Source organism: Cydia pomonella, chromosome 13 (assembly GCF_033807575.1).
Source record: "Cydia pomonella isolate Wapato2018A chromosome 13, ilCydPomo1, whole genome shotgun sequence".
NCBI lineage: Eukaryota > Metazoa > Arthropoda > Insecta > Lepidoptera > Tortricidae > Cydia > Cydia pomonella.
The window spans coordinates 12431496-12680122 of record NC_084715.1 but is presented as its reverse complement, the minus strand read 5'-3'; the positions used below and the strand labels follow the sequence as shown (position 1 = coordinate 12680122).

The following is a 248627-nucleotide window of genomic DNA, read 5'->3' as shown; positions in this document are numbered from 1 at the left end:
GTGTAACACGGGCATTTACATTTAATTCAGCCAAACAATGGAAAACTATGACATATCAATGTCATTTCGGACATCAATGGTCCGAGATAGTATTTACGTTTAGTAGCAAATGTATATACTCGTACTAAACACTAATCAATATGTAAACAGGCCCTAAGGCAAGTGTTTACGCTCGTGAGGGCCTTATAAGATAAAAATAAATTATTGATTATCTCCGAAATGGACGTAATTAGAATACCGGTGTCTTTGAGAAAGTTACTAATTTAAGCTCAAAAATGCACCCTTGAAATTAACGGAAATCAAAATAAACATGGTGTACATAAATTCAATCAATTTTTTTTATTTTTTTTTAACTATTATGGCCTGGATCAAAGAAATAATTTTGAAGATCGGTTCAGAAATGACCGAGTTAAACAGTAACAAACATAAAAAAAAACATACAATCGATTTGAGAACCTCCTTTTGAAATCTTCAAGTCGGTTAAAAACGGTCGAAATGATAACCTCTTCCTTTTTTTGAAGTGAAGAAAGTGAAGTGAAAAAAGGCCACAAGTTCAGCAATGATACTCCCTATTGCTTGTTACGTTCATTCCATAGTATGACTAGTATAAAAGCCCCTTTCAGATCCATCTAATGTGACGGACGGGCAACGACGGAATTCTACACTGAGCATGGCTCATGATATGACTCCATCTATGGAGATGGTGTGACGTCTATGGAGACGTAAGTAAATGTCAAAAATTTTTTTCAATTAAAATTCGATTCGATTAGATCTTTGATTACAAAATAAGTGCCTTTGAATATAATTGCTTCATAAGTTTGGAATAATGTGTTCCCTCACCTCTCACTTTTCAACGGGGGGTACAAAAAATCTGAAACATTGAGAAAATAAAGCTTAATAAATATCTGTTTCCCACGAAAAATATTTTCATAAAAGAACAATTTTTGAAATCGGTTCAGATGATAAAGAATTATCCTCGAAAAACCAACATACGTGCATTGCATAGCGCACATTAGTTAGACAATTTGCCGATAGATGGCGCTGTACACTGTGTTAGTATAGGTGCTTCTGATAAAAAGTCTTTCGCCTTTGCAGGTACACAAGATAATTCAAAGTTTGTACGGAACCCTCTGTGCGCGAGTAAATTGAACTCCCACTTGATCGGTTTTTTAGTATGTTATTGATACAATGAAAAACTAGATTTATAGGTTTTACTTTTTTCAAAATTTGCAATACAATTTTTTATATAAGTATATATTATGCTGAAGCGATCGACATCAAAATCAAAGTGATTTGTTAAGATTTAGTTAGCGTAAAACGTTTTCTCCCGAAATGAAATTTTATAGTAAAAGTACCTACCGTTATTTTGCTAGGATTGCGAAGCAATTTTCCCTCTTTTCTATAGGAATGAATTTTCAAAAGCGCTGTAATCCCTGTTCTTGTTTTCCAATATTATGATTTTTAAGAAGTTTCATGTCTCGCACAAAAAAAAAGAGTTCGTGTCCGATACAAACCAACCCCGTTTTTAGTTCCTTGGGGAATAAATTATCATAAACGCTTGATTATTGTGTTTATTTAAGAAGTTACAAATTTAACACTTCAAAAAATTGACATTCTTGATAAAAACTTTCAACCTCTTTTTCACTTTCTTAGGGGATGAATTCTCAAAAAGGCTAAAATTACTATAAAAAAACTCTAAAATGCTCTGGCAGACAATAAAAAGGATAACTCATTACAAATCTGATAAAACAAAAAATACTGATCTACTAAACACTAAATTATCTCCAACATCCTCTGTTAACTATGTAAATAATTATTTTGCTGGGATTGGCAAAACACTGGCCGAAGAAATCCTAAGTACTTCAAATAATCGGGGGGGACACACATTTTTAAGTTACCTTCTAAAATAACAGAATGAAAAATCTAAAAAAAATATATGATATACATTACCATGCAAACTTCCACAGAAAATTGGTTTGAACGAGATCTAGTAAGTAGTTTTTTTTAATACGTCATAATCATAAATGGTACGGAACCCTTCATGGGCGAGTCCAACTCGCACTTGGCCGCTTTTTTTTAACATTAATTATGCCATTAAATTTTCTTAAATGTAGTTAGCCATACCCCGAAGTTAACGGAGTTAAAAAAGAAAACACCGTGTATGTATATATATCACAAGTAATAATTCTTTGTTTTACAAGAGGGCAAAGTTGTTGTTTAACCCCTCGTGCTAATATTGATACCCGAGCAAGCGAAATAATTGGCTCAGGACCGCTTCGTCCGCCATCCTATTTCGTCATCTTTTTAAATCGTCCACAATGCTATGTCGTCAGCATACAAGTCCTAAATCGTCACCTTCCTAACTCGTCCATATTACTTTTTTGACTACAGTCCAATCGTCTACCTACTCTACCTCGTCAACATTATTGTACCATTCATTATTCTGACTGCCTTCTATAAATAAGACAACATCGGCACTTTTCATTTACTTTTGCATTGCTTTTTTCCAAGTGAAAAGCGTTGTTGGCCTGTCATTTTGACCTCCACCAATGCCAGCACTGTGGACCGCATAGGAATGTGGACGAGTTAGCACTGTAGACCATATAAGAATGTGGACAAGACAGGAAAGTGACGATATAGGAATATTGACGAATTAGAACACTGGGCCATATGACAATAATGACAAGTTAAGAAGGTGACGAAATAGGATTGTAGACGAAGCTGTCCTGAGCCACTTAATTTAAAATTGAATCACGTGTGTAGCGTGTAGCGAGTAGCCTTTTAAGGCACGAGGGTTAAACAAACTTTGCCACCGAGAGTGAAACACAAAATTTTTCATCACAGCAACACGAGGAAATTAATAACTGTAAAACATTACACATCAAATCGAACGAGCGCTATTAAATATTTATCAATCAATCGTTTCATTACTTACCCGTTTTTTCACGCTACATTTGATCTGCTACTCTGTGCTCTGAGCTCCCACCAATGAACAGGTGTCAAATGCCCGGTTCATATAATAAACATAGCTATAGCAAACTAACAATTTATGCGTTATTTCTGTGGTGACTACTTAGGTAGGCAAGCGATAACTTTTGACAATCCGGTAAGGTTTTTCAAAACGTATGAAGTTGTACAGCGCCATCTGCGTAAGCTGTCAATTATCCGAACACAATTATTGCACTACTTTGCTGGTTTTGGTAAATCCATTTGTCTACATTTGGTGTAGGTGCATTAACCCTTTCAGCGTTAATCACGCCACGTTGTCGTTTTGCCTCTACGAAGGATTTCCGCTACATACCGGGAAACGCATGTTATCGGCTACGACGTAGCTCTACGACCGTAGCTCAGCGGTGAATGTGTTAACACTAAACTGTTCCCGTCATTCGGCCCGATTCGAAGAATGAGATATGATAACGATAAGTTCTGGTTTAGATAAGTTCTCATTTAGATATTGTTTGTATGTCGTATGATTGACAGAAGCAGCTCGATTCGGGCAACTAATGTCACTTTGACGTTAGAATATTGGGATCACAGCGGAATCGAAATAAACGTCAATTTTGACTGTCGTTTAGTTATCGTTTTTTATAGATCTTTCCAAGATCTTAAACGTAAATTCTTCGAATTGGGCCGTGTGTTAACACTAAACTGTTCCCTTCATTATGTTGTGAAAACCTCCTGTGTTTGTGAAACGTTGTGGTTCAGCACTGTCTTTGCCTCTTTTTATAATATTTAATAGGTCACTTTCTGACGGATGTTTTCCTCTTGTATGGAAGGAGGCTCGAATAGTGCCAATTTTTAAGAAAGGAGATGAAACCGCGGTACAGAACTATCGCCCAATTTCAATTTTATCGTGTTTTTCAAAGCTATTCGAGTCTCTTATACAACCAATACTTTCAGGGCTTGTGGACAATTTTATCTCAGACCATCAACACGGCTTCAGGCCTGGTCGCTCAGTAGTGTCAAATCTGGTGCCATTTGTTTCTGACTTGTGCCAGCAAGTTGACAAAGGCCTGCAAGTGGATACTGTTTACACTGACTTTAGCAATGCCTTTGATAAAGTCGATCATGCAATTCTCTTACAAAAACTGCACAGTTTCGGGGTAGGTGGCAAGTGGCTAAAATGGTTCAAGTCTTATCTCACTAATAGGCCTCAAAATGTGGTTGTACATGGCTATAAATCGATAACCTATAACGCCGGTTCAGAAGTACCACAGGGCTCTCACCTGGGCCCAGTTCTCTTTCTGATATTTATAAATGATATTACTGACCATATCAAACACTCCAATTATTCTTTGTACGCAGATGATCTCAAGCTATACAGATCGGTGGTATGTGAATCAGATGCAAAAAAGCTACAGAGTGACCTTAACAATATAATGTCTTGGTGCAATACAAATCGTATGACTCTCAACGCAAAAAAGTGTTTTTTTATTAAATATTGCAGGAAAAAAAAACCACTTGAATACATGTACGAGATAGGCGGTGTTAATTTAATGGAAGCTACTGAAGTTCGAGATCTTGGCGTAATAATTGATAATGAACTTAAATTTAATGCCCATATCGACTTTGTAGTAAAAAAAGCCGCACAGATGCTAGGATTTATTAAAAGAAATTCCACTGGTTTTAAGGATCAGAAAACTAAAATAATACTTTACAACACGCTAGCACGCAGCCATCTCGAATCTGCCTCAATTGTGTGGAGTCCTTTTTATCACGTACACTCACAACGCGTTGAGAGCATACAGAGGGCTTTCACAAGATATCTTGCTTTTAGTACTCCAGGTTTTTCGCACAGAAACACCTACGACTGTCGCCTCGCCAAATATAATATGAATAGCCTGCGCGATCGGCGACGAATGTTGGACCTGTGTTTTATGCACAAAGTCGTAAATGGACAAATAAAATGCAGCAACTTGCTTGAGAAAATCTATATAACCACACCTCATAATTATCCTCGGCGTCCTATAACGAAAACTTTCTCGGTGCCAGTAACTAGGACCAACCTCGGACTGCAGTCTCCCATGGTACGAGTTTGCGCTGCCTACAATGCCTTTATAAAGGACGGGGATTACATCGACATTTTTCATGATCGGTTACCTGCTTTCAAAAATAAAATATTGGGCAGAAAATAAAATAAGGGAAATAATTTATTAAATTAAATTAAATTATATTTTGTGTCTTTTATAAATTTCAATAACAGAAATTATAGTATTGTAGTTAGAATAAAATTAGTATAATTTTAGATTAGTATAAGATTAGTTTTAGGCTAAGTTTAGGTAATCTCACTGTTATGTATAATATAAGTAGTCAATGTTATGTACTCCATAATTGTTGTATACACCGTGTTTTTATTGAATTGCGTTAACTCCGGGGTTTCGGTAAGTATGTTTAAGGAAACTAAATGGCATAGTTAATTTTCAAAAAAAAATATTTTTTTTGTTTTTTTTTAACTATTTTTATTTTTATAAAAAGTAACTAAATGTTGCATATAGCGTTGTTGTAACACGGGCATTACATTTAACTCAACCAAACAATTGAAAACTGTGACATATCAATGTCATTTCTAACATCGATCGTCCGAGATAGTACGTACGTTTAGTAGCAAATGTATGAACTCGCACTAAACACTAACTAATAAGTAAACAGGTCCTAAAGCAAGTGTACACGCTCGTAAGGGCCTTATAATATAAAAATGTATGATTGATTATCTCCGAAATGGAGTTAGTTAGAATATCGGTATCTTTGAGAAAGTTACTTAATTTAAGCTCAGGAATGCACACTCGAAATTAACGCAAATCAAAAAAAACACGGTGTATATCAGTATTTATTACCTTTTAAAATGTGTTTAGTGTAAGTTATAATATGTATGATGTGGATGTACTTTAATAATAAAAAAAAAAAAAAAAAAAAAAAAACAGGTTTGCTGGGAACGAAAATGTAATCCAGTGGATGTTAGCGTAGCGCGTAGCATTCGTAGCTTGAGTCGTAGCTCGCAATAACCAGTGACGGACTAAGGGTCCGTTAGAAACAGAAGGGCCTCCGTGAATACCGAAGTTCGCGAATTGCGGGGACTTTTCTCTGTCACTCTAATTACGCCTTAATTGGATTAAAAGAGAAAAATACCTGCAGTTTACGAACTTCGGTGTTCGCGGTAGGCCTTCTTCAGAGGACTTGAGTATCGTGAGTTATGGAGACCACACAGAGAACTTACATTCTGATATCAAAGTGATTTAATTTTGTCTCATGCGCGTGCAATTAGCTCGAACTTTTTTACGTGCATTGGCACTAGCGAGACGTACGGGCAAATGACATTAGTTTGATATCGAAATGTAAGTGCGAATTGGCGTCTAGGTTACTTACAGGCTACTTGTACAAGCAGTGTGCGCAAGTTACTATCCCGCTTTGCTTTGCTCCAGTAAGGTACTTCTGCGCGGGTAGCTCGCGCTGGCTCATGATCAAGCCCGCAAGCTTCTTTGTACCGTTGCTTGCATGACCCACATAACCTGCACAAGTACCCTAATATGTGCATGTTACTTGCATCATGTGCAAGCGACCTCAGTAGAGCACTATAAAAATATAATTTAAATCATTTTGCCGCGAATAAATCCATTATGTGTAACGATAGTTTTCAGCGGTTATTTACAGAGGAAAACAACATCTTTTATACAGGGTTTTGCCAAAGGAAAGTATGCAGACATTAAAAAATACATATATTACATTCCTCCACATCGTTAGTCGGATAGAAAACACTTTGGCCAAGTGCGAGGCGTTCCGTATCATCGCATAATATTTTACAGTACAATGCTCCTATTTAACTGCACTAGTGCGGTAATTAGCACTTTACGTGACTATGTCGAAAATTTAAAGGGCCATATGTACTGTAAACCGCACGATACACGCAGGTAATTTGCAACTCCTGTCGATTTAAATCGACATATATTCGTTGGAAATTATCCAGTCGATTGAATTAATCGTCACTCGTATCGTAATATACTATTACAGTACATATGGTGCTACTTTTCCGCACTAGTGCGAAAATTAGCATATTACGTTACTATGTCGAACATTTAAAGGGCCATATATACTGTAAAACGTAGTACGATACATGTGCGAATAGGTAATTCGCAACTCGTGTCGATTTTTTTCGCACTTGTATCGTAATGTACTATTACATTGCGATTTTTGTTGAGTAGGTACGAAACGAATTCGTAGTGCAGTAATATTTTGTTCACCAAGTTTTATGTGTACAGGAAGATTTTATCATAAGTAGGTACCTAAGTAAAAACAAGAAATTAAAAAAAAAGTCGCCAGGTTGGATATATTGAGGACCTTCTGTAATACTTATTTACATATATATGTTAACTTCAATTATAGTAGTTATATGCATGCATATCTATTTTCTACAGTTCTTACAGTGTCGGATGCACGGACAGACAGACGATTTAGGCTTTGTATGAATGTACCGTTGGCTTTCTTATAGTACGGAACCCTAAAAAGTGACAATAAACAAACGCACGCAAAAAAAATATATATGGTGGGAAATTTTCAAATACGAGTATTTAATCGTACTTTTAAAGCGTCTGTATTAGTTGATTTAAAAGCTGTTGATTATTTTATTATTTTCTAGGAATCCGGTCTCTCACTGGAATATTAGAGCACAATTATTCTGTCATCACTAGCTATAACTTTTACAAGTGATACGTTGTTGCGAATTTTTATGGGCCATTTTTAGAGTTCCGTACTTAAAAAAGAATCCTTATTTTGTACTAAGTCCATCTGTTTGAATGTCTGTATGTCTGTTTGTTCGTCTTTGTCAGTAATGTAATAATAAAAAATGTTTGATTTTTGCAAGCAAAATAGGGCAGGATATTTTTCGCTTTAAACCAGTAATGTGGGTCGCGATTTTTTTTAATTGATATATACATAGTTATTTAGATAAATATTTGATCGATATATCGTTATAGTCTACTCGACAAACTGAAAACGGTGAAAAATAGAGACACTACACCTAAAAATACATGTGATACCTCATTAGATTCGTAATGATGTCTAGAAAATTGTGTTCGAAGCGTTTATTAGCATACAAAAAACATCAAATGTTATAAACAAATAAAGGTGAAGAAATTAGATACTTCTTATTTCCCCAATATCTCAAAAGTATTAATGTTTAAGAAATCAAAATTAATATTATAAAACAGGTGGATATTTCTAACGGAAAAGACTATACTTGCAGAACTGGATCTCTATTATTTGTACTTTTTATTCGACGCTGAAAATAGCTATAGTAAACACCCCTATAATGGAACAGGCACCAGTAATGGAATGGTATAGATAAATCCTGTAAAACAAGTATTTACCATCGGTTTTTAATCGCTGGTAACATTTTACCATAAACAAGAGCCAAAGAGCTGCTTAAGTTTAGTTTTTCATAGATATTTGTTATTTTGGAAATGAATGGCGCCATGCATTCCATGACAGGAGCACAAACCAGTTTTAATTGGTTAATAATATTGAAACCAATTGCAGTTTAGCTTTCATGAAATACATAGAAAACATAAAGGACGAATTGGACATTCAACTTTTTAAGCATAAAGCGGTAGAAATTTTACAGGTGTCGGTGAAATATCAAAAACACTCCAAATTTTCTCTTAAATGTTCCATGATTGGTGCCGTTAACATATCAGCGCATGATTTTGGGTATGGGCGCGCGGCTTCAAAAGCAAGTACGGAACGATTAATTTTTTTTAAAGGTATTAATTGCCTGTGTAAAATTTTGAATAAATTATGGCGTATTTTGAATACTTTAGAGAATTTATTTCTGTTAGAAAAATACCCAATAATTATTTTTCAACAAGTTAGGAAATTGTTTATTAAACAAATTTTCTCGAACTTCCTTCTTCATTGTAAACAAACAAAACAAAAATGTATAAATAATTATCTTAATTTTTTTTGCTTTCTGGAGCCTTTCTTATATACATGCTAAACAAGATAACGATATAAAAGTTTTGAAATAATTAATAGTTTATTTATAATATAGTTTTATATTTTACATTTATACCTTGTTTTTTTTTGTTAGTTTTCACCATTATTCTAAAATTTATTTTAAAAAAAGTATTTATTTGTTTAAAACTTTTATGACGCGATCTTGTTAAGTATGTATATGTATATAGAAGGGCTCGACCAAGCGAAATATTTGTACACCAAATATTTTAACATTGTTTTAAGTTTTACAATAAAGACACATTTCGGCGCTAGCGGCGCGGCGGAGCGCTGGTGGCCTAGCGGTAAGAGCGTGCGACTTGCAATCCGGAGGTCGCGGGTTCAAACCCCGGCTCGTACCAATGAGTTTTTCGGAACTTATGTACGAAATATCATTTGATATTTACCAGCCGCTTTTCGGTGAAGGAAACATCGTGAGGAAACCGGACTAATCCCAACAAGGCCTAGTTTACCCTCTGGGTTGGAAGGGCAGATGGCAGTCGCTTTCGTAAAAATTAGTGCCTACGCCAAATCTTGGGATTAGTTGTCAAGCGGACCCCAGGCTCCCATGAGCCGTGGCAAAATGCCGGGACAACGCGAGGAAGAAGAAGAAGAAGGAGAATAAAGACACATTTCGAGAAAAATGTGTTACTTCATAATTAACTACTAACTTATTGAAAAAATAACTTTAAGATAAATTTCTAACAGTACTATATTCTTTAACATGTTTAAAATGCACCATTATTTTAAAAAAATATGTGTATTTAATACCTTTAAAATAATATTTAATATTACGTACTCACTTTTTCACGCCGCACACGTATCCCGAAAGTGAGATGCAGAGGGCTATGTTCAGCGTTGAATAAAATGTATAAATAATGAAGATACAGTTCTGCAAGTGAAGACTTTTTGATTAATCAGTTCCTCCTTTTTACTAATATTTTATTCAGATTTCTAAGATATTGGCGAAAAAGGAAATAGGGTAAAGGCACCAGTAGTCACTCTTTTTACGAAATTTCTGTGTCCAAGATCGTTTAATATGCCCACTAATTAAAAATAATCATTAATGTTTTTACTGTTCAAAAATTGAATGAAGTTTATTTTTTATGTAGAATAAAACGTAATTGAATTTTGCTTTTCGAAATATTCCATTATATAATGAAAGGGCATTTTTGCCAGTAATCAGCCCCCTGTGTACCATCCCATTTTAACGGCTGACTAGTGGGTTCTGAGTCCCGTGATCTCAGTGTCTAGTGGCCAGCTGCAGGTTGACTACTGGGTATTTGATGTATTTCAATCAAATAAAGTCCTAATCATTTAAAGGTGCTGGATTTTACGACTCTGACTTCTGGGTTTACGACCTTTTTAAAATTACTGCCTCAAACCCAGTAGTCAGCCAGGGGATGCTGACTTTTTAATATTCACTTCTTTCAGATGTATGAGGTATTAATTATGTGAAGTAGTCCCCATTCTTTTAATAAAACATCACAATTCGGGTGCTAACGTCTTATCAAAATACCATGTGACACTCCAAAAAAAAAATTACGGATATCATTTAACTCTTCATGTCAGAATACAGCACTTTGAAGTACTATTGTGGTTCATGCTAGACGATTCCTTCATAAATTAAGCTATTATTCAATTAATAGATCTATAATATCACCACCCTCTTTTGGCTTGAAAATTAGAAAAACTTTGGTAATTACAACCAAAAATAAGCAAGAAAGGCTGACCACTGGTGCATGGCTGAGCACTGGTGCCTTTACCTTATCTTTTTTTCCGCCTTTTTTGTGTACAAGTTTTGAAATTTTTTGTGTGCTCATAAACGCTCCGAATACATTTTTTTTGTACATAATTCTAAATCCAATGAGGTATCACTCGTATTTTTAGGAGTAGTATTTTTCACCATTTTGAACCTGTCGAGTACACTAGAGAATAGTCCATAAACCGTGTATCCTGCCTCTCTAACTATAGAACCTAGAGTCAAAAAATAAAAATATTAAAGGCTTAACATAACAAAAAACATAAATCAAAAATTATTTTCGTGCTCGGTCAGTCGTCTTGGATTTTTGCCCAAAACAAAGTCCAGACACGATCTGATTCTGAGGGCCTATTTGCAGGCATCTTTCTCTGTCACTCTAATAATGCCCTAATTCGCGGTAGGCCCTTCTTATTCTCACAGAGAAATATGTAAACAAAGGTTTGCCGCTAAAGAAAATCTTTAGCAGTAAAATTTGAGATGCAGAATTTTTAAGTTTCTACATTTACAAACAATATCTGGGGGCACGGCAGTGCCCCCGCCAAGCAAGCAAAGCGAAGCGCAAGGCCATTTACTACCTTTTCTCGAAGCGTTTCGTCTTTTTTTAAAGCCTCATAAGTCTCATAACGGTCAAGTCACATGTTTTAACTAAGGTGTAGAGTTTGTGAAGTTAGAACTTTAGAGTTAGAAGGTTTGCTCTAAAAGAGATCTTATAACTTTTTGACAGTCCAATAATGTGACAGTGACAGTCAAGTAATGGTATTCTATTTCACATTTTCCATCATAATACTTTTTATTTTCACTAAGAAAAGAAAATAAAAAAAGTTTAGGAATGCTTTCAAATATTACTCTACTTGACCTAGTTACTAGACTTTTGAATGTTGCCGGATTAAATAATTTCAATACAAATGATCGTAAGTATAGTCTATCAAGCCAAAAATGTAGACGTGAAAGGTTATATTCTGATAAAGTTGTGTGACCTACTATACCTACTCCATTTTTCCACTTTGTTAGGGTTCCTAATCCATAGGGTAAAAACGGGACCCTATTACTAATTGTAAGACTCCACTGTCCATTTGTCTCTCACCAGGCTGTATCTCATGAATCGGGATAGCTAATAGACAGTTGAAATTTTGACAGATGATGTATTTCTGTTGCCGCTATAACAACAAATACTAAAAAGTATGGAACCCTCGGTGTGCGAGTCCGACTCGCACTTGTCCCGTTTAACATATATCGCGTGACGGTTATGATAATGTAACTGACGCATGGGTTTTACCGTTTAGAAATAGAAAATATTTATTTGGCGTATGTATACCGCCTATATCATTACATAATAACAACAGCAATAAAATTGCCACAGCATAAGTCGTGCCATAGGTAGGTATGCCACGATGCCGATTTACTATGTCATCTAGAAAAACCTGAAATAAACAGAAAAGTACTGCTTAAACCAAACATATCATAAATAAATAAATATTATAGGACATTATTACACAAATTGACTAAGTCCCACAGTAAGCTCAATAAAGCTTGTGTTGAGGGTACTTAGACAACGATATATATAATATATAAATATTTATAAATACTTAAATACATAGAAAACACCCATGACTCAGGAACAAATATCCATGCTCATCACACGAATAAATGCCCTTACCAGGATTTGAACCCGGGACCATCGGCTTCGTAGGCAGGGTCACTACCCATTAGGCCAAACTGGTCGTCAAAAATAAGGCGTAAGTATGTAAATATAAGGCGTTGGTAAATTCTCACACTACACTTTCTTCAGTTTTTTTCCTACTCCTCTATTGTTATCTGTCATTTATGCATTCATTAACACGAATATAAGAACATACATAAAAGATTTCAAGAAAAGTCTATATTGTCTATTCCTCATAAAAGCTCTTGTGCTTTTATAAGCTATAATGTTACTGCGATTAATGGCTACCAACCTAACAAAACCAAAACGAATACAGTTTTAAACTAAGTGCATTGCTGCCAACGTACAAAACATTCATTTGGTTGCATAGTAAAAATAATTACTTCATAAGTCAGAAACACGCATGTGACACCCGTAATATAGCAACACCCATAGACTACGAAGACCGCTTAGCGTTGCTTGTTAGTCTCCGTAGGCTACGGTGGCCAAAATTGAGAAAAAACTGTCCAAAAAATTAATTTAGCAAGTAGCAAGTACCAGGGCCTCATGAGTTACGAGGAGGTGTCGCCGACCGGCCGGCCGCGGCCCGGGGCGGGCCGGGCGCGTAACAAGGTATGCTCGCGCGTCTTGGCTATATACGTTTGCTGTAATTTGTTTACCTAAATTAAGATTTATTTTTGTTGACTCGTAGGAAAAATATTGTATGCAACGTTGTATAAGTAGGTCAAAAAATTCTCGTGGCGTATTCCTTTACAATGTTCGCCTACGCCTTCGGCTCCGGCTCACATTGTAACTCACGCCACTCGCCTTTTTTGACCCTTCTTATACAACTGTTGCATAAAATACTATTATAGTATATTTAGGGAACTTTTTTTATATTATTTCTTTAAAAAATTGTCGAACATGTGCATATTTTTAAATAATTCGCTGTCACTCAATTCGTGTTGTGTGACATTTTTAAACCACGAAAATAAATAAATGTTTGGGAATATAGATTGACCTAATTTCAAATTAAGAAAAGCGTGTACTTGCTGAGGTACCAACACTACCAACTACTACCAGGATAGGATAGGGTATTATTAGAAGATATTTGTAATCTTATAATCTATTCATACATTTTTAATAGTGTAGCTCAAAATATTTACTTTAAGGGATTGCATTCTCAAAAGTCTGGATCACGTGTGGCTGGCTGTTAATCAGCGTGTAAGTTACAACCGTTCAATTTCAAAATCTTTGCTATCTTCGTAATTAGCATTCCCCACCAGGCCATAGTTCACGTCGGCTACGTTATATTTTAATTTTGATCCCATTTTTGTAATAAGCGTCTCAAAATACTATGAAAACGATACCCATATTGATATTTTGAGATATCAACCCTATTGGGGACTTTTCCCCCCTCTTAGGGGTTGAATTTTCAAAAAATCTGAACCACCTGTTTACTTATTTATCTTTAGGAATACTCCAGTGAAAATTGGAATAAAATAGTCTAACTAATCTTGTTTCCCCATACAAACTTTGGACCCCATTTCACCACTTTAGGGGATGAATTTTGAAAAATCCTTTCTTAGTGGACCCCTGGACCTTAGAAAGAACCTACTTACCAAATTTAGACTTTCTAGTCCCAGCGGCTTGGGCTGTGCGTTGATTTAAGTCAGTCAGTCAGGTCTTTCACGTTTATAATTATATATAGATTACTTATGAAAGCAAAATAATGTGATCATATATGTGATTTATAACTGTTACATATTTGCCGTGACTTATTTTTCAAAAGTGTTTTTCAAGAAGAAGACACGTCAAGATCGCTTACCTTCATTACAATGCTAAAAATAACGAATTATAGGGCCATGTAATAGCAAATGTTACAAAACTAAATTACTACGAGTATTAATAAATCAAATCATCCTGATATACATATACCTACTAGCAAAATAGCACAATTTCGGCAGCTTCATTGTTACATAGAGTAAGTATTAATATTACGTAGTAAAACTTCTGTAAGCTTGTCACATCGAGATGACATGAGTTGTAATATTGTTGCCAAAATATCAAATATCAAACATTTATTCAGCAAATAGGCCACGGAGGCACTTTTACATGTCAATTTATACAAACAATAAAAATTACAAAATACAATTACAAATATGGAATCGATGAAATAATGTAATATAAATGAACTCATAGTGTTGTGTTCAACCTTATTCTGGTAAACACTATCTGTCTCTATCGCACTAATCCGTAAGAGTGATAGAGATACAGAAAACCTTTCGTTGAGCTTGATTAAACTGCATTAAGATAGGGTTTATAATCGATTTCGTCTTTTCGATTGATTTTCATTGTTATTGTTAAATTTTAGGTATACGGCCCGATTCGAAGAATGAGATACGATAACGATAAGTTTTGGTTTAGATAAGTTCTCATTTAGATATCGTTTGTACGTCGTATAATTGACAGAAGCAGCTCGATTCAGGCAACCAATGTCACTTGGCGTTAAAAATATCGTAGATAGATCTTATTAGGATCACTGCGGGATCGAAATTAACTTAAATTTTGACATGTCTTTTAGTCATCGATCTTTTAAAGATCTTAAACGTGTCTTAATCATTCTTCGAATCGGGCTGATAGTCTGTGTTTTTAATTACATGGCAGTATGTATAAAGTACGTAGGTACTGCCCGTAAGAAATAGAATAGAACGCTCATTTGTTTGCTCAATGTATGGCGTAGTAGTTTATAGTTATTTAAAAAACGGATTATGTCTAAAGTTGAATGCTTGCATTATATTAAAATAAGATTGACTGATCTAAAACTGAAACTGAAAATATATGTACATGTATTATTCATATTTGGCTTTCTTTCATAGACAAAACATATGAACTTCAGTGTTCATCTGTATTTCATGTAAGTTTAATGATAACTCCGCATTCTTGTCTTGAATAGCTTATGCAGTTTTTTTCTGGGTACAGTCGTCATCGGATATATCGGAGCGACAAAGGTGCTCACAGATAACTGAACACGCCTCTATTGTTAAGGCGTTAGAGGACGTGGTCAGATATTGTGAACACCTTGACCGATCCGATATATCTGATGGCGATTGTACATACAATACGAGGTGTGGAAAACATGCAGACTGACGTGTCTGACGTACGCGTAATGAGATGAATGCGTATAATATAAAAACACTCATAATTAACAATCCGCAGTTTGAGTGTTAGCTAAACTTGCTAAAATTAATAAAGCGGTAAACAAGATTAATTTATGGGGCTATACAAGATTAGATACACCTACCGAGACAAAAATAACACGTAGACATAAGTTTACCTTATTTAAGTACCTACATCTTACAGGTTTAAGGATTTTCTTAAGCATTTTCTTTAAAATAAAATATACTTAAATATTGGACATTCTTACACACTAAGCCCCACAGTAAGCTCAAGCCTTCTTGTATTGTGGGCACTCAACGATAAATACAATATATAAACACTTAAATACATAGATACCACAATCGACTCAGGAACAAATATCTGTGCTCATGACACGAATAAATGCCCTTACCGGGATCCCAGGACCCAGGACCTTCAGCTACATAGGCAGGGTCACCCAGTAGGCCAGACCAGTCGTCAGATACCAAAAAAATTTACTAAAAATCCTATGATTCACGACGATTTACGAAGTAGTTAGATATGCTATTAAAATGTATGTTTAATAAGACGTGAATGAGTTAAGTGTTAATTGTAGAGGATAAGCGCGGTGCAGTAGCAGCGCAAACGCAGAATGCGGGAGTGGGCGCGGGCGGGGGGCGGATGGCGGTTGCATTTTCCCCGCCCGCCGCCCGGGCCGCGGTGGGCCGCGCGTTTTCCGCGACCACTGCCGCCTGCCGGCCCCCTCGCCGCGTCAGCCGGGAAATCGCGCGCTCGTCTCAGTCCCGCTCAGCCGTCGCGCCACGACGACGCCCGCTAGTCGCGAACCTCCGCTCGATCCGAACGCTCGCTGCACCGACTCCGCGCGCGGCGAAAATAGTGAGCTCGGTCGTTCGCCGGGAGCGAAGAGGCCGATACGAAATTCTAGTGCGAGCAGTGCAGCGTTATGCTGCCCGCCGTGCTGGTGCTGGCGCTGGCGGCGCTGGCTCCGCCGGCCGCCGCGCGCCGACACGCGCCCGACCTGCGCGAGGACGAGCCCGCCCGCCGCACCACGAGACCAGCCGGTGAGTTACTTCTAGCCCTAACCTCATGAAAACAAACAAACCTACCCATAATAAAACGTCAGATGTATCACTCTTTACATGTTAATCGTATCGCTGTGACCTGGTAAGTCGATTCATTAAAACGCAATGAAGCATTAAGCATTGGAGGACATGTATCGCAATAGGCTTAGCGATGTTCTTGCGCTGTAGAGCGTGGCTGCTGCCGACGATGGATACCTTAGCAAGTACAAGTCCTTATTTATCAATAATACACACGTATCTAACGTATCGTTATCAGTAGGTAAGCCGATACCGGTGGTTCGGAGGGATAATAAAAACAATACCACGTGAGAAGGTTTACGAAGCGCTATCGACGCCCGAGGAAGTTCAGATCTATTTTCAACAGTGATACAATAACTCAACTGTTATCGGCCAAAGACATCTGACGAACGTATTCGGGCAATCATCTCGCATCTCGTGGGGTGGATGCAAGACCGAATGGATACAGCATTATGGTGTCCAGGTATACCATTGGAAAACCTCCAATTGGCTTAACGCAGTGTAATACTTGCTCAATATATAAATGAAAATATTATATTAAATAACTCATTGTTAAAGTAAACTATAATGCAGGTGCGTTCAATATAATAATAGCAAACAGTATACCAAACATGGTTCTACAAAACATGTGACGTCCAATTGAGAAATTTCGTATTGGAATCCAGATAGAATCAACTTACCAACTTAGCAGTCTTAGCACCTCAAAAAATAATATATCTATATATATATATATATATACCTAAATACGAACATTACAATTATATGCTATGACGTGTACTTGCGATGATTTGCTTTTACTCTTTTACTTGTTCTCAGTTCATAACTTGCATAGTTTTCAATTTTCAATTTTTTTCTTCATTTGGTTGTTTTAGGTCTCGATGTAAGAGGTGAGTGCATATGTCGAAACTTTAAAGAGTCATATTTACTGTCTAACGTTGTACGATACACGTGCGAATAGGTAATTCGCAACTCAAGTCGATTTAAAACACTCCCTTCGGTCGTGTTTTAATTTATCACCACTCGTTGCGAATTTCCTGTTTTCTGCACTTGTATCGTAAATAGATATTATTTAACTTTTATAAATACCACTGTCCTGCAATTTTAAGTCGTAGTAAATAAAACCTTACAGTGTCATATTATATTCTGTTTAAATTAAACTAGGTACTTTTATTGTATTTTATTAAATAAAAACTTATGAATCTCAATATTTTACCAACGTGTGCGTCTGCAACTTACATCTTACGTTACAAAAATTTACATTTTTCGTTTATAGTTACAGCTAAATTCTGTTTATTTCAATACTTAATCTATTGTTAGGCTTTTAAAGAATGTGTGACTACGTTCTTTGAGAATAGTAGTCTTTTGTAACGTATTTAATTGTGACAATTGTACGTTTTTATTGCACGTTGTAACTTTTAATAGAGCCGGTATTTCATAACACTAGGTGACTATCAGTGTCGTACGATTTTGCAATCTTATCTATAGGTACCATACGTACAATTATGAATGATTGCTTTTAGTAGTAAACCAATTAGTGTGTCATGACAACTATTTATTTTGACTCGTACTTACACTACTTACTCCGTTACGTAGGAAGAGGTGTGTTTATGATACTGAGTAAGTCCAGAGCCAAAACTCCGAGTAGGCATTCGGTTGATGGATAGGACCTTTAATTCTCACAGACTAAGGAGGACCACATTCTTGTTTACCACTATCATAGTAATATATTTTTAAAAGTATCTTGCAAATGCTACTTAGATTGGGCAAACATTCATATATGACGGTACTGTTTAATACGAGTATCTAAGACCATGGGGCGTCGAATTTGACAGCGAATTTACCTAGTTATAATGTAACTTTCATCGTAGAAAGTTTACGATTAGCAATTCAGTGCTATAATACATATAGCGTATTATAGCGCGATCTATTTTGGCTGTTAAACACGGAGTCACATTTTTCTTACACTATTCATATATTCTATAATTAATATCTCTTTGGTCCGGCGAACCGAGTGTTAAATATGTCATTGCCACTCCAGCCGGTCGGCCGGCAGTGTACCGGCAGCGCTGCTGTATTGCACATTTACACTTAGGTTATTATTGGTTAACCCATTAAAAAAAAAGGAGGAGTTATCTATTTGACATTTTTTTTGTACCTATGTTTGTTACCTCAGAACTCCGTCATTTGTGAACTGATTTGGAAAATTATTCGTTTCAACAGTGTGTTGACGCTCTTAAAATTTGGGTTGACACCGACTTCAAACATATCGTATTTATGTATAAACGTTAATATTTACAGTCAAAGGTTGTGTATGAACGTAGGTCACATTCTCTAGACAATAATATTAGGCATTTAAACACTAGACGACTTGGCGTCGCTGACTAAAGTAAACTGAGGAGGCATGTAAAGTGAGCTAACTAACGTACAAGTAGGTTTGTACCTACCTACTCACATTATGATGTTGCGTAAAATCTGTTTAATTTTTTTAATTCAAACTAATAGCTTACATGTATGTGTAAATATGACAGGTATTATGGTAACATGTGGTATAATATACCTATTTTTGGAAGTGCGACCTATATTCTGTTACCTATGGGTATTTTAATTTTCCTATTTTATTAGAATGATCTGTAGCAAAACACTATAAACCTTAGGTGCGTTCGTTTTAAGATAAATATAAGCTATACTACTTTAAAGGGTGACATGAGAACCATCAGATATCACCTTTTCTATCTTTTTATTAACCCCAATTTATTTATTGAAACAAAACAATTTTAACTTAATATCATCATGGCAAGTACTGACGTGGATTTTTTAAACTTCACTTTAACGAATGAATAAACGTACCAGTACGAATACCGGACATTGCAATTAAATTCTAGAAATCGTTAGCGTAATATTATTCTAAACAGGCAAGTTATTCGAATTAATTATAAAGGTACTTGCTACCCGAAGACATCGTTTTTTACTTACAAACCCGTACTTCAGGTATCTCGATGTGTCAGATATGTACTCTGAATTGCCACGTTTTATATTCCAGCCAATGAACTAGAATAATTATTAAATATTAATAATAGAAGTCTGACTAGACCTTAAAACTGACCCCAAATGTACGGTGCGCATGTTGACAACGTCAAAATTTAGTAATGCCGCGCAAGAGGTTTGCCATAGAATTATAATTTAGCCAATCAAAACTTTTATAGACCCATGACAACTTTTTTTATAGTGGGAAATCGTGTATTGGTTATATTAAATGCGGGCGGAGTATATTAAGTGCTAACATATTACTTATAGTTACTGATATTTGAAAGGAGATGGTATTTTACATTAAAACAATTAACTTTAAAAAGAAACTAAGAAAACTTTTCATATACTTTTTTCATTTTCATTCACCGAACAAAAAAAAAATATTTGTATATATAATTATACAAAAAATTGTGGCTTTCCGATACTTTGGTTACGACTTCCTAGTTCCATTGAGTACTTCTACTTTTTTAATTTCCTTTACTTTTCTGATTCGAATTCATATTTATTTATATTATATATTGAATATTTATTTATTTTTATTTATATATATATGTATGCATTATTTTATGGTTATTTTTCTATCTATGTATATTTGTATCAATGTGTATTCAAAACGTGCATTTCATTAATTTCAGTGATTGTACACTTTTGTTTGTGTTTGTCATTCATTCACCATTACTTCTGTTTTACTCATTTCCTCAAAGGTTAACTGGAAGAGATCCCATACAGGGATAAGTTCGCCTTTGTTGTATTTAATTTACTCTGTAACTGTGTTTTTCGTGTTTTTATTTCTATGTACAATAAAGTATATACATACATACATAATTATGTGCATTTAACTGACAAGATGTTTAACACTTTCTGTCATGTCAACAATTGTTTGTTTTAAATGTCGTTATGGTTCGGCGGAACGTGAAGTGTCCAGTAAAGTGTTAGGCAAAAGAGGTTCTAGAATCTGTTTAATGAGGCCTTATTTAATTATTTCATTAACAGGTATGTAGGTAATTTGTTTTTTAAGTTTCTCGAAAAAAACATCATAAGCCTAGGTATAATGTTTCATACTTAAATATTCTCTAGGAGCCGAGAACTATCAGCTGTGAAAATAATGGTAGCAAATTTGTTAACACCTTATAGTCTTATAGTCATGGAGAAGGGTTAACTTTCAGTGATACGTATGTGTCAGATCATTGTCAGTCTTTATGGTCCATTTTTCGAAGTCAAAAATGTACTGGGAGCCTCATCCAACTCTAACTCTTGAGCTTTGGAATATATTAGTATTTGTACACATCGTAAATCCTACAAACTTTTATCAGAGATACATGTAGGCGAAAAAGGCTTAATTTATCTGATGTTATTTATTTCAAATCATCTTTAAGCTAATCTATTTAATTCAATCTTTTATCATATATCAGCACTCTGTATCAGCGGCGGTATCATAGTCGCAATTTTATCATTTGTCATGTCATGCGTCACTTTAGCACTTACATACTTGTTAGAACGTGACAGGCATGATGACAGATTATAAAAAAACTGACCATCTTAGCCCTGCAGATCTCAAATGTCAGTGAAAAAAAAGAAAAAAATAAACAACATTGAGCCTAAATATGATGATATTACTAAAACAACTTGTAGTAGCATCAGGAGCCCGTATTATCGAGTTTGACGGGGTATTGAAACGCATTTACTTACATACGAGTATACGTGTATATTTCTGAATATTAATTAATGACTTGAGAATTTTCTTTGGGTAGCCCTATGTCTTCTTAATTTTTCTAAGAACATCTACATGGTAATGCCGACGACAAAAGTAATCGTCTTCGGCAAGCCGGCAGTAAATTAAGTTAATTAAATAAATATGCCTAGATTAAGTCTAAAAGACAACGTTAATTGACAATAATCGTGGAAACTTGAGTCGTTTTGTTTACTTGTAATGATCGTATAATTAAACTCATCCTTTTACATTCTTCTCTTGCAATTCTACTTTGTATAGGTATTCAACGTGGGTTTTCCTAGTAAAAATGTACATAATTTTTATTAGAAAAACGGAATTACACTGCCACGCTACAGATATAGGAACTCTAGTTTGATATCCGTGTTGGAAACAAAACTAGTGAAAACTTATTTGTTTTCTTAGGACTTTCGTTATACTGTAAGTAACGGACAGAATCATTCCACTATTTTACACGTTGATCCAACCTATACTAAAACGACCAATATATTAAAACGAATGAAATATTTATTACAAATGTAAGAACATAAATAGAGGCTAGAAAAGGTAGCTTAAGCGGCAATGTCGGCGGTGTCGGGTGTCGTACCGGCCGGAGCTGTTGATCTCGCAGCCTTGGCAATAAGGAGGCCGCGTTGTGGTACGAAAATCGCACCTTCATACACTTCATGTTTTACACACCAAATTAAAGTGTTTATTGAATTATTATTACATAAAACTGTAGAATTATTCCTGTCAACGTGAAATATTATTTTACTAACATGACTAAAATGTAGTATTAAAAATAATAGTGTCTGCAAGTCTAAGATGCTATGCACTTGCGATTTCAGTTAGGTATATCCTGTTTTTTTTTTTAAATATTTTATTGGAATCAATGGATAAAATAACGATAAACTCATTAGTGTCAGGCCAAGTTAAGTCTGTATAGCATTTGCAAAGACAAAGCGTGGTAATATCATCATTAATGTCAAATTAATATGAAAATATAACGTCTAAAATGGCACTTCCTCCCTTTGTTATATTCAATTCGGCGCTAAATTAGCTTAGATGGACTATTTGAACAAGAATCATTTTAGGCATAATAATGACAGATGATTATCATTCTAATAAAAACAATTCGATCTTGAATGTCGTTTTGTCTATAAAAACAGTTATTCTCCCCATAGCCGCGAATCCCGCAGCAGCCGCTCTATTACTTTTTCCCTAAATACGTGTTGTAGACAATTCGATGGCTCGTGACTCACGCGCCCGTTAACTTTCATTCATTTTCCGCATCGGCTGAAACTCACTTAGGTTTGTTTGCCAAAATATTTTTACAAGTGTGCCAAAAATTGTATTACCTACGAGGAGATAAAGTCGTCTTCGTCGGGAAAGTCTAGACGGCCGAGACAGGACGTGACAAGGAAACTCACATAATAATTACCGTGTACGTTGCGATGTCAAAGCGAAGACGTAGTTTGACGAATGTCAGCACGAACCACGCATTAGTACTTTTTAACTACTATATAGCTTAAAGAAAAATCAACTAAATAAACATAATGAAATACTTAATGAATATTTATGCATAAAAAACACATGAAAAAATTACATCAGCATCGTGCGAGGTGTGTGAATGGTGGTTGTGCTGTAGCGTTCATGCATCTTATCTATTTACGTTTATTATTAGAGTGTACCTACGTGGTGAACGCGTGACGTGTGGTGAGGTGGGTGTCGGCTGAAAGGGCGCCAGCACGGGCCTGGGCTTGCGTAATGGTTATACGTGTCATGTACGAGTAGTACACACGGGAGCAACGCGGAACGCGCGGTGTCACGCGTTCAGAGGTTTACTGTCAAATTAACATTGCTCTTGACAGATCGATCGATTAGATCACACTTCACATGACTGATTACGATGATACGATATTCGATTGCCAATGCCATTTGTAAAAACCCGTAGGTGCGTAATCTACAACGTAAACTGCAGTACAGACAGACAACTCATTTGTTTTTATTATCATTGCTTACTCTTTATGATCGGATTTCTAAGATCGCAAACGCAAACCAGTGGAAGTTTAACATTGCTTTCGTTGGTATGCCAGCTTTAGCCAAATAGAGTACTTTAACATACAGCCATCTTAAATGTAGGATCTTCATTTCATCGAAACGAAGCGAAACATTATTAAAAAAAATACCATCAAAGGTACAAAGCTAGTTTTTCGTTTGGCTATCTAGGTAGCGCATCAATAACTACCCACAACTGATCCTATCTTTTAGATCTTTGTCGCTTATGGAAATGACAGGATCTCTTTAGATAAGTATCAGAAGAAAATGAAACAGTGGAATGCAAGACTATAAAAGTAGGTATGAAGTAGTCTTGTAATCCTGATTTCTGGAATGCCCGCGCGCATTAAACGCAGAATATAGTGCGCTGCAGTTTGTTTGTATTTACTCTTAGTGGTACGTATATCGCAGCGTGTTCGGAATCAGAATGAGCGTTGAGTATTACGCGACATTGTAAGGTCCCGCAATATCATTTACTTGCCACGCACCAACCATTACAAATCCACATTATTCAATGATCATTATTTAGTAGTTATACGAATGTGTGTTTGCAGTAGTGTTACCTACAGTTATTTCTGCTAAGTATTATCAAGTGCTCAAAAGATAAAAAGTAAATATTTGATTTATATTTTTAACATTGCATTTTTGATCCACTTTTTACGTGGACGTAAACAGTAATACTTGCTTATAGAAAAAGTATCAATAAGAAAGGTCGTTATCATTAGGAGACATTATTGAGTCAAACTGAGACTTGAATCTTAGTGTATTTTTCTAAGGATGCGATTCTAATAACTTATTATGAATGCTTTTTATCCCTCGTCCTTATCGCAGCCTCTGAATTATCTTCTCTAATTATATAACCTGGTTAGTTCTACAATCACTTTCCTATCAGTTTCAACTTTTGAATCCTCTTAACCGTTAAGTCTCTTATGATTTGATTTGCGCACACCACTATATGTTTATGTTCTTCTTCCAATTACCAACCTTTTAGACTATGTTCTGGCCGTGTAAGGATCATTAGGTACCTAATCACTGGTATTAAAAGTATGGATAAGTATATCAGTAGCACGCGGTAACGAAAGTAGAGTAGATATTTAGGTAACGGATGGACACCAATCACGAAAAATTTCGTACATTGACTAGCCTCTTTCTATATGTATCGCACGCGCGTTATGATATTGCTGTCCCGTCCAAGATGCCGGCGTCAATGACACTGTGCGAGTGGGACAGCAATATAATTATGCGTTTGCGATAGAGATAGGAACAGGCGGGTCAATATACGAAATTCTTTCGTAAGCAGCGTCCTTACTTTAGGATAATAGGTTTCTACTTTCCACAATTTTAACATACTAGTTAACATAACGGAGATTTAAAGAGGCATTAGTTAATTTATATTCAGTAGATAGTTCAAGTGTCGAACAAAGTGTAAGTTCGCGATCGCGTTGCTTTCTGTCGGTATTGCTCTCCATCGCAGGACACTTAAGTATGTCCAATTCAGTCCTCGGTTCATTGCCCCGAGTAACAAACGCCCAGTGACGTCACGCCATGTGCAATGCATTGCACTCAAATTGCATTACAGTACAGTCGCTGTGTCGAATTGTTTTTTTTTTGCCAGCAACAACATCTTAGATTTGTAGTGCGTTCACAGTAGGTACCTAGAATTCCAGCTAGTATTATGCAGGTTTATATTATCTATCCAATTGGAATCTGGTTACATAAAGTAAACCAAAAGTTATATTATTGTAAATACTCTCCTTATAAGTTCCGACTTGTACAGCGAATGATTCATTAATATAACTACGCATCTTTACCTTTGATACTTGCCTACTATATGTTTAATAAAGAGGACGGCTGCGCAATTCTATTAGTTTACACCGTATAAATTTAGGGTTGTTGTTTATTTTGGTGCAGCAGTAATTTTATTTAACGAATAAACTGCAATTACAACTAAAGTGCTTACGCGGGTTCGTGTTAGCAAATATTAGCACAGTTAATTAACTCCCAACGAACTCACTTCCACGAAATTAATTGGGGTCAAAGAATTTAAGTGCATACATCTCAATTAAAAGCGACGCTATCAGAGACCGACGCCGGCGAGTTATTTGAATGCGTGTTTGTGTGGATTTCGTCCGTACCTAATTCCTGCTCCTTGGCACGGCGGTGATGTCGTTCATAATCGGTTCATATCCCCCGTCGGTCCGCGCCATCGCGCCAGAGCGCATGCGCGGACAATAGACATTAATTTTGAAAGGCGCGGGATAGGAATGTCGTCGGCGCAACCTGGGGCAGGTAGAATTTTTGGCACCTTTATGATCATATCCTGACGTGTCATAAGCCACCCACGGTTCTCATTAAGCCGGTAGCCAACAAAGGCGCCGGGCCGGCCATAACGCTGTCGGATTAAATGACGCGGGGGACAGCGGGTCGTCGGCCCGAGGTGCCCTCGCGTGCTACAATTGCACACAATACGCCCCCGCGCGACCCGGCAGGCCAAAAAGTTAGAAAAGTATGGCGCGGTGCGACGGTTCACCCGTGATAGCATCTCGGCGCCCGCGCCGGCGCCGTCCGCACCTCGCCGCCGATCGATCGGCGTCCGCTGTCACTGGAGCCCGCCCGTATAATTAGAAGACCGGCTTAAAGGTGCCGTGAAATATTGCGCGCCTTACAGAATTTAAAACTGCGTAAATACCGAGAAGCAATAAATGCGCCTCCGAAACTTGAGCGATCCGATTTATTTTATGGACCTGTTCGCTGTCGCCGGATGAATCGTGAAAATGGGCCCTCGTTTATCTTTATCGACACTAAAAGTTAGTGATAATGGTTAAGTCGCGGGTGTGTCGTGTCGTGAGCCTCCCACGTGCGGTGGCTCGTTATGAACTTGAATTAAATGAATGACGCAGTTGTATGAATGGCGCGGGAATGAATGTGAGTCGGAAGTGCAAGTCGCGCTTCAGCACGCTAGTCCATCGGTGCACGAGCACGTGCATCCGCTGCGCCGCTGCGCGAGGGCGTGCGCCGAGCGCCACGCCGCCCGTCCCACACCCTAGTCAAATCATAATCTAGGTTAATCCATCATTTTTAGATATTATATTTTTTTCCTTTTTCAACGTATAAGTAGCTTTCGTGTAAATCAGGCTTAATTTTTAGGGCTGCATCAGCTTCAAACTTTGAGGAAAATTCAAGTTTTATGAAACTCCTAGACTCATTAGAGTTTTAGTTATTAAATCTCATTCCAATATGATACTGATATGATACTGATCTGATTATGATCTGTCAGTGTCAAAAAGTAACGTTTTTGTATTCGAGTTTTAGTTATCAGATCTTATTCCAATATGATACTGATTTGATACTGATCTATGTGTTAAAAGTGACGTTTTTGGTTGAAGGTTGATATAATGCGCAATTCAGCAGGTCCTCTAAAGGAGATTGGAACCATATCATATTGGAATGATGGCAGATCCATGTTAGATCAGTATCACATTATATTGTTGGAAATGGCCTGTCCGTCAAAAAAAAAAAAAATCCACCAATATCCGTTGAAGCCCGAATAGATCCTATACTATATGTAGAACTGTTGCTCAGGGTATTTAGTAACAAGGTTGAGTTATAAATAAACGATAAAGACTGAAGATTATTCTTACCTACATCCTTTAATGCGGTTTGTACAAGATAATTATTTACCCAAGTTGCACCAAATGATTCCTTGATTTAATATCGAACTAACTACGAGTAGCAGGTGTTAATACATTCAATATTATAAATCTGCCCATACCCATTCGAAACCGGTATATTTATTGCGATATTAATATCGATCAGTCTTTAAAAAATACATCGCAAAATTACTCATCAAATTAATTAATTGTCGATATTAAATGTCATGTGACGCAGTTTCATAGCGACCACAATAGTGACGCGCGTTTGTCTCATAGAGTCGACAATGCTAGAGGAGACATGTAGTCTGGTAGGTCCTCTCCAAACGAGGCTGTGGCATTCTTTGGAACCTAACCGACCCGTCCCGAGTAAGAGCAGTGATAAAAACCTTGCATAGCTTAACGCAGGTGTAACAAACCTAGTAATTGCTAGAGCAACCCCTAATAAAGGCATTCATTAGCAATTCTGTAAAGATAATCAGCTTTTATTTTTTCGATGTCGCTTATTGGAGACTTTGAGGCGTCTTCCATTTTAGTAGTTTTAAAAAAACTGGTTAAGGTTTAAACACAAGCACTTAATCGCTTGATCATCACTCGTAATCTGAGGAATCGTTAAGACTAGTTCGATTTTATGACTTAATTTAGTTATAGTGATTAAAAAAATTATAAATACCTACACTTAATCCTAAGGTCATATTAAAAATACATAATTGCGGCGGCTTCTTTAAGTATACTCTACCTGTATCATTATCATCATCCTCCTAGCGTTTGTCCCGTACATAACTACTCTACCTGTAAAAGTAAGTTTATTTTGTAACACTTTCGGCTATATGTATAAATTAAGCAGATACCTAACCTGATTTAATCTGCATTTGCTTATATAAATACTTGTGTAAATAAAATACAGTGATGCTAACTAAACACTAAACAACAACAAAAACAATGTGACAGCTAAAATAAACCTTTGTGAATTTGTGATTTTTACGTAGATTTAACTAGCGACCTGTCCCGGCTTCGCACGGATTACACAAAATCACTCTATTGATAGGTGAAAACACGGCGGGGATTTTGTTTTATTCAAAATTCAAAATTATTTATTTTTAACAAATGTTTTACAGTCATAGGTGCCGAATCCTCTTTTTAAGTTAAAAACTTGTGTTAGGAGGTATTCGCTCTTTCATACAAAGTTATAACTTCATCATATCAGCGCTAAAAATAAAAATAACCTATAATATAATGTTAGTATGCTATTCTTCTATTCTTAACTATATGTAAGCAACTAGCTAATTTACAATGTTAATTAGTTATTGAACTTTCTTATTTTTAAATATATATATTTTTTAGTTATTTTTACCCCTCCGGCCGTTTTGGCAACCAAGTTTCGTAACCAGTTGTCAAAAAAGAATATATCATCGTGTTAGGCCACTAGTTGCCCAAAAAGAATATCTATTCCTGTTTGATATCCAGTTACCAACGAAGAATAGAGCTCAGACAGTTAGAGAAAATGTGGCTAGTTTCCAAGGCTTCAAAAACAAACGTACATATAAAAGTACTTACATACAGTGTTGGGAATTCAAGAATAAAATCATTATTTGAATAAGAATTTGCAAAAATAAAATCATGGTGAAATAAAAAAATTGAGCTTGCACAAGAAATTTATCCTCAGTATGTTGGGTATCGGTCTGAAGTCTGTTCGGAAGCATTCAAGATTCTGAAGCATGGAAATATACACTCCCCTTCGATCTCTGGCGTCTGCAAGAGTTTCTTTGATGTTTCGAAGCTCGACATTTTGCTCTGTTTTGTTCAATTTCAATTACTGTTATACGAAGTGACAATGACAACTCACTTCTTAAAGCAATAAGTCAAACATGTTATTTTTTTATCAATAATATATATATATATATATATAGCTGTGAAATGAGAAAGTCTTATTTGGTGACCAGTTGTAAACAAAGACATTTAATTCCTTTTCGACAACTGGTTGCGAAACTCCACTGTCATCTACGGTAGTTGTGGTTCAGGAATAAATTTTCTTTTTGGGCAACTAGTTGCGTAACAAGATTATTTCTTATTTTTCAACAACTGGTTGCGAAACTTAGTTGCCAGAACGGCCGGAGGGATTTTTACTACATAAGTAATTATGGAAAGTTACTTATTTTACAAAAAGTGAATTTAAAAGTAACATAACAGTAAAGTAAAAATATGTCCATATAAATACACGCGCATACCCCATTCGAACTGGACATAAACGCATATTCATATATACATACACAAGTGATTGAGGTACATAAAGTTATCCTATCTATTCTATGAGTAACTCAGTTTCATCATAGGTTTTATTTTTTAACCAGATCGACAAAAGTGCTTTGCACTCTCCATAACTTTTGGTGTAAATGCTCGTTAGCCTATTTACCTTGTTGTATAGATTAATTGATAAAACATAAAATTGTCTTCGTGCTAAAGAAGTCTTAGCTGTATGAGGCTGTTTGACTACTGTGTTATAAGCTGATAGTGACAAATTAATTTCTAGGGCCAACGATGTGACAAATGTAGAGACGAGTATGGGACCAAGTCATTGATCCCTAATCAACGCGTACAAGGTGTATTACGGTCTGATTACTATAATTATTTCAAGCCGCAATATGCCTTATACACATTTCTAGCGTATTAAATGAGGCATTTGATATACATTTATCTTTAGCTCGTAAATATGGGCTCTAGGTACTTGTATTTACACTAATTGTTCAGTTATCTTGTCTTCCTTGTCGTAGCCTCATGGCTGAGGGACGTAACGACTGAGGGCAATCTTCACCAGTGCTTTCCAAGCCGCTCTATTTTGGGCCGCTGTAATGTGGTCTGTGTCTCTGACGTTATTCTGTCCGCCCAAAGCATGACCATACGTCCATCCCTACGCTACGTTTTTCTGCCATGCGGCCAGTGATTATGAGCTTTTCCAGACTATCTGGCCCTGTCCTGCTCAGATGGCCGAAGAAACACGTAAAAAAGTACGTGCAAACAGTGGAGATCTCGTTTTAATGTTAAGTTCGTCGAGAATAGATGTATTTGTGCGGCGTTCAGTCCACGGAATCATTCTCCGCCAGCACCACATTTCGAACGCAACTATAATCCTACCACGTCGGGTTTCGATTTTAATGGTCCAAGTTTCGGATGCATACAGAAAGATGGAGAAAACAAGGGACCGCATTAGTCTAATCTTTGTTTTGCGGTTTATGCTTCTGTTCTCCCATATTTTCATGTTCAGTTATAGATAATCGTAAGTATAAGAAATCCTCGTTAAGGTTAATGTATTTTTTTTGTTGGATGCCTATAGGTAATTGCTATTAATTAAGCTTTATAAGTCCATTAACTAGTACCGAATCCGAAAAACAATCAAGCCCTTAACAGTTTCGATAACATATGACAGTAATACCTATAAAATAGCTATATATATCCTTCTCTCCTGGACTATGGGGACCTTGCGACTCTGAACCTTAATGAGGAACTATTTTTAACAAGATAGAGCGTCTGCAAAATGTCTGCATAAGGTATATATTTGGCCTGCGGAAATGTAACCATGTTTCAGTATTCTATTCTCAGCTTGCCGCCGTAAGATTTGCACACCTTATTCCTTCTTTTTAAGGTGCTATTTTGCCCTTCTTACTTTTGAGAGCGGTTCAGATTTTTGGCGGATTGAACTGACCACCGGCTGCAATCCAGTGCGGGTCTTTCATTTGCTATTCCTCCCCATAAACACCGATCCTATGATAAATTCAAGGTACACTCTGTAAAGCTGTGGAACACGTTGTCTTCTCCGCTGGGTCAGTTTGAATCAGTACCGTCGCTGAAGGAAAAATGAATGAAGTTATGCCTATCAAACCAATGTCAATTGGAAGAAATATAGGTATTTATATGTATACGTATTTATAAGTATATATTATTATACTTATTCTATGCATTTGTAATTATATGTATATGTTTATATGCCTAATGCCTATGCACTTAATGCATCGTATTTAGTTGTGATTCTAAAGTTAGCTATTTATTTCATGTCTTGCCGTCATTTCCAAATCTTATAGTACGTTTTTTTAGCATTAGAAAAAGGTAAAAAATCTTGATGTGTCTTTTCATTGGAAATTATTGCAAAACCCTTTTTTTAAATTAGATTATATTACTTATGAAAGCAAATCGTACGTAATGTAAATAATCGTACATGGTTTATAGTTTTTACAAATTTGCCGTTACTTATTTTTCAAAAGAGTTTTTTAATAAAAATACACATCATGTTCGCTTAACGTCTTTCTAATTACGGAGAGTGGAATTAAAAGGAGTGAAATCTCTTATGGTAGAACCGTTGCAAAAGTGTCCTGCTGTCAGCTATAAATAATAGTTCCAAATCTGTCCAGAGTAGCGCTAGAGTAGCTAAGAACCTAGGCGTTATTGACGTAGTGAATTGCGCTGTCTATGATTTGATTTTTTCTCAAGTATTCTAGGTATTGTAGCGCCACCTATTTAAGGTTTTTTTATGACATTTTTTGGTACATGGAGATTTCATTCCTTACCTCCATCTTCCATATTTCTAATGCTAAAAACCAAAGAGTAAAGTAAGTAACCGAACTATAGTTAGACAGGTTTGACTACCATTATTTCTTATTCATTTATTGTAGTTGCTTAAAGCTTAGCTGGAAGAGATCCCTTAAAAAGGATAAGTCGGTAACTACGGCATTGTACAGAATTATTATATTCTGTCTTTGGTATGTACTAGTTTTGTACAATAAAGTGTTTTACTATGTAGTACTAGATCATGGTACCTAAGACCTCTATCTAGATGTTTTATCTAAATATGAAAATAACAAAACCAGACCTGTACAATGTAACGATAGAAACCTAAATGTGAACGGATGTCAAGTACGTAAAAGTCGCTAATAAAGTGATATCATAGGTAACTGGAAACCAAATTATTTCAAAGTGAGCAAACGAGCTGTGGGCTCGTGTCATACATAACATTCTTCAATTGCATAAAAATGAATAATTATTTGTTAAATAACATTAAAAATGAAGTTCATATGTCACATTATCATGTGAGCCATCTCTGACAATGGAAATACGTTACGGTAATTTAAACTAAATTAGAATACATAACACAAAATTCAATATGTCTCTTCTATATTAATTATAAACAGTAAGTAGGTTAGTACCTACCTGTAACTCTGCAGCCAGTAACATCGCTCCTCAGATATTATAACTTTAATGGCCTAATTAAAAGACAATAAAAATATGAAACCTAAAACCAATTAATTATATATGTAAAGGTTTACTGTTATGTTAAACTCATTTGTGATCGATTTGGTATTATGAAATAAAAAGACACCTACGGATGCGGTCGGACAAAACTTGCCTTTAATTTAATCAACAATTCCAACACCCTATTAATATCGTATTACATTAACTACAAAAATTGTGAACATAATTACAGAGATGCTATTGCAAAGACAAATCGCACTAGATGCAATGGAAAATAACACCCGTGCCGTATGAAATTATGTTTACACTACTTCGCAAAACAAACTGGCGATGCGTGTCGTCACTCGAGGCAAGCGAGTCACTTACTTACGAATTCAGCTCAATAAATATTTACACACTCCCAGATTGCGCCAAATGCTGCACTCCCAATAAGAGTACCTTTTGGCGCCAAATGTCAATTTTCTAGAGATTACCCATCGTCAGTGCCGGCTGGCCAGCCTCAACAAACACGCCCGTCAGACACTTCACGCACGATCTCATACTTAATTTTAATACAGCTAAAGACTCTAATGCCTTGACGGGAATTTGTTTGCTCATGCAACACGTAATGGATCCCAGCACTCTTCTCAATCGCTCGAGAAACGTGTTTGGATAAATGCTATGACTTTCATATCCAAGCGCCGGTTATGCGCCTATGTTATAGGTAAGTAAGTAGGCACCTCACCGTCTCTATTTATGTCCTGGCATAAATTACGTACACACGAGAATCAACCCTGTGGCGTTGCTTGGGAATTCTGCTTTACAGCTTTTTGCTTTACTTTTTATGCCGATATAATGATCGCACGTTATAGCTTCGATATATTTTTCTAATAATTTTAATCATCCTTTACTGCAATGAAAACTCTTATCAGAAGAAGAATCGGCCTTAACAATCCATTTAAGAACTTTAAAAACGGTTGTGTCAGTAGTTTTTACTACGGGACATAAGTAATTAAAACTTACCATCACTGAGTCTACCTGTGAAACAAACTTAAAAAATCATGAAAATTAGTTAATCGAAAATGGTAATGTTTTACTTAACCCGTATTAGGTATCTGGTCACTTCTCAGACCAAGTGAGTTTTAATAAGCACTCTGTATCTTTAGGTATTTAAATAAAAGTAAACAAATAATTTGTACATTTTCGGGTAGTTATAACATTTATTGGTTAACCAACCAAATACAAAACCGCCTGGATCTGTCACTGAACGACCTGACTTTAACGTAGGTACATTATTTGATCATGTAATGTTTTCATCTACCCTCAACTGGCTTAAGGAACCATTTGAGGGTAGATTTTGTTTACTTATTTAAATAGCTAAAGATACAGAGTATACGTACAAAAATCTCACGGCACAGAACGTTTAATAATGTGAGTACCCTACGATTATGGTTTGTTGGAGCGCCGAAGTATGCGCCCGGTCGGCAAGGGTGGTTGCGGGGTGTGCGCACTGCCGTCCCGCTGTCTGCGTATAAACTACTCGCGCAGGATTCTTGGGAACTCGGATCTTGCTCAGGGATAAAAATAAATACGCGTCCTAGCAACTCAGGATTGTAACGCGGGAAAAAACTTGTAGATCTGTAGGTCCAGTCCGTATCTAGACGATTGAGTTATAATGAGGGTACGACGACCGGAGAGCACGCAACTAGGATAGCTTTCTGCATTGACCGTCCCTTAAACACATTTAAAAAAGAATTCTCAAGAGAAATATCTTGTATAGGTACGTTACCTCTCGCAATTTCGAATTTATAGGATAATCTTGAGGAAATATAATTTCTGAGCACTGCGTTAATCGCACGCCCACGTAATTAAATAATTGTTTTTATAACTCACTGGGGATAAAAAACTTTAGTTGGGTGGGAAAGCATCCAGCAAATGAAGCAAAGAATGTATTCATGACTATGCTTTGGGACGTCCTTTATAAAGTTAGAACACCTTGTGAACTATCTAAACGTATAATTTTTCATCAAAAAAAGTCGAAGTCCACTAATAGATTAATTGACATGGCAATGAGTGGTTTTGTAATCCTTGATAGCAATAAAAAGCGATGAATATGTACCTAATAATATTTTTAATATGCGGCAAAATATACGAAAACAGATGAAGTATTCATTTACTACAAGTTCACAGTTAATCGTGGTTTTGTTATTACATAAGTAATAGATAGTAAACTTTTGGGAAGTCTTGTAAAATGATTTATTTTCGATCGCTAAGAACTAAGTAGTAATTTTGATATTTCATTGCTAAGGTATTTTAACTAAGTATCTAGACATCGGCGCGTGTGTAAAATGTTAAACATTATTTACTTATGATACTTATCTTATACTTTATCTAGACTTGCATTGATTGTTGATATGTCTCCTGGAGATTAGGATTCAGATTGTGGTTTTGATTTAGTGGATAAAGTTGACGGCGTGCCAATATATTAAGGAGTGACATAGCGCAGTGTCGGATAGCGAGGCGAATGTGGTCCGGTTGTACAGTTGCACTCCTTAGATGGCCACTGGCGCGCGGCGCCCGTTTCTCCCTCGCGTAGCGCTAGCGCTGCTGCGCTCTCGCCTGCTCCAAAGCATACCTACTGTGTTTTAACCACAAAGATGTGGCACTTCTTTTGCAATTTCTTGGATTACATTGAATAAACTAATCAAATAGAACTATTCTCAGTAGCGCAAAGTCATGCTTCGAGTTCTTGGTATTAAACAAACTGCAACTCTGGCATTCTTTCTAGCTCTTAATTTTCCCGTCTTTGGAGAAAACCTGTGAACCACTTAATGTTTTTTATCCGTTTTGTTCAGGTGGAAGACCGCTGCTACAGTGAGTGCTTTATGTAGACCAAGTTTAGCGTCCATTCGAGAAATAAATACGGTCGGCAGATTTCCAATCTCAAAAATAAACTAAAATGGAACGCTACGTTCATATAAATTTATCTTAATACCCCAATATCAAAATAGAACCTTTAGCAGCAGTCGATAAATATTAATGTTTACACGCACAAGAAAATAAAATGATAAAAATTCCAAGTGCGCGCCGCGGACGGATCTAAATCCCTCGGACCGCACACTGTCAAAATATTGTCAAAGTGAATTCCGCGCGTCCAGTATAAATAATATAATGATTTTCCACTTGGCAATAATCCTAGCGATTTATTTAGATCTCGGTAGATATTAAACGCATACCGCATATATCTAGACGAAGCGTCATTCCCGTTCTCTCGGTTGTTGAACCTAGTTTTATTAGGATGGGGTCGTATGACCGGGTAGGTACTACGGTTTCAGGGCGGGTACTCGTATTATGGTGTATACAGGGCATGACACGTCGGTGGAGGTCGGGGAGAGGCGACAGGCGGCGGAGTGTCTCACTGTCACGAGTATATTTAGTGGTGGCGGCGCGTCACGTGGCGGCTCAGGAAGTGTCTGTCGTCGCCGTCTGGTCCGCGCCGCCGCCACTGCTGCAGTAGGCGCGTTCGCAGTTTGCAGTACACATTTGGCAAGGTCTCCACATCCGGCGGTCCTCGTTTTCTATCTACAATAGATCTCTAGATAAAAAGTTGTGGAGTGATTATTACGTTAGACAAATGTTGGGTGGTTTTAAAAAAAAATTAACTACATAAGTAATTAGTCTCTTACTGTGCGCGAATGAAATATGTGCTACCTGTATATTGACTTAATATTTTTTGGGAAACTAGATTTTCTCAATTTAACACTTTATTTTACTATAAGAGACTTAATGGACTTTAATTTCAATTGTGACCCTTGAGACGTTGCTGAGTTCTCTTAGCGTAGCACGGCAGCAAATAATGTAGATATATAACGCCCACATACTCGATGCCCAATTATAAATATCAAGAAGTTTATGGCATCCTCGAAAATCATGGAATTTGCAAACATTTCAGTAATTGACCGGGATAGTGCCATAATTTTAAGCCGCTCCACCGGATGTCTTGTTCCAATTTCCAGTAATATCGCTTATCACAATTTCAGTGCAGTGAATAACATAACTCGATGTATACTATACAATAAACCACATTGTCGTCCACGACTAGAATCTGGGTTAAATCTGCTATAAAGTGTTATCGTTAATGTCGCTAGATCATAGTTATCGGCTGTTATTCATAAATGAATACCATTTTAATTGTAACAATTTATCTATGTCATCTGTATCGGTTTAGCGTAACTAACATAAATACTCGTACTTTAGAATTACCGAGTTACCGATTACCGACTTCTAAGTACATAATAATCGCCGATATATATACCTGAAGTTTTACATTGTACAATGTTGCACTGTACTTGTAATAATAGGTATGTATTTAACTGACGGGACTTAACCTAATGACAAAAAAAAAAACATCATTATGTCCTTTTCTGAACCCATTGATATATCAGATGATTAAAATAGTTAATTCCATCCAAAATCATACTGAAAAGTGTGAAACATACTTCCCTGCGTATATATATATATATATATATACAGGATGATTCAGGAGACGTGAGCAGGATCAAGCCTGCATATTCGGTAAATTATCAGCAACTGTTTGGTACCAGTATTTGTGAGATTAACGTTAATTTTATTTTTACTGTTCAAAAAAAAGAGTTTTATTTTATTTACGATATTTATGGTCACCCTCTTTGTTTTATCCATAATAAGTGACAAATTGAATGTCATCGGAGTCTGGTTACTTTTATAAAATCGTATCTCACTCAAGTGTGACATTTTATTTTCTTCATAATCAAAGTGCTGTCATAACGGTTAAAGAGGTTTTATCTTTGTTAATTAAGTGTTGTAGGGTGTCCATGATTGTAGATAATCAAATTTGTCCTTAAGAAAAAGTTAAATAACAGATAAAAAGCGTGATTGTTTTACTTAAATATGATGGTGAACGATTCATTAACATTTACTGATTGTGTAGGCTTAGTCCAGCTCACGTCTCATGAATCACCCTGTATATGACTCCATGGATTTAGATCCCGATGCTTAATAACCACAACATTTAGTTAAAGTATGGCCCCCGATCACACACAGTGATAATATGTTTCGAGGCCAAGTTATACTAAATGATATTACAGTCGAGACTAGATATTTTTTAATAGATGAGCTAGATAAACCCAGCCTCGCCTTACACGGCAGAACGGGAGTAAGTGAACGAGACTAAGTTGCGCTTATGATCGATGAAGAAACAACCCTGTTTAAGTGTTGGTCGATTGCTTATGACTTTTTTAGTACACATGCTTTAATTTAACAAATATTTTTTAACCAACAATAAACGTGCTAAATATGAAATCTCACAAAAATAATTTTCTAATTAGTGACATCTGATCAAGCTAATCATCGTTTTTAGGGTTACGTAGTTCACTAGGAACCCGTATAGTTTCGCCATCCGAGGCTTTGCTCCGATACATAAATCATGCATGGCGACAGAAACGGTAAAATGAAAACTACAAGTTTTTTTTTTTAGTTTTTCGCATTGACCCATTGGTGTGGGGTATCGTTGGATAAGTCTTTTAAAGCGAGTGACACAACAAAACAGCCATTTTTTGATAAAATTAATATTTTATGATCGCTCAGAAAGAAAAATATTATTTGTGTGTGTGGTCTCTAACTTTTGAACCATGGATCCAAAAAAAATGTAAAAAATCGTAAAACAAGAGCTTAAGAAGTACTTTCAATTAAAGCGAAAATGATTATTGAGTTATTGCATAAAGTCTTCTCTTCTTGGTAAAAAGACATAAAGCGCTGCGAAGGTACTCTCTTATGCTTGTAATGTATGTACATGATACTTACTAATAGCCCCCATTTAGCGTATTCTGACAGAATGGTAACTACGAAACCCTACACTGCGACATGCTCTTTGTCGATTTTTTTGTGACTATATAACGACACAATTTAATCGTCTAATTTTGTAAAACTTACTTTAAATAGTGCGGGGCTTCATATAAAATGTAACAATAACTTACTAATAAGCTAATAACTAGTCGAGTATAACGTGTGATGGAGCATTTTATTTTAATCACCGTGTTTTCTTATATCATCATCGTATTTGTCGAATATCGTCCACTATCGGATAAGACTTCACCTAAAAATCACATAACGTACTTATGGCGTTACTAATAAACACACTTCAAGCCTCATCTCGCTGTTAAAATATTTCATATTTAGGCTAGTTAGTAAGATTTGCATGCTGTGTATGGACGGCTAAGAGGATGGACTATCTTGAAAATATAATGTACCAACTATTGTAACTTCTTTTTTCGCAAATAAATTATTATGAATTATGAATTGAATTATGAATTAATCGTTTGTCCTAATCTGTCATTTTGACTTTTGTATTTGTAAGAAAGGGCACTATAATGTTCATCATATCGTCGGTCAGCCTTTGTGAAAGGTTGACGTGCCGCGTCGCATGGTTGCCGTAGCTTTTCTTTTATATTTAAACGAATCTATGTGCAACGTAACTTGGCGCTGTATGAAAAATACAATTCTAAGTGGTGTCAATTGTTTTTATTTTGTCGTATGTTGATAGATTTTCTGTTGAATGGCACTGTAACGTCCATAACGCCTGCGTACGATCTAGATGCGGCTGCCGCTCACGTGCAGCGTGTAGGAATCGAAGCGATGCGGGCGGTGACCGAATCCTATGCTACGTTAGGGTTCCTTCTTACGCAAACCGTAAAGTAATATGTAGCTTGTACTGTACCCAAACTAGAGCGCAAACTTTCATTGTGGAGATTTTGCGACTTGCCTGCCAGTTTGCTACCTATTTCGTTATTCGTTATTCGTATTCGCGGGCTGGGTTTCCGCAACTCGACGTCGCAATTCGCGCCTATTTTGCGTGATGGTGGGTTGACGGCACTACTCCTGCCAACCCAGCTCTACCAGGAAGCCTAGCAGACCCTTGATGTTGCCGACGCCTTCTGGGAGAGACCCCGGAGAACCGAGGTATTGTGCCCGGTATTCTGCCACCCCTGGGCATTCAAGAATGACGTGGGCGGCTGTTTCCTCCTCCTCCATGCACGCTCTGTAGAGGGGGCTATCTGTAACACGTAGGGTTAGTAGGTGTTTGTTTAGTGGGGCGTGGCCGGTTATGGCCCCAGTCAAAATCCGGAGCTGTGGCCTCTTCAGCTGTCTCAGCCTCCTCGACAAACCGGGGTCGATTGTCGGGAGGGCCTCCTTCGCCTGCCTGCACGTGCCTAGGTTAGACCAGTACTGTTGGTGTTTTACCTTGGTGTTGCATCTCAGCATGTTCCGGAGCCAGGCATAAGGCAGAGGTATGATTGGCTCCGGTCCTGCCACCCTCAGTTCCGAGCCACCTCTCGCCAATATGTCGGCTGCATCGTTCCCTCGCGAGTTGCTGTGTCCCTTAATCCACTGCAGAGTTACGCTGGTGGTGGTGCTTACCTCTGACAGAGCCTTGTGGCATTCGTAGACTAGCCCTGAGGTCAAAGTATAACCTTGCAGAGCTTGCAGTACTGACCGACTGTCAGAGAGTATGCGGATGGGGTAGTCCTCTACTTTCCTTGAGACGATTGCGTGTGCTGCCATTATGATGCCCATACATTCTGCCTGGAAGACTGTGTTGTGGGCGCCTAGTGGTGTTGAGATATGTATGTTTAGGTCCTCTGAGAATACTCCCGCGCCAGTGTTTGCTACCTATATCACTTAAAGATATCGCGGTAAGGTTTCGGTGATAATCGGTATGCTTATGTTTGTTCTTAAATATATTCTACACATTAATCTTAGAGAAAATGAAAGCGTTAAACACTTGTTATTATGAAGTTTGAATCCAATCGCGGTTTATTACCATAATAAATACCAATATTTGTTTTACCGTAACCTTTCATTTACAGTCTATTATGCTTACAAGGTACCTAAGTATGAATGCAGCAACACTATTTTAAATATATAAGTACATAACGCATTATTTTTCAATGCCAAACATTCAAATAATATATTTGGTATTACATTATTAAGACTAAATAATGCAAAATAGAGCATCTTAAGAGTTCGCAGCAAGCTCCAGGTTCTCCGTACAAACGTTCTAAAACGCTCTCATTTGATTGAACTACTAGCTAGATTGCTCTGAAACTTTGTAATTACAATAGGATAAGGTATATCTATGCCTGTAATTTGTTTAATTAGTTAGTATAAAATACAGTGAATTTAAGTTTTTCATACAAAACTTGTAAGTATGTATGTGTAACAACTATTTATTGTATAAAACACAAAACATAAATATGGAACAGGATGGGCAGTACAAAGGTGAACTTAGTTACAAGTTAACTTGTTTTTGCTTTATTTCGTTTGTGAAGCTATGTGAACTAATTACTGGCACAGATATACCTCATGTCATTGTATGTGCAAAGTACAATCCAACACGTAAGATTTAAAATAAGAGCGCAACTTCGTTTGTATGGGAAGGTGAAATTCGGCCAAGCTTGCTGCGGACTCTTAAGTTTCGGTGGAACCCTCAGGTCGTTGCTGTATTGAAAACACTTTTATTTCTCGATATCTGAGATCGGCGCCTACTCCATTAGTCATGTGACAGTATCGACATGAGATCGCCTCGGCCTCTTAAGAGTCCGTATGCGTAAAATGCAATCAGCGATTTAAGGTAATTTCAAGTGTTGTTATTGCGAATATTTTCTTCTGATACCACATAATAATTACACAGCTGCACACTCTGGGAATTGCTTGATTGATTTGTGTATGATTGTCACCTAAGATTTGGTTATTTTTTAAATTATGTTTTATATCGCGTACCTAATTAAAACTTCACTTTAAGTTATGTATCTTTAACTACTTCGTCTTTTCTTCTTCTTCTTCGCGTTGTCCCGGCATTTTGCCACGGCTCATGGGAGCCTGAGGTCCGCTTGATAACTAATCCCCAGAATTGGCGAGGGCACTAGTTTTTACGAAAGCGACTGCCATATGACCTTCCAACCCAGAGGGTATAAACTAGGCCTTATTGGGATTAGTCCGGTTTCCTCACGATGTTTTCTTTCACCGAAAAGCGACTGGTAAATATCAAATGTCATTTCGTACATAAGTTCCGAAAAACTCATTGGTACAAGCCGGGATTTGAACCCGCGACCTCCGGATTAAAAGTCGCACGCTCTTACCGCTAGGCCACCAGCGCTTCTTTAACTGCTTCGTATTTTTTTGAATCATGTCTTAATTTGAAATTAGTTATCCGTTACTCAAAACATTTATTAAATTAAAAATGCTCTTAATTACAATCGGTATTCTTAAGGAGCCTTAAATCCAGGCGACGCCTGCACGGATCGATGCAAATTTACTGCAACTGAATCATGTCCTGACTGTTGCTCCATCTAGCAATTAAGACTTGGTCAAGTGCGAGTTCGAATTTATGGCTGAACTTGACAAGGTAGCTTCTGTCATGATTGCATCGAACATGATTCTGTGGAAAGGAACACGGGGATGAGATTTGCGTACAAATAATTTACTCAAAACTTGTAAGCTTGTAGGGTCGGCAACGCCGCTAGTTTCAAGGTTTTGACAATAACGGGACAAATAAAATTAAGTAAAAATCATTTATGGCTTGGTTTTAAATAAAAGTACCTAGTGCATACCTATGACTTAGTGACTTATGTAATTAAACAATAAGTTCTCTCTAGGGATTTTCTGTTACTTTTTCCGCTAAAATTGAGTGAACTACCTTTTATTACCAAGTGTGATGACAAACGGCCTGATTCGAACTTTAAGATACGTCAAACATATGAAGATACGATATGAATTAGATATGTAAGTGGATATGTCAGTATCAAAAGTGACGTTTTTGTTTGAAGAAACGTCACTTTTGGCATTTAAATATGTTTAGGAATTTTTTGACATATTTTAAAGTTCGAATCAGGCCGAAAGTAGTTTCTTTGAGGTTTGTTTCTTGCGTATCAAAATGAAAGATTGATGACAATGTTGTGCGTGCAAATATGATTCGTTGATTTAGTGACCAGGTTTATTTTGGAACGAAGCAACTTAAAAAAGCGTTTAAGCATGTAATATTTATACGTTTTTAAATTTTGATACACAACACATCGTAGCCATTTATCAGAAAATTTGTGCAGGTGTTTATAAATTTATTCATTCCTTGGTATGGTTATTAAGGAATAAGGGGTCACAGCATCCGATTTTTTCCTAAATTATATGTACATTATTTAATGCTGTGATTTTTAAATTGTCACTTTTACGATGACATGAATGAAATTGTCTGATTTCAAAAAAGATCTCCTGTAAATATGCAAGTAAATACAAAGGTCAGGAAATCCATGAGGAGAAGTACCTCGATTACTTTGGGAAATACCTGATCCTGTGCGTTAACGTTACGCCTCTGCGCCTCATTGACTCTTTAGCGTAAAGCTGTCGATTATACATAATTATCGCATATAAAATACAGTTACTGCGTACATGCTGGAGAAATTGTGCCTTGTGCCTACCCCCCAGGAATAGTTGGCGACTGCGTCCGCGCTGGGTCAACGCCCCCTGACTCACCATACGCGACATGCGTAGACTCTATCACATTATTACTTTCTTAAAAGGTTGTCGCGCTTAAATAATGCATGTTATATAACTGGTTGCAGCCTGTGATCTCCTGGGCAACGGAAAGGGTCAGAAAACAGCTTTATATCGAGTACGAGCTCCACTCCTTTTTCGGAGTCTTTACCTCTAAAAGGCAATACGGAAACCTTTTTGGAGCAATGATGCGTCCATCGACATGTTGTCTGGCAGAATTAATATATTCTTTTCACGTGAAAGCTAAAGCAAGAGTATACACACGCTGGAATATTTGAAAATAATACATTACAGTTTTCAAATTGTGGGTTTCAATGCATTGATCTTCAACAGCTCCTAGCGCTGCAGTAGGTTGGCAGTAGCAGAATTAGTCCGTTGCTATTATTGTAGCGTCCTCTACACGTCAATTGATGGCGGGCCTATCATAGCAAGACGTTATTTTTGTTAAGCGTATGATGCATTATTATCTGATCTTTATGTTTCATAGCGAATACTTATACCTATGTTAGGTCATGCATGACTATATACTTAATTACAGCAGTAGTTAATCGTGATCCACGTTAAAAAAACATGTCTTTGCTTGCACCTTTGATACCTCATACAAGGTCAAATTACTAGTAACTGTCAAGTCTGAGGGTTTATTATATAAAATACTGGAAAGCGCTATGTACATTTGCCTGGTTAAAGTTCTTCTATTTCTAGCCAGCTTTCATCAAAAATGTTGTGCTGTTGTAAATTACAAATCTGTAATTGCATCCTTAAACTATTTACCTAGTATATTACTGGTAATTAAAAAAACTCTTAAAGTTGTTAAAGGTTTTCATAAAAGAAGCCATTATGCAAATGGAATTAAAGTTTCACACGGTTTAAAATTGTGATATATAGTAACACCATTTCGTTATCTCTTACACGTATAAAGTGCATGGTTGCCTTAAATTGAGGGTTAGCGTGGCACAAAAGGGCGTGCAAGCGCGGCATTTCGCTTGGCTCGTATCAACTCATTCATCTTAAACGGACGCCCCATTGCATACTAATTAGGGGGGGGTTCTTTGAATTAGTGCCTACCTTCATGCCAACGCATAAACTGAGCAATTATCGAAAAATTAATTGATTCATATTTTATTGCCATGATTTTTCACGGCACTTTGCGAGCATCTAACGGTAAATGTACCTATTTAGGTAAAGAAATATTTATTCGAACTTTCCAGGGGTCCGGGCATTATATTTTTTTATAAATATTATTACATTTGCTAGTACGAAAGTACCTACTTAATGTAAATAAAAATACAAGTAACAGGGTACATTATTTCTTTAATATATTAATTTCTTAAATTCAGCATGAAAAATGTGCATAGTTTCCACAAAGGGCCCGGATGGCAACGCGAAGACTAGGCAGTTTCGGAATTGTCAACACGAGTGCCACCTAGGTCGGTATGTTGACGGCCAGTGAGACAGACCGACGGCATTTGCCAAATAGCGGACATGCTTCGCTTGAGAACTGCCAAGACCGGAAGGCGGGACGAGGGAGGCACTTAGAACTGATGTCATTGTCATTATCAGTCCGTAACGATATAACTCTGTTACATATACTTATGTTATTATAGACATTTAGGTATAATGAGCGCTAATGTATCTCTCATGTGCTCTTAATTAAGTATTTACACCTTAATATTACTTTTATGAATGTAATTGCTATACAATCTATTTTTCAATAAAATGTAAGGAATCTAATGATACATACCATTTTATATTTCATTTTGGAAGTAAAATAAAAAATGGGAAGTCACGTCTTGTATTTTTATATCTTCCATATATTTTTTCAGTGTCTAATTCATTGTGATAAATTATTTTCTTACTATTTCACTAGATTTTGTTATAAAATACATCATTCTATTACAACTACATCAGCTTATTAGCTTCAAAAATTATAATTGGTATTTTATTTCTCTATGTTTTTCTTTATTGTCAGAATATGTTTAAAATTGTGATGATATTGAGATGAATGACCTGATGATGTGAGTATTCGATCTTCTAGTAATATCGTTTCTGCTTTGTGGACGACGAATATCGATCTTGTAGTCATATCGTTTTTGCTTTGTGGGGAAACAGTCCACACTTCTCTTCGCTTCCGAATTGGTGATAAACAATTTGTCGTATGATTCAAGAGTCAAAGGAAAGCGCATCGCGCGCGCAGCGCAGCGGCATTGAAGACATTATCGTGTTATCGATCAGCGTCCTCAAGCGGTTCGCAATTAGTGGTCACTGGTCAGTTGCGCGAGACCTCCCGCGCGCCCGGCGCCGCCCCTTGTCTTATGAAATCAGGGTTACCAAACGTCAGGATTTGTTTTCTTCCGGTCCGATCACCAAAATAGCATGGTTTGTTGTGACGTTTTTGTTCTAATCTGATCTACTTTTGTAAATCTAGATTTCAACCAGAACAATATTGTGTTAATTAGTTATTCCAAGTATTTGCCTAGAACTAAAAAAAAAATCAAATAAGATGAATGCTTTAATTAAGAGATCACATGTACAAGTTTTGACCAGATACATGATACTTTTCTAACGTGTATCTGAAGCCAGTATCGGTTTGCAAAGAAACACTTTAAATATACTTATTTATTCAGTGGATATACCCAAGTAGCACACGGGGTGGGAAATAGCTCGTATATCATATCTATTTAGATACTTAAGTGAAAAATATAGCCATGACTAAGTTCTATATAGGTGGAAAGAACCCATATAGACCCAATATAGACCAAAAAGGAGAAAAATTGCAGCCTATTTTTGGTTCTAAATTGAATCCATAAGAGATCTCTCGATTACCTTAAGTGGCAATTAGAACTATGGGTGACAGTTATGCGCAGTGAACGATTTATATTGAACGAATGAATGTATTACAATTTCAGTTCGGTCAAGGAGTGATAAATGAGACGCCCAATTTCCTTTGAGTGGCGTGGCAACAATTAAGACAATAAGTTATGTGTTTTTTAAAAGTGAATGTGATCTGCTATTTTAATTTTGGATGTTCATATCTGTTTGGTAAAGTGATGAAAACTTCACGTTATACAGGAATTGAAATAAGCACGAAATCCTTGCGAATTATTTTTTACTGTGAAACTATAGTATGGTTTCTTTGTAAATTTCGATGCGCCTTTGATTTGATCCGGGAATATTTAAAAGGAGAGTGCTAAATCAAATGAGGAATTGATACTGATAAGAAATAAAACTGTTAAAAACCTGACCTAATGATTGTAGGTTACGTACAATGTTAAAGTAACATCGTCACAACTATCAAAGGTCTGTGATTATGCGTCAGTGTGATAAAATTCTGTTTAAAATAATTCATTTTCAAGGACTCCATTTGTAAACATGGCGGAACAAAAAATATTTTACAGTGTTTATTTTCACTTATTTGTGCTCTATTTAGAACTATCAGGTCAGAAAATCACTTATTTGTATCTTGCAAGTGGCAAAGCAGTGAATGCTATTGACAGAGGAGGCGCCGCAATAGGAAAAATAAATCTGGGGGCAGGGTAGTGCTCCCGCCAAGAAGAGTAAAGCGAAGCGCATGGCCTTCCTTTTCTAAAAGCGCTTCGTCGTTTTTTTTAACCCTCATAACTTGGGTTTGGATTATAACAGATAAACAAAATTCTAGGAATATAATGTCGATAGTGGACTTATTAGGCACAAAAAAATTCAGATGCATAGCTCTCATACTTAAGATTTTGTTCGTATCGGAAAAACCCCGTTTTCGTCACTGACTCACTTCACTCACTCACTGATGATCATGCCCTTGGGGTACTTCCTGAAGTCCTAGGAAGCAAAAATTTGGTATGTAGCATAGTATTAGTATACAAACAACAAAAGAAATAAAAAAAAATGGAAATTTATAGCCCTTAAGGGGGTGAAAAGGGGGGTGGAATTTTGTATGGGGAATCAATAACCGCTGAACCGATTTAGATGAAATAAAGTGTGTAGATAGTTTTTCCTATGGGGAAGGATATAGAATAGTTATCAACCCCAAAATCACCCGTAAAGGTGAAAAGGGAAGGAAAACGGCATTAGGGGGAATAGAGGAAAGTTTGTAGGGGGGATCAGTAAAAAAAGAAGATTGTATAAAAGATGCCCCCAGCCAGATACGTATTTCGGGATTTTTAATAGTAAATTTCCCCCAACCATTATATATGTATCTGATAAATATTTAACTATTTGGTTGTATGTACCCATTGGTATGTATTTCATTGTAATGTGTAATTTTCTTATTCCTGTAATGTATTCTTGCACCTCTACCTGTCACTAAAGCTTTTTGTTCTTTATATCCTGCTACCCTAAGGTTGTCTGGAAGAGATCGCTCACAGCGATAAGAACGCCTGTTGCTACCTTTATTTACATTGTAAATCTGTTACTGAATTTTTCTTCTGTGGTCCAATAAAGTGTTTTTACTTTACTTACTTTACCATTTATATTAGGGGATGGAAGATTGTCATAAGCAACTTACAAAAAGAAGTGAAATCCTATCAAAAACATTTTCATGGAAAATGTTGCCTAGACGAAACCATAAGGCTCGCACTGTCAAAAAGTTATCAGATTTCTTGTAGAGCCACGCTTCTAACTCTACAAGTCCTTACTTCACAAACTCTACACCTTAGTCAAAATATGTGGCTTGGCCGTTTCGTTACTACAAGTATACTTAGTGAATAAATTTTGCACCTTACGCCCATGTGACAGTAGCGAAACGGCCATGCCACATATTTTGACTCTTGATATAGAGTTTCTGAAGTTAGGGCTTGTAGAGTTAGAAGCTTGTCTCTACGAGAAATCTGATAACATTTTGACAGTGCGAGCCTTATGGTTTCGTCTTGGCAACATTTTCATGAAAATATTTTTGATAGGATATTATGTATATGACCTAATTTTGGAACTGTTAGATCGTTAGTGGTTTGAAATAAGTGAAAATAACTGCTTTTGGTTTTCAAGAACCTCCTATTGAGACTTAATTATGCGTTGGAGTGGCAATAAGAGTATTTCTATCCCTTAAAGTTGCAATCACTTTAGGTTCCAAAAGGGCCGTAAAATTATCTCTTTAGCCACTATTGGTGATATACTACTCTATTATACTAGTCATTTGGAATTAAAAGTTCCAAATAAGGGTATGTTCCCACTTATATGTAGAAGTTGCTTATAAGTGACTTTAGGGCCTTATATAGCACTATTGCTTCTTATTCAGTGACAATTAAAACCTGCATGCAACTTAAAGTAGCAAAATCGACTTTACCCAACCATAAGCAATAAAGTAGAAACAATAAACGTTCCTAAGCAACTGCAAGTGACAGGATGAACTCATATACAATTTTGAGTTGTGTTTAAAGGTATAAGTTTTATTAAACACTGTTAAACCACTCATTTAGAACATAAAGCTATAAGATAAGCTGCAAAATTCACTAATGTGCTGCTTGGGATATTTTTGTTATCTGACTTATTGACTTGGTTATTGCGATTTTTTTATATTATTGAATTCTACCGCGATATTTAGCCCGCCTGAATTACCTAACTACCTATCACTATTGTTTTGCATCTAAAAATATAAAATAATGTCTGACATTTATACAAAAATAGGGTATTTGTCGGAACTTATGTAGCTACATTTATGGTAGCCCTATATGTATATGAAATTATCACTAAATTGAGAAGTAAAGTCTGCTTTCCGCGACGCGGTAATAGCACCCTCCAGCTCTCCTATTTATAATGTTTCGCTTCCAATTGAGGCCGATGTGTTCATTTATGTATTATTATGTCGTATTTTTTAAAGATAAAAGTATCTCGATCCGTAACGCTCTGTACGATAATTGTGTATGTGATCCATCATATAAATTGTTATTTTGCAATAGCGGTCACTAAAGTCTAATAAATTAATAATTATGATTCCTGTGAATTAAAAGAATAATTCATATCGAAAAACGTTGCATTATGTAAACCTAATCGGTTGTAAGTATTTAAGAAACGGATACACGTCAGGAAAAATATGCAGTATCTACCTAATAAATGAACTTAATCAAATAATTTATCTCAACTAACTGAAACATATAATCTTAAGATTTATCTCTTCTTGTAAACACAGAAAGTACTTGATTAGTAAGTAACTAGATATTGGCATCCCATCACTAAAAACGTTGCACTGACCTACACTTGCAGGCAACTGTACAATGTCGTGCAAAGTAAATGATGATCGCTTATCACCGGGAGTACTTGGCTACATCAAAGCTTTCGCGCAAGCGCCGGTTTCGGCGGCGGCAAAGGGCGTTCAGCTACCTTAAAAGGCTCTGTCACTTACCAGTGCTTTCATAACACTTAATAAGATGCAATGTGAGTAAAATATCGTGATGGATCCTCACGAGTCGAAGGGGGCCGTGGGACAGAGGACGGGGTTTGTTTCATTTTGTGTTGTGGCCTGCTAATTACACGGCGGGTTGCTTTTTAACGAGCACTCATTTTAACGGCACGCGCACGCGCACCGCACGCCCTGCGCTGGTTACGCGAGCAAGGGCGAGGCGAGTTCTTGGCGAACCAGTGTAACGTGAGCTCCGTAAATTCGTGAAACCCGTAACATCCATACGTTGTATGCCTCTTTGCAGAGGTGTTCGATCAAATAGATAGGTGATTGAAATAACACGGATACTGTATTAAGCATAATCCAACTCAAATACCTATTACAAAAAAACGTGCATAGTTATATTAAACCACACACATGACACACCTCACCTTTTACTCAGTACTATTGTTTGGTCTTTGGTGTTGTGTTGTGTGTTGTATACAAAGTTAGTATAGATTGAGCTTCACAAGCCTTCTCAAAGGAAGGTCCATAGCAGAAAAATTCGTGAAACGATTATAATCAGGAAGCATCGAAATATCAAGAAGCATGAAAAAATTAGCTTCAGCGTGAAAAGAAAAACCAGTCACACACTGTCGTGAGTTTTGTGTGAAGTCAAAGTGACAACCATAGAGTAAACGTAGCGTAGCGTAGTTAATAAATAACTAGGCGACCCCGCCAGCCAACGTGCCCTTTGATAACGATTCGCAGCGTAGCGGAGTCATCTCTCTGTATCATTCTTTCCTATTAGTGCGACAGTGACAGTTGCGTTTCGTTCGCTACGAATCGTAAACGAATGGCATGTTGGCTACGCGGGCAGATGTAGAGATGTTGATACAATTCCTGCCCCCAAACATATAATGTCACGTCCAAAACGTCAGCATCAGGATAAATAAAAAGGTCCCCGTTATATTTAAAAAAAAATGTTTAAGATCGTGTTAATTTAAATCAATATTATGGTTCAGAATATGTACTTAATAATAAATATTGTTTTCAAGCATATAGCTAGTTTAGTCTAGACAAATAAATGCTTTTTTCATTATGAAGGGCATTTTTTGTGTTTTAAAAATTGTAGTTCATTAACGAGGCAATATTACGTTGATCTATAAATTCAGCAGCAGATTTCATGCGAATGCTCTGACATTTTACGAGTTATTTAGTTTTAAAGGAATAGAAACGTGGAAAACTAGCGGAGCAAAATTTATAACACAACTAAATAATTCGTTGATGTGCTTCCATGCCAAGCGATTCGCGGTGCCAAGTGATGCCAAGTAGTGATCTTACACGCTGAGCTCCACGATAGATGGCTGGACTTTAAGAGGGGGTTAACGTAAAATTAAAGTTTAGATATTGTACTCGTATCGTTACACGTTTTTACAAAACAAATGCCATGAACAAAATCACACGGAAACTAGGTTATATTTGCTAGGGCAGATTTCAAGCAGAACCTTACTAGGTTAAAAGTCGAGAAAAAAAAGAAGTTCAGAGTTATTTAGGTACAGTCAGGTTAGCTAAAAAAACACTTCTGCAGTCTGTGCTATCAAAATCACTGCCGAGTTAGCTTGGTCTGACTCTAAAATATTAAAACCCGAAACACAAATCATCCGTTCCAAGGATCGCGTGGCGCGCTATATCTTTTGTTTCTTTCATTTTCCTGGCTTTACGGCTTAGGCTTTAATCGGGTGTTAGGGAAAATGTTTCAAAGAAGATGCAAACAGCAGCACAGTTTGTAGATTTTGTCAGAAATGATTGATTGCACATTATTGTTTACTAAATCGGGACTTAATCGCGTATAAATAAGTTTTAAAATTACCTCCGATGTTTCAAGGACGTCGTCGAATGAGCATACATTAGAGTCAGGACCGAACTACTGGATTGAGCTGCATACCCTTAAAATTCTCACTACGGGTTGTCGTTTCTGTAGTATAAAAGTTCGGAAAGCCATTGAAAAAAAAAAGCAATATATCTTATACCTATTCGGGGAGATGGTTTTAGGATATCATGCATATGGAATCCAGTCATTAGTAAGCGAAAACAAATATCGTCGGCTGAGAAACCAAACATCGTGAATGTTGTGTGTCCGAGTGACATCCTTTGTGTTCAAAACGTTCAAATTAGTTCTATATCCCATTATTTTTTTTTATTTTGGTATCGCTTGTAGAATTTTCTCTACCAAAATGCTCTTTCAACACCAAAATGCTTAGAAATAAAGGAAAAGTAGAAAACTTACTGTCTAGGGCGAGACACTAACTCGCGACTCCGGGATACCAGCTCACCGCTCTACTAAATGAGCGATCGAATCTCGCCCGAGACACTGAGTTTTTACACTTTTCCTTTATATCTGAACAAAACATTCAAGCTTCAAGACAAGACTAAATGCAACTCCCGCAGCTAGAAGATGTTGATGTTAACTTTAGCCAGTCTTTTTTCGAGACCATGTGGATAATGCCGTTCTCGAACTTTGATAGGTAATTTTAAAAGTTATTAGGCGCGATTAAGGGCTCATTTCTCGAACGGTATTAGACTAATATTATTAGTACACGAACTGACAAATCGTATAGGTTACATGGCAGCAAACTAATCATATTAGTCTAATACTATTCGAGAAATGGGCGCCAGGTACCCGTTTTAGTAAAAAAAGTGTGAAAATCGTAAAAGTTTAATTCATTTAAAATACGTAGGTACGAGTAGGTACCTAATTTCACACTAATACACATTTTCTAATTACGACTTAAATGTGTAGAGGGCTGTTTGCTATTCAACGTCATCGTAGTTCAAAAACATATTTGTACGTATGTAAAGTATGACAGTTCTCTACTGGATGATCGCTACCGTCGCCATATTTAAAGGAGACCAGTACCCCTAGTGTAAATTTAATCGACATCATAACGTGACGAACGCGTTTGCGTTAAGTCTCATTTTGTATAGGATTTTGAGTTTCCAAAACGTCCCGCTTGGCGCGCTCTTTCTAAATCCAATACAAAATTGAGACTAAACGTAAACGCGTACGTCACGTTTCGAAATCGAATTTATTTACACTAGGGGTACAGTTCATGCTTACTCGTAGTGCAACGCATTCTTAACTGGTAAGACATATAAATAATATGATTATGCCCACATGCATATTAAACTCCTACCACGCTAACTTTGTACTGATATGGCAGTAACAAATAACAATGAATACATAACCCATAGAAACTAACTTACTTAACGTACTTAGATGTCGGCAGAAAACTTAGCTCGGTCCGACTTAACAGCGACCAGCAACGTCATACGTATTTCAAGAAAACACATTTAATAACAACACATAAACTTATTGCCGACTTGATATATTGTATGTTTTTGCAGTAGGTACTGCTAAATATGTACATTTGTACCATAGACAGAGTGGCGATAGAATATTGTAAATATGCGACTCATCACAATACAGGTCGCGGTAGCAATACAAGATCGCTTGCTTACGTAACTGTAAAAAGTCCATTCTAAATTTAACTTCTTTAAACGAAGGAAGTAATTAAGGAGCAGGATGATCAAGATACGTGGCATGTATAAAATGTATAGTGTTAAATTGATCTGCCGTTGATGAACTATGAAAAAAGGCTGTCGGGAAGTGAATGACGGTGCGGCTGCGTGGACAGCGCCGCCGCCGCAGCGGCGCTCGCACCGATATCGATCGCGACTCGACCCGCAGCCTTCCAAATACGGCGCTTCATCCCAAATAGGCATCAGTCGACGAAGCTGCCGAGGACATCGCAGATCCATTCGCCTTTTTCCATTGTCCACACGTTTTTTGCCCCCCAATAATATTGTTCCCCCGCTGAGGACGACCAGCAGTCAATATGAAATACCATCGCCCTGTGATCTACGCGACAAGTACAATTCGAAGTCTTGATAATTTGCAATTTATGAGATGTGGCATATTGGTTTACAAGAATGTGGCAAAGTGGTATTTTTTGTATAGATAAATACTTGTCCTGGACAATTGTTGGGATAATTTATAGTATCAGTCGGCCAAGGCTCAAGGATGAAGATACAATATCCTGCCTGGGTAGGCAGAGCGTGGGCGGTGCAGTCTAGCGTCGCAAGCGAGGGCGTTGATTCATTTCAAATTATTCACAAGCAACTTTATCTTCTGCTAAATTATGGCTCCACCTCTTCTAGTTCATATTGCTATTAGTTAATACAGGTGGTTATTCTAACTGTGGTTCAAAGTAGGTACTATACCTATATTGTGCAGTGCCAAAAACCACCATGCTGGCCTTACCATTACGCCGATGCGTTCAATTTGAACGAATTATCGTTACATTTTAATTTAAGCAAATGTTAATTACATCGTGTCCCTATTAATAATCAATATATATAAATAAAACAGAAAACATTTTCCATGTTATCATCTATATTATTATTGTCCTCAATAATAATCTCGCAGAAAATTAACATACGTTTGCATCGGAATGTCGTTCATATGAATGGTATCAATTTTTAAAACAAAACCGCCGTAGAGCCATCAAGGGTTGTCACATTAATAGTATGCGTAGGCAGGACCTGTGTCTGTTTGATCGCGGAGCACACTGATCAGTCATACAGAGAATGTGCAGATTTGAAATGAACGCGAGGATTATGCATGCGTGCACACAGGCGGCCCTGGCTGCCACGCTAAGCGTATCCGCCGTATATAAATTCGAAATATTGTTCAATTTTATACCTTGCACTCATGCAATAAGTAACACAGTTGAACGAGTTTTCAAATGTTGTTACGGAGAATACACTTAGCATGACAGCTGAGCTATCGCGGCATTGTATTCAAATCCCGGAGCGTCACCGTACACCACTGCACCACTATTACTCAAAGTTGGGCGGCGCGGCTTACCTTAACACGTCTTCACCTCCTAATATTAATATGCGCGAGCATAGCTAGTACATTTTGAAAATGGCTAAAGTTATCGCGCCGAACCATAATGATACTCGTTCTTTTCTGTATACTGCTGTATTCAGCTATTACCTAGCTTCCAAAAACAAGTTTTTAATTTTTTTTATTTACGAATACTTGTACATTTGTTTTCAGTCACCTATTACCTACTATCTATCGGGATAATATAATTGGGGTTGTTTATTTCTTCTTTCGGTTTTATTATTGGATCAGCTCAACGACATTTTGTAAGAATGAGGAATTGGTATAATTTAACTTGTAAAATTTAATTACAGACTGACAAACACCGGGATTATTGAAACAGAATGAAAGCCTGTAACATTCATTTATGACGGAGCATCTATATATAAGCTGAATTTTTAAATGGGAAAGAGTAAGACAAGGTTAACTTCTCTATTTTTTTAATTCACGGCGAACGAAATTTACAGAACGAATTTAGAAAAATATTACACGCAGTCAGCGATAAAAGTCAATTTTGTATTTGTATCTTTTTGTAATTGTAATGGATTCCATTTTAATCCAGGATTAAAAGCTTCTTACAGCGGTTACAGCCCGATCCGAAGAATGAAATACGATAACGATAAGTTCTGGTTTAGATAAGTTCTCATTTAAATATCGTTCATATGTCATATAATTGACAGAAGCAGCTCGATTCGGGCAACCAATGTCACTTTGACGTTAGAAATATTGTAGATAGATCTTACTGGGATCACGGCGGAATCGAAATCAACGTCAATTTCGACATGTCGTTTAGTTATCGATCTTTTAAAGATCTTTCCAAGATCTTAAACGTGTCTTAATCATGCTTCGATTCGGGCCGTTAGAGACCAAACCAAACTTAGTTAGGCAATAAAAAGCTACTAGTGCTAAATATTGCTTTTTATAAGTTTTTTACTTTTGTCAAATTTGCGCAAAGTATTTTTATTTAAATATTCAATGATTATTCATTAAAAAGTTAAGAATTAAAAAAATATCTCTTAGCAGCATAGGTAGCTGTCTTTACTCTTTCAAATAATTAATCTTAAGTACAACACTAGACAGCTTAATTCAAGAGCAGGAGAAAATTAATGAAGCTTGTACTCAAAACATTGGTATCAACGAACAATCAAGGGAGTGGCTTGAACATAATACTTATTCCAGTACTATCTATCTTTGTTGCTGCTCAATCAGTTCACAATACTGATTGCCTCGAGCCTCGATGCACTGGGAGTAGGTATGCGTATTATGGGAGACAAATTAATGAACGGCTCTTCGTATGAAGGGGTTTATATATGAATGAATTCGAGCGTGTACAGGACAGAAATGTTATAGGTACTTACCTGTTTTAGTACTGGTATTTAAAACCGCTATTATTTTGGTTGAAAACCTAAAGTACCTACATGTATATTAAATACCTAAAATCATTTATCCAGGGCGATAGTAAATAAATAAATACTTGGGGACAATCTTTCAAATTTAACTTTAAATTTGAGAACGTATAGATTTTCTCATAATAAAAAAAAACGATGCAGTTATTAAATGTTGACCGAGCAAAAACGCTATCTTATGTCCGGATGTTCTCCTCTTATCCTCTGGAGGTCGCATTTCTAAAATCTGCCGTTTCGTTGGCAGAAATTGGCATTAAGGACTTAATCGCCTGTAGAAGTCTATGACAAGACTATTGGCACAATCGGATTAGGACCAACCTCGAAATCTCTGGAAAAGTCATGAAATTTGGTATGTATATAAATTAAAGGCTCCTTTTTCATACCCACACCATTTGACATTTGGGGATCTCGAATAATCGCAGCAATCTTGGAAAATGTGTACCATCCAGGAGAAATTTACGTTTTACTCAAAATCTACGTTCTTTATGAAAATATGGTGTAAGGGAACATTAAAGCTTATTAAATTCTACACTAAAAAGTCCTTGATATCTTTGCGGAAAAAATACATCTAGTTATAGAAAATACTTGCTAGTAATAAGTTAATAAAAAGTAAAAATATATATTTTTACCGAGTTTCATTTGAATAAAACTTTAGTAATACAACTTTTTAACTTCTGAGGCATATTTCTATGAGAGGGCGTCATTTTAGAGACATACTGTTAAACATTTATCGTGTGAAATTTAATAAGCTTTCACTTCTCCTTACACAATATTCATATTAAATCCATAGCTACAGAAAAAAAAACAAGAAACAAAATGTTGCATACTTTTTCCTATACCATCTGATCCCCGTGGTCCCCGAGGCTCAAATTTTAAGACACGTAAATAGGGATCCCAGAAATTGTAGGTGTCAAATTTGATTATCTCACTATTTTTTGAACCCCATTTAAGAACTAAAAATAGAACAAGTGAAAATAGGTTTTGAAGGGCAAGAAGAATCTACCGATATGTCATTTAAAAAAATTGATCCAGTATCCTAAGCTACAGGATGTACTGAATCATCAGTACTTAAACCCATAACCCTACTTTCGGACCCCGATACCCGAAACATATTTTTTACGGCGTACAAAAACATTTTTGTTCGAAATTCATCCTCTGTAACAGAGGTAAATATGGGGTCAAAAGTTTTGAACGGATAAAGCTAGTACTTAAGTAATATTAGTTTCTTTACTGTGACGTAACTGTATAATAATTTTCTCATTGTGCGACCTACGAACACACGTCACCGACACCATGTCGTCGGGTTTCTTTTACGTCTTGTTTACTGTTTTCATGTTGCAAAGTCAGCCTAGAGTTATTGCACCTATGTATAGGTACATGTTACTCGTACCTACCCTATTGAATCTGTTTGTTTGTATGGTAATAGGTAAGCTAAGGTCCTACTAAAGGTAATAGGTACTTAATGGTACATATTTATATATCGCTGTTAGGAAAATTGTAGAAATAAATGTAAAAACCGACATAATAAACATGTAATGTATACTTAATCTAATTTTATGATGATTTTTAACAGTCAGGAATGTACAAATTGTACAATACTTAGGTTTTGAATTTGTTGCCAAATGATTTCTCGAAGAGACGCACACAATATATCTGACTATGTTTCGTGGATAATCTACCTGAAGTCGAGTTCCAAATTTAAAATTTAATTAGGCCGTCCAGAGGCGAAGAGGAGTTCTGTCACCAACTAAACATGAATAAATAATGCTTTTAACATTTCGGTTGCGACTGCGCCGCTGCGTCTCGGACGACTTTGGAAAATTAATGCGACTATTTACGTAATAAATATTATAATTTTTTAATAAAGTATTCTTCAAAGGAAAATCTGAGACATGCAAAGACAGTATTTACAAAACAAAATAGAAGGGTTTAAGCATAAGCATAGCTTGCCTGGTTGTGGTGCCAGTTTTGGTAGAGTTTAATAAAATGTTTAAGGGTATTTTTTATCTTTACTAGTACTAGTACCTTTATTGTTTGTTCATATAAGCCTGACGAGATTGTTGCTACGAGTATTAACGATTTCGTAATACATTTGTGAATGGTTGATTAGATGTATTTGCAATCTTTATTATCGCTTATCCGTTACGCATCTACTCCGGAAAGTAATATATCGCTTCTTTAAGCACTTTGCTGAATATATTAATTGTCAATTAAGTAGATAATCTTTATTTACTCTGCACGAGGCACGCACCTAATCAAAATTTAAAATATGGCGTTCGCCGTATACCTATATACTTAAGTTTACTTCTTATTTACCATAAGAAAACATAAAAATTAGACACACATTGGCTTTTCTTACTGCATTTTGTCGGAATAGGTATTGCGAATAAGTTACTTTCGACGTGTCGATTATCTTCAAAACCACGCGTAATATAGAAAAATCAGTTATCAGTTTGTAGACCTGTAATTGCTGTAATAATTTTATATAATTTGATATAATTAAAAAAATACTTGAAGTTCATGCAGCGTACAAAATAATATGCGTTCAACAATATGCGTTATAGCGTAAAAGTATTTCTTAATATTTAATTCGATTCGGTTATACATTGATATATATATTTTTTTATGAATGCGGACCATTTTCGCGCTCTCTAAATGTATTATAGAGGATCTGGGTGATTGGGTCTGTCTGTTATTCTGCCATGCCAGAAATATAAATTAAGATTAAGCCTTAATCCAGAACGGATTATTGTATTGAGAGGTTTTTTATAGCCGTCTTAAATTTTTAAATAATAAATGAAGGCCATATATTTATGCAAAATTACCGTGAATTGCAATAGGAATTTTTCCTGTTTAAAAGTAACTAGTTCCATTAATTGATAGAATACATACTGCAATACTGACCAAATTATTTTCACAAAAATAAATAGATAATGTTAAGGTATTGTATTTATCGTTACCGATACCGTTATGTGAATAAGAAAACGTAATATAAAAATGAATGAATAATAATATGAATAAATTAATGAATATACTTATGGTTAGTTTCGTGGGTTTGTAAGAGCGTGGTCGCTAATAATAGTGAATGCGTAGGACAATATTTAGACTGTTGAGCAACCCCGTTTCCATAAACTGCATCTGCCTAGTAGACACATTAAGCTAAAAATATTATATATATAGATATAATTAATCGCTGCGCATCTGACTCATATATTAGTGTGAGAGGGACGCAAACAGATTAATGTAAATATGTACTTATTCTGAATGGCATCTACTAGTGTGGTGAAGTTTGCTTGAGGCGTACTTTTGGCGGGCCACACGCTAAGCTTTAAACGCCAAACTGACAACATAAACAATGAGCAACTATGTCTCGTCAGTTCCATAGTAAATGCTTTACGCCATATTGTACAGTTTATTAACGTGAAGTTGGCATCTCAGCTCGCCCATTAATCTCCACATAATTAAATGATCAAGTGAAATTATATTTAGCCCAGGAAACGGGGCCATACCCACGCTCGTCTCATCGCGCTCCGTCGCGTCCTATCAAACCACGCTGAAAAACCTCGTGAAAAGTCAACAGTCGCGACGGCGCGGTCGACACGGTTGTTATACATACCTATAGTTCTATACTTATGGTGTGATATATAGTCGTGTGCAGATAGCAGCGCCGAGACTCGTGCTCCCGATCTTCACACCCAAATATTGTTTTCGTTAGAGTTCATCGTCTTGTCTGGAAATTCAGGATTATCTAAATACGTTGTGTATACAACTTGTCACGATGCGGCATCGTTACGTACTCTATATTAAAATGTCACAAAGTAATTTTGGAATGGCAATAACGTAGTCTCGACAAAGTACCTAAACGTGATAAATCTTGAGTCGGAGTGTTTACTTTCGTTGGCATGTGACATCCCTTTAGAAAAATCTTACGTGACATTAACATAGAAGAAAAGCCAGTTAGTCATAATTGGCTAGCCAGCGTAATGCAATGCATGTAAGTGGCTAGACCGTCGTGTGTGCGAATATTATTGCCATCGACAATGTTGATCTGTGAGGGTTGTCGCAACATGCACGCGTCAATTTACAGTATCATAAACTTGTAATATTAGAGAACGCTGTACAAACGTTGTATGTAATAGGAATTGTAAATCATAAAATCATGTCCTGGTCGGCTACTTATAATATTACTCTGAGTAAGGTTTTAAATGCTCGGTGGCGTGCGGTAACCCTAAGGACAGCGACCCTGTCGCAATTAAATTTGCATTCTTGCCGTCTAATTGATAAGTTTGTTGGTAGATACAATTAAAATAGATTGGTGGGCGTTACTCTCGAGGTGTACATAGTAATCCCGTCGGCACATCGTCCCTTCTAGTCCAATCCTGAAGTTAGAGGTCTTAATTGGATTACTTGAAACGACATTATAAGACTTATATGGCTGGAAACCTAAGAGGATATATCAGCTTCACTTAATATCGCTTAGCGCAGTAGGTAGTTAGGTAGCGGGAGCGATGGTCTTACTGCTAGTTATGTTGTAAAGCGATTTTGTGTCGTAGGTCGTGGTCGGTGGCGAGCGTATTATGCCTAGCGAATTGTGTTCTCCGTTTTATCTGACTACTGTCATTATATCTCATTTAAATCTGTTCAATTTTAACAATACTATCATTGAAACGACCTTGTCTTTTCGTTATTCGCGATCTATTTTCATAAGAATGTTTCATCAGTGTTCAGACACAGCTATTCTAAAATGACAGATAGAATTATATTTTATCTGGACGTGGAAAGTATGCATAGAGGCTAAATCGGTGGCTGGGCGGCGTCGCGACGCGACATGCTCGCGAATATTTTTTAAGTATGTTTTTATGAGGTGCAACCGTACGATACGCTCACTACTGAGGCATTCGTAGAATAATAAATTATACGTGATATTTTTGTTAGGAAGTTGGCTCTCGTCCACGATTTTCTCCTGGACGCTTCCATGTCAATATCAAGGAAAATATTTTCATTACAAAACTTAATCCAAGTATTTTAAGTACCTACGATGTAAAGGAAACTTCAATTCAAATATTTCAAAGGTTCATTCAGGCGCTTGAGGCAGAGGCTTAAAAGCAGATATTTTGTACCACTTAAACTGTCTACACCTCGTAAAACTGTCTCAATATAAGTCATCCAAAAATTATAAGAGTATAAAGATCACGCCGGCGGTCAACAAAAACGCTCGATAAGGAAGGAGAATGATTTATGTGATTTTTATGGCTCCTACTAATTGGTTCGACAATGTATATGGCCTTTGCGTCGCCTTCTTGCATTTTAATCAAGAAACACTGGAAATAAACATATGTATATGTTGAATTATGGACATTTAGAACGAGAAGAACCAGTCACAATTGCGACAAGCAGGCGCCGGCCCGCTCAATGAAGTCTATAATAATAAACATGGGGCAAGTGCGCGCAGTTTTATAGCGATATGGTTTTGTATATGCAAGAAAAATAAAATATTTAGGTATTCGTTCAAAACCTATGTTGTACCCCCTTGACACTACTTAAGGATTGATTTATTTTTTAGATTTTCATTTTCGTCTAGTCGTTTTATGTGTAAATATGGACACATTTAATTATGTACCAATATCATGTCAAATATAATAAAGTAACAAGTTAGTAACCCCGCTTCTAAAATTATGTAGTAGTTTCCGAGTATAACTATCAAGAAATAATAGATAGACAGACTCTGCCGAGGACGTTACCTGTATGTGGTAATACATAACGATGAGTTTATAATTGCACGATTCTGACGTAATTTAAGAAGTAGGTACAAAACGGGATATTACGATCTGCCGATGAAATCAAACCTATTAAATAGCAGACAATAAATGAGTCATAAACTGTGCAGCGGTTATAAGATTTGCTGATAGGATAATACGATTGAAATACTAATCCCTAGTTTTGTTCAGGCTACGTCGATTTTAAAAAACTGTGTAGACGTATGTCATCATCAAAGAAGCCAATTCAAACTTACATTGTGAGATCAAAATGATATCTAAATGTCAGTCGCGTGTGCATTTCGCTCGTAGGTACTTCTCCGTGCGTAATTGGCGCGAGCGAGACGCACGGGCGACTGACATTTATATTTAGATATCATTTTGATGCAACAATGTAAATTTGAATTGGCCTCTAGGTTCCTTAAGAATGTAACAATGTAACAATATCAATATGAATGAAGTATCGGCCTCAACACCAGAACAGTTGCGTAACTTTCATAAGTTCCATGACTGTAGTTGTCCATCTGTAAAGAAACTCATAAAATAAATCTATTTAGGGACCTTCATTGGTAATTATATAAGTAGGTAGTCAGAAATATAATCGGTGTTATAATTTCCTTTACTACCGAGATGAACGAATCTCAAATGCGTCATTGACTATGGGGATCATTTTAGTAATACCTATAAATAATCCAATCAATATTGGGTATCGACATGTACATGAAAGGAGCAGGAAGGCGACTGCCGTCAGCCTTGCCAGCCAGCGCGTGTTGCGAGTGCGAGGCTACCTGCCATACACATACAGCGACCCTATCGGCCTATTTCGAACTTTAAGAGGAAAGAGGACGGCCGATTCTCCATACGAACGTAGTCCCCATTTTCCTCTCTGGATATTGGAAAATATTTTTAAATAATTTGATGTGTATTAACTATAGCTATGTCCCTACGTTTGACTTTTTTTGATTTTTGTATTATTATAAAAATTAGGAGCGAAAAATAGATTTCCTACAAAATTTTAAATGCGTGTAACTCCTATAATAATTACAAAAAAAAAAACACGAAAGCTATGGTTAATATACAACAAATTGTGTAAAAATATTTTTAGTAATGTTAATATTCAGAGAGGAAAATGAGAACTACGAATGAAAAGGTGCGCGGGTCCTCCACTTTCATCTAAAGATACGTTAAAAAAGTCGTAAAGATACGATATGGATTGGATATGTCAGTGTCCAAAGTGACGTTTTTGTTTGAAGAAACATCGCTTTTGACACTGCGATATCTAATTATATAAGAATTATTAATCATAAGAATTACATAAAAAAGTCATTCATGTTGAAGGCTTATTACAGAGTCGAGGACTAGGTATTTGCCAGGCAAACATGCATGGTCTAAACCAGAAATTGTAATAAAAACAAGTAGTAATTAAAATCATTGTATTACGTGTAGAGTTGTAGGTGACACAGCTCAGGTAAGAAAGCACATCAAATATTTTATGTAGGTATTTCATAGCAATCAGTCAGATTTAAATAATGCATATTCTTTATTAATTTTATTTTCTTTTCGTTTTGTAAGAATTCGCTATGTTTTCTGAAAGAGCTACGTATTACTACGTATTTGTATGATTTGATGTACACATATATTTTTTAATCAAATTTCTATAAAGTAATTGCATGATTTCTATAGTAATCTAAATTGTATTTTTTCTTATTTCATGCATGTTCATTATAAGATGTAATGTTTTGAAAGGATGTGTCCCGCCGAGTTTCTTGCAGGTCCATATTGGAATACCCTCCTCCAATTGAGGAGAAAGGAGAGAAGTAGGGTTACAGCCGGTGTAGCTTTATTTGACGTTCATAAGCGCATTGTAATATGCCTACTTGAATAATAAATTATCTTTATCTCTTTATCTTATCTTTAATCCATATCGTGCCCTTAGCAAATGTTTGACGTATCTTAAAGTTCGAATCAGGCCGTATGTGGCCGGTGGCAGACAGTTTTAGCTGATACTTCATAGGCGAGGAAGTCAGGTTTGGAGGTTAGTTCTCAATTGAAAATTTGAAGCACGAGGTATTCTTCGATTAGATATAAGTATATTTGGTTGTTTTTTTTATGTACGTTAATAGTATATAGATATATGTTAATACTCGTAGTAGTGGCTCAAACCATAGCTCATTGTATTAGTAACACATAATTTTTTTTAATAAATAGACATCACTATGCCAAAATCCATATAAAATTTAAATTGTAGGTCGGGCTGTTCCTATATATTTGAATTAGATTTTATCGACAAAATGTTCTAATTCTTTTCCCGAATCAGTTTGGAGCGTTGTCAATTAATTTACTTATATATACATATGTATGTTAGACAAATCTACGTCAAAAAAATTAAAAACTTGCTCGAGTAGGTGACTTTTTAAATAATCAATTAATCACTACCTGTCATAATATTTACCGTAGCAATTATATGCGTAGTATTTTCTTAATCATTTCTAGAAACTACGAAGAAATAACTGGATTATGACCTATCAACAAAATAAAACAAACAATCCAATATTCTTTTTAATAGTCTGGTTTGTAACAAATCTTGAGTTGTAGTTATTAATGGAATTGGCGATTAGACATAATGAGGACTTTATGTTTTGGCAACATTTTTAGTTCGGTAGACTAATAAAATAATATAAATTACTTGCGTACGTTGTGTTATTAGAATACTCAACCAATACTTGTACCTCTAACAACGCGAAACCAAAATATTTCATGACAGGTACTACGCTAATGTGATTTGTTTTACATACTATGTGTAATAGAAACAGTTTAAACAGGTGGTGTGTGTCTACTCTTTTACCATTTGTGTCGTAGTTGATAATAAAGTATAATTTTATTTATATGGTAGTTAATTATGTGTGTTTGAAACCGGAGAAGCGTCGTTATATCCAGGTGCGACTTGTCTTATGAAAATTAATGAAACACCACAGACCGCTTGTCGTCTCTCTTAAGTAGGTGGTGATTAGTCGAAATAATGCATTTAGTAATTAATACGAGCAATCCAACCATTATTCTGCGGCACTTATGTTCTGAATACACTGTATCTGCATTAAGCCAAGTATTTTCTTAAATAATCGATTTTTTCTATAGTTATGTATGTACACAGTTCACTCTTTATGTTAAGGATTTACGCTAGAACGGCCCGGGTTTGGGCCAAGGCGTCCGACACTTTGTTTTCTATAGAAAGCATCATGTGATTACCGATCACCTGTCATAGAGAATGTAGCATCGGAAGCCTCGGCCCGGACTAGGGTCGTTCTAGCGTGGGTCATCCTTTATGAGTGAATAAAATAAGAAAAATAAGTTAAAACAAGTGATTCACTCACTACGTTACTTACTCACCTATAGATTGCAAAACGACATCTACAAAAATGAAGCGAAAGAAACGATGTAGTTTATGAAAACGATGTATGGGGTTTTTTGCAGTAGGAGTTGTACTTATTTGTACCAACCTACATTTTAGGTTTATTTTTATCTTCTTTATTCTCTATCAGATCAGATGATTGAAAAAATAAATAGTTATGAAATAATTGGCGGCCGCATATCTAGAATCTTTACAGGTACTCACTGCGAGATCTGGCGCTTAACATGGGCACATTCCTTTGAATTCTATTATACTACAAAAAACTTCATTGTATTTCTGACATACTCGTAGCACCTATACTGCAGAAATTAAACAAAGAGTCTGTCTTCTGAATACTAATGGCTTAGAGCAACTGTACTTTATTTGTATCATTTGTGCCATCAATGTTATGTCGTTTATAGAAGAATTGTGCATAAATTATCATTGCTTGCGCATATGAAGCGAAGCTAAAAATAATTAATAACTCGTTTTTTATTCGGTCGATAATTTTAGTAAATATGATAAAGGAAATCGTTATATTAGCAAGACAACACTATATTCAACTTTTTTATCAGGTATTTAATATTTTATCTGGTTCGTAAAATATACGTTAATATTGGGTCGGGATTTTATATAAAAACGCGCTATGTTCAGAGGTTCAGACTTGAGACTAGATTCACTACATTGACATCGCAATAGTTAATGCTAAGGGCCGGTATAAACTGCACGCCAACTGCAACGTCCGCGTGCATTTCCGATACAAGTTGCAGTTGGCTTGCAGTCCGTCTGTACAGGCCCTTACATACGACCTTGCACCGTCTCACCTAGGTTTACTTATGAGTAAAAAAATCGGCCAAGTGCGAGTCGGACTCGCACAGGAAGGGTTCCGTGCCATTATCTATAAAAACGGTCACCCATCCAAGTACTGACCCCGCCCGACGTTGCTTAACTTCGGTGATTGGATGAGAACCTCGAGATTGGAAAGAAATATTTATTTTATTCTGTTTATAGTATTTGTTGTTATAGCGGCAACAGAAATCATAATCTGTAGAAATCTCAACTGGCTAATTATCACAGTTCATGAGATACAGCCTGGTGACAGACGGAAGGATGGACGGACGGACGGACGGACAGCAGTCTCAGTAATAGGGGGTCTCAGTATTTGACCCTTTGGGTACGGAACCCTATAAAGCGTAGGTATTCATATTAGATTGTGAATATCTTGATTATATTTTATACCCACTTATTTTTAAGTAAAGCGAAGAAAATACTGATTTATGCTGCTCTAATGTTTCCATAGTACCCACCAGTTTTAATTACTGAGATTAAATGGACCCTGTGTACGTTTGTCTATCTTTGACTAATTTAATACCTAAGTATTTAAATAGGTCATTATCAAATACACAGGTAATCTGCCACATGCTTCGTCAATAATAAGTAGCCGCGCGTTGGAAGGTCAGAGTTGCCGTGTCCAAGCGCTACACCTGCCGTGATACCCGATACTCTTAGCTGCACAATGTACCAACATAATCCTACGCTTGCATGACCTGATGGACCACAACCCTCAGCATTAGGGTAACGACAGGGAGGGCAAGATTTCTCTTAAGCTGTTAAAGATTATATAGTTTGGGACTAGGTTGATTCTGAACAATGATGATACCGATAATACTTACGAGGATACTTTAAAATGTTTTGTTTTTTATTTCCTAATACTCAACTAACGATTGTATAAATTCATTTAAATCGGCTTGGTAACTTATTAGCACTAGCTGCATCTGCCGTGACACCCAATACTCTTCGCTTTACATAATCCTTGGATCGCAGTATGACGTCTAATACCTGCCAGTGACAGACAAGGGTAGGAGAACTCATATTTATGGTTGATGAAATTAGTGAAAAACAAAGTAACTAATGTAGAGTCAGGGTAATGAAATATTACGCAATATTTTGTCGGGAAATTCTAAAAATCTTGGCCTGGTCACACTTTGTGTAGTGGAATTATAGTTTTGATACTAGAAAATAATTTTGATTTTCTGTGCACACGTAAGGTACCTAAGGAAATAAGTTAATACCTATACATTGACGTGAACGCAAAGTCAGATCACGTAATTTCTACCTCTATGTAAAGTACAAAGACATATATAGACATGTTTCGCCAAGATATTTTTATATATTTTATATTTTTATATCAATTTACTACTGACCAGTTATTCCACAGATTTCTTCTAAATATTAGTTTTCATTAACTCGTTACGTTCCAATGTTTTAATTATTGATATTTTCTAGAACTTCTAATTTATCAGTTTCTTTACACACTTGTCCTGGACGTTCATGAGATTCAGGTATTAATAAATTCACGTACTTAATCAAAGTTATAGGCAAATGTTAGAACTAGTACTTAAAGTATCAAAATATTAATAGAGCACCAACCTACTAAATTGTTAACGACGAATAGCAGTTTGTCGTCATACAACGCTTCACATCGACTTCGCACATTATCGTATTTCTTTATGAGCTTAAATAATAGTTTGCGGACCTCACTCGGTATAGTCATTATTAATATTATTTAAAAGAAACCCCTTATAAACCGCGAACATTTTGAATAAATGACATAAATTGACAACAGACTTTTAGCTTTGTTTTTAAATCATAGACAATTGGTGATACAACATGGAAATATTTGTCAACAATATTTGGCTAGCCAGACTCTACCTATATAGTACTCACTGCAATTTTAATATTAAATGGGTAATATAGTTATATAAAAAAAAAACACCTGGCAAAGCGGTCATGATTCATGATACACTCAAAATTTCGCACAACAGGTGAGTCGTATCGGCCCGTTACAGTCACCAGGATGGGGTTGGATTATATAACAATGTGTAATTTTTTTGAGTTTTCACATAACTGCTGACATACAACCGGAAAAGCCATCCAAATCTGCTATTTAACGGTATCAGGAGACACATGACAAGAAATAACTATGAAAATAAAGTACCTACCCTTATTTGCTTATCAGTGATAGAATCTGAGCGACAGACATCCGTCCCATTTGAATATTAGATTAAAAGACAAGCTGAGAAGTGCCCTTGCGCGGGTCTCGCCCACTCGTCCCGCGTGTAAACTAGTCAGCGCATCGAGCGACTGTCAAAATATCCTGCTTAAGGCTAATTCGAACGCGAACAATTTATGCGCATCCCACGCGCTGAAATACGGCGCACGCCTCTTTCTACCCTTTTACGAAGAATATTTATTGAAGCGACTCGCGAATGCTTCAGTAAGCCGACCATATGCTGTCTGTTTGACATGTAACTCATACTTATGGTGATCTATGACACAGTGTAGCCAAGCGGCCACGGCCGCAGACTCCACGCTTAGCAGGTTTTAAGTGCTAAGTCGCCGCTCGTAACTATGAATCCATTTAATATGCAGCTAGTCGTCATCAGATCGGCATCTGCGATACGGGCGGAAACTTCCCGATATTGAATTCAAAATAAACATCGCGTAACGTATTGAAGCCATTTTCCATAAGCAGAGACAACGCGCATACGGCGCGGCGCGCGTCGCCAATCCTTCATTTCCCCGGCGAAGTGCTTGAGACTGGCGCTGAGCCAGCGGTTCCGAGAACTCGGGAGAAGGTTACGCGACGTCTCGCCTCTCTTTATATGCCTAAATATTTCACATCGTATTTACATAGGACGGTTCTTTTAAGCCAATATTATTTCAAAGAGTTTCATTTGCTTACGTAATACATGAATAGAATCACTACGGGTCGGGTGCCAAGTCGTTAACTAATACTTAAACTGCATGAGGTCAGTCAGAGTGAAATTTATGAGTAGAATTTTATGGAAGTTTGTTGTGGTAGGACCTAGACCTTTAGTGGATAGATATTTGAACCGCGGCGCACGAGTTCGCGCGAATGCCAGCGTCGTCGCTTTGATTGGACGGGAGGAGCCGTACCGATTTCTTGGCACTACATCACCACTCGTAAATATTCGTTATTGAAAAATATTATTTATCATCTCCATTACAACCGCAAGTTATTTCTTTCGTCAATTACTTCAAGGAAATCGATTTAAAAATCAAAGAGAAGTTTACGATAGGTAATGTTTATGATTTCCGTAGTAATTACTGCCTACTTCCTATCGAATCGCTGCTATGTTCGATACAGAAGAACTCTACCGCAGTAAGATATAATCAAACTACCTACCAAAGTACATTGACTTGTCATAGTAGCTTTTATTTACACATACAAATTTACATACCTACTTAAGTAGGTTTCGCATTTATATGCAATACTTGTTAGGAATAAAGTTTGTATTGTACAGTGTACAACTCGTTTATTATTTGCTAAGTTGCATCGGCTTCATGCTCCTGGCAGGGGAGAGAAATAACAAGAATAAAATATGTAAATAAAGTGCAGCAGACAAGCGATTCACACATCGTGATTGTAGCATCCTGATCTGTATCGCGGCGCCGGCACCCTCCTTCCTTATTACGTGCGCCCGCGCCGATATCGAACAGGATCATTGTTCTCTTAATGACGACATGACAAACCAATTCGGCACTTATACAAATAGAGATAACTATCAGGTTAAAATTGTGCATTTTTAACAAAGAAAAATATAGACTTATTGTACTGAAAGATGGCTAGGTATTTGTATGTTTAAGATATAAAACCAATTTATAACTAAAATAAACCGGTCAAGAGCATGTCGGGCCATGCTCAGAGTAGGGTTCCGTAGTTACTCTTCCGTCGAAATAAGCTAAACTGGAGCTTAAAGTATGGTAGATTGTTAACCAAGGGATGAACTGTGGGTGTACGTCTTTTTACTATGAAGGGGAAACTTTTTGCGATAACTCAAAAACAGCTAAACTGATCATATCCGCTATAGTTTTCATTTAATATCTTTCTTAAGCTCTACTTCCAAGATTTTTTTCATATTTTTTGGAGCTATGGTTCAAAAGTTAGAGGGGGGGGGACACATTTTTTTTTCTTTCGGAGCAATTATCTCCGAATGTATTCACTTTATCAAGAAATGTTTGTTGAAGACCCCTATTAGTTTTGAAAGACCTTTCCAACGATATCCCACACTGTAGGGTTGAAGCAAAAAAAAAAAAAAAAATCACCCCCATTTTACGTGTAGGGGAGGTACCCTAAAAAAAAAATTTTTTAGATTTTATTATACAACTTTGTTGGCTTTTTTGATTTCTATATCCATGCTAAATTTCAGCTTTCTAGCACTAACAACCACGGAGCAAAGCCTCGGACAGACAGACAGAGAGACGGACATGGCGAAACTATAAGGGTTCCTAGTTGACTACGGAACCCTAAAAACAAATAGAGTTTAAATTGTTTTTGTGCGCACAAAAATATTTCTAATCACAACCCGAAATATGTAGCTTTCTATACTCTTTAGGCGTTTAATAAGTAGGTACTCGTACCTACTACTGTCGGGGATGTCTTATAGGGTCACAGTGTATAGAGAAATTAATGCATTAAGAACATAAAACACATTAAGATCAATAATGTTCTCACGCAACGTGGTTATCAGTGCACTCGTGGAGTGAGGTTAATTAAATAGTTACGAGAGAGATAACAGTGACGCCTATTTATAGAGGACGGGGCACCTTATCGACCTGAGCCATCTGATAGCGAACTATCTACGGTACCGAATCGCCTGTGCCGGCGCCTCTATTGACAACTCCATTCCAATTAAACTGGACGTCTATCGATTCATCTCTTAAGGTTCTGTGCAGCATATATTTATATACATAGGGAATATATTATGTACCTAATGAGTAAATCCACAAATTGAATATGTTATCGGAATCTGTACCTGCAAACCGAAACCTGTTGAAACAAATTTCAATTTAAATTGTCAAAAAAATGCATTATAGGCCTCAGGCGGCCAGAGGCTATAAGGTTACGCCTTTTGTTTCTAATAAGTATTAGAATTTTAACATCATTTTTCCTTTACCATGGTTAAGTATGCTACTAATCTACTAACCATTCACTGCTAGATTTATTTGGTAAATATTTTCATTAAATTGCAAATTAAAAATCAAGTAACATAAATCTCTTCATAAGTCTGTGGTAATAGCTAGTAGTAATATCGAACACAAAATGGGCTGTCTCTCCAGGAGAAGCTAATTACGACTATGAAAATTACGAAGCCATGTCGGTGATATTAAATAGGTGTTATTATTCTTAGTTACATAGGCCGCTCGAGCTAGTTTAGAAGCCGACTCCTTAACAGCTCAACGAGGCACGACCAAAACCCGATCTAAGATGCCCTTAAGCCGCAGTTGTCGCCCCTATTTTAGGCTACACGCCCGTAAAGGTTTGATTGTTTCTCGTGCTACAATAAATTGTGTTTGTTGCAGAATGCCAGTTCGGCAAGCAAGCCAAGGAGCTAGGCTCCAAATGGTTCGCAGACCTCGGCCCGCCTTTCGGAGTTATGTACTGCATCCAATGTGAGTGTGTTTCGGTACGTATTAACAACAGTTATTTTCATTGCAAACCAGGATTAGGCTAATCTGCGTTAACCGATATAATCTTTTATCTGTGACGAATTCTATCAAAGCCTTAATATCGTAAATTTCGCTTCACGTAACTGAGCCAGCCTTATGTTGTTATTTGATGATGTATGGACGTTTGCGGTAATGATGGCAAATATACTTTCACAGGTTCAAAAGAAACGTCGCGTAATGGCAAAAGTGCATTGTCGCAATATCAAGAACGAATGTCCGGAGCCGTCTTGTGACACCCCCGTGCTGCTGCCTGGCCGGTGCTGTAAAACTTGTCCAGGGGATGACAGTAAGTCTACTTTTCATTGTCTTTTCGTAAAGTGTATGCGTAGACCTTTAGGTGGAGAATAATATAATTTATGGATACACAATAACAAAAGAGCATCAAGATAGTAGTCGGCAAACCAATCTAGATGGTGAGTTGGAGAAAATTAATGATGCACAAGCGCCAGCCGGTCCGACGTTTAATTAGACGGAGACAGCAGCGCAGGAGTTCTGTTTGCTTACACTAGGCACTTGGCGATAATTTTATTGTAAACACGATAATGAAATTAGAGATAAGTGAGGTGATCGCTGCCGGCAGGTCGGCTCCTAAGGCGGCGCCGGCCGCGTGCTCGCTGCTGTGCGGCGTCCGGCGTTGCCGTCGACGACGTGCTACGCCTAAGTCGTTCTTAATTAAATGATGTCACGTTTGTTTTGAGCTAAATGCCTGACTGATGTCATGATTTTTTTCGGCTCGTCATTTGATACCGCAAGTGAAGCACGAGCGGCTCACTACCAACTAAAATAATAATACTTAACGAATGTTCGTTCAACTTCTGTGATGCTTGATTGGTTTATGATACCTTCTGGACTTTTATTAATATTAGCGTAATGTATTGCAGTATCGGTTACATTGGAAACGTATATCGCCGCCAACAGGTTTGCGAGTGACTCACGGCACATCTGTCGCGAAAACTATCCACACATGTGGAAATCGAGTGAACGACATAATATATTTACAAGTTTATAAACTTTTGTAGGTAGGTATAATGGCTTTGATGACCGTCATTTATTTACCATTTTCGGTTGATATTGTGTCTTGCGAAATTCGACACTTCGGCACATAAAAACTTTAAGTAAAAAAAATGATACTGAGAGAAGCGTAGGTACCTACATCATCTACAGTTGTAGGAAAAATGCTAAAATTGAGATGAAAGCGTCGTCCGAACTATTCACAAGAAATTACCCATTAGCATTATTCATCACTGTCGTTCATCATTCCATTAAGGAGGTATTTTTTGTAACATCGGCGAATTTACGAACTTTAAAGGGTAATTGCGGATCGTAAGAAAGTATGCGTATGTAGTTGACAGGGAGAAGTGATGACAAATGATGGCGATCGTGAGTTCCCACGAATGCCTCATCACTGAAGTATACATATTATGTACCTCTGCTATATAGCTATTTGATTCCAATTGGAATAGTTTTAAAAGAAAAAACCTCAACTTTAACTTTATGGAGGAGGAGTGGCATCTCTTATGGTAGAACTGTTGCAAAAGTGTCCAGCTGTCAGTTATAAATAATAGTTCCAAATCTCTCCAGAGTAGCGCTAGAGTAGCTAAGAACCTAGGCGTTATTGACGGAGTGAATTGCGCTGTCTAATTGTCTATGATTTGATTTTTTTGTTCAAGTACTGTAGGTATTGTAGCGCCACCTATTTAAAGTTTTTTGATGACAGTTTTTGGTACATGGAGATTTCGTTCCTTATCTCCACCTTCCGTATTTAAGTTCCTTAAATTTTGACATCTAATGTCAATATGTCAAAATTGTAAGGTAAGGCATGGCGGCCCAGTGACCGTCTTTGTCTAGCAAATGCTGTATTAAATGATAAACTTCATACATTTAGGTATCTTGCTGACTTTTCTGATTATTACCCAAAGTTTCTGTGACATATCACAAACAATCCTGGCGAATGTAACTTTTGTTGCAACTTTGTGCTTAGTGCTTATCTTATTAGATATCTATCGACTTTTGTGCATTTCACTTACGTAATTAACTGACTTTTATAGTTTTTGGGTGATTGTTCGGTTTCAGTTTTTGTGGCATCTTTTTATAAGGATTTGCACATTTATACCTTAGTGATTGAATAAAAAATAAAATTTACTCGTATTTTTCATCAATCAATACGGAAACAGAAACTGTTTGACCATGATGCCGGCGATGCTAAACGAGTAGTTACTCTAGCATCGTGAAGACCTATTGGAATGGAAAGATTAGATCACAGGAATAAAAAAGCGGCCAAGTGCGAGTCGGACTCGCCCACCGAGGGTTCCGTACTTTTTAGTATTTGTTGTATAGCGGCAACAGAAATACATCAACTCTGAAAATTTCAACTGTCTATCACTATCACGGTTCATGAGATACAGCCTGGTGACGGATGGACGGACGGACGGACGGACAGCGGAGTCTTAGTAATAGGGTCCCGTTTTACCCTTTGGGTACGGAACACTAAGAATATTAGAAACCTCAATATCATTTTTGAAGTCCTATCCATAGATACCCCGTATGGGTTTGATGAAAAAATAATTGAGTCTCAGTTCTAAGTATGGAGAACCCTCAAAATTTATTGTTTTTTTTTCTATTTTTGTATGAAAGTCTTAATGCGGTTCACAGAATACATCTACTTACGAAGTTTCAACAGTACCTATAGTTCTTATAGTTTCGGAAAAAAGTGGCTGTGACATACGGATGGACAGACAGACAGACAGACAGACATGACGAATCCGTTTTTTGCCATTTGGCTACGGAAGCCTAAAAAGGGGATATAAAGTTTTATTTTCCAGCGAGTAGGAAAGCGTCTACAGATTTTTTTAAATTTCGGCGGGTCGAGGGCCCGCAACAAAATTTTACAAAAACAGGATAAGTGACGAACTTATTTTACAATTTTTATCCAAAAATACTGGTCTTTGAAATGTGTAATCGTATATTTCTGAACTATTGGCCACTTATTAAAATCACCTATACAATATTTATCTATACTAACTAATATATAAGAAGACATTTAGTTTTTTTAGTTTCCTGTAAATTCATGTCTAGTGTAGTTATGTTGTTTTTGTAAACATGCCTTCAATTGAAAACTTACTCGTATTTTTCATCAATCAATACAGAAACAGAAACTGTTTGACTATTTCCAGTAGCTCGGGAGCCGGCGATGCTAAACGAGTAGTTACTCTAGCATCGTGAAGACCTATTGGAATGGAAAGATTATATCACAGGAATAAAAAAGGGGATATAAAGTTTTCTTTTCCAGCGAGTAGGAAAGCGTCTACAGATTTTTTTTAAATTTCGGGGGCTTGGTGAAAAGTTAAAAAAATCGTTAAGTAGATTAGGGATTTGGTCGTGTTGGTCCAAGATAATGCTATGTATAATTTTTCTATAACTTAATCTGGCAATTATTTGTACGGATTTCCTTAATCTGACGGTCACACGCTCGACGGCCGTCAGATTAAGAAAATGCTTACAAACAATTGTCAGGTTTAGTAATAGCTCACTTATAGCATTAATTTGGACTGAAGTGACCAAATCCACGATCTGCTTAACGATTTATTGAACCCCCCACTATCTCCCCAACAACAAACAACTCAACATAGATGGCTAAAAGTGGTTAAGGTAACCTCCACGGGGTAGATAATCAATCATATCTTAATTTGACGCGCTCGAGTTACTACAAATATCCTGTCTTGGGTTCCCGGACTACAAGCACTACCTATTTATTGAGAGTGCTTCCGATACTGGTGTTCTATACCAATAGAGTACCGGAACCGGGAATTCCCGGTTCTCGCTATACATTTTTTTTTCTAAATAAACTTCATTTTAACTGTATAAATTATAAACTAATTCAATTCAGACTAATCGGCTTTACTTATGACTTCTGAAAATAACTGACTTATTTTCGATACTCACAATACGAGTCGGCCTATGAATAGCGTAACTAACTGCACATCTGACTAATATGCAGTAAAGTGATAAAGTCCTCTATTTATATTTGTCCTAAAACCACAAATTCTGGCAGTGATATTTTAAAAGCTCTACTCATTTCCAATGAGAAAAGTGAAACTACAAAATTCCTCACTTCTAAAAGTTTTCATTCCGGTACTTATAACAGGAGGGTCAGAAGCGGCGTCCGCGATGGCGGCCACTGCTGCCGACACCGCGTCTGCCTTCGTCCAGCGATTATATAGAGAGCATTACAATGGCATTACTCAGATGCACCGGGCGGTTGCAGAAATGGCACGCGCTGCCCCCCGACCCCCTCCGTTGCAAATATAGCTGGTGCTGATGGTTATTCCGGGCGCGGACGTCGACCCGAACGCCGCGACGCCGTCTGCGCTCCTTTTTAGCGAACGATACTTCACAACTGACGCATTTTTGCAAATTAATATCGATAATGTCAACGAACGTGTGACATCACTACGTTACTTAAGTAACGATTTCGTCCGAGGATTTTATATTTAAGTAGGTACTTACCTAAATGCTACCATGTTATCGTAAAATTGTAGCAGATGGTTAATTCTTGCGCGACCGCCACCGCTAATACGCGTGTGAGCACCATGAAATTATCAATTTATCACATGAAACTGGAATCAGTTTTAAACAGGTGCCTACTTTTAAAGCTGCAATAGTATTTGTCCACAATAAATGCATGGTGGTCGTTGACAGGTCTCGACACTGTAAGGTGAAGGGGGCGAAATGCGCCTACCCCTATCTATATGTACGAGTATATATATTAAAGGTAGGCGCATTTACACTTCACATCGCACTTCGTGGGTGAGGGGGCCGAAGTGTAAGTAGGCCTACCTTTAATATATATAGATAACTATATAGGGGTAGGCACACTTCGCCCCCTTCACCTTAACTATCTATTCTATTGGCCCATTGCCTGTTACAGTCGGACCTAACTAACTCTGCACAGTCTCTGCAAAGTGTGAAACTGTCATTCTAACTGAATTGTAATTAGGACTATTTAAAAAAAAACTATGTTAACGGATTATGTGGCGTATGATGATTTTTTTTAAATACATCCTGAAGAAAGGCCAGGTCAAGAGCACCCTAAACCGACGAGCGTGTATGAGGAATGTCATGAAAGTGAAGGAAGCGAAAGAGGTATGTCAGGATCGTAGCAAGTGGAAATCCGTGGTCTCTGCCTACCCCTTCGGGAAATAGGCGTGATTATATGTATGAATGTATGTATGTAAGTACATCTCGACGTTTCAAATATTTTACAGCGTTTGTAGTCCACGGCGCATTGAGGAACAATGTTCACCTTCATCAAAATTGCAATGCGCAGAACTATCCACAATATGGATTCAACATACAAAAATAATGAATCAAAATGATAAATTTAAGGCTGGCTGCATATGCAAAATAGTCTCATATAGGTACTTATATATTATAACTTAGTTCAAAAGAGTAATTTGTGGCAAAGGGGAATATTTCTTCTCAGTATACCGACCGTTGACCACGAATGCTATAAAGGATTCGAAAGGGCGGGAAATACTTAAATTAAAACCATTGCTATACGATATAGGTATATCGTTAAAAAAGTTATAATGAAATAAAACTAACGAAAGTAGCTTCGACGGTAATCGAAGAAAATATTATGGTGAAAATGGTTATGAGGTGTCTTTTTTTAAGGTTCCTTACCAAAAAGGTACACAAGAAACCCTTATGGTGCGACTCTGTCCGTCCGTCTGTCTGTCACGACGCTAAATATCTCGAGAACCACTTAAGCTATCGATTTGAAATTTGGAATAGTTATGAAAAACGCTAACCGCAACGCAACGCTACACATTGAAAGTATTGTTTATTTATTTCTTTTATATTCACTATGGAAAATGCCCAATATGAAGAGGGGCCAAATTCCAGTCTATAGTGACTAGGTCAAGTGGCGTATCATTTGAAAGAGCTCAATATTTATTATTATTATTATGAGTCCATATTGTCCCACTGCTGGGCAAAGTCCTCCCTCTTATTCTTCCACGTGTCCCTGTCCTCGGAAGTCTCCCACCAGTCTCTGTCAAAGGCGTCCAGTTCGTCCCGCCATCTCCGACGAGGAAAGAGCTCAAACCTACATTAAATCATTTGTTTCTTTTTTTTTTCGTACATAATAGAATTATCCTCGAAAACCAAGATACGTGCATTACATCACGCAAATTAGTTAGACAATTAGCCGATAGATGGCGCTCTACACAATTATACTTAGTATAGGTACTTCTGATCAAAAGTCTTTAGCCTTTATAGTTATACGAGATAATTCGAAGTTTGTACGGAAGCCTCGGTGCGCGAGTAAAACGAACTCGCACTTGACCGGTTTTTATTTAAATTATGACATCTCATTACCATTACAACGATGTCATAATGTTTAATGAATCTGATATACTCACTATTTCGTGGTAGTTTAGTGGCTTACGGTGATCGCTTCCCAATCTTACCATCATCATAAAATTTTACTTACTAATCAATCAATTATACTCGATGGCAGTAAACAAATTTGGACATGCAATTGCCTAATCTACGATTACACTCCTGAAGAGAAAGAAATACTGTCACACGAAACTCCAAGTATAAATCTATACCATCTTCAGTTGATATCCATGGGATATGGTAGTTTTCGATTGTCGAATTGGCAGTTTTAAAAATGTAATTACTTACTTCAATATCATAGAAAAAAATCAAGTTTTGGTATTATAGTCATGACTATCTAAAAAAAGTATATTAAGCAGGTACATACCTGGAATTTCCTAATGAAGTGCACCCGTTTACTTTGCCCTTGGTAATTGATAATAGAAATCTCAGATTTGTATCGAATTGCAAATCTGCAAATTAACAATAAAATGCATCGTAACTATAAAATACATCAAATCTGAATCATCGGCTGCCTTTGTAAGCACAGTAGGCGTCTGCGGCCCGTTTGCTGTAATAACATGGTTTATTGGCTATTTAACACTGTAAAATTGATAATTTTTAATTGAATCCTGGCCAGGTGTTGTGGTTATAAAATCAATCGGATTTCTTGCTAGCAAATTGAATTATAAATATAGTACAATAAGGCCTTGAACTGTACCAGTAACTCGCTCACTACTTGAAAACAGACAACGAAAATAGTAATATTTTCACATAGTTGAGTTAGTATTAACATTTTTATATCAAGCTCGACGAGCTGGTGTTTAAGGCGGGTAGCACAAACAAAAGGCTCAGGAGTCAAGTCGGCGGGCGAGAGAGCGCCATTCACGGTTCATTGGGCATCGCATCGCCGACCAGTCGATCACGAGTGTATCTAATTCAGTGTACTGCAAGTGCCTCCGAGGAATTTGTTTTGTGCACGCCGATGCCGCGTACAATCGCCGTTTTATTTTCGTGAGATCAGTGTCTCTGCCGTTGCATCGCATTCCTCGCGGTATATTTTGTTTGCGCCTTTTTCAACTGTTTTGTGACTGTGAAAAGAATTGCTTTGATGTCGGCCTGCTTTTTTACTGTACAACTTTTTCACGTTGTTCGTCGAAAACGTCGGTCCCTCATGAGAACAATGTATCATCATTATACGGCGCTCCGGGTAGATTGAAGTGAGCGCGTCGAGGCCGAGTGGGAGTATGGAGGTGATGTTATCTTAAACGGTCTGAATGGGTGTATTTGTCGGCCGCAAGTGCGGTGATCGTTATTATTTTAATGTCGACTAATGAAGCAGCGCTAGGTGAATGCGGTTAGTGGGCAAGTTTATTGTGAGTAATAGCGGCGTGGTTTGTGGTGCGAACGGAGCGTGACCAGCCTGGCAGCTGGACGCGGGCGCAGCGGCAGTGGCGCCCGGCCCTTTCTGATTTACCTCAAACATTAATCTTTTCATTAAACCGGGTCGGTGCAACGTATTAAAGTGACAATCGAATATTGACTCATTATAAGCTTGGCATATTTATGAATACCGCTACTCCTAGGCTTGGATAACAACGCAAGGAAAGTGGGCTCGGGCGTCACTGAAGCTTATGATTTAGTATCAAGGGTTTTGTTGCGTACAAGAGAGTGTTTGCGAGTTTATTGACGTCGTAAGATTTGTGTATGTTAGTAAAACAATGGGAGAAGTATAATGTGTAAATACAGATCATACGTGATGTACAAACACGCGGCGTCGCGACGCCGGCGCCGGCGCCAGCGCGCCTCTTCGAGGACATGTTATGCGTACTTCTTTACTATTTAGGCACTTACGAGTGCTATACAAACGTACAAATTCCTTACTCTAGTCTAATTTGTAATGTTTATCATGTACCTACAGTTAGTAATGAATACCTAATTCTAAATATAGTTGTATAGATTTTTTTTTATACCACGTCGGTGGCAAACAAGCATACGGCCCGCCTGATGGTAAGTTGTATAGATTGTGCAAGTGAATTAGAAACATGTAATAAACTAATAACAACTACTATTTCTGTTACATTTTAATCAAGCATTATATTATGAGCAGTGATCGGAACTATGGGAGTAAAACTTTAACAAAACTTATCAAGCGGACGTAAAAAGAGTGCTTATAGCCTTAAGGCTCACATATTCGAATATCTATGAATGTAAATATTTTTATGGCTGTAAGTACTTTACTATTCCTATCCCTATGGACATGAATATTTTTAGGGCTGTATGCACTATTTTATGTCCGCTTAACAAGTTTTGTTAAAGTTTTACTCCCATCACTGATTATGAGAGCAATTCTATAATAAAATCAAGACATGTTTACTTAGATATTTATTTTATACAGTGCATTTCGGAACTGGATCATTGGATGATCGCATATATACCTATATACTGGATATTCAAGTAATCATCTGATCAAATACGATTAGTGGTAAAGGTTAGTGCCCACTATTAATTGTGTCATTTAAATGCAGACGAAGTCAAAGCGCTTGAATATTATTCGTACTCGTATTTAATCAGATGATTACTATAGAAACTCGATATTGAATTAAGCAGGATTTCAATAAATTGAGATCAGTTATTCAACTCGATTAATCAATTCTGTTTTCAAATCATATTGTCTATGGTAATAATATGGTATATATGCAAAATAAATACCTACAGTTGTCCATAATCCGTAACTGAACGTTGGATCGTGTTAAATAAATTATAAGTAAATAGGTAGTTAGTATGTTGTGTTGATTTGTTATATATAGATTCTACAATATGTGGAGAATTATCTATGCATGATGTAAAAAAAACCCAGTTGAGCCGTGCCACGTCTCTGTTTTTGAAGCATGTTTTTGCTTTTACATGTCACTGTCTTAGCAAGTATATTTATCAAAAATAGTAGTGAAAATTGATGTATGTAGGAAAATGTATACACATGGTAGTCGCGAGGATGATGAAACTTCTTGTGATATTAGCGTAAGAATTTCATATTAATTAGTGTAAAATTTCCTTTTCTACAAGATATTAAACTTCTCAACCTTATGATCCTTTTTAGCGTGTATAGTTCGGGTCATCCATGATGACACGCAGATCGCAGATTTGTCAAATCTAACCTTTAATACCTACCATGACATTACGAGACAAGGCACGCGTCTTCGGGAATGACAGACCTATAGGTACGTAAGACCTTATATTAATAATCTTAAGTCTAATGAGTAGGTAGGCATTACTACTGTAACGCATGTTTTCGCATTCTTTCTCTCCTGCATCTCATATGCAAATCTTACTATACGAGTGTATGTTGGACTTACGTCATTACATATAATCTAGTGGATGTTTTGTTGTCGTAAACACGCTTCTGCGCTGGCGCCACGAATATACGGGTTAATGTATACGGCCGTGTTTGCAAAAAAGGCGCATGTGCCATCGAATCTCCTAGAGATATACGCTTTTAAACATAAACGGCAGTACAAGCGGCACTGATTTTATTCTGTTATCACTGCATCTGAAATTACGCGCGCTTGCAGTTTCGTTTATCATTATGTTATATGAAACTGTTTCTCTTTTTATAACGTTTATTGAGAGTGCCAATAGATCACAATCAGCCCAGTTGAACATACTTTTATTATCATTACTACTAAAGGAAAAAAGGTAGGTAGACGTAGGTACATTTTTTTTTACCAAAGCGTCAATGATGAGTAGTATAAATCAAATCTAATATTATTTTTTAGGGTTCCGTAGTCAACTAGGAACCCTTCTAGTTTCGCCATGTCCGTCTGTCTGTCTGTCCGAGGCTTTGCTCCGTGGTCGTTAGTGCTAGAAAGCTGAAATTTGGCATGGATATATAAATCAATAAAGCCGAGAAAGTCGTACAATAAAATCTAAAATTTTTTTTTTTAGGGTACCTCCCCTACACGTAAAGTGGGGGTGAACATTTTTTTTTGCTTCAACCCTACTGTGTGGGATATCGTTGGAAAGGTCTTTCAAAACTAATACGGGTCTTCAACAATTTTTTTTGATAAAGTGAATATATTCGGAGATAAACGCTCCGAAAGAAAAAAAAATTGTCCCCCCCTCTAACTTTTGAACCATAGGTCCAAAAAATATGAAAAAAATCTTGGAAGTAGAGCTTAAAAAAGACATTAAACGAAAACTATAGCGGATATGATTAGGTTAGCTGTTTTTGAGTTATCGCAAAAAATTTCCCCTTCATAGTAAAAAGACGTACATCCACAGTTCATCCCTTGGTTGTTCAATCTACTATACTTTAAGCTCCAGTTTAGCTTATTATGACGGAGGAGTAACTACGGAACCCTACTCTGAGCATGGCCCGACATGCTCATGGCAGGTTTTTTATATTTAAGAAACACATAAACTACATAATAAATCTTAGAAAAGTCTAAAAATAAATTTATATGAATCATACAGGAATAGTTGCTAAAAGTGTAGCAGTTTTATTTTCCCAGTTCGATAACGTGAATTAAGGGTAACATGTTAAAAGTTTTTAATGGCTTTATATTTCTGCAAACGATTGTATAAAGTAGGTACGAGGCATAATGATGGGGGTAACCTATATTTTGATGCCAAAATTTTAAAAATCGACACAGTTATAGGTTGAATTAGACGCAAAACAAGAATAACCCGAGGTCAACGACATATTATTATATCTGTTCATTGATATCTACTCTTTGTTTTGATTACGATTAAATCTCTATTTTATAGGTAGATGCGAGCACTTACTGTGGTAGTGGGAGTGGGAATGGGAACTGTATGAGTGTAACAAGTATTTAGGTTAGTTTTAATTTTCAATATCCATACTTTGACCGAATTTCACATATTTACTTATTATTGCTAACCAGCAAGATGTTTAAAATCCGAATGTTAAAACAACAGTATATGCCTTATCATTTTTAGCTCAAGTATGTGTCTAGGCGTGAGCTGGTACGTATTACGTGCGTAAAAGGTCACAGGCGAGACGCAAAGGCTATTTGGAAAGTGGTCTGGCGCCAGCATTACGCACGTCGAGCATTTAAACTTGTAGCTAGTATTCTAGTATAAACTATAACTAACCTGTCGATTTTATAGCGGAAAACAATATTTTTAGTCTGACGAACTTTTACTATTACATTGCTAGTCTTAATTCATAATATTTCTACAACTCTTAAATATCTGTTATTTAGATACTGTGAGGCCGTCTGATATAACATAGCAAAACATTAGATGATATTCGCCTGGGGGTCACCCAAAAAATATTAAATTATTTGGTTCTGTCAATTAGGCCGTGAACTGGATGCACGCGACCAATCGGGCAACGAGCGGCAGATTAAGGCCATACTCTATACTATACATTGCGTTCAGCCCAACCAACAGTAGGAACAGCCTTGACTGCCCGTTCGTCGCTCCGCTAGTCGCGTGCGTCCAGTCCGCGGCATTATTGCTCTGGAGGCTTATGGTCCTCATGGATGCGCCTTACCTTCGTCGATGACGTCCCAATAAACGGAGGAGCCCGCCAAGCTCTTAATTTTCGGCTTTGCCCAACTAGGTATGTAGTATGAGAGTGTCGGAAGCAGTCCTTTATTAGAGTATGTAGATGTCTGGCTTTTTTTTTTATCTTTGTAAGTATCGTAAGTACTTTTAGGGCCTTGAAAGCAACCTACCTAAACCTTTAAAAGTGCGCCTTGACTTCGACCGATTATAGTATGAGAACGCCGAAAGCATCACTAATTCCGTATATGTATAGCAAAGCGATTTTGTTTTTATCGTTAACAAAAAGCGACTCGCTGAAATAGACTTTTTATGTTTTAGTACGGTCGCCAAATCTCAAAAGCCCTCTAGAAACACGATTTAATTGACTCGGCTCGGCCTTACCCACAACCGGTATCAATGTATTCGGACAGTTCTCCTGATCACCGTACATGCGGTAGTAAAGCGGAAAAATGGTGGAGGGGATAGTAATGACGTCACAAAGATGGCGGCCGGACCTATTCTTTTTGGCGGTGTATCTCGAAAACCACTTAACCGATTTTAATCATCGAGGTGTCAAATAATAGCTTATATTATGGAGATTATTTCCTTTTCTACAAACATTTACGTGAAACCTATAGGGAAAAAAATAATCACAAAAAACAGTTTTTTTATAAAATTATTATTTTTTATTTTGTAAAAATCTCCGTAAATATTAGCATTTCGCAAATTTTGTTTCATATAAAACATATTGCTTCATTATCAAGGAATATAATGAGCCTTAAAACATACAGATCGAGTAATAAACAATGAAGCTACACTCATTTATTTGCGCATGGGTAACGATAACTGGCTTTTACCGGTCGAAACTGTGGTGACTGTTACGATACGTATTGAATGGAATTTATAGAGTATCGGTTTTAATTACTGAAATTATAATGACAATTATAAAAACCAGACACAATAATGTTACCTTACTTCGACGTTTAGTCTCTTTTTTCGTCTTAATCATAGGTAGGTACATATTTCTTTTTACTTAAAATTTTTATACAGGGTGAACTTTTAACCACCAGTCATACTCTGCGCAGCGACTTTATAGGTCATACTGAACAACTTTTACTATTAGTAGTCCCCAAGCCGCTCCGAGGCCAGATTTAATTGACTCAGCTCGGCCTTACCCACAACCGGTATCAATGTGTTCGGGCGTTTCTCCTGATCACCGTACATGCGGTAGTAAAGCGGAAAAATGGTGGGAGGGGATAGTAATGACGTCACAAAGATGGCGTCCGGACCTATTCTTTTTGGCGGTGTATCTCGAAAACCACTTAACCGATTGTATTCATCGAGGTGTCAACTAATAGCTTATATTATGGAGATTATTTCCTTTTTACAAACATTTACGTGAAACCTATAGGAAAATAATAATCACAAAAAACATTTTTTTTTATACATTTGGTTGGTAGGTTTATCTTATGTTTTAAAGCAGTAAAATCTTTCAAGTCGAAACACAGTATAAATATACATTTTGTTGTCTAATCTAAAAGTATGATGTTCATTGTTTAAGACTGATTAGTGATTACTGAATTAAATAACATGCTATTTGTTATTTTTGTTTTATTTTTTAAATCAGGTATTAATTTATTCACTATGTATCACTATACAGGCAAAATGTGTATCATAGTTGGTCTGTAAGTACTTACTACTTGTGTCGAATATAGGTATAAGATGAAATTTTAACCACCAGCCATACTCTGCGCAGTGACTTTACAGGTCATACTGAACAACTTTTATTATGGGACCAATGCCGAATCACGCAAGAAAATTTGGATCTGGAATGACACCCACTGGCTGTGCCCTACCACACAAAGCGAGATGACATTCACAATGCCCATACCTCTCTTTTGGACGTAGTTTAAGGACGTACCCGGGTCCATGACGCATGCTCGCCACACCGCTGCTTAAAATAAGCTGACGCACCGTAAATTGAACTGCGTAAAAATCGCAAAAAATATTACACGGAGATCTTATGGCAGACACCGTACCGGTGACGTAAAAGACGCAACTGTTTTGCGAACAAAAAAGATTCGCGTGAAGCACGTCACTGCGATTCCGTACCGTCACCGTTTTTTAAACAGCGGTGTGGGGAGCATGCGTCAAAAACGGTACGCATACGACGCGTCACTGCGATTCCGTATCGTGACCGTTTTTTAAGCTGCGGTCTGGTCGCACCTTGTATTGTATTGTATTGTATTGTATTGTATTCGGGCGATTTTTCCGCAACTCGACGACTTGCGCCTATTTTGCGTGATATGTTGGGGGTGGGCTAGTCCTGCCAGCCCAGCTCCTCGAGGAATCCTATCAAACCTTTGATGTTGAGTAGGACCTCGGGGAGGTCTCTCGGAGGTCCGAGATGTTTAGCCCTGTATGGAGTCACTCCGCTGCATTCCAGCACCACGTGAGAGGCTGTTTCTTCTGTCTCCATGCAACCTCGGCACAGGGGACTGTCTGTGACACCTGTTGTGAAAAGATGTTTCTTAAATAGTCCATGACCTGTTATGACACTGGTTACCATACTCAGTCGGACCTTCCCTAGTTGCAGGAGCGCCCTTGTGAGTTTTCCGTTGATGCCAGGCATGGCTTCTTTTGCCTGTCTGCATCCAGTCTGGTTCAGCCAGTGTTCTGTGTGTAGTTTCCCTGTACGTGCCAGCAGCATTGAGCGTACCTTGCTAAATGGTATCGGAAGAATCGGTTCCAGACCAATCGCCCCCGCATTCGATCCTTGCCTGGCAAGCTCGTCCGCAGCATCGTTACCTCGGGATCCACTGTGTCCCTTGATCCATTGTAGGGTGATCTTGTTATTATGACATACCTCCATTAGTCGTTCGTGGCATTCGTGTATAAGTTTGGATGTAACTATATGGCTATTTAGAGCCATTAAAACTGCTCTACTGTCGGAGAGTATGCGGATGGAGGATCCTACTACCTTCCTTGCAGTGATGGCAGCCGCCGCGTTTATGATGCCCATGCACTCAGCTTGGAATACCGATTTATGGGCTCCTAGCGGAGTGGTGATCGACATGTTCAGGTCTTCTGAGAAGGTTCCAGAGCCCGATCCGCTGTCTGTTTTGGACCCATCAGTGAAGATTCTCAGCTCCCGGGGATTGAGTCCTTCATGATTGTCGTCCTCATATAACTGTATTTTGTACCTTTTATCGAAGATAGCTTGTTTGTGAATCCGGTCCGTGCCTGACCTAAGCACTGGAAATTCGTCATACACCTTTTCCAGGCATTTTGTGTGAAGAGCTCCTGTGATGTTAGACCATATCTTGAGGGTTCGCAACCTTACCGCTGAGAGACTGGCCTCTTGCTGTATGTGTAGGTGCAGCGGTGGAAGGTTTAGCATGACCTCCATGGCTGCAGTCGGGGTAGACCTCGTGCAGCCAGTGGTGGCCGCGCATGCGAGCCTTTGAAGTCCTTGTAGTTTGTCTCGTACGTTGCCTAGGTTTGTTCTTGGCCACCAAACCAGAGCACCGTAACAGAGTAAGGGGCGGATTATCGTCTTATAGAGCCAGAGGGTAATTTTCGGGTTGAGTCCCCACCTCTTACCAATCATCCTTCTGCACTGCCAGAAGACAACTCCCGCCTTGTCTATCCGTTTGTTGATGTGGTTGTTCCAATTGAGTTTATTGTCGAGAGTTAGTCCTAAGTACTTAACTTCATCGGACAGCTGTAGCTCAGTTTGGAAAAGTGTTGGTCTGGTAAAGTTGGTCGCACCTTTATATGGGACAGTCAAAATTTTTTTCGCGATTTCGGAATTGGTCCCATAGTAAAAGTTGTTAAGTATGACCTATAAAGTCGCTGCGCAGAGTATGACTGGTGGTTAAAAGTTCACCCTGTATAAAATTTTTAAGTAAAAAGAAATATGTACCTACCTATGATTAAGACGAAAAAAGAGACTAAACGTCGAAGTAAGGTAACATTATTGTGTCTGGTTTTTATAATTGTCATTATAATTTCAGTAATTAAAACCGATACTCTATAAATTCCATTCAATACGTATCGTAACAGTCACCACAGTTTCGACCGGTAAAAGCCAGTTATCGTTACCCATGCGCAAATAAATGAGTGTAGCTTCATTGTTTATTACTCGATCTGTATGTTTTAAGGCTCATTATATTCCTTGATAATGAATCAATATGTTTTATATGAAACAAAATTTGCGAAATGCTAATATTTACGGAGATTTTTACAAAATAAAAAATAATAATTTTATAAAAAAACCGTTTTTTGTGATTATTTTTTTTCCTATAGGTTTCACGTAAATGTTTGTAGAAAAGGAAATAATCTCCATAATATAAGCTATTATTTGACACCTCGATGATTAAAATCGGTTAAGTGGTTTTCGAGATACACCGCCAAAAAGAATAGGTCCGGCCGCCATCTTTGTGACGTCATTACTATCCCCTCCACCATTTTTCCGCTTTACTACCGCATGTACGGTGATCAGGAAAACTGTCCGAACACATTGATACCGGTTGTGGGTAAGGCCGAGCTGAGTCAATTAAATCTGGCCTCGGAGCGGCTTGGCGACCGTACTATTTAAAGTATCAGCTCTGTGCCTCCGACTTTACCCTACCTGATTTTCTGGTAATATAGATACAAACAGTAAAACATATAAGTAACTAAGTTTTACACCTTAAACTTAAAATGTGAATGTAAACTTGACTCTTTGTAAAACAGGTAACCAATAAAGCGGAGCAGTAACCTTCAATATTCTTCAACGAGCTAAGCCTTAACCACTTACCTTTATACAGGAACGTCAAGGCAATGAAAGCTGCATTGTGGTGAAAGAATAACGACTGTCGGCGACGCTCCTCATTACCCAAGGACGTGACAATACCGCGACGTCATAAACCGTAAATATGGCCGACGTGTGGCACAGATTACAACTACTAGATTAGGTGTTCTCAACTTTTGCATCAATTACTACGTCGCTGGTACGCCGCGCCGGTTCGTAAACCTGTACTGGATAAACCTTCTTAGAAAGATCGCTGTCGCCAAATTACTAGTACGCCGGTACCTATCTGGCAAACACGACCGCAATTGGTATGTGACCGCATGTGGCTCGACGTATGCATATTGTAAGATAGCGGTTTGTATGTAACCGATTAGTCTGGCTTGTCGTGGAATTTAGTGACATTTAGCGAATGAGACTTTGTAGTCGCTTCCTAAAGTGGAGTCTGGGGGAGGTAGTCTATGTCATTCGGTTACTGTTTGCGCGTGCACAGATTATGATCCAGCATTTGGCGCCATTTCCATGTTCATTGTTCATAGAAATGTGGCGCCGGCAACCCGTTCCTATGCAATTTTACGATCGATCGCTTGCAAACACAGATTACTTCTCATTAAACAGACTGAGTATGTCAATAATTTTGTAAGAGAACGCGACATTTTAGCTTAGATCGCTTATGATCCGTACACTCTTAAAAACTTACAAAAATAACTTTTGTAACATGAAATGGTGGGGGATGTAACTGATGTGGCTTGTGGTTCTTTACAAATTACATTACACTACGAAAAAAGAGCGCTTATGTATGGAGACTCGTAATCTTCATAAAACTTCACAGTGCGGAGTCTTGGTGTTTAAGCTTGCAAATGCTGTTTTCGCGTCCTCGTATCATATTAGCAGCACCATGAATAGCGTATGACGTTTACAAACATCTGTTCAGAATTTTAACATTTCACGACCGTTTACGCGCGCGAACTGAATAATTCCTATTGTGAAATTACGCGCGTTCTCTGCAAACGGAAACATCGACTCAATAAACATCAGTTGCTCAATCGAATGATTTTACGCTGTAAGTGCATCTTTGGCAGTTGAGTCATGTGCCATTTTTTTGAATTGGGTCATACTGAAATACACATGGACATCAACGTGGCTACTAAAGTCGGATATTATTGGCGGGAATACTTGTTAAGTTTTATCATTTTACATCTGATATTTGATGAGATCTAATTTTATGTTTAAATTCGTAATGTGGCATTTATAAAGTGAGGTATTTGAGAGTTGTTGGCATGTGTGTTTATTGAACTATGTTAGTGCGAAAGGCCGATGAGAGGAATGTAAACATAGTGCAGCAAATAATCTGCGCCTTGGAGTGGATTTTATGTTGCTTATCGAGTGTAGGATAATTGAAGGATAATTGACCAGCGTAACTGTGACTTAGATCCTTAAGTATGCGTTATCAGACAGATCACCTAAACTGGTTCGCCTGAAACTTTCAATAGCCTGTGCTCGGTTAACGGTTGGAATAACCCTGTGTTGTATAGCGGTGAGCCGTCGACAGATTTATCGCTAACACACGCTACGATATGGCGGTAACGATTGACTTGTAGTTCATATAGTCTTCTCAGTGTTTCTATTTATTTCCGAGAGCTAGAAATGGAAAATGTTTTATTATAAACTCTGAACAAATATAAATAAGTATCCGAGTACGTATAACGGTAATGATATACAAGATCTTGGCTCCGTTTCAGATTTATGCAACTAACGTGCATTGATATAACAAATAGAAGCAGAAATAAAATACGTAAATTATATCGCTATAAACATAACAAACCGATAAACATAAAATATTTGGCAAGGGTTGGATATTAAATTCGTTAGGTCAGATTGTATGCCTACATGTTTATGGGCCTTATACATATGATGATATGTATGCAATGTTAAGCCAAAGGTTAGATTTTATGCCTTCGGCAGATCGCAGAATGACACATTATAAAAATCAGTGGTACCTACTAAACAAACAAAGTTAATTTGCAGCTTTAGGGCTAGGCAAAAATTTATTTTCTATCAAACATATTTTAATCTTCAAGTTCCATTGCTTAGATTTATAATTAACGTGATAAATTTGAGCTAGGTATGCATAGGTACCTACTGTAAGCAGTAAAACTATGAAGCATAATTAATTTCCATACTAATCAAGTGATTCTTGATTCTTGTAGCTAGCAACAGTCTTGACCTATGCACCGAGGAATGAATACTGCAATCATTTTGTTTTATAGATTGCACGAGAGGACATTGAGGACAAGGACTCTTAAAATACTTAGGGAAGAGGTCTAGTGCAAAGTTTTGCTATCCTCTTTTTCTTATTTATAACAATTTAATGCAGGTATAAAACTTGTTCGATATACACACAGCTATTTAGGTACTTGAAAGGGGGCGTTACAGCGGCGTATGTCTCATACCATACATATTTGAAGTTAACATCCCGTACTAAAATAAGTAGCTCGAAGTTGACAAATCTTAATAAACAGTCACGTATACTTTTTCATTTCATTAAACAAAATACAAACAAGCGCTCTAAAACATCGGGTGTTAATCGAACATTCAAATTACATACAGTGTATATTTTTGATATATCCGCAAAAACTTAAACTAGACGTAGGTTTTAGTGCTATAAAACATTTCTGAAAGATTTTTTAAATTTAGTCTTAACCACCAAAGCATAATACATTTTTGAAAATATTTCGAGTGTCAATGTATTTTGTTCATCATGGTCACTTGTGACCAGTTTGTGACGTCGCGTCATTAAATGCGACGTTCTGAGTTAAAAAAAAAACAAAGTAGTGATACATTACTTGCTGAAATTTATTTACGGAAAAATAAAAGTCGTCCATTTTTTTAAAACCCTATGAAAGTGTGTTTATTAAAGCCTAAACTAACTACCCTTCGATTATGCGATCGTACAAAAAATACACGCTGTATATAAACGACATCAAACATGATTCTAAAGTCAGTGTGTCAATGACGCCGTGAATCTGTGAGTTCCTTAGATCAAATACCTGATTGAAATGGCTATTAATCAAGTATATCTAATTGCCGTTTAGAATAATAAAGTAACCATAAATATTTTGTCTATTAATCACCACTGTTTACATGAATGCATATAATTATGCCTTTAATAATGGAGGTTTACCGCTAGAACAACTAAATAGGTACGTTAGGCTGCATTAGGTTGTATTATATGTATATATGTAGATAGATGTAACTCTGTGAATTATAAAATCTACATAAACGGTGAACCCATACCAAAATTACGAATTTACGTGCAGTAATTGTAATGTGATGTCATTGTTATAGACAGCTGCAAAAATATCACGCGCACACACTTGGCTATCACTACCGAAGCGTTCTGTTTTGTATAGAGATAATTTAACTAAACCTCGTCGCATATCATAATCGGACTGATATCGTGAAACATAAGGTCGCCTAAGTTTTACATTAGACATTTTGCGAACCCATCTGATAAAGTGGCACTGATCGGCCCCGCCTTAGATTGATAAATTTGTTTTTCAATTTGCTCAATACGAGAAACATAATCTTATATTTGTAAAGCGCTTATTGTACCTATTTCATTTATTTACATGAGATAATGTTCGGTTTAAGACGGCGTTGATGCGAAATGGAACACCGGTGTCTTCTATTTCAGATACGTATCTGGATGTCCATAATATTATGGTCTAGTTTTTCGCAATGCAACATTTTAGGTCATATGACTACAATCGACCTACATTACATTCTCAGCAGATTTTTAAATGAATCACAAGTTGTCTTTATATACTCTTTAGGTACTCCTATATATTTTAAAAATTAATAGGTAGTCCTACCTGTCACTATATTAGCTATTAATGATTGCGTTATATATAAGTTCAGACAGCAGTATTTTGGGATTGGGGTTGGCGCCAGACATTAAAGGCTAACTTTGCTCTTAATCTATTCTAGACAGAGCAATAGTAAATCGCAACATGGGAACTAGATTGCTATGGAGGTCAGGCATCAAGAACTTTGACCCTTAGTCTCCCACGTTTCACGGCCGGAGCCGGCGCCGGCGCCGCTCGCCATGTGGCGCACAAAGCTGCCATTGATGCCTCACCGGGCCACCGGAACGTGTGCTATATCACTTTATGTCAAGATCATTGCTAATATAACATTACCCGCACTTTTTGATCTGAGGTAACATTTCCGCATGCAATTACCCAGGAAAGCTGCTCTTGGATTTGTTTATGGCAGTAGCGTTTCTTTCTTCAACTTTTCAATAGCAAATTTGCTAGTTTGATCTCAATAAATCAGAACGGACAGAAAGGTGGATAAGGTTTTTTTATACAGCCACTGATTGACTACGGAAACCTTAAAATAAATGATAAACTATAATTACAAACTAAACTAAAATTAAAATAAGATTAAATATATTTAAAATAAAACTATAATAAATCTACAAAAGCCCTCTGCGGCATAGTATCTTAAACGCTGGCAGCATTTCCTCGCTGGATTGTTAAACTAATACGCTGACCGAGGAAGCTGCCAGCTCTTCGGTCTCCTGTGGCGTCTCTGAGTCTCTTTGACTGGTCTTGGAAAAGACTCAGGGAGCCAGCTATGGTTGCAAAACTAAATACTTATCGTGTAGGTATTCCTTGTTTCTGTAAATGTTTTCAAAACTGAAATTAAGTTTAACATCTACTTCTTAAAATCTATTTGTTTGTTTTGTGTAGGTACAGTCAGTCTGATAGTAATGACTTATAAATTGATATGATTCCGGTATACCTGCCTAAATACAAGTCATAGTTCCTCTAAAAATTCCAGGTATAACCACTAAATATTATTAATAACATGATCCGAAATTCTGAATTAGCCAAAGGTATTATGTTTAATGACATACATGACACATCAAATATTTGCTTTTGTTATAAGCTTCCACAAACTTCCTGTCAGTTTATCTCAATCCTGACCTTTGTCTAGCTGGACCGATCGGAATATTTGCGAATGATTCACTGATTATTCTTTAAATACCGTCAAGTATCTCCGAGCAGTGAGTCACGTTTCTTGTATATTGTATATCATCAATTTGGATTAGGACTGTTTAGACTATACCCACCATCGCCGCTGATTGACTCGTCCGAATACCATTTAGGTCATCATCTTCATATTATTTATAATACTATGACTGCATTCGGCTACATAGTAACCTGCCTACTTGTAAATTAATTCATTGAAGCAACATTGTCGGGGTGAAAGATATATAGCTTTGTTACGGTTCTTACCACTTAAGATAAACTTAAGTTACAATTATTCATCAAGTTACTAGTCTTTCTTATTAATCCTAACAGTTAAATCTGTTGCTTTAACAAACAAATTTAGAATAGGGATGCGTGCAACAGTCGCTAATTAAGATTTACTGAGCACCAGCAGGACAGCGCACAGACAGATCGACACTGCATTGAACTATTCCAAGATGGCAACCCAATAAAAAGCGAGATTAATACCAATCCATGATACAAGCTGAAAACATACGGAAATAAACTTTCAGGAAGGCAGAACCTAATCGTATGATAAATAGCTTTTCAGTGCAGTGCAGTAATGTCGGACATAAACTGTGTTGCGTAAGCGCGTCACATAAAACTATCCTTTTAGATATGTGAAACTAGGTTTGCGACATTTCACATATCGTATGTAAATGTTAATGGAATAAGATATCACCAAATGAATTTCGCTATTAAATTCTAATTTCTAGGAGTAACTGTAATTTAACCTTTTGCATACAAACCAAGTGGTAATGCTCGGCACTACGTACAAAACGATAATAATCGGCATACAGTCGGCAGCAGAAGTACCTAGATAGCTAAGGGGGCAGAAAGTTTAAAAATGATCTCCACATGCTCTTATTATCTTAACAATAAAGTTGTGTTTAGGTCAACAAGGATTTGGGGTAAGTATTAGGTAGGTACCTAGCAGGCCAAGCAATAAGAAGAGTCGATATCGTGTATAATTTTTGTGATATCCGTTATTGAAACGTTATTTAGGGCTCTCAATTTTATCTTGATATCTACATCAAAGTGAGAAAATTATGACAAATTAAAACTTGTAACAAATTAAATCAATTTTAATTTTTTAAAAGTGGCCATGTCGCTAAGTCGCATAGTTTCCGAGATATAATCGAAAAACCTTCTAACCTCCCTTTCCCCCTAGCTCAAAAGTTATGGCCAGGGGATTTTGATATGTCCTCCTCCTAACTAATCCAAGCATTTCCCTCTATAAGTTTTTTTGAGCATTCGTTGCCTAGCCTATAGTTATTTTCATTTCATTTCATTATCAGTTATAATAACCGCTTGTAAATGAATGAGCTGAAACCTACAAAATAAAATGTACGAGAACTTTAAAATTAAACAACATTATCTTACTTTGTGGCCCAAGTTCCTGTTATAATATATTCAAAAAAGAGTTCACTGAGACTTAGCAGGATCTTTTACACTGTAGGATTTATAGATTCTTTGCATATAGATACATTATATCATAATCAGCTAAACAAAAAAATATTTCATCTAACCAAGGTGTCCAATTTAAATTTGCTTCGATTATTACACCAATAAAACCATAAATACAGGTACAGGGTACAGTCAGGTGCAGAAATACCTGTGGGGTCAGCTCTGGCTAGGTCTGCATAGAAAATAGTTTACAGGGGGACAGTTATCTCTGCAGCTGACTTACACATTTTTTTTAGTGATGATGTAGATGCTTAGTTACATTTCAAATCTTTTGCAACTCAGGTCACTTGTGTACCTCAGGAAAGTAATATATGTGTACACTCACATACTATCGAAAATTGTCCAGATACATAAAAATCCAACTCTATTCATTTGTACGACAGCCGAGTGGAAACAGTGATGAATTGCAATGCCTCTGCATCTTGATAACGAAGTTTATACCGGGTGTTTCCTGTAACACGAGCAAATAATTAAACAATATATTGTACTCCTAAAACGGCTAAAACGATATAACTTTTGATTAACAAATTTTAAAAATTATGAAATCTTTAGATTTTATCTTTCTCATACAAATTTACTATTATTTTTAATGTACGCTGACATCAGTGTGTTTAACGTTGCTTGTCACGCTTTAAACGTAACAATATTCGCAATACATTGCGTCTTAGAATTAACTTCAATGTGTAATAAAAATTAAAACAAGTTATTTTTAAAAGTTGCTGAACAAATGTTGGTGAGTTTGAGAAGTACAGCCTACAGTTTAATTTATTGCTCCTGTTACAGGAAACACCGGGTATAAGTAATTTTGACCTATTAAAAAAATGTACAGTTACACCTATAAATTCCTGAAAAGTGTATCATTTTCAGTAAAACATAACCTTTATTTTTTTTTGTGTAAACGCCTGTAAAAAGAATCAAATACAAATTTGCAAGTGTAGAGCGGAATGTAGCGTCACGTGCTGCCCTAGCAGTCTAGCACGCTAAGCTAAACAATCCAACTTATGTTACTGATTATAACCAATTCAAAGATGTCCTTTATTAAGCGAAAATATGGTATAGAATTGATTGTTTCCTAATGGAGATAGGGTTGTTATGCTTTGCGAGGTAGCGTATGCAATATGCGCGCACTTGTGTCCATTCCTAATTAAAATCCATCGACTCCATCAACGGCAAAGTGTGAACTGTGAACGGCATAAGACATAAATATTTCTTATGCCATTTACACGTACTTGAGAATGTATGCATGTTGTACCTACATTAGTCTGTATCAGTATGGATATGACGGTCGCATATAATAGGTAATGTCCATTTCTTTCAATCACGTGGTGAATAAGCGACGGTTGTTTTAATGTATCACGTGTATCAGTCTCGGTCCATCAGACGCAGGGTTTATTTATCTATTTAAAATTTGATTCAGGCAACAAGGCCCATATTACGTCGGCTGGGAATACGTTTGTGCCATATCCATTTTTGAACAAAATCGTAATTATTTCTAAAATAACAAAAAATATGCTATAATTGGCAGTTCAAACGGTGTATTAAATTTTTTTTCAAAAATGTTGTGTTTATCCGCATTTTACTATAGGATACACTCTGTTAACAGAAAATTATCAAAATTTTGTGTCATGTCATACATTATACAAGTAACATTACTAATCAAAAAACGGATATGGCAATAATAAAAATGCTTTTATTTCATGATATTCAAAATATTTGTATGGTACTATAAATAGTAAACGAATGTGCCTAAATGATACATAAATTCGATATTTCCCAAACATAAAACTTTCAAAAAACATTTTTTGCTTCTTTTTGCTCTCCTGAAAACCAGTAAGTGGCGTATGGCACAAACGTATTCTCACCCGACGTTATAGACTATCATACATAATATACATATCATAAAATTAAAACCTAAACACTATTTTGGCGATAGAACAGCGTGGGTCCGTTGAATCGTTTGCTCTTGTGTCGGATTTGGCAGTTTGCCTCGGAACCTCCGAGACACGACACCCTATATATCTATCTGGACTATACTAAAAACACCTTTACATCTTTGTTAATTAAAATTAACATATTCGAAGAGTACTTACACGGTTTTTTTATACTATTTTGTTAAAGCTATGAATAAAACTTACTTATCTAAAATGTCACTAGAGAGAATAAACATGTTCAGTCCGTGAACTCTTCGTTTGCGTTATACTGCAATTTCGTAATTTTGAGAAGTAAGATAATTATAACAATTTCAACGATTACACACCAATGACGTTATAATTACAAGCATACCGGCACGTCGTCGGTGTTTAATGTGTCAACGAAAACAGCCTTAAAATAAAACGTACTATTAAGAGCTCATTTTTTATTCTAGACGATGACTATTTATGTAATATATATATACCACACGTCACATTATATACTAATGACATATAAAGCCCGACCAGAAATATATGTCCATTGTCAAGAGGGCGCTATTATTCTTATGTATTGGGCGACAGTTCAGTTTAGTATGAATAACCGGCCAAGAGCATGTCGGGCCACGCTCAGTGTAGGGTTCCGTAGTTACTCTTCCGTCACAATAAGCTAAACTGGAGCTTAAAGTATAGTAAATTGTTAACCAAGGGATGAAACGGTACCTTTCACCTGAGTTAAACAAATAGGCAAATTTGCATAATCAGTACCTAATTAAAATAAGGTCTTTTTACTATGAAGGGAAAACTTTTTGCGATAACTCAAAAACAGCTAAACTGATCATGTCCGCTATAGTTTTTATTTAATGTCTTTCTTAAGCTCTACTTACGCGATTTTTTTCATATTTTTTGGACCTATGGTTCAAAAGTTAGGGGGGGGACACATTTTTTTTTTCTTTCGGAGCGATTATCTCCGAATATATTCACTTTATCAAAAAATGTTTCTTGAAAACCCCCCAGTTTTGAAAGACCTTTCCAACGATACCCCAACACTCTAGGGTTGAAGCAAAAAAAAAAATTCACCCCCACTTTACGTGTAGGGGAGGTACCCTAAAAAAATTAAATTTTTAGATTTTATTGTACGATTTTCTCGGCTTTATTGATTTATATATCCATGCCAAATTTCAGCTTTCTAGCACTAACGACCACGGAGCAAAGCCTCGGACAGACAGACAGACAGACAGACAGACAGACAGACAGACAGACAGACAGACAGACAGACAGACAGATAGACAGACAGACAGACAGGACAGACAGACAGACAGACAGACAGACGGACATGGCGAAACTATAAGGGTTCCGTTTTATGCCTTTTGGCTACGGAACCCTAAAAATGTAGTTCAAATGAAATTTCGCAATATGGCGCGTGATCATATATTACTGGTCAGACTTTACTTATTTCAAAACTTGCTTTTTCAAGTCAATACTTAACAGCACACATCCAATAAGTAACGTTTTAGAGCACGTTTACTCGTAAGTGTACATTAGGCGCCCAGTTATCGGCGAACTTTTTTTCTAATTCATTTGACTCGTATTAGCAGGCAAGGAATTATTTGCCGAAGCGTGAACGCTATTATATGTATATAGTAATTACTTTACTAGATATTCATTGTTGTGTCTCCGTAAGCCATAAAATGTGGTTCTTATAGGAACGAGCCATCACCTCCGGGTCTTATAACGATTTATAGTACGGAAAGTTGCCTATTTCATACATTTTCTTTACCCCAGTGTGTCCCGTTACGTGTAGTATAATATAAAAGGGCTCTTAAGGTTAGCAGCTCAAGTTACTCACCTCGCAACATTATTTATTTAGTTAAAAGAGCAAACATCTTCGTTTACTTTAAGCGCGACGGAGAAAACGCAAAGAGGTGTCTGTTTGAGATATCTTTGCAAGTCTAATTACCTTTGAACATTGGCTAATGACCAATTAGGCGTCAGGAATAAACAGGAAGTAATTGACATCTCGCCCAAAATTTCGTAAGTATACCTACTGAATGACAAGTGTTCGATTGTTAAGAATTCGTCGTTCTTCGTATGAGATAGGAGAGGTAGATAAGACATGAATTAATACATTGTTCTTAAATCGTGCATTTTATACGGGTAGAAATAGGTAAAAGAGAAATGTACAACACGAAACAGCCCCAGGCGCAGCGAGCTCAGTAGGCGCAAAATGCAAATTACTGGCGTTTCACCGCAGGACAAATGCGGCCGAAGTGTTGGTCGTCGTGTAAACAGCGCAGACGCGGTTTGTTGTTCTACTTTTTTGGGTAAACGGTTCGCCTTAAACGGCTGCGTATAGGCCGCCGCTGAAATACCGAGCCGGTACAATGCCGCATTCGGCGCCACCTTACATGGGATCGAGGGCGTTAATGCAGCGATTCCCCGTTGTTCGATACATCTGAGCGGCCGCCTATCTTAGCTCGGTAAAATCAGCTTGTCGTACAAATCCGTAAAACGCTTTTTGTGTAGGTTTGTGTATAGACGTTTATGTATTCTCCATTCGGCTGTACGGCGTCGGTTGTTTACTTTGCGATGTTCACCTATATGTGCCTTACTGAAATATTCATGCCGTCCATCTAGAACCGATTCAAAATTACATTTTATGGAAATGGAATGTGAGTGGGTACCTGCATTCCTGGGACAGTTATGCGGCAAGTAGGACCTCGACTATCGACAAGACAACAATGAGACCGCGCCTTATGCTATAAACATTCTTTGCCGCAATCATTACCAATATAACCTATAAATTAGTGCGACGCCGACTGGGCAAGTCATTCGTCGAGGGAATTCGCAATGAAGGCTCAGCCGCAACACGCGAACAGCACGTTCCGAGTTGCATCACGTCGCATCGCCGAGACAGATGGGATGGAATACGGAGCGCCTATAATGCGCTGCAAGCAAAATTGACTTTTTTAATGACAAGTTTGTTACATGGCGACCAAGCTACTGTTCTGAACAACGTTACCTGTAGATTGATACTAAGAATTCAGACCGTTATCAAAATTTTCATAATATCTGTATATTACGAGCTCGTATGAGTGAGCCCTGTAACAGGAGCAATAAATTAAACTGTAGGCTGAACGTACTTCAAAGTGACCAATATATGTTCAGCAACTTTTAAAAACAAATTGTTTTTCATTTAAAGCGTGACCGTGGCAAGCAACTTTATTTACAACGATGTTATGATGTGATGTACATTGAATGTATTAATTAATTTGTATGAAAAACAGAAAGTCTAAATACATTCATCGTTTTAGGAGTAGGTACAATATATACTTCAAGTATTTGCTCGTGTTAAAGGCCCCACCCGGTACGAGTATATAAACATTTGAAACTACTGTAACGAGGGATACGGCCTATCTGTGGTGGGGAATAAAAACGCAGACGTAGACTACTGATAACTGATATAATATATATTTTCTACTTTTTGTACTACTCCCCCCGAATGCCCGTATTTTTATTCATCTGGCAGGGCGATAGTTCTGAAGTCAAATCTATGACTGTTATCTTCAAAAATGTTCAACTTTGATGCCTAATATCTCGAAGATAATATGGGATAATTTTGAAGTAAATATGGGATAGTATACTGCTTAAAACAGTTGCTGTTAATATGATAAGCTACAAAAACATTAGAAAACTAAGGGATTCAGATCGAAGGTCATTGGCGCCAGGGAGCCCCTTAATTTCTTTCAACCTTGGGTAGACGCGTGCTTCCACAAAAGCAATGAGTTTTGTTGATAATTGCAGCATTTTACTATTATCCTTACAAGTGTATAATGGAGTTAATCGATTAAAATAAAATAACTGTGTTGATAAAAAAAAAGCGGCCAAGTGCGAGTCGGACTCGCCCATGAAGGGTTCCGTACCATTTATGACGTATTAAAAAAAAACTACTTACTAGATCTGGTTCAAACCAATTTTCGGTGAAAGTTTGCATGGCAATGTATATCATATATTTTTTTTAGATTTTTCATTCTGTTATTTTAGAAGTTACGGGGGGGGGGGGGGGGGAAGACGACACACATTTTACCACTTTGGAAGTGTCTCTCACGCAAACTATTCAGTTTAGAAAAAAATGATATTAGAAACCTCAATATCATTTTTAAAAACCTATCCATAGATACCCCACACGTATGGGTTTGATGAAAAAATATTTTTTGAGTTCCAGTTCTTAAGGATCGCAAAAGCTTTGATATCAATATACTTATCTACTACAAAAAATTATTGACACCAAAATCAATCTATCGAGCTCACGGTGGTACGGCGAAATTTTAAACTGCAAATAGATTTGAATATATTATCTATGTATCTACGGATATGCAATATATTTGTATATATGTGTTACACAGTGCATGCTGTAGGTAAACATTATTTATATATATTTTCGCGATTATCATTTAAATATTAAATTATATTAGGAAATTTAATTTATTGATTAAATGGGCGTAAAACACAAAAAAAAAAAACAAAGTAGCCAAGTCTTATAATTTGTGTTTTACCGAGTATATTTTCACTTAGGTCCGATAGTAAAACAATACAATCATTGTTATCTACAATGAACAAGTTTATTTGGTCCGTTTGTGGGTTACTGGTTAATTAGGTTGAGTATTGAAGGTATTGTGTAATCTTTAGTATAAGTAGTGTTCTTTCCCCTCGAGTGTTTATTAATAGACTTGCCTTGAGTGCAATGACGAATAACTACGTTTGAGGTTAAGACCGGTCTTCGTTATTTGAGTAAATATATTAAATACCATAACATGTACCTACCAGATCCTAAATTTAAGAGGTCATATTTGTTTTAGGATATTTTCGTCTTCTTTTTATTATCGCTGACTGTACTTGTATTTTACAATCCTACTATAATATTATATGCCAATCAAGATGATTCATATGAGTACAATGTCAATGACTTTGCATTGTTTTATTACGAACTCCAATAGGCAACATTTCCATTTTTCACACAAAAAACTTCTCTTTTTTATTAAAAGGACGAGTTGTGAAGGTACGCTCGTTTGCTTGTATCGCTATTCATAGTTCATACCGTATGAAGGTACGGAACTCTTCATTATGCGTGGCCCGATTCGCATGTGGGGGGGTTTCATAGACACTTTTCATAGAAACGTTTGGACCCGGGTACGTCCTTAAACTACGTCCATAATACAGGTAATGTCATCTCGCTTTGTGTGGTAGGGCACAGCCAGTGGATGTCATTCAGATCTAGAGCAGAGCCAAACTGGGGAAGTACCTCCACCTTACAGAAAACAGCAGCCAAATAACACTAGACCCTACTCATAGTGTTGTCTTCCTGCCGGTGAGTAAGGTTGCCAGAGCTCAACGAGGGGGGGCGGGTTTAGGGTCGGCAGCGCGCATGTAACTCCTCTGGACTTGCAGGCGTATATAGGCTACGGAGACAGCTTACCATCAGGCGGGCCGTATGCTTGTTTGCCACCGACGTAGTATAAAAAAAAATCACTATGCAACCTATATAAGCTGCACATACAATTACGTATGTGTCACTATGCATTCTTTCCTGGCTACTAACTTACGTAATAATTAATTAAGATAAATGTTCTAATGTTTGACAGCCTAAATCAATAGTTGACAGCCCCTTTGTTATTAAGATTGAAGAGAGAGAGAGAGTAAGTGAATGGGTATTCTGTACTGATACTTATTACTTTATAATTTTCAAACGAAAATAAAACAATACATGTCGTGATTATTAGTCCGGTACATCCTATCTTTGAGGAGGCCGAGTGTGATTCCGGTTGCATATACTTAAATGTAAACAGTGAATTATGAGGCTATAAATCTAGCCTATTGTATAAACATTTCTTCTTTTCGCACGGCTATTAAAGACTTCCTGCATATACTAATTATTTGTTAAGAAAGATAAATAAGGAACTATTGCATTTAATATCTAACCAGCTGTTAGAAAGACAAACTATGCGCAAGAGCTTTAAAAACGTGTATGTAATTTGGTGTAATTTTGAGAAAATGTCATATGAATTGTCTAAGGTAAGAAAAGTAGGCAATTTTCATTGTTTTAAACGATAGTTGTGCCTTGTTTGAATATGATGTATGTATAGTTTATACATATAATAACGCCTATTTCCCGCAGGGGTAGGCAGAGACCACGGATTTCCACTTGCTTTAGTTTTTATTAATTTATTGGATATCAAATTTTACATCAACAATTGAATCTTAATAGGTTCTTAACTGTTGGTAAATTATAGAGTCAACCCAATACTTGCAATACGTAACATATTTATATTGAGTGTAGCCTGAAACACGAGCAAATAATGAAAACATATTATACAAACCATGAAACTTTTCTTTGACAACTTAAAAAAAAATGAATCTTTTAAACTTCTTATTTTTCAAATACAATAAATATTGTCAAATGTGTAATTGACGTTGCTTGTCACGCTTTAAAGGTAACAAAATTTGCAATAAATTGCGTTTTAGAATAAACTTTTAAGTGTACCTACTAAAAATCAAAACACAAGTTATGTAAAAAAATAAAAGTTGCTGAAGAAATGCTGGTTACTTTGAGGAGTACAGTCTACAGTTTAATTTATTTACAGGCCACACCCGGTATATAAAATATACAATATTGAAAATCCATAAATTTATCACGGGTCAAAATTGCAACAACGCCCGATATACAATTTCAAAATTGTCAGCAATCCTAAAAACAAATAAAACAAGATTAAATGTAGCTCATAAAAATGCATGAACGCTATTAAGAGTCTAAATATACCCATTCATATTTTAGGTATATTTTGTAGAACGTCTAGATTTCCTTTAAACAACTTGATGGATTTAGCTGTGGCAGATTCGTTTATGTGACAAAAAATAGTTAGTTATATACATATATTTTGTTAGGTACCCTACTTCTAATTGAAACTATAAAATGTCCCGTGAGCCTTAATGACAAGGACTACAATGCTTAATTAATGTGTAACGAGCACTTATGAGTACGTGGTTGGCGACATGTCGCTTTCGTCGGCCGTGACGTCAGCAGACATGATGTCACTCTCGCTCTGAAATTCAAGCGTTTTCAGCCGAGTCGAGGTCAAGGTATTGCAACGGATGTAAAAGATAATTCACATTCCTGATACAAGGTAATAATTGGTTTTCTTGAGAAGATTTACAAATGTCAATAAGATTATAGCCGAGCAAACAGCTACATTGAAAATGATTCATTATCAATTCTCTCACTAAGCTTTCTTTATTTATAAATACGTATAAATTAAGACGACAATATTGTTATTATGGTGCACTTCAAAATAACTCACGGCCCTTCGTCAAACAAAAAACGACACTTTTTAACAATTAAACGGCTAAGCCACATATTTTGACTAAGGTGTAGCTGTAGAGTTTGTGAAGTTAGGGCTTGTAGAGTTAGAAGCTTGGCTCTAAATGAGATCAGATAACTTTTTGACAGTGCGAGCCTTATGGTTTCGTCTTGGCAATATTTTACATGAAAATGTTTTGGTGGGATAATACATACGAAATCAGACATAGATCCGTTTAAACCTTACTACGTACCTACATATGGCTGAAACATTCGATACAGCGGAATAAGCAACCAATTGTCACTTACCATCTAAGACACTTCTGTACCTTCTTATTCTTTGCAAATAAATACAAACATACACAAGACAAGTGGTCATAATATCGTCGCCATGTTACAGCGTGTAATTTAATGCTCTACAAACTTACAGTTTCCAAACACCTAATCTAAACCCTATTTAAAACCAGGTTAGTTACAGGAAAAAACGCCTAGATTTCGCGTCTAACATGATACCTAATCGTAATAAATTTCTTAGGTACATATTATATTCATCCGTCAATGTATCATATTTACGAACGTATTCACTAAAGTACAGGTAATACATAACAAATATATCATTGACTGACGTCAAGGGGCATCGCATTAAAGAAAAATCCACTTGTGCTGACGTGGCTTGCCAGATTAGACTAGCTCCTATTTTTACACCTAGACATCTCCTGATCTTATGGCATTATATCACTATATCACATGGCCAAACACACAGCTATCCATACTATAAAATACCTACTATAATTAGTTGTGCATCCCAAGATTTACAGATTATTTATAGACTATGGCGATATAATAATACCCATTAAAAACCCTCGTAAGTAAACAAACCCACATTTCAACGTTCGCACGGTTCACAGTAAACCACACCTTAAAAAGTAAATGTGCAGTTTAATGAATCGTAATTTATTTACCTTTGGGCATACCTGAATCAGTTTGGTAAATATGTGTACTTAGCGACTTCTATCTGACAATCATTGTTTTTATAAACTCCAAACAAAGCATCGACCTTTTTAAGATCAATTGTGTTTTCGAAAAGGATACAGGATACTTACAAAACTTACAAAAACTAAGTTGGAGTCTTAATATGGAAATAATGGTTATATTACGTTTAAAATTATGAATGGAAATCGTGTTGGTTTAAATCAATATATTCTGAACAATTCACTTCCTTTAATTTGAACTTTAAAACTCTGCTATGTAGCTGACGTCTTAATTACTCCATAATTCCTAGATCTAATGTGGGTGCTTTAATACTTATAGGCGGAGGTACCTACTGCCAAATAAAGAGCTTGTATGTTTAAAAGAACTCATTGCTCTTTTATGTCTCACATAGCTGACTGTAGGTACCCGAGTAAAAATGGGCACTTATGCACTTAGTAGTCACACAATAAAGTAACTACAAATGTACTAAGGTATTTTAGCTTTAGTACTTTTAGCCCATAGAGGCAACTATCAAGGAAACATATATTATGCGTTTAGTATTATTACCTTACCTAATATACAATAAATCTAGCTTTAATTATAAATATGGCTAAATGGGTCACTTATCAGTGATTCCAGTCTATTGTGTATGTTATAAGTAGTTTTAATAGGTTTATACAAGTTTTTACGGTTCTTTAAATTATGTAGTACGTCATCGTGTTTTCAATTAGGGTTAACGACATATTGACACAGAAAGTATTTAGCGATTGTTAAGAAAGTGAAATCCTCATCAAAGATAGCATGTTTTCTACATACCTTAATGTATCAGATATTCTATTAAAAGTATTTGTCTAAACCTAGGTACTTAATTGTATCAGATCACCAGTGCGCATGAATAAATAGGGTATTTTAGTACTTAGTACCATAAGTGCGTAATGCGTATGTCTGAGAAAATATGCTCGATTAAAAGATATAACCAGGTTAAGCATATTAAAGAAAGCTGTCGCCATCTTCCCAGACCTGAAGGCCAAGGCCGTGTGTATGCTTCCTCGTTATTGATAGTACGTGAGCAAATTTAATGATGAGTAAGTTAACAAGCGTAAGCGGTAGAAAATGGTTTTACGCTTTGCGGGTCTTAATTTCTGACTCCGATTGACTGTGAACAGTGAAGTAAGGTAATTTAAGTACACACTAATTCTAATATTCGCCTTTTTATTCAATTGACCGAATGTACATACGGATAATGTGTTATTAAGCCACGAACTACAAAAAAAATCTTGAATTCGTAAACTACTGAGGCAACAAACAAGTGATCTTACAATTGAAAAATGCAAAAAAAAAAACAAGGAATAACGCAACGAGCAAGTTGAATTTTAAGTCGTATTTATTAGCTTCGATTGGTTGTGCAATCAATATTTGATTGTCATTTATGAAGTTGACTTGACAATACATATGAACATTGATCTACACGTATAAAATAGTGACTGAACGACTATTCGTTTGATATAAAAACGAATTTCTAAAAAATAACATCGTGGGTAAGTTAAGTAAAATTATTCCATTAAATAGCAAACAAACACACAGTATAAAAATCGTCACGATGGATATAGATTATCACATAGCTTACCTAATCACAAATAGTTATTAACTGCTAAAAAAGTTTAGTTAAATTAAAAACCGTTACCTACAAAATTAAATACATTTTGATTTGCGGTAGATGGCAAGTTGCCGAAAATTATGAAATCAACTCGTTTTAATTTAAATGACTTTTGATAAGTAGGTTGTCATTTAAACTGAGGGTTCTTTTGACACCATTTTTCTACCATGAATTATTGATCGCCGCTTTGTATGCGCGGCTTTGAACGGCGCCGGCGTCGCTAGGCTGGCGCCAGGTTACATCATTCGATTGGAAAAGTCGCAACGGCTGCTGTAAGTAACAAAACAGATGATAATTGTGTCGTACTATTTTCCAGTGTTTATCAAAACCAATGTGTCAAACATTCTGCGGCTGAAGGTCATGATTCATGGTCATTATTCCTCGCAAAGGTATTAACGATTTCTTTCTGTTCTGTTAGGGTTATCAAGTTTGCACGTCATACGCATTATACCGCGCAGCGAGTATCTAATGTAATGAAAGATACACTTGGCACTATGAGCTACGGCGGTGCCGAATACACCCGAAGAAGTATGTGTAATACGAATCAAACTGTCACAGACCAGTCTCGTCACGTCGTAGCTGATGAAAAGTTTAAATTTTCGCTAAATGACATTAATGAGTTTGGTCGTAAGGCGCCGAGAGGCCGAAGCATTTGTGCGCGCATAAATATTCATTACACTACACACACACACACAGGCGCCCGAGCGTCGAGCCCCGCCAAGTCAAAGGTGCTGCGGCGCCGTACACGCCCTCAGCCTCTGCTGGTCTTTACCTGGCCCCGTAGCTTGATTAACAACACACAGATACCAATAGTACCAAAGAGAATTTTAGTGCCTAAATTATGTAACATTAGAAAATTCATTATATCCTGAATTCTTATCTAAATATAATTTTCGGCAACTGGATTCTTAGGAGCGCTGGTGGCCTAGCGGTAAGAGCGTGCGACTTGCAATCCGGAGGTCGCGGGTTCAAACCCCTGCTCGTACCAATGAGTTTTTCGGAACTTACGTACGAAATATGCTTTGATATTTACCAGTCGCTTTTCGGTGAAGGAAAACATCGTGAGGAATCCGGACTAATCCCAACAAGGCCTAGTTTACCCTCTGGGTTGGAAGGTCAGATGGCAGTCGCTTTCGTAAAAACTAGTGCCTACGCCAAATCTTGGGATTAGTTGTCAAGCGGACCCCAGGCTCCCATGAGCCGTGACAATATGCCGGGACAACGCGAGGAAGACGAGGATTCTTAGGGGCTAGAAATAATACATGCAAATCATTGGCCAATTTGTGCAAAATATTATGCTTGTTGACTTGGACTCTGCTCTTAGTGCACTTGCAAATATCCTAGAGCTTCAACGCCGCATGTCGCCTCCGTGGCGCCGTGTGCCAATAAATTCGGTCCGTCTCCGGCCTATAATGAATTATTATGGATTACGATCTGTCTTCGGGCATAACTGAATGCGTAAACAGGTCCCGTCGTCATATTTCACTAGTATGAATGTTTACTGTGCATCTGTAAGTCTTGTGGTTGCAGAGATTTTAATTCATTTTATAACTATTCTATGTACGACCTTATAATTTATAAGTACAGTCAGCTGGTAAAAATATGTATCGAGAGAATCGTCTCATAAATATGGTACTACGCTCTTATTACACTGGAATAAGATGCTATGGGACATATTTTTGAGTAAGATGTGTACACCCATATTTTTACACTTGACTGTACCTACCCAGGTATTTGCCAGTAACTTTTTCGCTCTGATGTGTCTCATGGCGTCTGTAGGTTTTCAAACCTTTCAAAAATCTTTTGTATTGATAAAGTAACTTTTTGATGTTGGTAAATGGTTGCATTAAATTAAACGAATTGACTTGATGGTATAAATATAAATTTATGACTACTTGCAATACGTAATAAACATAAAATGATAATGACTGTCCAGGAAAAGCTAAAATATGGTAGTTTACAATGCAAGAACCAGTGCATATCGACAAATCGGGTGCCATCAAACTGTCGCGCGAAATGTCAGTGCTCTCTCTATTTCCGTCCAGTGCGAGACCCAACAAGAAAGCTATGCAAAACACAAATTCTGCTGTCGCCGTCTAGACGGCCTGCTACGATTGAATAACATTTGATCCAATCAACCCGAATGGAGAGGTCGACAGGGTCTTGCGAATCGGCTGCAGGGTCTTCATTGGCGAATAATACTTAATGCCCACGCAACCGCCTTGCAAATAACTTTATATTGCTACCATTACTTCCTCTTATCTTACAAAATTATACATTAACATTACCACAGCCTGGCAAATTACTAGCATTGATATAGTAATATAACCAGTGCGATTATTAGTTAAACTTTATGTCTACTGGAACGAAATGGTGACGGAATGGTGAAAGCGTTTTTACTCACGGCCCGATTCGAAGAATGATTAAAGACACGTTTAAGATCTTGGAAAGATCTTTAAAAGATCGATAACTAAACGACATGTCAAAATTGACGTTTATTTCGATTCCGCTGCGATCCTAATAAGATCTATCTACGATATTTCTAACGTCAAAGTGACATTGGTTGCCCGAATCGAGCTGCTTCTGTCAATTATACGACGATTCTGTAAATTAGAACTTATCTAAACCAGAACTTATCGTTATCGTATTTCATTCTTCGAATCGGGCCGTCACAATGTTGTATTGCAGAAAATGCCTTAGTGAGTAACTTTGCCTATGTTAGATATCAAAGCACTGAAACAAAAACATCATTTACTGATACATTTGTCTGATATCACCTTCGGTATAAATTACCCGTCTATTGGACTTCAAACTATTGCGCATTATCACTGAACAGACCGTTTATGAATATTTTTCCTTTATTGTTTCAGCACCCGAGGATAGCCCGATGGTTGTTATGGGTCCTGAGGAAGACGAACTAAGTATGAAACGTAAGGAGGCTTTTCTGATCATTATTTTGAATATATGATCTTATGTTATCTGTCATGTAGCTTTTAACTTTAATTTCCAGATTTTGGTGCACTTTTGACGGGTCGGTCTCCGCTGTGTATTCGCCGCGATGACATGACCGGAGTGCCAGTGGCTCCAGGGGTGGCCACAGCTCGTTTCACTTTCCGACGGCGCCACCTGTATTGGTCGGTGATCTTGGGGCCTTCGATGACACCCCCAAGGGCTCTATCCTTTTTGGACAGAGGGGAGAGATTATTGCTTGAGCATCCTTTGAAGAAGGCAAAAGGGGTCCATGCGACATACGAAGAAAAAACTGATAAAGTACGTAATTGTGCTTTGGATCTCGGGGTAGTTCCGTTGCGTTTCTGAATATTCATTCTTACCGTTAATCTGTTTTTTACAGTTGTGCGGCGTTTGGCGCAGAGTGCCTCGCGAGTACAAACGGTTGCTACGCGAGGGCTCCTTATACGTGGCTTTGATATGGGGTGATGAAAAGAACAACTCTATGGAGAGTACCTTGAGCGGCCGCATTAACAGGTTATTAGAAAATGTTGCTTAAAATATTGACTGTGTTTATGTTTTCAGTATTTGCAGAAATAAGTTCCAGTTTCAATATTCGCAGATTACATAAAATCGTAATGTTGTCGTGTCGTAAAAAAATCAATTAAGGGGAAAGAGGACGGTCGTTTCTCCATACAAACGTAGTCCCCATTGACCTCTCTGGATATTGGCATTATGGAAAATATTTTTACATCATTTGATGTATATTAACCGTAGCTATACCTCTACGTTTGACTTTTTTCGACCTTATGATTATAAGTAAAAATTAGGAGCGAAAAACAGGCTTCATACAAATTTTTAAATGCTCCTAACTCTTCAAACAATTAAATATTCGAAAAAAATCAAACGTAGGGGCATAGCTGTGGTTGATATACAACAAATTGTCTCAAAATATTTTCAATAATGTTAATATCCAGAGAGGAAAATGAGAACCACGTTTGTATGAAAAGGTGATTACGTGCGGATGCTCCACTTTTGTCTTAACTACATTTCCGGCAAGACTAGGTAGTACCCTGTTTCATTTTTACACACTGGGATCAAAGCTTCGCTAAAGTAGATCTCTGTGATAAAGTGCCCTTGAAGCAATCATTCTAAGAACTGTGAGCCGACAGCCTTATAGCACGTTGTGTATTGTAAATTAACTAACCGTGTGATGAATTGCGGAAAGTACCGCCTTTACTGGTATCGAGATAGGAAAACTACCAAGTAAAGCAGTTCCCATGCCTACGTTGGTAGGTATCCGAATAGGTATCCGAGCGGTTCCTGATTTCGAAGACATAAATTCAAATGACTGTCGTTAATTTGCCATATCATTGTGACATGAATTTAAAATATCGAACGTGTCCTGTGAACTAAAGTTTAGAAATCATAGAATAAACGTAAGAATTGAAATAGTTGTGATAATGAGCTTTATTTACGCACATTGCCGTAGTAGTGGCATATAAATAAATACTCGCGCAACAAGACGCCCAGACGAAAGTGTTAAAAGTTAAAACACGCATTCATCTTCTCAAATATACGCGTCGACGGTTACGTCACGTTTGTTTACTAGACTTGATGCTCTAGTTTTCCCACCGCTATTAGGTTAGGACGCACCTTTCCGTATTATTAAAAGTTTTTAGTTTATGGTGTTCGCTTTTAATATAAACCACGCTCTTTATATGTTTTTTAATATGATCATAGTTTGCACACCTATTTTTTATCTTGAATTGTGTAACAATTAAAAAATATAATGACCTTATTAGGGCCCCTTGCACCATCCCACTAACCCGGGTTTAACCGGTTAAACCGTTAACCCAGTTTCAAACTGTACTGGTAACCATGGTAACTCCAGGTTTAACCGGTTAACCTCGGATTACTGATTGGTGCAAGTGGCCCTTAGAGTTTTAAGAAATAAAGTGACTATATTTGTTACTTTTAACTATAAGTTTGTTTATCATGAACTATAGTTTATTGTGCTCAGTGTAGTATAGTATCTATAAGCTTAACTCAGTAACTTAATACAGTTACAGTATTCTTAGGGTCGGTTGCACGAAACCGTCTGTCATCGTAAAAGTGTTCGCAAAATTGTATTGTATGGGAAGTTTCATAGTTCACTACTGAGTGACGTTGGCCAGTCCGTCAATTGTGGTTGGTCCAATTGGTTCTTAGTCTTTCAAAAAATTTAAATATTGTTTTTTGCCCAGGTATCCGGCATTATCTACGGAAATGTTCACGTCACTCCTGGAACCCGAACAACCACCTTCTGTTTTCGAAAACGGAGCTTGTGACGACGTTCGAATGCCTGGCCAAGAACCGGGCTGGTGGGGTGGAACCGCAGTGGTAACTGGGGCCGCGGGAGCGGCACCCAGCTTACACCTAGCTCTTATTTACAATGGAATCTTTCCACCAACCGGCAAAGATCATGCCGTCAGAGTGATGCTCACATTGCCGGATAAAAATCAGACGATTATAGACGAGGTAAATTTTGACATAACTGTAATAAATCATTTAGTCTTCTTAGTCACATTTAGAAATTAATGTGTGGGTACATATCTTTCATCCACAGATCCAACCTGTGCCTAAACCAAGCTATGAGATAAACGTCCTCGAAGTGTCTACTCCGGTATCAGCAGCAGAGCTCCGCTCACTTTCAAGGGGCCGTCTACTTCTGACTGTGGAAGCAGAAGGAGCTCCTGAGCGCCGCATTTCAGGAAGCGTCAGGCAAAGGGCTGCCTGCGAGGTGTTCCATTCCCCACTGCTAGCAGAAAGAGCACCTGCCTCAATTGCTCCTGAAGGCATGGCTGTGTTGTACATTGATAAGGAGGGATCGCTTGTGTATGACATAGAGGTACGTCTAATATCTGATTATTATTATTTTTTTCTTTTATTAAGAAACAATCTTATGAATTGACGGCTACATTTTTTTAAATGTAATCATACATAAAGGATTAATATATCCAGTTATTTTTTACCCACGACGGAACGGAGACGGTAAAAATAAAACGACGAAAAATGTTTGTGCAAACTAATGTTGCCATTTTCTCAAAAACTACTGGTCCAATTTTGATGCGGTTCGGGTTTGATTGGTGCATGTTCTTAGATAGGTGTTATGGTGACAACTCACCAGGGGGCGCTGCAGTAAACATTTATATGTGCAAAATCACAACTACGAGTCCGATTTTGATGCAGTTTTTCAGTGATGAGTTCGGGTTTGATTGGTGCATGTTCTTAGATAGGTGTTACGATGACAAAAATTCAAGAAGAAGTACGAAAAATATTAAACTAAAAATCAGAACCAAAAATCAATACTCGTGAATTAAGCTGATGATGTAATGTGGAGCCTGGAGGGATGTTCAAATTAACCTAACCTTACCTACTTACTTATTACTGTTAATGCTACAACTATCACAAACACAACCAAAACTATTACAAATATAACCAAATTTAACAATAATTTGGTAAAACCGAAACTATAGCACGTATTATACATATAAATAGGAAGCACAATTTACATAATACCTATGCTTGCTCTCTAAAAATTTTAAATAAAAACTAAATTAAATTTTTCTTAAAAAACCACGACGGTTAAAACGTAGTTGAAAAAGGATAAAATAATTTTGAAACCCCCGACGTAAAGAATTTATGCTATGAACTTAATAAAAAAAACAAGAAAATCCGTCGGGAGCTGCCATGTCTATTTTAAATATAAACAAATAATCAAGTTACTATAAACATGCCAAATTAGTTCATTTAGCAGCATATCAATAGCAGCAAGAAAATTCAATATTGAAATTACACAGATTCTAAATTATTAATCACAAAATTAGAAGAAAAACGTAATAAATAATAAAGGTACCTATTTATCTTTAAGGTTTAACACAAAATAGTTATTTGTACAACAAGAGAGCAAAGTTTGATATTTCTTCGAGTGCTTGTTTTGAGTCCCGTGCAAGCGAAAGATTCTATAATATATAATTTAGAATCTTGAGCGTAGTAAGGGACTCAAAAGCGCACGAGATGTAAATAACTTTGATCTCGTGTAGTACACAAAAATTTTCACGTCAGTCAGCCATCAAAAAATACAACCTGAAAAAATGTAATCCAGACGGACCGATCACTATTTCACTCATGTTTTCTGAAGGTATTCTAACAATTAACTATAATTACCGCAATAAAACAAAACGAAAGAAATTTCAATAAAATAATACGAAAATAATGAATTAACGAACATCAATTGACAGTTCAATCGCCACCTTTTTTTTGTAAAAAAAAACTTTGTAAGATCCGGTCCGAATTGCGGATACTACCATTTGTCAACTATAGTAGAGATCTTTAAAAGTAGTTAAGTAGAATTATTTACTGCGTAACAATTGCGTAAATTTGTATAAGTTCATTGTTTTGATTGTATAATAAAATACGTAAAATATGGTGTTTTTATTAAATTTTAAACTTTTATTTCATGAATTAATTATTACTAATGAAGACTCGTAGGGTGTTTTGGAACGATGCGGTCTGACTTATTTTGGGGGTCTATTATAAACCGTCAATATACCGTTGAATTACGTATGTACTTTTTTTGTCTCTTTCTTTTTGCTAATGACGTGAAAGGGATAAAGACAATAGAATCCAAATATTTCGAACTTGTATTAGGCCCCGCACGTTGAAATGATATTCGAATCTAAAGGTCACTTGAATGTTATTTTGTCTCACTCGGTGAGCAAAATGCGATTTTGCTCACTGTTTTTAAGCAGCAAATTACCCTTGTTCGAGCTGCTGACGTGAAAATGTAATTTTTATCCAAGCTTAATGGCGTCGGGGAATTTGTTTATATTTAAAATAGAGATGGCAGCCCCTGATGGATTTTCTTGGTTTTTTTTTATTGAGTTCATAGCATAAATTCTTCTTAAGTCGGGGGTTTTAAAATTATTTTATCCTTTTTCATCTACGTTTTAAAAGTCGTGGATTTTTTCAAATTTTTTAAATTTGTTTTTAATACTACGTTGCTGGAAAACAAGCATATGACCCGCCTGGTGGTAAGCAGTCTCTGTAGCCTATGGAAGCCTGCAATTCCAGAGATGTTACATGCGGTATTCTGTAAGGTCCCCAGATGGGCTCTGCTCTAGATCCTAATTAATTAATTAATTTAATTTCAGGTCGAAAATTTGGGTATCACTGATCCAAAGATTACTCTAGTCGAAGAGCAAGGAAAACGTCATTCTCAAGTTGAAATTCTGGACACAAGAATGGGAGTTCTGGCTCGACCCAGCGCTCGCATTTTTCCACCATTATACGAAGATCAGTTGGCGGTCCATATTGGAGCTGATGTTGGTAAGTTATTTATGAAATACAGATTTATAAATACTTCATTGTATCTAACTGCTCGTAGTGGCGAGGAGATTAACCAGTGTAGAGATTGGAAACAAAAAAATGGATTAAGGAACAAAATGGAATCAATGATAGACTGACAACTGTGGCTAAACTGTTTTACCAAGGATGAAAATGACTCATACTTTATAAGATTATGTATCTCCACGAGTAAGTATAATAGTATATTCACACTGTACCGGCAGCTTCTAAGAAACCACTCAAAGGAAAGGGAACATGCCTACCGCAACTTGTAACTGTAGATACCTACTACTACAGTTGAAGGGCTGCCTTATTGCCCTTATCTTGTCAAGTAGTAGTTTCCAAGCATTCTTGAATCCTGTTGTTACCTACCTCATTTCTGTTTAAGTTACAAAAGAGTCATAGTTATGCGTTACAAAAGTAACGGATCAGACTACGCGTCAAAAGTATCTATTCGCTAACCTCTAAACAAAAAGATATATGTTTATATATGTAGACTGTAACAAATAGGAATGCGAACTGTTATATAGAGATTTATCTCTGTATGGAAAAGTATTCCAGGGTGCTACTATTGATGCTGACTGTACTATTAGAGCGTGAATAATCATCACGTCTAATGAATACACATGACACGATGAACACTTTCAGTCATTTTAAATAGATAAATAAAGTTTGAGTTATTGATGTATGCTGACAATTCCTATGGTCTCCTGAGAATATAAAATGAGTAGCAGTAGTAAAACACTTTATTGTACAAAAATTAAAACAAAACAGGATAAACACTCGTCATTTTACTGCAAAAGCGAACTTATCCTTTTAGGGGATCTCAAAAAATATATAATTAATGTTTGTTCCTGTATGTAGATGAGGATTGGTCAAAATAAAAATACCTACCTGTCACGTACATCTCTAACGAGATATAACAGGATGTTTAAGAAAAATTAATCTCAATCATACGTCCTGTATTCCAGGTCCCCCTATCCTCCGCGGTCGCCTGACGTCCCGGCCGCTGCCAGACGCCGCAGGCGAGGGTCCTGCACTGCTCCGCCGAACCGACGCACGCGCACCCGTCTCCGCTACCCCCGTCGCTGGTCTTGCCTGGCTGTCGGTTGATGCTCTTTGTGGAATTCATTATGAGGTAACTATTACTGAATTCACTTCAATCTAACCTCTTGACGGTTCGCCCACTGCCAGATGGAGGCAGTTGTTAAGCAAGTTTATCGAAAATTGTCATAAGTCTGTCCTAATTATCTTAGTTGGATTATCAAGCAGAAATGTAAAGCTGCTTCATACTCATACGTACATACGACTTTAGAAATAATACTGCTTTATGTATTATGTATACATTAAAATTTTAATACCTCATTTTCATGTCAGGCAAGAAATTGCTAATATTTTCTCACAGGCTCTAAATAATCTAACATTCCTCTGTCTTGTTATGTATTCTTATTACATTTGTTAACATCTTGCTCTCTTCGTTAAGGTGGTAGTAACCAGCAATCCGGGCGTGTGGTCGGCGTTCCTCGAGACCCACGCGGCGTCGGGTGCAAACTCACGAATGCTAGCCGGCATGGAGGGCTGCGTGCTGGAGCCCCACCCTGCAGAGCTGGCAGCCTTGTACGCTGGAGCTGCCTACCTGGACTTAAGGGCGCCGGATAACGACACTGCCTTATTGCGCACGCGGTTACCACAGGTAGGTACCTATTATTTTAAGTGTTTAAGTTTAGCCCACCACAAACACGAATAGTATGAAAGATCTACTTCGTTTCCAGAAACTAGGTTCGCTAAGTGATTTAGTTCGTCTCGTCAACGCTAAGTTTATATTTCTTGAAGTATGTTTGGTCATATTTCAAATATTATATTTTGTTACCGAAGTATATGTAGACTTAGTGCAGACGGACTCTTTAAGTTACTAAGTAAGGGAAGAATATTCATGTTTTTTGTTTGCAATGTTAATGGTAACAAGGTGATGAATTATTTTTCTATCATAGCTTATTAGTACTCACTTTTAAACACTCGTAACTCTTTCATGCTGCTTATCTAGATGACAATAATTAAAAGGTAAGACTTCTCTACTTTGTCATATATCTACGAGTATGTTAACGGCACCAATCATGGGACATTCAAGAGAAAATTAGGAGAAACTATTTTTTTTATTTACCGACACCTGTGAAATTTCTACCGTTTCATGCGTTAAAATTTGAATGTCTTATTCGTCTTTTCTGTTTTCTATGTATTTAATGAAAGCTGCTGCAATTAGTTTCAAAATTATCAAGAAATTAAAATTATAGTAAACACCCCTATAATGGAACAGACACCAGTAATGGGATGGTACGAGTATAGACAAATCCTGTAAAACAAGTATTTACCATCAATTTTGAATCGCTGGCAACATTTTTCCATAAACAAGAGCCAAAGAGTTTTTTTAAAGTTAAATTTTACATTGATATTTGTTAATTAGAAAATTTATTGCGCCATACATCCATGTATTGGACCATTCATTTTCAAAGTAACAGCTCTATTGCTCTTTTTTATAGTAAAATGTTCGCAGCGTTTAAAAACTGGTGGTAAATATTTATTTTAGAGGATTCGTCCATACCATCCCATTACTAGTGCCAGTCCCATCATAGGGGTTTTTACTATATTAATCTGAAATGATCAGTTATCCCATTCCATTGTACTACGTTTCGCTTAGGACAAGAAGGAGTAAGAAGTCGTTATTCATTTACAACATTTTCTGAGTTTATACTTACCTATTCCAGATAAGCGTGCCCCAGTCGTGTCTGCCATCGCTGTCGTGGCCGACAGACAACGCGCTGAGTGCCAATTACCCCCCGGAGCAGACGAACTCGCTGCCGCCAGACAACTCGTTGCCGAACACTGCCTCGTGCTATTACAATGGAAGATTTTATGAAGACGGTGCCCAATGGATGTCGGCTGAGGTATTTTTTTTTCTACAATCTAAAAGGTTAATAATGTTTAACTAAAACGTAGCTACTGAGTGGAACTGTTTGTTTAAGCCTTTTTTGTCTAGACATTTTTGGACAACCCTTCCGGTTATAAAAAGTAGAATCTTCCTTTTGGTTGGATTACGTGTTTTATGAAAGTTTCAAATTGTAAATAATAGTTATAGCAGTGTACCTCATGGTCTTCTAATGTTTTATCATGAACACCGCAATCAGTTAATAGTTATCAGTATGGGGCCTACCTATATTATTAACAGTTTGAATACAATTCGCCGGTATAGTATCTCTCATATGAGATTAAAATCGTTATCATGTAATTAAGACAAAAATATTTACAAACTTCTTTCTCTTTTTCAGTCATGCAACATGTGCGGTTGCGAGCATGGTGTCCTTCGCTGCGATCCAGTCAGGTGTCCACCGGTTAACTGCGCCGTGCCAACTATCCAGCCTCCGGGACAATGCTGCCCTATTTGCACCAGTGAGCTTTTTTGTCTACCTGTCACATGTAACATTTTAATCGTTTAGTTCAGGGTGCGACGTTTTACAAATGTATCTCACGAACGAAAACCCCATGGGATAAATGTGTAAACTCTTTCGATGGGAGTTAACAGTTGATAAATTTATCCGTAGACGTTTTTCCTCTACACCTGACTAGGAAAGGTAAATTTCACCACGGAGCTACACATTAATCTTACCCATTACTTGTAGGAGTTCTTGAAAAACTTTCAATCTGGATAGACCACTTAACGGTCCCACTAATTTACTGGTACCATAACTCTCCCCTGTAGTCCTGTACATTTGAAAAAAAATGTATATTTGAGAGTAAAACAAGAAGGCTGATTGCTTTTTCAGATTCAACCACAGCAGTATGGAACGAGTCTCACGGCTGCCATTTAGCCGGGCAGTACCACGCGCCCGGCTCCTCGTGGCACCCGTACTTGGTGCCGGGCGGCTACGACACGTGCGCGGTGTGTACGTGCGAGTTTCCGACGCGGCAGGTGAAGTGCCCGCGCGTGCGGTGCCCGCCGCTCAAGTGCTCGGACAAGGAGGCGTACAGGCCGGACAAGAAGGCGTGCTGTCGGGTGTGTCCTGAGGTCAGTTCAGCAACTGAAGTGACGTACCTACGTTTAGGAACTTCAACTTCAAAAATCGTTTATTCAAGTAGGCTTAAAAATAAGCACTTTTGACAAGTCAGTATACAAAAAATTAAATATATCTGTATATAACAAACATTCATTGGATTTTAAATAAGAAATAAATAATAACAATTGGTAACAATTAATCAATGTCAAAAATTACATATAAACAAGGGAATAAAAGTCAACCCGAAGAATAATAATCGAGCTGAATGGGAAGTGACGTCCCTTGGGTCCCATACCCCCGAGAGTCGGACAGGTCCCTCTCTCCGGCTTGCCTTGATTGGCCGGCTGGAGTGAACACTGAGCAGGGGCCGCAGGATTCTCACCTCTGGCTTGCCTTTACCGGCCGTCCAGAGTGGGGTGTCAGAGCTATATGCTCGCAGGGTGGAAGTGAAATTTGCATAAGACGCGAGTTGGCACAGTGGCTGCTTACAGCCACTGGGTAGAAAGCGGCGCACACCTCTCCACACCCTGAGCCGCTCACGCAATGTTGTCCCCTTGTCGCTCCGTGCGAGCGGCCGTTTTCGGGGACCCATATTGTGAGTTGGCAAGTCACCACCTGCCCATTTTGTCGTGTTTTTAAAAACATATGATCAGGGCAGGTGCCATAGTATTCTCCATAGTCTCGGTTACCAGTCCACTTGCAACTCAACCCAATAGCCCGGTTTATTTTGGTACCCTTTTTTTTACAATAGTCCTACACTAACCGGGGCTTGTCCTTGGGTGCACTGCTATAGTGTGAACAGGGATAATCGTCGGTTGGTGTGTACATTACATTTAGAGTAAATTGTCTTATTACAAGGGGACTCTACGTGTTGGCTTCGGCCCCACGCACGCCTTCCAAATGTCCGGGAACCCATGGTCCCGAGAATTTGTAAAAGACAGACAATAATAATAATAAAAAAAAAAATATGGGAACATATGGGACAGTGGGGTTGTGCAAATACATATTCACATAGCTGCTTTGCTGCTATGTCACTTATTCAAACTATTTGGGTACATAGAGATGATTTATAAAGCGTTATTGATAAACGGGACAAAAATGGGACAGGTAAAAATACGGGACGCGATACTTAAATACAGTGCCATATACCATATACATACATGGGATATATGTAGGTATATGGTAGAGCTAAAATGGAAATGCCGCGTTGGTGAAATACAGAGATAAACCCAAAGATTTAGCTTTTTATTAAAACTACAGTTTTAAATATACATTTATAGATAGGTATCCGCGGAACGTAAGTTACTATCAGATGTATAGGAGCGAAAATATTTGAACATGTAAGTAGTTTGATGTCTAGATAATAGAGGCTTAATTCAAATATTTATGTACACCTTGACCGCTTCGATATATATGATGGTGACTGTACGCATTAACTGTAGTAATATCGTATACCAAAATGAATACAACATAGCTGGAGTGAGGTATTATTTCGGTTTGGACCCTGGTCTCTTAAACAGAGAAATTGTAATATTCAGCAGTTTGGTTGGATTATTCCCACTAGTTATCACCAAGTTGTTGCCAGTGGTAACAAAGTGGGAATAACCCGTTTGGTTGGTTACCGAAAGGATGGTTGCGTTACTGAATGAACAGAAGGATGATCCGAACTGAAAAATTATCCTGTCCTTAGCCTTATAGCTATAAGGGCAACTTGGAATTAGTTACTACATACGTTTAATGTTTTCTACGTCTTGAAGAATCCGCTGTGGTAAAAATTTGACCTAAGTAAAATGTTTTTTTTTTTTTCTACTGTTTCCAGAAAAAACCTGAAGACGAATCGCTCATCAAAGATCAAGAAGGTGAACCGAAGACTGCGGAAGAAATCCTGGCTGAGGGAGGATGCAAATTCCCCTACGGACCGCTGCCTAATGGCAAGGAGGTGCACCCCAACATACACTCGCACGGCGAGCAGCGATGCGTCACGTGTCGCTGCAAGGTAAGATGTTTTTACCCTTTATTTTCTACCTCGGTTGCTAAAAAAACTAGTTTGCTGATTTAATCAGTTAGTGACATCTAGCTCAAATCATTTGACGGGTGAAATCTATTTACATTTATCGTTGAAAGATTTGCTTGGAACTTTCGACTTACTATATTATGTTTCAGGATGGCGAGGTGACGTGTGTGAAGAAACGGTGTGGGCGCGGCGCGTGCTTGCGGCGGCGGCGGGGCGACACGTGCTGCGCGTGCCCGCGCCACCGCCGGCAGCGGGCGCCGCGCCTGGCACGCCCGCCGCCGCCGCCGCCGAGCTGAGCGGCCGGCCGACCCCAGACCGACCACCCTGCTATGTTAACATCTGCGGCTAGCGGGACTTAACACTGCACCGACACGGCGAGCCGACCGGCGGGTGTTGACATAACACGGGTGCCCGGGGCCCCGACGTCGGACCCGGTCCCCGGACGGCTCGTAGGCTAAGTGAGTGAACGCTTCGCTCTATAGACTGATATATTTTATGTACTCGTGCGATTCGAATGTCTAGTTGTAGCCGGCGGTCGCGCCGCGACCGCGATGGCCCGGGATTCCGATCGACGGACGAATTTTAGCTTTACTGTGTATTATTCGGCGATGAATATTTACTTACCCACCGGTATTTTAATTGGTATTATGATGTCACGAAATTTTATAGGCGCATTACACGCTGACCCGACAATAAACACGTTTAGAGTATTAGAGCTCGCGCCCGGGAGTGAGAGAAGGCGAGCGGTTGATATCGTTGAAGATGTGCCATATTCTCTTAATGTAAATATAAATTATTATTTTTTACTTTACTCATGTGCATATTTATTTACGATTGTAACGTGTATGTGCGTCACGCACGCTTAGGTATTCGTATTTGAACCATCACAAGCTATCATTGGATTGGTCGCCTGATTTGTGCATTTGCTTTTAGTTTTATGTCAGTACAGTTAACTAATTTAATTTGTAGTCCTCTGTGGAAACTTGTCTGAAGGTGCTTTTCATTTAAGTCGTTACAGCAAAGATGAGTATTTATATTATCGACTGAAAAACAGTCATTTATTTCATAGCCTATAAAACAAAGTGTTATTCCTGGTCTCGACTGGTAAAGCACCATGCCACATTAGCGTTTATTGACGTGTTTATGGCATTATGATGAGTTTGCACAGTGGACTACAGGTCAATTTTGATTGAGTGTACGTATGCCAGTGCGTGAAATCGAGTCACATACGGACTCCTCAAGCGACAGATATTGTTATTCATTCATTATAAGTAATTATGTCACGTAGGTTATAAATAGGTGCAGATAAGTTGTGGCGACCGACGACTCGTCGTCGGAATGTGAATGTGTAAATAATTTAGGTATCACTTTACGTTAATGTTTAATTGCTACATAGTAATTAACGTTTTGCATTGTATATTACTTTATACTGATTACATACGGATTGTACTGCTACGGTTCAATAAGTAGGTAGCGACTAGTTTGATTAATTACTAGGTTAACGATTAGTTACGTAATTAAGGAAGCTAGTCCAAATGTTCGAAGGAGGAAGCCAGGTAGCCAGGAACCATTTTGAGAGATCATTTTACAATTCATTATAAGTTACTTAAGTAATACATTTAACTTAAGGATTTTAAAAAATTAGCCATAAAGAACAAAATTCACGTTATTGTGGGTTCTAGTCCATCAAAATATGTATTTGATTTTGTGATTACATTTTATGTTACGGCTATTTGTGGAAGTCATATGGATATTACTCAATAACAAAGGCACAAGGAGTTCTCTTGATTTAATTTTTGTTTAATCTAACAATAGGAAAGTAGCACTATGGCTTGCGAATAACATAAACTAATGGCCATAGAGGATACTATGAATTCGCTTGTACTGCAATGTTTTATTATTTAACTATTATTATAATTATCTATGTCATCTATTGGATGGCGAACGACGTAAACTCGTATCTCTGTCATATAAATATGTAGGTACCGTCGCCATTAGATATATTGGAATGGCCAAGGTGCTGCAAAAATATATCAGAATAATTTATTGGTGAACATTGGCGCGCTCCAATATCTGATGGCGAGTTTGCCCATACGGAGAGGACTTCAAACACTGAACCAAATTTTGATCAACCATTTCGTTATACCTTCACATGTTTTATTTTATTGTCTTCCTAAATTTGCATATCGTGAGTTGTTTACACTCGATTAATAGTTTGTATACAGTACGGTTAAAGAAATAAAATTATCTGTGAACACTACAATCAACTTAGTTTCAATTATTTTTTCGAAAACCTTACGATCTACGCTACTAACACCTTATCAAACTACGGCATAAACAGTTGCAAAGTGCTTTGATAATTTCCATTCAATAATAAAGCAGGTACATATGTCTAAAAATTTGCGTTAAGACCTCGTAAAGACCCAGTACTTTAGTAACTCGCTGAAACATGTAATATAAACCTACTTATACGAAAATTGTGAGATCTTCTTCTTAGCCTTTTTTAATCTTTGAGATGTAGGCCTCCTTCAATTTTTGCCATTCTGGTCTGTTTTGCGCTCTATGTACCCATTTCGGTCCAGCTGTTCTCTTGATATCGTCATACCAACGCATTTTTGGCTTCCCTGCTGGGCGCAACTCTCCTCAAGGTCTCCAATCTACCAGCCTCTTGCATCACGAGCCGTCTTTTCGGGCCACATACCCAGCCCACTCCCATTTCAGTTTTGCCATTCGCCTGGTTACATCAGTGACTTTACTGTGTTCTCGAAGCCACTTGTTTGTTTTCCTGTCCCTAAGTAAGATTCCTACCATTCTTCTTTCCATCGCTCTTTGGGTCACTTGTAATCTGTGCAAAATTTCTTTTGTAAAGACCCAGGTTTCCGCTCCGCAAGTAAGTACTGGTAGGACACACTGGTCAAATATGCGAGCCTTTTGTAGTGCTGTGAGGTTCATTTCAAAAGCGAATTTCAAGTTGGAGTATGCTGCCCATGCTAGTCTTTGCCGTCGCGCTATCTCATTTTCCTGGTTTTCCTTACCCATGACAATCTCTTGTCCCAGATATATATACTTACGGACACTTTCAACTACAACTTGGCTTACAGTAATTACAGTGTTTACGCTGTCCTTTTCTGCGACGTTTGTCATGACTTTTGTTTTATCCAAGTTCATTTCCAATCCACACTGTAATGATGCCTCGTTGAGTTCTCCTATCATGTCTTGTAGATCATTTGGATTGTTTGAGAAAAGGACAATGTCGTCAGCGAATCTCAGGTTACTGAGGTAAGCACTTTCGATTTTTTGTCCCCTATGTTCCCATTTTAATGCTTTGAATAAAACTAAAATTGTGAGAGAATAGTTAAATATTTAGAGATCATTCTATAATAATTCATAGTCAATAAAGAACTGGCGAGAAAGAAACGACACATGGACGGCATTTAAGCAGTTTAAGCCGTTTTGCGGTAAATGTTGGTGAGAAACTCCTTATATGATATTAAACAATAATAAAATAATAGAGTAACTTAGATAATAGAGCGACTAATCTCGATATGACAGAAGGCCACAGGTTCTAATCCCGCTATGAGCGTCAATGTAAAGAACAAATGGTGGTAAACTCAAAGTGATGATTTGGTCAAAGCTCGCATGGTTTCTGCCATCGCGTCCGCGACCCGGTCCGCCACTTCCATAGTGGAGTTGACTCCCATGATGCCGATCCTCAAAGCTTTGCCGACGGTAGGTCCCAGGCCTGCCATTATCATGATATTGTGCCTATAAAACATTAAGATTGTGTATAAAATGTAGAAGGAAACAATTAACTTCTGCAAGTAACTGAGCAGAAGTTGAATATGTCACGTTCTCACACGCAATAGGTACCATATTGTCGTTTACCATAAGGTCAAACTTTGCTTGTATCTTTATAAGAATAATCTGTCAGAGCGTCCTTATGGCAAGGGACAATGTGCGTGAGAACGTCACATATAATAAAAGCTATACTATATAATCCAAACTTGATTTTATGATGAGATTATCACGATTAGAAGATTAATTTCTAGATTAGGCGAAACACCACTGATACTGAATTGTCTCTCCAGGACGAACAGTGTCGACTTATGCATACTTACTAAATTACGGCACTATACGACCTACTATAATGTACAGTAGTTATACTACTGAGGGTGAAGTCACCAAAAGATGAACAGTTAAGCGACTACCCCAACTTTAGATTTTTTAAAATATGTTGTAACTTATTTTTAACAACTTTTATTTTTTAATATGATTCAACATATAATCTAGAATTCAGGATTTTTATAAAAAAAAAATATATGACGAAAAAGGGCAATTTCTCTGAACGTTTGGACCCCAAAAGATGAACCAGTATAAAACCAAAATCAAGTACCCTAATATTGAACGACATGATGCTAATAGATGAACTAGTGTAGAAAGAGTGTAGCTTTGCCCCTTTTGTTAAATTCTGCCCACTGAGCAATTATAAACTTATACTTTGAAGCGCTAATCTCATTAAGATCTCCATACAAATGGTGACTTTTGTGTGGACCGCGCATTTGACGACCGCTCTCAGCCACACGCACAGCACATTTGTCTGGGAGTTTAAATGTCACCCTCGGCAAAGTGTTGCCGCGTTAGGAAAAAATACCCTCAGGTGCGTAAAATAATTCACGATTTAATTATATCGATTTTAAAGCCAAATGTTCATCTTTTGGGGGCCGATCATCTTTTGGTGCACACTACCCTATACTCACTTTGCTCTCATGTGATCCACGAACTGCTTGTAATCGTACCCCCTCGGCAATGCAATCGTGGTGACCGTGACGAGTCGATCTTCGGGTGTCTTGATGAGGAACTGGAAGCCATATTCCTGCAGACGTTTGTAGAAGCGCGCGGTGACTGCTGCATGGCGGGCCCAGGATTTGGGAAGAGTTTCACTGATGACTTCTTCCAAACAACGTCGGAGCGCCCACACAAGTGGTGGGCTCAATGTGTGATGGTAGCTTTATCATTGGAAAATAATGGCAAGTAAACAAATGTACTCGTACCTATCTAAAACTTGGTAATAATAAAGAGAATATGAAATAGAGGTGGATTGTCAAAGAAAATTTTGTAGCTACAGTAAATTTACTGCCATCTTTCGACACATGATTAAAACTTTTAGAACGCCATTTGACTTACATCTTTATTTTTTCACTGATATGTGTTTAATTTGTTAAATATCAAAAAGTTGCGCCATCTTACCGGGCATCGGCTAAAGGTTGTGGCACCATTGCTCGAAACAATGCTGCCATACATTTGGCCTTTTATCTATTAGATGGCGCTACTTTTATTAGACGACCGGTTTGGCCTAGTGGGTAGTGACCCTGCCTACGAAGCTGATGGTCCCGGGTTCAAATCCTGGTAAGGGCATGTATTCGTGTGATGAGCATGGATATTTGTTCCTGAGTCATGGGTGTTTTCTATGTATTTAAGTATTTATAAATATTTATATATTATATATATCGTTGTCTAAGTACCCTCAACACAAGCCTTATTGAGCTTATTGTGGGACTTAGTCAATTTGTGTAATAATGTCCTATAATATTTATTTATTATTATTTATTTATTTATTTACTTTTTGATATTTAAAAAAATTAACACATATCAGTGAAAGAATAAGGATGCAAGTCAAATGGCGTTCTAAAAGTTTTAATCTTGTGTCGAAAGATGGCAGTAAATTTACTGTCGCTACTAAGGTGTATTTCCGCAGTGATTGTTACCGTAAAATATGCATACGTTGCTCCCCACTGATTAATTGAGCTCCAACAGTTTTTATATACGAAAAATATATCTCTCACTACCTCATTTCAAGTGTTGAAACATGCTACTTTAAATCGGCATTTTATATATCAACAAACCTAACACAATATAATAATTAAAAAAAATTAAATTAAATTTCGAATTTTGGAGCAAAAAAGAAGGCATATTTTACGGTACTAATCTTTACTAAATAATTGAAGCGAATAAACTTCACAGGAAAAAATACGCATTCAGTGCAGCTTCAATAAATTAGCTAGTCTACCAGCATTTCTCTTGTGATAAAACTTTCAATTTATTCTAACCTATCGTCATTGCAATATCTATCGGGAAGGAAATGGGTTATACAAATACTTACACACGGATCTTGTCATAACAGTTCCATTGCTGAGCCAATAACTTCATGTCGAAGTAGAACGGTGGCTCATGCTTCCTGTTGTTTATCTTTGCTCTGGAATCATATCATATCTATATTAGAAAATTCTTCGTATTTTTTTATGAAAACTCTTGGGTTTTCATGCATTAATATGAATGTTTTTGAAGTTACGAACTTATTTGCATTTTGCATGCATTTCTTAAAGATAAGTACATAAGTAAAAAATTATCCTTTATCAAAGAGAATTGATTGTAACAGAGAGGTAAAGTCTAAGAAAAAAACGTACCCTTAGTTTGACATCTAAAATAGATGGCGCTCTACTGCGCCATATGTTTAGCGATCACTGGATTGTCAAACGTCAATATGCAGCTTTACATCGCCATCTCGTATTAGACTTATCAAATACGAAGCACGAAATTTTCTTACATTTTACACATCTTACTCAATCAATGTATCTTGGCCTTTATAAAATGTACTGAGCGATAAGCGTAAGGATCGACTCCCTACATGCATTTAGCTGGGGCAATAATTTATTCCATTCACACCAGCTTTCGTGAAACCACCTTTCACAATTCCCTCAAAGTACGTGTCGTGTATTAGATTACTTATTTCAATTACTCCATTTATACTATTTGCCCCGGTTTCTTATCGGTGTCAAAAGGCTCGCGTGCTGCAGGAGGGTGTTGTATAAAGGTGGAATATTTTTATTGCGTATAAAATAAGTGCTCATAAAAGTTTTTTTATTATCCAATGGGCCTCAATTTTAGTGTTCGATAGGGTTATCAAGCAGAACATTCTGGCTCAACAACACCCTATCCCGGTGATTGATAGTGACATTTACGTGCACGGAAAATGTACAAGGGGATTTTAGGAGATTTACATAAAACTGTTTAATATACCGTTTGGTGTCTGTGGAAAAATCACCATTCTAATTTCTGTCCACGATTAATCTGCTGATTGATATTGACCTGCAGAGTTAAAAGCTTTGATTTCTTATGAATACTGACCAGGTAACAAATGTTTTTCAAATATAAATAAATTTGTCCGGGGATATGATTTTTCAATGCGAATTTATAGAGTTTACATTACGGCGAATTATGTTTAGAATGTTGTATGAAACAGAAATTGTGTCGTAGTATGAAAACATGAAAGCTTTGGCCGAAATCGTACACTACGTTTCACTTTAATTATACCCGTTTGATTAAAAAAAATATTTGAAAATCGGTTCACGACTCTCGGAGATATCGAGTAACATACATACTCTCCTCCTCCTCCTCCTTTTTTGAAATCGGCTAACAAAAAGAGTTAGTATATCTCAAAGTGTAGGATAATTAGACTGCATGAGATAGTTACTTTTAATCGCGAACTATAAAGAAAGCCGTAGCTAAATATTTGTGGTTTGGGGTTTGTCCCATTATAAAGTAGTTTAGCGTACAAGTGGCCAACATATTAGATATTCATATTACACTAGTAGTATAATAGCTCGAAAATTTTGAAAAATATCTTGTATATTTAGGTCATTTAGGATAAGATAAATAAAAAAGCGGAAAAGTGTGAGTCGGAATCGCTCACCGAGGGTTGTGTACTTTTTAGTATTTGTTGTTATAGCGGCATCAGTTTTTTTTTTATACCACGTCGCGGTGCCAAACAAGCATACGGCCCGCCTGATGGTAAGCAGTTTCCGTAGCCTATGTACGCCTGCAACTCTAGGGCAGTTACATGCGCGTTGCCGACCCTGAACCCCCCTCCCCCTCGTTGAGCTCTGGCAACCTTACTCACCGGCAGGAACACAACACTATGAGTAGGGTCTAGTGTTATTTGGTTAGAAATACATCTTCTTCTTCTTCTTCTTAAACCTAGCGTTTTCCCGGCCTAGCGCCAGGGTCCGCTCTCCTACTTAATCTTCTCCACTTTGCCCGATCTTCGGCATCCTCTGATGTGAGATTGCTCTCCACCATGTCCGCTCTCACGACCTCCAGCCAGCGCTTCTTAGGCCTACCGCGGCCGCGTGAACTAGGGCCTTGGACAGTGAGGTTGAGGCATCTATTTCCGACGTAGTCTACTGGTCTGCGGCTTATATGGCCATACCATCGGAGGCGACTTTCCTGCAGCTTATCCGCTACGTCACGAATTCCAAGGCTGCCACGAATGTGTTCGTTACGTATGCGATCTAATCGCGTAACGCCACACATCCATCGCAACATCTTCATTTCGGTGACGTGAAGCTGCTGGACATGTCTTCCGAGGACAGGCCAGGTCTCGCTACCATATAGTAGGACTGGTCGGATGATGCTCTTGTACACAAGGCCCTTTAGCTTCACCGGTATCCTAGGGTCGCAGATGACACCGGTTACTTCTCGCCATTTTGCCCAAGCAGCACTTATTCGGACTTGGACGTCGTGATCGATTTCACCAGATTCGTGCAGCACGGAACCAAGGTATTTGAATTTATTCGTTTTCACGACAAATTCGTCTCCTACCTTTATGGGGTCGGGGTCCGTGCCGCCACATGCCATGTACTCGGTCTTCGCAACATTTAGTTTCAGACCGCCATTCTCTAGCGCACCCTTCCATTTATTCACTTTATGCTCCAGTTTCTGTTTGTCCTCATCTGTCAGTGCAATGTCATCAGCGTACATCATCAGCCACGGAGATGGTTCATGGACTTTTGCCGAAACAATGTCTAGCACTACGCTGAACAGAAAAGGACTCAGGGCTGAGCCTTGGTGAACGCCAACTGTGATAGGGAATGGGTGAGTATCGCCAACGGCGGTCCTTACTATGGATTCCGAATTGTGGTACATGTCTCGGATAATATCAATATAGGTTTGTGGCACATTCTTCTCCTTCAAAGCCCACCAGATTACCTGGCGCGGTACGCAGTCGAAGGCCTTCTGCAGATCCAGAAAAGCCATATGCAAGGGCTTTTTCTTTTCTCTGTAGGCCTCGACTAGCATTCTTAGGGCAAAGATGGGATCTATAGTGCCACAGCCAGGACGAAACCCATACTGACACTCCGAGACCGTGCACTCTTGCCGGAGCCTTGAGTCGATTACGCGCTCGAAGAGTTTCATGGTGTGACACATGACCTTAATACCTCGGTAGCTTCCACAGTCCTGTACACTACCTTTGCCTTTATAAATTGGCGTTATAATGCTCAATCTCCATGAATTGGGCATCTTGCGGCTGGTGAGTATGCGATTAAAAAGGTCAGTAAGTATGATCACACCATGAGGACCCATCGATTTCCACGCTTCAATCGGTATGTCGTCAGGACCCACGGCCTTCCGATTTTTCATGTTGCGAAGACAATTTTGCACCTCATCTGGTGTAATAGGGGCAACAAGTCCAAGATTAGGGGGCAGTTCCGGAGGAGAGACATTTGCGTGTTGCGTGTTCAGCAACTCGTTAAAGTAGCTACGCCACCTCTCCTTTACTCGGAATACGTCGCAAACCAAAGTGCCGTTGGAGTCAGTAATACACAGACATTTGGTTATGTCTTGTGTTGACTTCTCCCGGGCCTTTGCCAAGCGAAAGATGGATTTTTGGCCCTCTTTGGTCTCCAATGCGTCATACAATGGTGACAATTGGTCTTGCCGGGCTTTGGCAACGGCTCGTTTTGCGGCACATTTGGCTGCTTTGTACGATTCACGGTCTTCAGGGGATTCGGTCTCTTGCCACTTTTTAAAAAGTGTCTTCTTCTCCCGAACTGCCTCCTGCACTGAGTCATTCCACCACCACGTCTCCTTGTCGATGACTCGGCCTCCCTTGGAAGTGCCGAGCACCCGTTTACCCAGTGCGCTGACTGCTGACTGAATCTTAGAGCACTGACTATCGGCGGACTCTTCCTCGCTTGGGCGTAAATCTAAAGTTAGAGCGGCCTCGTGGAAGTCATCCCCTTTTGGTCCATTCAGCAGCCACCACTTAGTCCTGGGCCTACGTCGCTCGGGTACTTTCTTCTTCGGTATTACCAGCATGTCCATGACAAGGATGCGGTGTTGCGATGTGAGGCTTTCGCCAGGAATAACTTTGCAGTTAGACACTTTGCCGATTTGGCTCCTTCTTATGAGCAGGTAGTCTATCTGGGTGGAGTGTGACCCACTCTTGTAGGTTATGAGGTGCTCAGGTTTCTTTTGAAAGAAAGTGTTCACTACTGCTAGATCTGGTTAGAAATACATCATCTGTGAAAATATAAACTGTCTATCTATCACGGCCTGGTGACAGACGGACGGACAGCGAGGTCTTAGTAATACGGTCCCAAAAAAGGGACGCAAACTACTTAGAGCAGGAATATCAACCAAAGAAACTCAAGACAGACAGTGGGCTCGAGAGGACTAAACCTATTTAGTTTTAACCGATTGTTCCAAAGATAACGTACTCTGCTCGGGCGCTGAAAGCTACAGGCGATATGCCAGCAGGCCCGCTTAACGCTTTTTGGCCTGAAGTGTACACGCCGTCGACGCCCCACTCATCCATGAAGAATGGCACTGCACCAAGAGACACCACGGTGTCGACTAGCAGCAGAGTTCCATATCTGAAAACAATATTGTGTCTTGTTAATTATATTGTAAGACGACTTTTTCATCACACCAGCCCTGAACTTGTACGTAAAGTTAAGACTATCAAAAAGCGTATTAATACCTAGTACAAATTGATACGTAACATACACATACGTAAAAACCCTACAAATAAAAAAACATCCTCTAACACGCTGCTAGCAGGCAGTGTGCCCAGTAGGCTGGCCGCATTTTCCCGTTGAATGGCGATGCTAATTCTTTGGAAAAAATACTGACCAGCCCTTTGGTCTCCCGTGGCACCCACCAAACGCGACGCCAAATCCCCATGGCCATTTTATGTTCATCGGTCATATTTTTTCACAAAAGGCCGGTCACTTCAATAACGTCAATACGGGTAAGTGTGGCTGGCCTTACACATTGATTAGTGTTTGTATCATTTGCCACTAAACATAAGTAGCAAATATATAAACTCGCAATAAACTCTACGTAATCAATCGGTAAACAGGCCCCAATGTGTAGGCCTGACACTTACCTCTATGCCACACTTATCCGTTATAACCTTACTTATTTTTAATTTCAAGCTGCTCTCATTGCAATATTTAAAATAGTTTAGCACCATCTTCAAGTTACAAAAGTTACAAAATTGCAGTAGGTTGTAAACTAGTTAGTTTTAATCAACCTAGCTTAAAACTGCCGCTAGTACGTAATAAAATTACAACGGCAGACAGAAGCGTTCATTTAAAAGAAAGTTCCAGAATGCGGTTGTAGAAAGTTTGTATCTTCCGTGCACTTTCCATTTTGCCTTGCATGCTAATTGCAGTCGTTCTCAGGATACAATTAAAGGAGTTTTTCATCTCACCTAGTATCCGGAGACCTCAGACGGGCAAAAAGTCAAGTCACGGAGAAAAGAGAGAGCGAATATAATTAAATTGTTCGGCCTCTTGTGTCCCTATTCTCAGAGGGCAATCGAAGAGTTTTTCTCCTGAAAGTTCTTTTTCTTTTTAGTTTGGCACTGAAAGAAGCTCGGCTAAAATAGTTACCGTGTTCCTGGGAGTCGGTGAGCGTTTTTTCACTAAGTATTTATAGGTATTTGCACAGACATTTTCAGATTGTAGCAGAGCAGACAGTCTAATTACACTTCGAGTTTGGTCATTTAGATATTACGAGGGGGTAGTCAGATTTAAGTTACTTTGTTTATTACTAACTATTTATTATTTATTGGGTCAACATAAGACGATAATATACAGCAAAGAGAATTTATTGTAATAGAGAGGTAAAGTCTAAGAAAAAAACGTGCTTCTTATTTTGACACCCAAAACAGATGGCGCTGTTCTGCGCCATCTGTTTTGCGGTCACTGAATTGTCAAACGTCAACTTTTGTCAAGCAGAGTTACCACAAAATTTTTGGAGCTATACAGCGCCATCTCGTTTACTTGTCAAATTCGAAGCACGAAATTGGCTTAGATTTTACGCATCTCACTCAATCAATGAATCATTGACATACTGTAAATAAAGCTTCAATAAAAACTAAAATAAACTAATTTCTCATTAAAACTAAACTACCTGTTATACCTTGGTTATAAAACTTAAAATAGACTTAAAACTAGTCTATATTTTTAGTCTGATTAGGAATACCAGTTGTTTTATACTACCTACCTATATATTTATTGAAAATATCTAGTGTGCAAATAATTGGCACTGTAGATATAAAATCATTGTTGGTCCGATATCAAGTCTCTACGTTATAAATGTTTTGCTTTTATGCTCCTGAATCGCTATGGTTTGAAACTTCGACCTGTCGAAATGAGGTCACATGAAAGAGTTTTGCTTGTTCCGGATTGGGTCGTCTCACTACTAACCACTTTCAGAAGAGTTTAGGAGTGGAATGAATATGTACTAGTTCTTTAGACACGTCAAACATGTAAAACGATACTTTGTGTTAACAATTATTTACTTAGATGATAGCAATTTTGTAATGCCAGGTAGTAGTTCCCAAGTGAGTAATGAGCGACCAATAAGTGGCGTCATTTATAAAATTAATGTATGTATAGTACTTAAATACATTTTTTTTACTTTAAATATTGTTGATGGCATTCACAAAAGCTGAACGCAGATGGTATTTTAAGTATATATTTACCGGGTGTGGCCTGTAAAACGAGCAATAAATTTAATTGTAGGCTGTACTCCGTGTAATTGACGTTGATTGACACGCTTTAAACATAACAAAATGTATTGAAAAAGTTATTTTTAAAAGTAGCTTAGTACTTATATTCTTCGGTTTTGTTAAAAAAATACCATAAGCAACCTATATAATCTGTGGCTGTCATGAATATAAAATTATATACGGAAGTATCAAAATAATCTTACTTATGGCAGAGCTTCCCAAGACCCTCCAAATTTTGGATGGTGCCCGTCGAAGAGTCCCCGTGTGTGATGAACATCCCAGCTGGACGATGTTTCTTCAACGCTGACTCTATTTCTTCCAATGAAAAAGTTGTAAACGGTACTGAAGTAAAAATTGTCTCCACTTTAATACCTGAAAAAGTAAAATTATCTTGTCTTTACGGTGTTGATTCCGTGCTTTTGAAAACAGCCATTTAGAAATGGTAGTAAAATTCGAAATCATGAATGTGCTAAGTTTTTTAACAATATTTTTAAGGCCCCGTGGAGTTTAACAAAATACTTCAGTTCAAGAACCGCCACGGATGCACGGGATTCAAGGTGAGATAATTGCGTTTTCCTTAGGACGTCAACACAGTGGATGCTTATTTACACTCATGTCACATTTGGAGTTGCAATCGACTATAAGCTACGGTCTTCACTAGAACTTGGGTCGTATGCTTGACTATTTAAAAAGGCTAGACGGGTTGGAAAGTTAATTTATGTTATGATTGTCTAATAAGAAATCAATTGCTTAATCAGGATCAAGAGCACGTGGACATGTGCCAAAATTGTGCCTATGTAGGATATTCGTTTATATACGTACTAAATCCAACTGTACTACGTTATGCAACGGTCTTAATTTTTGGTGGGCGTTCACGTTCATGCGTTACAGTGTCGTGTGTTCCGAGCAATGGGGCAGCATGAACCTCTGTTAAATATTCTGCGGCGGTGCACGAAACAAGTGACGCGTATGCATACGGCTTTATCGAATTTAAAAAATATTTGAAAATCGCTGGTCGACCATTTCGTATGCCATCTGTCCCGGAATAGGTAGCTTGATCTGAGCGCTTTGTGCATGATTCCTGTAAAACTATACGGGACTAAGAATGATATTCGAGTTTTTATTGAAAGCTTCCGATATAGCGATTATGTGAAGAGACAATATCACTAATGAACTGACAAGGTTTATTAGTCGATGCATTAAGTTCACCTATTTGATGAAGTCACGAACATATCACAATGCTGATGTATGAAGCCAGAAATGTGGTGTCGTCATACACCACATTTGTGGCTCGTTCTTTTTTATATATTTCATACCAAAATAATATCTATAAATAAATAAATAAATATTATAGGACATTATTACATTTATTACACAAATTGACTAAGTCCCACAGTAAGCTCAATAAGGCTTGTGTTGAGGGTATTTAGACAACGATATATATAATATATAAATACTTAAATACCTACATAGAAAACACCCATGACTCAGGAACAAATATCCATGCTCATAACACGAATAAATGCCCTTACCAGGATTTGAACCCGGGACCATCAGTTTCGTAGGCAGGGTCACTACCCACTAGGCCAAACCGGTCGTCTATAGTTATGACTTACCATATCTGCTGGCCATTTTAGTAGCCCGTTCGTCCCATATACTCCTGTTAGGGACGAGCAGCAGCTCGCCAGGGGCGAGGAGGTTGCTGATGATGGTCTCCATGCCCGTGTGGCCTGAACCGCTGATGGCGAGCACCAGGGGGCTTCGTGTTTGGAATAAATATTGAATGCCCGCTCGAATGTCATCCATTACCTGGAGTAATGCAACATGTTACACTCTGCACACGCATATGCTATTGAAAGAAATACTCCTAAATAAGTTTTTGGCAAAAAAAAAATTAGGTTTACAAGCTTTTATTGCTGACTGTACTTTTCTTTCCACGGGCAACTAATACTCATTGAGACAATTCTAACAACCCCAAACACAGTTTGTTTGCGTTGTTTTATTACAGATTTCCCATGGCCACCTCGTCTCCATCATCAGATCAGATCCATGTCATCATAATATTGCATTATCATATCATGCGATTTACATATGTATGCAAAATTTCAGCTCAATCGGAAATAGGAAGTGGTGGAAGTGAAATTTGACCAATTTCGCTTCTAAGATTTGACCCTCACTAACCAACACATGTACTCATACAGGGCAAGTTAAATAAAAGCTTGTAAAAATGGAAAAATCATCATATGTGTAGCATAAGTAGGTACGATCTTCAAACATTTAAGAGAAATAACACAAATTTAATGGAGCCAGTTTCACAAGAACCTACAGCCTTAAACTAATAATTATTGATCTTTGTTTTTTGTATAAATAAATAAATATTATAGGACATTATTACACAAATTGACTAAGTCCCACAGTAAGCTCAATAAGGCTTGTTGTTGTTGTTGTTACTTACACAACGATATATATAACATATAATTATTTATAAATACGTAAATACATAGAAAACACCCATGACTCACTAACAAATATCCGTGCACATGACACGAATAAACGCCCTTACCAGGATTTGAACCCGGGACCCTCGGCTTCATAGGCAGGGTCACTATCCACTAGGCCAGACCGGTCGTATGTAAGGTAGTTTTGCACAATGTAATTTTGATAGACTTTAATATATTTTTCCTGTCATCCGTTGATCACGAACGCTAGGCTTCGAAATGTCGGGGTGTATTCCAATCAAATAGTGTTATTTAATGAGTAGCAATCGCGGTACTCGAAGAGAATATTATTACACTGTAGTTTTTTTCTGCGGTCCGGTATAAAATCACCTGTCAAGCAAATAAAAAATAAGCCACATCTTATTATTATTAAGTACACTTACATTGAAGTATTCATCGCATATCGGCGATATCACAGGCCTGGTCAGGGCTTCGGCGACAGATGGCCAAACATCGCAGGGACCTGGACCACACATCAGCGGCTTGATGAACTGCCGATCTCGGATCACCGGCTCAGACAATGTTAACTTATGGGATGTCATTCCTAGAAAACAATGTTTGTTATGTAAGCTCACACATATTATACCTTACATTAAAAAAGTCAAGATATTAGAAATACATAAATTGCACACACTACATCACTTCTACAGTGTGTAAATTCAATACGGGCGAATATTTAAACGGTAGTTAGCATAAGACCTAAAAGTATATTGAGATAAATTTTGCTTAGAAATACAATGAAAATATCAACCATACATAATAATTCGGCACGCATTGTGAAGCAACACACAAGTTACGAGATACGGGCTTTTTAAAGTAACTGTCAACGCTTATTGGCAGTTATTATAAAAAGCTCGGTATCTCGTAATGTCATGTTACGTTATGTCTCGTAATGTTTGCAGTACATTGCTGCTCGGTAAATTAAAAAAAATACGGGGTCACAATATCACATCGATCTGTTCTGTGATAGCTTTAGTTCAATTCGTAAACTAATGAGCCAAGATTTCCGCCACTGTTAACACTTATGCAATTCCATCTTATTTATTTATCTTTTGTTCTTCTCGTTAAATGTTTAACTCACTCTCACTGTCAAGAAACATAATTATAAGCATAACAGTTATTATTAATTCTGCAATTTCGCACGTCATGTACTTTATGCAGTTTCTACCTGTGGAAACTTGTAATTGGCTTACTGTTTTTATTTCGAAACCTATTTTGTTACATTAGCTGTAAGTTTTCCCAAGAAAATTTTTTTTAAGTGTAACTTAAAATTAATGATTTCACGGTAAAATTCTATATCTGGTTTAATTTATAGCCCGCATTGGATTGACACACTGTATAAATTTGACGTTTCTGACGAGTGCAAGATTTGCCAATGAAATACAAATACAGCGTCGTCGGTACTATCGGTAGCATGGTCGTGTTTTTAATGTTTTTATCGCCTGTCCCCATGCATGCTTGCCACATTCTAAATAAAGTAGTATGTAAGTGTGAAAGGGACGCATGATGCGAGAGGCGATTCAAACTTTTTATTAACACGAGATAGAAACTACCTTCGTCATAGTAACTAATGAAGTATTTCTATGTAAGTAGTTATAGTTGTGTTAGTTGTAGTTGTAAAGTGTAGTTGTAGTTGTATGTCAGTATGTAGTTTTGTATTCATTTGAAAAGAAAAAAAATGGAACACTAACATGCAGCGGGTACCCTTTTAAATCCGTACGTTTAAAAGCAGTAAGCACCTTATTTTATCTTGCATTTAAATGTTAAAAACCCAAGAGTGCTCGCCAAGACCGGCAAAGTGTTGACTTAAAATATCTGTTTTCAGTGACCGATATTTCGAGCAAGTAACCGTGAAGTTTGGTTACCGGAATCGGGTTAATGTTTAGATTTAGTGCTAATAGGGTTGTTGTAAATTTGCTACAATGTTCTGGCGTTATCGGATGGCACATTTGGCAAGAGAACCTCACTCGCCCAGGGCGCGAGCGACGTGCCAGCCCCATATTTGTGCCACTTGCTACAGTTCTATGAAGCTGGATCGCGTTTTAACAGCTTTTATGCTTTTTACATGGGCTTTTATTTTCCAATTAATATGTGTGATATTACGGCACGGGCGGCGAGTTCACTGATAACAGGGTCAGTAGAATATGAATATCGATAAACGTGTAGCGTGTCATTAACCTTTTGAACGCTTTATGTCATAAACACAAACATCACTCAAATGCCCAGCTTCCGGGTGCGAGCGAGCATGTAAACCTTACTTGTGAAAGTTACATTAACAGCGGCCGCCGTAATATCTAAAGTTGTCCTTGGCGCGGTGGGCACATCTAGTAAAGACGCCTTTAGGTGTTCTTGGCATTCAAAAGGTTAAACACCAATGTGAATGTCCGACTGAGATTCCATAATGCATCGTTTTAATTTGTTAGTCATCTGTTTCTATATCCTTTTATTAGTTTTTACACTATCTTTTAAAATATATAATATGAATAAAACTGAAATATAGTTATCTAAATAAAATCACTATGGACGTCTTAGGTGGCAATAAGATGTTGATGAACGAGTAGTTATCTAAGAGATCGTACCCAGTCTGCAAAAAGAATATTTATTTAAGCGATAACTTATTATACCTAACTTGACATCCAAAGCCACGAGTTTACTATACAAAACAAAAGATAAGCTGAGCATAGCAAAAATAATCTTAATTTGACATTATAGTACAGTTAGATTTTGAGATAACACATACAAACACAAAGAGAATGATTAGGTAAACCTTTCGGCCTACTCATCATCATAATAAATATAGGTTACGGCCTTAATGTCCAGGGACTCTTCCCTATATCTATTATCTGAATCCTCTGATTCAGATTATAATAGGAGTACCAACTTATAGATCATATTCAAATTGATTTTAACGGGAATAGAGGCAAATTATAATGTAAAAACGATTTGACAGGTTAAGGAAAACTCATGATCACAAACTATTTGACTTCGACTACCTATTCAGCACTTTTGATCAGGAATAGCAGACGCTGAGGTATTGCTAAGTGTGACGGAGATCGAAAAGCGTGGAGTTTCTTCGACAAATTGATTCAATTCCCAGAGTGACTGTCGATGCCCTCCCCGTAGGATAGGTAGGGAAGACGACAGAGCCTCCGCTGAGACTCGAGCGCGCAAATACGTATGCCTCGTAATTTCCTTTATCACGCCTTTTACTAAACTAGTGTAAAAAATAACATTCATCCGTCTAACATAAAACACACATTTGAAAATTGCAGGTTATAAAATTATCTTTCTTAGAAAGTGCCTGTCATGTTCTGCTAGTAAATGAGTAACAAACAAACGACACAGCATTAACCACTTTCTTAGTGAAATGTACTGATCCTGTTTAATTAGTAAAATGTATCGCTACACTACACACTAGGTAGGTCGTCGTCATCGTCAGCATCAAAAGTAGCGTATGAAACTATGTGTAATAAAAAAAACCGGCCAAGTGCGAGTCGAACTCGCACAGGAAAGGTTCCGTACCATTGTCTAAAAAACGGTCATCCATACAAGTACTGACTCCGCCCGACGTTTCTTAACTTCGGTGATTGGATGAGAACCTCGAGATTGGAAAGAAATATTTATTTTATTCCGTTTTTAGTATTTGTTGTTATAGCGGCAACAGAAACACATAATCTGTAGAAATTTCAACTGGCTAACTATCACGGTTCATGAGATACAGCCTGGTGACAGAGGGATGGACGGACGGACGGACAGCGGAGTCAGTAATAGTGTCCCAGTTTGACACTTGGGTACGGAACCCAAAAAGTATTCATTATCTAATAGGTTAACGAAATATATGTAGATTAGCGACGGAATAAATATAGACGAAGCTCTTAAAACATTTTCGACTTTGAAAAACGGCTCATATCACTGAATGTTATCCCTTCTCCATAAATAAACCCCGCCCACAGTTTAAGATATTACCCAATCCATAAATTTCACGATTAAAAAAAGTAGTACTTTATCAATAATAGGTTTGATTGACTTAGTCAGACTTCTATAGTTATTGTTGTTCGTTGATGTAGAACAATTAAACTGTGAAAAATACTTTTCAACGCGTAATGTATAGATATATCATTATTTGGAAAAGTATTCGATGGTGGCAAATACTTTGGCATGTTGTTTCGTCCGCTTCTCTCGATGCTCACTGAGCACAGTAAGCTAGAAACTGCTTGAGCAGTTTACAAAAGGCTCCATCACACCGACGCGGTAACGGCACTGACGCTGATTGCACGCGGTGCCGCTCGACTCGGAATGCACAGAACGTTATGAGCCGAAGCGCGGCGCCGCGTTCAATCCGGCCTCGATCGAGTGTGTTAGACAATATTCATGCCTATATGATTTAAGACACAAATATTACATAAATTCGATTTACAAATTGAGGTTATTAGCCGTAGATAACTTGCAACGCGGTTGCAACGCGGGTCCGCGATCAAAACACTTTCAATCCGCCGATCGCGCTCAATGCTCCTTGTTCCGCGACCGCTCCGGAACGCTTCGCGTCGGTGTGACTGAGCCTTAAGTACCTATATAAATAACTATTTGCTAGTAGTTGTAATCAAAGCACGACGAACTAAAACAAGTATAATAAATATTTTCATAGCGTTAAGGAAGGAAAATATATACATATACCTAACTAACCTATTTAAAATGTAACATTCATACACAGACAGACTTGTTTACGTGAAATTTAAAAATAGAATTATACAATGTTAGCGAATGTAACAGAAAAACAAAAATATTTACACAAAATAAAATAATCTCTCAACTCACTTTTCGTAGTTTAGGAATAGCAAAAAACGTCACACGTTCCACAAGTCCGAGAACATTAGTCCGTAGTCTGCGCACAGTTCTGTGATGTCTGCTTCTTTGATGCCAACTGAGTGAAGTACGAAGTTGAGTTTTAATGACGTCACTGTACCCGAGTGATAACGTGATTAGCTATTTAGCTAGTACTGATTATTTTACTGTTCCCGGTTGATAAGGAGCTCTCCGAGTCAGCTAGTTAACCCCGACTTGGTCTAATGGTAATTAGGTTGATGCGTTAAGCAACTAAGTACTTCACTTTCTCTTTGTTAGTAAATTCTATACGAGTAAGTGTTCGCGTCCATACTTTTGTAAAGTTCTTTAATATATAAACTGTTACCAAATATCCCGTGAGATGGCGCTGTACCGGGAGCGGCGATTTCTACATCACGCTATCGAAATGTTTCTAGGGATTGTATATAAGGGTTTGGGATTATTTTGAATATATTGGCTTTATTTGTGACTGGTTGTTTATTTCCATAGTCAATCCTCCTTAAGTAAAGAGCGCCCTTTTTGAAAGACGAGTACATACATTGGTCCTTGGCGAACCGGAATGTACTGGGCCTTAAGTGTTTTAGTGGTGCTTTCCTGCGTCAAGTGGCAACAGATTGTTGTCGAGGGTGCAGTCTCCGAGGGCGGCAGCGGATTTGGAGCAGTCGACGGAGTCAGCAGCGCCGTGACGTCACGGTGATCAACTTGGCGGGAAAATTCAACTAAGGTTCAAGTACTAGTGAAGTGAAAGTGTAAGAAGATTTCAAACTGTGAGTACATTTATGTTTATCTGTGGAAAGTGTCATAAATTGAACTGTCACCTGTCAAAATAGTATTTGGAATGTAAAGCTGTCATGTTTGGACTTAGTAAAATTCATGGATTAAAGTAGAAATTTTCAAAGTGTTTAGGACTTAGAATAGTTTAAGAAAAAGTGATCCGACGGGGAACCTATGCCCGATTTCATATCGAAGTACATCACCCGAACACTTAGAAAATTTGAAAGCAAAATAACTTGTAATTTTTTCAAGACATGGGGACTTAGCAGATTTACGAGCAACTAAATTGGGACTTTGAAAATTCATGAATAGTTTTGTTGGGACTTGTCATTTATCAAGATGAGTAATAAGATGGAAGCGAGTATTAACTTACAACTAGATCAAAGTGTTCGTATTACCAAGGCATTCAGTAACTACAAAAAGTCTCCGAAGGAGCGGATTACCATCTCGTACGTTGAAACCAGACTCGAAAGCTTAGAGAAACTATGGGAACAGTTTTCACGTATTCATATGCAGATACTGATGTTGCCAGAGCAAGATTTACTACAAGACACTGCATACATGAAGGACGATGTGTATGATGCGACTAACGAGTTATACATGGATTACAAATGCGAACTCAAGAACGCTTTCAGCAAGTTGAATGCAACACCCAGCAATAGTAGTCCAATATTGTCAACTACAGCTTCAACGTCAAAATCGAGTCATGTGAAGCTCCCTAAGATCACGATTCCAACTTTTTCGGGAAAGTATGAGGAGTGGATGGGGTTCCGGGATTTGTTCATTTCACTCATCCACAAAAATCAGGACATCGATGACATCCAGAAGCTTCACTACCTCAAGGCGCATTTGACAGGCGAAGCGGAGCAGCTTCTTAGACATATACCCATTTCTAGCGAAAGTTATGACCAGTGTTGGGCCCAGTTAGAGAGTCGCTATAATAACAAGCAATATTTGGCGAATTGCATTTTAAAGAGATTTTTTGGACAAAAGACTCTTCTGACTGAGTCTGCCACTGACATTAAGCATATGTTAGATTGTACCACAGAAACGTTAAATGCATTGTCTAGTCTCAAAATTGATACAGGCACTTGGGATATTATCATCATTTACATTGTCAGTCATAAATTGGATCCAGAAAGTCGGAAAAAATGGGAATGTAAAGTAAGTGAATCTGTATCTCTGTCTGAACAGTTACCGACACTGGAACAATTTAAGAACTTTTTGCAAACGCGATACTTTTCTTTGGAATTTTTGGAACCAAAGCCGGGATATGCCCAAAAACCTAAATACGTGAATAACAATTACAAGGGGAGTTTTAGTCAGGTCAAGGGCAATCAAGTGCAAAAAGTTAATAATTTGCATATCAGTAACAATGTTTCATGTAATTATTGTAAAGGTGAACATCGTATAATTCATTGCAAAGACTTCAATGCTTTAGATGTCAATGTTAAACGTAATTTTGTTCAAACCAACGGGATGTGTTTCAACTGTTTGGGTAATAATCACTCTGCCAGATACTGCAAACTGACAACAAATTGTCAAATTTGTAACAGGCGACATCATTCGCTGTTACACCAAAAGGGGGATACGCAAGCCAATGAAGGTAGGGATTCATCAGCTAGTCAAGCTATAGCTCAAGTTCACACACAGCAAGTCACAAATTCAACAGGAGAAACTACACCGGGAACCAGTGTTTCAAATCACTTCGTGAATGAAGTCTCACAGCAAGGGTTACTGGCTACCGCGGTAGTAAAAGCCAAATCATGGGAAAGGGAAGAATATCATCTATTAAGGGCACTAATAGATCCGGGCTCAGAAGTCTCATTTATCACCTCAGCTGCAGTTCAGTTACTCGGGTTAAAAGAAACTCCAGCTAAGGTTTCAGTGTCAGGATTAAGAGGAAAGCTGATTACAGAGCTGAAGTCTACAGTTGAAGTTACAATAGCATCGCGCTCTGGTACTAGGAGTGCCATTGAGGTTACAGCATATGTGGTTGACAAAGTTACCTCGAACCAACCCTCTGCAAAGGTATCGATTACCTCCTGGCCTGAGTTGCAAAGTGTCGAGCTCGCAGATCCTGAGTATCACACTCCAAATAAAATAGATATGTTGTTGGGAGCAAAGGTCTACGCTCGGATCATTCAACCAGGTTTATTCAAATCACCCCAGGAAACTACGGTGGCACAAAAGACATCACTGGGATGGATTTTAAGTGGTGAAATAGGTTTACAGGCGAATGTCTCCTGCAAGCTGGTTAGCATGCACATTCAGGTGGAACAGTTGCTCAGGTCCTTTTGGGAACTTGAATCAGAACCTAGCAACAAAGAACGGATTTTAACACCTGAAGAACAAAGATGTGAAGAGATATATGAAGCGACTACTACACGGGATGAGAACGGCCGATATGTTGTTAGATTACCGTTCAGGGATGAGCAACCAGCCTGTGTAGATGGTGGGTCCAGAGAGATAGCGTTGCGAAGATTTCACTCTCTGGAAAGGAGACTTCAAACCGATGAGCGCCTGCAAACAGAATACACAAAAGTGTTCCATGAATACCGGGATTTAAATCACATGGAACCTTTGTTAGAGCAAGAATCTAAGGAAAGGGGACTGTACTTACCTTACCATGCTGTTGTGCGTGACGAACGGGAAACCACCAAGGTTCGTATTGTTTTTGATGCGTCTTGCAAGGGCACAAACGGGGTGTCCTTAAACAGTGACCTTATGGTGGGTCCTACATTGCAGTCAGAATTGAGGCACCTAATCATGCGTTGGCGAATGCATCCAGTTGTCTTCATTGCCGACATCGTCAAGATGTACCGGCAAATACTAGTTGACGAAAGAGACACAAAGTACCAACGCATCCTGTGGAGGGAGAATACTACCCAAAAGGTAAAAGAATACAAGTTAAATAGAGTTACTTTTGGGGTCTCAACAGCTCCTTACCTAGCTGTCAAAAGTCTGATTCAAGTCGCCTTGGATGAAGGTGTAGACTTCCCTCTTGCGGCTAGTCGCGTATGTCAGGATTTCTACATGGACGATCTGATGTCAGGTTGTCAATCCGAGCAAGAGGCAATAGAGATCTACCATCAGATGAAGACGCTATTAGGCAAAGGAGGCTTTGAACTTCAAAAATGGTCAAGCAATAGTAAAGCTATGTTAGAAGAAATTCGAGAGAGCACTGCAGGGAAAGAAGAGCATAAAAAAATAGAAATGAAGCAAGAAGCTGTAAATAAAATCTTAGGACTTACCTGGGATCGAAATAGGGACGAATTTGCTTATACAGTTCAGCTACCTCCACCAACAGCCCCTGTAACTAAAAGGAAAGTAACATCAGACATTGCAAAACTATATGATCCTCTTGGATGGATAGCTCCAAGTATCGTTAAAGCAAAAATGTTCATTCAAAAGCTTTGGTTGGCAGGAATCGATTGGGATCAAGAGCTACCGTCTCCACTACTTGAAGAATGGTTGTGTTATAGGGAAGAATTGTCACAGCTCACCAGATTTAGACTTCCTCGCTGGACAAATCACCAATCTAATGTCAGGTTGGTTGAACTGCACGGTTTTAGTGACGCGTCAAATGCTGCATATGCCGCTGTGGTGTATTTACGCGTTATTGATGCAGAAGGGTTGATACACGTCAGTCTATTGACATGCAAAACAAAGGTTTCGCCAATAAAGCAAATTTCTACTCCTCGACTGGAATTATGTGGAGCAGTATTACTAGCTAAATTATTGGTTGAAGTTTCAAATGTGCTAGATGTGGAAAAATCCAATATTCATGCGTGGACAGACTCGGAAGTGGTATTGGCGTGGTTGAGCAGTCACCCAAGTAGATGGAAGACTTTTATAGGAAACAGATGTTCAGAAATCTTGACAGCTACCAGTCGAAGCCAATGGTCACACGTAAAGTCAGAACACAACCCGGCCGATTGTGCTTCAAGAGGGATATCAGCTTCTGAATTAAGTAACTTTGAACTCTGGTTATCCGGACCTGCTTGGCTGAAACAAGAAGTGATTAACTACGAAGTATTAAAGACAGTCAGTACTCAGCTAGAAGAAAGAAAAATACATACTCACCTTGAAACTGTGGGGACGGAATCAGACAGTGAGGATACTATGTGGTCGAAGTATTCTTCACTCACCAAATTGTTGAGAGTTATTGCGTACTGTCGAAGATTCCTGAAAAATAAAAGAAAAAATCATACCTATCTGCTGAAAAGTGAATTAGATGAAGCTTTAGCAATCATGGTAAAAAAGGATCAGCAACAAGCATATGCTGCAGAAATAGAAGAAATTAAAAAAGGTAAACTTAAGAAGAAAAGTCAACTTACCTCGTTTACTCCACAACTCGATGATTTCGGAATAATTCGTGTTGGTGGGCGGCTTCAGAGTGCAGATTTGACCTATGATCAAAAACATCCAATGTTGTTGCCGAAATCAACTTGGTTGACTCAGCTTATTCTTCGAGATGCGCATTTTAAAACTTTGCATGGAGGAGCACCCCTGATGGTCAACTATATTAGGGCCAACTTTGTATACCAGGCCTCAAGAATTTAGCTAAAACACATGTCAGGAAATGTATTCCATGTGTTCGGAACGCAGCCAACATTCGGAATCAATTGATGGGGCAGCTACCCTCGCCTAGGGTTAATATGGCAAGGCCGTTTGTCCGCAGTGGGGTAGATTACGCCGGGCCCATCAATATACGTATCTCAAAAGGTAGAGGAAACAAATCATACAAAGGGTATATTTGCCTATTTGTATGCATGGCTACCAAAGCCGTGCACATAGAAGCAGTTAGTGAACTGTCAACAATCGGCTTCCTCGCTGCCTTCAAGAGGTTTGTAGCAAGGCGTGGTTACTGTAGCGACCTCTACAGTGATAACGGGTCTAATTTCGTGGGTGCAGCTAAGGAACTCCAGTATCTCTTTAATGTCGAAAAGTCAAGTTTAGTTCCCGAGCTAGCTGACTGGATGGCATCCAACGGAACCCGATGGCATTTTATACCTCCTTACGCCCCCAACTTTGGAGGACTTTGGGAGGCAGGGATAAAATCTTGTAAATTTCATCTCAAACGCGTTATTGGGAATGCAACACTCACTTTTGAAGAGATAAGCACGGTCCTATCACAAATTGAGGCGTGCTTAAATTCAAGACCGCTGTGGCGCATTGATGATAACGGGGAATCACTACCATTAACACCGGGTCATTTCCTAATAGGAGAACCTCTCGTAGTAGCACCAGATCAGCGTTATGATCAAGTGCCGGTCTCGCCGTTACGTAGATGGCAATTATGTCAACGTATGATGCAGGATTTCTGGCGGCGCTGGTCTCAAGAATATTTAAACCAGTTCCTTCAAAGACACAAGTGGACTCAGCAAATTCCAGAACCCAAGGTAGGCGATGTAGTTCTGGTAAAAGAGCCTGATTTGCCACCGGCTAGATGGCTTCTCGGCCAAGTGGTTGAAACGCATCCAGGTTTGGACAGAGTAACGCGGGTGGTTACTCTTAGATGTAAAAATAGTCTTATAAAAAGACCCACTTCGAGAATTTGTGTTTTGCCATTAGCCGATTGAACGTTATATTTAAGTTAGATTTATGTTGAGTGCAATTCTTATGTTCAAATGTTGTTTTAAGTTTATTCTGATTTGTTTAGTTATAAATTGGGTTAAGAACTGTAGTTCTTGGTGGGCGGCATGTTCGCGTCCATACTTTTGTAAAGTTCTTTAATATATAAACTGTTACCAAATATCCCGTGAGATGGCGCTGTACCGGGAGCGGCGATTTCTACATCACGCTATCGAAATGTTTCTAGGGATTGTATATAAGGGTTTGGGATTATTTTGAATATATTGGCTTTATTTGTGACTGGTTGTTTATTTCCATAGTCAATCCTCCTTAAGTAAAGAGCGCCCTTTTTGAAAGACGAGTACATACAGTAAGATAATACCTACCATGATAACTACCATGTCTCCTATTTTTTGCAATTACTATTATGCTGTTAGCTAACGTGTTAAAAATTACTTGTTTATTGCCGACGATACTTTAAAACAAAAGCGGCCAAGTGCGAGTCGGACTCGCCCATGAAGGGTTCCGTACATTTATGACGTATTAAAAAAAAACTACTTAGGTACTAGATCTCGTTCAAACCTATTGTCGGTGGAAGTTTGCATGGTAATGTATATCATATATTTTTTTTAGATTTTTCTTTCTGTTATTTTAGAAGTTACAGGGGGGGGGGATACACAATTTTTTTCACTTTGGAAGCGTCTCTCTCGCAAACTATTCAGTTTAGAAAAAAATGATATTAGAAACCTAAATATCATTTTGGAAGACCTATCCATAGATACCTCACACGTATGGGTTTGACGAAAAAGATTTTTTTTTTAAATTTTATGACGTATTAAAAAAACTACTTACTAGATCTCGTTCAAACCAATTTTCGGTGGAAGTTTGCATGGCAATGTATATCATATATTTTTTTTAGATTTTTCATTCTGTTATTTTAGAAGTTACGGGGGGGGGGGGGGGGGTACACACATTTTACCACTTTGGAAGTGTCTCTCGCGCAAACTATTCAGTTTAGAAAAAAATGATATTAGAAACCTCAATATCATTTTTAAAGACCTATCCATAGATACCCCACACGTATGGGTTTGATGAAAAAAGATTTTTTGAGTTTCAGTTCTAAGTATGGGGAACCCCCAAAATTTATTGTTTTTTTTTTCTATTTTTGTGTAAAAATCCTAATGCGGTTCATAGAATACATCTACTTACCAAGTTTGAACAGTATAGCTCTTATAGTTTCGGAAAAAAGTGGCGGTGACATAATCGGACAGACAGACGGACATGACGAATCTATAAGGGTTCCGTTTTTTGCCATTTGGCTACGGAACCCTAAAAATGGGCATCTACTTGGCTTGAACTCATTAGACGATTCTTACGAGTTCAAGACCAATTAGGTTGCGTTTTTAACATATGTGGTCTTCACATATACGTCAATGCACTACGCCGGATAAACATTATTTACCTTTATACAATTATGAAAAGAGGTTTTATAGTATTTTATGCAACAGTTGTATAAGAAGGGTCAAAAAAAGGCGAGTGGCGTGAGTTACAATGTGAGCCGGAGCCGAAGGCGTAGGCGAACATTGTAAAGGAATACGCCACGAGCATTTTTTGACCTACTTATACAACGTTGCATACAATATTTTTTCTACGAGTCAACAAAAATAAATCTTAATTTAGGTAAACAAAGCAAAAGTATATAGCCAAGATGCGCGAGCATACCTTGTTACGCGCCGAGCCCGCCCCGGTAAATTAAATTTTTGGACAGTTTTTTCTCAATTTTAACCACCGTAGCCTACGGAGACTAACAAGCAACGCTAAGCGGTCTTCGTAGTCTATGGGTGTTGCTATATTACGGGTGTCACATGCGTAACACCCGAACGAAGTAATTATGAAGTAATTATGACGACTTATGAAGTAATTATTTTTACTATGCAACCAAATGAATATTTTTTAAGTTGGCAGCAATGCACTTAGTTTAAAACTGTATTCGTTTTGGTTTTGTTAGGTTGGTAGCCATTAATCGCAGTAACGTTATAGCGATTAAAAGCACAAGAGCTTTTATGAGGAATAGACAATATAGACTTTTCTTGAAACCTTTTATGTATGTTCTTATATTCGTGTTAATGAATGCATAAATGAAAGATAACAGTAGAGGAGTAGGAAAAATATTGAATAATTGAATAAGACTTATTTCCTTAAAAGGTAAAGCCATGATATTAGAAAGTAAAAAAAGATATGACGCGCCCAGCGACACTTGCGATGGAAGATTTGGCGATCACGCGGGTTTTAACGTTTTATCTCAATAACTCTGAAAGTATATTTACTTCTGTTTAAAATTATGCTTCTCAAATATGTCGGGTGATAATGCAATATTATGGTACCATGGCGGATCTGATGATGGAGACAGGAGGAGGTGACCATGGGAACTATGATAAACAACGTAACGTAATTTTGTTTGGGATTTTCAGAATTGTCTCGATGAGTATTAGTTGCTTGTGGAAAGAAAAGTACAATCAGCGATAAAAGCTTGTACCAAAAATGAAATTTTTGCCAAAAACTTATATTGTTAATGGCAAACATGAAAAACAAAATACCTGTAGGTATGAAAAAATAACCAATACAGACTTAAATACATATTGTTCTCTATGAATACAATCGAATTCGAAGAATATCAGAATACTTAACTATTTCTAAGATAGGTATGTAGAATCTCATAAATTTCAGATGTTCAACTTCAACAATATTTCGAAAGCGATTGCATGTAACCTATATTTATCGTGGGCATATCCGGCCAGCGCACTTGTGACAGATTTAATTCCTGTACCGAGAAAATATATTGCACACATATTTTTGTCCGAATAAAAGCAAATACGGGCATTTATACAAAACTGTATGAGGTTCGAACGATATCAGAATGTATTTACCGTGGCAATATTTTTATTTTTTTTTTAAATTTTAAATTTCATTGGTAGGTATACGAGTTCTTCAATACGAGTATAATTATGTCATTTACGAGCATTGTAACAATATCATAATCGCTACTAAATTAATAACAATATATAGATAGTGTCATTCACGAGACGTATGCCTTGACTCGTAATGTCACGTTATTAAAGGTTAGATTTGACAAATCTGAGCGTCATCGTGGATGACACGAACTATAAATAAATTCGTATATACAAATAATCACAATCACATATAAGTACTACAGGCGTATTCTGATTTTAATAACGTTATGAATTAAATCTTAATTAGTTATGGATCTGATCTGTCTGTGTCAAAAGTGACGTTTTTTGTTGAAGAAATTTCACTTTTTACCCCCAACGCAAAAAGAGAGGAGGTGTTATAAGTTTAGCGTGCCTGTCTGTGTATCTGTGTATCTATCTGTGGTATCGTAGCTCCCAAACGGATAAACCGATCTTCGTTTACTTTTTTTTTGTGTCATAGATAATTTTATCCCGAGTATTCTTAGCCATGTTTCATGAAAATTTGTTTAGCCGTTTGAAGATCATCAGCTCATTCTAGTTAATTAGGGGATCTGACAAACTTCCTTGTATCCGATCGATTCGAAATTTGGTACCGTGTTACTTCAATGATATTGAAAGTATATGGTAAGGTAACCATGTCCTGATCAGCCGTTTGAAGATCATCAGCTGTTTAATAGTTGATGAGGGGATCTGACTACCTTCCATATGTCCTATCGATTCGAAATTTGGTACCGTATTAATTCAATAATATTGAGAGAACATGGTAAGGTAACCATGACTTTAAATATGACATGTTAGGGTAAGGTTTAGATTTCGAAGGCGGGTAATTAAATGGGATCAATTAGGCTCAATTACCACTGCGGCAGAGTCGAAGCGCGATGCGTCAATTTTTTAAACTCTTTAGTATAACTACTTTATGACATTGACAGATCAGATTCCTCACTATTCCAGATCTAATTCATAATCGGTTATTAAAATCAGAAGAGGCCAGCTAAATTTCCTCGTCTCTTTTCCACAAGGAATAGTTTCGAAAGATGAAGGAGATATGTTTCTACATTCTTTAAAAACAACGTGAAAATATGCTATTTAAAAAGAAGTTTAAAAAATATAAGTTTAGAGTTTAGAGCGCAATGACAGATGCTAGATTTAGGTCTCACCGCAGACGAAAGATTGCAAATTACGTACTATATTATACATCGTTGTATGAGCTTCAGATTATCAAACATACTTACCTAGATATCGTAGGAAACCTTCTTAAGAATTCACGATTACAAATAATATAAATATTGTTCGCATAAAATAGGTTTTAATGGACGTTATCTTTATTTGATTTGATTGCAACTGTAAACGTTCATAGCACTACCTCTGTATATATATATATATATATATATATATATATATATATATATATATATATATCTCTATTATGTAAATAAAGATAATAATAATAGGCCTTTTCATTATTATCTTTATTTACATAATAGATATATACAGAGGTAGTGCTATGAACGTTTACAGTTGCAATCAATGTTTATATATCCGTCATATTTAACAAACTACTTACATGTAAAGTGCTTATTTCCTTGTATTTTATAACTTGTAAACAAAGTAGAAACGTACTTAATTTAAACCCTCTCCGAAAGTTAAGTGTCCGTGCTACTTTTCTCTGGTTTTAATTTCCGGGGCATTTTCAGTGAGGAAATAGTTGGTCGAGTGAGCCCACCGTCATAATGACGCATACATTACAACCTGAATGTGAGAGTACGAGGAAATGAAATGAAATTAGGTGCATGTAGAGCTCAGGATGGCGTGGCGTGTAGGCTTAATTGTTCCGTGTTTGTTTTATATTAGTTAACTAAGCTTATTTTAAATTTACGATAGTATTAAATCCTGCCCGCGTAGCCAACATGCCAGTCGTTAACGCTCCGTAGTGTAGCGTAGTCATATCTGTCTTCCATATTAGTGTGACAGTGACAGGTGTTTCGTGCGCTACGGAGCATTAAGACGAAAGGGGACGGCCGCTTCTCCATACAAACGTAGTCCCCATTTTTCTATCTGGATATTGACATTACCTATGGATTTTTTACATAATTTGATGTATATTAACCATACGTAAAGGGACGATTTAACTGTTTTAAATTTTTTGATTATTGTATAAATTAGGAGTGAAAAACAGATTTCATACAAATTTTCAAATGCTCCAAACTCTTATAAGAATTAAAAATTCGAAAAAAATCGAACATAGAGGCACAGCTGTGGTTGATATACAACAAATTGTGTCAAAATATTTTCAATAATATGAATATTCAGAGAGGAAAATGAGGACTACGTTAGAAATAAGGATTTCGCACGGGTCCACCGCTTTCGTATTAACGATTGGCATGTTGGCTACGCAGGCAGATTAGCATTTCTAATTTTCTTGACAACGTTTATGTTTGTAGATGTGGGCGTGTTTGTACGGTTATTATGTGAAACTGCACTGTAGTGCCAAAATTACTAAACCAATTTCGGTCAAAATTACAAAAAAAACATGAACACAATAAAGGTAAAGTTAGATAGAATACTCTTTATTGGCACACGTCAGTAAAAAGATACAAGAAAAATAAACAATTGATTAAATGTAGAGGCAGACAACAGGCGGTCTTATCGCTAAAAAGCGATCTCATATAACTACATAAACATACATATAAATTTGTATAAAATTAACCGAAACATAGCTAAATATGACAGCAGCATGTCAGCCACAGAGTAAAAATAACTATGTACTATATAAACACTAAGGGAAAGATAAATAATGTTCTTTGAGTGATTTTTTAAACACAGCCAGAGATTGAGCGCGTCTACTCGTAATGCCAAAGGGTAAGGACTTCCAGAGTCGGACAGCTTGAAAAGTAAATGAAGTGTTGTAAAATTTTGTAGAAGAAGATGGGAAGGAGAGAAGCAGGCTGCGCGACAGCCTCACAGAATTTAGTTAGACAGCCTGACAAAGTTTTGCTTATTCAAAGATATTTTTTCTTACCGGTGGCAATATAGTCATAGCACTAGTTTGCTATATTGTGGGTCATTCTCAAATTATATGACTGAGGTCAGCCTCAACTGCATCAAACTTTTCATACATTTAGTATGATTTGATGGAGTTTAGACGTAAGCGCAAATCTGGTGTGTGACCCTTGTAATGATTGTGCTAAAACTTATTAATCTCTACTTCAATTTTTTCAACAATAATGTAAATTTTATTAAAAAAACTGTGCAAAATCACTTGTAATAGACATTTTGTCATAATCTTGACGCTATACGAGGGTATACGAACTGTTGCCAGAAAAAGGGGTTGGGTTAGTCATAAAATAAAGTATATAATTAATTTAACACAGATACGGAGAGTTAAACCAAGATAACTTGGCAGCGATTTTGATAGTCCAGGCGGTGCACGGGTTATTTTAAACGTTAAACTTCTATGAAATTATGACGTTTACTGAACACTTTTACCTTCTGGGCTATCAAAATCGCTGCCAACGAAACAGTGTTCATGGTCAACGGGAGACTGAGGAAACTATTGACCCCGGTCAAATAACAATGTGCAAAACTGCCCACATGGTACAAAAATAATCAACAAAACATATAAAATTAGGCTGATTATATATAAAATTAAGCTACATAACATATAAAAGTAAAACGAAACATACGAAAAGACATAAGAGACTTCAATACAAAATTAGTAAAAATAGCCATAGAGACTCATACCTCCCTCAGATCCGCAAAAAATGGATTAAGAAATGGAAAATCATGGATCACGTGTTTACGAGATGTAGATGGAAGAAAATACAGCAACAGAGACAAAGTGACCGAAATCTGTACTAACTTTTATTCATCGCTGTATTCAAATCCATCTGCCTCGTCGACGAGTGATAACTATATATGTCCAAACACAATCCCTCCCATAACAGGTCATGAGGTCAATGCTGCTCTCAAGAGCTTAAAACACCAGAAGAGCCCAGGAGAAGATGGTGTAACGACTGAAGCTTTGAAAACGGGAAAAAACACCTTGATACCCCACTTCACAAATCTATTGAACTCCATTTTACACACCGGCGAATTTCCTCAAGATTTCTGTCACTCTAATATTATCCTTCTCTATATAAAAGGCGACAAATCCGATATCGGAAATTATACCTAGACCAATAAGTTTAATTTCACATATTTATAAATTATTTAGCAAAGACCCAGCTTCTCCACGACAGACCACCTACATACCGCCAATCAAATAATAGAGAAGGTCAATGAGTTCAAAGTACCACTCTACCTTGCATTTGTGGATTACAGTAAGGCGTTTGACAGTGTTAAACACTCTGCTGTATTTTCTGCTATGCGTGAACAACAAATCAATAACACTTATGTTGAGCTCATTATAACCATCTACCGCAAAAGTACTGCAAGTATGAAACTGCATGTTCCCGGTCCTAAATTCTGCATCCAAAAAGGAGTGAAACAGGGTGACCCGCTGTCTCCAAAGTTGTTTACCTCTTGCCTACAGGAAATCTTCCAGAAGCTGGCGACCAAGTGGGAAACAATGGGCTTTGACGTCGGCGAAAAAAGGTTGACAAACCTGCGTTTCGCCGACGACATTGTTTTATTCTCCCACACTGCACCCCATCTAGAGGAAATGCTACAAGACCTTAGCACGGCAAGTCTTGAAGTCGGACTCGAAATGAACAGGACAAAAACCCAGTTAATGACCAATGGCGCGAAACGTGGGATCACAGTAGATGGGCAGGATATACAATATGTTGACGAATTCACCTATCTGGGCCAGATAGCATCCTTCGATAACAGGCAGTCCAAGGAAATCGATCGACGCATCGAAAACGCCTGGAAGAGGTTCCGGTCCATGAAGGCGTAAATGAAGGGCAACCTTCCACTAGCACTAAAACGCAAACTTTTCGACATGTGTATCCTGCCTATCTTAACCTACGGCGCCCAAACTTGGTCATTAACAGAAGCTCAAAAGTCCCGATTCAAGATTTGCCAGTGAGCAATGGAGCGGAGCATACTTGGAGTCTGTAGAACCGATCGGATAAGGAACACAGAGCTGCGCTCCAAAACAGGTATCGCAGATGTGGGTGTGAAGGCCGCCAAGCTCAAATGGGATTGAGCGGGACACATCTGTAGGATGCACCCGGACAAATGGGCCAAAATAGCGACCGAATGGGCACCACAGATCACCCGAGGCCAAAAACGAGATGGCGAGACGACCTGGACTCATTTCGTGTTGACTGGCGGGAGCATGCACAAAGCCGTAAAGAGTTGCGGAAAACAGGGGAGGCCTTTGCCCAGCAGAGGGACACAATGTAGGCTATTAAAATAAATAAAAAAAACATATAAATTATAAATATTTTAACCAGCACCACTATTATACTAAAATATCACATCATTCAACACTATGGTTTAACAGTCCTCCCTATTGTTTGTTCAATTATTTGATGGACTACTGCGATATAATCCACGTTATGACAAATGATCTTTATTAGAAGCGGCTCTTTGTGAATAACATTGGTTGTATATGATATAATAATACATTCGACTCTCGTTAATTCGAAATTCGAAGGACTTATAAAATATTACGAATTATCGAGAGTTTGAAATATCAAAAAGTTCGAAATTTTTGAGGGAAAAAATATAAAAGTTCGAATTATTGAGTAGTAATCAATTATTATTTATTAACTTTTTTTACAATATCAAAAGATTAGTTACATACATGTGCATACATAAGTAATGTGAATTAATGATTAGTCTTTCGGATTGGGAAGAACTTTGTAATATTAGTTTGCTTCAAAGCACATTGCTGAAACTGATCAATAACTTTTTTTAACTGAAATAGTGCCTGAAATGATTTGTCATCAGTGTTAACAAACAATTTAGTCCGGAAGTGTGTTTCAAACTAATTATTACAACTGCATTACAATAACAAATGCTCGTGCAACTATGATACAAGTTTGAACTAGTCTCAAAATGTAGGGTACTTACCTCTGCAATCTGATAACTTTGAATTGTAGAGTGTTTGACGCCTATGAGTTCGAATTAACGCGTTGTTTTGTTACGTAGTGATAATTGTTTTGTTCGAATTACCAAGTGCTTAAAAATGTATTGATTTTATTCGAAATATTAAGAGATGTTCTAGGGAACTCGTGATAGCTTCGAATTATCGATGGTTTGAATTAACAAGAGTCGAGAAGCCGTTAATAGATCCTTATAATATGCCTAAATTAAAGAATATTTTTTTTTAAGTTGTTCTAGTAAACAACTTTGTCATCAATTATCACCTGCCTACTTTCCTTTGGGTATTATTTTTCTTTTGAAACTGAAAATAAGTGAAATAATTCTTTCGTCTTTGGGCGCTAAGTGGTAGTCAATTTAAGAAGCAACATTTTAAGGGCCATTTTTTTCACAGTCAGTTTAACCGCCTGCGTTTCCAATTTTCAGTTACCCGCACACTGTTTGCGTTATGTAGCTGTGTTAATGTACCGGCTAACAGCTTCGCAGCTGGATTTAAAAATTTCCAATTTTATAGCTCGCATTCGCAGTTCTACCATGTTTTTGGCCAGCGAGAAAATTGCGTCTAAATCTGGAAAACGTTTATTTATTTACAAGCAATCCATGAATAAAACGCAAATTCAACTTTTTGTTTGGAGTGTGTGTAAAATCTAGAATGTAAAAGCTTGATATTAAGTTAAGGGTCATTAATTTCTATAAGCGTACGTGAAACTTCCGTCGTACCTGAAAATGTGGCCGCTTTCTCGTCTCAAGCGCACTTCTACGTAACTAACGTGTTTAGAATGTTTGTGTAGATCCATTGTAAATCGGCGTATAACAGAGCAGGCAGCGTATAATCGCGTAAAGTGTAGTTAAAACTTCTACACTTGTTAGTTAACAAGAGTAAGTATAAGTTTGAGGCAAGTTTCAGAGTAATTTCAGCGGGCGGGCGACGACAAAGATTTCGGGCTTAGTTTTATGAGTTACTTGTTCAAGTTTTAATTAAATGACTCTGTTGATTGCTGATGAAACAATTTGGTTTTGGATATAATGCGAGTGACAACTGTGACATCTGTACCCCTAGTGTAAATAAATTCGATTTCGAAACGTGACGTACGCGTTTGCGTTTAGTCTCATTTTGTATTGGATTTAGAAAGAGCGCGCCAAGCGGGACGTTTTGGAAACTCAAAATCCTATACAAAATGAGACTTAACGCAAACGCGTTCGTCACGTTATGATGTGGATAAAATTTACACTAGGGGTACAGAATATAATTGGTGTGAGCGAGGTACGCATTCGATAACTCGAATCGGGAGTGCTTTACGCAGCGATCTCTGCTCCAGAAAGGTCTATTTTATGGTTTTGAATGTTGATAGACATTTGTAATTGGAATTCGTAGTCGATGAATTTTAATAAGATTTTTAAAAACACATTACAAGAGAGGTAAAATAATGCTAGGTATAGTTTTCAACTATATAACGTAGGTAACTAGTTAAAATAAGTATGACAGTTTATTGACGATCAGTTTGGCCTAGTGGGTAGTGACCCCGCCTACGAAGCCGATGGTCCCGGGTTCAAATCCTGGTAAGGGCATTTATTTGTGTGATGAGCATGGATATTTGTTCCTGAGTCATGGGTGTTTTCTATGTATTTAAGTATTTAATAAATATTTATATATTATATATATCGTTGTCTAAGTACCCTCAACACAAGCCTTATTGAGCTTACTGTGGGACTTAGTCAATTTGTGTAATAATGTCCTATAATATTTATTTATTTATTTATTTATTATTTATTTAGTTATATGTATAAGTAGATGTAATGTTTTTCATATTTGTCCCACTTTTCTGGCAGTGAGTACCTAATGTCAGGAAAATGAAGACTCATTACTGTTAAGAAAAGTTCTTGTTATCTAAGCTGTTTTAAGTATCAGCATACGCTATAATGTCCTTGCAGTTAAGTATCCATGACAGACTGTAATTATTTCTGAACAGGAAGCATTCAAAGAAAGTGGAAGTCCTTTTTTGTCAAAGCCGTTATTCCTAAAATAAGTTTTCTTTCTAAAGATTTACAACCTTTTCCTTGTAACGTGAAGAATGTTAGACAATAAACTAGCGATCGCCCCCCAGGGCGCTTGAGTACAAATCCAATTATTTCCCGTGGCGCGCTGTGGCGGTGTGTAATTGATTTATTTGCTCATTTCTTGCACATACTACCTGCCTTTGTTATACGGACTGTATTTTTCCGCAGATATACTTAACAAATGTGTTTTAAAATGCGAACTCTTTAACACAATTGTAGCGCTTTCCAGCAGAAAAAGAAGAGTAATTTTCTCTGGTACAGAGGCAAGAGTGATAGATATCCATATAAGTAATGGGAGTGTCTTATCGATTGGAGGAAGCAGCGGAGTGGACAGCGGCGCGGTGCGGCCTCGTCGTGTTTTAGAAACGCGTTTAAGAGGCTTTACTTCAGACATTGACGAATTGCTCCCTACTTGAGCTTCGGTCGCACGGCTCGATGGACACAACTGCCGAATTCACGTTATAAATTGATTCCTAGTAATTCCATCGCCTGGAGATGCCATTTTTAATACGAACTTTTTGTCCTGTCCCTTTATTGAATAAGGTCATTGGTCAAAACGCTGTCGATTCATTCCAAGTCGATCTTTTGTGTGAAAATCAGCTCTTTTTGCACGTCGCTACTAAATTGGGATTTAATAGGCAGTTGAACTGAATGATCTCAATCAATGGTTAATAAATTCAGGTATCACGGAAATGCGTAAATAAATAATTTCAGCAGAACGCTACCAAATAAGTAATGAGCTGAAAATATAACTGAAAACGTGGCAAATTGTGGGAGTCGAGTCGAGTATATCTTTTATATTACATATTATGAAACTTGTATATACATATGTCATAAATATATAAATATTGTATATAAATATTGTCACTGCGCAACTCTTCATCTTCGTGTATAAATGATATGTAATTCTTTCTATCCACTTCGTTTTATAACAAAATAGGACGGTTTGGCGGATTTTAACATTTCAGGTTAACATGTATCGGTTTGGCTTCAATATACTAGGAGAGTTAAAGGCATATAAAGTTAGTAAATACTTTGTAGGTACTTGTAAATAGGTAAGTAGGTTATTTTCCGTAACGTTAAATAGTTATTTTTGTAATCCAACTAAGTAGTTAAACAAAAACTACCTAAACTTAACGAGGAGCTAATGCAGTAGTTAAAAATTGACGCGGTTAATTCTCTGTACCCTACGGGGATAGGGAAATACATTTATTCCGGGAGTGCGCTTAGCCGCGGTTTGTTATCAGAATGTCTGAAGCGCTGCATAACGAGGCTGCAGAGACAATGTTCCCCTTTGTATTCCTCTCCACATGTACTCGAAATAACAAGGGCTCTATTTTCAATTCCTCCATTGCGTTCTGCGGTTTTATAAGCATAGGGTTGAGAGCGCCGCCCTTAAAATGCATAAAGACTTTTTGCATATACGAGCAGTTTTTCCTTCAGCTTTGCACCGCGTCGGTAATAGGGGCTTAGGGGGGATACGCTGGAATTAGTTAGCTGGAACGACGGTCAAGTGCCGGTTGAGTGACACCGTTTCCATGGTTTGTGAAAGCCTACACTTTTTATTTCAAACAGGGAGGCTATTTATCTGGGCTTTAGCGGAATACAGGGAGAAACGTAATGTCTGTAATATAATTAATAATGATAGCAGGTAATGTCTTCTTTTAAATAATCTGATTTTATGAAAATTAGTTCAAGTTTCAGTTAGATAAATATAAATAGTACTAACCTTAAGGGGAGGTTAAAGATGATATGGTTATCTAACTAATTAATATATATATTTCTATTGTATAGTTGCTTTATATTTTTTACTCCTTTCCAATTTTTAGTGTATTTTCCCCATTTATTTTTATCGTAATACATAATTTATCCTATAAATAACGTATGTATTTATATCCTTTGTCTTTCTGGTATCTTGTTGTACATTTTGCTGCATTTGTCACCCTCTTTTCACTCTCTCCTCTCATCTACTCAAATATTAACTGGAAGAGATCCCTCAAAGGGATAAGTTCGCTTTTGTATTTCTTACTTTTAATATGTATTTTTGTACAATAAAGAGTTTACTACAACTACCTTAAAACAGCTGTTAGCATATATAAATAATTTAAGCAAACATGCCTCTAATACGGAATAGTTTTGTTAGGTAATATGTACTTAGTACAAAAATACATTTATTCGTACTGCAAAATGCATATGAATTCTTAGAAACATCAAAAACCTTGAAACTGTAAACCTCACTATAAAAGCTAAAAAATTCTAACTTTACCCTTATATACAAAAGACCGCCACATGTCCGTCATGAATCTATTTATGTAATACATACTTAAAAATAACCAAAAACACACATTTATTGATAACCTGCTAACCTACCTGATATACCCGATAGAGCACTGTCTTTATTATCTGCAAGAGCTTTTCTACGCAAATAAGATTTATTAATGTGTTACTAATATTTATAAACCATTCCTAGATGTTAGTACGAATTGTTAGATATTTAATCGTAGTTTTTTTACCCGACGGCGTTAGAAGGAGGGAATTGTCTTTTATATAAATTGCTACCTGTACTCCGTATGGATACATGTGGTTCTGTAAACTACATTCTCCTGTTATAATGAGCTGAACACCATAATGAAAGCAAAAAATATATATTTCGGATCGGCTAGACTCCTTGGCGCTGCGTAGAGATGTGGCCTCGCTGTTCATTTTCTATCGCATGTACAACGGGGAGTGCTCCGAGGAATTGTTCGGAATAATCCCTGCCGCTTCTTTTCGCCATCGCCCAACGCGACAACATTTCCATCCTCATCACTTAGATGGTTGGCAGTCCTCAACTGTGCGTTTCTCCAGAAACTTTCTACCTTTTACAGCTAAACTGTGGAATGAACTGTCGCCTGCGGTATTTCCGGACCGATACGACCTTCAATCCTTCAAGAAAAGAGCGTACTCCCATCTTAAAGCTCGGCAACGCACTTACAACCCCTCTGGTGTTGTAGGTGTCCATGGGCGGCGGTAATCGCTTACCATCAGGTGATCCGTCTGCTCGTTTGTGTCCTCTATCATAAAAAAAAATTATAAGTAGTCAATTTTATATTTCAATGAAGCATTCTTTCTGCTCGTAGAGGTATGGTGAAAGTTGTGTTTGACATCAATTTGTTTCTATTTTACTTTCTTTTTACAGATGGAGATAGAATTTGTAATGCCTAGGTCGAAAAAATATGTGCCTGGCAAAGTCTTCAAATAACATAATACTAGGCTAAGACATTAGTTTTGGCTCACGGAGCTCGCTGCTCTATTATTTTAGGCGGGCGGTAAATCAGACGAAGGGCAAGATAACAATTCTAGGGAAAGATAATACACGCTAATGTTTGTTTGCTATGTCTCTTCCAAAAAGCTGTGAAATATATGAGCACATTATAATGGCCAGAATAGCATTGTCTGCAAATCTATGAGGATGGACAATTTGCGGATGGATCGACAAGAAACAAGTGTATCCTTTTGATATTCTCTCTCTTCTCTTCTGATATTTTTTATTTATTGTTGAATAAGTCTGAAATAAACGATATTTCATTCATTCATTTTATTTTTATATTATTCAACTTAAACTTTTATAGATTTCATATTAAAATGTAGGTACGAATTTATTATTAGAAATACAATTTAATATGTGTGCACGTGTATGAAAAAGTACCCATGAATATTAAATATTTTACCATTTTTAGGGTTCTGTAACCAAAATGGCAAAAACGAAACCCTTATTAGTTTTGCCATATCCATCTGTCCTTCCGTGTCCGTGTGTCACAGCCATTTTACTCAGAAACGATACGATATATATTAATAACATTTAGAACATAGTTTTTTTTATTAGGTGATCTCAGTTGACATAGCAAAGGTACATACCTCCCAGTAACGATGTTTATTTTAAAGAGGCGAAGAGAATAATCAGCATAAAATGTGAAATTTATACATTTTGGGTCGACCAGGCACAAAATTTTACTACTTAAAAGCTTTATGTAATTTAACAAGTAGACACAAAATTCGTTAACTACCCGAAGCCAGCTCAAAATTCAAAAATAAACGTTCCGCTGACAGCCTTATTCAGTTAACGGCTCTCGTTACGTCAGAATATCATTTTATGTAAAGATAATGTATAAGCGTTTAGTTAAATCTTTTGACAAATGGCTCGCGCGGCTCTCGTAAAACAAAGCTCAAGCGATTCCATAGACCACCACAAATAGATTCCGCATTTTAAGCATTTACGAAAACGCGATCATACATAGAAGCTCGTATATTTGTAAAACTTGTCACGTGCCGTAAGCCTTACACGCCAATTTAAACGTACACTGACGTCAGAATTATATTTGAATCATGTTATTTAGTTATCGTGCATTTCGCTCGTACTTGTGCGTACGTGTACTTATTGGCGCGGGAATTGGCTTGTTAATTACATCTTACAAAAAATTATACTTTGTTAACGTTTAAATATTTGTAATTTCTATGCATTTAGAAAAAGTCAATGCAACTAAAGAAACTCGATAGCGAGCGCCAATGCGTGTTAATTCCTTTTAGATGCCCCATCTATTAAATAAGCAGTTGATCTGAGAGCAAATCACTCGCTTACAACAATCGTCAACTTAACGAGCGCGATATAATGCCGACTCCTTCCTACGTTTCCTCACTGACTATGACTATTCATTTATTACAAAAACGGGAAGAAACGTTAAAATTTAACAAAATTAATTAATTTTCTTAAAGAGCTGCTAGGAGCAATTCTACAAAAACAAAAGGTTTCTGATCGTTGCGTTGCTAGTTCAATATAGTATTTATAATTGGAATTGTAGCTTACAGTGATCTACGTAAATAGGTTTAAGAAGCTATTATAATATATAAAACATTGCTGCTTAAATAGTTAATAACTGTGATAAGATAGAAGACATCATGAGAAAGGGTAGTATGAACCAAGCCTATTATTATACGACAATTAGAAAGAAACTATAAAACAAAGAGTAAAGAGTTATATTAGATGAAACGGGGGATATATTACTAGATAATAAAGAAGTAGCAGAACGCTGGAAAAGGTATATAGAAGAATTATACAAAGGCGAAGGGTTAAATGACGACGACATTGAAAGAGAAGAAGAAGTAGGCTTGGATGTTTTTGTTTTTGTAATTTCATAACGCACTGAATAGTTTACAAACCGAGAAAGCTGCAGGAAATGACAAAATTTATACGTAGAAGAGAGAATGGTTATAGGTAGAAGAATGGACTTAAATCAGAATACAAACATTTATAGATTTGGAAAAGGCCTTTGACAAAGTCAATTGGAAAAGTATGTTTAGAATTTTAAAAGAAGCTGAACTAGACTGTAAAGACCGCAAAGTAATTTTTGAAATCTATAAAAATCAAGAAGCTACTATAGGCATAGGAGAAAAGAAAAGCAAAACAGAAATCCAGCAAGGGGTAAGGCAAGGTTGTCCATTTTCGCTACTTATTCTTAATATTTTTATAACTAGAGTGTGCTATCAGGAAACTCGTAGAGTCTAGAAAAGGAGGAGTTAAATTTAATGAAAAAAAACACATATTTTATTCGCTTTGCTGACGATATCGCTGCACTCCTCATCAAAGCAGCTTGAAGAATTACTCAATAAAATGAACACAGTCTTTGACGACTTTGGTCTAAAAATTAACATATAACAAGATAAGACATAACTTCAACACTAACTTCAAAACCGGCTTCGAAAAAAAATACCTCAAATCAACACCAAAGACAAACTAATTAACTACAAAACAGGCTTCGAAAACAAATACCTCAAATCAACACCAAGGACAAACTAATTAACTACAAATCCGGCTTCGAAAACAAATACCTCAAATCAACACCGAGGACAAACTAATTAACTACAAAACGGGCTTCGAAAACAAATACCTCAAATCAACACCAAGGACAAACTAATTAACTACAAAACAGGCTTCAAAAACAAATACCTCAAATCAACACCAAGGACAAACTAATTAACTACAAAACAGGCTTCGAAAACAAATACCTCAAATCAACACCAAGGACAAACTAATTAACTACAAAACCGGCTTCGAAAACAAATACCTCAAATCAACACCAAGGACAAACTAATTAACTACAAAACAGGCTTCGAAAACAAATACCTCAAATCAACACCAAGGACAAACTAATTAACTACAAAACAGGCTTCGAAAACAAATACCTCAAATCAACACCAAGGACAAACTAATTAACTACAAAACAGGCTTCGAAAACAAATACCTCAAATCAACACCAAGAACAAACTAATTAACTACAAAACAGGCTTCGAAAACAAATACCTCAAATCAACACCAAAGACAAACTAATTAACTACAAAACAGGCTTCGAAAACAAATACCTCAAATCAACACCAAGGACAAACTAATTAACTACAAAACAGGCTTCGAAAACAAATACCTCAAATCAACACCAAGGACAAACTACTTAACTACAAAACCGGCTTCGAAAACAAATACCTCAAATCAACACCAAAGATAAAAAAAAAAATTCAGCCTATATACGTCCCACTGCTGGGCACAGGCCTCCTCTCATGTGCAAGAGGGCTCGGGCTATAGTCCCCACGCTAGCCCAATGCGGATTGGGGACTTCACATACACCTTTGAATTTCTTCGCAGATGTGTGCAGGTTTCCTCACGATGTTTTCTTTCACCGAAAAGCTAGTGGTAAATATCAAATGACATTGAAAATTGATTGATTGTTTGAAAGATAAAATTCGATAATTTTAAATAATAGTACCATAGAACAGATCAAATAAGTAATTTGAATATCTAGGCAGCATAATTACTAGTGACTCCAGATCTACACAAGATATAACTACAAGAATAGCGGTGGCTAAAAAAGCTTTTAACGCAAAAAAGTGCCTATTTAAAGCCCGAATATCAGGCAATATACGCAAGAGGCTCATAAAAGTGTACATCTGGATCATAGCACTATACGGAAGCGAAACGTGGACAATGAGGCAACGTGATAGGGAAAGGCTCAAAAGCCTCTAGCCTCAAAAGCCTCTAGCCTCAAAAGCCTCTAGCCTCAAAAGCCGGCGAATGGTCAGTTGGACGAAGAAGAAAACGAAGAGGTTTTACGCATGGTAAGAGACAAGAGAAGTTTGTTGAGAACCATAGAAAATAGAAGAGGAAAGATGCTTGGACACCTGCTACGACACGACGAATTTATCAAAAATATAATTGAAGAGAGAGTTGAGGCAAGGAGACGGAGGGGGAGACCAAAGAGAACTTATATAGATCAAGTAAAGGAAAAACTCAACGTTATGTCATATCAGGTTAAGTCAATGATGTTGAAGGTTTATTACAGAGTCGAGGACTACTTGACAGACAAACATGCATGGTCCAAACTAGAAACTGTAAAAACAAGTAGCAATTAAAATCATTGTATTATGTGTTATATGTGGCATAGCTCAGGTAAGAAAGCACATCAAATATTTTATGTAGGTATAGCAATCAGCCAGATTTATACACCGTGTTTTTTTATATTTCCATTAATTTCAAGGGTGCATCCCTGAGCTTAAATTAAGTAACTTTCTCAAAGACACCGGTATAGAATTAACTCCATTTCGGAGATAATCAATAATTATTTTTTATTTTATAAGATCCTTACAAGCGTGTACACTTGCCTTAGGGCCAGTTTACATATTGATTAGTGTTTAGTACGAGTTCATACATTTGCTACTAAACGTAAGTACTATCTCGAACGATCGATGTTCGAAATGACATTGATATGTCACAGTTTTCAATTTTTTAAGTTGAGTTAAATGTAATGTCCGTATTATACCAACGCTATATAGAACATTTAATTACTTTTTATAAAAAAAATAAGATTTTTTTTCACAAAATTAACTATGCCGTTTAGTTTCCTTAAACGTACTTACCGATACCCCGAAGTTAACGGAATTCAATAAAAACACGGTGTATAATGTATATACTCATTTCTTTATTAAATTTATTTTTCTTTTCCTTTTGTAAGAAATCGATATGTTTTCTGAAAGAGCTACGTATTTGTATGATTTGATATGACATATATATTTTTAATCAAATTTCTATAAAGAAAAGTAGCCATCATGATTTCTATAGTAATCTGAACTTTTTTCTTATTTAATGCATGTTAATTATAAGATGTAATATTTTAAAAAGATGTGTCCCGCCGAGTTTCTTGCCGGTCTATATTGGGATACCCTCCTCCAATTGAGGGCGGATTTAAATCTTCTCGGGTCAGAGGTGTAGAGTTAGAGCCGGTGTAGCTTTATTTGACGTTCATAAGCGCATTGTAATATGCGTACTTGAATAATAAACTATCTTTATCTTTATCTTTATCAGACTGTCAAGGAGAAGGCAGAAGACCGACACACATGGAAATCGCTCCACCGAAAAGAGTGTAACTCTTAAATATATGATGGTGATGAAACTGATGAAACATTGCTGCCAGATAAAAAGCTAGTCAATATTAAATTAAATGAATGGCTACGGCACGCGGCGTAGCGCTACAATCCTACATACTTATTTCTAGAAATTGTTTTGTCAAATGCGCATTGGCATTTTAATGAGCACCAAAGCGGTCAATAAAAAAGCTTTTATGATTTATAAATATGTACAGGCTACGCAAGTAGAAGCCTAATTACCAATTATTTGTTAAATAGGACTGACCTGCCTCTTGAAATTGAGATAAGCTCAGATTATGCTTCTAACGAAAATTCGGCCGTACGAATTTCACGAATTCAGTAATTGGTGCCATTGTGAGACTGAATTCCGGGCCCTTCGTGCATTCACGGGAAACTTGAAAGTAATAAACTTGTTCTTTCGATGAATTGCCTTATTCCGAAGTTAATCACGAGAGGGAAGGCGAGGCCTCGTTTGAAGAATGACCGGAGTTGCGCCGATTAATTTTCCTTCGATGCGCTGCGATCCAAATCGCGCCTCCTCTGACTAACTTGCTGATGTTATTTTTATTAGTCCTTGATAAATAGACGGCAACTTTGTCGTTGTTTGTTGAACAAATAGACATTACCCTTATTAAAACAAGCCTCCAGAAAGAAATTACAATGACAAACTGCTTGGCCACGAGGCAAATAAGGAAAATAAAAGAAAAAATTTGTAAAAAATTAAGGGTTGTTACTTATATTTTTAAGATAAGATTAATTAACCGTCAAAATATGAAATAATTATTTAAAAAGGTTCATTACAGTTCTATTATTTTATCGATTAACTTCTACAAAACGGACTTATACAAAAGTTTTATGCTTATAAGTACCTAAATGGATACTTCTCAGGAAGGAACAAAGTAGGTACAAATTTGAAATAATATTTAAAAGAAAAACTACGTCCTACATAATATACGGAAAATCGCATACATTTGCCATAGGATATGGGCCCTATCTGTAAATATCGTGCTGGCCTCAGCCTCTGCTTGTTATCTTGATTTGTTGTCCGCTCGTGGCTCCGTATAAAAATAACAGACACTCGGCCATATTTGTTACCGCGCGCCGAGCTCCAATGGCGTGTAGCGGCTTTATAACGATGCGTAACTCGTGTAACTACCGATATATCGTCTCGGATAAGGCTATGTGAACGTTTTTTGACGTGAAAAAGTCTATAAACTTGTTTTTACTAGGGAAGTACGTACAAACTTAGGGCATGTTCACATTCGGTGACAGTCCGCAACAAACTATCACATTAGTTGGCCGGGCCGGATTGCTATCTGTTGTAGTATTTATTATGTTATTAATGTGTTTTTAGTATTAAGGTCTGGACTCTGATAACTGCCTTAACGGAATTCATAAAGAGATGGTCAACCGCAAAAATCGAAATTTCGTTACCTCTCTCTCTCTCTATCGCTCGAATTGGGACCGTGTAAGACGACACAGAATAAGTAATAGTATTATCATTGGTACGCCCAGATCTAGGGAATACGCAAATGGTGCGCCGCGCCGCTCGCACCTACACCTGGACTTAGATTGTAGTTGTGTAGTAGATACGTAAATATGTATAATACAATTTAGTGTAAAGTATTAAAACTTTCCTTATTTAATTCCTCACTGTAAACTAAGTTAATATGCTGTAAGGAATATGTATGTAAGAAAGTGTTATTTTGACGTGTAATGTATCATGCCTATACGAAATAAATGAATATGAATATGAATTTGTTAATCTTCCCAATTAGTTGCATAAGATCACAAAAGACATGCACAATATGCACGTTTCACACATCTGTAGTTAAATGCACTGCTCTAGCTTGTTATCAGCTATTTGATCCCATACAGCTGATTTACAAGGTTAGTTTCAAACTAATCGGCTTGCAACAAAATCCCTTTCAGGATAATATGCATTAAGTAAAGCCCCTGCATGTGTGACCGAATAGTTCCAAGTTAATATACGGAGTAAGTTAGGTGAGTAACAAACGCCAGCCGTGACGTCACAGTGCCATATAACCGACACGCATTTACAGGATTAAGCTTTGCATATTCCAAGGCTGCTGCAACTATTCTCATTGTTTACCAAGCTTTAGCAGCACCAGTGTAAACGCGACCTTAAGATCCTGACAAATTATTTGCAATTGGAGAGTACATTTATACTGGACCTTATAGGCGTTAAAGTTTTGCATATTCGAGGAATTCACTGCAGTTAGGCCCGTTACATTACATATTCAGGCGAAACGATAAATTGCTAGGTAACCCTAGACACTTGCTTACCGCAATTAGTATGTTAAGGGAGGTTGCACCATGCATCATCGAGAAAATCGACTGATTAAGCCCCGGCAAGTGGAAGTCTGCAAGTGTTATTATAAACGTCAAACTACTATGAAATTATGACGTTTACTTAACACTTGCACAGGATGCGCTATTAAAATCGCTGCCAACTTAGCTTGGTCTGAGTCTACCGGAGTTATTCGGATAAGTTTCTGGATGATTAGATTAGATTCATTTATTCCTTATTGGAAATGTACATTATATTATATTTTACAAGTCAAAATAAAATGCTTTCACAAAAAGACCGTCACAGCACATTAACAACAATAATAATAACTAAGAGTCGGAATGAGTAAAGAATAATAATCTAAAAATAAAAAATAATAAGACCACACAATAACAATAATAATAATAGAGAGAGAGAGAGAGTTCACTACCTGGATTTAGAACACCACAGGACTAAAACATTCATGACGTTTGAATGGAAAATAATGAATGGAATTAATTTGGTGTTAGTGGGGGGGGGGGGGGGGCAAGAAAATGAAAGATATGCCCCTTTGTCGATGTCAAAAATATATTTTTCTACTCGTCGACTGTAATGGTTGAATTAAGATTTCGTATACCAAACTGTAATTGGGTACTTTTCATGTATGGGCTCCCAACTCAACTATAATATTCATTTCGAAACGGTTTAGTCAACTATAATGAAATGGACCAATCACGGCTCGCCGCGGTCAAGAGGACTAAACAAAACGATAGCTCAAATTAGATCGAAAAAAGAAGAAAGTCGCATTAAATGCCGTGACATCACAACTGTCACAAGTGAACATGATGTACGAAATACATAGTAGCTCAAAAAAAATCAAAAATTAATTATGCTCAGGTAGTTAACACTACATTAATAAAATCTTTCAGAATTGTTTTATAGCACTAAAACCTAGGTACGTCTAGTTTAAGTTTGCGGTTATATCAAAAATCCACACTTTATATGTATTATTCATATTAAAGAAACCCTGTTCTTAAATAATTGGAAGCTAATGTAATTCGTTTAAATCGTTTTAAGGCTTTAAAGATTGAGAAATAAAATATATAAATAAAATGAAGTGGGATCTTTTTCTTTTACCGATAAATCTTCAAAACGAGCGAAAATTCTTCGAAGATCTAAAGCCAAATGTATTATTGAAATTCACCAAAACATTTTTTTTCTATATTTTAGGATCTACTATAATATTTAGATGTAGGTAATAGTCCTTTTATTACTTTGAGTGATCCAAGGTTAGTCCTTTCACGATTTTGACTGAGACGAACGCTCGGTAATTGTTGCGATAACAAAAGAAGAATACTATTTCTCAGACGTTCACTGCAAACAGACGCGTTACGTATTCACCGAAAACGCTAAATTGTGTAGCAGCTAAATTACTGAGTTTATTAAGATGCATGAAAGCTTGTTGTGCATTCACAAGCGAGCTCGTAAGCCAGATTGGTCACTGGTGAAAACGACGACCGATTTGTCTACAGATTTGTACGATTTTAGGTAAGGTAGGTTTAATGAATTTCCAGGGAAAAAAATAACTACTGGAAATAAGATACCAGCCAATGGTCTCATAAAATTTATAATATACACCAAAAATCATCCGAAGTAGAGGAGAACTTGTTGTTGTACAAAGCCTTACCTAGGACCCGAAGTACTAATAATAGAGGATTTACTTATAATAGTTTCTTTCTCATATATTCTTTCGGTATATTCCACCTATTAACAAAAGCTTAAACTTAGCTAAAAATTCAAAATCTTCTAATTTTTTAAGCCTTATGCAACAACAGGTGTTAATTAATTGAAACCAACGCTTCGTTCCACGGTATGTAGTGTAACTATGAAGTTAACGAAAGCGCTTAAAAGATTAGGCTCCGCATGAGAACAAAAGCAAGCATTACGCGCAAATGGTCGATAAAAGAAGCCATTAAAGTTTTTGCGGTCACCGTCGTCCGACGACAATGTCGCGCGACCGTTTTTACAACCGCGCTCTATTTTTTAGCGACATGAACTAGACTTTACGGCATTTTATCGCAACATTTGCGCAGTTAGTCGTGCGTGGAGGGATAGATATGCCTACTCTACTAAATACGTAATACAAATTACACTTGCAATAAAAAAATGATCCACTAATAAGGCGCCTATTTGTCACATTCATAAGCAGATACAATATACAAATAAAAAAACATCAATACGTGGAGGGTACATAATTAATCAAAGTAGGCCACATTGCGGAATTCCACGCGTAACCACGCCAATAATTTCTTACAGCAGTTAAATTATAGGAATCTGCAAACTAACTATAGTAAATATACTTAAATACCTAATAATCGCTTAAACGATATTAAATAATATTTAATATTTTTTATTTTATTTATATTTAAATATTGGACATTCTAACACAAATTGACTAAGCCCCTTAGTAAGCTCAAGAAGGCTTGTGTTGTGGGTGCATAGACAAAGATATATATAATATATAAATACTTGTATACATAGAAATACCCATGAGGGAGGAACAAATATCTGTGTTAATCACACAAATAAATGTTCTTACCGGGATTCCGACCATCGGCTTCATAAGCAGGTTCATTGTACACTAGGCCAGACTGGTCTTCAATAATACTGCTTAATGTTTGTCGTAAAGAAGTTTCTTTCTAGATAAGTACAAATTTAATTATCCTTGCCTTGCCTTCCCATGTCCGAAGTTAGATAATTCAATAGGAAACTTTAAGTACTTAGGTACGCTTTTATGCACGCAAATCTCTTTAAAAGCACAATAAAATAAATGCAGTTTTACTCTTTGCAGCGGATTATGTGTTAACTTTCTATTTCCGCTGCGATTTCATTCCGGTCGGTAAGTAAGTAAATGTAATAAAAATGTGCAGCGCGGACCATTTTGCCAACTGAAAATCGCTAAAGTACCTTTTCAAACCCGTATCTTGTGTTAACGAAGATTTGGATTAAGTACGACCTTGGATCCCTTTGTTTGACATAATTATTGAAAGTCATAATGTAATGATTGTCAGATTATCATTAGTCATAATTCTGAAACCGGTAATTTTTCAGGGTTTTCGTAAGGTTATCCTATAAATAGGTTATGTTAGGTTTGTTTTATGGCAATCCTGGAAAATACGCGTTTCTGAGAAAAACCAAATTATGACTAACGAAAATGCGGACAAACAATACATTATAACTTAAAACTTTATGGCAAACAATAGAGACCCTAAACAGTTTGAAATCAACAGAATCTGTACCTATATGTACTTGGAACTACTTTTAATTAAACTGAGCGCTTACTTGTGCTTTCAAACTCTTTAAGAGATTTCACAATAAACTCTTCATTGTACAATACCTACTTCTTGTTTACAAACGGATACATTATTTACTACTGAGTTAAACGTAACTGATTATTTTAACAGTTAAAAACTTCACAGTTAACTAAAATTTTCCATAATTAAACTTTTCATTGCATCAATTTTATATATTTGTAGTTTTCGAAAGAGTTAGGTAATGTTATGAAATCATACAACATATCTAAACTTACGTAGGTCCAGAAAAGGGTACTTAAATAACAAATAGAGGTAAGTATGTTATTAAAATATAAGTCTTTTAATTTTTTTTTTAATTATTTGTCATTCGGTTGATATTAAATTTGTGTGTTCAGGATTGCTGGCACTTTGAAAATTGTATGTTGAGCGTTATTCCCATTTTGACACGACTAAGTTTTCGTGTCATAACATTATACGATTTTCATTGTAAGGTCAGTCAACAACGAGTTACAAAACGCTTCAGTTATATTTTTATTTATAATGAGGTCTGGTTCTTGTACGATTGTTTACTCTTTGAATTTCAAATTTAATGGCTTAATATGTTATTATTTCACGGATCATCATAGAGAAGCATATCATTCAACAATGCCATCAAAAGTTTAATATTGCGTTGTGCGTTTGATTTAAAAGATTGTCAAAAAAGTTCAATTCAAATCATCCGATTCGGACATATCTACTACCTCATGAATTTCATACAAAACCTTTGAGGATTTAATCCGCCATACAAAAAGGCTTTGGAATGAGCCGGGTGCGTTTCAACGTGATCCTAAATTTGTAAATGAAAATTTGTACACGTACATACCTAATCAGAAAGTGTTAAAGCACGCAAGAGTGTTGCCCTAATTATTCCAGTTTTTTCTATGCTAAAAACTCTAACGGCCCGATTTGAAGAATGAGATACGATAACGATAAGTTCTGGTTTAGATAAGTTCTCATTTAGATATCGTTTGTATGTCGTATAATTGACAGAAGCAGCTCGATTCGGGCAACCAATGCCACGTTGACGTTAGAAATATCGTAGATAGATCTTCCTGGGATCACAGCGGAATGGAAATGAACGTGACTTTTGTTATGTCGTTTAGTTATAGATTTTTTCAAGATCTTTCTGAGATCTTTAAACGTGTCTTCGAATCTGTTGGCATGGTAACCTATACGAATTGACAGGAGCCCATTTCTCGAACGGTATTAGACTAATAAGTCCATGAACTGTCAAGTCGTAAGGGTTACGGCAACACACTAATAATATTAGACTAATACCGTTCGAGAAATAGGCCCCAGTTCCTGGACTAATAATATTAGTCTCATATCGTTTGAAAAATATGAAAAATTAAAATATATATTGACTGTAATGGTCAGGGGCCTATATTTATTGATATTTTATCTAAAAATCTGTGTACTGCGGCGCAAATGTATGCGCCGTCGGAAATCAATCACAAACCGCGTTACAGAAAACATATTTGGCGGAAACAGGATTTGTTAGCTGCCAATACGGCCCGTCGTTTATTGTAATTTGTTCAGATCCGCTTCATAAGGGCAGGATTGCTTTGAAAGAGGATTGAATTTATTCGTGTAGCTACGACAAAGCGTGGTGGTTCGGCGTATAGCGGCACGATTCGAAGAATGAGATACGATAACGATAAGTTCTGCGGCGGTATCATGGTCGCATTTTTATCACTTGTCATGTCATGCGTCACTTTCGCACTAACATACTTGTTAGAACGTGACAGGCATGACGACAGATGACAAAAGACCGACCATCTTAGCCCCACTGGTTTAGATAAGTTCTCATTTAGATATCGTTTGTGTGTCGTAAAATTGACAGAAGCAGCTCGATTCAGGCAACCAATGTCACTTTGACGTTAGAAATATGGCCGAAAGTACGTCTGCCGGGCACTTTAAAGGTACGAAAAAAATCACCCCAATTTCGAAGACGTAAATTTCACTTTTTTTCGTACCTTCAAATGCCCGGCAGACGCACTTTCGGCCATTTGGGAGCTGACAGACGAGTATTTTATGAACCTACATATTGCTACATGTTGCCACAAGTCTCATCTTTGTATCAGATGATGTAAATTCCACTCTTCTTCCTTAAAGTGCCCGGCAGATGCACTTCCGGCCATATAGGAACTGGCAGACGAGTGGTTTCTGAAGCTACATATAAATTCCTATTTGTTGCCACTAGTCTCATTTTTGTATTAGATGACGTACATTTCACTTTTTTTTGCAACCAGAAGTGGTAGTTTTTTTCGTGCTTCCGGCCAGTTCTAATTTTTTTTACTACTTTTTTCAAACTTAGCATCACTTTCATGAATTGCTGCCACGGGGCTTATCCTTGTATCAGATCACGTAGTCATACGGTCCCCGCCCGAACTATAAGTTCATGCAGTCCTCTGTGGCTTGGTGACCTGGTGTTTCCCGAAGCGTTTAATTACCTATTAGCAGCGACATAGGCTGGAGGCGCTTTCATCGAGGCTCACTACTAATTAAACTGTATTGTAGTTGATGCCGACGTAGTATGGACTCGTTAGTAATCGATTTAGGTGGAGACCTCATACACTTACGTGCCGTGCTGTGTTCTAAACGACGTCGCCGGTTTATGGTAAACTAATTCTTCGTCTTCTGTACTGATCCGAGCCACAATTGAGCTTTCACTGAGAATTATTTTGAGTAACGTAACCAAGTTACACTACATATTTTTATGGGGAACCGAAAGCTGGTCAAGTAACTACATAAACAATATGTACACCCCCGGCCAAAAGTATGAAAACAACGTTGTATTATTTAATATCTCATGTTTCTATTTACAAATTAGGTAATTTATAATATGAATATAAAAATAAAATACAAAAAATCATACAACAATAACACAAAATACATATAAACATATTATAATAAACCTAACCTAGGGTGCCGCTAGCAGCGGGGCAGGGCCTAGCTGCCGGTGGTTAAGGCCGCAGAGAGACGAACTGCCGAAATATCCGCGCCGTGCCGCCGGGCGCAGTCAGTATCCATACATTCCTTGTCTAATATTTAGTAACGATTCACTGACTCATCCGGTCATATTTTATACGTAGTTATTTCCTTCAAAAGCCTCCTTTCTATGGCGTGATTATTCGAAAGGCGATAAAAGCCTGACAAGCGGCGCATAAAATGACCGAGGTTTGCAATAGCCCATAAAAAGTCATTAAACCGCCGGAGCTTTACGGCTGTGACAATGTTAGGTCCCTTGTGTGGAACCTAGATACCTCTGTACCTATTGTAGTTTGTTTGACATGCACTAGGGAAACTTTAAGTACCTGTGACAAAGAATAGTAAAATTTGGGTAAAAATAGTTTTTCGTATGAAAATGTAACTTGTCGGGTAGAATTAAAGTTGCTTTTTTATACCACGACGGTGGCAAACAAGCATACGGCCCGCCTGATGGTAAGCAGTCACCGCAGCCTATGGACGCCTGCAACTCCAGAGGTGTTATATGCGCGTTGCCGACCCTTTAAAAACCTGCGTCATACCTATAAGTGAGAACCTATAATTGGCTCTGTAATTCTATTGTAAGTTCTAGTTAAATATAGCGCAGTTGGTTTTCCACGTACTAACAAAAATAGATTTATGAAAAATTGAGGAATAGCATATTTTATATCTACCTAGGTAATTGTGTTTTTTAGAAGCTTATGTTTATTGAGGATTTAATTTTATAATTATAAAAATATATATTCGACATGCAGTCATGTCATGTAATGACGTCATGAAAATGGTTCCTGCTTCGTTGAACGTAACTAAACAAAGTTACCGCAAGACAATTTTTTGCCATAATAAGTCAACACATTTTCCATTATTCTTTTAAGCCAAGTACTTATAATAGAACCACCTATGTTTATAGGTATTTATACAACCACTTAATAGAATCACGTTTGCACCCGTAGATAATATAGTTATTATTCACCATGAAGTGGCTTTTAACTGCATATAGGATTTCCTATCACCATAAACTGATTTTATTATACTTACACGACCATGCTTCTGTGCTAAAATGGTTATTCGCTTTAATAAGAATGTAAGCTTTTCAATAGCACTTTACCTCATTTAAAAGACGAATGGCAGGTCATAAGGATGTGACAATAATTTTCTTAACTTCTGTGTAATGTTTTGGTTGTAGTTACAGATGAGTGGAGTTCTTAGGAGAACTATTTAACTATAGGGAACTGTCACAATAATGTATAATCTAATCAGTCACTGGTTAAATGTCATTCTGACTGTAGGTAGGGTACATTCTAAATTACACAAATGGCCCGATTCGAAGAATGAAATACGATAACGATAAGTTCTGGTTTAGATAAGTTCTCATTTAGATATCGTTTGTATCTCGTATCGTTCGTATTCTCGTGTGTTGTTGTGTTGTACAGAAGCAGCTTTGGGCAACCAATGTCACTTTGATGTTAGAAATATCGTAGATAGATCTTATTGGGATCACAGCGGAATCGAAATAAACGTCAATTTTGACATGTTGTTTAGTTATCGATCTTTTAAAGATCTTTAACATGTCTTAATCATTCTTCGAATCGGGCCGAAAATATCAAGTACTAAATTGAGTGTTTTCAAATTATAAAAATCAATAAATATAGGCAAGTAGGTACTAGTACATATATCATGTACGCAAACAAAAGTGTGCTGGTACTCTTTATCTTTTATTTGGTATAGATCAGACTTCGAGCGTAAGTTAATCCTCCATGGTTACAGCCCAATCTGCACCGCCAACGCGTGAGTTGGCCGTCTGTATGATAATGTGATGGGATATCTTCGGCCCACTGTGCGCCCCCATGTGTTACAGTATACAGTTTTATTGGAAATTATTATGCTTATTAAATCGCTTCATGTGTGATCACATTGCGTGCTTGTGACATAGCTCGGAAACATTTAACGAATGTTACAAAGATTCTTCGGTATGAGTAAAATGGTAATATAAATAAATAAATAAATAAATAAATATTATAGGACATTATTACACAAATTGACTAAGTCCCACAGTAAGCTCAATAAGGCTTGTGTTGAGGGTACTTAGAAAACGATATATATAATATATAAATATTTATAAATACTTAAATACATAGAAAACACTCATGACTCAGGAACAAATATCCATGCTCATCACACGAATAAATGCCCTTACGAGGATTTGAACCCGGGACCATCGGCTTCGTAGGCAGGGTCACTACCCACTGGGCCAAACTGGTCGTCAAATATGAATAAATATGAATTGGTAAATCCACGTGATGATTTAGCATTGAATGAGAAGACACATGTTTGCTGACATATAAAGTACTAGCTTCCGCCCGCGCCTAAATCTACATGGAGTTATGATGATGATTGATAAAAACTACCCTTTGTTACTTTTATATTAAGCAGAAACATCTGCAAGTGACACCAATAAATGAAAAGTGCAAAAATTCACTGTCTTGGGCGAGACGACCTCGCGACTCAGGATCAGATTCACGATCAGGAACTGAGCTTCCGAGAATTCACTCGATGGCAATGAATATTTCCACCATATCAGTCATATGTGCCTGGAGTAGGCGTCTAGTAACATCGACCGTAAGAGAATTACACTTTTAAAATGGCTAACTGGAGTTCCAAGTCATAAAACGTGGGTAACATTTTTTTTTCTAAACTACCCTATGTCCTCTTTCGGGTCCCAAACTATCGCTTTACCTAATTATAACTTAATCGGTTTAGCGATTTAATAGTCATCAAGTAGTAAAAAATATAAGAGATATAAAAAAATAGGCTTCGAATTCGAATTTAACACAATAAAAAGGTTTAAACAATATATATTTACGCTAAACCCATAAATCTCATAAGCACACACTTTCATACGACGCTTGCATTGAACTGGGTCATGTCAAGAGTCCTCGTGTGACATGTTTAAGTTGGCCATTTCTTTTCTTCTCTATAAGTTTTCGTTACAACAAGGTAGGCGTTTACACTTCTGCAATCTGAGTTTTTCAAAACGTTATATACCACCAAAACCAAAAACAAAACATGTAAAAGCTGATGCTGAATTTGGCAAAATAAACAAAACGGTAACGCCACAAATTACGTTTCACCTCCATAATTCACATACTGATAACCTTTACGGTCACTCTTTCATCGCCCCATGGAACCGGGTTAAGAGTCCTCACATGACATGTTTAAGTTGGCCATTTTTCTTTCCCTATATTGAAGACGTTAATGCCACGTCAGATTTCCGGGGAGCAACCGACGGAGCGCGGCATCCGGCCCGGCAGCTTGTTTGCTACGCGGCCTCTATTATAACAAGCGCACACATTTCACGATATCCACATACCTTACATATGTATGTACTTTACGTACGTTGTGAGTGATTTTTAAACATTTTATTATATTATTTTCTATATTTATTTAATAAAACTGGGTCCTTTAAATTATACGAAAATTGGAAAACATCATAGCTTCGGGCAAAATTCGACGAAAAATGCGACCTTTCGGAACACTGGTCCGATACTCGTAGCTTTAACTAAATGAGCTATCAAAGCTTCCCAGACCCGTGCGAATTTTTCTATTTTTGTTTATACACCTTAAGAAGGTGCTGACTTATATATTCACTAAAATAAATAGAGATCGTGTCATTCCCGATGACGCGTGCATTGACTCGTATGTTATTAATAGTTGGACTTGACAAATCTGCGCGTTATCTTGGATGACACGGACTATAATCCTACGTGATTAACACAATCTACGTGTCAGGCGACTATCCTAAAGAACTAAAAAAAACACGTGTGTATCCACTGTTTAAAGGTAAAGGTGACAAATCATCGGTAACAAACTATAGACCAATCACAATTGTCCCCACAATATCAAAAGTGGTAGAATCATTAATATTTCACACTATAATGAACCACATGGAGACAAATAACCTTTTGAGTGACTCTCAGTATGCATATAGAAAAGGAAGATCAACTACTTCGGCAGCATTGCAGCTTACAAATGAAATCATACAAACACTAGACAAGAGACAAAAAGTAGCCGCAATATTTTTAGATCTGTCAAAGGCCTTCGACAGTATTGATCATCAATTGTTATTACTAAAAATAAAAATGTATGGCATTAATGGATCTGAGTTGCAAGTTTTAGAGTCATTCTTAAATAACAGAGAACAGACAGTGGAAATTGAAATAGAGGGAAAGAAAATAAAATCAAAACCAAGAACGGTTCCAAATGTAGGAGTACCTCAAGGGTCAGCGCTAGGCAACACTCTATTTTTGCTGTTCATGAATGATCTTGCAGAACTAGACATAGATGGTAAATTTATAATATATGCAGATGACACTACTATAGTCGTGAAAGGCAATACCAATCAAATTATTATAGAAAAAATAAAATTAATAATGGAAACTGTGCATACGTGGTTTAACGATAATGGCCTTACTTTAAACTCAGACAAGACCTATGTTATGTTCTTTAACGGAAAGACTGCTATCAGTGATGAAGTAAAAATAGATTTTTCAAATGGTTCCTGCTTAAAAAGTTCTAATATGGTTAATGAGGCTTTTTTAGGCGATTATACTTATTTGTATAATCACTTTTTATTATAGCAGCACTCTGAAATCGCAAAAATTAACGCGAATAGGAGTTGCGATTTCAGGAATGCTTTCATAACAAAGGTCTTTTTGCACTTCATCTCTCCAGCGGTACCTAGGGCGGTCAGACCTTAGCGAACTCGGCGCCGTCGATTGGACAGAAACGGCTTTGGACAGGGAAGCATGGCGGTCTTTGGTGTCGGAGGCCAAGATCCACTTCGGGTCGCTGCGCCACAGCAGTAAGTAGGTAAGTTTCATAACAAAAGTTACTAACGGCCCTATTCGAATAATGAGATACGATAACAATAAGTTCTGCTTTAGATAAGTTCTCATTAAGATATCGTTTGTATTTCGTATAATTGACAGAAGCAGCTCGATTCGGGCAACCAATGTTACTTTGACGGTAGAAATATTTTAGATAGATCTTATTGGGATCACAGCGGAATCGAAATAAACGTCAATTTTGATATGTCGTTTAGTTATCGATCTTTTAAAGATCTTTCCAAGATCTTAATCGTGTCTTAATCATTCTTCAAATCGGGCCGTCAAAGTAATGATTACAGCCGCGTATACATATATACATATATATATTAGTATTACAAGATAATTGCTTGCAAAATAGAGGTAAGTCTAAGAAAAAAAAACGTGCTCCTTATTTTGACATCCAAAATAGATGGCGCTATACTGCGCCATAAGTTTTGCGTCACTGAATTGTCAAACGTCAACTTTTATCAATCAGAGTACCGGAAAATATAGCGAGCTCTACAGAGACATCTGGTTTACCTGTCAAATTCGAAGCACGAAATTATCTTAGATTTTACGCGTCTTACTCATTCAATGTATTTTTGGTACTCGTATTACCTATAAAAAATCACCCCTTGTAGAAGATTGCTACAAAAACAAATGTATAATATTTCGTCATAGTTATCAGCATAACGGCTACCAATGTATTCGATATGAATTTGAACATATTTGTTTGTAGTTGACGAGATGCAATTAATCACATGGCTAAAGCGGAAAAAATACCTATATGTACGGAAATGGGAGTACGCTAGCAAGAAAATAAGTTGTTCGTAGCCTTAGTGCCTTATTTGCCTATGGAGGTAGTGTAATATATGTACTTGGGGACTCAACTTTGTATGTCATTTGAAATGTAGACATTTCTACGAGTATAAAAATTCTGGAATAAACGCCGTAATAAAAACAATGTGTTCCGTTACGTTACGTGAGTACGTTGTTTGTATAGTATGACTGTAATTTTTGATGTTTTCCATAATTAATAAATATAGTAAATATACAACTGTAGTAGGCGTTCAAATTGTATCTGTACTTTTAGTATGAAAGCACACTAATGTTGTCGTTCCATTAACGATGTTGGTGTTCTTAAGGCAATTGATGCAACACGACTTTGATTTGAACTGTACCAAATTTGCTGCTTGTACATTTTTACATTGTTAAATAAACAATTGTTATCAAAAACGTAGCTGTCCGCTTAAACAAAACTCACACTACGAGCTCAATCTTATCGTGATCTTGATTATTTTGAGTAACGGCAACAGGCGAACGAAAATGCTTATCCAAGCCGTTTTCCATTCCCGACGGAACCCTAATTAATGGTAACATGATTTAAATTTTGCGAGGTAGACAGCGCAGTGGTAAACTACACAAATTCTTCCAGAAGGCCTGTTTCAATATAGGAACAAAAATGGTTGTAACTCTTAGTAATTTAATAAATAATTATCATATTTCGTGTATGATTTGGATCCCAGTAAGCTTAAACATTTGTTTACATAATGTATTCACAGGTGCAAAAGTGTCTACCCCACTCTACTCACATTATGAATCGAATTCATTCATAAACTGGGTAAGTACTTTTGCAGCTTGCTGTACCTAGGTTAGTGGGTTTACCATGAGACCACTAACTCGTACCTAACTCGTTAGCGAGAGAATGAACGATTTGTATGGAGAAATTGTTCAGTACCTCTAGCGGCCATCTACGAAAATAAATTTTAAACTCCAAAAAAAAAAAAATTAAAACCATGTGCCAAATATATTTTTACTATACACGCTAACGTTACTCGATTGTCCGTGTAGTTTCCGATACTTCACGTAACATGCGTAACTTCAAACCAGTAGCTCTACCAGCAGTGGCCATAGCAAAAGTAAATTCTCAATACCCTACTACAGTTGTAATTGAATAAACGGGCTTAGAATAGTTAAACTCATGCCATAAGTGACATTACTGCATAGGTGTCTACTATGCTCTTTGACGTAGGTATAATCCCTCATCCAGTGGCGGGGCAAGACCAAAATTTGGTGTGCGCTAAGTACATTTAGCGAGGCCCTCTGGTGGCGCTAGAAATGACTTAAAAAACGGGAAGCAACGTAATAAATATTTTTTACGTTGCTTCTCAGTTATATGTATTTGAGGCGCGAGGCCCTTCGGACCGCGAGGCCGTAGGCGGTGGCCCCCGTCGCCCACGCCTAGCGCCGCCTCTGCCCTCGTCGTCATCTTTTTTTTTTTCTTATTTAACCGTCAAGGAAACTTTAACTCACTACCTTTTACCTAGTTTTACAATCTTGCTAAATACGGAATTAGATAGGTATTTAAGTATACCTCTTAACATCCTCCTTCTAGAGATCTGCACGAAGACTAGTATATATTATTCCCGTACCGAAAAGAAAAGGTCAACCACAACAATGGAGCGGTCCATCATTAAAACTTGCCAATATAAAAAAAAACAATCCGGTAGGTAGATTATAGACATACTACTGTAGTACATTATCATTATGACACAGTGTTTTGCAACAAAGAGTCTACCGCCACGACCTATGCTTTTCAACGGGCTACGATTTACATAAAATAATGAAACCGGAAGCAGGTGAATAAAGGCGGAGTCGTTAACTGCTTTAGAAAGTGAATTAAAGTCATTTATGTTGTGTAGGTGAGGTTAACAACGGATCAATCTGTTACCTCCAATTATCAAATTAGTGTAATGAAAATGACTTTCAAATTTCCAAAGTGAAAAGAGTTATACTCTTTTTTCTTAGCTAAACTTGTACTGTTACTTTAAAACTTTTGGGTGAATGTGATTGATGGTGAAATAAACTGATAATGTTTAGGTACGAGGGCTGGTCTGAAAGTTGTTAGCTATGCCGGCTCTAATCATGTGATTGTAATATTACTTATACTATTGTGAGGGATATTTTAATGCTAATTATAATGGCTGTGAAAAATATTTAATCTAGTGTAAATTGATTTTTATTATTATTTTATACCACAACGGTGGCAAACAAGCATACGGCCCGCCTGATGGTAAGCAGTCACTGTAGCCTATGGACACCTGCAACTCCAGAGGAACTACATGCGCGTTGCTGACCATTTTAAAATCTGTACACTCCTTTTTCCTTATTTAATGTGCTAACAAATTAGTCTAAACGAGATATCGCTGTACAGCTCCTTACATTTTGCGGTAACTCTGATTGTCAAAATTTGACGTTTGACAATTCATTGACCGCAAACGTATGGCGCAGCCCGCAGTATAGCGCCATCTTGGATGTCAAAATCTCAAAATAAGGAGAAAGTTTTTTTTTTAGACTTATTATTTACCTCTGTATAAAAAAGCGCTGGTGGCCTAGCGGTAAGAGCGTGCGACTCGCAATCCGGAGGTCGCGGGTTCAAACCCCGGCTCGTACCAATGAGTTTTTCGGAACTTATGTACGAAATATCATTTGATATTTACCAGTCGCTTTTCGGTGAAGGAAAACATCGTGAGGAAACCGGACTAATCCCAACAAGGCCTAGTTTATCCTCTGGGTTGGAAGGTCTGATGGCAGTCGCTTTCGTAAAAACTAGTGCCTACGCCAAATCTTGGGATTAGTTGTCAAGCGGACCCCAGGCTCCCATGAGCCGTGGCAAATGCCGGGACAACGCGAGGAAGAAGAGAAGAGAGATTATTTACCTCTGTATTACAATCAATGATCTTTGGTAATACTAAGATATACACGTAGCTGTAATCATTACTGTGAGTAATTTTCAAAGCAACCTTGAAATCGCAACTCGCATAGCGTTGAAAAAACCTGAAAAAATGCGGGAAAATTTCCAAACGTTCCGTTTTTTAGTTTCCATCGAAAAAACAATGCAAATTTCAGTTACAATACTCATGAAAAACGAATAAAGCCAAAAAAAAACCAGTTTTTTTTTAAACTTCTGAATTTTTCCATATGAATTTAAACAGGAATGTTAAGGTTGCACATCTAATGTTAGATTAAATTTTTTCCGGAATTTTCATCCCTAAACTCGCATCGCAACCGCAAATGCACATGATGATTATTTTTAGATAAATTAATAATTTATTTTGTTCGGTAAATTAAAACAAAAAAATCATATAAAAAGTTTTCTAGATTTCTATTTAAAGTTAATTGTTTTAATGTAAAGTACCATTTTTTTTTAATTTTATGACGTATTAAAAAAAACTACTTACTAGATCTCGTTCGGGGGGGGGGGGGGGGGGCACACATTTTACCACTTGAAACACCACTGGAAGTGTCTCTCGCGCAAACTATTTAGTTTAGAAAAAAAAATATTAGAAACCTCAATATCATTTTTAAAGACCTATCCATAGATACCCCACACGTATGGGTTTGATGAAAAAAGATTTTTTGAGTTTCAGTTCTAAGTATGGGGAACCCCCAAAATTTATTGTTTTTTTTTTCTATTTTTGTGTAAAAATCTTAATGCGGTTCATAGAATACATCTACTTACCAAGTTTGAACAGTATAGCTCTTATAGTTTCGGAAAAAAGTGGCTGTGACATAATCGGACAGACAGACGGACATGACGAATCTATAAGGGTTCCGTTTTTTGCCATTTGGCTACGGAACCCTAAAAACGGTCCAGATTCGCAGCAGCAGCAGATTTGCGGTACATAAAATTATATAATTTCTTCAAAGAAATACTGTTTATAAAATGGTAGCACACATAAAGTTTCAATTACTGATTATCATGACTGTTGTAAGCTTCGACACGTCAAAGAAGAACATATAAAAAAAAAACACCACTCCAATAAGCATAATAATAGGTAGTGAAATATCACTCACTGCAGTTGCATTGCATGCGTAGAACCGGAAAAGCTAACAACTTTCAGAATAACCTTCGTATTTGTAGAGTTTTCGTGATATGAAGCATACATATTCAGGCTACATTTTAGATGGGTCTTCTCTGAACCTAATTGGTTTTATGTTTTTGTGGTATTTATGATTTCGTTTACTATAAATTTGGTATATGGGGGTTTTTGGGGGTATACAATCTATCTAGATTAGTCTTATGTTTTTGAAAACGCGTGTTTTCGAGATTTCATGCGTTTTTCTTTCGACGCAGAATATGGTCGCTAATTTCGTGTTGCCGGCCACTGTCCGTCTGGTCCAGCGGGTTAAGACGCGGACTGCTAAACGAGTGTTACGGGTTCGAATCTCGCCCGGTGACTAACTTTTGTTTTTTTTATATGTTCAAGTTTATATATAGTTTATTATTTTTATTTTTTTAGACACGTTTAATTTAATAATAAAATGTAGTTAAGATTATCACCTATACACCTCCATATTACAATAAATAGTTATAACCGAGCAAAGCTCGGTTGCCCAGGTACTTTAGTTTTATATGATATCATGGTTTGGTTTGATGTCGGTACAATGAACGACATAATGAAGACGTGAAAAAACAAGTTAAATTCAGAAGGGTACCTATCATTTAATCGATCTGCAAAATATTCCTATTTTGATGAAGAAAAATATACATTTGGTCAGCCAATATGTATACTTGGTCTGCAACTTATGGTTAGCAAGTATATCTAAACCAGTTCGCAATTAATGTCATACTGAGCTGCTCTAAATTGATTTGGATGGCATATTAATTATTTGATCGGCAGTAAGCGATCCACCATTAATCAAAATTTGATAAGCAATCAGTGGGTAAGCGAATTATTTCATTTTGGATTACAATTTGCCTGATCCGCAAAAATTGGTTACCTGTAAAATCAGTTGATCAGCAAATGTCTAACCAACCTAACCTACCCCCTTTGCTAATCAGCAGATTTTTTTAAACATGAAATATTGGTCAATATTTGATTACCTACTTCCCTTTCATTTTGTCCTTCAAAAACTTACTGTCCATTCACAAAATGTGTGCTCTTTGTTGAGGATGTTGTTTGGAGAGGATGTTTTCAAGGGTAAACATTTACAATATGGATGTTATGATGAGGGGTGAGGGGCCAGGACGCACCTGCGGCAGGGTAAAGCTGTTGGATCTGGGTAGCTCCGGCGCTGCGGAAGAGCAGACCTTCCGCCCTCGCGTGACGAAGCACGGTCACTATATTCAACTCCGCAGCTTCGGCCCTCTAGGGGTAGGACAGACAACCACGTGGGGAGCTCTGATTCGTTTTAGATGACCTTGACATTTTGGTAACCTTGAGATTTTGGTGACGTGGTATAGATAGATAGTGTCACGTAGGCTGATTTTGCTCCGCCTGTTTTCAAATCAAACGCTTGCCACCTTATTATATCAGATTGCCATTCCTGTAATATGCATACGTCTCAATTGAACTGCTTAGAGACATGTTTTTTCTATCAACCATCTTTAAATCTTGCTGACCGAATAATCTTTTTGCAGCTCAACTATTATTAAGTAGATAAATTATAACAGAAGCAGATTTAGCAGATCGATATTGTTTATAACGTTGACCGTTTGTGAATTATTGAATGAGCAAGAGTCTTAGCTCGGTTTTTATTTTTGCCAGCAAATTATTTGTATAAATGATTTAATGGGAATTTATTTGCAGATCATTTTATAAACGGCTGATCATTTAATTACTTCCCAATTCAGAATACATGTAGATAATTTACTTATAAGTACCTTCTAACAGTAATTTATTTAATATACAATAATTACCTTCGATAAGGATATAAATAAAATAAAAAATATACTCTGAATAAACTTAAAAGTTATAATCTAAAAATAAAACGAAAATGTCCTACGAATAGCGGCGGATGAAAAGTGTGACTTATGTTATACTTACATTAGAGGCGTATTCGAATTTTAATCACAGGTAAATATGTCAGTGTCAGAAGTGACGTTTTGGTTGAAAAAATGACACTCTTGACACTAAAAGATCAGATCCATATCTGATCCAGATCTAATTCATGACCTGTTATTAAAAATCAGAATACGCCTGTAAGTTATGCTATGTATCCAACCACTATCCAACTTTTTATTCAATAGAAAATAATATAACATGGTCTTGACGAACAAGCAAACAAATGCCTCCTTTCGCAATTTCCTACGAATTGTCAGACGGTAAAATAGAGGTATTTTATAGGTACTGAGGTTATACCGATGGCAGTTCAAGCCATTGTTTACTTTATTCAATGAAATATGCGGGGTTTGCGGGTTTTCCGTTTACAATGTTATATAATATAACTGGGAATAACCTGGTATTATTATACTTGAAGCGCTGAAGGCAAATTCTACATGTATAATCTGGGGGCACAAGCCAAGCGAAGCGCAAGAGAACTACGTACCTTTTCTCAAAGCACTTCGTCGTTTTTTGAACCATCATAACTTGGGTTTGGATTATACCAGATAAACAAATTTCAGGAGAAATGATGCCAATGATGACTTATTAAAAACACAGAAAGTTTCAATTACATAATTCTTATACTTTAAATTTCATTGATATCTTGACAAAACCTGATTTCGTCACTGACTCATTAACTCATTCACTGATGGAAATGAAGACTCTTAGGGTAGTTCTTAGAAAGCTGAAATGTGGTATGGAAGCTAGTACCTAGTAAGGTAATGTTTAGTAGTAAGGAACAACATGAGATTTGATAATATTTTGTCAGTGAGAGCCTTATGGTTTCGTCTTAGCAACATTGTACATGAAAATGTTTTTGGTCGGATCTATATTAGTAAAATTAAAACACTTACAAAATGCATAAAGCATCCAAAACAAGGTGATAGATATAGGTATATATCTGATGTTGTTATGTCTCGTCCACATTGTTATATTATGACATTCATGACTTCGACCATTTTATAACTTTTGATGACTAGGTACATTGGTTAATGGTTACTGACATGTGTCCAATCGTAAGCGGTACCTAAGTGCACTTCACCTAATTCGAGAACGTCCCAGTGCTTGTATCTTTGCCTGTATCCGAGACATCTTAATACACAGGCATGTAAGCCGCTCTCGGCACGTTGGTCTCGAACGTCACGTTCGTACGATAAATTGATTTGGTACCAGATGTGCACGGCTCTCACGACACGACCAAATATTTCACTAACACTTTTTCTCTACATTATTATTTTCAGTACGCAGTGTGAGGAAAAAGATTTGCCCCTGTACATGTGGATTTATGTCGGAGAGATGTCAAAGATAATGTTGGAGGCGTTTCAAGTAACAGTAAAAACGGTAGTTCTAAAAAAGAAATAGCGATGTAATGTTTTGATTCTGGTATCGCTGGCTAATACCTCGTAAGGCCCAATATCACAACAGACTTCCAACACACCACAACACATTTCCACAACAACAACAGATACACCACAACAACAACAACAACAGATTTCCAGTTTATTGTAGATTTAATGGGACTGAATTCCATCTGAAAAAAAAAAACGAAACAATTGGTAGAAGTGCTAATTTGTTTACTTTAAGAAAGGTTCGTATTATATTGAAACGAAGTGTAGTCATTGTAAATCTCTCTGGGTCTTGCAAGAATATGACTTAATACTTACATATCGGCATCTGATCGTAATTCCGCCAGATCATGAAACGCCACCATTTCATGATTTAGCGAGTGATCGTTTGTTGGTTAGATGATTTTTCTGGTTACGTTTAGGTACCTATATTGAATAATTAAGGTACCTATCTAAAGCGAAAAAAAAAAAAACAATTGATAAGAATTAGGTATAGTATTTATTTTACCTGATTAAACAGAAAAAATATATTCTTTTTAATTGAATCAAGCCATGTGTATCCTTGCAATATAATTGTAAAACGAAACTGATCAATGACATGTAAATGAGAAATGCACAATACATGCATGAATAACGTCATTATTTTAGGTATTTTTATTGTCTACATAAATATGCCACGCAGGAAACACTATTACCATCATCATAATGCAATTTTTTAACGATGTGCCTGGTATATTACTTGGAATATCAATAAATATTATTATTTATTTATAAGGGACCCCATTCTATGCCTGAGAAAATCGTAAGCATATGATAATATGCCTTAGAAAATCTTAGACACATCATAAAATTGTGGCATTTCATGATTTGCCGGATTTTACGATCTGCTACCGACATACTCGTATATAACTTACTATTAAATCCAATATATATGCTCCGAATGCTCCAATACGAGATTGTAGATTATTAACCAAGGGATGAAATGAAAGGCACCCGTTTCTGTCTAGGTAGTTTGGTACTCGAGCGCAGTGAGAGAGCCAATACACCCGAGTTAAACACTCTACTTTTCACTTCAAATACGAGGAAAATAAAATATATGTTGATTTAGAAAAGCACGGCTGATTTTTCTTCAGTAGTATTTCTTGAGGATAATTTCAATTAACAATTTAGGTAAATATATCGTTATTTATGGAATTGGGAGTTAATTATCAGAATGGAAACTGTACAACAAGTCCACTTAAAACCAAAATGTTGATCGCTTATCGTAAAAAAGAGAAAAAAACGTAATTATAAAGAACATTGGTCTAGAGCAGAAACGTATTGTTTTCTGCACGAGAGCAGAGCACGAGAAATGAAAAAGTATAAATCCCATCAACCAACATAAATGTGAAATGAGAGCCAAGTTCAGTATTAAGAATATGCGTCGTTGTTGACTTCGCCGGCAAAGGAATTGAGATCTTTATGGGTGCCAAGTTCTAGTTCACTTGGAATGTAATTAAAGTTCAGGATTTCGCTTTAGGTTTACTTTGTTGGTACAAAAACTAGCCAAGACATGTTTATTGTTATGTCAAAGTTGATATTATATGCTTATAAACCCATCAAACTAATACTTTAATATGTTTGAATTTGTATAAAACACGAAGTATTCTTAATCCCAAACAGTTCAATCTAAAGTCCGTCCAACTAAAGGGTCATTTAATGATTATAAGACCGTATAAAAATCTTAATTAATTAGTCATACGATACCGGCAAGAAATCTATTATATTGCTATTTTTATGCAGGCATGTACAACTGTTTTTGGAAAATATTGCTAATGGTAAAAAAAACCCTGTTTAACCCTATTTTAGGTTCTTAACCACACAAATACCCTGCTGGATGCCAAATTTCTAGTTGCTTGGTCATCCGGAAGTGGGCTAGATGTTTGATGTTAGGTGAGTCAGTCAGTGAGAAAAATCCCGATTTTTAGATGTTTGTATCATAATAACCGGTGGAACTATATTCATGAAATTTGGGGTTCTCGTTAGCCTTACTACATGAACCAAATTTCATGTTTATGCTTAAAAGATTTTGAGTTACGTAGGGGTCAAAAGTGGCTCCAAATGGTTCGTGTAATTCATAATTCATTTATTGCATTATAATCATGTGTTACATAAGGTCTTACAACGAGCATTTTACAGCTAGTGTTCACATGAACACTGTTAGGGTATACAACTTATAACTAAAACTAATTACTAAAATATGATATTTAAATATTTTTAACTTTTTTTTATATAGGTATATGCAATGTGACACGTCTTTGTAGTGGAAAAATATTAAGAAATTAAAAAAATATATTAAACGTATTTTTCATTTTAACTAACAAAGTAATTGGTTAAATTTAACATCAACAATAGAATATTTTTTTAATACAGTTGCTCAAAAAGTACTACTTTACGTAGCCGTTTAGCGTGCGGAAAGTTGGATTTCGCGAACTAGTGCTTTTTACTTTTCCACTTGTTCCAATTCCTGACTACTTATTGATGAGTGTTAATGTTAGTTTCCTTTAAAAGTCGTAATCAACATAAAAACCTACTGTTAATGTAAAAATAATAAATATAAGCATACGAGTATTTCATATTTTATTACTTACCTCTTCCTCAGTATAACACGTTTATTTTTTAATATTGAAAAACCGCTCTTAATAAGTTGTCTGAATGGAACGTAATAGCTGCCGAAACGCCTGTCAAAGCAGAGGCGTTGTTTCTTACCGCAAGAATGTTTTAAGTTTCCAAAGGCAACATTCGATATCGTTTTCATATAATTTAAAGTACCTGGGTGACCGAGCTTTGCTCGGTTCTAAGTGTTCTAACTATTTATTGTAATATGGTGGTGTATAGGTGATAATCTTAAATACATTTTTTTACTAAATTAAACTTGTCTAAAACAATAAATATTAAAAAAAAATATATATAAACATGAACATATAAAAAAAACAAAAGTTATTCACCGGGCGAGATTCGAACCCGTAACACTCGTTTCTAGCCGTCCACGTCTTAACCCGCTGGACCAGACGGACAGTGGCCGGCAGCACGAAATTAGCGACCATATTCTGCGTCGAAAGAAAAACGCATAAAAACTCGAAAACACGCGTTTTCCCAAACATAAGACTAATCTAGATCGATTGTATACCCCCATATACCAAATTTCAGCGAAATCGTTAGAGCCGTTTCCGAGATCACAGAAATATATATATACATATATATATACAAGAATTGCTCGTTTAAAGGTATAAGATATACGATACACAATTAATCGTAAATAACGATACTTAGGTAATAATAGTATAATATTTTATATTTACAATTGTTTCTGTCTTATAGAACATGCATAAAAAAGTACTTGTTGTTTTTCTAATTTTTGCGTAACTGTATTAAAAAACGTCGTTCGCTACACGTGCGGAAATGTCATTCTTCACTCGTGGCAAGATATCTCGGTACTCGTGAAGTAATGACATACTTTCCGCACTAGCATCGAAATGTACTATTACACTTATATAATAATTAAAAATTCCATTTATATCTGATAATTTGTAAAAATCTTAATTTATTAATTATTTATCGATTGGGTATATAAGAAAATATGATTTAAATTTTATTAATATTTTAATTTTTTTTTATTGGATAAGGATGTATCATTCAACGAATTATAAACAGAGTAATAGCACTTTTTAATTAACAGGTCTTTATGTTTTTGCTTGAAGTCAAAAGTGGTACCTTAAGGAATGTGTTGTTACAGAATAAAGAATTTTCTAAAGGAAAATTCTTTCCAGGTTTTGTTTAAATAAGTATTCAAATAATGGAGATAATAATACTTAGAAAACTTTCATGGGTTTAGTTATTACTTGAAAAGGCGAAGGCCTCCATGCCACGCTTATCAAAAGTTCCATAGTTTGCTAGACAATCGTGTCCATCGTTATTTCGTATGGTTTGGCATTGCTACGCATTTGTAAAACAGCGCTTGTAACGAACAGGTCACTGTTTCATTGCTCTTCGTAAAAGTTCGCCTTGTACAATGAGAGTTTAAACCACTCGTTTGTGTATATCCTAAACGATTAAGGACAGTTAGGATACTTATAGGATAGCGGCTACCTACTGCAAACAATCGCTCGATGTTAACTTCTGGAGAATTATATATTTTTTTCATGGGTTTTCGGTCCATATTGTAAAATGTAAATACCACTCTAAGATCCTACGCTTCCGGATGTTGTTTTGAAAAATGTATATGCGATAATACTGACCGATAATTCAGATCTGCTTTCTTGCCTTTCTTGCCTCTTAGGTTAAAATTGATAAGTCAAATAGTAGCTCACAATAATAAAATGTCAGTACCTGCATGGCAATAACCAGTTTATTATTGTGAACCATCCAAATTACCAAAGGAGCTGGGACGACATCATGTGCCAAATTTCAGTTATTTCCCTCCTAAGCCGTAGTACAGGTCGCGAACGGGCCAGACTACTGGCTTCGGTGTCGAGGGAATCTGGTGAGTGGCTCCGGGCGTATCCTTCACCAAACACTGGAACCTTCCTCACGCCGGACACCCTTCGCATCGCGACCTGTCTTCGGCTTGGAGTTCGCATCTGTGCTCCACACAGGTGCCCCTGCGGTAGTGAGGTCGACGAATTAGGACACCACGGGTTGTCCTGTCAAAAAAGTGCTGGCCGCTTTTCCAGGCACGCCGCACTGAATGACATAATCCGCCGGTCTCTTGCATCCGCCAACGTGCCAGCTCTACTGGAGCCAACTGGCGTAGCCAGAGATGACGGCAAGAGACCGGACGGTATGTCCCTGATTCCCTGGAGTTTGGGAAGGGTGCTGGTGTGGGACGCAACCTGTGTAGACACACTAGCCCCTTCCCACCTCACCGGAACCAGTAACAGTGCGGGTGCCGCGGCTAAAGGGGCCGAAAAGCTTAAAATACAAAAGTACAGGGGTCTCGGCCCCGAATACATTTTTATGCCATTTGGGGTCTAGACGCTTGGCCCGTGGGGTCCTAATGCTCTACAACTTTTTAAAGAGCTATCACAAAGGCTGGTCGACTTCACAGGTGACCGAAGAGCTGGCAGCTTTCTCGCACAACGTATCAGCATCGCTATACAGCGGGGAAATGCTGCCAGTATCCTCGGCACCATGCCAAAGGGGCCAAATTTTTTTAATTTAGTTTTAATTTAGTTTTATTTAATAGATAAGTTAGATTATTTTTATTGTGCCCAACATTTAATTCCTTTTTAATAAATCTAAAATGTTTATGTACATAAACCTTTTTAGCCTAATTGATGTTGTAAGCTTAGATTTTCTGGAAATGGAACCCCGGAGCAATACCTATCCACTCACATGATTCCAGCAACTAAGGTTTCAACATTTCGCACCTCTAAAATGATCGTCGCAACTCGAGTTGCGAACGGAGTGTATGCGGTTTTTTATTTCTTATCTGTGAAGGGCTGCACAGATATGGTGTAAACAATTATTAAAACACAGAATACCAACGTGACAATATTTAAAAAATGTTTCAACCACATAGACATAACCACAGTATTTTTTATCTATGTCACTTTGCAAGTTGTTCGGAAAAGTGCGTGTGTTAAAAGTTGCTGCGTGTTTTAAAATGCCGTAAGTGTTCAAATTTACATATTTCTGTTAGTACTATATATTAAATTACTCCGCGTTTATTGGTCTATTAGATTAAAACTATATTTTACACCTACTTAATATTGATGACCGTAAAATCTCACTTCAAACCAATAACTCTGTAGATTTTTGGCGTGTTTCCTATTTTAATGCCCTAGATTTCTATGATTACCAAATATATCTTGAGCAACCTATAGTCATTAAATAGTTCGATTATTAAATTACATTAATAAACAATAAAATGCATTAAATCACTGTGTATTATCCAGGATTAGCGAACAAACCATGTGACGGAAAATTGTAAGTACAAACACAGCAACTCTGGTTGCTTAAAGCATTTCTGTACATCGTAAGGCATGTGGTACACTAGACGTTGCATACGCGTTTTGGGGTGTTTGTTACTACTTACTTATAATTTCTATTTACTAATATTTCTTTGCTATATTGCCCGGATCCTGGGGTAGCTTGCCGTTTTTCGTCTGGCAGTGAATGTGTTAAAAGTTCCTATTTTTGTTGAACATCTGCACCGCGCGACTGTTGTGTCTCCGACCTAAATAGGTAGCCATCTTTGTTTTTGACATGGCGCAGGTCAGTTTGTTTGTTTATTTACGTTTGTAATCAGTATAATTTCATGTGTTAATAGTTACTATTTGCTTATTGTGCATAATTTGTTGTAAAGTGTATGTTATGGTGTATATATTATACGTGTTAGTGTAGTTATAAGTTAGTTCGGTTGTTGGTGATCGGCCGTTTTAAAAACACCAAAGTTTAGTACGTATGTAAATACTCTTTTGTTATTTTAAGTTATAAAGCCACTATCATTGTGATAATTACATAAATTATGTATTTTATTTCAAGGTAATTAGTGTCTTAAACGGTTTTTTACTATATTTTTGTACTTCAGTGTCTAAATTAGCCACAAAAAAATCACGAACATAGCACATAGTTACACGCCAGGTGGAGCAATTCGAAAGTTCCTTATCAGAATTTGAATCAGTTTTACTCTGCAATTTTATAGGTGAGCTATCAAGGTTTTTAGTATCAATTAAAAGCTTATTAAGCTTTATTTAAATTGAATACAAAAAAAAGATACGTTATCGATTTAGATTTTTTATTAAAAATAGTTTTCTACTATAACTCGGAAATTATTCCTTTGGGTAAACTTCGTGAATTTTTAATAATTATTTTTATTATAACAGCAAATAGCTAAAGTAAGAAAATAAATTTCTTTGTTTCTTTACCATTATAAAACCGAAAGAATTATTCCAAATGCTTAAGCAGAAGCAAAGTTATCGATTTTTGAAGATATCACGACACTGTGCCGTCGTATCTGCGAAATGGCAGAGCAATTCAGGGCACCTTTCGTTAAAATCGGAATCATGTGAGTGGTTAAGAAACCATCTTGAAATGGGCACATATTGCATTTAGTTCAATACAGGGTTTCATTTAGTTGATCGTACCTAAAACTATCTGTAAATAATCTTGCTGCTTTTATTCCCTATCTTATATATTATCTTCTATTTTAAAACACGAATTCCCAAGAGGTTGCGACGCAACATTGGACTGATACAAATAGAGAAATTCCAACCGCTTTAATGATCTGTCCTCGAGTCAGGACAAATTGGCTGAGACTGGTCAGTGGAAGTTTTAAATTCAATAGTGTTATCTGTGTGTGGAGGAGCAATTCGTCAACGTCTCGGTGTAATTCCCCCTCAATGAGTTGAGCCCGAGGGTTGTCGCGCCATCCATCAAGACGAGTGCTCGATCGCCGGCGACGTATCTGCTAACTCATCCGCTCAAACTATCTAAGCTCTTGAGGCCTTATTCATTTAATTTAGAGGCTTATGAATATTTTATGGGATAGTTATGTTAGTTAGCATAAATTGTCCTTAGTCCCACTGTCAATCTTTAATGCATTAACTGACTTTATCTCTATTAAATATTTATTTATCAAACATCAAATTTCAACAATCTGAGAGTTTGATTTGTTTTTAAATAGATTCAAAAGATTTAATTAAGTATTATATAAATAGACACAGACAGGCAGATACACGACATAGCCATTCAAATACAATTAGGTAATTAGCTTCTACGCGCGACTTCGTCTTTTTATCTACATTTCTTCGGATATTGCACTGTCAAAGTTTAAACTAAAAATTTAAAACTTGGCGAAATAATAGTCACCATTTGGAGAGCCAAAGTTTAAAACATTTTGTGCAACTACCTACTAAATCATCTGACATCAAAACTTTTCCGAAAGCATTACGGTTTTAGCGACAAGGCAGCTAGAATTAAATTTCATTTTAGGGTTTATAATTTATATGAATCGCCGTAGTTTTGAAAACGCCAAAACTTCGGTCTCGGTCCGACCTAAAGGCGTGGAGTTAGTAACAAAACAAAATTACAATAAAAGGAAGTTTATTGCGTCGGTCTTCGGGGAGCACTGGGGCGCACAGATCGAAATATAAACGATTCACTTTGTGCCAAGTCTGAATAGGGGAAGTTTGACCGAACCCTACATTCGGGAACGAAGTCGACGCTCTGTGAAGGTTAAGTTCATTGAGTAACAAGTTTGTAATGGAAATATATTGTAGCTTAAAATCAGTTTCTTCCATATGTTGTTTGCCGAAAGTCCCGAAAGTACCTTCTTGGTTTAACACGCATAAGATCATGATATGAGCTTGCAGATTTAACAATGATTTGTTTTCATAAATTGATTTATTTAATAAATCTTCGAATAAATCTAAACGTTAAGTATTTTTTGTTTTAAATGAACAAACGAATTACAGACACTGGAATTTTACACTTTAATTGCCTATTTAATGTATACTAATAGTTATATCTTCATTAATTAAGCCCTTGCCCTAACTTGACTGTTGTTGTTAATTTTAAGTTTAGCTATCCCGTGTTTTGTTTTTCTTTAATGAGCTATTAAATGGTGGCACCTGTATTGATTTATGGATTAGGTATGTATACACACGAGCTATAAGAAACATGTACCGTTTGTCCCCAAATAAACATTAAAACATTCACCGCCAACTGCTGTAACCGATCCCATCATTTTCCCGCTTCCCGAGGAAAGCACCGTCCTACAAACAGTAAACCCGCCGAGCGGGACTCAATCAATGAACGGAGATAAAACATGGAAGCATTTTGTCCGCTGAATTATAGCCCAACGTAAACTACCCCAAGGTACCTTACAAACTACTCGATTGGTAACTTCAGTTCGATCGAGATGACAGTCACTGATTGATGACTCAATCGGTTTATAAAAACAACGTTTTTTATAATTAAAATGTCTTCATGTGTAGTGAAGTGGTACAGAAGTTATTCTGATAATTTCAAGGACAGTGGGATCACTTTTCACGTGTAGGTGAGTAAACAGATAACTTCGGTAAAAATTGGAATAAATATGACTAACTTTTTTTCAACACTACGTAATAAAACGTAACTGCATACGACTTTTATAACAACATACGACTTTTTAGATAACGAGGATAATAGGGATGATGTTATGCTAAATGAAGCAGACTATTTTATTAACTTATGTTTGATTTAGATATTGTCTATATTGGAATGTAATCGAATCGAATTGTAAATTCTAAACCATGGATAATATTGTCAATAATAAACAGTTTTTGGTCTGTAATGATTATAAAGTTTCAGAACTGGTTTTGGCAGCACATGTTAATTGAATACTCATTCAATTGACTGAATACAATGAAATAAAATTTAGATATCGATATTTAAATAATTTGAAAGGTAAAATTTATAAAATGAGTTCTTGCCTTGAAAACTTGTCAACACTATATGGCAGCTTGTGTCACGCACGGTCCCAATGCCTATGTCCATTCCTATACCTTTATCTTACAACTACACAACGTTTAACAAATACACAAATTATCTGAAAATTTTGATCATTCGGATCCACCCTATACTGTCACACAAAAAAACTTAATAGTAGTGATAACTCAACTAACAAACAAAGTGAAAATGTAGACCAGGACCAAGAGAAATGCACCAATGTACAAACAGCCCAAATTACCGTTCCACCATTTGGCGCTCAAGAAATACTGAAACATATAAAGCGATTAAAGAAGAAAAAGAGCCCAGGAGCAGATAACATACCGAATAAAGCCCTAAAAATTGGAACTCCTGCTCTGATTGCCCCCCTTACTGTACTGTTTGATAAAACACAGATAATACCTCAACACTAGGCAGAATCACGGTATATTCTACTGTATAAGAAGTGTGACCTAGCTGAAATTAATAACTACAGGCCAATTAGCTTGCTGCCCACATTGTACTAGTTTTTTGCAATGTGCCTTGAAAAAAGAATAGAGCCACATATAGAAAAAACAACAACTAAGCGAGCAAGCAAACACATGAGAGCATTTGGCAAGCACTGAAACATCAAGGAGTTGCAAGTACGTACATAAATATAATTAAAGATATTTATAGAAAAAGTACAAGCTGTGTAAAATTGGATAGATTAGGGCCCATTATCAATATAAGAAGAGGTGTGAAGTAAGGAGACTCACTCTCCCCAAAGATTTTCATATCAGTGCTACAGAACATAATGAAGGACCTAAACTGGAAAGAAAAAGGACTACAACGGCCAGTACTTATCAAACCTTAGATTTACAGACGACATAATATTATTTTCAAAAACACCGTCACAACTGGAAAACATGATAAATGATCTTTGTAGAGTGATCGAAAATATTGGGTAAATACCTCAAAAACGAAAGTGGTACAAATAGATTCCCGGTACCTATATTGGTCAAAGATACGCCACTGGAATACGTAGACAGTTATATATACCTGAGAAAACAAATATCTTTTAAACCCTCAAGGCATTTAGATGAATTAGAAAGAAGAATAAATATAACTTGGAAAAATTCTGGGGATACAAAGAGATACTGAAATCGAAACTGCCAGTCAAACTAAAGAAAAAAGTTATAGACTCATGAATATTACCCAGCTTAACTTATGCCTCACAAACTTGGACATTTGGCCACAGAATAAAAAGAAAAATACAAATATGCCAACGGTCAATAGAAAGGAGCATACTTAATATCAAACTAAGGTAGCTAAACAGGTAAGGCTTAACTTTGAACAGTTCCAAACCAATTTCGCTGAACCCAAATATAACTTCAGGCACCGCGATGAACTTCGTCCACCCCGCACTCGGCTAGCTAAGTCTAAAAAATGTCTGCACACAATCGGCCCAAAAATTTACAACCGAGTCTCTGAAGACATAAAAACTGCTAAATAGCAATAATTCATATGAACTTAAACTTAAGAAATATCTAGTCTCTGCTGCCTACTATTCATTAAACAAATTATTCTTATAGGAATGGCAAATGAGTCCTGCATGATAGGTTAACAATTGTCATGTAATGTTGACATTATCTTCATACTACTTAACTAAAATGAACAATGTGTTGTAATTTAAGTACATACATTTGAATATTATTATTACCTATAGGATAATGTAATTTAAATATATAATAGGAAATAATGTACTAATGTATTGTAATGACTTGACGTGTAAAATTCTAATTTTTATGAATAAATGATTGAATTGAATTGAATAAGGGAGAGGAAAAAAATTTAAGACATTCGAAAACAAACAAATATAATAGATGCTGTACTGCACTCCTTACACCTGAAGTGGATGTGGGCCGGCCATGTGGCACGTGCACCAAAGGATAGATGGACTAAAAAGGTTACTACATGGGCTGGCCCAGTTAACTATACAAATCAAGGACGCCCCCGGGAACGGTGGGTTGACGACATAGAGAAAACAGCAGGAAAAGACGGCGAAACAAAGCAGGAGATCGGAAAATCTGGAGATCACTGGAGGAGGCCTATATCCGGACAGGGGCCTTAACTTACTGAGATACACATAACTACATATTCAATCAAACAAAAATGAAAATATTTTGTAATTTAAGGAGAAAAAAAGGCTTAATAAATAATAATTATTAATTAATATTGTGAATGTCATCTCGCTTTGTGTGGTAGGGCACAGCCAGTGGATGTCATTCCAGATCTAGAGCAGAGCCCAACTGGAGAGGTACCTCCACCTTACAGAAAACAGCAGCCAAATAACACTAGACCCTACTCATAGTGTTGTGTTCCTGCCGGTGAGTAAGGTTGCCAGAGCTCAACGAGGGGGGGCGGGTTTAGGGTCGGCAACGCACATGTAACTCCTTTGGAGTTGCAGGCGTACATAGGCTACGGAGACTGTTTACCATCAGGCGGGCCGTATGCTTGTTTGCCACCGACGTAGTATAAAAAAAGAAAAAAAATAATACTATACTGCCACATATGTATATACTCGGTTCTCTATACTCTGTATGGCTAAGACTTTTTGTCAAATCTTTCTTCCGCTGTGCATTTTCAGTTGCAGTTGCCCAGAAATCTTTCTTCCGTCTTGCATTTACACAGCACAAAAATATTTCCCTTCAAATTGAAAGTGGGGATGAGCCTTTATTGTCGGAGTGACAATTTGTCACTCCGCCTGTTCAAATATTTTGGACCCGATTCGTGGTGTACCCCATGTAAATTTCGCTGGCCATAACTGAACGTATACCTTGATAATAAAATTTATCTAGCCATAAATATATTATTGCGGAATATGTTAACACAACAATTAATATTTACTTGTTCGGTTAGTCTGTCATTTCATAAAAACATTTTATCTAGTTATCTTTAAATCGGCACAAAATTATTATACGTGGATTATTTGACTGGTTATTTAAACTATTATGGCATAAACCTTGCCTGTCTAGGTCATAAGTCTAATCAAAATATGAACCGCGAACTCTTAGCTGCCAGTACGTACAGCAAGAAGGTTATTAGAAGATTAATGCCGCTAATTGGTAGTTATTGCATTATTATGCATTTCATCTACACTTAGCTGTGTACATAAGAGTAATACCTAGAGATGACTATTATTTCGTTCACCAGTTTTGATTACAGGCTGTGTAAACGTATTGTCTTATTTAAATGTAGGCGTAATTGTGTATGTGTGCTAATTGTCCCGAGGATTTGAACCGTAATGTTCTCAAACGCAGGTTTCTTATTTTATTTCCGTTCACTGGACTCAATGTGTTTACAATGGTACCTATTAAAGGATTTACTTAAACCAGTTGCCAACAAAACAAAAAATGTTTATACTTGTCAACCGCTTAATAGGACTTGTATACTTGATTTCTCCTGGTAAAAGTAAATCATTTGTTGCTGTGAAATTGTTCACAATACATCCAACGTAACATTTTACGGTCGGCCACGGCGTCACAGCGCCTTACGGCGACAGTTTACGATGCAACACGCACCGGCGGCGCACTTTGCTCGTAATTGAATAGCAGGCGTTTGCAGTAAACGCGGATTTGCCGCAACTACAGCAAACACAATGTCTACAAAGTATAATAATGCTAAATCTGTATTGTTCCGTAGTAATGTGATTAAAAGTTTTCTTTGCTGTAAGCACAGCTCAGACTGAAGAGTTTTTTTTCTTATTAATACTTTGCAGATTCTTTTAAACTTGATCGTCATCATGTTTAATTAAATGCCTTTGTAATCTTCTTCATTAGCCGGGTAAAAATATAACTAAATTCTTTTCAAACGGCTAGAGAACAAGAGAAAGTCAAGTCTGGATCATATGGCTTGATGGAGTTTAACATATCATATCAGTTAATTGTTAGATTTTCAAAATTTCTTTTGAATTTATTTGTTGTAGCGGTACTTGCTTGCTCAATCTTTCTTAATTTTAAATTCGGGTAGATATAGAGTAATTGATTAGATTAACCATCACAGTCGGACTTATAATTATCAAAAATTTACAACTTATAGAAAATAGGCAAATAATAAATATGCTAAACAACATACCTATATACACGTCGAGTAGGTAGGTACATAAATAATATGTGAACATAAAATTAATCGATAGTACTTACTTGAGGTGGGCTATTAAATTTGCTTGCCAGAGGATGCAATGCCTTACATTGAGACCAAAAAGGCATAACCTATGTGTGCTTACTATTTATGCTGGAATTATAATATACGAGTATTTCTATTTAAAATGCGATCTTATTATTCAATTTATTAATTTCTTTTGTTTAATTTTATAACGAAAATAATGTAATGTTCACCATAAAACTAGAGATAGAAAGGGTTTCCTAATTGGCCGATATGGAATTTAATTCAGTTTACATTTTCAAAGAAACAAGTAAGATGGGACTAACAAGCGGCTCCCAATAAGGGCATGCATTAATTAACCACAAAGCCATATATGTACCCAAAGGATTCCAACACACGCACTAAAGATGCATTCACTGCGCGATCCCGATAAACTCCCCCAGTCAGACAGTTATTGACAATTCTCACCCTTACTAGTACAAAGACTAAAAGGACTAATACAATCCTAGCCTCATGAGCTATTATTGTACTAGGACTATGAAATCTTCAGCGTCTGCGCGCCCCCTTGCCTTTTAATCTAGGAACGTCAAACGGGGGACGTATTAGAGCCGGCACAAAACATCCGATAGTGTTCTTTACGCTTACAGAAGAAGCTAATTTTGCTTAAGTGGGCTACTCGGCGCGAGCTGCATGCACCGGGGGCGCCATCGCCGGTGCGTAGGTGCCACTAAAATGTCGCTTCATCATGATAGTCATAGTCATTATGAAAAAGTGCGCTTTAAGATGGAACCAAACCGCTATGGATAAGGATAGTAGAGACAAAAGTATTATATTCGAAACAGAAATACGGAAATATACCCGTGAAACAATGATTGTAGATGTGTATAGCAAAAGCTGTCTTATCCGGACAGGTTGACCAACATTCCCAGATTACTTTGAAGATAAGTAAGTAAGTAAGTAAATATTTTTTTCTCGGAAATGTTCACCTTATTGTAGTAAAAATAGTACGGGAAGTTCTTCGTTATGGTTAAACTCAAATAAAAAAAAAACAAATCATTATTGTCGTGTTTTAGCGGACGGGAAAGTTATTACTATATGGTTTTTACTTTTTAAAGACATGTATCCACTAAGCTAAGACAAACGCAAACAGCCAATTAATACAGCCGCAGGCTGCGTCTACACGACCCGGTCAGCGTCATTTCAAGCTATAGGATAGAGTCATGTCGTGTACGAACGTGCGAATATTGCTTAATAAAATCAAAGTACCTTTACGTAACTTTTTTTAAAGGATCTCATGCGTGCAAATACAGTTTATGTTGCACAATTATATTGAATGAGCGAATATTGAATGGTAGTGAATGGCAGAATAGTTGTGCCTTTATCTTTTAAAAAATAATTAAAGAGGGAAATTGGTCTTAACGTTTTTGATGTGAAGGTTCGATTTGAGTGCTGGTTGATGTTTAAATTTTGATTATTTTACCTGATTTCCTCGCATGTTTGGAGAAAAGTACTATATATGCCTCGGCAGGAACAGCAATTCGTGGATTCATCTTCTTTGTCGGACTTCGCTTCGCGTCGTCGAAATCGAAACTCATCCATGGTTTGCCCTTTCCCGGTCTCTGCAATAATATACTATTATTGCAGAAATAATAAAGCCTATAACAGCTACACAGGTCTTACTGGCAGGTCCTCGAAATGTTTCATACTTCTGACATAATTAGTATTAAGTTAAAGTAATACCCAAATGCCGTTATTCATTGTCGTAAACAGAAGCGTTGGTGGCCTAGCCCTAGCGGTAATGAAACTTTCAAATCGCAGAATTCAAACCCCCATTAGTCCCAATGAGTTCCTCGGAAGTTATGTACAAAACATCATTCGATATTAATTCATCTTTTATTTGAATTTTGAAAATCTCTCATCTCTACTAAACTAGAACAACTTACTCCAAAGCACCTTACTTCTTTTGCCATTTTTGTATTTCGTCGAACGCGTTTTATTCAAAAAATAAAATAAAGCTATTTCGAGGTTCTGATAACTGGACTGCATGATGGGTTCTGGGTTGGAAGGTCACTCATGTCAAAACAGGTACCGTTGTTGTAAAAACAAGTGATTATTGTAATTAGGCGCGAAGCGGACCCGGCGCACCTTTAGCATGCAACCAGGAAAACGCTAAGATATTTTTTTTTTATACCTGGTCGTTTTTTTTAAACATAGTATCCTTAAAATAGTCTCTCATGTATTATTTTTGTTGACAATATAATTATTTAGTACCTGCATATAGTAAATAACCGGCCAAGAGCATGTCGGGCCACGCTCAGTGTAGGGTTCCGTAGTTACTCTCCCGTCACAATAAGCTAAACTGGAGCTTAAAGTGTAGTAAATGGTACCTTTCACCCGAGTTAAACAAATAGGCAAATTTGCATAATCAGTACCTAATTAAAGTAAGTCTTTTTACTATGAAGGGAAAACTTTTTGCGATAACTCAAAAACAGCTAAACTGATCATGTCCGCTATAGTTTTCATTTAATGTATTTCTTAAGCTCTACTTCCACGATTTTTTTCATATTTTTTGGACCTATGGTTCAAAAGTTAGAGGGGGGGGACACATTTTTTTTTTTTTTCGGAGCGATTATCTCCGAATATATTCACTTTATCAAAAAATGTTTCTTGAAAACCCCTATTAGTTTTGAAAGACCTTTCCAACGATACCCCACACTCTAGGGCTGAAGCGAAAAAAAAATTCACCCCCACTTTACGTGTAGGGGAGGTACCCAAAAAAAAATTAAATTTTTAGATTTTATTGTACGACTTTGTCGGCTTTATTGATTTATATATCCATGCCAAATTTCAGCTTTCTAGCACTAACGACCACGGAGCAAAGCCTCGGACAGACAGACAGACAGACAGACAGACAGACAGACAGACAGACAGACAGACAGACAGACAGACAGACAGACGGACATGGCGAAACTATAAGGGTTCCGTTTTATGCCATTTGGCTACGGAACCCTAAAAAGGATTAGCTGTAACAACATTAAAATATGTTTTAAGCTACTCAGATTCAACTACTTAGCTGCCCGGCTAAATACGTGTTATTATGATAAAATCCTAGTTTAGGCGAAGTTACATACTAAAGACGAATTTTAGTGTAGATATTTTTGGCAACCTTATTTTCAATAAACTGCAACAATGATAGCTGGATTCTGTAACACTCAAACACCTTCATCCCATTAATGAAAAGTGTTAATATAAAGCATCATTTTAGCCCCTGTAACACTTGAGCGGCGCGGCGAGGTAGCGATGGCGTACATTGTTTAGATGTAAGTACGCATGCACCCTCTGTGCGTTCGCAATACTTATGTTATGAATTTCCTAGGGTACTTATATTGTTTGAAATTCATAATGATAACAAGTTAAACATGGACTACTGCACAATTATTTAGGTAGATAGGTATTGCGTATTATAGGATCTTATAGAATTAGCCCAGGCCAGAGTAAGTTTAATTACCTAAATACAAACGTAGTTAGTAAAGCATAATACATCAGAGATAATAGAAGGAATATTAGATTTGTCTACAATCGTAATTAGAATAGTTCAGGGAAAATCGTATTATAAAATGCCTTTTATTTGCAGCACTTTTATAATATAATTTAATGATAATAGGCCCATTGAGGAGGAGTGTTAGAGCGTTAAATCGACACGAGTTGCGAATTACCTATTCGCACGTGTATCGTACAACGTTTTACAGTACATATGGCCATTTAAATCTTCGACGTAGTTACGTAATGTGCACCTGGACACCAATAAATACATTGTTTTAATTACTTAATTAGCAGAGATTAGCAAGACCACTTTCCCAGAACTATTTCATTTTCCCAAAATCAGCATAAATATTAAGCATAAGCACCCCTACTTGAACCGAACGGTAAAAGCTCAGGTTGATTAATTACGAATACTAACTTCGAAGGCTTCCTGCACTTTAATGGTATCCGAAGAATCAGATATTATTATGAGCCCCTAAACGTAAAAGGTCACTTTTTTTCGCTTAGATAATCCCGAAATGGACGAAATACAGTAGAACCCGCGTAAACCGAACTCCGTTTTACACTGGTCCGTGCAAATTATTTTCATATATTTTTTCACTGCTGATGTACGCTTTCTTGGTTAGAATTATTTATTGACGTGGTACCTGCATAATCTTCATAAGCGGGTTTTATCGTACTTACATTTAATTAGATAGAAACTTAAACTTATATTATAATGGACATTATTTGTAAAGAAGTGTCCTCAGCGAGATGTCTGATTTTACTTTTCAAAGTGTACCTAATGTGATAGGTATATTAAATTAACAATTATAGTAATATCGCATGCTGTGAAATAAATGTCAATCTGCGAACCTTAGATATGCATAGAAAAAACTTTTACACCTCAGCAACTTATCTACCATATTTGCTGCTATAAGCAAATGTGTATCGCTAACGTCTGGCGCTAGTTCCAGGATAATATATTATATAATATATTAGAATAATATATTATATGAAAGCTATACTTGTAAATCTACAACAATCACAATACACACTCACTCTTTAGCTTACTTGGGACTCCAAATTAATATTTAATGAAGTAAATAATAACGAAACTTTACTTTCACAATACCTAGTTTGCTATTTTTATACGGGAACCTTACACTTTGTGACTATGCGCTGACACTTGGCACACTTTGTCTGTAGGCGATGTCGAAAGTATTCAAGTTTTCCCACTTTCCCCAACTAACTGCGAGTTGGCTGTACCAAGGTCAACTGTGCCTAGTAAGTATCGCAAGTGATCATGCAATAGCAAATCAGGGTGCGTAAGACAAGATGCCAATCGTTCACGCTCCGTAGCCTAGCATAGTTATCTCTCTCTATCACTCTTCCATATTAGTGCGACAGAGATAGCTACGTTTCGTCCGCTACGGAGCGTTAACGATTGGCAACTACAAGTCTCAAGACTCAAACAAAGAGTAAATAGGTACATGGTAGGTATTCAAAACCTTTAAGTTTTATATGCTTGTCTACGCTCGCATAATAAAAGAAGCTCAGTGTATTAAAGGCCAGTAAGGGATGCTGAAGATATTTTCCGATTAACTAGACAACGTTTACATTACACGAGATAGTAGCACTATTTGAAATTTATCGCCCCGTTATGGTGGCGAGTGCATCCCGGCTAACTCGAGGTATTCGCGTTATGAACACTGGATTTACATCTTGAAAAAATATATTAGTAAATACATTTTCACCACACCAGTTGGTAAAGGCTCTCTTGATTGTTCAAAAACGGATGAGAAAGTGGCATTCTATCCACATGTATCTGATGCTTTTGAGTTGTTTCCTTATGTTACCTGGTAGAATTGACATTTAAAAGTTTTAAATAAATAAATTCGCTAGCGACTACGAAAACTAACTTACAATGCATCATCCTCGTACTGACATTGGTGCAAGCGAGATCTCGTTATTTATCTATCACTGTATCTATGCACTGCGTTTGAGTTGACGCAGTCAATAGCGTCCAAGGCCGCGTAAAACTGATGGTGAGGGGGATACAAATATCATCGCAAATGAATCATTTAAAAATATACGAAGCTTCTTAACACATTAACACTCCCCATACTAGATGTATGCATTTCCTCGTACGTCCAAGCAAATTACTTAAATCACACGTCAGAAAAAAGCAAGCACACACTCTAATTAGAAGAATAACTTTCTGTATGCTGTTGTCTAACTAGCCAAAAATGGCCACTGGACTGTGGACGTATTAAGCCAGTGGTGCGAATCCTTGATGCGTACCTCGAGTCGTCTTGTCGAGCGTCGGCTGACGCGGAATTGATTCAGTGCGCGACGTGCGCTGCCTTCACAACAGCGCGATTCAAATGCTCCGCCGTCGCCCAAACGGAGCTTTATGCTGACGGCTAACTAATTTAATTAGACACTCTACTTTAATGCCCTTCTGCTTACGTGCTCTGGCTAGCCCGTCTAATTGTTGTTCTTATTTGCTTGTGAGGTTTCTGAGCCGCTTTTAGACTTGCGCTTTATTCCGCGCGTGAAAGCTCGTTATAGAGATTTACATGGGTACTTCGTTCGTATATAACACGTTTTATTATTAAACACCACCTTATTACGGCGAATTTTCCTTACCTTCCTTCGTTACCTTATTACGGCAACTGGATTGGACAGCTCCACTGCGCATAGTGTGACTGTATCTTCAAAACAAAATTTGGTTTTGCGAGCCACATTATAGCATTTCATAATCCGGACAAGAACAGTTGATGGAGTCACCAATGCCGGATACGAAAAGGAAGATGATGATGATCTGTTCTGTTCTACTCATTTCCTCAAAGGTTAACTGGAAGTGATCCCATACAGGGATACGTTAGCCTTTGTTGTATTTAATTTATTCTGTAACGGTGGTTCTCGTGTTTTTATTTCTATGTATACAATAAAATATATACATACGAATATAATAATAAATTATACATATACATACATAATATTACGGCGAATTTTCTTTGTACGACACAAGTTTTCGTGGTTCATTCCACTAAATATATATCAGATTTTACCTATTTCGATGGATTAAAAATGATTTGAGAGAGCTTTCAAAACTGTGTTACCTACAATTTCATATAAATATATATCAGTTTTAAATCCGGCTATATTTCTCATAAATAGGCTTTGAATGCTCGCCGTGGTTCTAGAATCCACGGAGTCGCCATTATGTTTTTTTCGAAGTCAAAGTGTTCGAAATCAAACTCAAAGTGTAAAAATAAAATATTATATTATCTAATATAATGAATAATAATTTATGCTGTTATATCAGTAATAAACACTTTATTATGACTGCAATAAATTTTATCATAAATCTATACTATTATCATCACTGTTAAAATTCATAGCTGATGCGATATGCATTATATATGAATTACTTAATTATGCATCCTCTTTGATACTTGTGTTGTGACAGACTACTGCCATCTATTTTACTTCACTTTTTATTAACTAAAACAAAATATTAAATTAAAAGTAGTATGATATAACCGACGTTCCCCTATGTAATATGTGATCATTAGCTTTTATAAATATATTTTTTTAGTTTTGCACCAATATTCGTTTTGGTCGGTGCGTACTTTGAGTTGTCGTTTCACGTGTCGGACGGCAGCTGACACGGGATTGATACGCAACTTGGCACCGCACGGTAAATCTGTGAATCGAACAGAACAACAGAATAGTACATTACGATAAAAGTGCGAATAATATACGAAATATGCGATACGACCGAAGGGAGCGTTTTAAATCGACACGAGTTGCGAATTTCCTATTCGCACATGTATAGAAAGTTTTACAGTACATATGGCCTTTGAAATTTTCATCATAGTTACGTAATGTGCTAATTATTGCACTAGTGCGGTAAAGTAGCATCATATGTACTGTAAAATATATTTGTTCGGGTTTTATAGCCTTGAAGATGGAATAGAAAATGATAAACATTTAGAACTTCGAAATGCTGTCTCTCTCTATTATTATTCAGAAACTTAAAATTGTATAGATGAATTCGATTCGTATGATATTTGTCGCGATAGGAACATCATTGCAGGAACCGTTTTAGTTGTTTCCATTATGAGAATAGAAGTTATGAAAAAAAAAAACAAAAATGACAGAAATATTTATTTCATACGTTTATTTTATTTTATTAACGGTTACTCGAATGTGTTAATAGGACACAAAAAATAATCACGTATTTACATGAATTTCAAAACACTCTTTTAGCGTATGAGAACCAAGATTGTAATGTTTGACGGTTAAGTTAGAATTCGAATCGAGACTAGCGGGGTTAGTTGTTCCGTTTCGAAAGATCTCATAAAAAATGGTCTAGTAAGAAAACAATAATAATTTTTAGAATCAGCCTGACAATCTTATCACACTAGTTTCATATCTCAATTTTGTATTTTATAAAAATCAGAACTTCTAGCCCCACCCTCCCCTACGACAGACTCGAGTACATTCTTAATGACAACCGCCCCATAATAGATAAACAATTGAAAGCACAGTTTGTTGTACATACAGGATGGCTTCTGACAACACACAAATAAGGAAGGCACTTGTCGAATGTAGGGGCGCAACCTACGGAAGCTACTATAAGGGAAATATTATTTATCTCAGAGTGGGTTGAACAAGTAACCAAGTCAACAGGGTACAAAGAAAATTTGTTAAGAAGAAAGAATAGCGATCCTACCCGAATGTACGTACATTTTTGATGAAATTTCCATTTCGGGAGAAAATGGTTTCCACTAAGTAATTAAATCCTAACAAATCACTCTGATTTTGATGTCGATCGCTTGAGCATATATTTTAGGTTTAAAGGTTTTGCTTTAAAAAAATACGTAGTATTTATAAAACAAACGTATGAAATGTGATAAACTTGGTCGAATTAAGTGATTTGTTAAGATTGTGTTAGTGGAAACAGTTTTCTCCCGAAATGGAAATTTCACAAATCAAAAATGTACGTAGGTTCGGTTAGGATCGCAAAGTTATTCTTCACTCTTAAGAGCTCGAGTCTTATATATATAATATATGTGCTTAAAATATATCATGTTGCCCTTTTTACAAACTTTTATTTAGTTTCACCTGTCCCGTTGTCTGTCTGTAATCAAATCTTGCAGCAAGTTAAATTTGACCCACTTCCAGATTTCCGAAGAAGCTGAAAATTTGCATACATAGGTATGTAAATGGGATGATCTGATGATAGTGACAGGAGGTGGCCACAGGAAATTTGGGAAACGACAACCTAATTGTGTTTTCGTATTTTAGAATTGTCTCCACCGGTACGTTGCTTGTTGAATGAAAAGTACACCCAGCGATAAAAGCTTGAATATAAAATTAAATTTTTGACGAAAAACTTGTTTTAAAGCTATTTCAGGCATGATTCAAAGAGATTCGAGGCCTAAAAGATTCTGACATAATTTTGAAGGTTAATAGACGAAAGTGTTGTTATTGAATGATGTACCTATATCAGCACAATAATTTATATGTAAAATTGTATTTAAACATCTTATGAAAATTATGAACCGAAGACTCCATAGGGAATATTACGCGAAACTCTGCGTAGGGGGCGCCACTACCACAATCCATCATAATCTGAGGGTCAACCGCAAAATGAGAAAATCGAGATTTCGTTATCTAATCTAACCTCTCTATCACTCTTGCATATTTGAGCGATGAAAAGGCAGATAACTAAATTTCGATTTTCGCATTTCCCGGTATGCCCTTTGTAAACAAACCGCCTTGATGCATCAATAAAGTCATATTTTATTATCTGTAAAAACATATCAAAAACATTTTAGGGCACAGTATGTATAAGTTACTCTATGGTTTATTATGAAAGGTGCTAGTGGTGCACTCTGGCGGCAGAACATTGCATTAATACTCTCTATTCAAATAAAAATAAGCTAAGCTTTGACGGGATGGTCAAATACTACATAGAATCGAGTCAAGTCTACGTCAAGTATTGAAAATGAGGACCCCAAATAATTGAGTCTTTGCCAACACTAGTTCAAAGTTATATAAACATCATTATCGGGAAAATGTTGGAAGCCCATCGTCAGCTTTATATTGTTTTCTAAATCGGAAGCAGTAGTGCCTGTCTCTTCCGGCAATTCAGCTTGTTTAGCGGGAAATTCTACTTTTTCTTGTCTCTTTGATTTCTTTTTATACCGACAGCATTTGACATTAGTTCTGAGTAACTAGAGCGCAAATGTAACAATTTTTATAAGTGTTTATAGTTAACTGTTTATGTTCGTACTTGACTTAAGAGGGAAGAATAGCTTTGCGATTCTAGCGAAATAACAGTACTTTTTCTATGATATTCCATTTCGGGAGAAAACGTTTCCCACTAACTAAATCTTAACAAATCACTTTGATTTTGATGTCGATCGCTTCAGCATAATGTATTCTAGGTTTATACGTTTCTCTTAGAAAAAAAGTATTGTAAATTTTGAAGAAAAGGAAAACCTATAGACCTAGGTTTTCATTGTGTCAATAACATACTAAAAAAACATGGAGAATGTAAATATTTAGAAGTAGAAAAACGTTTTCTCTTTTTGTATGGACGATCACGTGGTATACTTTTCTCTTAAGGTTCCCGCAAGATATCGTAAAACTAAGTTACTCTGAACCATTTTCTATATTAAATATGACACTTTTTGAGTAGAAAAAAAAAATCTACACGACATGAGCAATGATGTGGTTTTAATACAAATTTATTTTAATTTAAATATGTGGAAAAAAAACGGTGAAGTCACCCTTATTTCTTTCAGTTGTATCCTTATTACAACTGCAACTTTTATTGAAAATATATGAAACTTTAGAATCTTTCTCACAAAACACTATAAAATGATTTGGTTTTCTTGCTTTTTTGCAAATTCATAAAACTCAATCCTTAAGAAATAAGCCTAAATCCCGCCTAGGCTCCTACCATTATTTACCCCGATCTCGTCCGTATTTATAGTCAGTGCGGGGCAAGTCATGTTGCTAAATGGACCTGTGCTGCGTTGCGCGTGCGAGCAAAAAAAATTCTATTTCAAACTCGTACTCAATCTTTTGTAGCGGGTGGTGCGGTGAGGGGTATAACCTCCGCCCACACGCGCGAGATCGTTGGCGTCGGGTGCAGCCTTAAGTTTGTGATTCATTAAGGATCACTGCGGGATGCAAACTTATTTTCGTTTGATTGGAGAGAAGGTTTTATAGCATGAAATAAATGGTAGATTTTACTCAAGGAGTGTTCCCGGTGCTGGTTTTCTATACAAATACAGTACCGAAACCAGGAATTCCCGGTTTACGCCATACAAACTCAGAACTAAATTATTCATGAAGCAAATTGAAATTGAATAAAATGTTGGTCGAGATATTTACTTACTATTAAACTGTATAATGAGCGCGTAAAGCAAGTTGAAATGCACATTGAACAATTGTAGTAGTACAATGTGACCGCGGCTGGCAAAACGTCACTTTTTCGCTTGCCATAAGAAAGCCTTGATACTATTGACAGGTTATTTGTATAAAGATACAAGCAAATCTCGTCCTTATGGCAAGCGAAAAAGTGGGATGTTTTGCCGGCCACGGTCACAAATAAAGTTACAATGATTTACTTTCTACTCAAAACAACTGTACACTATGTGCCCTGCCTAGTCCCAGTACCAACTCGTGCGTTTCCCATTCATGATCACCTGTTCAGCATCTATTCTTGATCTGAGTAGAAATCTGTTTCTGGAATATTTTTGATTTGATAGGATATGTGAGCTTGATTTCTAGTCCACTTTCCCAAAATCCTCTTTTAATCCTAATGGATTATACATGTGTGTAGATTATAATATAATATGACTGATTTTCATTTCACACTAAAGCTGCTTACGTGCACTATTATTACAAAGCCACATAAAATTAACGAAATTCAGATACAAAACTTAGTAGTTCATGTCGATTTCCCGCTAGCAATTAAATTCACATGAAATTATCCTTTCATCGGTGAAAACTTAACATATTTCACTTGGAATTACTAGCAATAATTTACTACCGACAAAGCTATTACATTAACTTGTATCTAGTTCTACCCACATGGCTTATCTGTATTACTCCACTCACTTACTTAACGTTTTACCATCGTGTGCAAAAGTACATTGCATTTTGCAAAGTTATATTTTTAACCGTCCAACATTTTACTTTAAAGTCTCGTATGCTTCCACAATAACATTGGGTTCCATTATAGCCAACCTCCAAGCACTTGTTATTCTTTAACAGCTTTCAACCCCAACGTATTTTCACTTACACGTAGCTTAAGATAGATATGATATATGTTATGTGTGATGCATTCCCTAATGTTATTTTAAAGGCAGACGGGGGAGATGGGGCATGATGGGGTACACTTGTCCCTTGATTGCCACGTCTGGGGCCGTAGCGAGTGGGGCACTCGAGTGAAATTACACTCTGCCGCTCTATCGGATGTTTTGTGTCGCGACCTGCATCACACTGATACTACGAGTGCAATCTCGAGTCGCTCGCGTCGCGAAAATAAACTAGATGCCTCACAATATCGGGGTACTCGTTTGATGCCTTTCAAAAGCTTGTCTTGTCTCAATGAAGACGGTATTAACGTGTGCGTTGCTATAAACCTTTGAATGGTTTCACTGTGCTTGCATTACCTACTTGTTCCGATACGTAGCTAAATCTTGGCATGCTCTTAAAGGATATACCTACATGGAATTGCCGAGTTAAGATTTTCGCTGCACAATTGTGTTTCTCCGACCTGCATTTGTATTACAAATGCAGGTTAAACCTTAATGTGTACATGTTTGTTTATGTCACAAATATACTAACTATCAAGAAATCTGTTCAACATGAATACAACATTTTTACAAGTTGTTTTGTTACTTTTAATAATAGTTTCATAGTATTAAATTGGAAAAAATTAAATTTGATAATTAAAATACCGTTCTTAAACGAAGTTTTTCTCTGGACTGACTTGAACAATATTTTCTTTGCCGATGTTAATGAGAACCTCATAATAATACCTAATGAATTACTTTCCATACCAAAAGTAAACAGTGAATACAAAGTAGGTTAGTCAATTCAGAGAACTCAACCAACTAACTTAAAAACAATAAAAGCTTTCAGCGTAGCATAAAATTAGGCACATCACACTCCCACCTAAATTTGGAACCATGTCATTATGAATTTTCGTGGAAATCCGAGGCCTTTACTTGTAATTAAATTCTGTACTGTGACGTTATTGGGCATGAGAATGTTCATTAACTGAATGCTACGCGCTGCGATATTATTCATGTGATAAATACGGTTGAAACACAAAACACAGCTTAGGGTTGTTGGAAGTTACCTACTATTGTAGAGTAAAATGTTATATTTCTTATTTGATTTTTCACATTGATTCAAATGGCTACAAATTTTGCCCCTTAAATATTAATGTAATAGCCCTGAAAATTAACCCTTTTAGAGAAATTTACAGCCCGATACGAACTTAAAGTTTTCTTTAAACAGAAACGTCACTTTTGACACTGACATATTTAATCCATATCGTATCTAGACCTAATTAATCAGGCCGTTAGTTAATATCATAATAACTCTATAAGTCGCGGTGAAAAAAGACCACGATGCACACCCCACCACGACCAGGGTGGGTCATCACTCTCTGCATCTGACTACACATAGTTATGAATATTTCCTGGACTTTTCAACCACTAATAAAGGGCAAAATTGAATTAGTCAAATGCAATAGGTTTCATTTTATAATATCGCAACTATCTATCCACTCCATCCATCCATCCATAACTATCCACGAAGGCTCAAATTAATTGATTATCTTCTTTATGAAATACACAGAATCAATATTTTGTAGTCAGAATAGGAATAAGATCCACTGTAGCGGGTAAAGCGTCAGAAAATCGCATGAGCAGCGCCGCTTCACGCCCAAAGGCGATACGGAAAATATTTTCCGTTTAACTAACATCATTCCTGTCGCGCTCCTAACGCGATTTGAAATTTATTTCCCGAACGACCTACGCCTTGAGGCTGCGCCAGCGTTATGTCAGAGTTCACTGAGCAACACAACATGATTACCTGATGTAGTCGAATTTAATGAACTCTAGCTCTATTTTTTCAAAGTCATGTCGTCCCATAGGTGCAGATAAAATCAAGTCATAAACCCACAAACATGATAACATGCATTAAAAAAAAACTATTTTAACTTGTAGTTAACAAATAGTCCGTTATCGAGTTCAAAGGAAGATGGGTAAATTTGTATGGACACTGGCCTATGAACCAATAAGAATAAGCGACATACAATCGGAAAGGTTTTTTTTATATAAGTATTCCATTTTTTATGGCGAAACTTTTCAAACCTTATGTACGTATAATTTTATATAATTTTGTGATATTTTTTGTCATTTTACTCTGTATTCTGACCCTGCACCAATTAGGATCTTTCGGTTTGGCTCATGGTTGACTGGTAGAGAATGCCTTCTGGCTTTAAGTCCGCCATTTGTACTCTTCATGTATTGTGCAATAAAGTTTAAATAAAAAATAAAAAACTTGTTAAAAAAAATATGGCAAAAAAGTAAGAAAACGCATAAAAAACTAAAATAACGTGACACAAAATCATCGACAATAACAAAACCTTCATGATCTGTAACACAGAAACTATATAGTCACATTTCAACTCACACTATTTTTTGCGGCGATAACTTTTTTCACACAAAGATTTGGGATTATATGTACGTTTGTGTAATATGTAAATATATGCGAATAAGCCTTCGCACCATGTTTTCAAAACGAGCGTTGTTCGAAATTCGAATTCAAAGCAAATTTTAGCAGCGAACACACATAAAAACAAACATTTGAATCGTTCCAACTCTTTTTGAACGCGCCTTAATTAACGGGCGCCTGCAGTTGTTCACTAATTCAAATATAAGGAAGTTGCTAGCAAGGCTGGTTTAAATATTAAAATGTTTTACACTGTTTCTTCAGTTTGGAGGTGCTTTTCTCTTCACACAGAATGGTGTTTTCAGAACATTCTGCCATGCGATTCCCTTATACAACGATGGAATTTGAGTACAAATTACAGCGGCAAGAACCATTTTGTAGTTTAATTATATGTCACTTGCTTTGTTTTTATGTATTAAGATAAGCTATTTAAAAGATATGCATTAAAAACTATACAATTACAACAAATAAAACAAAATCTTGCTGCTATGTGAGCCCGTGGAGAGGCATTCAGAGTTTAAAATTTCTGTTAAGTGTACCCAATAAAGTAAAATAAAATAAAAGAAATAAAATCATATCAATATCAAATTAATATATTTTTTAATTTTATTTTGATTTAATGTTTGGTACTATTAATACATCTCGCTCGCTTATTTATTGGTGTGAGCGTGATGCATATCATATCATATCATTTATTCAGTAATAATCATATATTGTCATTGGTATACTTACTGCGTGAAGCCTGAATGGTAATGGTATACTAATTTCACTTAAGGAAAATTTAATAATTAAATAAAAATACAGAATTAAACGAAATAAAAATTACAGTGGCAATAAGGATAAAGATTAAAATGACAATAATTTTTAAAATATGTATATACAAAAAATGTCAGGTCAGGTAGAAAGTAAACATCAAATAAATTACAGATTTTATCAATTATATACCGCCGCTCCTTTATTTATTTTAGTTTTTATTTAGTTAAGCTAACTATTTAACCCAAGCTAACTTGTAACCAATAAATACAAAGTACTTTAAGCCTTCCAATACTTGTAATGTACTTTCCTTATACTGCACGTACGTATTATACATACAGTGTGTCCCCAGCCATTGGACAAAGCCGAAATGTACATATGCATTAGGGTATTTAGAACCAGTGTACAAAGTATCATAACAACCAGTGTAGCGGTTTCGAAGAAATTAACAAATTACCATTTTTTACTTTGGACCAGCCTGTATGAGTTAGTAGCTCCTAAGGTAATATCTTCAAAGAACCTACCTTCCTACCTTCTTCGACCTTTTTGATTATCTTTTTTATTTTTGACACTAATAAGCTTCTGACTTTTGAAAAATGTCATTATTATCAAATATTTCGAACAAATTGTCAAAAACACTGCCAAAGATTAACACAGTGTGTTTCTTTTTGTTGTCGATTATTGCAAATAACTTTTGTTCGAAAAAAATATTTTAAAATCTTTTGTTCTAATTAAAAAAAAATGTTAACGTCAGAGCATTCCTGAGAAGTAACCCTACATGGGATTTCAGGGTTTGTCCAATGGCTAAGGTCACCCTGTATATTCTAATCTAAGAACTTAACTTACACAAAAACAGATAACAAAACAATATAGCCCCAACACATTCGCCTCGAGTCAAGTTAATTTAGATAAGTAAGTTTGAGTTCATCGCGAACAAATTGCTGTGCAGCAGTTTGTTCGTGATGTGTTGTGCAAACATAATTTAAGCTTACAATTTGACTTTTTCTCTTAAGTACGAGTATATTAATTAATAAATACTTTAGAAAATCCCAATAAGCCCATAAAATGGAACGAATATGCAATATACAATATGTATGGTGTACTTATTCCATTTTCTTTACAGGGCGTCCCAAGACTATGGGACATCAGAGGAAAGTACCTTAAATATCGTAGATAGGATATTTTGCCGAAAGAAGACTTTACGTTATTTTTAAAAGTTAGTAATTCTGCATTTAAAGATTTTCTTAGAATTACTTGCTTCGTCTGGGAATCGAACCGACTTAATAATTTTCTTGAAATTTGACTTAAAAATTTTACGTTGTTCCTTTCATTTAAAATACTATATTACTTAAGATGAATTATTATTTTTTGTCCATTCTTTCGACATCATAAAAAATAGGGGTGAATTTTTTTTCACATTTAAGTGAAATTTTTACTTCTAAGGTACGATTTTGTACATTTTTTTACGATAAGAAATTAAAATTTGGTTTTAAATTGATTTGCTATATATAAAACAATTTCCATTTTCATTTTCAACTCGCCATTCGATACTTTTCCTTATTGTTAAATGAAAGTACCCTTGAGAAATACTTTAAAATGTATACACATTTTAGATTCCTCATATTCGAAATGAAAAGTAAAGTGTTTAACTCGGGTAAAATGCATCATTTCAGCCTTGTGCTATTGGCGGTCTCACTGCATTGGTTAACAATCTACTATAAACAAAGAAAATGAGTTTTATTTGTGCGATTTGATTCCAATATAATACTGATCGGTCAGTGTCAAAAGTTACATTTCTTTAACCAAAATGTATAGGGTATTTTCCGTTGACCTAGAAAAACTATGGAATTTGCCAGGTAATACCGCGTCTCATACTAAAAGTATAGGGAACAATCTGAAAACCATACATTTGTAAAAAAAATCGTTCAATTTGTACGGAAGCCTTGGTGGGCGACTCCAACTCGGACTTGACCGATTTTTGAGGTGTGTCAATAAGGAGTTAAGGAGTATTCTATATATCGCTATCTATCTGTTTTGACGAAACTGGCTTCGAGTATAAGATTAATAGTTTTTCTGGATAGACAGTGGTAAGTAGGTAAAACGCCGTATTTTTCTTAGATTGAAGTACATGACAATGGTGTCATGTAATTTACTCACAAGATAAATCAATAACACTACTTGAACAATGTCTTAGTTTCGACCCTGAACAGAACGAGTTTAATGTGCACGTGATCGCCATCTAGACGAGGAAAAAGTCTGAACTAGTCCACAGAGTGTTAAGTTTTTCGTAATATCGAACGAAGCAAATCCTTTACTCTTCACGTTACCCTCTAAACAGAAAATTACAAATAAAATTATACGAGAACGTAATAAATAGGTGAATTAAAGTTAAACGAATTAAGGGCATTTATTTGTGTGATGAGCACAGATATTTGTTCCTGAGTCATGGGCGTTTTCTGTGTATATAAGTATGTATTCATCTATTTAAATACGAGTATGTATATCGTCGCCTAGTACCCATAATACAAGCTTTGCTTAGTTTGGGGCTTGTATCTGTGTAAGATTGTCCTCAAAATATTTTTTATACAAAAATAACGAATAATAATATTTTATTTAGTCAGTTAGTCTTTAAAACTTGTAAGTACTTTCATGGTCATTTTGAACATACAGGTGTTGTATGGGAAGCATTGAGGAAGTCAGACCAGCTTCCAAAGAACTGTTTTACTCTGAACAACCGGCCACCCACCAATGTTACATAATAATAGGTATGTATTTATAAAGTGTCACGTTTGTTGTCTTTACTACTAGTTCCTAATTATAAACTTAAATACGTCATATTACACACTTAAGATATGTCATATTACGAAAAAAGAAATACCAAGGTCTCCAGTGTCCAGGGCTGGTATCGAACCAGCGTCTTCTGCATTCTTGCATATTGCATTGTGTTTCGTTTCTTAGTTATTATACTTACTATTGAGACATACGGCCCGATTCAAACTTTAAGATACTTCAATATAGATCGGATATGCCAGTGTCAAAAGTGACGTTTCTTCAAACAAAAAAGTTCACTTTTGACAATGACATATCCGATCCATATCGTATCTTTAGCAAATTTTTGACGTATCTTAAAGTTCCAATTTGGTATACGTATTATTGAGATGTAGCAGGCTATGTGCGGGTATTGGCCAGTCAGACCTACTCGTAATTATTTTAAAAGCTTCCGTGATAAAATAAAACACCGCTTCGGTAGATACAAAGACTTGCCTGCGACACTATATCCGACAAATAGCTAAGTGTAAATATGGCAGCACAGCGCGCCACGTAGTTATTTTAAGCATAATTGATAGACACGATATAAATGGTTAAATTATTGCAGAGGCGAGTGCTTTAGTGCAATACCGTGTCCGTAAACACAGGCTAACTTCAAAAGCAAATTGCACAGGTACGTTACATTTATCTCTACAGTTTGAACGATGAAAGGTTCCATTACGGGCCGAAATGGATAAATGCACTTAAGGTCGGCGCTAGTCACCACCCGCATCACCATTCGATTCACTATTATATCACTTGAGAAAACCGTGGTAAAGTTAGTAAAGGTCTCACGTCTTGGTACATAAATTTTTAACTTACCGAAGGCCAGACTTAGCAGCATGTACATTCCTGGGCCGGTAAGTAACGATGGTACATAGCGTAAATGTTTACACCAGTAACCAGCAATGGAAACAGGAGTAAGGTATCTTGGTTTGAAATCGGCGATAAATATATAATATAGAGCGTAGTAATTACAGTACAGTACAGTGCCATTTGTTCCCGTATCAAACTAGGGGACATATCTTTTTATTAGACTTTATATCTCTATCAAAAAAATAGCTACGAGTATTTGATAAAAGATACATAAAATATCACCTTTAAATAAAAAATAATGCCAGATGTCTTTGTAAGTCAAATAAATGATCAAGTATAATTATAATTCAATTTGTGTTAGATAACTAGGTTTTTCATTTATGCACGTCGTATGTCTTGTCCAGGTTCAAGAAAATGTGGTACCAATTATAGAGGTTTTCGTTAACAGAGGTGCAAATAAAATAACCATTATAAGTAGTTTCACAATCTTATATTCTGGTTTATTGGGCTATAGATTATTTAACTTGCACATTTATACTACGTTAATTACTAGTTTACTTTTTTATAATCGTTTGGATTTAAACATGTTTCTCGTGAATTGTAGAAGAAAATTAAATTATAGGTATGGTAGGTGTTATATTAATTGTATGATAATCCATTTTTTTATTTACACGTAACTATTCCTTTGGATATCTAAGAAATCAAATACCTTCTGGTATTCATTTGAACAGTTTTAGTTTTATAACAAAGCGAGTTATTGCTATTAAACATTTTTTTTTTCTCGCTGCATTATTTCAATTACAGTGGTTATAAATACTACCCGTTTCAATAGTAGAAATAATAAAATGGACTAAAATAAAGAAAATTTTTAGGAGTCTTACAATTATAAAGATGACGGATATGATGTGTTCAATGAGGCAAAATTAAGAAATAGACTAAAATGTAAATGTCATTTAAAGAGGTTCCGTAACTTCAATTATAGGGGGACCAGGACCGGACCTTTGGTTACAATTGGGTCCCTATTAACCAGGTTTCACTAACTACATACTTTTAATATTACGTCGGTGGCAAACACGCACAACACCCGCCCGATTGCAAGCGGTCTTCGCAACCTATGTATGCCTGAAACTCCGGAGGAGTTACATGCGCATTGCCCACCGACCCTAACACTCCGCACCCTCTTTGAGCTCTGGCAATCTTACTCACCGACAGGAAAACAACACGAAAGGGTTTCGTGTTATTTGACTGCGGTTTTCTGTAAGGTGGAGGTACTTCCCCAATTGTGCTCTGTTCTAGATCTGGAATGACATCCGCTGTCCTGTGCCCTACAATACCACACAAAGAGAGATAGACGACATTCACAGTGCCCATACCTCTCTTTTGGACGTAGTTTAAGGACATGCCCGATTCCGCACATACATATCAAAATAAAGATTCAACATACCTTTTTTACCATTTTAATTCCTATTAGGTACGTGCTCGTATCTCGTATATCGACCATTACTGCAATATACGTGAGTGCCTAGCACCGTAGGTGTATTTAATACAATCGATCGTAGTTCTAATGGCAGTTATTGATTGACGAAGTACACGAGCCCGGCAAACTAGAAAATTAACTTTCAAAACTAACACCCCGCTTGTCCCGAGGCAGTTTTGTCAGCTTCGCACTAGTTATATCGGGTTGCATATAAAATATTGATAGGGTAATCCAGAGCAATATCGGTCTTAATTATATGTCGAAAAAAATAGTGGAATTTGAATTAAAAAAAGGATGATTGAATAATAATTATGACACGAACGTTTACGTCACGAACGGGTGCATTCGCTCCCCGCGCCTGGATGTCCGATGATGGAAAGGGGAAGGTGGGATCAGGTCGTGCAGTTCCTGTGCGCACTCCCCGAAATATATGCGATAGAACACCCATAGGCTAGCGACTCAACGGCGATGCTCAAGGCTCTGTAACTATTTGTCAACTCTACACCTCTACATGCACCACTGATGCCCAAGATCTAAGCAACCTGTAAATGATATGTTAATAAGTGTACATACAAATAAATATAAGATTTTTTGTATGTCTTTCCCATCACGGAAAAATGGTGTTCTGGACCTTTAGGAGGCGTGCGCGGAGCCGAAGCCAACACATAGAGGCCCTTTTGACACTTTAATGAAATGTAAGGGGTACACCGAGCGGATGTTGCCCTTGCCCGTGTCATGGGATGCACGCAGAGCTCAGAGGCAGCACCCGCCAGGGTGTAAGGATTATTTGCGAGTTGATGGAATCTAACATGAACTGGGCTATTGAGTGAAAGCGATGGACTAAATACTGGGCTATGGGATAAAAAATGACTGGTCGAGTATTTCATTATAGGTACCTACCCAATAGTAAGCTTAACAGTCAAAAGCAAGATCGATCACAAAAACTCTGCAAGGTACTAAGGCCCAGTAAGTTCGTGTTCTTCTCTCTCTCACTGAGCGAAAGCGTGAGCGAGATGGAAGTGCGTGCCCGGGAGCGTGGATATCATGATTTTTTTTTCATTCTTTGTACGTTTAAATAAAAAAAGGTAATCGATACGTTCCCTCAAACATGATATTGCCGACTTTTAGAAGCAATTTTCATATTTTTAGCTATTCTGCATAATTTACAAAGTTTTAAAGAGCATTTTAGACCTATGTTAGTGATTTTTTTTCAACGAGCGAAAGTAAAAAGTTCGGGATTCGAATCGATACAGTCTCCAAATTTATGGCAGCTGTATTGTAATTAAAAAAAGCGCTACGACTTTTTAAAACTCCGTTTTATGTATCTACTGCACCTTAATTATAGTGCACTTTAATAACAGTCATTTATTCGTAGTTACTTATTTAACAGAATGTGTGGTTTACATTTCAGTATTGGTGCCAAGTCTATTATACGGATGTTAACCATTCCTCTATTTTGCTTATATATTTATGTAAATGATATCTCTATTTATACCAGCGAGCAGTGTTCCATAACTGTGGTTGATGGACAAAAGGTATTAATAAATTTTAACCATTTACCATCGCTTTACTGACCAATGCTCCATTTAAAAAATATGATCATACCGCGTTTTAGCTTCACAGTAGTTTGAAATATATGAACGAAACTCTTAAATGCAGACGCGGTCTAGCATGCATAAATTCTCGTTTTATCACTAACTTAACTCGGGAAATCCACATCTCGGCTTGTGAAAATAGTGAACAATCCATTAATTTTGTTTTCACAATAGTGGATAAGACACTGTTTTCTAATTGTGTTGTATAATTACTGTTTCTTTCTAAAATTGACACAGTAAGTATCTACAGGAAAAAGATTATATATATTATTCATATATCGGAATTTTATCGCCTGACATCATAATTAAACAAATAAATATTGTAGGACATTATTACACAAATTGGCAAAGTCCTACAGTAAGCGCAATAAGGCTTGTGTTGTAGGTACTTAGACAACGACATATATAATATATAAATACTTAAATGCATAGAAACCACACGTGATGAAACATGAAATGATGTGACTCATGAATTATGTTATATTTTTCTGAGATACATTATTAATAATTTATATTAATCTTGAAAATTATAAGGTAGTAATTAAGTAACTAAATCTCTAGATAAAAAGTCCCATTGCATAAACTGGTCACATCATATTTTTAGCAATGGTATTTTTGATAAAAACAAGCGACTTCAAAATCGATATTTGACCTATTTTCGTTCTCTGTGTAAAATCTGGCAAGTCGACCGATTCTGTCGCAATGTTAAAGCAAATCAGATTACGGTTAACCTCCAAATTACCAACGCGGAGCAATGCTCATCTAATTAGATATTCATCACAATACCTACATGTAGGTATATGTTGCTACTAACATATATATTTTTTAAAGTTGATTAAAATTTAATTAAAATAGGCAGTAGACATCAATTAACGTAGTCCTTTAAAACGTCTAATAGGTATATATAAAAATTTACGATAAAAAAAGTTACATTATTATTATTTATTATTTCGAACCGGGCCCTCTTTTAAACCATATGACAAAAACTATAACCTATAGAAGGTTTTTTTTATCTTAACTTATATTCCACGTCGCAGAATTAAAAAGAAAATGTATATGTAAGAAAACTACACTACTCTATTCAATTAGGTATAAGTTCGCCTTTGTACATATTCTTTGTTAAGTCTATTCTGTGCAAACTTGTTTATGTGCAATAAAGTGACAAACATACATACATACATACATACTTACATTACATACAAATAAGCATAAATTATAGATAATCATTATTAGATTCACACACAGGGGCTAAATTTCAAGTTAATTCGAGCGAGACGTGTCTCGTCAAGGGGCGTAGATAATTATGCAAATTCAATTTTAATATCTGATAGACTTGAGCACTGTTTAAATACGCATTAAGGTATAGGTATGATAGTAAGTATGCTTTCGTTCACTGTAATACATTATTGTAAGCACTTTTATCATAATAATGATCAGCAAATAACAGAATATTGTTTATATGCGAGTACCTAGTTATTGCATGAGAGTTCCGTAGCATCACATTTTTTAAATATCGATAGATTTGTTTCTCGACTCTAGCTTACTTGTCACATGTATTTTCATATTTTGTTATAAATTGCTAAGTTTAAATTATACTGTTACATTTTAAGTAAAGTACGAAATATCAAGTCAAATTTCCTGTGATTCACAATAGGGCTTAAAACCCTGGAAATTCAGAAGGCAGTCGCATTCGTTAAAACTGGTAAGTACCCCTATTAATTCTTCGGATTAGGTTACAGAACGGACCCCAGGCTCCCCTAGGGCAGTCGTGTAATACACATGTATGTGTATTACTCTAGACTCTTTACCTTAAAACTTATGAATTAATTTTTTATGAGCTTTCACACAAAGGTAACAACAATCTAGGCTTTATAAAAACTAAATCACATTTTTAGAAAGTAAACATTATATTCCTATATTAAAATAAGCGATCGAAAGTCGTAATTTGCGGTATTCATGACGTTCATATAAATCTACTGTAAAATCTAGAGTCTACAGCAAAACATGTATTAAACAGCTATTTAAAGGCTTTTTAAATGAAAAATGAAGTATCATTTGTCGAAATTATCGTTAAGTTTAAAAAAAAACATTTTTATTACTTCTTGAACTTGTATGAGTATGAACTTGTATGAAAACTTTACAAATTCTACCATTATCGAAATATCAAACTTTGAATTGCACGTTGATTGAAAACAGTTTCCTGTTTGTTCTTACATATATAATTATGTATTTGTAACATTTACAGCTACTTATATCGAAGATAATGCAAATGGATTCACAGAGTTTACTTTGTTGGTCGGCTAAAACCTTTTAGTACCTTAAATATTTTATTAGGTAATTGGTGTGAAAAACGTAGGTGTTCTTAAAAGGTTTGGAACATTCTTTCATTCGAACTAATCTATGTGAGCTAGAGTCTCGAATGTGTAATTTTTGTAGCTTATTTAAAACTGAAAAATATTATAAGTAGGTACTCGTACTTGTAACTGGGTCGCCGTAAAGAGCACTTGACTCGTAGCTCGTCAATGATGCATAATGCCAATTAAATCGAAAAAATGGGATCGTGCCAACATGTTTACATAACAGGGACGTTGTTTTATTTGATTTTATCGCCTATTAGGCATATTGCTAGTCTAGCCATATTGTCTTAATTTCACCAGTATATATTGGTCGATACATGATGAATCAACATTTTATATTTATCAGCGGCGGTATCATGGTCGCATTTTATTACTTGTCATGACATGCGTCATTTCCGCATTTACAATTTTACATATTTGTTAGAACGTGACAGGTCATCAGACAAATGATAAAAAACCAACTATTTTAGCTTAGCCATACTGACAAAAAATCGCAATCTATTATAGTGAACCCTTTACTGGACCGCAAAGAACAAGCGTGTCTTAAAAAGTAAGTTTAAAGTTTAACATAGTAAAAATAAGTGTATACCTTTAAAATATAAAGCCTTTTATTATTAAAGTATTACCTTCCAAAGCATAATAAGATCTAACATGTAGTATATATTTTCGACAGGCTTGTTGAATCAGTAAATTATGACCTTTCTAAAGTAATATAAAATATTTTTTTATTGTAACCTCTATTCCATGTTTATTTTCAACGAGCATCAACAAGTTTTTGCTAACCTGCCTTCATGTTAACGGTAATGTTTATATAACTGAAGAAATCTGCGGGGAAATCAATTTTCAGAAGCTGTTCGTATCTCCTTCAGAACTAGCGGAAAATTAAGATTTGCCGAGGAACGAGGGTATCCCTCGAGTTCTTGATAATGTGTATAGAAAAAAATAATTAAATATAAGATGACTTTAAGATACTCATAACGGATTAAGCACTTTTAGAAGTGAATTCGAAAGGATATACGAAATACTTATTTTTATGTATGATATTTCATGCCAACTATTAAATAACTATTATGTTTCCTGCGAAGTATTTCAATCTATCTCGGCAAAAAATCTTGTATCACAATCAATGAATAAAGCAACTCGAATTTGCAACTTGGAATTTATTTTACGTTTGGTTAAAGGTAAAATTGGGATGGAAACTGCAGCTGCATTACTGTTGCGACATCACTGCTGCCACCGGGACGAGTTGCTGTCACTGTCAAGTGCCTAGATAAAATGAGTGACGGATTGTACTTTCTAATCGTGGCAGTAACGCGGTGATGAACTTTACTCATTTTATGAAGGAAATTTACCGTTACATTGGCCTCATCAGTAATGTCGCTACAGTAATGCAGCTGCAATTGGCAGCCGAACATCACCTTGAAAAGTGTACATAAGTATATGTAATCTAAGTAGTTACTCAGCTGAATCATGGTCAAAATGAATGATCTGTTATTATTCGGGTAATAAAGGAACAGACTATTATCAAAATATAAGTACTTCACATTACAAAAAGTTCAAACACAGTTCTGTACCCCTAGTGTAAATTTAGTCGATAGCGAACCGTGACGTACGCGTTTGCGTTAAGTCTCTTTTTGTATGGGTTTTTGAACAGCGCGCCAAGCGGGACGTTTTGGAAAGTCAAAAATCTCATACAAAATGACACTTAACGCAAACGCGTACGTCACGTTTCGCTGTCGAAAATATTTACACTAGGGGTACTGTTAAAACTTCAAACAAACTTTAATCATTTTAAACAGTAACAATAAAGAAACACTTTTCGACTACTATTTCTTCATAACATATATCATATCATATTCATAGAAACATTACAAATACAAACAACATTACAATTAAATTGGATTAAATATAATCTTGTATACTCAAATGTATATTATTATTAAAATCAACATCACGCGTACGTGACCCTAGCAAACTTCATAAAATCGCCGTGTCCTGACATTTTGAAAAAGCAGCTGATATGACCTTCATGAATCATGACTTATCCCTCATTTGTTAAGTCTCTATTAGATTTCCATGGACAAAATTCGTGTACAGGAATAACTCAAACTCACATTTGTTTGCTTCGTTGTGAATCTTAGTTTGAATAAAAATCGTCGTAAATTATGTGTCTCGAAACTTTTATTCGACTCTGAGAGAAATTTAAGATTTCTCATTCGCATGTTTCTAGAATTCAGTAGGTTAAGTTTTATCAAAGCAAGACTAAAATTCTATATATATGAAACAGTATTCTTGTAAGAAATTCATCTGGGATACATACTCGTAATTATATTTCAAAATGTATTGGCATTTTGAATATTTCGTTCATTCGATATATGTAGCTCACATATAATTTTGATGAATATATGCATTTAGTGTTCAGTTTTGAATTAGTAATCGTTTTGATTTCGGTATAATCATCACTACACCTTATAAAACAAAGTCCCCGTATGTATGTACGTATGCATGTTCGCGATAAACTCAAAAACTACTGAACGGATTTTCATGCGGTTTTCACAAGTGATCCTTGAGGATGGTTTAGGTATATAATTTGTTTTCCCGTGCGAAGCCGCTATTAGTAAATAATAAAGGAACGGGTAGGTTAACAACGAGGAATGTATGTATTATGAATATTTAAAATAATGTGCTTTACATTTTAGTTGGCAGGTATTATTTTCATTCGCAATAACGGGCTTGCACGTATTCTGAAATTGGACAATGTTATCTTGAGAGTGTTTTACAAATTCCCAAGTGCAAGTAAGAGCGTTCTATTTAATTAAAAGTTTCCGGGCAAGGAGCGCAGCTTTGTTCCACAACAAATGAATAGACAATGTTAAATTAAAATATGACATTATTGCACTATTTTCTTTATAAAAAAAGTTTCCGCATCACGCGCAGTTTTTTGCGGTGTTAATAATGAATAAAACCAAGGTATGAATAACATCACTATCAAAAGGTCGTCTGGAATGAAGTGAATTTTAAAGAAAAGGGTTTTGGTCTGTTTTAACCTATTACCGCATGTAATAAAACATATTTGTTGAAATTTGAACTTTAATAGTTGTCAATAGAGTTGAATATCATATCCGTCATATATATGACTTCGCATGTGGTAAAGGGTTAAAGTAATTGCTGCGGTCGTCTGTCAAAATTTCAATATTGTGGGTACTGTACATGTTAAATTAATTACAAAATAGTTTACAATAAATAATAACTAAAAGTTATTTCAAAGTCATCTGCTAATTACCAAAGGTTGAAGTTTATAATTACATAAGTTCAAAATATAAGTTGAATTAAGTAATTTTAGTCAATACCAATTTTGCAAACTTACAACGGAGTGTAAGTTTAGAAAATTTGTGAAAAGTTGACTAAGAATATAGCTAATTAGCGTCCCTATTTTATGCAAGTACTTAGTTTAATCATCTTCGGGTACGAAAAAGACTCAAACGCAATGAATCAGATCACTTTGTATGGACATGTTATTAACATTCAAAAATTCAAATTTATGATAATATACTAAATACTAATTTGATGCAAAATTGCAAAATACATAAAATGAGGTAATATAAGTAATAAAAACATGTATGACGTATTTTTTATAAGTTGTCATATAAAAGTTGCAATGTAGTCTTTATGAAATGACGAAAAAAAACAAATACCATTTTAAGAAAAAAAAACATATTTTCCTATACTAAAATATAACGGGTCAAAAGTCTTAATGTATTTGTTCATATAAATCTAACTACTGTAAAAAAACGTATTACACATCTATTTTATAGCTTTTTTAAGTTAAAGATAAAGTAAATAATGTTATATCAATATCATTTGTAGAATTTATTGTTTAGTTTTAAAAAATGTTACATTTTATATTATTATACATTAGATGCAAAAGTCTTCATGAGCTTTTGGGGCTGTGGGGTAAATGCTGCCCTGTAAAAAATGTATTAGATACATTGTTTTTTTGGATTTGTTATGGGTTTAAGTACTGATGATTCAGTACGTTGTGTACATTCTACATTCTGGTGAAGTCGCAGTCAAGTAAAATGTTGATATTGGGGTAGATCATGTACAAATGTACACACAAAAGTGGAATACATATCCCTCCGAGTTTCCTATTAAAAGAATGTCCCCTGGAATTGTATACGCGCTAAACCTAGATTCAGCAAGTATTTTCCTTAACAAAATGTATTTTTTTCGTGTAGAATTTAATAAGCTTTAATGTTGTCCCTCAACATATTTTCCTAGATTACGTAGATTGTGAGTAAAACGCGAATTTCTCCAGGATGGTACACATTTACCAAGATGGCTGCGATTCCTCGAGGTCCCCAAATGTCAAATGGTATGGATATGAATAAGGGGCCTTTAATTTACATACATACCAAATTTCAGGACTCTCCGAGAAATTACGAGATTTGTTCTATTCCGATTGTGCTAAGAAACCGAGAAAAACGTTTTGCATTGTAGGTATTAAAGTAAATAAACATTAAAACAAATAAAACTGAGTTTTCTATCAAAAAGTATCTTATCTTAAAAAAAGTATATAGAAGATACGTATCTTGTATCTAGTATTTCAAATACCTTTTTCATAGGTATCTTGTATCTGATATCTTAGATACTTGACTACCTAGTATCTTGTATTTTGTATTTTAGATACTTTTTATAGGGTATCTTGTACATCTCTGGTCGCGGCAAAAAACTACAACGCTAGATGATGAGAAACTAGGCTTAATGTAGTTTCAAATACTGATCTAATTTCAATTAATCTCTAAATTGCATTGTCTGAATAATATTGACTTTAGATACCTCATTCTTATCTCTTTTTGGAATATCATTACATAATTTTTTTAACTAAATACGTTAAATACAATATTCATAAATTACTGTCAATAATTAAATTTTTGGTACAAGCTTTTATCAGACTGTATTTTTCTTTTCACAAGCAACTAATACTCATCGATACAATTTTAACAACCCCAAACACAATTAGTTCTTAGTCTTATCGTCACCTCCGATCAGCTCTATGTCATCATAATATGTCATTGTCATCCGATTTACATACGTGTACGAATTTTCAGCTCAATCTGAAATCAGGGAGGGGGTCAAATTTGGCAAACTAACTGACAAACATACATACTAACAGTGCAAGTTAAACAAATGCTTGTAAAAATTGTTAATTAATTAAACAATCGCGTTATAATGGACAAATATAAATATTTAAAAAAAAGGAATATATTTGTTACATTCCTAAACTGTTATTCTATTTAGAAAATGTAGCAATCAGTGAGGCCGATTCTTATTGAACAATCTGTGATGGTTTTGATGTTTATAGGAAACGACTTTAACGGTCGCTCAAGCATATTGGTGCGCGCAAAATGAACTGAACAGAATGCACAACAAGATCAACACTAACTAAAATGTTCCATCAGAATTGGTCTCAGTTGGTAGGTACTTATCTTGTATTAGATACTAAACTTGTAGCTTGCTCAACTAGCGACAATAACAAAGATACATAGCCCGATAGAATATTAAATCGGAAATCCCACAAATCCTACTGGGCATAATTCGCCTTAATTAATATCAAAACTTAACGGTATGAAAGGTATATATTATTATACTTAAACATGAATTTTCATTTAGCAGTTAACCTTAGTAGATAGAATCACAACAAACATTATAGTGTTTTAGTGTTTCAGTGTTTATTTGCGACATAATAATACCTTATATGGTACCTTTCTATAAAGTAAAAATGTGGCATTCGAAAAAAAAACTGTTTTTGGCTTTGTATTAATGTGACTATCAAAAGGAACAATATAAAATGTACTTAATATGGGCACAAAGTAAATAGCGGCGGCGCGCGCCGGAGCAGAGAGTTCGCTCAGTACAAAGTGCCATTTTCGCCGCACGCACACAGACGTGACATTTACGCACACAGACGTTACATTTACAGGCGTTCTCGGGCACTCTCGGGCAGAGCTTAGTCGGGCTGTGCGCGCGTTGCACGTTGCTCACTTGACGTCCCCGCCGCTACGTAGGTACCTACTGTCATGTACGTCAAAATGCAGTCTCTAAGGAATGTAAACATGATAAGATGTATGTATAAACGAATCGATGTATGTCTGTAAACTTATATTACCTACTCCTTTTTAAAATTCGAAATTAATACAGAAGCAACCCTAGTGAGTCGGGCAAGTTTAGGTATGTATTTTCAAGAACGGCGGGAACGGACCTTCTGTTTATTTTTTATTTTGTGCTATGGGTTAAATCAAATCAAATTCTGATATTTATATAGATCGAATACCGTACCAATACAGATTTATCAGATGCAATTTGTCTCACAAACTACCGATATTAAGAAAAGGACTAAAGTTTATCTTTTTTACTTTTAATACCTACTAAACTATTCAGTTCGTTTTATACTCGTCGTCAAAGTGACGTACGGGGTAGTAAAGATTTTTTTTACACTTGCATCATATCCAAGGGAAAGATAATAAAGCAGTAAGCTCTCCTCGTCAGCTTGGCTGAATACATTGAAAACTGTTACGTACGATTCGAGCTTCTTCTTCAAAATTTTCGCAAAGATACGATATGGATATATCACTAACAAAAGTAACGTTTTTGTTTGAAGAAACGTCACTTTTGATACTGACATATCTAATCCATAGCGTATGTTTGACGTATCTTTAAGCTTGAATCAAGCCGGTTATATCATAAACGGTCAGTCATGATTATGGAGTGTGGATTTAAGAGAAGAGAAATCTCTTATGATAGAACTGTTGCAAAAGTGTCCAGCTGTTAGCTATAAATAATAGTTCCAAATCTCTCCAGAGTAGCGCTAGAGTAGCTAAGAATCTAGGCGTTATTGACGGAGTGAAGTGCGCTGTCTATGATTTGATTTTTTGTTCAAGTACTCTAGGTATTGTAGCGCCACCTATTTAAGGTTTTTTGATGACACTTTTTGGTATATGGAGATTTTTTTCCTTATCTCCACCTTCCATAGTCATGATTTTGATCTAAACGTCACATTTTGTAAAACAGATGTTTGATTCGATCACAACCTTTGTGTAGTGCGCGTACTGCCTTATGAAAACTCTAAAACAAATTTAATTGAAACTTGCAAATGATTGTCATTATCATACCAAGTTACATTAAAAGGCCACACAGCGTAACCGAATTCTGGTTACCACAGAAATCTCATTTTTAATTCTTTACTGTTATATAAAAAAATATTTTTACTAATATTCGCATGACTTCAGATAGAATGGCATATAGACATAAGGCGCCAACCTCCGGGATGGAGAAGGCACTTAAAGAAGAAGAAGAATATGCTGAATGATTTAATGGCACTCATAATATCTCTCGTACTCGTACCTACTGTGTATCGAAACCACCAACAGGTATCGATTATCATACAAGTTTACTTAGAGCTATAATTGTTCAATTTTTTCTGTTTTTTCTTGTAGTTTTCATCCTTGTATAAATAATGTACCTTTATATGCTGACAAAATAAATGGTCAATAAAGGAAAAAGTACGTTACACCATTGATAAGACCCATATTTTAAGTTTACCGATGTTATTCATTTTAAGGTTATTTACAGACTATTTTATTAATTGAAACTAGATAAAACGTTTGTGTGGAAGCCGGCTTCACGTCCCAGCATTAAAACCGTCGCTTTGTCTCTTACTGCCCATAAAGTGACGTCTCGCAGATACCGTACACACTTAATGGTACGTCTGCAGAGTAAACTGCTGATGATAATGCAAATTTCTGCACAATTCACATTTATTAGTACGTCCGTTATTTTATTTACATTTAGTACGTGTTTGGGTGTACATTGAATGTTTAGACTAACTTTGAGCAACAGTTGTTCTGTAGTCGTTTCTACTAATATAAAATATAAAGATGAAATGGCTGAATACTTTTCTGAAAAACATTAATGTATTCCAAACAGTTAAACTTATACATAAAAATCAAGGTCAAATAATTTATTTGCTATATGTATACAAGTATGCATGCTAATATACGATAAAATAGTATTTAAATTCAAATTAAATTTACATTAAATTATTATTTACAAAAACACATTATGTTATTAATTGCATCCGTACTTGATCAGTAAAGTTCATCGTAATATTAGCCTCGAAGTTTTGACCGTTTGATGACAGTTCTTCAAGTCTCTTTTTATTTGAGCTTATTTTAATAAATAATTGAATAAATATGTTTTTAACGTATGTTTATAACTTAAATATTACTTTTCCAAATAAGTTTATGTGAAACTACTCCATATGAAAATTAACTGTCATACTTAGGGACCATTATTCAACACTATCAATATAAGCAACGTTATACCGAAGTAATTTATTGTTTGGATTATAGAAGATTTAATTTGAATGAAATTTAATATGAGGGTTAAAATACCACATTTAATAATAATCAGTTCCATTTCCAAACAATGCCATATCTGATTGATTCTACACGAGCATATAGCGATTTGACTGGAACGGTTCCGAACTGACATTCCCGTTGTCCATCGAATGCGCTCTCGCCTACCTAAGGAGAGCCAGCATAAGCGTGCTCCCCGATTACGCATAGTTGTAACCGATCTTGAGGTCACACACATGCTGTGTAAGGTGAGTAGTAAACGATGGGGAATGAAGGCCCGAGCATCCCATTTACGAGGCCATAGCGGGCCAAATGCCCTGGAAGTGATAGCCGCGATCGCTCAACGCTTTACTGCCTCTCTACCGATTGTACGGGGTATTGTGTATAAAATGTATCATTCATATGTACAGTCAGCAATACATTTTGCTTAGCACCTTCGCATGTAAACTTCTATACAGGAAGGATCACTTTTTTTCTGCAGCTCACTGCACATCTTAAATGTTCTCTTACTGTGACTTGAGTAGAGAAATCGTAATTTAATCGAGGTTCTTTTTTATAGCTGGCTTTAAGTGTCGAAAAGGAATTTTTGAGGATTGTACAGATTGTATAAGTAACTACAATTAATTGGTTCCATCTTACACACTTTAACGTTTAGCCTCATTAGTTTCAGTTGCTATTATTTTTGCGTGATAAAATTAATACACACTTTCAACGCATTTTAACTCTTTTAGGGAATAAAATTTCTAAAAATGCTGAAATTACTTTTCTTGTTTTTTTTTTTATTGTATATTATCAATACATTTTAAGTTCACTATTTACAAATAATTTCATTTCCGATGAAAACTTTCAACCCCTTTTCACAAACTTGGAGTATGAATTTTCAATAACGCTGAAATCAATTTTCTTCTATTTTAATATAATACCTTTTTACATAGTTTCAAGTTCCTAGCTCAAAATTAAACTTGAAACCCATACATAAATTCATCCCCTTTTTAACCCCCTTAGGGGTTGAGTTTTCAAAAACGTCGAAATTACTTTTTTGCAATCGGTTAGCCTGCCTTTCTAAGAAGTTTCAAAGTATTTGTAACGGATTCAAACTTTCAACCCCTTTTTAACCCAGCTAGGGAATGAATTTTTAAAAACGCTGAAATTATTTTTCTTGTATTTTAATAATATGCAAATGTACAAAGTTTCAAGTTCCGTACTCGAAAAACATTTTGATCTCCATACAAACTTTCATCCCCTTTTTCACCTCCTCGAGAGATGAATTTTTAAAAACGCTGATATCAGTTTTCTTCTCTCTTAATAAAATACCTTTTTACGAAGTTTCAAGTTCCTCGCTTAAAATAAAATTTGAACCTAATACAAACTTTCAACCCCATTTTAACCCTTTTAGGGTATGAATTTAAAAAAACGCTGAAATTAGTTTTTTTCCCTTTTATTATATTACCTTTTTACGAAGTTTCAAGTTCCTTACTTACTATAAATTTTGAACCCCAAAACAAGCTTTCATCCCCTTTTAACCCCCTTAGAGGTTATATTTTTAATAACATTCAGTTAATGTTATTTTGTTATCTTATATTATGCAAACAGAAATTAATTACGGCCACTGAAATTAAAAAGCATCTGGCATTAATTCGGTCAGAAAAAAGACAGATAAGAAAATTATTCGTCTGACGCGAACAGAGGTATATTTTTTATCGCTAGCAAGTCGAGGGTTCAGGATAACCAGTATAATAGCGCTCTGTGCTATTGTTTGCTCTTGATCTTTTGTGGTTGACACCTGACTGCGTGCCTGAGCACTGTATGCGAAGTGTGCAGCGTGAACGAGGCACAAAGGCCTGGCTTTGGAAAGGAAAACTGGTAAGCGTAACGGCCGATTTTCCACCAATGTGCCGCACACTGGTGGAATCCTGCTTTTAGGAGCGCGACTTTCAAACTGGTCACCGAGCGTGCAAAGGCAAACTCTCGCTCAGTACCATGAGGTTTTCGAAAATGATTATATGTAAAATATATGTCATAGACTATTACGAGTATATGAATAGACTAATACCGCAATGGTCAAATCTAGTTTAGATTTTAGGACAAAAAGTTAAGTTAAAAAAAAGTGTACCTGTACCAATTTTAAGGTTTAGGTTTCCAATTCAGCCGAGGTTCTTTTAGGCTTCAATACAGCAAGCACTTCAGATGACTAGGTTCTCAAGGTTTCATTACACAATGTTTCTTTTTAGAACTTTCTTGTCCGTAGTCGCGCCACCAATGGGAACGCAGGAACAGTTTCCGTTGGCTCTCCGCAATTTATTCCTCTCACAAACACGAGCCGCGCTGATTCAATATTGACACTGGTACGTAGCCTATTCCCTCGTGCTTCAGGATCCCAAAGATAGCGGCTAAGTTGAAACCATACGAAACTTGTATTCATACTATTTCGATTCGTATTTATTTTTTATTCGCGTTTACGGAAATGTTGAGAAACCGACGCTGAAGTCAGAGCGGTGTGAACTTACAATATTTTGAGTTATTTATACGCTGTCGCGATTACGTAGATCGTTCAATCCGTCGCTCATTTTATCACGTAGATTGGCAATGACATCGCCCGTTTTCCACTGTTGCATCGCTGTAGCGCAGCAGTAACATTGTCGACGCCGCAATTCAAATATGTCGTTTAGTTTCATCATTTCAAAAGTAAATATTTAAGCAATAAGTTTTCAATCAATATAATTACGCTACTAAAATAAACATGTGTACATAGTAAATTGATGTTGGGAAGGTTATTTCGTTTAAACTTAGGTAAATAACTTGTATTGATTGATGAGTTTAATTCTATAGAACTACGTTTAGGTAAACAAATATTAAGGAAAATAAAACTTGTTTTTGTTAGTTATGGAATACATAGGTATTACTTTGGACTAATATAGATAAAGATAAATATATTTTATTATTCAAGTAGGCATATTACAATGCGCTATGAACGCCAAATAAAGCTACACCGGCTCTAACCCTACACCTTTGACTCGAGAAGATTTAAATCCCCCCTCAATTGGAGGAGGGTATCCCAATATGGACAGGCGAGAAACTTGGCGGGACACATCTTTTCAAAGCATTACATCTTATAATTAACATGCATTAAATAAGAAAAAATACAATTGAGATCACTATAGATATCATGCAATTACATACAGCAGCTACTTTTCTTTATAGAAAGATTCAATATATATATATATATATATATGTCATATCAAATCATACAAATACGTAGCTTTTTCAGAAAACATCGAATTCTTACGAAAGGAAAAGATAAAATAAAATTAATAAATGAGAAAATAATAATTAAAAAAAAGGAATGAGAATATACACTACAAAAATCTGACTGATTGCTATACCTACATAAAATATTTTAAGTGCTTTCTTACCTGAGCTATGTCACCTATAACTATACACATAATACAATAATTTTAATTTTCTTACATTTTCTGGTTTGGACCATGCAAGTTTGTCTGTCAAGTAGTCCGTGACTCTGTAATAATAATCAATGACTCTTTAAAGTAATTCTTAAGAGCTGGCAAAGGTAAACTTAAAGCATCGTCAGGTAACTTGTTATAAAAATGAATGCATTTCCCAACGAATGACTTTCGTACTTTGCGGACACGAAACTTTCTGAAAGAAAGCTTATTTGTACTTCTAGTGTTATAGTTATGGACGTCAGAATTCTTAATAACATAAATAATACTATCATAGATGTATTGGGAAGCTACTGTTAAAATATTAATTTCTTTGAAAAGTTCTCTTAATGATTCACGTGCTCTTAAGTTATATATAGAACGAATGGCTCTCTTTTGTAAGACAAATATAGTCTGGATGTCAGCTGCTTTGCCCCAAACCAGAATACCGTATGACATTACACTATAAAAATAACTATAATAGACAAGGCGAGCCGTCTCAACATTGGTCAATTGCCTGATTCTCCTAACGGCGTAAGCGGCTGAACTAAATTTGTTTGCTAGCGTTGTTATATGTGGACTCCATTGTAGATTTTTGGCCAATGTTAAACCAAGAAACAGTGCTTTATATACCATCTCTAAGCATTCATTATTCAAAAGTATCTTAGTCTCGACTGGTTTAACATTCAGCAAAGAAAATCTAATACATTTGGTTTTCTTAGCATTAAGAAGCAAATTGTTAATAGTAAACCAGTTAAATACATCAATGAGTGTGCTATTAATTATACTGTACTCGGTAGATTTCCGATCAACTTTAAAAAGTAGTGATGTATCATCAGCAAAAAGAACTATTTCACAAAGGTTTTCTACTATACATGGCAAATCATTTATATAAACCAAAAACAGGAATGGACCCAAAATAGAACCTTGTGGCATATAAATATATAAATTTCCTAAATTGCTTTTGCTCCTTGAACAGAGTTAAAGTTAAAGGAACTTATGTACCTATTTAAATGCAAATTTTGGTGTAGATACTCGTACACTTAGATATACAAAATTACACGGCAATAAATCTATGAATAGTTATTACAGTTGAATATTTCGCAACTGACCCGCCATTAGCAATTATATGCAGTTAAAGAAACCCAGAATCCAACAAATTGATTGCCCCCGCGCCGATCGTCGCGTCCTCAAATGGGTGCCATCGGTCAAAGTCAACGCTAATCCGCTCTTAATGAGTTCAAAAGCGGCAATTGTTAGCCTCGGCTTACGCTCGGGCCAACCCTTGCTGTAATCGGGCGCACCATTCCCTCTATATACCTAAACGTTGCCCGACAGCATACCTCTAATTTTACATATAATTTTAGTAGGCGTATGTTGGGGATTCTTTTTTAGATGCATAATTGTTTATGATGTTTGCTGTACTGACATGTTTTTTATGCCTATTTGCCAGGACAGAATTAAAAGTTGTGATTTAAGTAATTTGTGGATGAGTAGTTATGCATCGCTTGTGTTCCACGTAGTTGTTTTAGTTGTTTTTACAAAGGTATATAAGATATGCTACCCTAAGAATCCGTTTTCCAAGAAAACGAATTTCCACTAGACAAAACCAGTTTTCCGAAAGGACTTGGTAAAAACAAGTTTTCACAAATTACACAAAATTATTTTCTGGCAAAACTAGTTTTGATTAAGAAATATGAGTTTTCACTAGATAAACCTAGTTTTCACGGTCAGAGTCAAAAATCAGCTGCTGCTACTGCTACTAGCGAGCGAAACGAGGAGAAACGTATTAGGGGTTAGGTGTGAGGTTATATGTATCGTCTATTCAAAACTAGTTCTTACTAAAATGCTAAAATGAATAAATAAACCAGTTTTCACCACGGCATTCGGCGAAAACTAAATGTATTAAAAATCTCAGATAAAACAGGTTTTTTCTAGGTGAAAACTAGTTTCAATTAGTGAAAACACGTTTTCACAAATGTATATAGATCCATATTTATTTTAGTCATCAGCTTCTAATTTATCCAAAAATCAAATAAAAGACGGGCTTAAAGCAGGGAGTTCTGCTGTGTCTATAAAGTAGCCCTTGCCGATCCCGGCATGGATAGCTATATATAAAGAAGCACTTACGCCACCTTACTTCCTTGTTCAAACTACTTGCAAACCATTTCAGAGTTTGATAGAATGTACTGTAAAAGTATGCCAACAGTGATAGAATGAAAACACTCGTTGTAGATTTCTTATTTTATATATTTTTTCTTCAATCAGCAAGATCAGAAATATCGACTACTCTTAATGGTTGCCACCTTCGGAATGCTCGTCTGCAGATTTTTATTCATCTGGCAGGGCGATAGTTCTGAATTCAAATCTATAACTGTATGCCAGTTATCTTCAAAAAGACTACTGAACTTATAGTCTTCTTCTGATAGGTTTCTTTATATTCAAAGGTAACCTTTTGTTTCACCTGAATACGCCTTTCAACATACCCAAATACGATTTTCAGTATACCCAAATACGATTTCGACAGTGACAGGAAGCAGTAATTTAGAACTTTATAATAAAAAAGTACCTAAAGGCTTTTACCCGAAAACATGCTTTTAGCTTAAAATCCGCGCTAGAACGGTAGAAAGTTCTCCGCACACGTCAGATTGCGCACATCGGGGGTGTCACTTAGAAACAAACGTGCGGCCCCGCGTCGGCGACACGCGAAAACTGCATTAATCATACCGGCGGAAGGACAAAAGCGGCTTTTTATCGGGAATCTCTGTCCCAAAGGGATTCGTTTGCATTACTCCTTTTCACATTTGTCACATTTTGCCCTTATAGTTTCCTGTTTTTTGGATTTTGTCTGTAACTTTGTTCATTGTCTTATGCGTATTTTGTATTTATTAAAATGTATGTAGTTATTCTGCCGTTTAAACAATATTTTCTAACAAATATATTATTTTAATGTAGATCTCTTCAATACATTTTATGATTGAATTGATAATTTCTGAGTCTTCGAGTTACATATTGGCTTTATCATCACATTTTAAAAACTTCTATATATTATGAACGTAAACAGATCAGATCACCAGAAACAAGGATTTTAATATTGAGGAGCAATAAATCACACTTCAAAAGTAACTTGTCAAAAATACATTTATAAATCTTCAACTAACATTAAAAGTAATCAAACAAGTACCTTGTATGTACCTTGTAAGTTATACTTACTCGTAGTTCGTCTGCGAAATATATCTCCGTTTTCTCTAGAGCTGCTTACAATCCCCGGAGGGACGTTACAGTGTTAACAGACTACTGAAAAATGCACGAAAAATCTGGCACTGACTCTGATTCACCCGAGCCTCTATGGCGTAAAATCAAACAGTGAGTAGGTAACTACTTTATGAAACAAATTATCGACATGAAATTGCATGGCTACCCTTGAGTCCCTAAAAAGGTTTTTATCATTGAATTTATCCGGTAAACTAAACGGCGTCCCCGGTGACTCGGGGAATCGCGGCCCATCAATCATCGTCAGCCATTTTTTATTGAAATCCGCTTATGAGGATTCCTGGACGGTGGATTAAAGATTACGGGGTATCTTTGTTTTCGCATTAGCTTCTACAGGTTTTGCTACTGACAGTTAATAAAATGATCTTTTTCTACTCGTCGACGAATTAAGATTTCGTATACCAAACTATAATTGCGTGCTTTACATGTATGGGCTCCCAATTCAACTATAATATTCATTTCGATACGCTGTAGTCAACAAAAAAAATACCAAAAAGTGGCGCCCCGCTCCCATAGAAAAAACTAAACGGGCTCGGGGCGGGACTAAATAGTCGCACGTTTATGTCTTTTGTACAAAAATTTTATCTAGTGAAATACTTATCAATTTTCAATAATTGTTTAGGTTTTATACAAGAAGTAAAAAAAAATTTAGTTTCCTTGTAGAAAAAGTATTGTATACAATAGTGATACAATCAAGCATTTTAATCTCGTACCTTACTTAGGTAACTCAGCAAGCTTCGTTGCCTCAACACAGTCTCGACTGAAAAGCTCTCTATTATATAATAGATATACCACGATTGTATAATAGTACATTTCGATGCTAATGCGGAAAGTATGTCATTACTTTACGAGAATCGAGAAATCGGGACGAGTGAAGATAAACATTTCCGCACGTGTATCGAATGTCGTTTTTAATACAGTTGCGAAATAATAAGAAAAACAACAAGTATTTTTTTATGCATATTCTATAAGACAGAAACAATAGTAAGTATAAAAAATTGTACTATTATTACCTAAGTATCGTTATTTACGATTATTTGTATATCGTATATTTAAATTGTATAAAAACAATATCGAATTATGCCTTTGGAAGCTTAAAACATGATTGCAGTAAGAAAAAAAGACGCCTCTTCTTTGACAGGCGTTTCGGCAGCTATTCCGTTCCGTTCAGACAACTTATTAAGAATGGTTTTCCAATATCCAATATTAAAAAATAAACGTGTTATAATGATGAAGAGGTATTTAATATAATATGAAATATGTATATTTTTACTATTCATACATTAACAGCAGGTTTTTATGTTCATTACGACTTTTAAAGGAAACTAACATTCTTCAATAAGTAGTCATGAATTGGAACAAAAGTGAAAAGATAAACACAGCTACATAACAGCTACATAAAGTAACACATTTTTAGCAACTGTATTAAAAAATAATTTTCAAGTTCAATTAAAATAGCATTGCTTTTAAAATACAGAGGCGTATGTACCATCAGCTGTAAAAGTGCCTGGTGACTTTATTCATTGATAATTCATTCATAATTTCTAAATGCAATTGCACAGCTCACATAATGTAATGTAATGGGTAATATTTACTAAATATCAGTTACGACTGCAGATGAATACGAAAGTAACTATTTATGTATTTCTGTTAGGTACCGTTTCAGGGCAAAACTTTGATGGAATAATAACTATACATATATTATTTGAGATGTATCTATGTACTCATAGAAAGGCTTTTAAGTAAGCAGCAGTAAGCAGGCTGCTTCCTCACCCTTTAGTCACTTTTCATAATGTAAGATTTTGTTGAATCGCTTATCTTTTTTTCAATGAAAAACTAGTAAGAAATAACTAGTTTTACTAAAAACAAGCTGAGTGGCGTATTCTGATTGTAATAACAGGTAATCTGGATTTTGTATGGATTAAATAATGTTACATACTTATTATTCCTTCGAACATTTGAACACGCCTTGTTACATTAATACTTTCTTGCAATTATTTTAACATAACCTGTGTAGTTATTTCAAAATATGTACTCATATTTTTTAGCTTCAAAAATCTCTCGATTCCCTTTTATAGATTCAAATGCCCCATGAACCAATAACCGAATCATCTACGTCTGGCTAATAATTCTAGAGCCACAGTTTTTACAGCATGAATGGCAAGGGGCGGCGGAAGTTTCGCAGTAAAGCGCCTCGTGCTACACTTGTCGAATCGGCGACTACTCAGCTGAGTTCTATTACTTTTCCAATTCGAACATTCTCATGAAACTGTATTCCGGATCGCATAAAATTTATCGCGCTGCGAACAAAAATAGATGTTCGCTGATTTTGAATTCATGACATTAGTTGGCGTCAGTTATTGTTTTTTAGTTTACTATCTGAGCGCTGTTAAATAAATTATGTTTTATTGAGCGAGTAATTTATACGAGTGGCAAGTCTGTCTGGATCTCCCCTAGGGTTAATATTAGGAGTCTACGGGGAGTCTCGAAGTACAGAGCTCAAATTAATTTGCGGCGTTGTATCTTCATGTAAAATCTATCCTTTGTTAACGGTAATCCTAGAGCGGAACAAAGCTACGTAAGTATGTAATTTCTTCTATCGTGTTGACGATTTTATTATGTTATAATCGCTGATGAGAAGGATAAAGGAACGGGAAAAAACCTAATTAATACGGAATTGTTAACCATGGAGGTATAACTAAGCAGAACTGGTTTTGATTATTTGAGTAATCAGAGTAATCATAATTTACTGCACTTAATATTATCTTTTAAAAGTGACATTGGTTGCCCGAATCGAGCTGCTTCTGTCAATTATACGAAATACAAACGATATCTAAATGAGAGCTTATCTAAACCAGAACTTATCGTTATCGTATCTCATTCTTCGAATCGGGCCGTATATAAGCTTTTACCAAGGAGTTTGGAACGGAATCTTACTATAACATTGTTTTACTATTCCTCCAAATACTGTACTAAGTGAGAATCTACAATTTCTTACAAAACTGATGTCACTTGCCGACCACTTGCACCATTCACGGACAGCAAATACAAGCTAATAATGATCATTTACCTGTTAAGGTTGACAGATACGTGTAATTGGGACGTGTCCCTGTTCCACAGGTACTGTACGCGGGAGGTTTCTGCCGAGATTTCCTCTTTTCCTTTCAACTGTCCCTCGAGACTCAGAGATAAACAATGTACAGAAATCCCTCACAAACCCAACTTTGCGATATACTGACTTATTTTCTCTTTTACTACAACTTTAATGCCAAAGGGTGGCGTTTATTTTATTTGAGAGGAGCTTTATTTACGTAGGGTCAGACTTTCTCGCTCGTGTACGTTCCTTGTAATAACACTTTATGATTCTTTGTTAATGAGTTCCGGCTATGCTGGAATATATTTTTTAATCCTTCGTCTCATTAAGATGTTTTCACATTCAATAAATTGAAGGATAACAGAATGCTTGAAAATATTTGCGCTTATTTAATGCCATTATTATAGTTCATCTACAATCTATAATCCTTACTAAGCGGATACGGGCACGAACAATAGATAATAAGAAGGAAAATACCTGTTAGATGTTAAGGATATCTCGAACGATCTTTTAGTTTTATCTTGTTAAGTGTTTGACAAGTGACAGATAGTTTTGCCGCGGTTTTGGTAAATGTGACATTGACATGAGAGTGCGACTTAGAGAGGAAAAACTCAAGCGGTTGAATAAGAGATTTGTATTGTTTTAATTGTAGAAAACTCAAAGATAAATAAACTATTGTAAACTAAGTCAGTGTTTTATTGAGGCATATATTATCAGAAGTGGTAAGAACGTTGAAGAATGGACCGTAGTTATAGAACAAAAAAGCAAAACCGGGACAGGCCATCATGTTCCGAGTTCATGTTGACAGAGTAAACTGAGTGCTATAGTGTCTAACAAATCTTGAATCATGAGTATTGCACATATGCAAACATTTTACAGCCTGAAATCATAGCTATAATGGCATATACTCATGTGAACAACAATGGTCATATGCTAACCTTAAAACATGCAAAGAAAGATATGAAAGTTTGGTTATTTAAGGTTGAGTAATGCTTCATGTTAGAATTCTAAGATGAAATGTAATGAATTTGACTACCTACATACCTACTTTGAGTGTTATTGTTGTAAATGTAATAGAACCTGAGCTATTTTTACAATACCAGGCAAGGGCATACTCCTAGTTTTACAAAGCTAAGATAACATGATCCCAAATTTGGGAAAGTTGTGTGAAGTAGAATGATCATAACATAGTGCAGGTTGAGCAAGATGGGAGTTGGCATACCCACAAAGGCCTAATCGTCGAAGAATTATTGCACTCAAATGTGCACTATGGCCATGTGTAAAAGGTTTGGAGGTATAAAAATATATAATCACAAGATTGAATGAAGTAAGGTCAAATTAGAGAATATTTCATTCTGATTGAATCTATTTGATTTTAAAAATAATTAATTGAAAAAGAAAAAAAAATAGTCGAGAGCGAGACTCGAACCTCGAGCGTCCACGCGGCAAACAGGTACGTAACCGAGCACATTATGAGACGCTGTCGTCGGTAATAAAATTACTAGTATATAAGCTACATTTGAAATTTTAAAGGTTTATTTCTCCGAAGTAACTGGCCATTCGGCACTATTATTTTAAGGGTTGGACACCCTAGTGGAGGACTACTATTATACGGAGTCTGGTCCCAAAGTGAGTTTCCCAGACCGTGCCCTATCTTAGTTAGAGAGGAAAAAGTCAAGCGGTTGAATAAGAGATTTGTATAGTTTTAATTGTAGAAAACTCAAAGATAAATAAATTGGATACTGGTTCACGCCCGAAACGAACGATTCAACACAATCGTGTCCTTTTTTTTATCTGCGATGTTTTATGTAATTTAAGGATAATGTTTTGCATGTATGTACCATCAGGTTCAAATTTGTATGGACAATTTATGAATGAATTTATTCATAATTTGTTCATGCACTTTTGAACCCTACTGTATGTTAGTTGTAAGGTTTATTCATAAACCCTTGTTACATGAAGTTGAATGTATTTTATTTCATATTTTTTGAATTAATAAATAAAAATACGCATGATCACACAGCTGTAAAAACTATCAATATCGAGGTGTCAATCTGAACACGAGTGTTTTAATATCCGCCACGAAGACAGAAGCTAGTGTCCTCTGTATACTGCTTGGAATCCTTTTCCACGCGCCCCAAGCTACATTGACATGACCTTTTGTCTCCAAGTCCTTTCAATCTAAGTCGACAAGCCTGCATTTGCCACGAGAAACTAGACCGTGCCAAGAGTGTCACTACAAGAAGGTTCAAGTACACACGGTGCATACGACTGTACGAGTTTACGCCGTCGAATTATTTGCACAGTGTGCCCAACTGAACAATATTGGTTCTTAGAATCCGATAGTATATTTCTCCGCCGAATGCTGCAATACGAATGGGAATCCTTTGTTCGTCTGTGTGGAATGCTGCGATATTATTATAACGTGTAAAACAAATAGTTTACTAGCTTTTACGTATACTATTATGTTTTAGCTACAAGTGTATTTTTTTTTGCTCAGGAAAAATCTTCGATAAGTCATTTCAGCGCCTAAGTGGAAATTGTCTTCGGTTGCTCGTCTAACTTTTTTTATTTGCAACGTTAAAACCTAAAGGGTTAAATTAAAGTACGGTGAAGCACCTGAGTTACAAACATCGTTACGATAAAATTTTACATTTAGATTAAGAAACTTCTCTGTATCCCTATCCAGCACCTCTTATTAAGACGCTGCGAGTGGAACTTCCAAAGTCAGCAATTTCCCCAGAGGGTATGGAGCAAAATGCCGGGTAAACAAAACAGAAATAAGGTCGATCGTTTTAAAATCCAGGCCTGAAATGACACCGGGGACAGCACGACAAAGCCTCCACTCAAAACAGTCTGATAAGTATACTTCGGAAACAAATTGTGGGTTCCGTCGGCTCAGACGTTTTAAAATATAAATACAATGAGTTTATAAAAGGATTCTACATATTTAAGTAAGAATAATAGTTATTATTTTGTACCTATTTGTTTTGTAAAACGTAATTCATATTTCATTTTGGAAATAAATTAAAACTAAATTAAAAAAGTATATAATTTATTTATTTATCTAAACTTTATTGCACAATATAACAAATAAAGTACAAATGGCGAACTTAATACCTAAAGGCATTCTCTACGAGTCAACCATCAGGCTAAACAGAAACAGTAGTACGTGCAGGCATTAAACAAAAAAAAAACTACGGAACCCTAAACAGAATAACTAACTTAAAACAACAAAATAGCGATAAATAATATGTACTAACGGTAATAAACTTATATAAATATACTATAATTAAATATAAATACACATATATTCATTTATGTACCCAGTGCAAAAAATACTATGACTACGATGGACAATTAACCAGAGAGCTTGTCGAAAAAGTGCTTGCGTAACATGCGCTTAAACGAGAGCTTGGTTTGATGTTGAGTGGGAGATCATTCCAAAGCCGGATCGCCTGAACGGTAAAGGAGTAAGAGACAAAACCAGAACTATGTCAAGGAACAGTAAGCTTGAGACTACGGGACTCGCGAAGGGTACAACCTGTTCGGGCAGTTATAAAATGAAATTTGGATCTGACGGAAATAAATCTGATGCTATTATTAAGAAGCCGATCTAGTTTGTTCAGAGAAACTTGTGTGATATTCATGTAACATACATCAGCATAACCTACAATAGATAATACAAAAGCCTGAACAAGGAGAACCTTAGTGCTAATCGGAATGAAGTGCTTAAGCCGGTATAGGGCTCTAAGTGTGTTAGTGACCCGGCGACATACATCCGACACCTGCGGTTCCCACGTCAGGCCGCTGTCAAGAATCAACCCCAGGTTCCTCACCTGCGATGCCAGTGGTACAGGAGTATCCTCGTATACAACAGGAGGCAAGTGAGCAAGGTCGGCCATGGAGAGTAAGCGGGGTCTTCCTAGAACAATAGCCTGGCATGCGATTCAAGTCCTCGTTAAATTATAATTCGTTAGTTTTTTTATGTTTTCCAGAATTGTATGATAGGTATACATTTTCTGATGCCTGTAAAAGGTACTTGCTCTAATTGTTAAAATAGGTATTAGTTTAATGGAAAACATTAGTGGTATTTTCTTCAGACAAACGTTCTCGATATCGCAGCTCCTCGTCCTCTT

The 248627-nt window shown here is 36.6% G+C and overlaps 3 protein-coding genes across 4 annotated transcripts; 2 read left to right on the top strand and 1 right to left on the bottom strand.

Annotated features, from left to right (window-relative positions):
• The first annotated feature begins 16314 nt into the window (after nucleotides 1–16314).
• LOC133524237 (dorsal-ventral patterning protein Sog) lies at nucleotides 16315–122995 on the top strand. Of its 2 annotated transcripts, XM_061860138.1 has the most exons (17): nucleotides 16316–16603; nucleotides 71085–71188; nucleotides 71388–71517; nucleotides 109203–109262; nucleotides 109343–109602; nucleotides 109685–109818; nucleotides 111528–111801; nucleotides 111890–112171; nucleotides 114477–114651; nucleotides 115641–115807; nucleotides 116153–116362; nucleotides 117432–117611; nucleotides 117993–118113; nucleotides 118488–118729; nucleotides 120538–120714; nucleotides 120882–120921; nucleotides 121011–122995. In XM_061860138.1, exons 1-17 carry the CDS (start codon nucleotides 16486–16488, stop codon nucleotides 121079–121081), a joined length of 2745 nt encoding a protein of 914 aa, XP_061716122.1. In that variant the 5' UTR covers nucleotides 16316–16485; the 3' UTR covers nucleotides 121082–122995. The 2 variants fall into 2 exon arrangements, with proteins under 2 accessions (XP_061716121.1, XP_061716122.1); XM_061860137.1 differs by having other exon boundaries at nucleotides 16315–16603; nucleotides 120882–122995.
• Nucleotides 122509–141007, bottom strand: LOC133524239 (alanine--glyoxylate aminotransferase-like). The gene is made up of 8 exons (XM_061860140.1): nucleotides 140905–141007; nucleotides 136473–136633; nucleotides 135208–135400; nucleotides 133795–133963; nucleotides 131289–131444; nucleotides 126893–126985; nucleotides 125490–125738; nucleotides 122509–124497 (listed from the first exon to the last, which is right to left on the bottom strand). The coding sequence occupies exons 2-8, from the start codon at nucleotides 136629–136631 to the stop codon at nucleotides 124344–124346; spliced, it is 1173 nt and encodes a 390-aa protein (XP_061716124.1). The 5' UTR covers nucleotides 136632–136633; nucleotides 140905–141007; the 3' UTR covers nucleotides 122509–124343.
• A 1037-nt stretch (nucleotides 141008–142044) lies between these two features.
• Nucleotides 142045–146271, top strand: LOC133524567 (uncharacterized). Its single transcript, XM_061860651.1, has one exon. It carries the CDS (start codon nucleotides 142045–142047, stop codon nucleotides 146269–146271), a length of 4227 nt encoding a protein of 1408 aa, XP_061716635.1.
• Nucleotides 146272–248627: the final 102356 nt, after the last annotated feature.

Excerpts from the sequence above, each read along its gene's own strand:
- LOC133524237 (XM_061860137.1), top strand. The coding sequence starts at position 16,486 with ATGCTGCCCGCCGTGCTGGTGCTGGCGCTGGCGGCGCTGGCTCCGCCG. Across the intron at positions 114,652-115,640 it reads CCATATTGGAGCTGATGTTG|GTCCCCCTATCCTCCGCGGT; the intron begins GTAAGTTATTTA and ends CCTGTATTCCAG. Across the intron at positions 115,808-116,152 it reads TTTGTGGAATTCATTATGAG|GTGGTAGTAACCAGCAATCC; the intron begins GTAACTATTACT and ends CTCTTCGTTAAG.
- LOC133524239 (XM_061860140.1), bottom strand. The coding sequence starts at position 136,631 with ATGACATCCCATAAGTTAACATTGTCTGAGCCGGTGATCCGAGATCGG. Across the intron at positions 133,964-135,207 it reads TAAAATGGCCAGCAGATATG|GTATTAAAGTGGAGACAATT; the intron begins GTAAGTCATAAC and ends TTACTTTTTCAG. Across the intron at positions 125,739-126,892 it reads TGTTATGACAAGATCCGTGT|CTACCATCACACATTGAGCC; the intron begins GTAAGTATTTGT and ends CCAATGATAAAG.
- LOC133524567 (XM_061860651.1), top strand. The coding sequence starts at position 142,045 with ATGAGTAATAAGATGGAAGCGAGTATTAACTTACAACTAGATCAAAGT.